Consider the following 201,887-nt stretch of genomic DNA (forward strand, 5'->3'; position numbering starts at 1 on the left):
CAGTATGGACCTAATAGAAGCAGAAGATATTAAGAAGTGGCAAGAATACACAAAAGATCTATACAAAAAGATATTAATGACCCAGATAACCATGTGGTGTGATCACTCACCTAGAGCCAGATGTCCTGGAATGTGAAGTCAAGTGGGCCTTAGGAAGCATCAGTATGAACAAAGCTAGAGGAGGTGATGGAATTCCAGTTGAGCTATTTCAAATCCTAAAAGGTAATGATGTCATATTGTGCTGCACTCAATATGCCAGCAAATTTGGAAGACTCAGCAGTGGCCACAGGACTGGAAAAGGTCAAAGAAAGGTAATGCCAAAGAATGTTCAAACTACTGCACAATTGCACTCATTTCACACACTAGCAAAGTAATGCTCAAAATTCTCCAAGCCAGGCTTCAACAGTACACGAACCAAGAACTTCTATATGTTCAGGCTGGATTTAGAAAAGGCAAAGGAACCAGCGATCCAATTGCCAACATCCGTTGTATCATAGAAAAAGCAAGAGAATTCCAGAAAAAAACATCTACTTCTGCATCACTGACTAAGGTCTTGACTGTGTGAATCACAACAAACCGTGGAAATTCTGAAAGAGATGGGAATACCAGACCACCGCACTTGCCTCTTGAGAAACCTGTATGCAGGTCAAGAAGCAGCAGGTAGAACCAGACATGGAACAACGGACCGGTTCCATAACGGGGAAGGAGTACATCAAGGCTGTATATTGTCACCTTGCTTATTTAACTTATATGCAGAGTACATCATGTGGAACACTGGGCTGGATGAGGCACAAGCTGGAATGATTCCTGGGAGAAATATCAATAACTGCAGATATGGAGATGACACCACCCTTATGGTAGAAAGCAAAGAGGAACTAAAGAGCCTCTTGATGAAGGTGAAAGAGGAGAGTGAAAAAGCTGACTTAAAACTCAACATTCAAAAAAGTAAGATCATGGCATCCAGTCCCATCACTTCATGGCAAATAGGAGGGGAAAATGTGGAAGCAGTGACAGACTTCCCTTCTTGGGCTCTGAGATCACTGCGGATGGTGAGTGCAGCCAGGAAGTCAGAAGATGATTGCTTCTTGGCAGGAAAGCGATGACAAACCTAGACAGTGTATTAAAAAGCAAAGACATCACTTTGCTGACAAAGGTCATAGTCAAAGCTATGGTCTTTCTAGTAGTCATGTTCAGATGTGAGAGTTGGACCATAAAGAAGGCAGAGCACCAAAGAATTGATGCTTTCAAACTGTGGTGTTGGAGAAGACTCTTGAGAGTCCCTTGGACTGCAAGGAGATCCAACCAATCCATTCTAAAGGAAATCAACTTTGAATTCTCATTGGAAGGACCAATGCTGAAGTGGAAGCTTCAATACTTTGGCCACCTAATGTGAAGAGCAAACTCATTGGAAAAGATCCTGAAGCTGGGAAAGATTGAAGGCAAAAGAAGAGGGCAGCAGAGTATATATGGTTGGATGACATCACTGATTCAATGGACATGAACTTGGGTAAACTCCAGGAGATGAGAGATAGGGAGGCCTGACGTGCTGCAGTCCATGGGGTCGCAAAGAGTCGGACATAACTTGGTGACTGAAAAACAACAGCGTTGCTAACATCTAATATGCCTAGTGTCTGGGAAACACTGGGTGTTAGATGCTACTTAATATTTGCATTGGATAAATTTTCTGGCCACTGATAAGATTTAAGTGAAGAACCAAGTGGACCCTGACCAAATTCAATGTTAGGTTTTTCTAAAGAAAGTAACATTCTCTAAAGTTTATATATTATTTTGTTTTAAATGCAAAGTATGTAGGTAGCACAAGGCATCCTTTGAACTGTTTCAGTTATTCTTCAATCATCAGATTTTCACTGCGATCCAAGTATCCTGTGGATTTTAAATATCGTGAAGGAAGATATAACATTGAGCAGACTTTGGCACTTTCAACCATGAATATCTTTAGTTAGTATAAAAAAGCATGTCTTTAAAGTTCTATCGTGGTGGAAAATTCTCATGGCTAAGCTCTCGTTATTACAGTTTCTATTCAGCCTGGTCTGATCATGGAATTTCAGATATCTGATTATCCACTTTCCATTTTCCTGAAGTACAGTCTTCCAGTTCTACATCCTCTAAACAGACTTTCAAATCATCTTGTTTAATAACTACAACTTCTTTAACTATTAGTTTTTTCATGAGCCTGAATGTGAGATTCTCTTCTGTTGCCTATGATCTCATACAAAGAGCAATATTTTTCACTTTTAAACATTTTGGAAACTTGGAAGATTTACCAAAACCTTCAGAATAAAATTGACCTGTTCATATGTGGTCAAAAGGTACAAATTCTCAGTTATCAGATACATAAATTCTGGGAATGTAATGTTCAGCAAGGTGACTATAATTAATAATACTGTTATTATAACTTTGAAAGTTGCTGAGAGAATAAGTCTTAAAAGTTCTCACCACAAGAAAAAATGGTAACTGAAGTGATGGATGTTATTAACATGCCTGATATTATGTAAAAAGGTTGTAATAATTACTTCACAATACATGCATATATCAAATTATTAATAATAATATCAAAGTTATTATTGTTGTTGTATTATTAAACTAATACAATGTTACATGTCAATCATATCTCAATAAAACTGGGAGGTGGGACACATTGAGATGCTACTATTTGCTCACTGCGCTGTTGTCGGTCGTGCCCGACACTTTGCGACCCCGTGGACTGTAGCCCCCAGGCTCCTCTGTCCATGGGATTCTCCAGGCAAGAATACTGGAGAGGGTTGCCATCTCCTTCTCCAAGAGATCTTCCCGACCCAGATATCAAACCTGCATCTCCTGCATTGACAGGCAGATTCTTTACCACTGAGCCACGAGGGAAGGCCACGTGCTCACTAGAATGGCTAAAAAAAAAAAATACTGACAATACCAAGTGTTGGTTAGGATATAGAACGAACATGTTCATACATTGTTCTGGCAGTGCAAAATGATACTCCGAGAAAGTCTGACAGTTTCTTGTAAAATTATATTAACACCTTATCAATGATTCAGTAATCTCAATCCTGGGTATTTACCCACCAGAAATGAAAAATAAGTCCACAAAAAAGCACGTACTTTATTCAGAGCTAGAAACAACCCAAGTATCTATCAACACGTGAATAGATAAATTGTTGTATATCTATACCATAGACCACTGCTGCTGCTGCTGCTGCTAAGTCGCATCAGTCGTGTCCGACTCTGTGCGACCCCATAGACAGAAGCCTACCAGGCTCCTCCGTCCCTGTGATTCCCCAGGCAAGAACACTGGAGTGGGTTGCCATTTCCTTCTTCAATGCATGAAAGTGAAAAGTGAAAGTGAAGTCACTCAGTCGTGTCTGACTCTTAGCAACCCCATGGACTGCAGCCCACCAGGCTCCTCCATCCATGGGATTTTCCAGGCAAGAGTACTGGAGTGGGGTGCCATTGCCTTCTACTACTCAACAATAATGGAGAAGGCAATGGCACCCCACTCCAGTACTCTTGCCTGGAGAACCCCATGGACGGAGGAGCCTGGTAGGCTACAGTCCGTGGGGTCGCTAAGAGTCAGACACGACTGAGCGACTTCAATTTGACTTTTCATTTTCATGCATTGGAGAAGGAAATGGCAACCCACTCCAGTGTTCTTGCCTAGAGAATCACAGGGACAGAGGAGCCTGTTGGGCTGCCGTCTATGGGGTCGCACAGAGTCAGACACAACTGACGCGACTTAGCAGCAGCAGCAGCAGCACTCAACAATAAAAAGACAGAGGTCCTGAAATATACAAGAACTGGCTGATCTGAAAGAATGATACTAAGTGAAAGGAATCAGACATGGGCAAATACGCAGCGTAGAATCCACTTATATGAGATTCTACACAAAGCAAAATCATGACAGAGAGCAGAGGTGTCAGGAAGCCAGATGGGGAAGAGGGCTGACTATAGGGGTCACAAAGGGACTTTGGGACGTAATGGAAATGTTCTGTATCATGATTGTGACAGTGGTTACATGACTGTATGTCTTTGTCAAGCTCATCAAACTGTACTTTTTAGACTGATAAATTTTATTTGATATAAATTATCTCAATAAAACTGAGTTTAAATAATCCTCTTCTCTCCAAGAGCAAAGAATGGGTATATCAGGCCTCCAAAATAGAGGACCATTTGTCTGCTTTTTATAGAAGGAAGGAGAAAACACCTAATTTCTCCAACAGATCATTCTGCCTTGCTTATAAAACATCTACTTTTACGTTAATAAGTTGACATTAATTTCTCACTTGCAAGAGATCTGACTAAGGTATTTCTTGATGGAAAAAAAATTATTTCTTAAGTAGCTCAGGAAGTCTAAACTACATAGAAGTATAAATCATAAATCTTCTAATGTCATATTCAGATGGCTTTATCCCTTTTGGAATGCTCATTTTCAGCTTTCTGTTTTGCCAATACTACTCCATGCATAGTCGGAGCAATTCATCACCCAAATTTTACAAAATCCATTCCAGGACTAGACTCATTGGGCTACAATGATTCCAGAAATTAATAGATTCCTAGACCATTCCTAACGGCCTAAATGTTCATTCTTTGAAAAAAAATAAAGGAGGGAAGAAGGAAAGACAAAAGTTCTCAGAGTAAAATTGACTATTTCATCTGTTAGTCCAAGAGACTGGTCTACATTGATTTCACACTTGTTGGTACCTATTTCTAAGGATCAGAAGCATCAGTCTTAAAATTCAGAACATAAAGCCCACAAAAGTTTGTTTCTTTTTTAGTTTAAAGAATTTGGAAGTATTTCAGGAATCTACAACTTGGGAAGATGGAAAAAGAGGGAAAGAGATTTTTCTCCAAGTTCTCTGATGCACTATCCCAGATGCAAAGGGCCGAACCACGAAGATGACATATGAGGTCAGTTGTTATGAGTTAGATTCAAATATACAAGAATCCAGACAAGGCAATAATCTTCACCTGTTGCAAGGCATGTACTAGACTTTAGACAAGGAGATTTCAAACTCACATCCAGCAGCTGGTTGTGGCTGGATGTATATTTCATGAGGGCATGGCCTTTGTGCTCCTCTTTACAGCGACGCCTCACCTGCCCTGAGAATGCAGGGGCACTAATCATCTATTACTTGCTGAGTAATGGGTTGATGAGCCTTTTCGGAGCGTTAGTTGGGTCTGGAGGAATGGCGTGTGGACATTACAGACACAGTGAGACTGCACGGGACAGAGGTGTGACCTGACTTCTTGCCCCGACTTCCTATCCTTGCCACACGATAGCTGACCTTGTTTAAAAACAAGAATGAAGAAATGTTGGTGTGTTCTTTCCAACCACAGAGTCAGACGGAACCACCAGTGAGCAGCTGGTGTTATTTTAATTCCGCATGGCCTCATCCATCAGGAAGAATATGGAAAGAAGGCAGAATTTTTATCAATTTCCCAGTTCTTTGGAGTGCCTGGGGAAATATGTTGAAATATTTTAAGAATCAGATAGCTGCTAAATCCAACCATGTGATGTGGCAACCTGCGTAGAAGTCGCTGCCTTCCGTGTGGATGGAAAAAATGAGCTCATGATAATGACTCAAACCCAGGGACATTGCTGTGTGACCACTGCCTTCTCTAGCTTCAGTCCTAACACAAAGGACAAACAGGGCTCAGTGTGTACCAACCATGGCCACAGACAAGAATAGCGCCAGCTTCATAGTCCATATCATTGGCCACCTCTCTATGAAGCAATTCACAAATTATGTATGATGATATAATGATTTCTTATGTGTATCTTTCAAAGCCTGAAGGTTGCTGTCTTCTTGGACACTGTATGGATGGTCATGCTTGACCCAGAAAGTTTCTGGATGCAAACTCTGGAAGACTTTAATTAGTGTTTACATTAATATTTTGTGTTAAGGAATCTGTGAGTATTTGTTTTTTAAAGACTTGTCACATTTTTTTTTTTTAATTTGGCCTATTAGAGTCAAGGTCAGGCTTGTAATTCCAACTTAAATGTTTACTTCATTTATTGTTATTTTAAGCTGAAATTTTTCAGTTTGTATAAACATGTATCGAAGTACTTGTCATACATTGAAACATTTAAGAGTTTACAGTTTATCATTCTTATAAGTATATTAGTTATATAAGCATTGTTTAAGAACTCAGGAAGTTTTACTAAGCCAAACTAATACACTTAAAGAGAATATCAAATACATTACACTTATCAATGTTGCTAAAATTATTTAGGCTTCATTAGCAAAATTTGTAAACAGGATCAAACAAAAGCCAAAGTCCCTTTTAAAGTGATGTTTAAATTTGGTAGATTTATGAATAGTGGAACCTGAACACTTAAGGAAGGACAAAGTTTTCAACTTGGCAAAGTTAGTCATTTAGATATTAAACCACACAGCCAAAGCAAATTTCCAAATTCTTGCGTCTGCAGACAAAGAAATTCTGAAGACTTTTTTTTTTAAAAAGCCAACGCTGACAGAATTAAATTCAAGTCACTAACTAAAGCTTGTTGTCTTCCTTCCTTTCCTGCTGCCTGTCCCCAGGCTTCCTCTGAGCTGAGTCAGCTCCTCTGGCCTCAGATCTCGTCTTCTGCTCTGCTCCTGTGTGTCCTGCCGGTGTCCTTCCAGGCGGCCCTCAGCTGTGGCTTCCCCGAACCGTCAGTCACTGGGACAGATTCAACTGCGTATCCATTACATACCACCTACTATTAACAGTGCCAGGCCTCTTAGATAACTAAGAGATGATTCGTGCTAAATCTTGGTTTATACAATGGGATTAAATCTATAGGGTTAAATCCGCAGTGTCCCCTAAAAGGCATCATCAGACCCAGGAACTCCACTTCCTGAGATGTGAGAGCCACTGACTCTTATCTCCCCAACTTGTAAGAAAACCAGTTCCTCTGAAGTTCCAGGCTCACACACACCATTTGACCTCACAGCCTCTTCCGTATCACCACCTGCAGACCTCCTATTCCTTTCCGTTCACTTGTCAAAGACTTTGGCACTTGCTCTTAGACTTCTTAAGATCTACCAGGAGCCCAGATTCACTGTTCATAGAGATGACCTCCTCATCACCTCTCAGTTCCTATGCCAGCTCCTCCTCCAGACCTCCTCTCCGGCACTACCTCCTTCACTCCCTGAACCTGGACATCACCAACAGTTGTCCAAGTTCAAAATGAGACTCACTTGGCCTCCTGCATCTTTCTCAGGGTCCACTTGTCCTGCCTCTTCCTCCAACTCATTTGTCATTTCTTGCCTTCTCTTTCTTCCTTCTTTAGATTCAGGCCCACACTTGGCACAAGCTGGAGCTCACTCACAGTGGAAGGGCTAGCAGACCCTGGGGTTCCTATTCTCTAAGCATTCTATGGAGAGTCATACTTGACTCCAAATTTCTGGCTCACTAGGTTCTTCCCCCTTTTTGAAGGGAAAATAGTAGCCTGAGTGCGGCCTCCAGATGGTCTGAAAATGCATGCCCGCTGCACAGGGGCACCAGGGTAACCAGCAGGAAGCCTGGGGGAAGTTGGGATGATGCAGATTTTCTGACTTCAGAATCTGTGAGTCACACTTACCTCCCACACAGGCAGGCTCTTTCGTCAATCATGTCACCAAACACAGGGTTGAAGGAGAGGGTTTTCCTTCCCCCCAATCTCCAGAATCTACCCTGTCCTTCCATGTGAACAATTGGAAGCACCATCGCCACCACCAGGTTCAATCCCTGGGTCGGGAAGATCCCCTGGAGAAGGGAATGGCACCCCACTCCAGTATTCCTGCCTGGAGAATCTCATAAACAGAGGAGCCTGGCAGTCTACGGTCCATGGGGTCGCAAAGAGTTGGACACAACTGAGTGACTAACATTTTCCCTGCCCTTCCATATAAACAGCTAGAAGCACTGTGACCACCACCTCTGCCAGCACCATCCCCACCATCTCCATCGTCACGGCGTCCCCGGCACCGTCGCCACCGTCGCCACCGTCTCCATCGTCACGGCGTCCCCAGCACCATCTCCACCTGCCATAGAGACTCTCACTTCTCCTTCAGGTCTCCGCTCACCTTCACTTCCCTTACTCTTCAACCTAGATATGTGTTCCCTTCCTTCATAGAATTTAGCTTAGATTGCAACTAGATGCTCCCACGTGTGTGATTAATGCCCATCTCTCTCATGAAGCCATAAAAAGAATTGTTTAGCTCACTATTGTGATCTTAATGCTTACCCAGTAACTTGTATATGGTACGTGTTCAATCAAAACTTTTGAATAAATCAAGATACTCAGGAGATAAAGCTACAAAATGGAGCTCAGAAAGAAGCTTGAGGAACTGAAGAACGGAGGAGAAGTCAGGAAACACTATCAGATTTGGCAGGTAGGTTCCAAACGAAAAATGGAGGAGTGGGAGGTCGTTCCTCCTGTTGAGACCTCATTTTGTGTTAATGTCTCTGCTTGCAGTCTAATGTGTTTGTGTCTAATGCCTTAACAAGTCTGAGGCAAACGTGACCTGCACTTTAAATATGAAGCGGCTCAGAAGGGTTCAGGACTTGCCAAGTGGCACAGTTAGCACTGGAGCCTCAGTCTGCGTGATTTCAAAGTCCCTATGCCACGCCTGTCACTAGATCTGAATAAACAACTTCCTAGGCTTCATAATCTCGCTTGTCTTAGTAAGAATAATATTATTCAGTGAGAAGGTGAATGAACACTCAAGTCATAGAAAAGGCTAGAGTTTTTATAGTATGTGTGTGTGTGTAAACACCCCCATTTTGTTGCAGGATTTCTTCATACAAATATTGTCCATACGAACTGCACAATTCAAGTGTGACTGCCTCATATGAGGCTCTTAAGCAAAACAAACCGTGCCTGAAATGATATCATTTACTATTTCGAGAAGGAAGTTAACTGATTTTTATGAATCAATATTCATTCCTGGCTTACAACAGCGTTTCACTTATTTTCCGCAGACATACTAAAATACAGGTTTATAAAAAGATGTTATTCTGGCTCTAAAGCACTTACATGAATCACTGCCATAAGTCAGCTTCTGGACGGACTTAGGGCGGACATCAACCATGACCCACACACAGCACAAACACAGATCCAAAGCCGAACGGACTGGTTTCCGGGACTCAGCACAACCGGTCACACGCCTCCTCTGCAGCCTCGCGGGGACAGTGCAGCACGGCTTGGGAGGGCAACAGCTTTGCCTGAGAGGCGTGGGCTCAAACCTTGCCTCTTCCGCGTGCTAGCTTTACGACTGAGAAGGTCCTGAGACTCAGTTTTTATGTCTGTTACAACGCCCCAAACCTGGTAAGCGCTCAGTGTTAGCTGCTGCTTTTAACGAAGGCCGCATTATTGGGGGGGCTTCCCTGTGGCTCCACTGGTCGTCTGCCTGCAGCGTAGGAGACCCAGATTTTATCTCTGGGTCCAGAAGATCTCCTGAAGAATGTAATGTCAGTGCACTCCAGGATTCTTGCCTGGGAAATCCCATGAACAGAGGAGCCTGGAGGGATACAGTCCCTGGGCTTGCGAGACTAAACCATCACCACCAGCAGCATTTAAACTGTGGGGATCTACTTCCTGCTCTAGTTTGCTGGAGGTCAGTCAGTCTAATCGAGTTATTGATGGATCCAGAAATAAATAATGAGAACATCTGTCCTGGGGGAAAGGAATCTCACATAGTCACTTGCTCTGCCCACAGCCGCCTTTCTATTTCCGATTCGAGGGGCCACCACCTGTAATCTCCACCCCCGAATCTGGGAGAGCAGGGCACGCCCAGCAGGAACATCACTCACCAATCATGGACCTACTCTGTGTCCAGTGGGGTCTGGCCTCCCAATATTGGACAATCCAGATTGACTTTTAGAAAGTTAGGATGCCGTGACTCTTGTTATGAGAAACAATATTTAAAAGTGATTTAAAAGTATGTCTGCTGTGAAAGTGCAGTAGAAAGGGTGTGTGATCCTCACTAGTTATCTCTGTGAAAGGAACTTCATAGGATTGTTATGAAGATTAGGCACAGGGCCTTCTGCAAAGCACAAGCAGTGCCTGACCTTTGAGAGTGCTATGAGCTGTTTGTCAGTAAAGCCAAATGAATAAATGTACTTATTTCGTGGAAAATCAACTGGAGAAATGAAGCTACCTGTCTGTATATGTACACGCACATTCAGCACGTGAATAATAATAATAGCTACAAAAGTATGCACTGATAGGGTGAATGAGAAGAGAAATTGGATTGTGGATCAATTGACTAAAGAACTCTTAGCTAGACACGTGAAACCGCAGAGTGCAAAGCTGTGCTGGCAGAGAATGAAAATTCAGATGATGTGGACGGCTGTCGGTAGATTTTTCCCCCCACTCTTTCCAAAAAACCCTCTGTTTCTGTTCTTAAGCTGATTGCCAGGAAAATAACCACGTAACAGCTGCCACTCAAATAATCAGATCCCAAACCTATCTTTCTGGTCCAGTGAGGGCAGAAGACCCAATAGGCAAAGAAAACCCTTATCCAAAGTCGACCAAACACCAAATCACTGGCCCTCCCCTTGTTTCACTCTGAAAGGCAGAAAGTTGTCGAGAATGAATTATTCCTTGAGGGACCTGGGAAGGACTAACTGGGCAGAAAGTCTCCATGAAAGTGGTGCCATAGAAAGTACTCACTTGGATGAATAAGGCCCTTGGTGAAAGTAAATGCACCAAGGAATAAAGATATTACGGATGGATCCTGTTTCCTTCTTACCAATGTCATGAGCTCGGTTTCTCTCAGAAAATGAGGGTGTTGGGGACACCGGTGGAGGTGCAGTTTGTGAGCAGAGGGTGTGGCCTCAGGCAGCTCAGAGGGGATGATGAAGGCCAAGCGCTGGGGAGCAGGGGGACCCCCGCAGCAGCAGAGAACAGAGTCCAGGAAGAGGGAAGGGGCCGAGAAAGGTGTGGGGGGGAACCCACGCCATGAAAACCTCATTTGAGGAAGCGCGTGTGTCTTTGTCAAGGGAGGGCTCCAGGCCAAACCCGCAGGCCCAACAATAACTTCTTGTTCCTGTCCGAGGAGAGAAGTCCCGGGCTCTGGGAGGGGAGGGACTCTCATTCTCAAGGCTGTGCCCAGCTCTGCTGGGGACACTTCCCCTGGCGTCGTGACGCACAGGAAGAGCGACTGTGCCTGAAATCACAGAAGGTTGGGCAACGGAGCCCGCCCCAGCTCGGCCAGGAAGCTCTGTCCTGCCGCGGGCCACCCAGGGAGTGACTGCGCCAAAATTCCGCTCTTGCCTCACGTTTCCAGAAATTTCAGTTTTAGGAAACGAAAGTGACTGCTTCGGAGAACCTGAGCTTCCTACGGTGTTGAAACTGCCCCAGGCTGGCACAAGTCATGGTGCAGGAAGCCAGCCCAGAAAGCGGGGACCTGAAAAGGGAGGCTGGCAAGAGAGCGGGACGTCAGGCCCCTACAGGCATCTGGGCCTTTGCTTTCTGTCAGCCAGATTTGTTCAGCGTGTCCTTTTATCAGGCAGGGAGTTTGTGGCCAGGGTGAACAGCACAAAGTCACGGCCCCTGCCCTTGAGAAGCTCACAGTTTAAAAAAAAGAACGGACAGAAGAAAACAGACTCGCAGACACAGACACCGGTCTCATGGTTGCCAAAGGGGAGCGGGGAGGGGGTCAAAATGAGCGAGGGGGACTCAGGGGCACACACCCCTCGGAGCAACGTGACGAATATGCGAGGATGTGACGTGCAGCACAGATGTCACAGCAACGCTCTCTACCAACTTTGCATGGAGTATGCTCTATAAGAGTGTCATCACTGTGGTCGACACCGGAAGCTAATTCAATACCGTAAGTCAAATATGCTTCAATCGAGAGCAAAAATTCAGTCTCAGGGCTGCAAGGAATTCCAAGAGGAACACCAGGAACATTACAAGGGAGGCGGCAGTCTCTCCGCATGCCCGTGAGAGAACTGTGAACCCCATTTTGCCGATGGGCAAATGGAGGCTCATAGAGGTCAGAGGATCTAGAAACACAGTCAGGGTCTGACTCCCAGACACCTAATTCTTTCTGTTAGCTGATTTGGTCTCTACAACATGCACGGCACCAGGGTGAGCACTTGAATACCTGTTTACGTGGGTGAAGAGCTGCACACACAATAGATGGATTTGCCAAGGGCAGTGGAATGGAAAGTGACAGGAAATGGTGGCCCCTCTCTTATAAGACCCCTCAGGGTCAGCAGTTTTATGCAGGTCAGTCAGCGTTTCTGGGCCTCAGTTTCTTCAGAAAGTTACCTTTTTGCAGGGTTGTTAAGATAAACTTAGATGGTAGAGGTGAAAAGTAGTTTGTAAGTTAAAACCACTGTTTCCATGCTTAATATTCTTACTACTACTTTTCAGCCTTGCAAGAGATAGTACCTGCCTTGGAAGCAAAGAGCAGGCATGCTGACTACCCAGCTGGAAAGCAGTGTGTTCCCCAAGTTCAGGCTCCTTCATTACACACCCCACTGTGTGTGCGGCCTCCTCACCCTGCCCTGTGGAAAGCTGGGCTCAGTGAACCATGCAAAATGCTGCTGCTCTAGCTGCTGCCATGGCTGAGAGAGAGCAGTTGGTCTCCTATGTTCTGTCAGTATCCGTGGGACTGTGACAAGCCAACTGGTTAGCTTGCCGTTGGGAGAAACTTCGGACACGATCACTTCTGGACCATGCTGTGTTAGATTCCTATTGCTGCTTTAACAAATTACTGAACCCTTAGTGTCTTAAAACAACAATTTTTTTTTCATCTTACAGTTTTGGAGGTCAGACACTCAAAATGGGTCGCTCTGAGCTAAAATCCTTTGCAGAGAAGTGTCCATTTCCTTTTCTGACCTTCCAAAGGGCCAGCTGCATCCCTAAGCTCTGCCTCCGTCCCACATCTTCAAGTCCTTCCTCTGAACTCGATTCTGATGCCCTGGCCTCCTGCTTTCACTTAAAGGGACACTTACACTGGGCCCACCCAGAAAATCCGGAATAATCTCCCCGTTTCAAAACCAGTTGATTAGCATCTTTAAAGGCTTCCCTGGTAGCTCAGCTGGTAAAGAATCTGCCTGCAACGCAGGAGACCCCAGGTTCGATTCCTGGGTTGGGAAATTTCCCTGGGGTAGGGATAGGTTACCCACTCTAGTATTCTTGCCTAGAGAATCCCTATGGACAGAGGAGCCTGGTGGGCTACAGTCCATGGGGTTGCAAAGAGTCAGACCCAACTGAGTGATTAAACACAGCACACAGCATCCTTAATTTCACCTGAAGCCTTAATTTCTCCTTGCCATGTAACAATACATTCACAGGGCCTGGAGATTAAAACATGGACATCTTTGGGAGGCCAGTACCTTGCCTATTACGAGTTATGGTAGGAGAGGAATCCAGAAGTGTGACAGTTGGCAAAGGGAAGCCACTTTGCAATATAACAATGCCACAAAATACCCACACATCTGGCTCAGGCTGTCTCAGTCTCCTGCATTGCTCAGGAGAATTATAACCGTCACTATGGAATAAACCCGTATAATGGAGTCATGGAGTTCCCTGTGTGAGAAACGGCTCTACTGTAAACTGAGGCCCGTCCTCGTGGCTTCCATTTCGAGGCTCTTACTTGACAACCAGTGGGACTATGTGGCTTCACGTTCATTATGTAGCCTATGTTGTAAACCAGACTATTCGAGCCATATTCTCAAAGTTTGCAAAAATACAGCCATTTTCTCATGACACAGTTAAGACCAATGGAAGTTTTGTTGTATTTATCTGTTGAGAAATACTCATTTATATTATCCAATTTTTTGTTTTAGCATAAATTTAGTTCTACCATGGATCAAATCGTATCATCTTCAGCCATAATGAAAACTGGAACTCAGCAATAATTTTATGGGGCCTCCCAGGCAACTCAGTTTTAAAGAATCTACCTGCCAATGCCGGAGACACAGGTTCAATCCCTGGGTTAGGAAGACCCCCTGGAGAAGGAACTGGCAACATACTCCAGTATTCTTGCCTAGAGTCTCATGGACAGAGGGGCCTGGTGGGCTACAGTTCATGGGATCATAAAGAGTCAGACGTGATTCAGCAACTAAACAATAACAACAGCAAGTAATCTACGACAGAGCTTTAATTGCTTTAGACTTTTCAAAACGTATTTAACATTGTATTTAAACGAATTTATTATGGGCAAGTATCTCTCCTAAGTTAAAGAAAACATGTTTTTTTCCATTTATTCATTCATCCATAAATATTTATTGAGTGCCCTATGTGCCAAGCAATGCTGGAGAAACCAATGAAAAAACAAATGTCTGCCCTCTGCTGCTGCTAAGTCGCTTCAGTCGTGTCCGACTCTGTGCGACCCCATAGCCTGGCAGCCCACCAGGCTCCTCTGTTCCTGGGATTCTCCAGGCAAGAACACTGGAGCGGGTTGCCGTTTCCTTCTCCAAAGCATGATAGTGAAAAGTGAAAGGGAAGTCGCTCAGTTGTGTCCGACTCTTTGCGACCCCATGGATTGCGGCCTTCCAGGCTGCTCCGCCCATGGGATTTCCCAGGCAAGAGTGCTGGAGTGGGTGCCATCGCCTTCTGCATGTCTGCCCTCATGGAGCTTAATTCTTCTCAGGTGAGGGAGGAGGCCAACATGGCAGCCTCACTGCATCCTGTGCTGAGTCTCATCAGACTGAAACCCAGAGGCTGACAGGGGCTCTCATCACTGCCTAAACCAGGACGGGTCACTTCTAGCGCTTCTTGGGTTTTGGCTGAATGCCTTTCCTGAAGCTGTGGGCTGAGGACTTCAGTTTCTGCTCAGGTTCACTGTTGTCTCCTAGGGTGCACGTGAGTGTCGCCAGTACGACCACCTGTTTTACGACAACTGCTTCTTCAAAGCTGGCGGTAGAGACAGGGTCACTAGCGAGACAGGGGTCTTACACAATGTGACATGATTAGAGACTGACCCCCCATCACCTTCAGCACATGCTGTTGTTGAGAAGTCAGTCACTGATCTCACCCATTCTCAAGAGAAGGATCTTATAATGGGCATGAGCACCAGGATTCAGGGATCCTGGGCACCAGCCTCGGCTCTGTCTGCCATCCTGGGACCCAGGATGTCGGCACAATGGAGACTCTGGAACACCGCCCCATGTAACCAGCCTACACGCCCAGAAGTCAGAAAGATGGAAATATTTGGCGAGCAGCACTAATGACCTACGCTTCCCCAGTGGCTCAGCAGTAAAGAATCCGCCTGCAGCGCAGGAGACTCGAGTTTGAGCCCAGGATCAGGAAGACCCCCTGGAGAAGGAAATGGCAACCTACTCCAGTATTTTTGCCTGGGAAATCCCATGGACAGAGGAGCCTGGTGGGCTACAGTCCCTGGGGTCACCAAAGAGCTGGACACGGCTGAGCGAGTAAGCAACAATAGCAAAAAACAATGACCTACATAAGCAAACGTGTAAACATACAATGTGTCGCGTGATGATAAACACTATGGAAAAAATAGAGCAGTGTATGGGAGAGGGACTGACGGCTTGTGAGAACGGGCATCAATCAGGAAAGCTTAGGCTATGCTGCTGTGACAAGTGTAGGGTCCCCACTGGGTCCAGACAAGTCTCCAGGGAAACCTTGGTCCTGGTAGTGACTCAGCAATTTAGCCAATGTTGGTTGCACCACCCTGTGGTCAAATCATCTGGAACATGTGGTCTGCCCTGTGACTCCAGAAGAGGGCAGACATCAATGTTATTCATTGACTCTGAAGTGCTTCAACCCGGGAGTGACACGATCCGTGCTCAAAGTCATCGTCTGAAGCTTCCAAAGTTCAGAAAATATGGAAGTAAAACCAGTGCAACACTGAAATAGAAATTAGTAACCTCACTTGCTGCGTAAAATAAATTAAACTAAGCTTTGTTTGTATGACCCCTCGGGAAATGTTCAAGTCTGGTCTCTATCTGTGTTTGATTTTAACAGAAGCAGTAATGATGGGCAAGAAGTACAATCTCCACGAGAGCGATCAGGTGATATTGGGACAAAAACCTCGACAGAGAGAGGGAGTGCCGTGGGGCCATCGAGGGAGTGAGTGCTCTGGGTGGTGAGGAGAGCCGGGGTAGGAGATGAGGAGGTGGCAGACAGTCCAGCAGATCTGCGGTGTCACAGCTCTTGGGCAGCATGGGAACCCCGAGTGGGTACAGAGTGGAAGTGTGACTCGGGCCAGTATGCTGAAAGGATCCTTTCAGTGTTCTCTTAAGAACAGACCATCTCAATACCCACTCTTTCAACCCCAAAGCCCCATACTCCACAATCCAACTTGGCCAAGGGGTGGGGCAGGCAGAGCTCTCCTAAAGCCTGGCTCTCTCACAGGTAACTTTTAATTGGTCTCTAAGTATTGGTTGTTCTTCAGTCGCTCAGCTGTGTCCAGCTCTTTGTGACCCCATGGACTGCAGCTTGCCAGGCTTCCCTGTCCTTCACTAACTCCCAGAGTTTGCTCAAACTCATGTCCATTGAGCAGATGACACCATCCAACCACCTATCTCATCCTCTGTCACCCCCTTCACCTCCTGCCCTCAAACTTTCCCAGCATCAGGGCCTGTTCCAATGACTTGGCTCTTCACATCAGGTGGCCAAAGTACTGGAGCTTCAGCTTGAGGATCAGTCCTTGCAATGAATATCCAGGGTTGATTTCCTTTAGATCTCCTTGCTGTCCAAGGGACTCTCAAGAGTCTTTTCCAGCACCACAGTTCAAAAGTATCTATTCTTCGGTGCTCAGCCTTTTCTATGGTCCAACTCTCACATCCATATATGGCTACTGGAAAAACCACAGCTTTGACAAGATGGACTTTTGTCAGCAAAGTGATGTCTCTCTTTTTTTTTTTCCCCACAATTCTTGGCATTATTTTATATGCTCTTTCGGAATGTATCAGTTCTCCATTTCACCTTGAATAATTACTGGGAAGAAGCTGCCTGTTCAGTCACTCTGAGATTTGATCCCATTTGCAAATAGTCACTTTTCAGAGATGTGCCTTTATGCTGCCATCAGCTTTGGGTATTCTAGAGAAAACAGAGAGAAAACCAGAGGCATTTGGTTTTCTCCTTCTGAATCCCAGGCTGAAAGAGAAGCCTCTTTCTGAGCGAGCCCTTCAGTGGCAGAAGGAAAGAGAACGAGATAAAGGGCCACGCAGCACCTATTCAAGCTTCTCTTGGAAATTAGCACAGCGTCACTTCAGCCCACATTCCGGGCCAAAGCAAGACATCAGGCCAAGCCTGACGACAGTGCTTGGAGTTGTGGTCCATCCACAGGGGGTGCTATTCAGAGTGAGCGCGCATGATCTACCGTGGTCTCTGAATCCAGTCAGTCTGGTCTGAGATCCCTGCAGGAGGTCTCCAGCTTAGAGATGCAGGTTCCAACCCAGTGTGGGGCTCTCCAGGGAGGGGGACACGGAGGCTGAGAGCCCAGTCTCGCCGTCACTCACTCTCCGAGGCAAAGCGAGGCCAGGAAAGGAATTAGGAGAGGAGGGGTTGTGGGGAGCAGAGGAGAACCTCCAGGCCACAAAGTTTGCAAGAGGAGAGGTTCACCAAGGAGAGGGGTCTGCAGGGGAATGAAGGATCGGTTGCCTCGATGAGGGGTGACCGATCCCACTGGGACAATCTGAGCCACTGACCTCCTGCCTCAAGTCACCGGGATACAGAAAAGTGAGCAAAGCCAAGCCATGCCTGCAGCTTAGCCTGCAGCTCTCCCTGGTGTGGCCTGTCCAGTTCCATCACACTTTGCTGTGCACAGGTCACTGTCATTGGACCACCGGGTAGCACCTCCAGGGGCCCAGCGCTGTGTGGAGGAGGAAGGGGAAGGCGGGATTCAGGCAGGGGTGCGAGGCACCCATGCCAGCATGTGTGCTGAGAGCAGGATGCCCAGTGGGAAGCTCTCCGAGGCCCAGGGGGCTCTGCCCCGCTCCTGTGTCCTGCTCAGTGGCTGAGGACGGGGCGCCTGCCTCGGTCTCTCCCAGCCCTCAGGTCCCCTGGCCATGCCTGTGTGCTAGGTCACTTTTCTCCCAGGAATGACCTGAGAAAAACAAAAGGCAACAGAACTGGAGGATTTAAACATCGTATTTTAACAGCAAGGTGGGGCTGTGCCGCAGTTGATTCTGTTGGCAACAAAACACACAGCTGAGTCCCTCGGGCTGGCCCGCGGCTACTGGCTTGGCCTGGGCTTACCACCACATCACAGAGCCCCAGCGCCGTGCTCACGAGGGGGCCAGCCAGGGTCGCTATCCTGCTGCCTCTGGACTGTCCTGGTCTCAGCCACGGAAGTCTCAATTCCCGGGAAACTGCTCCGTCCTGGGCAGTTCATCCTGCAGGGAACTGCAGGATGCTGGCACCGCAGACACATGGATCCCAACGTCAAGTAGACCCAAGTTCAAATCCTGCGTGTGCTGCGTCACCCCCGAGCTGTGATCTTAGGGAAGTCACTTGCTATTTCAAAGCAGGGGTAATGTTTGCCTCGTGCGATCTGTTAGGAGGTCTATGTTCTTCCCTAATCAGGCACAGTGTCCCCGTCACGTGTTCTTCTGTGTCACCGGCCTCTGTGCTCTTTTTCAAGCATGCAGAGTTCACGCTTCCTGCTCCTCCGTCAGGGAGGGCCTGCGTGTTTGCACACAGGCCCCTTCTCGCCGTCGGGTCCCCGCACCTGTTCTTGCCTGTGATGTCTCTCCTGCCGGCTCACTGAGGCATCTCCCAGGCTCTCTTCGTTTTCTCCCCATTTCGTTTCCTTCCTACTGCTGAGCTGGAGCTGGAGCTGTCTTGTCCACTTGTGACAGGGGCAGGCAACCTTTGAAAACGGCTCCCCAGGACCCCCACTACTACTTGCCTCCACCCCGTAAGTGGGGGCAGGACCTAGGGACATACTTCTCACAAAAAGCATGTGGCAACGTGACGGCATGCCGCTTCTGAGATTACGTCCTAAAGAGGCGGCTTCTTCCTCCCGTTTCTCTTCCCTTCCCTCTCTCTCCCGCCTCCATACCCCCCCTCCCCGCCCCCGGTCGCTTGTTCTGTTGAAGGCAGCTATCCTAATGGAGACAGCAGTCTGCCGTCAACAACCTGCAAGATGCTGAATCCTGCCGACGACTATGTGAACGAGCTTGGAAATGAACTTCACCTTCCCCCGCCGCCCCGCTGCTTGCTTAACTCGGAGGTGACTGTAGCTCTGACTGACACCCTGGCTGCAGTTGTGGGAGCAACTCCGAGGCAGAAGGCGCCAAGCGGAGCCACGATTCCTGACCTGCAGAAACTGCGGCGTAAGAGCTTGTTATCTTCAGTCACTAAGCTCGGGGGTCATCTGCTGCAGTAATCAAGATCCAGTGCAGCGCTGCACTGTTTATCTCCCCCCGTAGATCCCTGGCGCCCTGGAAGAAGGGAGTGTGCCTGTCTGGTTCGTCAGAGCACAACACAAAGTCCGGTACAGAACAGCTGCTCAGCTTCATTGAAAGAGCAGATCATAAGGACACAGAGCGCTCACAAGGCACGTCAGGACAGGTGGAACATATGTGCTGAATGAATGATTGAGTGACCAATTAAACATGAGAACGGTTGGGAAGAGAGAGCGTCTGGGCAGACTTATCTGGAACTATCCAGTGCTCAGGCCCCTATCGTGGGCTCAGAAGACGCAACAAGGAGTATGTTAGTGACGGAACAAACTCAGGCATAGATTTAAGTTAGGGATAGATAAGACACACTGAATGAGAAATATCAGTAAAACTTCTGTTAGGCATTCAGAAAGAAATCTAGATTTTTACTAGAACATTAAATGTAATGAAAAGTATTTCACAGAAGAGTGCGCATATCCTGTTTTTGTAAAAACACACATATACACAAGTCTGGAAGGAAATGTACCAAAATGTTAAGTGTTGCTTGGTGGGTGGTGGGATTACACTGTTTTTTTGTTTTTGTTTTTTCTTCTTATCCATATTTTCTACAACAGACAGAAGAAACAATAAATGTATTTCCACTTATTCTTAAAAAGTGATGCAAGAGCCCACAGCGGTTTTAAGTCAGGACCATGTTTTAAGTCAATACCCAGGTGGAAGAGTAACCCAGTGAGAGGGAGGGGAGAGGACTTGGGTTGCTGTGGGCAAAACCCTAGGCGTTTGCAAAGCGAGATTTCTGGCTGGGCTAGCGAAAAGCATTTGGTGTTGACTATCGGCAGCACTGACCCCTCCTCTGTGGCCACGCTCGCCCTGCCTGGCCCTACAGCCCCCATCTCTGAAACGCGTCTCAGGCCCGCTTCCGTTTCTGGCCCCCGTGCCAGCCTGACTGTTCTTTGATTCACACGTGCACGTCCACTGCTTCATCTGGCATCTGCCCAGCCCCGGAGGCGGTCTTACGTTGGGCAGCTAGACCAACATCCCAGAATTGTTTTGATCATCCTTCTTAATACAGGCTGGGCATGAAATCATGAGCTTAAAACTGCTTCAGCCTTCATCTCATCCCCAGATGAACTCGACCAGACTTTCACTTCCCATCGAGAAGACACAGGAAACCAACGTGTTGCTTCCAGTAGAGCCACCACCTGTTTCTCCAAGCTCTGCCCCGGAATTCCTCCAGCAGTGACCTGTGCTCGGCTCCCGGGAGTCCAGTCTTACCAGTTACTCTGGCAGCCTGTTTCTGAATAGCTACTAGGCAGCTGACATGCATCAGTGACTGTGATCTTAGGCCTTCTTTTTCGGAAGCGGCAGCCACACGGGAAGCACACACTGCTGGAGTCAGGTCCCCACGGGCTGAGCTGCATCTCGCTCCCCCGGGATGTGGGAGCCCGTCTGCGCGGGCGCTGCGGCCTTGGGTGACTTCGGGCGCTCCTGCCTTGGGTGACTTCGGGCGCTCCTGCCTTGGGTGACTTCGGGCGCTCCTGCCTTGGGTGACTTCGGGCGCTGTGGCCTTGGGTGACTTCGGGCGCTGTGGCCTTGGGTGACTTCGGGCGCTCCTGGGATGGCAGGGCTGAAAGGCAGCGTCTGCTGGCCCTGCGGAGCCTCCTCCCCACAGGCAGCCTGGGCTGTGCAGGCCGTCTGGGGCTTAGACACCATGAATCTCTCCAGCTAGCAGTCAAAGAAAGAGACTTCTCCAAGACGGTCCAGTGCTGTTCAATTTTAGGAATGCTCAGCAGCATCCACTTGCCTCAGCTCTGACGCAGGGAAGCCTTTATTTCCTCTCGACTGGGACCATGTGACTGGCTCGTTAACCAACCGGCTGTGGGCAGAAGTGACGGTCAGAGCACAGGGAGTCTCCGCCGCCTGAGCCGGGCAACCACGCTGCGCCCTGCTGCCACTCCCGCGGGCGCCAACGGCGAGACCGCGGGCGGGGACGCCAAGCGCCCGAGCACAGCGGTCTGGAGGCCGAGTCCCTCCGGGGGATCCTTGCTCTCAAGTGTCACTGGGCCCTGTTTGTGTAACCTAGCCTATCCCAACTAATACACCACCAGTTCTCGATTCCGACACATTATTCTGATTTAATGAAATTAAAGAAGGCAGGCAAATGTGTGGTTGGTTTCTTAGCAGCAGCACCGCGGTTCTGGAACGCGCGATGGGTTGGGGGACACGGCCTCGCCCAGCGCCGCCTGCTGCTTCTGAGGCCGGACTTGCTTTGCAGAGTGAAGCAGGCCGAGGGCCGCGTTCCGTGTCAGTGTTCTCTCCACAGTCCCGCGGTCACGGCACGTGGTCTGTTCCATGTCTGCTGTTGCTCTTCCATTTTTTCAAGGTTGTAAATAAGTTCTTCATCTACAGTGAGTGAATAAACATCCATCCAGATGAGATGACACTGGGTGAAGTTTCTGTTTTCAGTTTCTAAATTAAGAGTTTTCCTTTGAATTATGCATGCTGCTGCTAAGTCCCTTCAGTCGTGTCCGACCCTGTGCGACCCCATAGACGGCAGCCCACCAGGCTCCCCCGTCCCTGGGATTCTCCAGGCAAGAACACTGGAGTGGGTTGCCATTTCCTTCTCCAATGCAAGAAAGTGAAAAGTGAAAGGGAAGTCGCTCAGTCGTGTCCGACTCTTAGCGACCCCATGGACTGCAGCCTACCAGGCTCCTCCATCCATGGGATTTTCCAGGCAAGAGTACTGGAGTGGGGTGCCGTTGCCTTCTCCGATGATATGCATACACAAATAATAAACACATTCTGTTTTACTGGCATCTTCTCTGTACTCCAGGGTGAGTATTAATTATTCAAATGTCTGGGTCACACAGAAATAATTAATTTGAAATGTTAACTTGAGTTTGCATAAACATATGTATTTTAAGTTGTATTTTAACTAATTATAATTAGACAGCATTACATTTTGTATGTTGGCTATAGACTGTTTAAAGACATTCTTATGTGTCTTTAATCCTAGCCCAAGTATTTACCACATACCTCATTTTATAGGGTTTTTATTAGGGAATGCTTAGTGAAAGTTTCACTTTGCCTTTGCCTTTAAATTATGTTCTTTTACAGCATAATGTAAATTTTATTGACTTTAGCACTTGTTTTTAGCATACTTACTTTCACCATTGTTAAATAAAACATACATTCCCTTAAGATTTAATTAAAAGGTTTTAGAGAACGGGGAATAATAGTAATACATACTTATAATAGGAAATACCAAAAAAAGGAAAGAAAGTGAAAGCCACTCACAATGCCGCCCACCAGAGGGTGCAGCCCCTCCTCCCCCAGCCCAGACGGGTTCCTGCTGCTCAGAGACTGCACCCTGCCTCTCGCTGCCCGTGTCCTTCTCCAGTGATTCTCAGAGGCTTCCTCGCACTCCGACATCTGCAGGTACTGTAATTTAAACATACTCCTGTTGTAGAGAGCTTGTAGCTCAGCGCTGTTCTAAACACTGGAACAAATATGCTAACACTTCAGAGGCAGAACGGTGCCCCTGCCCCAGAGATGCCCACTTCCTCACTCTGGAGGCTCTGAACGTGTGACTGCACGGCGAAAACGTGCGACTCTGAAGACGTGATTGAGTCAGGAACCTTCAGATGGGGAGATTCTCTGGGTGGACCCAATCACATCACACGGGTCTTTGGAAGAAGGGACCCTCTCCCAACTGTGGTCAGAGAAAAGGTGTGGCAATGGTATCAGAGTCACGAGAGGCCACGTCGCTGGCTTTGAAAATGGCAGACAGGGGCCGTGAGCCAAGAAACGTAAGCCGCTTCTGAAAGCTGGGGAAGTCGAGAAAGGAGCAGATTCTTCCCCAGAGCATCACCGTGCTCTAGGTGGTAATTCCTACAGGAATTCCGCCTTGCCAACACCTTGATTTTAGCCCAGCAGAACTTGTGTTGGCTTTCTGACCTACAAAGCTGTCAGATGATACATTCACATATTTTTAAGCCACTACGTTTGTGGGAACTTTTTACAGCAACAACAGAAAACTGATACCTGATTTTTGTGCTTGAATCTTTTTTTTACTATTTTCCTTAACAGTCAATTCTTGGAAGACCTTTTCAAGGTACCTAATCCACACTGCCAAACATGCTACCATCTCATCAGCAATGTATAAAGGCCTGCTTCACCTGGCTTCTCCTCAACCTGAGATTTAACTTCCTATGTATCCTACTGTTTTAATTTAAATTGATGTTAGTGATTATACAGGATACCAATGGTAGCCAAGGGTTTACTATGTGCCAAGCACTATCTAAACACTCAACTCATTTAATCCTCAGGCTTCCCTGATAGCTCAGTTGGTAAAGAATCCACCTGCAATGCAGGAGACCCCAGTTTGATTCCTGGGTCGGGAAGATCCTTCCCTGAGGGGATAGGCTACCCACTCCAGTATTCTTGGGCTTCCCTTGTGGCTCAGCTGGTAAAGAATCCGCCTGCAATGCAGGAGACCTGGGTTCAATCCCTGGGTTGGGGAGATCCCCTGGAGGAGGGCAAGGCTACCCTCTCTAGTATTCTGGCCTGGAGAATTCCATGTACAGTCCATGAAGTTGCAAAGAGTGGAATACGACTGAGCGACTTTCACTTAATCCTCACAATTCTATGAAGTATGTAACCACTGTTATCCTCATGTTACAGAAAGAGGAAACCGAGGCACAGGAAAGTTAGCTCAGTTCAGTTCAGCTACTCAGTTGTGTCCGACTCTTTGCGACCCCATGGACTGCAGCATGCCAGGCCTCCCTGTCCATCACCAACTCCCGGAGTTTACTCAAACTTAACAATGGGAAAGTTAAATATATGATAAAGCTGGAGTTGAGACCCCACAAAGTCTGGTCCCAGAGCGGACGTTCATTGGTAAGCCTTTCACTAAAATCAAAGCTCCCGGAAGGCAGGGTTGGCCTCCCCTGCTGCTTCGCTTACTCTAGAGGTCCGCAAGTTTTCCAGGTGGTAGTGTTATTCAACATAGTAACACTATGTAACGACTGTCCTGGAGAGCTCTATACATGGAGCTCAGCACGTGAAAGCAAGGAAGTACGTTTAGTTCGTAAAGAACTGTGGTAGTTCTCTTGCCTTTGCTTGTGGTCAGCCACAGAATAATGGAATTGTTCTCTAATCATGAAGACTCACCTTTTTAGCTACGAGATAATGGTGCTCACACATGCCCCTCCACTTACTCCTTTCCACACACTCCGTGATTCACACACTATGCCAGAGACAGGACGGGGAGGGGAATGAACAGGACGCGAGGGGAGGATTGGGTCAGCTCTGAGGCTGCCACACGAGCCCCACACGGCAGGAGCCGAACAAGCAGACACGCGTGCTGCCGCTGCGAGGCCCAGGGCCCTGCTCTCCTGTTGCTCCTGCCACTGGAGCAAAGGCCGCAGGTGTTCTCTGCGAGGGACTGGTGAGCATTTCAGGCTGCGCACTGCTGGGTGGAGGAGTGAGGAGGCGCTGTGCTCCAGGACGACTTGATCCACACACACAACAGTCCACGCGGGCATCCTGTCCCTCTCCTAACAGACTCACCCTGCTCAGGTCTCCGCTGCCCACCCGCCCTGGGAGATGCAGCACCCTGTGTGCCAAGGCTCAGGTGCCTGCAGGTGCCCCCCAGGCCTGCCTGCTCCCTTTCTGCCCAGCAATCCCTGCCCCTGGCACCCCGCACACCTACACTCAGCTGCCCCCGCCGGGCTTCTCCACGGCCACCTCCCAGGTCAGCTGGCTGTGGCTGGCCTGGCTGAGGGCACCGGGCAGGTCACAGCCTGACCAGCCCTCGGGGCTCCTCGTCTGACCACGTTCCTGTCTTCACGCCATCGTGGGCACAGCCTCCCCTCCTGGCCTCTCCAGCAATTTCTCCCGTCTTCTCAGCCACCTCCTCCTCTTCGAAACAGGGGCCTTGGCTCAGAGCTCCAGCCCCATCTCCCAAAGAAGCCCCTCTAGAACCGTCCGGAGACCAAGGATGGACGCCCCCACTATCTCCAGCCCTAAACTCCCACGACCTTCAGATTTCTTGAGGCCACAGGCCCCGTGCTGTCTGCACACGGGGTACCAGCCTCCCCCAGGCCAGCATGTACCTGTCCCCTGCCGCCAACCCGCCCCACAAGCCCCTGGTAACCTCTATCCCACTTCCTCACTAACCCTGACCACACTAAACTCTTCACAGTGGAATCACATACTCCTGGCCCTTAGTAACCAGCTACTACACTCGGCTTCTTTCCCGAGCTCACCCGCGCTGTGGCAGGCATCAGAACTCTCTTCCTTCCCAAGGCTGACTCGCAGGCTTCTTTTCTGAGCTCACCCGCACTGCAGCAGGCGTCAGAACTCTCTTCCCTCCCAAGGCTGACTCGCAGGCTTCTTTCCCGAGCTCACCCGCGCTGCGGCAGGCGTCAGAACTCTCTTTCGCTCCCAAGGCTGACCAGCGCCCACTGTGCCCTCACTGCGGTCTGCTCAGCTGTCTCCCATCGGCGGACACTGAGGTTGTTCCCGCCGTTTGGCTGCCGTGAACAGTGCTTCAGTGGACACAGCGCACAAGGGTTTGTTTCTGTTCCTTTGGGTGCACACCTAGAAGCTAACGACTTTTCAGTATTATTCAGTTTTAAGGACGGGGTCAGTAGCCTGAGAGCGTTCCAGCAGCCATGCAGGCCAGCAGGTGCTCCCTGCAGGAGGGCAGTGCCAGATTACAGCCCATTTACCCTCCTCACCAGGCCCCACAAGACCATAAGAAAACGTGCGAACCTGACATCCCACTCAAATTCCAATATCGTGTCCGACTCTTTGCGACCCCGTGGACTGTAACCTACTAGGCTTCTCCGCCCATGGGATTCTCCAGGCAAGGGTACTGGAGTGGATTGCCATTTCCTTCTCCAGGGGATCTTCCCGACCCAGGGATCGAACCCGGGTCTCCTGCACTGGAGGCAGACGCTTTAACCTCTGAGCCACCAGGGAAGATACTAAAGACACAACAACATGTAAAAATAGGCCATTTTTATTATAAGTTGAAAAGTTTTCAAAGTTTATACATGCAATCAGATAATTCCAACATCATGTGAATCTCTAAAATCACTGACAAGCAAATACACACTGGCCTGGGGACCACACACCAGCTCTGTGACCTGCTCAGAACTTGTCTATGGACTCAGCCTGCTTGCTCGGAGAGAACCCTGACACACTTACCAGCATGTCCCTGTTGCTGTCGCCGCCCCCCCCCCCCTCCAGGGAATGGCCTGACGGAGGGGAGGGAACATGCCTGCCACGTGTCAGCAGAACAGCGCCAGGCTCTGCTCCACCCAGCAGCCGTGCCCACCAGGACCAGTGTGTCTAGGGAAGTGACTGGCAGTGAGGTTCCCCAAACCGGAGGCTTGTTTCAATAAAAGAAGCGCTTGAAACAAAATCCTCCCCGCCTGAGCCATAGGCCAATTATGGTGGCATCCCTGGGAATGCTACCTGATCGAGGTGGCTTTTTGCAAGCTCCCGGGAAGCTGATGCTCCTAGAGGTGGATCCACCGCAGCCCCTTCCTTCCCCACTCTTACCTTCTTAGACACTGTCCTGGTCCCGAAGTGAACATCTGGCATGTCGACGTGTTTCTGGAGTCATGATGCTTTGTTTCTATCACTGATTTGTGAAGGGTTAAAAAAACAGAGCACCCAGATTTCATACAAAAATTTATTTTCATATAAAAGTGCCAAAATATCCACCAACGTCAATCTATCTGAACCAGTTTACGCTAGTGATCCAAACGCAGGCCTCTTTATTCACACTGTTTGGACTCGAATCCTTCTCACACGTCCCCACAGTAGCCCGAGCCTCTCGACAGTGCGCAGGCCTCTTCATTCGCATCGTTTGGGCTCGAATCCTTCTCACACGTCCCCACAGTAGCCCGAGCCTCTCGACAGTGGGAAGTTCGCACTCCTGCTCGCTGTGCTAGTCCATATATCCAGGTCCATGTAGGCACGGAACGGGTTAAACCCGGGGTAATACTCCTTGCACATGGCCGCCTGGTTCTCCATGTGAGCCGAGTGTTCCGCGGTGGGGTTGATGGCGCAGCAACTCTCATACATGTCGCTTTGCGGGGCCCAGATGGAACCAAAAAGTCCAGACATTGGAGACAAGCTTCGGGTGCTTGTGAGGTAGGGCTGAGGCATGCACGAGGAGGGGGGGAGAAGGAAATACGTAAAGAAATAAAGAAGCCTTAGAAAGCAGTATCAAGGTTGCCTGCATCCTCGGGGCCGCCTGGATGCTGCCACACTAACCCTCAACCACCGTGGTGTCTCTAACTCCATTTTTCTCAAACAGAAGGCCATGAAATTCCCATCCAACTAGATAAGCTCATTTCAGGTCGAACGCCCTCTATCTGTAAAAACATGGTGGAGCGGGTGTGACCGGGGGAAGCCCTCCAGACCACGGGTGACCCTGCCTGACCTTCCTGGAAGGTTCATCTCCTCTCCTCCCGAAGGCGGACGGTCAGCGGGGCCACAGGAGCCCACCAGCCTCCCGGAGGGCTTCCTGGCCCAGGTGCAGCATCACCGATAACCCTCTCTCCTTGATGCAGTTTAGGGCATCGTGGCTGCCAACGTCTGCGAGCCCCCGTCCATCTGCCTACCTGGGAAGCCCCTGCAGAGAGTGGCTAGCAACCCAGGGGAGCAAACCAGGGTCCGGCGCATCTGAACCCAACCCTAACCCAGGCTGACAGGGGCACCGGAAGAACCCAGGGCACAGCAGGGCGGGCGGCACTGACCGGAGAGCTGATGAGACCGGCGTGTCCCCAGGCGGTCGGCACGCTGGGGGGGCTGCCCCAGGCCGACGGGGAGCTGTGGTCAACGAAGTCCGTCTGAACCTCGGCAGGACAGGGGAAGCCGCTGGGGTAGCTCATGCTGTCTGCAAAGAGCGGAGACATCAGCAGAGGTGAACCCGTTTCAGGAGAGAACGGAATTCTCACCCTCAGGCAATAAGCTTTCGAGGACTTACTGTGTTGACAAGTTAAAGACAGACAGAAAATAATTACTCCGTGAAGACACAGCACCTGGTAAGCCCTCAGTGAGGAAGTTTTTCCTCTGGGCTTGCTTTCCTGTATGTGAACATCTGGTGGGCTCTGTAATATACAGAGGACGCTATAATACTGCTATGCTTTATAGCAGCAAATGCTACTGTAGACTCGGAGTGTCGTGGTTCTTACTAGTCCTTGAACTTTTCTTTTATTGCCTGCCATGCCAGCGTCGGCCATCTGCACATACGCCACACGCATTGATAACTGCAGTAGGAAACCAAGCATTTCTCAGATGGCAGTAAGAAGGCATAAACACAGCCGCGCACACAGACGAGAGCGACCACAGCACCCCCTTGTGGTTACCACGGAGCACTGCATGCGTCAAAACCCAGGTAAGTACAAGCATCTGTCCATCAACATACTTGAGCGCAAGCATCTGCAATTCATCAGTTTCCCCTCCACGAGCTTTCCCTTCCTTCTGCAGCACTATCCAGGGGTGTAAGAGTCAGAACATGCTGAGGAACAAGCACGTGAATCATTCTACCTCTCCTGGGACTTGTCTGCCTGAAAAGAATAACTAATAGGTGGGACCTTCCTTAGTTTGGGCTTCCTGGGTGGCTCAGAGGTTAAAGCGTCTGCCTGCAATGCAGGAGACCTGGGTTCGATCCCTGGGTCGGGAAGATCCCCTGGAGAAGGAAATGGCAACCCACTCCAGTACTCTTGCCTGGAGAATCCCATGGACGAAGGAGCCTGGTGGGCTACAGTCTACAGCGTTGCAAAGAGTCAGACACGACTGAGCCACTTCACTCACTCACTCACTCAAAGACCCAGCCCCCCCCAACAGATAGAGCACACTCAGGTTCATGTAGGTCCAAAAGGCCCTGTTCCACCCAATCTGAAGGACTAAACAGAGCAGGGTTATTTGTACATGTCCCCAGACCCCTGGGTCTAGCAGGCTTTTTGAGGCCATATAAAATTACACAGGGCAAGCGTGCTGCGCCCACGTGAAGGCTCAGCGGACAACTGGAAGATGACTCTCAAAGGCACTTTCTCTGCAGTTAGTGCCCTAAGTACACACACCCTTTCGACTTTGACTTTCTGAGAATAAAAGGATGTCGCTGGGACTGTCCAAACAGCTTTACCTTCTGGAAAGGCATTGAAGTCGTTCAATTCCAGGGGGCAGTACACACTGGGAAACTGGCCTTCACACGTGGCGTTCCAATCAATGAAACTGCTATAGAAAACAAGGGGTCTAGTTTCAGAAACAGGGTGTCGACAGATCACGGAAAGAAAGAGAAAAAGATCTTACTGCCCAGCATCCTCATCACTGCGAGTTCTCCAGTTTTGGAGAATAAAAGAAGTACTTTATCGTCACAGAATCAGAGACCAACTCAATACCAACAATACAGTGCTGCAGGAGGGACGGCTGGAACCGGACACCCCCTCCCTCCCTTCCTTCTCTCACTGGATTACAGCTGCTTTACGTCATGTGAGTTTCTGCTGTGCGATGATGTGAACCTCCGTGCGTATACACGCACCCCCTCCCTTGGGGGCCTCCCTCCCACACCCAGCCCACCCTCTAGGCCATCACAGAGCACCGGGCTGAGCTACCAGGCTACACAACAGGTTCTCTCTACCTACGTTGCACACGGGAGTGTATGAACCTCAGGGCTACGCTCTCACCTCGTGCCCCCTCGCCTTCCCTTGGTGAGTCTATAGGTCTGCTCTCTACATCTGTCTCCAGTCCTGCCCCGCAAATAGATTCATCGGTACTACTTTTCTAGACTCTATATATATGCGTTAATATACATGTTTTTCTCTGACCTACTTCACTCTGTATGACAGACTCTAGGTCCATCCCCACTTCCTTCAAAGGGGACGTGATTAATGTACAGCATAGGGAATACAGTTGTAATGCTGTAACACTCTGGTGAGAGAGACGGACGTAATCTTTATGTGATGATCATTTTGTAATGTATGAAAATATCAAATCACCATGCTGTACACCTGAAATTAACACAATGTTTTATGTTGATTATAATTCCAAAGAAAGTTAGAGGTGGAATTTGATCTCTTGAGTACAGTATTTGGGTGAAAGGGGGCAGGGGAGCTCTTTTTAAATGAAACAAAGCAAATAAATTATGCATGGATAGGGGAATGGATCAAAACCTGGCTTTCAGTTTGCCAGAGAAGTACTTTCACTCAGACTGCAAAAAGCTCTCACCCCTAGTTAGGTGTACACCATGTAAGCAGGACTAATATTTGAAAGAAAACTGCTCTCCCTTCTAACTAATAGCTATCATTCTTTAAAAAACAAACAAACAAAAAAAACCAAAAAAAACCCAGCCAGGTTTGTGAAGTGAAACCAGAGGCAGGACCCACGGCTCTGGCTCTGTCAGCAGCCGGAGAGCTGGATGCCGCTGGGAGTTCGGGCAGCGGCTCTGGGACTCTCACACACCCATACTAACGACCACCTCCACTCGGGGCCAGGCCGGTACTCAGCTCAGGTGAACTGCAACCATGCAGATCGTGATTCTCGATAGATGCTTTGATCCCGATTGCAATCTGGATCTTCATTACAGAAATAAGTAAGTAACGACTTTGTAATAAGCTGGAGCCCCTAAAAAACCTCAAATGGATTCTGATAAAACACAGATATTAGCATTTTCTCAAGTGTTCCTCATCATCAAATGATAAACCCAATGGCAAGTCTAAGACGCGATCTTTAAAAGCTTTAAAGGTGTTCAAGATTAACGCTATAGAAAACGGAAGTTCCTATTCTGCTAGCGAGGAGCAAGTGTGAGGAACTGGTTCCGTTTTTTCACTTGTGCCTCTGATACACGAGTAGCTCATCTTTTCCATTTAAAAAGGAAAGCGCTGATGTGGTCACTGGCTGGATTGCTTTCTTCCTTCAGGGCTTCCCTCAGTTTCTGGCTTATAATTTCTCAGACATCACAACTCAAGTCTGAAAGGCAGATGGCAAAACGCCGAGGGGCTGCGGAGGAAGCCGGGTCGGACTGCCTGGGGACCGGCTCCCAGCCCCGCCCTGGGCGGGAGCACGTACCTGCTGGGCACGGCGGCGGGCGGGGGTAGCGTGGCCGGCCCGCCGCTCTCCAGGGCGCAGCCGAAGCCGCCGGTCACACACAGGGGCTGCGCGGGCCACAGGTCCCCCGGAGCACAGAGACCTGTGGGAGAGAGCAGGCCTCTCAGCCCCTCTTCCTGCAGGGCAGCGCACCCCCTCGACCCCAGACAGCGCCCCCACGCAACCCACGGGGCTGCCACGCCCGGCGCCGCGGATGAGGTCACATGGAGGGCCTGCTTCCTGCAAAGCCCAATCGGGGTCCCAGGACACGGGCATGAACAGGCTGACGTTCAGGTGAGCAGAAACACAACAGGCAGGAGGAAGAAGCTGGGGCAACCGCGGCGTGACAAGAGACGCACAATCCTGTGCAGAGGAGGGGCGGCCCGCCTGGGCGGGGAGGGAACGCCCGGGCCCCAGGAGGCTAAGGGCGGGGGGGGGGGGGGGGGGGGGGGGACATGAGTGAGCCCGGCTTTCCAGAGCTGCCCCCACGCCTTCCTGGGGAGGGACCTGTCCCCGCTCCCCGTGCTGTGGAAGGCCTGTCTGCAGGGTCAACCGACACCTGCCACGCAGTTCTGAACCGTCTCCTAAAGCTGCCCGGGGGACCCAGGCCTCTGCTCCTCCCAGCCAGCACCTGCCAGGACCTCCACGGGCCTCCACCGTCACCACCCCAGCTGCTGCTCAGCCATCTGTGGGATGCACGGAGATGGACGGACAGACACACGCCACTGGTTGGTGGCACAGATTAGAGACAAGCTGGGCCTCCACAAGGAAAGACTAGACTCAGCTGCTGGAAACGCTCTGGAGACCGAAGATTCACCAGCCAGCTGGCCACATGGGGACACCGGCTACCTGTACTCCTGGAGGAGGCAGGCCCACCGAGGGGGCCCAACATGTGGACACAACACTCACTTTGCAGGCAGCCTATGAGCCCTCAGGGAGCTGGTGGTAATCACTCGCCTGCAGACCTGGAGATGTGCAGCTCAAGATGGTCCCAGTGACCCTCCAGCATTTAAAGAAACACCACTGGAGACCACGTAGCTATCACAGCAGTGGGGGTCCCTCAAAGATGAGGCCTGCCTCCTAGGGCCAGCCTGGTGCTTTAGGGCTGGCTCAGCGGCTGGGCCCAGACCCTGCGCCCAGTCCTGAAGGGCAAGGCATCCTGCCCTGAGTCCCAGTGAGAGCCGCTGGAACCAGAGGCTGGATGAGCTGATGAGGAGATCTGGTTCCCGTCCCGTCAGTCAAATTCACCAAAGTCAAATTCACTGCTTCTAGAGTCATGTACTCGCGAGCGAACGGACCAGCGGCCAGGACCACACAGAGACGAGGGGCGTGCGCGCTGCTGTGAGACTGTCTCTAGGGGTCTCAGGGATCTCCACGCCACCGAGAGGGTGCTCTGGCCGCCCACATTCTGACCTGTCTTTCCAAGGACAGCCACTGAACAAGGTCTCGGGAGATGTGGGGAGGTCTCAGTGTAGAGCAAGGGGCAAGTCTGCTTTGTCCATCGTGATTAAGATGTCATCTCCTACCTATTATTAAAAACCGAAACACGTAGGTTTCCTAAGCGTGGGGCTCCCTTCCTGTAACACAACCACAGACCGCTGCAGGTGCAGGTGGGCCCTGCGTGCCCCCCACATCACCCCTCAAAGCCTGGGGACCTGCAGAAGTGTGCTTATGAGGCTCTCAGGCTGCTCGTTGTGCTAAGCATCCGGTGCCTCTGACCCAAGCCTCCTGTCCTCTGGTAGCATCCACAGAATCATGGCAGGCAGAGCTGAGCTCAGGTGAGCACTGCAGACCCCTGACCGGTCTCCACAGTGACGCGATCCGATTCAGACCCAACACCACCCTCTGGCTGCAGTACTAAAAACAGACAGTGAGGTGGCAACACATGTTAACTACACTCACTGTGGCGACTGTTTTGCAAAATGTACGTACGCTGAAACCTGGAGGCAGGCACGGCAACCCACTCCACTATGCTTGCCTGGAGAATCCCATGGACACGACTGAAGTGACTTAGCACGCATGCACACACATACACTGCATCACTGTATTGCTTATATGCCAGAAACTAATAAACTGCATGGATCAATTATACCTCAAAAGAACAAACAAAAGAGGAGACAGTGAGGGGAGGTGAGAGCGGAAGCAGAGACTTGTCAGGAGATTGTGGTGATATCCCAGGTGAGAAGTAACGGTGGCTGAGAGGAGACGTGCTCAGACTCTGGGTCTATGCAGCACAGGGGAGAAGGCTCAGCCGGGATGTGACAGCGGGGCAGGGGGCAGAGGCTGGCATGGGGGGTGAGGGGTGGGGCGGAAGAAGGGGCTCGGGACAGGCCCTGCGGACAAGGAGGGCAGTTTCTGAGGAACTTAAGGGCCTACATAGGGATTTTACCAGGTCACCAAAAAGTAAGCAAACGTAATTCAACATTCAAAAAACTAAGATCGTGGCACCTGGTCCCATCACTTCATGGCAAACAGACGGGGGAAAAGTGGAAACAGAAACAGGTTTTATTTTCTGGGCTCCAAAATCACTGCAGATGGTGACTGCAGCCATGAAATTAAAAGACGCCTGCTCCTTGGAAGGAAAGCCATGACAAACCTAGACAGCATATTAAAAAGCAGACACGTTACTTTGCCGACAAAGGTCTGTCTGGTCAAAGCTGTGGTTTTTCCAGTAGCTGTGTACGAATGTGAGAGTTGGACCACAGAGAAGGCTGAGTTGAAGAACTGATGCTTTCAAACTGTGGTGCTAGAGAAGACTCTTGAGAGTAGCAAGAGACTCTTGAGAGCAAGGTAGATCCAACCAGTCCATCCTAAAGGAAATCAACCCTAAATATTCACTGGAAGGACTGATGCTGAAGCTCCAATACTTTGGCCACCTGCTGCAAACAGCTGACTCACTGGAAACGACCCTGACGCTGGGAAAGAGTGAAGGCAGGAGAAGGGGACGACAGAGGATGAGATGGTTGGGTGGCGTCACTGACACAAGGGACACACATTTGAGCAAGCTCTCCGAGTTGGTGGTGGACAGGGAAGCCTGGCGTGCTGCAGTCCATGGGGCTGCAAAGAGTCGGACACGACTGAGCAACAGCAAAAGTAAACTGCAGACTGCTAACAAAGACGAGGCAACCACACACTTGAAACACATACACACGACAAGCAGACGAGAAAAGATTCTCCAACTGACAGAGACACACAGGAGAAAGTGGGAGGCCTGCCTGCTTTGACCCAGGTTCTCTTTCCTCATCATGAGCTAAGTCCTCTCTCCCCTCTATCACTCCAAAGAAAAAAGGGGCACCTCCTAAACCTTTCCAAATCTTGTCTCAGCGAATTACTGAATTTAAGTTTTTTTTTTTTTCCCATAGAAAACACTTATTTTTATTGGACTCACAAATAACTTATTTCTGGTGATAATCGGACAGCACTCCAAAACATAAGCATAAAGCCTCACGGAGCCCCCTCCTACGTTCAAAGTTAACGCACTCCACTGCGCCGGGCAGCCTTTAACTTACACCAGGGACACAAACAAAATCAAGAGCTAGACGGTGCCCCTGAGGGTGACCAGCAGACGTAGCCTGCGCCTGGCGAGGCAGGACGGAGGCCCAAGGAGAAAACAAGGGATGTGAGACAAGGGCACAATAAGGGATGGGAAGGAGAGGGGAGGAGGGAGAGGGGGGAGCAGGGAGAGGGGGGAGGAGGGAGAGGGGGGAGGAGGGAGAGGGGGGAGGAGGGAGAGGGGGGAGGAGGGAGAGGGGGGAGCAGGGAGAGGGGGGAGGAGGGGGGGGGGAGGAGAGAGGGGGGAGGAGAGAGGGGGGATGAGGGAGAGGGGGGAGGCCTCTGGGACAGACCCTGGGCAGAGCGGCTTTCCTTCCCACCAGCCCCAGGTCTACGCCCCAGCCACTGTCCCCACCCTTCCCCGCTGTCCCTGCTCAGAGGGGCCGCAGAGCTCAGCACGTGGCCTCGGCTCGTGCAGGGAAAGACGTGGGTGTGGTCGACGTGGCTAACGGAGGCCCTGGACCCTCAGTCTGCTCCCTGCTTTTCCGCCCTCTCAGATGAGAAGGGGAACTAAAGGCAGCGGCAGACCCCATCGAGGGGCCCCCACACCCGCTCTGGGGCCACAGGCCGCCTGCGCCTTGTCCCCCCAGGAAGGAGGTCAGGGTCCTAGCAGAAGGGGCTCCGGCAACGCCAGGGTAGAGGGCACGGATGCTCAGGAGCCCGAGGCAGCAGCCTCATCCCGCCCTCACCCCAGGCTGGCTCCGTCTGCCCTCAAGCTCCCCGGCCAGCAGGGCGGCGTGGACACCTGAGCAGGAGGCACGGGCCTCACCTTGATCTTCAGCAGCAGCAGGCCCAGCGGGGAGGCTGGGGCAGGGAGCGTCCGCAGGCGCGGGGAGGCCGCTCACGTCACTGGGGGAGAGCAAGGAGAAGAGGAGCCGCTGAGTGGCTGCAAACAAGTCTGACTGGGGCTCGACATAAATCCTTCCCCAACCAAAACAGATAGATACTATAGACATGAAGGCATACACCCAAAAAAGGGCTGAAGAATATTAGGTTCCTAAGAGCCAGCCAAGTCGTGTTTTAATAAACAGCAACTGCACAAGTTTAAAGTAGCTCAGATGGTCCGCAGTTTCCAGTTGGCCTCCCTGCCGCTGGCAGCAACCTTATTCTCTACCCCGAACAGAAAGAGCTCACGTAGAGCCTTCCTCATCCAATTTCATTTCTGTGACATCCCCCTGTCCTGTGGCACCTAAAACCTAACTGCCCCCCCACTGTGAAACTCAATCCACCTTATATACCCTACCCCCCTCACCCCACTCAGTAAATGGGCTTGTTTATGTTGTCTGACGCTGTGGAAATCATCACACAGTGAAGCTGTAAACATGTGACTTCTACTAGGTCCTTGCACATTTCTAAGAACCATCAATGCTGTTTTATTTCAAGACCCAGCAGAGTACCTGGCTCCCATTCTTATTACAACTACTGTTCTTCCTCCTTTCAGGACAGAGAATTCTTCTAACAGCCGTATCACTGAAAGGACCAGGGATACCAGAGATGCTCCTGCATGAACGTGTTACCTTGGAAGGATTGTATGCTTTGAATTATTAATAAAATTAATTCTACTCTCTCATATCATTAAAAGGTTTTCCTATTTTTAGCCTGCAGAACTGAAAACAAAGAAGAAAAACACAAAATGAAAAAAACAAAAAAGTGGTACTTGAAACATATTATAAAAGCTGGAATACCAAACACTTACGTGGGATTGCAGATGTTACGAGAGAGATTCAAGGAGATGGGAGCTTCAGAAGAAAAGTCATTTTGTAAAGCACTGTCTCCTGCATAAAAATAAAAAGATGATCAGAACTTTTTATAAGCATAATTTAACTGTATCTATCCTGCATTTAAGATGCAGACTGCTAACATTCTTAACCTCCTTGAGGGACTTGTTTTTCACTATTCACACATTCAGTAATTTTTTAATTAAAAAACCTTTAATGTATAAATATATATAAAATTGGGATCATACTTTAAAAACACTCTCTGCTTTTGGTCTTTACATGATTATTACATTGGGGACATTTTCCTGATATTTATTATGCAACCTCCAAACACAACTAGACTGCATCTAACGCCCTATGTCACAGTAAGGCATCACTCACTCACTCTTATCTCTTTCTTACTGCTGGCTGCATCCCACAGGCAAGAGCTGCTTTTCTGTTCTTGTTCATGTTAAGCACCGGTTTAAAAACACCCCCATTGGCATCAACAGCCAAACTGCCTTCAATGGCCAAGAATACCAAGCCCACCACCAAACAAAATGCTGCAATCCGCCCTGCACGCGCTCCCCACGTGGGTGGTGTCGTGCCTGCTCAGGAGGAGGCTGGGGAACAGCTGATGACTTGTGTGTCAGGCACGGGACAGCTGCAGAGAGATGTCTGCTGCATGCACGTGGCACTGAGATTTTATGGGGGTCACTGGGTAAGCAGTGTCTGAAAAGATGCCTGCAGGGGGAGCCAAAAACGAGAAGAAGGCTGAGAAGAAAGGCGGAAGTCACAAGCGGGCGGCTGTCTCGGGTTTTTATGGGATCAGGGCCCTGGTCCCCCAGACAAGAGCTTCTGTTTAGGTGTCACTGTTGGCAGGAGAGTGCGCAGAGGTCACTGTGACGAGCAGGAGGCTGGGAAAGGGGCTGGGCTCTGGGGAAGCTGTGGGTTTCTGGGAGTCCAACAAGCCACGTGACCTCTCCGGGCCAGACACTTCGGGGCCAGGGAGCCAGCCCCTACCCGTGACCACGCACACACACAGTGAGTGCCCCCAGGATGAACCCGTCTCCCCGCCTGTTCTGGTAAGAGCTCAACCTGTGCAACGCTGACTGTAACTGGAAAGAAGTGGATTAAATCTTCACACAGACACAGCTAGAGCAAACCACGCTGAGTGAGAAGGCACAACGCAGCATGCTCCCTGAAGCATGGTCCCCCTTATGCACATTAAAGATGATTCTCTACTTTGTTGATGGATGTAAGAATGTAAAATAAAACAGTGGACAGTGAGTCTCTCAAGGAGGGGGAAGCGGAACAGACTATGACATATTACTTAAAAAAAAATGAGGGTAAATATGACAAAATTAAGAGCTATTCATTCTAGGTGATAAAAATATAGGTGCTTCATTGACATTTCCTGTATCTGTAAATTTTTCAAAAATAAGGGGAGGATCACTGTTCATAGCAACATTAGTACTCAAACGATGGAAAAATCCAGGTGTCCATCAAGAGATGAACAGCCAGATAAACTGTGGTAAGAAAACACAATGAAGAGTAACTCAGCCTTAAAATGAAGGAAACCCTGGTCCATCACAATGGGGATGAACCCTGAAGACATCACACTAAATGAAATAAGCCAGTTACAGAAGGCCAGGTATGTATGACTTGACTTACCAGATACTAGAGTATTCAAATTCACAGACAGAAAGCAGAGCAGAGGCTCACAGGGTTGCAGGGCGTGGGGAAGGGACGGCTGTGGATTTATAGCTACCGAGTTTCTGCTTGGGAAGGGGAAAAGGTCTGAAAATGGATAGTGGTGATGGCTGTACAATAATGCGAATATATTTAATGCCCCTGAACCGCACACTTTGAAATGGTTAAAATGGTAAATTTGGGGTTACAGGTATTTTACCACAATAAAAACACGTACAAGTGAAAAAATAAACATGGAAGTTCTTTGAGCTGTTTTCAAGATACAGACATAAAATAATGATAATAGAGGGAGGGAGGAAGGAAGAAAGAAAAAGGAAGCGAATAAAATCCAAAGCACAGGGCTTCCCTGGTGGCTCAGGGGTAAAGAATCCGCCTGCCAATGCAGGAGACACAGGTTCCATCCCGCCTCTGGGAAGATCCCACCTACCACAGGGCAATTAAATTAAGCCCGCGGGCCACGACTTTGGAGCCTGTGGTCCGGAGCCCAGCAGCCGCAACTACTGAAGCCCCGGCTGCTGTGTTCTGCAGGGAAGAGGAGCCCGAGCACCGCAGTTAGGCAGCACCCCCCACCGGCTCGACTACAGAAGAGCTTGGGCAGCGAGGAAGACCCAGCACAGCCAAAGGGGGTGAAACGGATAACAAACATTAAACGGAAGCAAAGCAAACACTGGGCGCACGGCCTTCTGTGCCTGGGTGGGCCCCGCTCGCGCGGCCGCGGACTTACCGGGCGGCAGGCAGCGCGGAGCGCCCGCGGCCGGCTTCCTGTCCCCGTCGGAGCTGCTGCCGCTGCTCCAGCTGCCCCAGCTGCCCCGGCTGGCGCGCACGCCGCCCGAGGAGCTGCCACAGTCCGAGCCGGAGTCTGAGCAGGACTTCTTCCCCGGCTTCTGAAAGCAACCCTCTGCGGGAAACGAGAGAGGGAGCTGGGCCACTGCTAGGAAGAGAAGAGTGGCCGGGTGGGGAGGAAGGCGGGGCTCGGCTTCAGGCCGCGCTCCCTCTGCCTCTGAGACAGGATGGCCCTGAGCCAGCCGCGTGCTGACCATGCGCCCCCACACTCCACGGCGGCCAGGCGATGGGGTGAGGCCGCCAGCACCGGGGGTGACGCCAGCCTAACGATGGTTCTGGGAACAGCAAGGATTTCTCTCCAGAAAATCAAGACTACTCTCTTGGACTAGAGACATGGAGGTCATTTCTTCTATTCAAATGTCTAAATAAAACTGAAGCACGTTGCTGTACATCTGAAACTTAACACAACATTTCAAATTATGCTCTAATACGGAGAAGGCGATGGCGCCCCACTCCAGCGCTCTTGCCTGGAAACTCCCATGGATGGAGGAGCCTGGTAGGCTGCAGTCCATGAGGTCGCTAAGAGTCAGACACGGCTGAGACTTCACTTTCACGTCTCACTTTCATGCATTGGAGAAGGAAATGGCAACCCACTCCAGTGTTCTTGCCTGGAGAATCCCAGGGACGGGGGAGCCTGGTGGGCTGCCGTCTATGGGGTCGCACAGAGTCAGACACGACTGAAGCGACTTAGCAGCAGCAGCATACTCTAATAAAAATATTTCTTTAAATGTTCATCTCGCATTTCAGAATATTATTTACGTGAGGATGGGAAGAACCTCCAGGAAGACCAGAAAGACCCAGGTCTGGGCAGACCCAGGTGTGCAGGGCAGGAACAAGAAACCCATCAGGTCTGTGTCCCGGGTGCAGCCCGGTGGGCACATGGCTGGGAACGTGGGAGTTGGTAGGAGGATCGTGACTGCCCGCTCTACAGTGCCCCCCTGGTGCTGCAACATCCATGGCCTTCCCTCTCCCGCTTTCTGCCCTCCCTAGACGTGCCCTGGCACCTCCACTGCCCATTCCTGGGGGCACTGCCCACTCCTCTGCAGGTGGCAGCCGGCTCTGCAGGAAGCGCCTGCCCTCTGGGGCAGGGGCGGGAGAACAGCCACTGTTCCCCCCTGGCTCCCCTCTATCCAAGGGGGTCCTGTCTCAAGCAAGACCCACTGTTCCTCTGGCCGTCTACATGACACCATTGAAAATGGCCAGATTTCAGGGGCGTGGAGGTCAGAGTGCAATGCAAGGGTTCAGGAGAGCCTCAGCCTCCTGTCCCATCCAACAGCTCTCCATTCAGGCGTGAGGACACACTGCTTGGGAAGCGATAACCTCTGACCCCGGTACTTCCCCGAGGAAACAAGCGCAGCAGGAGTGCGGCTCAGAGCTCAAGGCGGTTCCGTACCTGCCTCTCCCTGCGTGGCACGCAGGCTGCTCCCAGTGCTGGCAGCTGCTCCGCATGCTTCCCCAGGGTTTTCCTGGATACGCCAGTTCCTTACGTTGATGTCACTGCTCAGCTCAGACCTTTCAAACTCACTGCACATCAGCTTTAACTCACTCTGGTCGGAAGGCCTGGAAGAGCCACAGAAAATCCCGTCTGCACGGCATCCTGCGCACACACACCTGCTCTCCTTGAGACTGAACAGAGGTGAGAGTGTAAAACTGTGGCGGCTCAAGCCCTCTTCTCTCTGGGGGTGATGATGAGTAGCGTACAGAGATCAGGGAAGACGAGATTCTGCCATTTTAGAACCAGAACCAAGGTGGAGTTCATTTACTCACTGCATTTTACAGTGAGCGGAGTGAAACTGCACAGGTTAAGTGAGTCACCCAAGGTCAACTGGTAAGTGGCAGGTGCGGGACTAAACCCCACAACTCTCGGCGTGTCTTCCTTGGATTTAGTGTAAAATGACTCTGAGCGGATAACCCTGCTTCTTGGTGTCTGGGGGAAGGTCTCGGTGTTACCTGTCATCTTTTCTCATTCATTCATTTAGCAAACATTTATGCAGTGACCCCCACGAGTCACAGATTGTTAGGAAAGGTATCTACAAAGAAGAATGTTTTTTCCCCAAGGAATTCACCATCCAACACTTACTTCTCTCTAACTAGACCATGAACTTGAGGGAAGACCTGAAATATAGGTCTTATAAACAGAGACACAGAACTGCGCTGAGAACACGCAGGAAGGCCTAGGTGATTATTTCACACAGTCCGACGTCTGCACCTCATGTCAGGTGCGGCTGCAGGACCTGAGCGTGAGATGGAGTCCCCCTGGTTTCTGAGCACTCAGGGCAAAGAGTACAGAGACAGAAGCAGGAGCCGCAGGAGCAGGACGGCCAAGAACCGTCAGCTACAGAAGCAGCAGACGCTCATCTGATCACCTATAACATACTTCACAGTTATTCTGTGATAACTTAAATTTGCTTCTTTCGCATGTCAGAAACCTGCTTTCAAAAATGTATCTTAACATTCAGTTGATGAAACTCCACCCTAACCTTTTATCTTTCTGTGTCCATATCAAGCAAATATACCACTTTAAAGGAACCACGTAAGTCCATCAACTTTTTATGAGAATATAAGGGATGCCTTTCCTTTCTATAGGAGACCACATTGCAGCTTTCAAATAATGTAGCCTAAGAATAATTACCCATGAAAATAGTATTTAATAATTTAATAGATCAATAATTACCCATCAATAATCTAACAGTGGGTATCTGTCTTTTTTTTCCTATTTGCATGCTGCTGATTGCAGGGCACAGAACCAGAGCTTCAAGGCCCCCTGAGAGTGGGGAGGGGACTACCCTAGTGGTGCAGGGGCTAAGACTCCAAGCTCCGAGGGAGGAGGTCCAGGTTCGGCCCCTAGTCAGGGAACTAGATCCCACATACCTCAACTAAAGATTCGTGTGCTGTAGCTAAGACCCAGCACAGCCAAATAAATAAGTAGCTTAAAAAAAAAATGGTCCCCTGGAGTCATTTGGCCCGCGTCCCCATAAAGCAGGACACACAGGGGCAGTGGGGGGCAGCAAGTCACAGGGCTGCATCCCAAGGGTCCAAACAAAGGAGAGATGCTGTGAGCAACATCCAGATGCCCCCACCCGGGGGTCCTGGCTGCCAAAGGGGCTCTTCTGCCAGATTTCCCTTCCAACCATGGCAGCAACCACCACAGCAACATGGACTCTCCTCCACACAAACGTGGAGCTGCCGGAGAGCATCCGGGCAGACACCCACGGAACCACCTGGCTGGGCTCACAAGAAAGAGGAACCTCAGAAGCCAGCGCCCGACCGAAGACAAGCCAGAGCGCGGAGGGTCAGGCGGGAGAGCAGGCGCTGAGGCCCACCTGGACAGGGTCGGCGAGCCCGCCGGCGCGGGGCTGCTCAGCAGGCGCTCCGCACGTGGGGTCAGGATGCACACTCTACTCATCTAGTGGGGAAAACCCTCGAGCGGTGGAGCTGACGCGGAAGTAGGGTTAGAGAGCCACTTGTGGAAACTCAGACAAGTGGGAGTCCCACAAATCCTGGTGGAACCTTCATTTGGCAGATAAGCAAGGTTTGCCAACAAGAGTGTCTGACTGCCTGGGGTCACATCTGGCTCTGGGTGCAGGCCAACCTCGTAGTATCGGTACTTCACTTCCTGCAATGGAAGAACCTTTCTTCTGCAAGACGGAGCAGAAGATTCACTGCATGGGGCCCTTCTCTTTCATTATCAGAACCCCAGGCAACCCCGACAGCTCAGGGTCAGGCTGGGAAGATGAGCCCAGGGCTTTCTCTACCACCTGCTCCCTGTCACTTCACAGGCAGAACAAAGGCCCTGGCAAGGTGGAATGGCGAGGCTTTTCCCCTAAAACCTTCCATGGCTTTTTGCATTTTACCAAGTAAAATTTTAAAAATGTGTTCATTTTAAGGGGCTTTCCACAACAACAAAAGTAACCAGAAGATATGTTAATTTTAAGAATGTTAATTTTAACAATATATTTTCCTCTCAAAACACAAATACCTACACTCTCACATTATTGTATCCAACTCAACAAAAGATTGAAAGGTAACAGCTAAATGTAAAATTACAAAGTAAATAATAGATGAAAATGTAAAGGGATTGTAAACATCACACACCTCAAGACCTGGGCAGCACCCCTTTTTTTGTTTTTCCTGCACAGTCGATTTTTATTCCAATTTAAATTTTGTCCATTCCCTTCTTTCTTCTCCTGAAGTGCCTTCTTCCTGTAAGGATCTTCCTGCTAAAGAGGAAAGAAAGAAAATGTTAGTAAAGGCTTCACCTTTCTAATACACAGAAAAACCTCTGTGTGATTTTAACTTTTGAACATTAACCCCATCTGAATTCAGAACATTCCAGTACTAGTGAACACTGAGGACATATATTTCTCAATCTCTAGTCTGTTTTCATTTCCTTTCTTTTTCTACCTCCTTCAACCTCTGCAAAAAGAAGAAGAAGAAAAAAACACAAACTGTTGCCTGTGAAATTTCTCAGGGGCTAAAAAGGAAAGACATGTGTTAGCAATTTATGGTCAGCTTGCTGTTAACCTCAGCAGCAATAAATCCTCCGACCTTCACCTGTTTATTTGGTATGTGCAATTCACATGAATTACTACCGAAGAAAAGTCATGTAAAAACTCAACTTAGAGGAGTAATTTGTGTGTGTATGTTTTTATTTGTTTATAAATGAACTTTAGGAGAACAGCCAAAACTCCAGAGAATACTCCAAACTAGTTTAAGCTTTTCAAGTAAATAAAACCAAGAATATGCCTGATGTTTTTAAATGTGGTTCTGAAAAACTTAATTTAGCATGAGACATACATATATGATAAAATATATCTCAATTTTTTTAATGTGGGTTTTTTCCTCTTTCAAATGTTGAAGGGCATGTGGCTCTTTATGACCCCGTGGACTGCAGCCCACCAGGCTCCTCTGTCCATGGGATTCTCCAGGCATTTCCTCCTCCAGGGGATCTTCTCGACCCAGGGATCAAACCCGTGTTTCCTGAGGCTCCTGCACTGGCAGGCGGATTCTTTACCACTGAGCCACCTGAGAAGTCCCTTCAATGTGAGGCATGCTCACATTTTTCTAACAGGCCCGAAGGGAGGAGGGGTCCACTTGCCCTTTAAATAAGCAGCCCATCTCTTTAATGTCCTCTAAAACTTTTTTTTCTTTCTTCTACCATGCTGCCCCTTTAAAGCAGAAGAAAAATAAAAGGTTTTAGATGCCTGCATGTTACATGTCTGGGACAGTGAAAGCCTCATGTATCTATAAAAGAAATATGACAGATACCACTACCATAAACAAACACTAGAAATAAAATGACATTTTTAAACTGCATATGTGGTGGGATTATGGTATTTTTGCTATCTTTAACCTTTATTTTTCCCCCCAAATAAGTATTAACCTTTTCCTGATTCTGAGAGTACTTTTAAAACATGGCAAGTCAAACACATAAAATCCTATCCTATAGGACTTAGTGCTGAAAAGTTTGAAACCAAATAGACACACTAAAGATGTGTGGTCAGAGAAGCTGCGATTTTAAACATCAAATACAAACTACATTTATTTGAGTATTGCTCTCTTTCCAACCTGTGGTGGGGTAGGGGAAACGCCGGCTCCTCCCCACCTCACTCTGCCCCTCCCCCACCACGAGTTGCAAATACACAGCACAGCGGGGATCTGAGCCTTTCTGTCCCAGGGTCACCCACAAGTGAAGGGTGGTCACCCACAGGTGAAGGGCCAGCTTCTAATGGGGCCACAAGGGCGAGCTGGGCCGGAGCCGCTCTGCCCCGTGGCTGCCTTCTCCATGCAACCTGGGGAGCGGCGCCGTGGCTCACAAGAGGGGAGCGCCGGAGGGCTACCCCAGAGGGTGGGCTGCCGGAGGGCTTCAGGGGGGCGAGCCTCCGGAGAGCGGGGCCATGCTGCATGCTGGCCAAGGTGCCCCAGCAGACATGGCAGTGGCAGGGGAGAAGGTGCGTGTGTGTCTGTCTGTGTCTGTGTCAAAGAGGAGCATCAGGCGGTGCAGAGGCAGGTGGCCAGGGTCAGTGAGGGGAGGACAGGCCAGCAGTTGAGGCCACAGGTGGCGCTGAGGGGAACCAAAGCTACAGACTGTCGGGAAGCGGCAGGAAGACAGGGGCAGTGGGGCTCTGGTCTCTGGCGGTGAGGACGCAGGGTTAATCAGGGTCTGAAGGGTCCATGCAGATCTGAGGCTAAACTGCCTGACCCGAAGCCCACTCCGTGTGACAGGGTCAGTCATCTTGGGCAAGTAGCTTTATCTCCCTCTGCCTCAGATTCCCAAGTCTTCCAAAAGGCTGCTGTGAGGCTTCAAGCACCCGACACAAAGTAAATCGCGTCCATAAGACCGAGCTATTATCATCATCATTGTTAAATTACCTGATCTTCCTGAATGAGGGACAACTCAACTGACCACAGGGTGGGGAAATAAGATTTCCTAAGCTTTAATAATAAAAACAAGGGAAGAAATAAAAAAGAAATCAGACTGCACAAAGGCATTCTTAGAGCTACTCTACATAAGTCAAATAAAAGGAGGGAAGGGCACACTAAGGGAAAAAATCGTTTTACTATTTGACGAAGAGTTAACACCTTCACCTATGTTCTCAAAGAAAACAAAGGGGAAAAAAACACATTCAACAGCGAAGTGCACAAAGGACATGAAACGCAAGTTCACGAAAGAACCAGAGAAGGCCAAAAACATGAAGGGTTCCTCCAAAATATTTAATAATAGAGTATGTTTTTAGAAAAGACAAATTATAGACCAATTGCATCTCATCTTTCCATTTTGGCTTTAAAAACACAAGTGTGTTTACACTGCGTGTTTACACCTGCAAAGACAGGGACAGGCCAGGGGTGGGGCAGTGCGCTGTAACAGCGCGTGTCTCTCAGCAGGGCGAGCGAAACTGGCTTGGACATTCACATCTCAACTTAGAAAAAAATACATGTTTTAAAAACGTCAGTGGTAGGATCTTGGATAATGATATCTTGTGTTTTTCAGAATTTTACAAAAAGAACGAAGGAAAATCCTTACTTTTCTCTAGTAAGAGATTAAAACAAACAAAAAAAATGCAATTGTTTACCTATCCCACCGACCAAGACTTTGCCAAAGAACAGCGCTGCTGAGACCGGACTAATAGGACCACTGTCATGCACCCTGCATTCTGAGAGTAAGCTGGAGGTACACACGAGGCACCCTGACAGCTGATACTCTTTAATTCTATTTCTAGAAATCCATAGCAAGGATATGCCAGGTATACAGGCCAGACTTAGTTCACCATCCTGTTGTTTATGAAAATAAAAAGCTGCAAACAACTCTAATGTTCAACTGCAGGGAAATGGTTTGGATTACAGCACAATTAAGTGATGGAATGTTATATAACCATTGAAAACAAAGTTCCTCATTAATTTCTAACACGAGAAAATTCAAAATTGTGACATCATAACAAAGCTCCATATACACAATAATATAATTATCCCGAGTTTTTCAATACTTGCACAGAGAGGCAAGAGAATACAGAAAAACCCAAAAAGCGATCCATTCTGGACACATCTTTTCCTCCCTTCTTTACGCTTCTATAATAGTCATGAGTTTCTTTTCTAAGCGGGGGACAAGGGGTAGAGATCTGCTTACAAGAGAATAAGCAGCCAGGGCTGGGACTAAAATTTGGTTTGTGGCTCCCAAATCTGGGCTTCAATCTCCTTCGCCAATAAATCTGGAGGAATGCTCCCCATGTGCTACAGACAGATTTATACAGTCTTCTAAGCTGCAAAGTTAGGCCCCAAGAATGCACAGCAAAAACAAACGCTGAGCACTGCACTTGGGAATGTGTTTATTGAGAATGATTCTCTCCAAATGAACAATGACATGGAAAGTACACTCAAGGGGTTGTAAGGAAGAGGCTACGAAACAGCGAGCAGGCCCCAGAGCCAGAAGAGAGGACAGCCCACAGCCCACCCCAACCTGGCTGCCCCGGAAAGTCACTCAGGGACTGTGAGGAGTCTCGGACCCCCGAGCACAGCCCGAGCCCCCAGACTCTTGGCCCCAGTGTGGCCCCCGCAGAGCCCGCTGCCTGCACGGAGCAAAGAGGGGAGGAGGAGCCGACACGAGCCCTGGACCAGAGTGCAGCGAGCGTCCGGGCTCCGTGCACGCAGGTATTGATGCAGAGGGCGAGTCTGGACGGGAGGTGGGGAAGCTCTGTGGCTGGGGGCATTGGGGGAGCGGGGCATGGTGCCCCCCACGCACAGACAGGGCCACACCTCCAGCCTGGCAGCCCTGCATGGAGGGCCCTGCCAGGATCGGTTCCCCCCTCCCCTCCCAGGACTCATGGCCAGGGGGCAGCGGGGTCGGCAGCCCCTGGAGTCAGCCCCCGCTTCGCCGCAAGGCAGCAGAGCGTCCTGTTCCCAGCCGCATCCAGTCCCTTCTCCCCAAGGCCCACGGACTCGACTTCTGCTCTTGACCGTGCATCCTGTCTCTGCGGCCTGGCCAGCTCGCCTGCTGTCTGTCTGTCCCACTTGCCCAGTCAAGCAGACTCAGGCGGCTGGCCTCGGGGCCCGCGTCAGAGAGCTGACATCACCCTTCAGTGCTAACCTCCACGAGTTCCAGGCCCTGGGCCTGCCTCGCAGCGGCGGCTCCAGTTCCGCGTCTCCCACCCACTGGGCGCTCCCATGCCCGTCTGGCCTCCCCTCTGTTGTCAGTGATCACAGTCACACTATCACCTCCTTGATTCTAACTACTGGGCAGTGCTTCCCAAGGGCCGCCATGCTAAGCACTTATCACAGTCACTCCTCCAGTCCTCGAGACCCCAGAGGTGGGAGTACCATCACTACTCTCATGCTTGATAGAGGAACTGCGATGTTGAGCAACTCACCCAACGTTAAGGAGTAAGAGCTGGGCTGGATTCACACCAGCTGCAAAAACACAAAAACAAAACACCATGCCGCTTGACCACTAGGCAACACTGCCCTGAAATGAACATGAACGCGTCCCTGGGGAAGTCCCAATTCCCCAAATTCTAGTTCCCCAGACTTAAAACCCTCGAGCTATGTCTGCAAATGGCTCCTCTCCTTTAAGCACTGAGGTCCTCAGAAGTCCTGAGGTCTCTCTTCTACACTGTCCCATCCTGTACCCAGGCTCCAGCCAAGCCCGCCTTGACTACATCACACCGCCCAGCAGAGGAACAGCATCCCGGTGAGAAGAGAGCCAGTACCCATCCCTGCCCTCCTCAACCCAGCCTCCAAAGCCCCCGGGCTGGTCCTGCAGAAGTGCCCTAGTCACACGTCCATTCGAGCACGTGCTAAACGGCCACGCTGGCTCTTCATCACAGGCACTTTGCCCAACTTTATGAAACTGAATTTAAAGATCCTCAATCACGCCCCTCATGAAGACGGCAGCCTGCAGGCTGTTTTCCATTTGTCATCCTGCCTCACCACCCCCCGCCCAGGGCAGAAACCTTCAACAGCTCTCCATGAATCGCAGCAGGGTCCCCACATAGGCCACCCTCAGGCCAAATCCTCCAAAGAGCCTTTCTGTTTGGGCCAGAGTGCTTTTAAAAATTGGATCCTGGAATTCCTGAGCAGGCAAGCATCCCTTCCCAGGACCTGTGCTCACTTACTTCATAGTCTCCAACTGAGATTCAGGGACTAAAATCTAAACTTTTGAGTTGGCCTGAGAGGCCTTGGCGAGCTGGCCGGACTCTGACTCTGCCTACCTCCACTTCCCCTCCTGATTGAGCTGATTCTCGGCCAGACGATTCCCCCGCTGTGGCTCCCAACTGCGCCTCAGGGTCCCGTGTGCTGGGTGCCCATCTGCCCTCCCCAGCCTCTCCACAAACCCCCTGCACAAGCTCCTTTCTGCTCGGGGCTTCCACAGCCCTGCAGGCTAAGCCGACGTTCCCACCTCTGCAACCTGCGACAACGCGGCTGACCTGAGCACCTGACTACATGGAAATGTCTTGTCTTTCTCAACAGACCACAGATTGCTGGTTTGGAATGTCTGTAATTTTCTTATTTGGTATCACACTCATTTACTTCAGTGAAAAATTCATGCTTTTTATAGAGTTTAAGCAAAAACAGAATAGTGTAAAGAAGGGAAAAAAGAAATCATGCAAAATCCCATCACTGAGAAATAACCCAGTTCTCCCATTGATTATTCAGCAAGCCCTGCTTTAAGATGTCTTTTTAAAACCTATACGTACGTAAGGATGACAGGACAGATGATGGGAGTAATTTAGAAAACTAAGACCATGCATTGTTTTTAAATAAAACTTTAAGACTCAATTTTATTTGAACCTAAAGAAAATCAAGTAGAACCAAAGGAATGCCAACTTTCAATACATGTTTCTTTTCCACGTGATACATCAGTTCCCTAAGGGTGTCTCTAAGGTTAAGAGGAAGCTGGTGAAGCACATTTTGTGGGTTCTCACCTTTTTAAGCTACGTGCTTCAGTTTTGCACAGAATTGGCTCGCTACCAAGAAAGAGAAAATTAAAACTTACTTTACACTCACCTTTCAATCCCACCTCCTGTTTCTGCTGATTTTATTACTATTTCTGCTTCATTAAAGTTTTAATATTTGAATTCTGTTCTACAACCACAATTGACAGCCATTCAGCCTTAGTTCTGGATATAAAATGGACAGAAACCTCAAAAGATCTTTAACATGGCTTCCTCGATCCTGAGTCTATCTTTGCTTTTATCTTGGGTGCCTAAGTTTCACTAACTTCATTTTTCAAGCAAGGCTGCCAAGTTCATTTGCGCTTACAGATGTGTGCCTACTGCCTCTGAGCCTGAGTGCCAGCTTCCCTGGACAAAACATTCCTTCCCGTTCACATTTTCACTGTCTCAAGGAGAGAGCTCTTCTACTCTCAGATGTTAGATGCTTCTACAAAGTCTGAGGCAAACCTAGGGGTGTGTTTGATTTTTCCTGCCTTTTCTTTAAAATTTTATTTTTAACTAGAGAATGATTGCTTTATAATATTGTATTGGTTTCTGCCATATATCAACATGAATCAGCCACAGACACACGTATATTTATTTCCCGTCTTTTCTGCACAATTCTTTAAGCTTTAAGTTCAACACCTTAACCAGGATGTGCCTATGTTTATTATCACGGATCAGCATTTCTGGTGTACACAGTGTGTCTCTGAATCTTTAAATTCAGTTTTACCGTCACATTAGGAAATTTTTCTTCTATTACATCACTGAATACTTTTCTGATCCATTGCTGGGCCACTTACTGAGACAATCATTCTTTTACATCAGACTATTTTTGTCTTTGTTCCCCTATCTTTATCATCTTTTCCCTAAAATCTTCAATCTCTTAAAATTTTTCCTCCACATTCACTCTGGTTATCTCTAAACCTTTCCTTCGCTTAATAAGTAATTTTCAGCCACTGTCATACACCTCTTCCAACTACATCCTCACCTATTAATTTGCCTTTAAGAGCTTGTGTTTTACTGAATTCACAGTCTACTGTGTGAGGTGTTCTCAAAGTTCCCTTCGTGTCTCTGGACAGGTTTTCTGGATTGGAACTTTGGTCTGTTTCTGCAGGCTCTGCTCCCCTTCATTTTTCCTACAGTATACCTGCAGAGTTGTAATGCTATTTTTTCCACTGTGCCAGTGCTAATACACAGACAGCGCTATTCTGAGGTAAAGCAGATAAATTCTCCTAAATCCCTTTCCCACCTTTATCTGGGAACTTTGGTTCCTATCAGATCCAAGGCTGGGTTCTGCTTTTTAGACACTCTGCAGTGGTCTACACAGTGGGACAGTAGGGAGCCAGCTGGGTCAGTACCCAAGCTTTGCTCTCTCTTCTGGGAATCTATCCTGCCAGAGGCCACACACTGAAGCTAGACAGGCATCCCTCTCCTATGGGACACAGGCTTATGCTTCTAATCAGCAAGACTCTGCCCTTAAAAAGGATGCTGGGTAACAGAGAGAAGATATATGTGACCTGGTTCTACTCTACCAGTTTTACCCAGGAGTTAACCCATTTTGCTTAAGAACAGCTTCTCTTGCAAAAATCCCATGGATGGAGGAGCCTGGTAGGCTGCAGTCTATGGGGTCGCTAAGAGTCTGATACAACTGAGCGACTTCACTTTCACTTTTCACTTTCACGCATTGGAGAAGGAAATGGCAACCCACTCCAGTGTTCTTGCCTGAAGAATCCCAGGGACGGGGGAGCCTGGTGGGCTGCGGTCTATGGGGTTGCACAGAGTCGGACACAACTGAAGTGACTTAGCTTAATGTCATCAAAAATTATTTTAGTATCTACTATAGAATTAGAAGATAACCTTTCTGAACACATCAACCTCACCAATTATCCATGTGAAGTCGAAATATATCACGATCCTCTTTGAAAAGTATGAAATACAAATGTACAGTTATTATATAGATATTCGCAACTTAAAGCCCTAAACCTGGGTTTTGTTCTAAAAGGCAAGAAAAAAATGGATACAGACCTCGATTGAAGGTATGTCCTGTTTCTCAGAACACCCGTCGTCTTTAGCTGCTTTGTGAATCTTCTTCTCTGAAGAAGACTTTGTGTCAACCTTTTTCAAAGTTTCACAATTGTCTACTTCGTTCTTGACAGGCACTTGCTGGTTATTCCCTTGAATAAATAAAAATGATTCAATTTCTAGCTAATTATTTCCATTCACATTCCCCAAAGTTAAATTTCATTCCTACACCACACAATCTCATTTGATTTAATGAGGCTTAGACTTAAGGGCTGTTTCTGACATCCACAATGAACGCTCTAAAAATTTATTTTGTTTACAGGTGAAAATGCACTTATATCGAGTTCTACCAACAGTCATTAAGAGAGGTCATGGGAGGAAAGAGAAGGGACACGCCACTATTCACTGCAGCATATTCATAAACGCGAAAAGGTAGAAACAACCCGAATTTGAGCACAGACAAATGGATGGATAAATATAATATGCTAAATACCATGAACACCGTTCGCTTTAAAGAGGAACGATTCATCTACTACAATATGAACATAATTAGCACTGCTGAACATACAAACAGAAACGGTGAAGGCAGGGAGAAAAAGGAATGACGTTCCGCCATATGACACAACGCGGGCGAACACTGGAGACGTCATCAAGTCAAAGTGTTGGTCGCTCAGTCGTGTCTGACTCTTTGCAATCCCACGGACTGTAGCCCATGAGGCTCCTCTGTCCATGGGATTCTCCAAGCAAGAGTACTGGAGTGGGCTGCCACTTCCTTCTCCAGGGGATCTTCCTGACCCAGGGATCAAACCTGGGTCTCCCGCATTGCAGGCAGACTCTTCACCATCTGAGCTACTGGGGAGGCCACCAGGGAAGACACTGCACTGAGTGACATAAGCCCGGCACAAGGCAGATGCTGCGTGACCCTGCTCGTCTGGGGGACCCAGAGATGCCAACTTGACGAGGTAAGAAGAAGAGCGGCGGCTGCGGGACTGGAGGGGACAGAGCCCGGTGGTCACCGCTTGACGGCTGTATTCAGTTCAGTCGCTCAGTCATGTCCGACTCTCTGCGACCCCATTAATCGCAGCACGCCAGGCCCCCCCTTGTCCATCACCGACTCCTGGAGTTCACTCAGACTCACGTCCATTGAGTCGGTGATGCCATCCAACCATCTCGTTCTCTGTCGTCCCCTTCTCCTCCTGCCCCCAATCCCTCCCAGCATCAGGCTTTATTGGGATGATAAAAAAGCTCTGGAAACCAATGGCTTCCAGTGATGGCTGTACAATGATGTGAATGGACTTAAGGTCACTGAGCTTCATAATTTAAAATGGTAACTTTCAGCCTGTCTATTTTACTGAAGCTTTTTTCTGGTTGCATCATATGGCTCGTGGGATCTTAGTTCCTCGACCAGGATCTAACATGCAATTTTTTTTTTAAGTTGGAGGAGGAGGTAAAATCCTGGGTTATGGACATGATTCAGACACTGATCAGTTTTATGACGGAGAAGGTAATGGCATCCCACTCCAGTACTCTTGCCTGGAAAATCCCATGGATGGAGGAGCCTGGTAGGCTGCAGTCTATGGGGTCGCTAAGAGTCGGACATGACTGAGCGACTTCCCTTTCACTTTTCACTTTCATGCACTGGAGAAGGAAATGGCAACCCACTCCAGTGTTCTAGCCTGGAGAATCCCAGGGACAGGGGAGCCTGGTGGGCTGCCGTCTATGGGGTCGCACAGAGTCGGACACGACTGAAGCGACTTGGTGGCAGCAGCAGCAGCAGTTTACTTCTATGATCAGAAGAAAGTCTCTTAAGCTGCCTAAACTGCAGTTTTCTTAAATATGAAATGAAACACCTTCTCCGCCTGCCCTGACTGACTGTAATAAAGGTGCAACCAGAAAAGACGAAAATATTAAGGGTTATCACGGACAGACACAGGAACAGCGGGAGGGCAGGGTGTCTTCGGGCAGGAGGTGCCCATCTGCCCGGGGAACAGCACCCTTGGGTGAGAACTGAGCTCGAGCCACTCACGAGGCAAGGTCGGCATCAGCAGGAAAGTGAAGTTGCTCAGTCGTGTCCGACTCTTTGCAACCCCATGGACTGTAGCCTACCAGACTCCTCCGCCCATGGGATTTTCCAGGCAAGAGTACTGGAGTGGGCTGCCATTTCCTTCTCCAGAGGATCTTCCAGACTCAGGGATCAAACCCAGGTCTCCTATATTGTAGGAACCATCTGAAAATGTGACCTCTCCACTGTTCTTCCAAGTAACTTCATTCCTAAGTGTGTTTCTTCTTCTATCCTTGACTTCAGAATAAGTTAAATCAACCTCAACCCCATGATAACTGGCCTCAAGACACTAGTATGAGTCAGAAAGGATTTCATACCTTCCCCTTTCTTCTTTCAGGAAGAATCCCTCATAACACCTTGGCCATCTGGGGAAGGGTAGATGCCTGCCTGCAAACACATCACAGCAGAGCAGGCTACAGCCTGTCACCTGCTTACTGAGGGGCCCGGGGCAGGGCGAGGCTCTCAACACAGACAAGAAGAGCAGTCAAATGCCCTCCAGATTCTGCAACCTTGAAGCTCACTCAAAGCTCACTTAAAGCAAGATGCATACATTGTATCAGTAACACTTACAAGGTAAGTATTCTTTTATTTTGTTAATGGAAAGTTATGTAAATATTAGGTAGCTATAAACATGCTGGGAACACGAAATCCTCTGCAACACACATCAGGTGTGAGACACCCACAGGTGAAACGTCCAGCACCTCTGGGACAACCCAGAGGGACGGGGTGGGGAGGGAGGTGGGAGGGGGGTTCAGGATCGGGGGACACATGTATACCCGTGGCTGATTCATGTCAATGTGTGGAAAAAACCACCACAATACTGGAAAGTAATTAGCCTCCAATTAAAATTAATTAATTAGGGTGGGAGGTGGGAGGGGGGTTCAGGATTGGGAACTCACGTACACCCGTGGCTGATTCATGTCAATATATGGCAAAACCAATACAGTATTGTAAAGCAACATAAAGTAAATAAAAACTAAAAACAAAATTAATTAATTAAAAAAAATATCCAGCACCACGAAGGAGCTGTGAAAGAGTCAAGAGCAAAGGAAACAGGGTCAAAACAGAAAATAACATCACAAACAAAGACATCACACTTTGGGTTCCTGAAGCCATCCATGTGACCAGAATACAGTTATTCTCTAAAAATGTGCCATGAATTTCCTAGAACCTTAATTCATGAGAAAATCATTTTCCTCAAGTTTTCTTCAGGCCAAGAACAGTACTAAAAGTATCAGACATCACAGTTTCTTAGACAGGATCCACATTTAATATCTGACACGAAGCTACCCCTTAAAAGGGATAAAGCACAGACGCTCAGAAAATCCCCAATACCTTCTGTGGCGGTTAAGAATCAGGCACGTAAAGTCACTTCAGTTGTGTCTGACTCTTTGCAACCCTATGGAGTGTATCAGGACCAACAATAAAACAAACTCAAATTTAGTCTTCCAGAAACTCTAACACGGCAATACAAAGGATTCAGAAACAACCGTGAGCATATACTGGGCTCTAACCATGGACCGCCCCAGGGCATCCTGCTGAGTGTGCGGACTCACAGAGCCACACACTCTGGGGCCACAGCAGGAGCGTCTGAGCCAGAGATAGAAAACAAAAACAAAAGAAGGTGAAAAGGAAGACAGAAACCAAAGAGCAACCGAAGAATAGAAACAGGTGAAAGGGCCAGAGTCCTGCTCAGAGTTTTACTGTGTCAAATCTAATTGTATGCTGTATTTTGGGTAAGCCACAAGATTTTCATTTCTAGTTCTTGGTATCTGTAACTATTGAACAGATGAGACTTTTTTAAAAAAATTTCTGAAATACTGGTAATTCAGAAATTTTGTAAGTAAGTATCTGTCCAATTCATTAAAAACTTCCATGCACTGTTAATTTCAAGGCTTTAGGGTATTAAATTTAAAAGTTGATTATCCCTTACATTATTATAAGCAGAGACAAAAAATTTGCCAACTATTCCTCTTTCATCACGCTGAGGCCAAGAGCAATTGGTCTCCAGCTCTAAATCTATATTATCTTGATCATATAATGAAAAAATAATAGCTATAAACATTTGAAAAGAAATATACTTCAAAAGATCACTTATTTACATTACATGTAAGTCCTGCTCCTGTCAGACTGTCAAGAGACTCCGGACCACGTGACACACACTTCGAGGGTGTCCCTGTTTCACAGCCGTTTGACAGGCTGATGGCAAAAGACAAGTGTGTCAAACAGAGCCCTGAGGAATCTGTTGACAGACCGCACGTCTATCACCAATTTTACTTTATTATTTACTAGGGGCCTCTCAGAAGGAAGCAGGAGAAAGAGTCTGAAAGGGATGACACATTTTCTGTTAGTCAGGAAACACTGTTTCTCCACAACAATGGTGAGCACGTAACCATTAACACGCAGCTCAGAAGACTGTTCTTACAGCAGGCTACGCGCAGAAAAAGCACTGCCTCAGAGTGACAGAAGGCACCACGCTCAGGCGCTCTGGAGCTCCACCGGGCTCAGGACCTCGCTTTCGGTGCTCTCGGCAAACAGGCCACCTCCCCAGACCCTCTTCCCAAAGGCTGTCTTATCACTAGGCGTGTCTCTAAGAACATCTGTGTGCTTTGGGGGGAACGGCGAGAACACGGCCCAGAGGCTGGCTGGTTTCCGAGGAGTGGTACCTCAGTTCCCAAGAGGCTCTGGGGGGCTGAGTTCAGCTCACAAGACTGAAGCTGTGTTCTTCAGAATCTAGAAAGGATCTTACAATGGAAATACAAAGTGAAATCCTTTTCAAGACAGAAAAAAAACTGATGCTCCTGAGTTGGAAGTGAAAACTCAGAAGGGTCTAACACTTTTGGTTTTCTCATTCTTGAGTGTTCTTTACACATGACGACTCCCCGCCTGTCACCATCTGCCAGCTTATCACAATGCCACCCTTTACTATCTGACAAAAGAAGCCTGAACCCTCAGTATTACCATAAACCCCACATCCTGTCTTTAAACTACAATTTTCTTGCCCGAGATTTCTCGGTCCTTTCTTACTTTTAAAATTCTCAATTCTTTAAAATGCTTCAATCACAAATTAATGGTAGGCCATTTGTCTCCTTATTAACCTCTTTGGTATTTTCCTACCAGAAGACAGAACCAAATACATGTCAGTGAATGGGTTTCCCTGTGAGGAGCCTCTTGCTGACAGATTAATTCTGGGGAGAAATACAGGCCTGTGAATTAGCACCTTTGAATTTGCTGGTACAAACATGGTGAAAACCCATGGCTCCTTCATCAGCTCTGATCTGATCTGACCCACAATCACCCTGACACTGCTTAACAGGCTGACAAGTCAGCCAAAGAGCAGTTTCTAAAAAATTCTTGAAGTGAGAAATTTGTTTCCATTTAAAGCATCCGAAACATACCAGTCATTTGCACAGGGCAGAAAGGTTTGGGGACAGGGGGGAGTAGCCAACTACTGCCAGGATACAAGCAAATTCTATGTCTGTGGGCTCCTCTGTTTAATTTATTCACTCTTCCTGAGTGCTATTAGATACTACACAGTCATCTAGGCTCTGCTACAGGAACTGAACGGCAAGAAGCAGACGAGGATTCCGGAGCAGGGATCTGAATCCTCTGAGCCTCCTGGCACTACATCATTTGAAGGTCCACACCCTTCAAAGTGCTCTGACACAGCAGAAGGTCCATCCACCCACCTGCAAGACCACAGCCCTTGCACGCAGCAGGCAGAGTTACACAGACGTCGGACAGATGCAACAGGCCACAGAAGACGCGCTTGTGGAGCGACAATTCCCTCGAACAAGTCTGATTTTAAGTTTGTGTAAAGTCAGTCTCTGTCGAATACCGTTCTCAGGCCTGTGTGACGCATGAAATGAGAGATGCTCGGCTAGACTCACTCCAAAATTTCACCCTTTTCACAAGAGTTTTGCAGTCTGAGCTGCAGAGAACATCTGGGACAGAAATGGAAGAACAGGCACCCACAGCCCCACCATCGGCACCCTCAGACAAGCAACGCGGTGCCTTGATGGAGACGTGGTTGAGCGCGTCATCCGAGGGCGCCCTCGCATGTGGGAAGAGGCCACGGGGACAGGAGTCCTTCGAGCAGACACTGCCGCACGGAGCCCACGCCAGCAGGGCGGACAAGGGCACCAGGAATGACGGCAGTGGCCCAAACCATGTCCTACTCAGAGCACCCCGGCTTCCTTTCAAATGAGAAATGTCCTTTGAGGAACATTTAAAATTCAGCTTGGTGTTTCTGTCCCCCTGCTAAATGCATAAAGCTCATTAGAATCAGCCAACATATGACTTCCTCTACAATATCAAGGAGTGAAAAATATGAAGTTATTTATATTCTGATGTTTCAAATAAGATCACAGGTAACTAATTCTTCAAGATTAAAAAGTGTCAAACATTTGACCCCTGAAGGGAACAGAAATGTGCTTCTTAAAATGGTCAAGATGGATACACAAAAACAAGCACCCAAGTGGAGAAGAACCAAGGATGAGCAGCATGCTACGGACGGGGGCAACCGTTAAGCCCAGAAAGTGGGCAAGTTCCATTCTATCGGAAGCATAGGCTGACTGATCTTTGCAAACAGTCCGAAAGGCCAAGATAAAAGATACTTAGGAACAGATGTCCAACAATAAAACATGGTATCTGCATCATTCCAACGAATGTACTAAAAAAGTAAACTTAACCACAAAGCTCTAACAACTTGGTGTCCCCACACTACACTTTCCATCGTGCAAACAGTATTTCCGTATTTACACCTGTGCCAATAAAACTTAGGGCATGAACTAAAAATTCAACAGCCACAATTCAAACTAAAGTCACAGGGGGAAACGAATTCCACTAAGAACGCACTGGAGACAGATAGGAGAGAAGAATCACCGAGGAGGAGGAAAAGATTACCATTGTTTTTCCTGGAAATGTCTGGCAAGTCTGACTGGCACTGAGGTGAACTTCTCGGCAAATGATTTTCAGGTAGTTTCTTAGGGGTCTTCATTTGACAGACCTCTCGCTCCTTGAGCTCTGCTACGCTTTCTGAAATCTGAAAGTCCGTTTCCTTAGGAAACATACATGTCTGCGCCCCCTCCTTCACGTGACCCTCGGAAGGACTACTGGCAGCAACTGCGCTTTTCAGGGTGTTTTCCTCTTTACCCAAGAAGCTCCCGGGAAGCGCTAAGCTCTTCTGCAGGTTGGCGCTCAGGCCCCCGGCACACCTGAGGCCCACCCAGGCCTCGCCCGGCCCTGCAGGGCACCCGTCCCCCTTGGCCGGGGCCGGCTTGTCCTCCGAGGCGGAGCCAGCGCTGCTCGCCACAGCCGCGCTGCCCCTGTGCCTCCCGTAGTAGGCCGAGCACTTGTGCTTCTTCTGGGAGTGGCCGTAGGTGGCTGGGCTCCTCTTCGTCGCATTCTGGATCCTGCTCTGCGGGCTGCTGACCGGAAGGCAGCTTTTCCCTCGGCCTTTGTCGGAGGGGGCGTAGGTATCGAGAAAGTTCTTGCAATTGCTTCTGAATTTAAGAAGAAAAACATTTAACATAAGGCAAGCTGAATAAACCTCTCCTCTCTAACTGCAGGAGAAAGAGGGTGCAGTCAGTACGGTGGGGGCGGGGGTGTACTAAGCACTTCTCACCTTTCATTCAAGCTCCACGAGGTATAAGCTGAGCCCTTACAGAAGTCTAGCATATACTAGAAGGGATGGCTTAGCTGCCACACAGTGACTTGAAGAAAACTGTACAGATTCTAAAGGTTTATCACCTTAACATAGAATCAGAAGGAAGTAATACCAAAGGTGAGACCTGCCACCATCTGCCCCACACACACGACAAGAATCCTTACTTGTGAGAATGAGGGCTGATCACGTCCACTGGACTAGCGCTTTGCTGCGAAGAGGAGCTGGCGTTTTGCCTCTGTCTCGTCTTCATGAACTCCATCAGAATGTACTGTGCTTGCTGGAAGGCTATTAAAATCACACCCAGCAGGGACAGACTGAGGACAAAAACAACACGTTCATTCCTGCCTGGTTCTGGGTAGTGTTAAAAAGACAAGCTCTACAAGAAGGGAATGAGCGGGGGGACACTATTCAGATTCTATACAACGTGCGACATTAAAATTTCTGATGTCTCAAAATTTCAAAACGCAAAATTTCTAAATAGGTGAATACTTATCCTTCTGACATTTCAGTTCAATTTTTATAGATTTTTCCAGGATAAAAATCACATCCGAAAGGGTCATTCTAGTCTTCTAATCTCAAACTGCCATTGCCCTAAGCTAACAATAACACCAGATACCATAGGTGATGTTCATCTATCTTAAATGTCATAGACAACATTTACATCTTCCCCTGGGACTGCCAAAGAACATACACGGAGGGCAACTGTCCGTTACCCTCTCAGGTCCTCGAGCTCTCCCACACTTGTTCTCTGTTCTCTTAAAGCTCACCAGGAATCTGCCTACTTCCTGACTGTCAGGGTTCTCAAAGCAACGTAATCCACTCAATCCCTACGCTTCGGTTCTGCCAGGCAATGTGCATTCCCATGCAGCTCGGCTGGACGGCATCTCCCTTGGTGAGCAGGAACAGTGGAGCAGGGGTGGCCTACCTAACGAAGAAGACGGTGAGCCTCCAGAACGACTCCTCCCAGCTGGGTCCCGGGACCACGTCGGCACACAGCGGCAGCAGGTGGTGAGGCAGGGTCACGTTGAGAGTGAAGCGGAACTCCAGGCCTGCCGCCGTGACCAAAGTCAGCTCGCGGATGACCCAGGAGGATGTGAAATCCGGAGTAAACCTGCCGACCAGAGGCATCTGTATGAGCTTCTGATGGTCTTCACTTTAGGCACAAAACAAAACAATCCTAATGACGGCAGATTTTTACCTCTACAAGACAATTATTTACATGAAAGCAACTGAAGACAATCTTACCAGTGACAGAAGGTTTTCCCCCACAATATAGTGAATGCAGCCCCGAACTGAAGTTGAAACCCAGCGCTTACACGATGCTGATGTCCCGGGACATGTTGGGGCCCAAGGAAAACTGATGGCAGTCCAGCACTTCGAATCCATAACCTTGGCAGTTATACCCGTTAATTTTCAGTGATGTCACAGTTATAGGAAGCGGGCCAATATTCTCAACCTTAAAGTTCTTCGTAATTGATAAAATTTGCTTGCTGTCTTTCAGTTCTAGTGAGGAAAAAACTGAGATTTTAGTACAGATGAACTGCAAATTTAAAATAATTTACTGAATCAACATTTACAGAATTAACACACCATAATCTACATGACTAAAACGCAGAAAAATTCAATATAACCTCAAAGCATGATTCCTAACTAATTTCTAGAACAGTTCTAGATGCTGCTATATTACCAAGATGTGATAAAAATACTTAACTCATTAAGATTGTTCTTAAGTTAAATGACTTGCCTAGGTACCAAAAGTAACCAAAACCTCTTCTTTGTTCTTTTACTTATTAAAGGTGAAGGTGGAAGATTTCATTCTTCTCAGAAGCCTCCTAGTTTGGATTTACCAAGAGCTACCAGGCACCCAGGATCCTTTCAAACCCAACAGGGCCAGTCAGGAGGGTGTGTGTGCTTCTGCGTAAACACACCACAGACACAAGAAATATTCAAACTTTCATTACGTGAAGGGGAGGAAAGCAGCAAAATCTTTGCAAATAAATGAGAGCACCTGTCATACTGGGCATTTAAAAAGGGAGGAAGTTATCAATTTATAAAATATTCCTATATATCCATAGTCCACAATCTATTCCATATCAGGACTAACATGTTATCTGGCCCCACAGTTTTTATCTTCCTCCTTAATCCTAGCTTTTAAGGTCAGCTCTAAACTGCTCAATGAGCAAGTGAACGAATGACTTAAAGAGCACTCTGATGACGACTCTGAATGCAAACCGGCTCATCTTTTCAGACAGTGCTCATCAGGCTTTAAAATAGTTCTACAAGCCACCCAAAGGTCTCCCCAATCAGCTTTCCCCATGGGGAATACGCTGTTGCGCTGAAATGCTGTCACTGTGCCCTGAGACTGTAAACAGGAGTAGGAAAACAAAGCAGAATTTACCAGAAACATTTTCTATCTCCAGTTTGACTTTCGTCTCAGTTCCTGAGGAAGTTCTTAAAACTAACGTAAGCACTTTACAAGCATTAAATACGTGCAAAATTTAGAAATTTCTAATGGAGCACTTAAATAAATGTCTAAATCTGCAGAGCCTGATATGCTGCCAGCAGACACATACGGCCGCTTTAAATAAACTTAAACACTGACTTTCTCAGTCACACGAGCTCTGTTTCAAGCACGCATCATTCACGTGTGGCATGTGGCCGCCACACTGCAGGACACAAACATAGAGCATGTCCATTGCTGCAAAACGTGCAAGGTGCTATTGGGCAGCTCTCCCTTAAGCTTCCCTCCACTTACATTTGGTGTGATTTTCCATGCTTAGGTACCAGATAACCAAATTAACAGTTTCATACGATTGGTCTTATATTTTAACACTATTGGGAACTTAACATTATACTCCCCCCCAACCATCTATTATTTAAGTTGGGTTAAACATCTAAACGGTTGTTTCCTAACCAAGTGGTACCAGACTACATATGCTCAAATGCCTGCCTTATCTAATCACTTGCATCGTACAATGAATTACTGTAAACTGCTGAAGACTCTGATAACCGCCTTTTGCCCCGGGCTTCAGCACGCAGTCCCCCTGCCCGAGTGCCATGCACATGCATCCTACAATGAATTACTGTAAACTGTTAAAGACTCTGATAACTGCCTCTTGCCCTTGGCTTCATCACTCAGCCCCCTGCCGGAGCGCCATTGGCTTCAGCACCCAGCCCCCAGCCCAAGCACTGCGCACAGACCACACGCAGACTCACGTCGCCGGCAGTCCATCAGCGTGGACTCGGGCACCTTAAACCGCAGTGAGCCCCCGGTGCCAGGCAGTCTTCCACCCACTTTCAGTAGCTCTCTTGCCCCAAATCCTTCCACACCAATCATGTCGATAACAGTCAAGTTATTCCTACAGAGAGAGCAGACGCAAACAAAAAGGCAACGCAACAGAGTTACAGGATACAATGCCCTTGAATTTAAACATTCGTAATTAGCCAAAAAACATTTCTAGAGTTTTGGGGAAAAATCAACTCAAATAGTATGGCATCTCCCGCCGTCTCGGAGCAGAGAAGCTGCTAAAGGCACAGAGGCAAGGCAAGCCAACTGGGCAAAAACGAGCAAATGACCGTGATCACTCTCCAATTTCCACCAAGAATGGAAACCCACTTTTTTCTAACAAGGCACCAGTTGGTGATCAGACATGCAAGGGACAAAGGTGAGTAAACTGGGATCCACAGAAAAATACTAATAAATGTAGACAAACTGATAAAACTGTTTACAGGGTGAATTAAGGAGTTTCCATAGTAATTGTGACTATAAGCAATTCTTCCTTAGGGGTATTTCTGGAAATGAAATGCTACCCTATATTTAGAACCAAAGATTTAAAATAGCAGCCCTCAAATAGCAAGTATGTACCCAAGTTCTTATTAATCAAACTAATTCAGATTAGCTTTTGCCTTTTCATTAACTGAAATCATGATTTCGAGGATGGAGAAGTGGAAATGATGTTTCAATGATGCAGACTGCGCTGAAAGGCAGTTATCATTAATGTAAACGGAAGCAGCAGGCAGAGAATTCATTCCTAGTTACACAGAACACACTGAGATATCTTTACATCTTCAACTAAAGGACTAAAGCCTTTACTGAACCATTTAAAAGCCTTTAAGCAATGTTAGGTGATTGATATTGTTTACAGAAAAATACTGTGTCTCTCAATAGAGAAACTACCAAAAATAAATTAGCTACTATAAAAAGCCGAGACTTTCAAGTCTGGGATAGTCGAAACTGGGATAAGGTAAAGTTTATCTCTACACTTCCCATGACCTTAGTTCTTCAACAGAGAATGAGTTTAAAGTGGAGCACCTGTCAGCAGAGCACTACAATGCTCACTAGAACATTAGTTACCCGCTCTACTAAGCATTGGTTGAGGGAAAGTGAAAGCCGCTCGGTCATGTCCGACTCCTTGCAACCCCACGGACTGTACGGTCCATGGAATTCTCCAGGCCAGAATACTGGAGTGGGTAACCATTCCCTTCTCCAGGGGATCTTCCCAACCCAGAGATCAACCTACGTCTTCCGCATCGCAGGCAGATTCTTTACCAGCTGAGCTATCAGGGGAGCCCTAAGCATTAGTTAAAATGCTTAACAAAACAGACTCTTTTAAGAACTTCATTTTAGTGCATTTTCTTTTTAGTAGCATTCACTTGCAGAAGAATAAACTCATATAATATATTAAAGAAAGTCAAGAATAAGAAAGTCTTTGCCAGCTGTTCTGAAACCAGAAAAGATTTAAAAAAAAAAAAAAAACAACTAAGGTTGGGACTCCATGCTTCCACTGCAGGGGGGCACATAGGCTCAGCCCCCGATCAGGGAACTAAGATCCCCCATGCTGCATGGTGTGGCCAAAATAAAACATAAAATCAAAAAATATCTAAAACATCATTAATGAAAAATTAGTGTTAGACATCTCACCAATGCAGTGAGAGGTTCAATACAGATCTATATTTACTGTAAATTTTTGAAACAAGACTCTCAATAAATTTAAGAATGAAAAACATTTAGCTGAGTATATCAGTTGGCAAGTAAAAAGAGCCAGTGGGCCCAACTCGGCACTTTTTTCATTATCCTCTGGTGCTACCAAGAAGTACAGAAGCAAGACAGGTATGAGACTGGAATAAACCCAGACACTCAGGAATGAAAATGCATACAGCAGCGCTTCAATTATTCTTCAAGGCGGAGGACAGAAAAGCGCAGACATGTGTGTGTTCCTGTGTGTGTGTGCTCGTGTGTGTGTTCATATGTGTGCGTTCGTCTGTGTCCGTGTGTTCGTGTGCATGCATGTTCGTGTTCATGTGTGTGTCTGTGTGCTCGTGTGTGTGCCTGTTCGTGTGCGTGTGTTCCTGTGCGTGTTCATGTGTGTGCCTGTGTGCTCATGTGCGTGCGTGTTCGTGTGTGTGTGTTCGTGTGTGTTCCTGTGTGTGTTCGTGTGTGTCCGTGTGTGTTCATGTGTTCATGTGTGTGTGCACTTGTGTGTTCGTGCGCGTGTTCATGTGCGTGCATGTGTTCGTGTGTGTTCGTGTCTGTGTGCGTGTGTGTGTTCTGCCCTCTGTGATGGTGGATGAGGCACTGTGTGAAGGGAGTGCACACGTCCTGCCTGGTACCAGGGAGGAGCCTGACACCCAGGGAGATTAAATGTGGAGCTTCGGGAAGCTGCTCTCCTCAGCCACTGCCTTTCCAGTCCTGCAACACAGCTCATCACTGGGGGCCTGAGGACATGTCAGCTTTTAGCTAAAGAGATTATGTCTTCTTGAGAGAAAGAGTCAGTCAACCAGAAAGCAACAGAAACAGACCTACCGGATTAGGATGAGGGAGCTGACTTTTCCGTAGTCGGCTGGAGTGAACACTACACCAACCCTTTTCCTTTCCAAAGGCTGCAGATGTAAGTGGAGGATGCCAAATCTGGATTCCTCAGACGGCACACCCTGCAAGTTATCAGTAAATGCAATTAACTTCTGGAGAGCAAGCCTCCATCTTCATTAAATGCATAAACATGACTGCTGTTTCTTGAACGTCGGGATCTGACCATCCAAATCAACCTGTGGAACTTGTTTATCACGACAGTTCGAGCCCATCAACAGTTGCTGAGCCCAACTGAGAAGCAGAGGCAGGGGCTGCAGGACAGCCCAGTGTGGACGCTGGACAGGGGCTGGGCCTCCTGGACCGGCTGGGAGCTGGGGCTACAGACCTTTACCAGCAAGCTCACCGGAATGTAAACCGTCACCGAGAAAACAGACCAACAGCCTCTGCCTGAATGCTACAGGGATCTGACCAAAGCACTTTCCACTGCTGGACAACCCTCAATTCTCTGTGTTATTGTTTAAAAAGAAGCCATCTCTATCAGATTTAGTCTCTCCATTCAGGAGAATGACCTGTTCATTCACATCCTCCTTTTATTCTCCCCAAGACTCCCAACTTTCTCTGAATAAACTGCATTCTACATTTAACATTCAAGATTTAGCTCTTCATTATTGTGACAGATTTTCCCTCCTTCCATTGTTTTTTCCTAGCTCTTTCTCACTAACAGTAATGTATTAATTTTCAGAGCTATAACGATATAATCTGCCTAATATCTCTCCTCTGTATTTTTAGCTTTTGAATTTGTTTTATCCCTCAGTTATTACTAGCATTTCCCATACTATCTGAAAGAAGAAACAGTAGTGGAATTTGATTCATTTTCATTAAAATTATAAACTTCATGAAGGAAAGAATTCTGCTTTATACACATATGAATACTAAAAAAAGCTGCCAATTTAAATATTTAAAGTATAAGAACAATGCCCTAATTATTAAGCAATTCTTATATGCCAGGCACTGGACTATAATTAGGTATATAAAATGTTAAGCGTTCTATAAAACTATGAAATTTTCAAACATCATTATAAGTGAGAAAGAGGAGACTTGGAGAGGCTAAATTATTCACCCAGGGCCACATGGAGGAACCTGGATTTGGAACTTCGGATGTCCAATTCCACATGCTCTTAACCAAAGGAGCTACATTTCTAAAAGCAAACCAACGAAAGAAAAATGCAGGCCTTTCTTAAATGACAAATGATTCTATTAAAAATGTTAAGTTAAACTTGTGTGTCAAAAGCACTGATATTGCTCAGGAGGGAGGGGATATATGTATACTTATCACTGACTCACACTGTCACATGGCAGATACCAACACAACATTGTAAAACAATTATCCTCCAATTAAAATTTTTTAAAGAAAGGAACACTGATACTCTCCTTTTTTGTAAATGTAATAAATTAACAATGGTGATAATTTCCTTTGTCACAAAGTGTAATAATCTATGGAAAATCTTCAATCGCCGATTAAAGACCTTTTCCAAGTGAGTTGCACCATTTGCTTAAGCCTGAAGAGAATACTAACGTGTAAAAGAAACAAGCATCATTTTTGGAATTTCAGATTACACATGATTAAACGGTCGTGGGGCGAAACATCTGTTAGCATAGAGGACTCGCTGTACCCTCCAGCACTCCTGGGAAGCTGCCTGGTTGGAGGGGCAAAAAGCAGGACCAGCCCAGTAGCACAGGACGCTGCTGCCTGGACCGCTGACAAAGGGAAGGAGCACTGCTGCTGGCGTCTCTTCCTGCAAATACGTCTCTGCTAAAAATCCACTAAAAACCTTGTTTCGATTCATTCTGTTTGAACTCACACTGGAGGTTATCTGTGGCCTCCCTCTTTCAAGTTATTCTAGAGCCAACAGTGTATCTTTGGAGGGTATGAGTAGAGAAGAGGAAAACACCTATGACATTTAAATATGCTGTGTACATTAAAAATACAGCGATATGCATAGGTGTGTCTACATGTGTTTATACTTCTTTAAGAGATGCTTCGTCTTTTAATTGCTCTCAAGCACAGAATGCTGTGCTACGCTGCTTAGCTGCTCAGTCGTGCCTGACTCTTTGCGACCCCATGGACTGTAGCCCACCAGGCTCCTCTGTCCATGGGGATTCTCCAGGCAGGAATACTGGAGTGGGTTGTTTTGCCCTTCTCCAGGGGATCTTCCCAACCTGGGATCAAACTGGGGTCTCCTGCATTGCAGGTGGATTCTTTACCAGCTGAGCTACCAGGGAAGCCCCAAGCACAAAATACCCGTAAGTAAAATACTCAGCTACACCAGGGACCCACATAAGGACTGAGCAAAAACTCAGTTTCCAGTCAAGCGACGTCCTCGCCATGTGACATGCTTATTACTCCCTCTCCAGAGTACTTGTGCAAGACCTCATGAGGGCCCAGAGGTGCAAGAATTTCAGAGAAATCCTTTTATATAGGTAAGGTCAATATCACAGAAATTGGGTTATCTGCTAAAAACATGAAGCCAGCTTAATAAGACTTAAAAAAAAAAATGTTTGCTTTTCCTTTATTAAAATTTCCTTTGCTGAGGAATTTTAAGAGAATTATAAATTCTGGGGTCTCAAGCTTTACAGTTTTCTACAGAGGTCTGAGTCAATTGTTGTTTCTTCATACACATGAATCTAAATAATCAAATTAAAATGATTTATAGGCTCACATGAACCCCGGGCTCCCGCTGCATTAGTTAATTGGAAAAAGCTGCTATGTATACTTAACTCCTAGAATATAAAAATAGAGAGCCACATATATTATGAAAAGACACTTGAAACATAAATCAGTGCGGCCCGTATGCTATGAGTCTAGATTGTCAGCATTCTTTTTTCTGTTTAAAGATGACATCCTACCAGGTCAGGGCAAGCTTTGGTAAGCTGGAATTCACTGGTTGTGAAATTAATCATCTGCATATCGGTGCCAAACCTATAGAGAAAAAAAAAACATTTAAACAGTATTCCGATCACCAGGAAAGAACATATGTGTGCATATATACACACAAGTAAACGTGTGTGTTTGTGTGTGTACATCCAGTTCGCCCTGACCTGCCATCCCTGTGCCCGCCCCCCACAGGACCTGGCACGTTGTAAGGGCACAGTAAATACGCGGAACGAACAATGTTGGCAGCACAGAATGTAAAGACTCCTATGGTGACAAAAGCCCCCCATGCAAAGCAGTCCTCTTCCTCCAGATGGTTCAAAGCTGTGGAAGCTGACAGGAGTGCCTCTCAACCAAGGACAATGCCATCTCCCAGAGGCCATCTGGCCACACCCGGAGACACTTCTGATTGCCCTGGCTGGTGAAGTCCTACCGGAATCTACCAGGTGGAAGCTAGGGATGCTGCTCAACAACCTCCAAAGCACCAAGCACACCTCCTCTCTCATCCAACAGTCAGTGTCCGAAACAGCAGCAGCAGCGCTGAAGCTGAGACACGGGGGAGGAGGCGTCACTAAGCCAGAAGAGGAAGTGTTCTAAGTGAGACCATGACTGTGGCACAAAGACAAGGCTAACAGACACAGCTTCTGATCTCACCTTGTATCACAACACTAGGCTAAAATATACTAAACCACCACTAAACTCACTGCTTGCACTGCCCAGCAGTCACTGCTTTCAATCCTAAATTTTAGGAGTATACGTGAAAAATCATGGCGGGAAAGCTTCCCTGATAAGAAAAGAATAGTCTGTTGGGCCCTGAACCTGACACAGTAACACTGGAGAGCCACACGATGCGTGGGACTGGCACGCGCCACCGGGTCTGCACGGAGGGCCGGGGGTCGACGTCACAGGCTGAGCCCACGCACGTCCATGCACAGAACCGGGGAAATGCAAAGGACACTGGACAGTCGCTAACAGTTGCGGTCTTAACAGGACAGGCCCTCAACTCCTCCCAGCAACCACCCCCGCCCTGTGAGAGGTCTGCACCGGCTGGGCGTTACCATTTGTGCAGCAGGCGTGCAGCGGCCTCGGGCTTTGGGTACAAAGAGACGGGCAGGAGCTGCAGGGAGACTGGCCAGGAGGAGGGGTTCTTCACCACGAAGTACTTCACCTAGAGGTGTGGGAAGGAGAGTCAGTTCCGGAGAAAGCACCACCCCTGAGATGCAGCTGCAAAGACTCATCACCTGCATCTCACCAGGAACCATCACCTAGGCAATTTCCAGGAACGGTCTAGAGAATCAACGGCCTGCATGCGTCATAACAGCCGCACAACGTGAGGCGGAGGAGCTGCAGAAGACGGAAGGAGACGCAGGCCACCGGGCCAGGCAAGGAGAGGCCCTGGGCTGGACGCTGTGAAGTGCGCATGTGAGTGGGATAAGTGGAAACCTTTGTACAGAGACTGCAGATCAGGCGAAACTGTTGTGCTTAATGCTTACGTTTTCTGGTTTTGATAGTTAGACTCTGATATGCAAGAAGATGTCTTGTTCTTAAGAAATTCACCTGGAAGTGGAGTCAGAGCATCACGTCCGACACTCTCACACGGCTCATAAAAAGACATGTGTGGACAGAAAGGGGAAACATCAAGCCAAGTATGGCAAATGTTAAAAATACATGTATCTGCATGAAGGGCAACTGGGAGTTCTTGGTACTGCTCTTGAAACTCTTCAAGTTGAACTTTTCAAAATAAAATGCTTTTAAAAAGCAGTCTTGGGATGTCTTCCCTAAGAAGCTCCATGAGTACCTGAGGAAGTATAAATTATTACTCAGACCACAGTGGCCTGGCTCTCAGGTAAGGAGACTTTCCAGGTAAAACCTCAAGGCTGGTGGCACTGCCTTTGTTCTGCCCTCCTCCGCCATCAGCTCAGGAGAAGCTTCCACACAGGAAGGGAGCCGAGGATGCAAAAAGCGACAGAGGACGCTCCCTTCCGAGCTGCAAACGCGCTTGCTTCTACTGAAGCCTGCGTCAGCCCCGACCCCCTCCGTGGCTACAGCTGAGTACTGGCTTAGCTGGTGGATTCTGAGCTGAATACGGGCTTCGTAACATGCATCTGCTTAAAGCATTTCAGTCTGTTCTTGAGTTTATTCCTCCTTTTGTTCTTCTGACACCTCCCTCCTAGAAGCGCTGAACGGCATACACGTGTCACTTAAATTCCAACTTCGATTCTGGAACCGTATCTCAAGGTGGAAATACTCAGTTAACGTAAAAACTCAAGCGCCGAGGTGTCATGGACGAAGAAATGAGAAGACGTGGGAGCCTCACCATGCTGTTCCTCAGGGCGGTGGCACTGAAGTTCAACACGAGGCCAGGCTCAGGGACCAAACGAGGCAGGAAGACAGCAAAAGGCTCCGACTCCTTGGGTTTCTTTGAATGGGCAAACCGAGTCACTCCTAAAACAGTCCTTCTGTGAAATTCGTAAAGAAAGAAATTATGGGAAATAATTTTGACATATAAACAAGAAATCACTAAATATCACTCCAACTAAAACGAACAAGAGGCTCTTGGAAAAACACGGCTTATTCAGGGGATGTGTGTGTACTCAGTCACTCAGGCGTGTCCAGCTCTTTGTGTGGCCCCATGGACTGTGGCCCGCCAGGCTCCTCTGTCCATGGGATTTCCCAGGCGACAATACTGGAGTGGGTTGCCATGCCCTCCTCCATCTTCCAGACCCAGGGATCAAACCTGCCTCCCCTGTATTGCAGGTAGATTCTTCACCACGGAGCCCCCTGGGAAGCCTGTTCAGGGTATGGGGGAGGCAAAGCACAAGATGATCTTGGAACACCCCATCTTACTAGAAAGCAAGGAAGTGCTCAAAGAACGATGGGTACGCACCAAAGACCCAAAAGCTAGCCTCGGCGGGCTCCCATCAGCCTAATCTGGGACAAACTGACATCAAAAATAATAATGACGCTAATGATGGTAACGAGCGAAGAATTCATAGTGATGCTCCAGAGAGTGTAGAGTGAACAGAATAATTAGCAATATCACCATTTTTGCAGCCATCAATTCAATAACTGATCCCAGGCAATGATTATCAGTGGGCGCCAAAATCCTACGGTGAAACATTCTCAGCGAACAGGAAATGTGTACAGACTCAAACTACCAGAGCACATATTATTTATTCATTGTAAAAGGAAAACCATAGGCTACAATGGAGAGGGTCAAATGATTCAACCAAACGACGTCAATAATGGGACAGATTGATATTTATGTCCCTCCTCAGGTGACGCAATGATAAGGACACAGGAGCAACCAAGTCATGAGTACTCTTCCCCAAAATGTTTAACAGGAATGTAAACCTGAAGAAGCGATCCCAAAAAATCCAGAGTGTTGAATGTGCCCTAAGACAGCTGGCTATGACGCTCTGAAACATCACACTATGAAAGATGAGGAAAGGGGGGCACTAAAGAAAAGTAAGGGAACATGATGACTAAATACGAGGCATGCTCCTTGGATGCATCCTGGATTTTAAAAAAGGAAGACAGCTATAATGGACATTCTGGGGTCAACGAGGGGCTTTCCTGGGTTCAGATGGTAAAGAATCCGCATGCAACGTGGGAGATCTGGGTTCAGATCCGCATGCATCGCAGGAAGATCGCTTGGAGAAAGGAAGAGCTATCCCCTCCAGTATTCTTGCGGAGAATTCCATGGACTGAGGAACTTGGCAAGCTCCAGTCCACGGGGTTGCTAAGAGCTGGACCTGACTAAGCGACTAACACTTTCACTTTCACACGAGGGAAATGTGAGTCTGGGCAGTTTATTAATTCAAATAACCCCATCAGTGTTAAGTTCCTTGGGTATGTAATGACGGTGAAGTTACATGCAGGAGAATGTTCCTTAGGAAAGAAAGTCTTCCCTAATAAAGCGCTAAGGGCTGAAGCGTCCTGGTATCTACAGCTTCCTTTCAAAGGACTCAGCAAAAAGGAAGTGTGTGTACGCGGGCATACAGACGCAGGTGGAGAGAGAGAAAACAGCAAAAGTGGTAAGATGCAAACATCTGGTGAGTCCGAATTAGGAATATTTGAGTGCTCATCATACTATACTTTTCAACCCTTCTGAGGTTTGAAATTTGTCAAAATACAGGCTGGATATTAAACACTCACTATTGAAATTTCAGCAAAGATTATGTTCAAGTGTCCCCTCCGCCCCACAGTGCGGAATATAAAAAACAAACAGAGGTGGAAAACATACTTGCAGACGTCCCTGTGTTTTAATTTCTTCCATCTTTCATACAATGTATTTGCAAGTTCGGAATCCACATCCCAGGTAGACCGATCCAGAGAAAGGCTCCCTTCCCAGTTAGGATTTTCTACAAGTTAGATCAGACTTACTGTTTAGATGCACAGGAAACACAGTTCACTTAGTAAATAAAGCCAAGGGTTGAGGGCTAAAACTTCTCAAACCCAGAGGACAGTAAAATGGTCAGTGACTCCTGTCCGCTGACTGCTCTGCTCCAGGTTCTTCTAACTCAATGGTAAATGAGATATCAAATCAAAGGAACATGTATAAAACAAAACTGAATCGAATTATGTGAAGGTAATAACATAAAAGACACATGGCTCATGAATACCGCCTGAAACAAGGGAAAAATCTTACTCAGACCATGTTCAACAGCTGCAAACCTAGAAGGCTAAACTGCGCCAGGAAGCGCTAGTCGTCTCTGAGCTGGGTTACCGGTCAGGGCCAGTGCGCAATCAGGCGGCAATCCTCAGAAACGAGGGCTGCGAGCAGGGCTCAGCCTAGCGGCGCCTGTTTACACTCAAACGGGTCCCTGTCTGCTGGCCTGCCCTGCCTTGTCTGTGCTAGAAGACAAGGGTGGAAAAGTGGGAGTCATCCAAAGGAAACCTCTGTGCTAGAACGCTCTCCTTGGGCTATATATTTTAATAAGTCAACAGGCAGCAAGGAAACTTGGAACAGCTTTCTCTATCGACACCTTGGCCTCCAGTCTCACACAACAACGAGTGCTCCCTATAAGATGCTTATACTCTCTTCAAAGACAATTCCAAATTATTTTTTTTTTTTTTTTACTAACTTCTAGTCAGCCCTTTTATAAAAGAATCAGAGTCCAATTGTTCCTGGAGACAAGGTTGCTATTATGATCAAACATCGTGTTTGAAAAAGTCCCTTACAGAAGTGCAAGTTAAGACGTAAGGGGGTATTAATTACACAGGTACCTCAGACGGTTCTGGAGGATTCTTAATAATTTCAAGTCATTTGGTTAATGATCATGCTCTTAAAGAACAGAATATGATGCAATGATGTTAAAGGACTAATTATTCCATCTACAAATGTGAATCTTCCTCACTACTTCCCACCCCACCCAACACTAGAGGTCTACAGAAAGCCTAAGGGCAGAATACTTACCTGCTTTTGATTTTCCCATGAAATAATGCATGCCACAATGTGCTATCACTTCAAAACCCAGACTCCCTTCCTAGATTGAAAAGTAATATATGAATAACTTAAAACACAACACTAAACACAAAAATCCTAACGCACTCAAACTCATAGCACACATGGGCCTCTACCTCCGCAAACTTCCCTTTAACCAGAAGCCAAACAACTAGGAAGTGATTTCTTGGCCTTCTTTCTCCTTGATTGAGAGCTCTGACTGTCTCTCGCAGCAGGGTCACTACAATGGATTCTGTGCAATAATCAACACCCACAGTGACACCCCCAGGGCCCTACAGACACCAAGCTGCCTTCTAAATTAAAGATTAACTTAGTCTCAGGATATTCTCAGTAGGGTTTCTAAAACACTGTATTCTAATCCATCATAACTCCTAAGCTATTCAGGACATTTAAATGAATGTTCCACTTCCTAAGTTGGGAAAGCACGGATCACCTCTTCCATACTCCTGCAGCCTGCCTGCTCCCTCCCAGTCACTCTTCTCATATGCAGCCCTTGATGGAAAAAGGAAATATCTAAGAAACCTCCCCTGCTCAAAATATGGATTAATAAAATTAACCTCACATTTTGTTTACCATACTTTTAGAAGCCCTATCTTTAAGGTTTTAGCAAAACATGAGGCAATTCTATCTATGAAACACCAACGCTAGTGAGAAAAATCATAAAGATGGTTGTATGAATGTCTCATAGTGAAAAATTAGAACCCAGCATTATACAGAAGAGCTTGGATCAAAAAGAAGCAATAACAGTAACTAAATGAAAAGAAATAAACATTAAGAAAAAATGAGACATGTTTAAGGTAAGATCTAAATTAAATACAATATACAAAGACTTTAGAAAGTATTTGCTTAATCGCGAATCCTTTCAGGCTTTAGATTATGGCCCACTAGGAAATAAAAGGATTATGAGCAGCTGAGAGTCACTTACCAGAGGTCTAAATAAAGCATTTAACAATTTAGTTTATTTGAAGTCACTGCAAATACGTACTAATGGCACAAATGTGTTTACGATAGCAAGCACATAGTCCTTGCTCATTTTGGACATAGGTGAAAATGAGATCTATCGACTTGTAATACCTTATTTCACTTGAAAATTACTTCATGTATTACTTTACAAAAAATAGAAGCTGTTTTCAAATAGATTTCCATATGAAACAATTTAAGACTGGCCTGGTAATACCCATTAATTTCTTAGACAGCCTTAGAAAATATGAGGTCAACTCCATCAACAAAATCCAAGCACCATAAGGTAAGCTAAGGAGAAGAAATAGTAGTTATTACAAAAGTTATAAATCATAGCATATGTAAACAATACCTTGGTGGGCGCTGAGTAAATCTGAAGAGGTATTGCAAAAGCAGCACCTATGTTTGTAGTCAAAAATACATGGGTGAATACATTTAGGGCACTGTCTGTAACAGCAAGTTTCAAAGAAAATATTTTCCAACAGCCTGGAGGTAGAAATAAAGGGCCAGTGAAATTCAGAATCTAAAAAGAAAAGAAGTAAGAGAAATTACTTTCCTAACTAATGCTAATTATGATTAAAATCATCATACTGTGTGATACTAAAGTTCTTCTACACTTTGAGAAATAAAATGTTACTCAATTATTTCCAGTCAAATACCTACATTTTTCTATAAATAATGTGTCATTTAATATTTAACATGCACTTGTTTTTAAATTTCACAAAAGTAATCTTGACATGTTCATAGCCGGTATTTTACCAAAACCTACTATTTTATCATGAAGAGGCTTATTTTTACTAAATGTAATCTTCTTAGGATAGATTATAATTTATAATATTTTTAAATAATGGTAGTAACAAACATCTCTAATGGGATGTATCCTGGTCCCTTTGAGCTCCTTGAACAATAGTTTGAAAAAAATAAAGAGAGCCTAAAAGTAATTCTGAAAATGTTAAAAGAAACATACTTGCTTTAAAATTTGTAAGTGAAAGATTTTATAAATAATTAATTTCATAGTATTTGACCTTAAACAAAGCTTAAAATAGGCTAAAACTTAAATAAAAATACCATATGTACCTTTATAATGTGCTTGGTCTCCTTGGAAACAAACACATCATTTAATACAACACCACGGTCAAAATGGTTGAGGTACCACATGGACCAAAGCCCTGAAGTATTCTCGTGATTCTCTATGTGAAACTGGGTGGCAGAAGGGTCCATTCGAAAATACCTGCGAACACAGGACAGTCACAACATCAGTCCCATGTATGCAGACAACCGTAAGGGCGAGAATGAGCCTCTAACTCCAACAGAACGGTCGCATAGAACCCTAACCTAATCTAAAAAAATTCACAGTCGTTGCATAAAAGCATCACAGAATGAATGTCAGCGCCTTCTTCAGCCTTCCTGCCCACAAGCGGAGCATCTGAAGGCCCAAGGGTGCAGTGTGGCAGCACCAGGACAGCTCACAGAGGCCACCAGGCAGAAACCAGACCCCGAAGGTAACTCAGAAACGTGGCGGGAATATGCTTTCCTCCTTCCACACACGGCTGCCTGGCCCGGATCCCATCCACCACCTCCATCATTCAGCTTCCCCTTTCCCATCCTGCAAACACCCTTTCACAGCCTTCTAGCATTGCTAACTCTGCAAGAGTCCAGAGAGAGAATCACACAAGTTATCACTTCCTTGTTAAAGTCACCTCCGGGCTACGGCAGGGCAGGGAAGCAAACAATTCCAGGGAAAGAGGAATGAAACCCACCCTTGAACCACAGGGGAGGAGAGGCACGCTTTTAGTGTCGGAGAGTCTTTTTTCTTTCTGTCTTCTCTTACCCCACTCTCACAGGACGGAGCTGTTGGGAGGCAGGAGGAAATAAATGTGAAGAATCAGTATCTCTTCTTTCATTTGCCCAAATGAAAATAACTGTTTTATCTATAACATTTTAATCACTTCACATTTTTGTCTCCATTAAAATCGTGCATGAGATATAAATGGTAAAATCCTTTCTTGAACACTATCTTTCTTCCTTACTGGCTGGTTGTCAGTTACCCAGAACATGGTACTACCCCCCTCTTTGCTAAACCAACCTCTCATTTCTTCTTTTGGAGGAAACGAGAGTCAACGCTTTGTGGCTCTCCTTTAGTAAAGAAAGATCTTAAGAGGCAAGATTGAAGGCAGGAGGAGAAGGGGACGGCAGAGGATGAGATGGCTGGATGGCATCACTGACTCAATGGACATGAGTTTGAGTAGAGGCCTGGCCTGCTGCAGTCCATGGGGTCGCAAAGAGTCGGACACAACTGAGCGACTGAACTGAACTGAACTAACAGGTAAGTCCTTGGATCTGCAGAGACGACAAAAGTGAAGAGTCAAGCCCACTAGGGTGGGTGAAGAGATGCGTGTGGAGGTGTAAGCCAGACATGAACAGGTGGACCCAAGATCACGAGGAGCCACAGCCAAAGCGGGACCTCGCTGCCAAAATCCACTGCTGAATCGTCACTCACTCAATGTGCTCCTTGAGCCAGGTCAGGACACCGTCCCACTGGTACTGAATTCTTAACTCTGATACTAACACCTGACTTTTTTTCTTGCTGTGTGTTAATATACGTTCCCCTCCTAAAATTCAAACACTAACAAAAAGATGTGAAAATAAACGTCTACCTTTCCCTAGACAAGAGAAACAACTGGCAGCAGACTCCAGGCATCCGTCCAGGGCTCTAACACACGCACACACACACACAGGGCCCTTAGAGAACCACCCTGCCGAGACTGCACACTCCAGGCACCCGTCCAGGGCTCTAACACACGCACACACACACACACAAGGGCCCCTTAGAGAACCACCCTGCCGAGACTGCAGACTCCAGGCACCCGTCCAGGGTTCTAACACACACACACACACACACACACACACACACAAGGGCCCCTTAGAGAACCACCCTGCTGAGACTGCAGACTCCAGGCACCCGTCCAGGGTTCTAACACACACACACACACACACACAGGGCCCCTTAGAGAACCACCCTGCCGAGACTGCAGACTCCAGGCATCCGTCCAGTGCTGTAACACACACACACACACACACACACACACACACAGGGCCCCTTGAACACACGCACACACACAGGGCCCCTTAGAGAACCACCCTGCCGACAGTGCAGACTCCAGGCACCCGTCCAGGGCTCTAACACACACACACACACACACACACACACACACACACACACACACGGCCCTTAGAGAACCACCCTGCCCACACTGCCAGGGCTCTAACACACACACACACACACACACACACACACACACACACGGCCCTTAGAGAACCACCCTGCCCACACTGCATCCCTGTGTATGACTCTTAATACCTACAGAGGCCGAGGTCCCACCCCCATGCAGATGAATTACAATTTAACCAATCTCCTGTTCTGTTGCCACAAACAGTGCATATTTCTGTTAGTACAATTCTGAATATACACAAGTGTATATCTCATGAAGACACACTCCCAGGAAAAGCTCGGAGAAGCAGAGTTCAGGATCAGAGAGCATACATGCACATCTTAAGTGTTCAGAGAAAGGACCAATTTCCTCTCCTAAATAGCATGTATCAAATTATACTCATGTCAAAAAAATCAGTGTTGTTTTCCTTCTAGTCACTACTAACACAGAATACTAACAATCTCTAATCTGCACAGACCCAAGTCCTAAGTTATACCTCACTTACTGCTTTGAATTAACATTCCTTTCAATATAAGTGAGTCGGGTCTTGTTTTCCTATATTTAAAATGCATTTCACTCCTTTGCAGAAACCTCCTGAACTGTAAGTGAGACTGAGGACAGGACTGGGTTGGACACTCACTAGGTATCCTGCACTGCATCCTACACAAAGAAACCAAACTGGGGGTGCACAACCCTACCTGTAAAAGCAGTGCGTCCCTCACACGTGTACAACCCGGCCTTTCAAACCACCAACTGAGTTATGATCTGTAAACTCAAAACCCTACTCACGTGGCATCATAAGAGCGGCACAGCACTGTTGCTTCCATCAGGCCACCTCTTAGAACTGCTGAGGCTGTGGAACTGAAAGGAAGCCCAAGCGCCTAGGCTGTAGCTGAGCCGTCGCAGAAAGAACTAGAACCATAGCGACTAAACGACGAAAACAAGACAGCCTCCAACATTTTAAAAATCTGTACCTTTGCAGGTAAAAGAAGCAATTTTTGTAAAGTTGGTTTTGGAAGTAGGTAGGAGTACTGGTTCAAACTGCAGGGACAGGACATCTCTCTGGGAGAAATGACGCACATCCTGTAACAAAAACAATCCACAATACTGCTCTTAGCGGGGTGGAGGCTGATCCACGTGGAATCAACCCTGTTAAAATGGCTGAGTAGCTCAGGATGGCATAGAGATTGTTCAGTAGCAGGGGTAATGACACATGCTATTCTGTAACAGCACGAAGGGGTGCTGACAACCTTCATCCAAATATGGGCTCAAGCAAGGGAAAACGGGTTTCAATGGAAGCAAAAGATAACAGAGACAAGCGTTCTCTCAAAAGTCCTCATGTTCTCTAATTAAATATACACTTGTAAGTTTAAAGTATACTTTACACAAGTATTTAAAATTACCTGTATCCATATAAGGCTGTTTCCTGAATGTAATATATACATATTCACTGCTGAATCATCTGTTCAAAAGAATCAAAGTAATGAGATTAAAACAAAGGGCCATCTCATTCTCACTACTAGTTAAAACATCACCTAGCACAATTCTCTTAAAAAATGCAATTCATCTTCCAACATGAAAATTGAAATGAGGAGCTGTTTTCTGGTGGGTATTCTTCGAAGTCACAAGAAAAAGGACTCTGGCAAAAAGACTGACCTGTCAACACAGGCTCTCTAATGATGGACTGCTAATAGAAAAAGTCTGCGTGTAGGGTCACACTCCTGCTCCCTAGATGAAACTAACCAACTGGACAGCTTCCAAGAAAGCTGTCTCCTACTGATCAGACAGCTCCTCACTTCCTTACTTGACAACCACACTTGGGAAAAATAAAAGCCTGGACCTCAGGATGCAGGCTTCCCTTTAATCCTCACCAACAGAAACGCTGCCCATGCTGCAGGAATCTTCCCTGCACTCAAGTCCACCTGGCCATCCTGGGAACCGGCAGAAACTCGGAACCCCAGGACGAGAAGGCTCTCCTGCCGACCCCTGACTGCTGTAATCAGTTCTGAGGACAGGAAAGTAAACTGTGTTTGGTCAACAATTAAGGCCAATGTAAAACTGTATTTCGGTACCAGAACAGTGTTGATAACCAATGGCAAAGCTGACAAGGTAAAATTCATGGATCCTAGGTCCTCTACAAAATCTCTTAGAAACTTAAACTGATAAACAAGGTTATTCTTGCTAAGTAGGATGCACAGTTTCAAAGGTAAAATCCATAGACGGGAACACTGTAATTCACACTACTCTGACTTGTCAGGCATCCAGGATCAAGCCATACCAGGCACATACCATCAACTATGAAAAATACAAGCAGGATGACCTGGTCAACTGAGCTTCTGCAAGTCATAAAACAGAACCAAGACACAAGACGTAAAATACTGCATAAATGTTTATATGAGACTGCGGTGCCCATTTAATTTGTTCACCGTCTTCAAAACGTCAAGAAAATTATTTCTCGGGAAAACACAGAATGGTCTGCTGTTGCCACTTAATTTACTTTAAAAAATAATACACCCTTACTAGCAGATGCAGACTGAAAACTAGTCACTACTGCAGGGTTTCAATAACAAAAGCAAAATCTCCTTGTCTTGGATCACAGCAATGCAATCTGCGATCTCTCAGTAAATGAAATGATTCAGAAAGACGATGCAGGTGAATCAAAATATATTTCAACAGAAAAGTTTACAGATTCTGCCATACCTGAGCTCTCAGATTTATCTGTAGCTACATAAATAATAGAGAGATGATCTAACAAATCTTGCGTGTTTTCTTCAAATTCTTTGGAGGTGTTTTCCATTGTTACGATTATGCTCATCTGTAGCCGTAAAACGTCATCCGATTCCACATAACAGCTCTGAGATCGGAGGGATGGGAAAAAAGGGAAAACTCGAGAAATCAACTTAATTTTTTTATTTCAAATCTTAGGGGGGAAAAGCACTTGGGGGAAAAGCATATGCACTTCTGCAAATAAACACGCTGTTTTATTTTTTATTTCTAAACAAAGAGGCAGGAAGGAAACACTGAATTTTTAATTTTACCTTTAGTTGCTGGCACACTTTATTATGTAAACTGCATTCCAGTTGCACCTGCAAGAGGCTGGAATTAGTGGTTTCCGCCTAAAAGAAGAAAAAGGAGGGAAAGAAATTACAAGGAAGCAAAAGTCTCAATCTACTATCAGTAGTAAACAATCTATCACTTCATCAGAAATTAGATTTCTTCATTCATTTTATTCATTCAACATGTACTTGAGCCTCTGCTAAATGTTAGGCAAAATTCTATTTGCTGGGAATACAACAGTGAATAAAACAGAAAAATCTCTTCTGTCACTGAGCTCACATCTAATGGAAATCACAAGCTCTCCCATGGGCAACATGAAAATTCCTGTTATGGCAATAAGCAGATAAAAATGTTCTAAAGATACACAGGAACACTGTTGCTTGGCATTTCTTATATTTTTTTTTAACATTCTGCTCCAACATAGGCGCCTGCTCTTATTTAAAAGTAGGTTCACTCTGTTCAGTTCAGTTCATGCTCGGTCATGTCCGACTCTTTGCGACCCCATGGACTGTAGCACGCCAGGCTTCCCTGTCCATCACCAACTCCCAGAGCCTACTCAAACTCATGTCCATCAAGTTGGTGATGCCATCCAATCATCTCATCTTCTGTTGTCCCCTTCTCCTCCCACCTTCAATCGCATCAGGGTCTTTTCAAATGTCAGTTCTTCGCATCAGGTGGCCAAAGTATTGGAGCTTCAGCATCAGTCCTTCCACTGTACATGCAGGACTGATCTCCTTTAGGATGGACTGGTTGGATCTCCCTGCAGTCCAAGGGACTCTCAAGAGTCTTCTCTAACACCACAGTTCAAAAGCATCAATTCTTTGGTGCTCAGCTTTCTTTATAGTCCAACTCTCACATCCATATTACTGGGAAAACCATAGCTTTGACTAGACAGACCTTTGTTGGCAAAGTAATGTCTCTGCTTTTTAATATGCTGTCTAGGTTGGTCATAGCTTTTCCTCCAAGGAGCAAGTGTCGTTTAATTTCATGGCTGCAGTCACCATCTGCAGAGCCAATTAATGGTTCTGATGCCTGGCTCTCATCAGTAGAATGACCTTAGATGCTGTGACAAAACCATAGGAGAAGGTCCACCATTCACCTGGCTATCATTTTTAATAGGTGGAAGAGAGGCGGATGGCAGAGACAAAAGTATATGAAAAGATGGCAGACGTTCATAAAGTTCAAAGATCTTAATGCATGGGATGATATCGAGGAAATGCAGAGTGCATCCAGGCATATGGCCATTTGGGTGGGAGGGCGGGGGCAGCAAGAGCTAACGCACAGCAACGTCAGGCCTGCAGCACGTCAGTCCCGAGGATCCCCTCTTCTGTTGAGTCCGACACGTCTGGCCTAGTAGTTACAAAGGCGGCACGTGGCTTGGCAGTCTCGGTCAGAACACCAGAAAATCTCAGCAAGGTACGAAGGCATTCCCCACATCCTCGGCTGACTCACCTGTGGGTACACGTCAATTCACTCCCGGAGGATTTCATTTTAAGTAGAATCACCACAATTACGTTTAATTTGTTAGATTTATAAGAATATCTAAGTGTATTAAAAATACATCTTTAACTACCTCAACTGTCATTCAGCAATTAATGTATAAAACAAGAATGAAATACAGCGGATCCTCAGTTCCATGGAAGCAGACTGGAAGGAACTTCAGCATTCTTGGGAGTGTGGTCCCTGGGGGCTCCTGGATCCCACCCCCTGCAGACGCCAAGGGACCATGGCACATTACACTTTAAAGTGTGGTAAAAAATAGTTAAGGGGTTTAACCAAGCTGGGCTTCCCTTGTGGCTCAGCTGGTAAAGAATCCACCTGCAATGCGGGAGACCTGGGTTCGATCCTGGGGTTGGCAAGATCCCCTGGAGAAGGGAAAGGCTACCCACTCCAGTGTTCTGGCCTGGAGAATTCCATGGACTGTATAGTCCATGGGGCCACAAAGAGTCGGACACGACTGAGCGGCCTTCCCTTTCACTTAACCAAGGTTGCAAATAGGACCAAACATTTAGCCAAGGCTCTTTTAAAAAGTAATTGCGCAAGAGAAACACCAATACGGTATATTAACACATATATATGGAATTTAGAAAGACGGTAACAATGACCCTATATGCAAGACAGCAAGAGACACAGATGTAAAGAACAGACTTTTGGACTCTGCAGGAGAAGGCAAGGGTGGGACGACATGAGAGAACAGCACTGAAACATGTATATTCACGGATGAGAAACATGACGAGGGCAAGTTTGATGCGTGAAGCAGGGCACTCAAAAGCCAGTGCTCTGGGACAAGCCAGAGGGATGGGGTGGGGAGGGAGGTGGGAGGGGTTCAGGATGGGGGACACATGGGCACCTGTGAGTGATTCATGTCAGTGTACGGCAAAAAGCACCACAATACTGTAAAGTAACTACCCTCCGATTAAAATAAATTAATTTTTAAAAAAGTAACTGCTCGTATCAGTTAGATTTAAACAGTAACATCATCTGTAAACTGAACCTCAAATCTCAAGGAAGAGCTCCATTTTTAATTTGTCTTTCTGTGAGCCAAGTCCCACATCAAAAACATACACAAAGAAAGCCCACCTACTCCTTGAAACTGTCAGTCAAGCTCTAAGTGACCCCGTGTATCCCAACCCCAAAGAAACCCCCTTCTGCCCGACCCTGCTCCCCTCTTGGCGTCTCCTGGTGTCTCTCTCACCCTCTCTGGCGCGTCCGCTGGCTCTGCTGCCTCCGGCACAGTCACTGCAGATTCCGTCTGTCCCCTGCTCTCTCGCCCAACAAGAGGGGCGACCCTGCCCTCTCGCCCGACACGCCGAAGCCACCCATGCTATCTCATTGGTGCAGGCGTCTCTGCACACCCACACGTGCAGCCAGTGCCTAGGTGCCCCCCGCACCCTCACACACAGCCCCTGCTGGGGGCTGCGTCTGCACACCACTCCCCATAGCACTGCTTAGGCCAGAAACCTGGAAACCAACCTCCCTGTGCCTTCTCACTCAGCCTCCCCCACAAACCCAGAACCCAGGCGTACTGAGCGGCTGTCTTCTGCAGCCCCTGGACGTGTTCACTTCCCTTCATTCCTAACACCCTAAGGACCGGGCCAGCACACTGCCCATGGGCCAAAACCAGCCTGTGTGTAGATAAAGTCCGGTTGGAACATGGCCACGCTCTCTCTGCAAACTGCCTGTGGCTGCCTTCAGGCTAAGAAGGCACAGTAGAGTCTACAGCCTACAAAACCAAAACAAACGCCTCTCTGGGCCTTTACAGAAAAAGCTGACAGACCTCTGCCCTGGTGGGAGGGAGGCGGAGGGGGCAGCAGGCTGGCATAGTAACTCCGTCCCGGTCTCCACGTGTCTACCCCTGTCCTCTCCTCTGCACTGTCCACAATGCATCAGGAATGAGTTTACTAACACACAAACCAGGTGACATCACTACCTGCTCAGAACCCATCCCAGACTGCCTGCTCAGCCAAAACCCCAAGTCCTTTACAGCACCAACAAACCCGGGCGCCTGCCTCTTCTCTACCTCCGTGTTTATGCTTCAGCTTCACCTACTTTCTGCTCCATTTTGCCGTCAACCTCTGAACGTGCTGTTTCTTTGCCTTGAACTCTCATTCCTAATCCATCCTCCGCTCCACCTAACTAAATCTGATTCATCCTTCACGTCCCAGCAGAAACACTACTCTTAGGGAGGTGGTCCTTGACAGCACCAGGGGGGTCAACGCCAATACTCACACTCAGGCCACAGGCCACGACACTACAGCAACCTGTTCAGGGCCTGCCTTCCCCAGCAGACCGTGGCACCCTGCCTGATGCTTCCTCCACAATATCTACCACTTAATCAGCACTCGGTAGACAGCTGATGTTGGAAGAGAAGGGGGTGCACCATCACAAATGCTCGCTTGAAAGGTCCAAGCCTGCTAGGGGCAAGAAACTAAAAATAAACAACGGCTCTAAAACAGAAGTGTGCATCGGAACCTGGTATTTGGCACGTACTTCTGATCTGAAACTTTCCCAAAAAAAAGTTTAAAGAGAAACCCATATCAACACGTTTACGATTAGGCTGGGTTTTGTTTAAGTAACCTATAACATTTTAACTATAGGTCTTAATCTGACAAGGCAATTTTCTTGCCTAAAATATTTCTTCACATGTTGAAATAAAGGTAAAAGTCCAAAATTATGACTTTGAACATGATTAAAAATCCTACCTGCACAGTAATTTGATTTTAGAGCCCACTATTTTGTCATTCTTGGTAAATTTCTGGATGAATGAATTCATAATTTATCATGTTAAATAAGATTCTTCTATCAGTTGGAACCATAACAAAAATAAACTATGTCGTTTTATTTGCTGCACAACATATTTCAGAGCCCCACAAGGGGGAGTGCCAGCACCTCCAAACTGCCCTTGAAGATGCAGGCTTCTCTCAAAGAGAAATTTAAATGTCCATGTCTCTTTCCCAAAAGAACAAAAGTATTGCACTCTTGACTTAAGAAGGGAAGCTATAACCAAAACATGAGCCGCTTGGGGCAACCACTGGCACACTGGGATAACAAATTCTCTCTGAAAGAGCCCCAGCTGAGCACATTTGTTTTAACCGCTTACGTAGACGTGTGCCTGGGCAGGTTATAAAAGAAAAACAAAAGCCTACTTTTCTTTTGAAACCTCCCACATTATTTTAACAAATTAGTTCATAAATTTGATGGCTAAAAGAAACAATACCTCCTCAGCAGTTTTCACATAAGTGTACGGTATTATTCCTTTTTAGAAGGTGGGAAAAGATGCAGTCTGTAGGACTTAAATGACTTATCAAAGGTCCCCAAAGGTTAGCTAGTGGAAAAACAGGGGGGAAAGTAAAAGCAGTTCTTTTATTGAGTCATCAGTATTTTTTCCACGTAACTCTGAACAGGTCATGCTTATTTCTCAGGTACTTGCAAGCCTAAAAACTCTTCAACATGAAAACATGTCTTAGAAAACCATACCAAGAGAGAATGCAACTGTCAAGAAAATAGCCCTGTTAAGATGCCTTTTGTATGGCATGTATTTCCAAGGTTTTGTGGAGAAGTGGTCTAAACTTAGGGAATGAGATGAAAGAGAAAAAAATTACCTCCCTCTACTTGCTTAAAAAACTGGTCTTTGTGTACCAGGCCAGGAGCACAGGGTGATTCTGGGGGGCTGTGTGCAATCAAACAGGAAAGATAAACGATGGGCTGAAAGTTCTAAGTCACTGGAGACGATTTTCATTGACAAGAAAGAACAAACCATATCCTGACAAAAGTATAGGAGAGTCTATAATGCATTAACTCAGAATGAACAAGAGACTTGAAATTACGATGTTTCCATTAATGATCAGACGTGAAAACGTCTCATTTACAGAATACGATGCATGAAATACAAAAGAATTTCTCGGATAAACCCCAATTACTTAGATTTCCTTTCACGGTTTTCCTCACACGTGTTGACTCTCTTTAAACACGTTTACTTGTGTGGCTGCACGCCGTCTCAGTGACACCATGCAGGGTCCTCATCTGCAGCGCATGAACGCTTGGTTGCGGCATGTGGGACCTAGCTCCCTGATTGGGGATCAAACCTGGGGGCCCTGCACTGGGGGCCCGGAGCTTTAGCCACTGGACAACCAGGAGGTCCCCCTTTCACAATTCTGAATGCTAAACCGCAGAGGTCTTATCCAGGTAAATCTCTTCTGCCCACATGTGTCTTTGGAACACAGAGCCCACGTAAGTCACGTGACCGTTCCAGCCAGTGGCCCACTCCCAGGGTGCTAGCACTTTCCTGGTCCCTTCTACGCAGCACTCACACTCTTTAACGAAGTCCTACGGTAGCGTCTCCTGTGCAGCAGACAGGCTCAGCTGGCTCACCAACAGGTGCTGCAGGGTTAACTTACCCCGGTACTAACCAGCCCTCACCACTACCACTAACCTGGTTTTCACATATGTAACCACTGAAACAGAATTTACTTACGTTGCCAGGCCCACTCACTAAAATATCTGTAAAATCCTAAGAACTGGCTGAAATGAGTTTATTTATTTAAGGGAAAAGGGTTCAGCACACATATCAGATTTTTCCTTATCCACATCGTTTTAGGAAAGGTGGTGCAGCCAAGTGACTCTGCAGTCAACACAGATTCAAGATGACACCCCAGACATGAAACCTTGGGGATATTCTCCATGAGCCTTTTCCAGGACTCAGCTTTCTCTTGCATAAAGCAGAGGTAATGGGCTCATGGCCATGTCAGCAGCGTTAAATGAGACCCATGCCAATCATAGCACACCAAACAGACCCTCAGAAGGGAGCATTTGCTTGTTTATTCACAACTAATGCATTCAATTAATGAAATCCCACAAGTAACTTAAATGCTTCTAGAAAGTATTTTATTTTCTCCACGCCCAAGCTGTTAGACGGGGGGACTTTCCTGGTGGTCCAGGGGTTAAGAACCCGCCTTGCAACACAGGGGCACATGCTCGATTCCACAAGCCTCAGGGCATCTAAGCCGGTCAGCTGCAACCAAGACCCAGTGAAGCCAAATAAATGGGTTTTTTTAAGTTGTTAGAAAAGAAACTCCTCTCTCCCAAACCTTTGGTTTCCAAGAGAAGGGACTTTCTTTCCCCCTTAAACGCTTCAAATTCTTCTTGTCTTACCTCATAATTGGTTCAGAACACAAGAAAAGAGACAGAAGTCATTCACTGCACTCCACCTCCCTCTCCCCCCCCCCGAAATGTGCCAGGAATCATGAAAGACTACACGCAGCGGGGAGAGCAAGCTAACACTGACTATGAAGACGTCCAGTTGGACCAAGCGGCAGCGGCCTGCCCAACGTTCTGGCCTCTCCAGCCGGCAGCAGGCTCGAGCTGCCACAGCCGGGCTGGCAGCTTCAGGGCCACACTGGGCCTCCACCGCAGCGGGTCACGGTGGCTCAACCCGACAGCAAGCAGCTATTTTATACAATGGCTGATGCCAGGCCTTAAGCAAAGGCAAGGGAGCCCTGAAGGCCTGGCCCGTCCTTGAGCGGGGGGCCCCGGCCCTGCATGAGTTCAGGAGCAGCACCACACGGCTCTGACCCAAGGCGGCACGGCACAGAGGGGACCGTGAACAAAAGGGCGTCTCCGTGGGAGACAGTATGGTGGCTCCTCAAAGAGGTAAACGCGGAACCGCAGCATGCTCCAGCGGATCCGCTCCTGGGTTCACGCCCGGAAGTGACAGGAGGGGCTCCAACAGGTATTTCTACACCTAGACTCACAGCAGCATTATCCACAGTAGCCAGATGGAGACAGCCCAAAACCCACAGACAGCTGAAGAATAAACACGAGATAAACACCGAAGGGAGTATTCTTCAGTCAACAGGGGAGGGAATTCTGACACCTGCTACCACGTGGCTAACCCTTGAAGACAATGTGCTAAATGAGAAAGGCCAGCCACCAAAGGACAAACGTTTAAAACAACTCTTATGTATATTTCATTACAATTTGAAATCCTTTTTTTTTTTTTTTTTTTTTTGGCTGCACCACACGACATTAAGGATCACAGCTGCCTGACCAGGGATCGAACCTGCACCCCGTGCAATGGAGTGCAGAGTTCAACCACTGACCTCCAGGGAAATCCCCGAAAGGACAAATGCGGTACGAATCCACGTATGCGGGGACACAGGACGGTCAAATTGGGGGCAGAAAGTAGAATAATGTTTACAAGGGACTAAGGAGGAATCGCTGCTTAATGGGGGCAGGGTTTCAGTGTGGGTGGACAAAGAAGTTGTGGGGGTGGACGGTAGTGATAGCCACACAGCAATGTGAGTGTAATTCATGCCACTGAACTGTACACCTAAAAACGGCTAAAATGGTAAACGAATCGGGGGTTACACATAGTTTACCACAGGAAAAAGGGGGGGCGAGAAAAACAAAACAAAAAGGTATCCCAGAGTCAGGACCCTCTTCAAGATAGAGAGAGCATCCAGAACACGAAGGCAGCTGTGCTGAATCCAACGCCAGGCAGGCAGTATGGACAGGCTGCTCCAAATGCTGTTCCTTTTTATGCATTATCTTGGCCAGGAGTCAGAACTGTGAAAGGGTTTGTTGACTTTCATGTGGTTGGTCCACAGACTCAAGAATTCCTCTCTAACTCACTGGCCCCACAGCTAACAACCATCTAAATGCCAACTGCCACTTCCGATTTTCAAGATCCAAAGAGGTAGACATATCCAGGGGTAGCAGCTCTTATACCTAAAGAGGCAATAAGGGTATTCTTATTAAAGAGACACGCTGTCATCTCGGGTTGAGTCAGAGAAGCAACTAACAAAAGTACTGCGCGCATGGAGAAGGCAACCGCTGGAACGATCAGGCTCACACCAGAAATCAGAGAGGTTACAGAAACATTCTCATTTTCCTATCAGGACAAGAGGAACTAAAACAAAACAACAAAAAAAGGAAGGCAGACTGATGAAGCAGGAGGGGAGAGGGCTGCCCTCTGGAGAAAGGCTGACACCTCTGGCAACAACACACAAAGGTATAACAGAAAAGGAGATCATGCTGCTTGGGTCAACGGGCAGCCAGGGACAGCCTGCAGTCGAACTCAAGCGACGCAGCTGCATCTTTGTGCTTGCCTGAGCTTTAAGGAAACCACCAAAACTCCCCTACTAAAGGAAGACAAGCAAGATCTCAGAGGACTGGAATTGCTCCTTCAAAAGGCAGCAGGATTCAGCTCTAGGAGCTATGGGGAAACTCACTTCTAAAGCCAGGCAGAGAACCTGCAGTGAGACAAATGAGGACCTATGTGCATCTCTAAAGACGGAGACAGCTCTGCCAAGGACTGCACAAACTGGAAGGCCGCGAGGCAGGGAGACGGGAGGACGAGGCCTGTGCCCCGAGGGAACACGTTCCCAGAGTCTAGGGGATCAGGGCCCAGTCTGAGAGAAGGCACAGCACTGAGGAGACCCATTCAAGGGGAACCAGGGAGAACAGGCAGACTGACCCCAGCCCTGTATTCGACGCTGGCCTGATGGGAGGGCGTCACCAACATACGAGCACCCAGTCAGTGTGGGGAACAGAAGCAAACTCGGCAGGCCCAGACCCCAGCCACTGTACCTCTCTTGCTTTGGGAGAACTCTCAAGAAAATATCTAGAGGACCCTCTCGAGGAAACACTACTTCTAGACCAAAAAAGAAGGAAAAGGTTAAAAGCGGGCAGTGGGGGTGCACCAATTACAGCACCCAGCAGGAGCTGACAAGCGGTAGGGACAACGGCTGCAAAAGCAGCTGGTTAAACAGAAACTCATCCGAGCCTCCCTGACGGAAGAGGGGACAGGAATAAACCAGCACAGCCTGAGGGCAAAGAATGGCAGACGCACAAGCCGGAGGAGGGGGCACGGGACTGCGGCCCAGGTGCTAACCCCCGACTGGGCCCCCAGCCCCCAGCATGCCAACCACAGTTCCCCGTCAGGAGTCTGCTGCAAACAAGCTCCACCCGAAACCAGCAGGATGAGAAGGAACCACCTTCCCAAAGAGCAGATTCCAGGACCCTCTGCGAGAGGCGGGGAAGCCACATCCCACATCAGGCACAGGTCTCAAAGTACCCCCACCCGCCACTCCATCCCGAAGTATAAATAGAGCAGGGCTCCGCTCTGCAGAGGAACGCCTGCCCCACGGGCTCCCTGCAGAAGGGAGGGGACAGACGCGCGGCCACCGCAAGCCTCTCGGAGTCGCTTCCCAAGAGAGGAGGTGGCAGGCGCAGGCGTCTCCTCCTCCGATTCCCCTCTGGACAGGCAACCTCCAACCGTGGAGCTTAGGTCCAGCGGTGAGGACTCCACCTTTTAATGCAGGGGGTGCGGGTTCAATCCCTGGTCAGAGTTTTTTGCCTCATGGCCAAAAAAACAAAACATAAAAAAGACAGAAGCAATACTGTAACATATTCAATGAAAACTTTATTAAAAAAAAAAAAAGGGCACAGGTCTTAGGCTCAGAACAACTGGCACAAACTGAAGCTGAAACCAGAGGGTGCTCTCTCTCGGCCCTGCAGCCCTCCCTCTGGCAAGTGACGAAATACTGGGAACAGTTCTGCTCAGAATTCATGCCCTGAGGGCTGGGGGGCATGTTTTCCAAATTTGGTGCATGTAAGGTTGACAATGTAATACTCCTACGTGTCAGAATTCTAGATCAAGAGAGACTTGGTGTTGAACTGCTGTGACTCCTGAAGCCCCCGGGGAGGCACACACATCCTCGCAGGGAGGGGTGGCGGCAGGGGGTGTGCCAGGCTGGGGCTGCTGGAGCTCCCCAGCTGCACACAGGCACGGAGCCCCTCTCTAACACAAAAGACAAAATAAGGAATCAGGGAGGACTTCAAATTCTCTGCATGTTAACTCACAGGCCAACAAAATCTGATATGGGACTAGAGCCTCCAACTTTCATGTTGTGCCAGGGACTGAATCTCTGAATTTTAAATTTCTCCCTGAGAGTTTTCATAGTAGGAGAGAGCTGATACACAAAAACTTTTTAAAGTGATAAATGCATTTCGACTGTGTGCCAGATACTAGGTTCTAAGCTTTTTACATGTATTAATTTATTCAACAGCTACAGCACTCCTAGGAGGTAGCACTACTATCTGTATTATAAACGGAGACATAAAAAGGTTAGGTAATCTGGCCAAGATTACTCAGAACCAAGACTTTAATCCAAGTGGGTTTTAGAATTCACTTTATTTACTATACTATACAGGTCTAGGATGGCGCATCCATACAAGGCTGGAGTTGTGTTTTTAATTGGAATATCTTAATTCTGTTATTTGAGCCTCTTTCAAAGCTCTGGGGAGCTATATTGGATACTCAAAAAGAATCTGGGATGGGAACCATGAGGACATGCCCCTTAGGCTCAGGGCACAGAGCGGCTTTGGAGCAGATTACTGACGAATTACTATGGTGCAGCTGAGAGCTTCCCAGGGCAAACCCCACTGTGCGCCCCAGTAGTCCGCAAGGAACAAAAAAGAGGGCTGGTAAACCGATGGGAGAAGGAACAGCCTCGGAAAGGAAGGTGTATGGCCACCAGCAGTCAGCTCACCTCGCAATCGGGGGTTGGGGGTAGAGGGGAGGCTTAACCACAGATAAGTCCAACGTGTCAAAGGCACAAATCCGAGGAGCCAGTGGAATAAGAAAATTAAACAGGGGTACTCCTGCCCCTCTGCCCCAGCCTGCCCTCCCCTCAAGGCAGAGGCAGCCACCTACGACTGGGCCAGACAATGAGCCTGTACTGCAGGCAGGGTGACAGGGTGGGGACTATCGGAGGAGCTGGTTTCTTTTCTCCTTCTCTCTACATCCTGGGGAAGGGTGCTTGTCCTGGATTCAAACATCCCTTCCCCAAGAGGAAAAGCAGATGGCCAACAGGCAATGAACAGATCACTGCTAATCATCAGGGGAAAGAAAGCAAATCAAAACCACAGGAGGTATCACCTCACGCCTGTCAGAACGGTTTTCCTCAAAAGACCACAAATCACAAGTGCTGGTGAGGATGCAGAGAAGAGGGAACCCCTGTGCACTCTAGGTGGGAATGTAAATTGGTGCAGCCACTCTGAAAAGCCAGGGCTTCCCTGGTGGTTCAGACAGTAAGAAAAATCCACCTGCAGTGCTCGATCCCTGGGCTGGCAAGATCCCCTGCAGGAGCGCACAGGAAACCACTCCGGTGTTCTAGCCTGGAGAATCTCCACGGACACAAAAGCCTTGTAGGCTACAGTCCGTGGGGTGGCAAAGAGTCAGACACAACCAAGTGACTATCACAGACAACGTGGAAAACAGTCTGGAGGTTTCTCAAAGAACTGAAAAGAGAATTACCATGCGATCCAGCAATTCCTCCCCTGGGTATATATCTAAAATATACAAAAACGCTAATTTAAAAAGATACAAGCGTCCCAACGTTCCTAGCAGCATTATTTACACCTGTCAAGATATGGAAGCAACGACAGATAAATGGCTAACGGTGGAATACACACGTACAATGGAATACTACTCAGCCACGAAAAGCATGGAATTTTGCCATCTGGAACAACATGGATGGGCTTAGAGATTATTATGTAAGTGAAGTCAGACAAATATGGTATGGCCTCACGCACATGTAGAATCTAAAAACTACAGCTAACCAGTGAGTCAGACAGAAAAATAAACAGACTCACAGACATAAAGAACAAACCAGTGGTTACCATTGGGGAGAGGGAAAGAGTCAGAGGGGGAAGATTGAGAGATACAAACCATTCTGTCCCATAAACTAAGCTGCAAGGATACACTGTACAACACAGAGAATACAGGCACTATTTCACAACTAGAAATGAAGTATAACCTGTGAATCACTATATTTAGTGTACACTTGTAACTTACATAACACTACACATCAACCTTTCCTCAACTTGTAAAGAAGTCCCTTCCAATGGGCCACACCAAGGTCTGCCCTTGGGGACAGGGAGTTAGCACCTCTGACTCTCTCATGTCAGCTGACACAGGGAATGCGGCTTATCAGTAATATAAAGAAGGCATTTCAGTGTTCCAGCTTCTGATTCTTATCCACCAGTCAGAACTCAAGGGGAGAAGTGCTGTTTATCGGACATGTTCAAATCTTCTAACAAAAGCTTCTAGAATATTCGACCACAGTTAATGTTGGCAGGACAACAAAAAAAGATCCATGAACCTCCCTGCTGACGCAGTGCTAAAGAGTCTGGGTGCCAACGCAGGGACACAGGCTCAATCCCTGGTCCAGGAAGACCCTACGTGCCTCAGGGCAGCTAAGCCTGTGCACCACAGCTACTGAGCCAGGGCTCTGGAGTACACGCTCCGCATCAAGAGGGGCCAGCACCACGAGCAGCCCACTGGCCGCAACGGGAGAGCAGCCTGCGTGCAGCAACGAAGACCCGAAGGAAATTAGCTAACTAATTAAAAAAAAGACTCCTTTCATAACTTTGTCAATAGCTGAAACTGTACTTTCTTGCTTTTTAAGGTGATTTATTCAGTCCCTAGGGAGGCCTGGCACACTGCAGTTCACGACTGAACAGAAACAATTCAACCCTCAAGCATTTATTTACTACAAGTTATGTGATGAGGCTCTGTGCCAGGTGATAAAATACTGATTAGAACATGACTGCTGCTCCTAAGGTGCTTATAATCTTAGTGAAGGAAAACACACACAACCAAAAAACCTTCCAGCATATTATTCTTGCTATGATTGGGGTCTCTCAGATTCTTCAGTAAGGAGCTAGTCAATTTTCCCAGGAGGCAAAAAAGGGACCAAGCAAATGCTGAGTTAACAGAGGGACCAGGAAACTGTTCTAGAACGCTGTCTGCTCTGCCGAGAGAACAGAGACTTGAGAGCTGCAGGGGCTGATGGGTGGAGCTGGGGGGAGAAGGCTCCTGGCTGGGGGGGTCGAGGTTATACCACACCCACAGCTCTGGGTATTTTCCTGGGCTCCACCACGGCCCCTCCTGGCTGCTACTCGACAACCGTCTATCTCTTCCCAAGTTCCCATCCCACCGAATCATTTTCACTGGAGGCTCCAATGAAAAAAAAAAATTTTTTTTTTTAACAAAGCAGTTTCTTTGCTTTAAAAGCTGTATTCTGAGGTCGGTAGGTAATGCAATATATTTTCCTAACATACAGTAATAACTCTCCAGAGTTGGACGGCCTAATGTTCTTATGTTTTTTTAAAAAAAAAAAGATAATTTTTATCAGGCAAATTAGTGTCAAATTAAAAACATTATGATTCTACCCAGACTGTTAGGAATTCATAACTATCACACCCAGAAGAGCTGTGTATTTCATTTAACTAATTATGCAAGATCTCAGGAAAACACGGCAGCTACCGAGGCCTTTAACCTTCCCCTGCTTTTATTTTCCAGCTCCAGATCCTCGTTCAGACCTTTGCAACTGGTGAGTGAGAAACCCGCCCCTTTCCACTTCTCCGTCAAACTGTGGCTGAAGCTGTTCCTGTCTCCTCCCAGCAGAGTTTACAGCTTCCCTTGCCCACAGCCACCCTCACTTGACAGGGATCAGCACCTCGGCGGCGGTGGCGAGGCGCAGGACAACACTTGGGGTGACCCCCCCACAGCCTGGCCCTGCAGCCCAGCCCACACCTGTCCCCGCGGCAGGGGCAGGGGGGAGGGTGCAGGGGGAAGGCAGCAGACCCGGCGGCGCGCCCAAGCCAGCCTGCGCCAGGCTTAACCGGGCAGGAACACCAGGGCTGAGGTACATTAGATACCACCCAGAAGATCCAGAAATAATCTCCCCTTTACACAATCTAGTAACAGGATGCCGTGCCGGGGGAGAGCTCAGCAAGGAGGTGAGGAAACGTGCCTCTTGGTCCCTGTGCTGAGGCCCTCGTGCCCAGCTCCAACTTTTCACTTCTCTGGTTTCCTGCGCTCTCTTAAAATTACGCGGTAACTTCTTATCATCACAATCTCCCTTTGAGAGACTTCAATACTATGATACCATCTTAGGACACACATATAAAGAAAAAGAACTTTTACTTGGTGGGAACTGTGTGTCATCGGTTTTCCTTTACCTTTAAAGCCTCTCTGTTTCCCATACTGCCTTATAATTCCATCTTTAACAATAAATATTATTTTACAGTGATTCCAGTAATAATAATTTAACTCTCTGAGACAACGTCATTGTTTTAGGGACCTTATATGCCAGATTCTAAGAGAATGCTAATTTTAAATTCTTTTTTTGCCCAAATAAATCACTCAAATGTTTCTCAAACCTCAGTGGCTTGGATCCAAAACAACACTAAAGAAAAATGTTTAAAAAAAAAAAAAATAGAATTTCTTGGGACTTTCCTGGTGGTCCAGTGGTTAAGACTCTGTTTCTACCTCAGGAGGCACAAGTGTGATCCGTGGTCCGGGAACCAAGATCCCGCATGCCGCATGGCACAGCCAAAACCCAAATGAATAAAAACAGAACTTCCTGCTTTTTCATGAGCCTAACACAACTCTATTTACATATTATATCCCACTATCTACTTTATAGTTATAATCACAGAATGCAGTCTAGCTTATATTCTACCATTTGCTTGCAGACATTTCTACGTAGCATTATAACTAATTTCGAACAATGACTTAATACTGTACTATGCTGACACACTTATCAAACCCTTCTCCCATGTTTGAGCCTTTAAGCTGTTTCTACTGTTTTTGCCATTATACAAATGCTGCAAAAAATTTTTTATCTGCATTTATCTTTCCTGGAACATCAATTACGAAGTCAACAATATGAAATCATTACCTGGGGAAAAATTTAAAGCAAACTGAGCCGGGACTGCCGATCCTAGCTGTATCCTCAACTTCCACCAAGTAACCTAAACTCTAAGACCATTCTACAATTTCTAAAATAAGAATTTTAATACCATCTGCCCTGGTAGTAAATCTGTAGAAGGCCATCTGGTTGATGTGGTGAAAAGGTGAACTCACACAAATCTTGGATATTCTGCCGAGGTGATGTGCTATTTGGGGCTCTCAACTCGGATGCCCACTGACTCATCTACCTATTAAAAACTCTGGGGGCTGCCCTCAATGTACTAACCGCTGAGCTGATGCTGAGATTATAAAAACGAAGAAGAGACGGGCCTGGGCCCGGAGAGCCTCGTTGTGGAGCAGGGGAAGGAGGCAGCCCAGGAACCTCAATGTTGCAGCGAGGCTTAAACCACATGCTGAGGGACCAGAGCAGACATTAGCCCGGGGATCTCACAAGGAAGAGATAGCTGAACTGGGTCTCAAAGGATGGAAATAGAAGCAGAACTGGAAGAAAGCTTGTGAATGGGGAGACTGCCTGGAGAAAGGGATGACAAGGGCTCCAGGCATGAGCGGTTTGTGAGATCAAAGCTGAGAAGAGCGAGGGTATCTCTGAGGATGGAGAAGATGCTGGACCTGGGGGATGCTTGTGCTAGGTCCTGCAAACAACAGGGACCCAGCGATGCAGTGACCAGGGAGAACAGCTCTGTTTAAGGAGACGTCAGCAGCCCTGGCAGGTGCTGGAGGCAGGAAAGCCTGACCGCAGGATGATCCAGGTGCCAAACGCAGACAAGACTGCAACGAAGCGGAGCAACCTGGGAATCTCACTTAAGCCCAGTCACAGAGACATCTTGTCCACTAGGAATGCTCACTCGATAAAGGTCAAAAAAACACAAGAGGAGGACCAAAGGAAAAGGCAACCCAACTCCCCGTGTCGGCCGCCTTTCTTCCCCCAGAGCAGACACGCATGTGCGGCAGAGCAGCTGCAGCGTATGCCCTCCTGCCCCCTGAACTCAGCCACTGCTAGGGAACTCCCGGCCAGCACCAATTTAGACAGAAGACCAATCACACAAACACTCCTGGCTTCAGCATTAGAGAGTGAGCCATCTAATCCAATTTGACTGAGCAGGAAAAATGCAGAAGTCAGATACGAACGGACACACACAAAAAGGGGCCGAATGAGCTCAATACTACAAGAAAAAATTAGATAACCTAACAATTTTTCATGGGTACCCTAGTTTATTCCACAGGATGAACACTATTTTTTTTTTAATTCCAGAAAATAAACTGAGATCTTAAACTCAGGATTCATATTAAGAGGGCAGAATCAATTATAATCTACATGACATTATACACAGTCACACTATTCCCCCCCATTCATAGAAATAAGATCATCAGTTCAGTCGCTCAGCTGTGTCCAACTGTTTGCCACTCCACGGACCGCAGCACGCCAGGCCTCCCCATCCATCACCAACTCCTGGAGCTTGATCAAACTCACGTCCCTCACGTCAGTGATGCCATCCAACCATCTCATCCTCTGTCGTCCCCTTCTCCTCCTGCCCTGAATCTTTCCCAGCATCAGGGTCTTTTCCAATGAGTCAGTTCTTCGCATCAGGTGGCCAAAGTATCAGAGTTTCAGCTTCAGCATCAGTCCTTCCAGTGAATATTCAGGACTGATCTCCTTTAGGATGGACTGGTTGGACCTCCTGGCAGTCCAAGGGACTCAAAAGAGTCTTCTCCAACACCACAGTTCAAACGCATCAATTCTTTGGCACTCAGCTTCCTTTATGGTCCAACTCTCACATCCATACATGACTACTGGAAAAACTAAAGCTTTGACTAGACGAACCTTTGTTGGCAAAGTAATGTCTCTGCTTCTTAATATGCTGTCTAGGTTGGTCTAGCTTTTCTTCCAAAGAGCAAGTGTCTTTTAATTTCATGGCTGCAGTCACCATCTGCAGTGATTTTGGAATCCAAGAACATAAAGTCAATCACTGTTTCCACTGTTTCCCCATCTATTTGCCATGAAGTAATGGGACAAGACCACCTTACCTGCCTCCTGAGAAATCTGTACGCACCTCAAGAGGTAACAGTTAGAACTAGGCACAGAACTACAAACTAGCTCCAAAGTGGGACAGAAGTACGTCAATGCTGTATACTGTCACCCTGCTTATTTAACTTATATAAAGAGTACATCATGCAAAATGCTGGGCTGAATGAAGCACAAGCTGGGATCAAGATCGCTGAGAAAAATATCAATAACCTTAGATATGCAGATGACACCACCCTTATGGCAGAAAGCAAAGACGAACTAAAGAGCCTCTTGATGAAAAAGGAGAGTGGAAAAGCTGGCTTAAAGCTCAACATTCAAATAAGATCACATGGACATATTTTATTTGACCATTTTCCCTAAATGTACGCTCTTTTAAAAAAGGAGGACGGAGTATCAAACAAAACCCTTTTCAGGGTACTTAATTATACTTTGTGAGCTGAGGCTGGGCTCTGTCCTGGGGTTTTACAAATGCTCATTTAACAGTCCAGCAGGATACAGTGGGCTCAGTGGAAAGCTCACAGGCTGGAAGCAGACTGAGGGAGATCAGCTTCTGCTTTCATGGATGTAGTTAGTTTTGCCTCCAGTTTGTATTCGTAAATTAAATCCTTTTTTTTCTTTTTTTTAATTTCCCTGGTTGTACAGTGTATAAGAATCGGCCTGGGGACATGAGTTTGTCACGAGTTTGATCCCTGATCCGGGAAGATTCCACATGCCTTGGGGCGACTAAGCCTGCTCACCACAACTGCTGGGCCGGGGTGCTGAGACTCCTGAAGCCCATGCACCTAGCGCCCAGGCTCCCCAACCAGAGAGGCCACCAAAACGAGACGCCCATGTGCCAAACAGAGAGCATCCCTTCCTCACTGCGACCAGAGAAAGCCCGAGTGTGGCAGCAAAGACCCGGCACAAACGGAAAGCAATCTGTTAATTTTAAAAATCAAATGAATCCAGGATTTTTAAAATAGCATGATGTAAACTTGATTTTGTAATAGCTGACTATATCTTTTAGAAGCTTGGAAGATAAGACCAAGTACCGCCACTCCCTGCAAGTGAGGCAGCGTGTGGTAAGCCACGAGGAAAAGTGAGCCGACATGTTCTGACTGCATGAAACTTCTAGCTGCTACCTTAGGAAGCAAGTTTAAGTGTGAGCAAAGACCCTGTCTAAAAGACCCAGGACATACATTTCTGCCTAAACCTTGCTCTTTAGCTTCTTTCCACCAGGTACACTCTCCTACTCCATGCTAAAGAAGGTGCAGTTGAGAGCAATCCCTCTCACACGTCCCAGCCCTCTGAGAGAAATGACTTCCCCAGCTCAGCACCCACCCCAGATGATGGGTGCTGGACCACAGGAAGGAAGGAGACAAGAACAGGGGACAGAAAGAACATCAAAATAAAGACACTCCTTCCTGAGAAAGGACAGCTGGCAACCTTACATCCATTTAAAACAATACAAAGACATTTTATGTCTGTGGTTCAAATGCAAACATATTGTAATCAGGACTTTTTCTGAGGAATGCCATAATTACTTATGTCTAAATTTTGTAGGCTTTTTTGTTTCCAGGTGTAGTAAGCCTTGAAAAAAGACTTTAAAATTTCTTTTTCTAAAGAAACTAAAGACCTATATATAGAAAACTATAAAACACTGATGAAAGAAATCAAAGAGGACACTAATAGATGGAGAAATATACCATGTTCATGGATCGGAAGAATCAATATAGTGAAAATGAGTATACTACCCAAAGCAATTTACAAATTCAATGCAATCCCTGTCAAGCTACCAGCCACATTTTTCACAGAACTAGAACAAATAATTTCAAGATTTGTATGGAAATACAAAAAACCTCGAATAGCCAAAGCAATCTTGAGAAAGAAGAATGGAACTGGAGGAATCAACTTGCCTGACTTCAGGCTCTACTACAAAGCCACAGTCATTAAGACAGTATGGTACTGGCACAAAGACAGACACATAGATCAATGGAACAAAATAGAAAGCCCAGAGATAAATCCACACACATATGGACACCTTATCTTTGACAAAGGAGGCAAGAATATACAATGGAGTAAAGACAATCTCTTTAACAAGTGGTGCTGGGAAAACTGGTCAACCACTTGTAAAAGAATGAAACTAGATCACTTTCTAACACCGCACACAAAAATAAACTCAAAATGGATTAAAGATCTAAATGTAAGATCAGAAACTATAAAACTCCTAGAGGAGAACATAGGCAAAACACTCTCCGACATAAATCACAGCAGGATCCTCTGTGATCCACCTCCCAGAATTCTGGAAATAAAAGCAAAAATAAACAAATGGGATCTAATTAAAATTAAAAGCTTCTGCACAACAAAGGAAAATATAAGCAAGGTGAAAAGACAGCCTTCTGAATGGGAGAAAATAATAGCAAATGAAGCAACTGACAAACAACTAATCTCAAAAATATACAAGCAACTTATGCAGCTCAATTCCAGAAAAATAAACGACCCAATCAAAAAATGGGCCAAAGAATTAAATAGACATTTCTCCAAAGAAGACATACGGATGGCTAACAAACACATGAAAAGATGCTCAACATCACTCATCATTAGAGAAATGCAAATCAAAACCACAATGAGGTACCACTTCACACCAGTCTGAATGGCTGCGATCCAAAAATCTGCAAGCAATAAATGCTGGAGAGGGTGTGGAGAAAAGGGAACCCTCCTACACTGTTGGTGGGAATGCAAACTAGTACAGCCACTATGGAGAACAGTGTGGAGATTCCTTAAAAAATTGCAAATAGAACTCCCTTATGACCCAGCAATCCCACTGCTGGGCATACACACCGAGGAAACCAGAATTGAAAGAGACACATGTACCCCAATGTTCATCGCAGCACTGTTTATAATAGCCAGGACATGGAAACAACCTAGATGTCCATCAGCAGATGAATGGATAAGAAAGCTGTGGTACATATACACAATGGAGTATTACTCAGCCGTTAAAAAGAATTCATTTGAATCAGTTCTGATGAGATGGATGAAACTGGAGCCAATTATACAGAGTGAAGTAAGCCAGAAAGAAAAACACCAATACAGTATACTAATACATATATATGGAATTTAGGAAGATGGCAATGACGACCCTATATGCAAGACAGGAAAAAAGACACAGATGTGTATAACGGACTTTTGGACTCAGAGGGAGAGGGAGAGGGTGGGATGATTTGGGAGAATGGGAATTCTAACATGTAGACTATCATGTAAGAATTGAATCGCCAGTCCATGTCTGACGTAGGGTGCAGCATGCTTGGGGCTGGTGCATGGGGATGACCCAGAGAGATGTTATGGGGAGGGAGGTGGGAGGGGGGGTCATGTTTGGGAACGCATGTAAGAATTAAAGATTTTAAAATTTAAAAATAAAATAAAATAAAATTTCTTTTTCTGAATCACCATAAAAATGAAAGAAATTTAGTAACTGATTTTTAAGAGAATTTTTTTTATATTTAGGTCTCTGAATACTGGGCTCTAACAAAACATCAGCCAAAAAAACTGAGCTTTCTGTGCAAACTATTGAAGTGCATTCTGCATTGTCATATCACAGGAGCAGGGCCACTGTGCTGTGCTCACTGCTCTAACACTTCCGGGAACATTCGAGAATGATACCTAGCAACTGTCTGCTGACTGATGGAGCAGCCTCAGAAAGTGACTCGACTAGACTCACAGATCCCAGCACAGACGAAAAGCAAGGAGAGACTCTACGGCTGAGAATGGAGTCGAAGCCAACAGATTCAAGGAAGAGCTGAGACAACCCAGTGGGGGAAGAGTTGTCTGCTCACCAGAGGTACCGGACCACCGGAAATGCACGTGAGAAGAATGAACTCGGAACCCAAGCTCACGTTTCACACTGAAATGAAGTCAAAACGGGCCTGGACGCAGGCCTCACTGGAAGCTTTAAACTCTCAGAAGAAAACACAGGAGTAAATCTTCAAAACCTTGAGCCTCACTAGATATGACACCAAAAGCATAAAGGACCAAATAAAAAATAAGTAGACTGGGGTTCATAAAAATTAAAAATACAAAGACAACCTACAGAGTGGGAGAAAATCGTTACAAACTGTGTCCCCGATCAAGTCCAATATCTAAGAACACTTACATCTCAACAATAAAGACAAAAAACCCAGTTTGAAAATAGGCAAAGGATTTGAATATACATTTCTCCAAAGAAGATAGACACATTACCAAAAAGCACATGAAAAGATGCTCAACATCATTAGTCATTAGGGAAATGCAAATAAAAACCACATGAGATACCACTTCACGCCCACTAGGATGGCTATAAAAAAACAAAACAAAGAACAGTAAAAAAACAAGCCTTGGCAAAGCCGCAGAGAAACTGGAATCCTCATATATTGTGGTGACATTATAAAACAATGGAACCACACTGAAGACAGTCTGAGGATTCCCCAAAACGTTAGACACAGAATTATCACGTGAGCCAGCAAGGGTTTACCTCTACATATAAACCAAGAGAGCAGAAGACATACATCCACACAAACCTGTCTGTGAATGTTCACGGAAACATTATTCATAATAGCCAAAATAATGAAAGTGAATTAAATGTCCACCAATTGATAATGTTTAAAGAAACTGTGGAATATGTCTATACAATAATATAGTATTTGGCAATAAAAAGGAAGGAGAGATTGATGACATGAATGAAACTTGAAAAGATTTTGCTAAATGAAAGCCAGTCACAAAAGACCGCACAATTCATTTACACGAAATGTCCAATGCAGACAAATCTATAGAGTCAGAAAGCACAGTAGTGGTTGCCAAGGGACTAAGGCAGTGAAAACGTTCTAAAATTGGGTTCTGAGATAGGGGTGATGGTTGCACAATTCCGTGAGGGCACTTTTAAGCGGCTGAATCGTGTGGGATGTGAATTATATCTTAGTAAGAGCTACTAAATATTCAAAAAAAAAAAGGGGGAAAAAAGAAACAAAGAAAAGTTTCATACCAGCTAGAGCAGAAACATAAACCCAGAAAAGCTACTGCTGGGCTGGGCCACAGGGCGGGGAGCAACAGGCACTGCTCCTGATTTTGAGGCGGGGAACCTGCAGCGCCTTCCTGGGCCCCTTTGACAGCAGGCTCAGGCTGGGCCGGGGAGCGGCAGAAAGGCGAGGCAGGGGGCCCCGTCTTCATGGGCTTCAATTCCACAGAGGGAAGGAGAGGCTGGGTATGGGGTCATCTCATGGGAAATGAGTCCTCACGGGAAAGAACACAGCTGTACTGAAGTCTGACCAAGGTCCGAACAGAATGGGAGAGGCAGCAAGGTCCCTGGAGCGTCCAGGTGAGAAAGGAGGGGTGATGCGCAGGCGCACCGAGGGGACGCCGGGGAGAGGTGTCTGGGGAACGGCAGGACCAGTGGCGGGAGAGGCCGTGAGAGCAGAGGCGGGGGGAGGCCCACGCGGGCGGGGAGGACAGCACGAGGCTTCCCAGACACAGCCCGTGCCGCTCGGGAAGGGGACTGGAAAGGCCCAAGCAGGCACTGGGGACCAGGGAAGGGGCTGCTGCGACGCCTAGATGAGGAAGGCCCGGATGTGGGGAAGGGCAGAGGGCGTCAAAGCAAGGATGGGCTCTGCCAGGCAGAGCAGATGACAGGCAAGCTCTCACCGAACCAAGGCCTCTCCCCGAGGCCCCTAATAACCGTGTATCCTTAAATCAACTCCGTTAACTGAGGAAATCTGAACACCCGCCTTGCTTTTAATGCTTTTATCACCACTAACACGGCACCAGGCATTCAGAGCTCTCACTCGCAGTCAGCAGAGAAACCTGGCCCTTCTCAGCTCACCCATCTCCTGCCACCAAAGGACAGCCCCAAGATAAGGCTGAAAGGGCTCACAGGAGAAGCCCTCGCTGTCAGCACATGCAAACTGAACTTTCTCTAGGCCTCCCAAGCCGTTACAGAATGCAGGTCAGATCGGCACAGTCTCTGGCCTAAAACCTTTCAGTACAGTCCACTGGTTTGGGGACTTGAAGCAAATCCAAATTTGCAAATTAAATCTCCCTTACAATTCTGAGGAAGGGCTATTTCATTTTATAAAAAATGAACATAGTAGTAATATTTTAAATCCCTAAGAATAACATATTTGGTGGCAAAGTGCCCAGACATTACATTACAGGTAAATTAATTTTTTTTGTCTCCCCACTGGAATGAGAACTCCATTGAGACAGAAGTGCCAGACCAATACCTGGCCGAGGGCAGAGGCTCGGTGAGGCAGATGGTGAAGGAAAGCCTGGATACAGCGACCTACAGAAGTCCCAGCAGTGGGCTTTATTTACTCACTAGAAGAAAGAGTAGTAAGTAGTAGCAGTAAGAAAGTAGCAGTAAGTAGTATATTAGTAGTAACATATATTCATAATATGTTGAGTCAAGAGCTTTTGGAATGTCAACAGTTATCCACACAAAGAAGTATAAATAATCAAAGGGAAAAATGGACAACCCTATAAGCCATCCATGAAATTTACATTAAAAGAATTTTAAGGTACCATTACATATACCTCCTAAGACACGGAAAACCTTTCTTTCTGGTGAGCCACACCCAGGCAGGACTGGAGGCAGGTGGGGAGGGAAGATATTTCCAGGAATGTCATTAGTGGCGACCAGGGAGGGTCTGGCTTCCTGAAAAGCACTCTGGCAATATTAACAAGCTGCACAGAATAGCACACGGTCTTTAACTACAGAATCCATTTTACAAAATACACCCCAACGAAACAGGTAGTCCAAAAGAAAAACAAAGAAAGCTGTTAAATATGTACACTCTCTAATGACAATAATGAAAACTGGACACCCTGCAGGTGACCAACAGGACTAAGCAAACTATGAAATATCAACACCAGGAACTACATAGCCATTACAAAGAAGGATATGGACTCCTCTGACACTTTACACACGTATGTTATTTCCGTATGTACCAGGATTTTTCCCAAAAGCAGGACGTGTTAAAAATCCCAATTCTGGCTATGTAAAAAGGGCTGTTTGTCCTCTTCATCAGACACCAAAATGTAGAGGCTACAAAGGTGGGTGTTTTACCAGCATTCAAAATAAAGGTACTACTAAAATCACCTGTGTTTGAGAAAGCTGAACACTCTGGACCTGTGGAAGCAGAAAGTAAGCATTCGGAAGCTGCTCTGCAGACCCTTTAGCAGAGATTCTGCGAGTACCAATTCCAGATACCTGCAGAAAAAGAAAAAAAAAAAAAAAACTGAGTTTCGAAACACATTTGAGACAACACTGAAATACTTTTCCAAAGGAAATTTGTGTTCATCAACTTGGCCTTCAAGACTATTTATCCAATTACTATACTTATCTTTGTCTACTTAAAAAAGTTGCTGTATTTAAGCTGAGTGTTTCTCACTGTAGCAAATCTTTACAGAAATAGGCAGCTTTTCTGATATGGGACAAAAGTTTAATGGAATTCAGTTAGACTTAGCCTCAAAAATGCTAGATCTTGGCACTTAAATGAAAGATGTCACAGATACCACTTAAGATAAAGATTTCTGACTGTTTTTGTGAACAAAAAGACTCCTGTCCCTTGCCACCCCCCCAACCCAACCCGGGCTTTGCTAGAACAGGGAGCCCCTGAGGACTGACCTCCAAGCCCACAACCCTCACCCAACAAGCAGAAACAGTCCTGAGCCCAGGAGAGGAGGGGGCAAAACTCCCAGAGGCGCTCCCAGCTCCCAGCCCTGGACTGCTTGAGGTGGAGGGCGTGAGCTTTGAAACCCCACTATATTTTACACTAGAAACTGTACAGCGCATTTCTGTTACGTTCCAATACCTTTCAAGATCCAAGGTGCGCTCCAGCCCGGCACTCTGCAGGATGGATGGCGCGCCCACGAGCAGTGGGAGGAGGCAGGCTGCTGAGCTGAACACCAACTAAGCAGCCTTACGTGTGAATGACACAAACCAGCTGGCAACATTTCCAAAAGGCTTTTCCTTTAATTTCCAAACACCTTCATTACATCAACAGCCAAATTATATGACCAAAAGAAAAAGCAACTTACATGATAAGAGAGGACTCCGTGTGAGGAGGTATTAATAAATAAAGAACTTTCAATGCTTCCTTCTTCAGTGGGTAAGAAAATAATTCTGAAGGAAGTTTTCCCCATTGCTGGAATTACCTGAAAGAAAGGCACTTCATTAGCCACTTGAAATGGCCCTTCTTTGACAAATTATCTTACACAGATTTTTTTTCTACAATTTCAGATATTGCCATATTCTTGCACCCTTGATTTATACATATCATGGATCCCTGAGAACTTCCAAACAGACCATCACCAAAAATCTAACAGAAAATATCAAAAACACCGTGGACTTAGGGCAAGACCGCTCTCAGCCCAGCCGGAGTCACGTGTCCCACATCTTTTCTCTTCCCTGCTCTTCCTCATCCTCGTGTTCAAGAGCCAGTATCTACAAGGTTCTACCTTTACTTAAGTAAACAGAACCACCAGTGTTCAAACATGCTGCTGCTTAATAAAAGCCAGGGACAGCATTCATCTGGACAGACTGCGATGAACAAGATACCAGGCTCCCCCTTATACCACTTCCTGAGTCCCAGTATTGTTTTTAAGAAGTGAGTATCACATAGGCATAGTAAGGAAAATAAATAAGCTCTACTAGTAACCTGGATTTTCATTAAAAATTAAAGGTAAATTGAATTACTAAAATGAAACCTATTGGAAGACTAGGTTTGGAGCTCTGTGTTGATGCAAATGAGCTTCACAAGGAACCACTCACCCTCTCTCAGTCCTATACTAAGAAAACAGTCTACTAGGCTGGCCAGCTAGAAAGATCACCACTATAAACTTGACTAGTTACTACATGCTTCAGCATTTGTAGTCATCATGAGACAAGCAATATTAAGTTTCTTTAACTACGAAAAAGTCATATTGAATATACATGCATTTCTTTCCACATGAGGATCAACAGCCACAAAATTATGAATCTGAACAACTGAAAAAATAAATGCTAAAGCAAACACACAGAAGGAAAGAGCTTGGGTAGCAGAAAAAGGAGAGACAGGCAGCAGAAAGTAAAAAAACTACAGGCCAAAGAAAGCAAGAAAAGCTGGCAGCCCGCCACAGCGTAGCTTCCAAGAGCTGGTCCACACTCACCCTGCAGTGAACAGGAGGCACGTGGAAATGTCTCGCAGCTGTAAACACGGAATTCACTACAACCTCACTCTCCCTGCTTGGGTTATAAGCATAGAGAATCTTTGCTGCAGGCTGTCCCAGGAACCTAGGAGGGGAAAGAGAAGAAAATGCAAGGGACTGTATGGTTATAAACAAAATATCTATCCATTCACCCACCCATCAATACATACATACATACATATACACACTCTAACACAGAAAGCTGTTGATCTTCATTACAAAGTTAAAAACAATCCTATTGCTAATTCTATCCACAAAGAGTCCAAAAAACTTTTTAAGACTGTTATGCCAACCCACAGCAGCACCCCACTGATTTTTGTTTTAGAATTCAACCCTTCTAGGCCATTAAACAGGCTTCCCAGGTGACGCTAGTGGTAAAAAAAAAACCTGCCTTCCAACGCAGGAGACATAAGAGACTGGAGTTCGATCCCTGGGTCAGGAAGTTCCCCTGGAGGAGGGCAGAGCAACCCACTCCAGTATTCTTGCTTGGAAAACCCCACAGACAGAGAAGCCTGGCCGGCTACGGTCCAAAGTCGCAAAGAGTCAGACACGATTGAAGCAACTTAGCATGCACAGGCTGTTAAGTGCTTGCAAAAAACACCCGGAGGGATCTAGGTACCTGTCTGACATGGGTCTCTAATTTGAATGAAAATATATTTAGAAAAGAAACTGCACTCACAGAAAAATCCAATCTTCTTAGGGTTCATTTACTGAGTAATAAATTTAAATAGACTTTTGGGGGGAATGGATTTTAACTAGCAAGGAGACTTCACTAAGTCTTATAAAAGGAAACTTAATCATTAAACACCATTCTTCTGAGGAAAATGAAAACTCTACAGCACTTTCTAGCTTTGGCTCTCATCCATTTAAATCATGAGTCTTTCAGAAAACTCTAATGAAAGCTTTGGCTCCTCCATCCAAAATATGCGCACAAAAGTTTTATATATACTTTCAAAACTTTCCATGACCCTCGCAGTAAGAGTTTCTGTTCTTCAGCAAATACCCTAATCAGGAGGCCTTGATGCCAAATCTTTTCAGCAAGGATCTCTGTCTACAAGGCGGGCTCTCACAAAGAACTGCAAGAGGGAAGGGACTGGTTTCTGGCCCACCTACCTGGAGCTACCTGCAACATTTCCTGGAATCATTTACTCTGATCCCTACCACCCAATACCAAATTCACTCTAGTTAAGTGTTGTGATAGATAGCCAGAAAAAACTTCACTGAAGTCATCTCTCTAGTTTTAACACCCTCAGTGGCAGAGACCCAAATAGACAGTTCTCATGAGTATGGCCCAGAAATAAAACTATATTTCTAAATTCAGCAAAAAGTCATCTACACTATATTTGTGTTTCTCTGATTTCGTTCCAATTTCTCTGACATTAAAAATGTGTGCTTTAGGAAAAATTAAATGCATACTCTTTCTCTTACAAACAATGTGGTTTCCAAAATACTGTATTCGCCATCAATTCCTTAAAGTTTTTCTTTCAACTTTTCCTCCTGCTTTTCATCACAAGCCTTAACTGAAGGCTTAATATATCCAATATGTATTTTAAAAGTCCTTAACAACCAGTAACAAATAAAATACATATCAGTGTGATTAAAACTTTGATTTTTTTTAGAGTGGTCTTAAATAATACAACTAAAAATTTTCTATACTATCATATATAGCAGGTCATCTCAGAAAGCCCTCGCTCAGGAGTACTGGGCTCATATCTGCCTTTTTCCTCAATTAAATTAAATGAAAACTTCCATGATTTTAGGTTTTTCAGTGAATAATATCAATCAATCAGCAAAGTTACTAATACTTATCTCATTCACATTGTTGCAATACAAGATTTTTAGTTTCAAAAGACAGGAATGTCTCCCAGAGCAACACAAAACTGCCATGTTTGCAGAGACCAGCAGCTATGTCCCCCAGAATCCTCACCAGACCTAACAGAAAATGCTGGCCCAAACCTAGTTACCACTGTGCTATTTTTATCCTATTTTTTTTTAACTCTATTTTTAAAAGTGTCATGAGGATAAGAATTTCCTTCACGAGTGACAACTGGAAGATGCTCTATTAATTTAATACTACAAAAGAATGATTAAAATTTCTTATGAATGATTAGCACTCTTAATCTCAGGACCAGAAGAATATTAGCCCTTAAAATAAACCCTAAGAAGCAGGCAGAGGGTAACAGAGTAACATGATCCTGATTCTGTATCCTAGAGAGAAACTAGAGCTGTGAGAAGGGATGAGGTTTGCTCAAGGTCAACGTCAAAATAAACAATAGCAAAACTTGACCTAGGGCAGAAATGAAATGAGAACGTGCTGGTTAAAGTGTGTCTAATGCCTATAAACTGGGCCATTTGTTAGGAGTAAGATAAAACCTGACTAATTTTGGGGGCTGTATTTTGTTAGCACTGAATGACTGTTTTACACTTTAGCAAAAAATAATGTTCCCATAACCATATCCCAGATCTCAGTTATGAGAAAACAGCATAGAGCATACTGGCTTAGAAATCAAAGCCACTTCTAGTGAAATAACCAATAACCTTGGGAAAAAATGCATTATTTCTCAGCCCAAATATATGAGCATCTATAGTACATGCTCAAATATATAGAGATATTTGGAAATAATTCTCTCTTTTTCAGGTAACACCTATCTCCACTGTCCTTCCAGGATTGATGTAAGACTCAACTCACAAGAGATAAGATTGCATTTTAAAAGTGTAAACCACTACATAAACAAAACTGAATCATCCAAAGGTGATTCAAGTCTAAAACTTAGTAACCTTTTAAACATTTCTTTTCAACGTGACTTACCGCTATCAGAACCAGGAACTGATGTGCAGAGCTAAGTAACATATGGGCACTGACTGCAGAATTTTTATATTGACAGAGTAAACATACTACAGACAGCCAGTGTCCTATGAACTGGAATTGATCACAGTCTAACTGTATTTACTGCTATCCCTCTTACGATATCTACCAATCTACAATACACAAGTAGGTCCTGCATTACGAGTTCTCTTAACCATACTTTTGACAGAAGTAAAATAATCTCTTGGAAATTGAAACTGATGAGGTTTTACTATAAAATCTCATGCTTTACGTAAGAGTAAAAATATAAAAATTCAAAAACAAAAAAGGCAGATGCCCAGAATCTTGTAAATACAGCGAGTTCCCCTTGCACTTTTATCACGTCTTCCTTTTATACACTCTCCTTAAAAAGTTCAACAATGTACTTCTAAATTTAAAATTCATTATTCTTCACTGCAGCTCTGATCTTCTGCCGATCAGAAGGAAATGGAAAGAAGGAAACCAGATGAATGAAGGAGGACACGCCAGGCGAGCACCGCTAACTCACCCCAGATGCTCTCCTAGCACCACGGTTATTTCACTCACATAACTTTTTTTTGCAACTCAGAAAAGTTCTCCATAAAACTGATATTGCAGGATGCTGAAACAAGCAGAGTTTTTAATCCTGGAACACTCTTTTACTTCCACCTTGAAACTCTATTAACATGAAACAATCTATTCAGTACAGCAAAATTCTACGTCCAGTGAGTCTAACACTTCACCTCTTAACTTCACTGCAACATGAGGCCTGGAGTGCCCTCCTGAGAACAACCGCATCCTTCTCTTCCTTGATTTCTGAGTTCCCAAACCAGTCCCTCACCTGACACTCAGGTCACCTCCTTCATCTCGTGGTTCTCAACAAGATGTACTGAAAGGGACTACAGCTTCCACGCTGTCTTCCCCACCTGTTCCCAAAACCCCAATCTCAATAACCAGTGCATGTCCAGTTTTGAATCCCAAGGCACAAGGAGGAGTAAAAACAAGCGAATAAGTAAATCTAATTTTAAAAATTCAGCAACCATTGATACATAGAGTTTTTCATTTAAAAAAATAGCCTGCTTTGTTTCAGAAAAACAAGGATGTAATACCACAGACTTAAATTATAACACATATTTATTAAAACCTATAGAAAGGACTAAAACAATTCTCATACTCTCCTTTTCACAAAAAAGTTCCTTCCAACAAGTTCTAGGAACAGCATCTCTTTATATTATCTATTTAAAATATATTTAGTATCATACATATATAAAAAATATCCTGAAAGCAAACAGTATTAGTAATAAATTGCTAAAAATTATAAGGAGAAAATACTTACTGAACTCCAAAATCTAGAACTGATGGCTGAAAATGTAAGCCTTTTCCACTAAATAGCTTGTCTGAGAAGCTAAAAAGAAAAGAAAACACAGATTAACTTTTGTCTGTTGTATGCTTCTGTTGAATGCCGAGTTAAGAGGCTATATACTTAGACTGATAGCTCTCATGAGATATAATTTTACTCCCTAAAACATGAGTTTGAGCTAGATCTTAAATGATAAAATGTTAACAGTTAAATTATTTGAAGTCTAATATAATTCTACAGCTGCAAAAATTTAAGTCGCCAACGTTTGTCTGACTCTCTTGCTACCCCACAGACTGTAGCCCACCAGACTCCTCTGTCCATGGAATTTTTCAGCAAAAATACTGGAGTGGGTTGCCATTTTCTTCTCCAGGGGATCTTCCCGACCAACCAGAGTGTCCTGCTGCACTGGCAGGCAGATTCTCCTGTTACCACTGAGCCACCGGGGAAGCCCAGGGTACTCTTAGATTATGGTTAATGCACAGCTTTTATAAGCATTCAGATAAAAAATGGGGATGGAGTCGATCCTGAATGGGCTTCATTTCAGGATGAATTCAGGAAGCATACCCATTTTCACAAGCCCCAAATCAGGAAAAAACACAGGGATGGGCGTTGAGGGTAGGGGCTGGAGAGGGAAGGAGCTCTGCCCTCTACTTTCATCAGATTAGTTATACCAGGAAAAGGACTGGGAGCAAGGGTTGCCCCTTCAGACTGAAACCATCACCAAGTCTGTATCTTTAAGATTAACAAAGCAAATAAAATATCACACAGCAGGTCATATTTTCAGCAGTTGTTAATCATTATTATGATTTCATTTTCCTTTAGAATCAAAAACCAGAAATTAATATACCCCAAAAGATGCATTAAAAATAAGCCACAATGATATATATGAATAAAGACATATAAAAACTACATACAAATATATAATATATATCATATAAAATATGTGTGTCTATCAAGAAACTATTAACTGTCATATACCTTTTTAAGTAATTTTTTTTAATCCATTTTAAATCTAGCAGTGTGTATACGTTAATCCCAAACTCCCAATCTATCCCTGCCCACAACCTTCCCCTCTGGTATCCGTAACTGTGCTCTGTGAGTCTGCTTCTGTTTCGTAAATATTAATAAGTCCATTTGTATCCTTTTTTTAAGATTCCCCATATATCATATATTTGTGTTTCTCTGACTTACTTCAGAGTCATGCAAGATCTTAAAATCCACGTATTCCAAAAATACTTGATTTAGAGAAGTGCCTAAGTGTAGTATACACAGCTGTTTTCAAAGAGACAAGTTTTCCCAAATAACAATCTTTTCATTTCCTCCTCCCACAAGCAGCCCTGCGCCGAGCTCGATCCAGAGGCTGGCGGAGTGGACACTTGAGCTCCACAGCTGCCGGCCCGCAGAACTGCTGTGACCCGCAGCAGGCCGGCTCCCGGCTGTCTTGAAGGTGCAACAGTGCAGAGACCAGAGAGCCCGTCCAAACCCTCACCTCCCATGGAGCATCCTGCCTGCAGCCTCTCCTCCTCCCCTTTCCTGACTGCACCTAAGCTTCCCTTCCTCCACCCTCGCTCCTTAGAATCCCATCTGTCCTCTCATCTGTGTCTCCTTTACTCCACATCCAGCACCATCTTTATTAATAATAAAGGTGGCACTTCAGTTTCCCACCTGCCAACTTCCTTCCTTGTGCCCGCGTCAGGCAGTCACAGGTACGCTATTTCCTGGGCGCTCTCACACCCTAAAAGGCCAAAACTAACTCCATGATTTGCTTGCAAAAACAGGCCACAAACACACCCAGCTGCCTCCAGAAATGTTCTGAAAAGCCACAGGAGGCCAATGGTCATAAAGAGTTGCCAACATCAGAGGCACCACAGTCACCCCCTCTACAGACCGAGCTGGCCAGGGCTCAGCATTCCAGAAAGGAAAGAAAGCAGGCAACTTCATAGGCCGAAAATTACCTTAGAAAAGTCAGGCTGATGTATTAGCAAAAAGTGAAGGAGTCAATGACAGTCCACCTCATGCCTCATATACTGAAGGTGAATTTATCGTCAGATTTCACACACAACTTCTGAATGAAGACGAGCTTTGGAGGACTTAAGTAATTCACCCAAGATCACATAGCTACTAAGAGGAAGAGCCAAAACTCCAATGCAGATCTGTCTGGGTCAAAAACATGAACCCTGTTCAGAGTTCAAGTCTATCCAAGTTCTTGTGACCTACCCAAGGAACCAAGGTAGTTCCTCTGCCAGGAGAGGAAGCAGCTTTGGAGCCGTCACGATCTAGTACTGAACAAACTGCTCACTTAGCACCTGCAATATGAAAATGACAACAGGATCTGCCCTATAGTTTTCAGGAGGTTAAAATGAAAGAATGATGTCTTTGCGTCACGCCTGGCACATAATGCAATACCTATCAGATCATGTTACTAAGAGGATGACTCTCGTCTAACAGAAAAAGCAATGGCAACAGGTGGAGGCCAGCTGAGCTTGGAGCAGAGCTGACCCTAGGATTTAGAAGTCCCAAATGGAGCAGCAGTGATTACCTGTGAATAGAATGAGTGAAACAGAAACCCGGGCTGTCTTATGCCACAACAGAGTTTACTAAAGCTCACAATCGGGAAGTTCTTCATACTCAGTGAAAGTCAGACATTTAAGGGTCAACCTGAAGCAAAAGGGTAGAAACAGCCATAATTTCTCCAGCTTCAAAGAAGTCGGAGATCTTAGAATGGAGAAATAAAACCATGTCAGTATTTCTTCTAAAAGTCACAGAACAGATACATCTTTCTCCTTTGGTCAGTTTTAGCTCAACTTACTTTCACAGTCTGGAAACTGGATTAAGTCACACAAGGAGAGTGTGTAAAAAGAGAGACCACTTACTTGGCACCTTCAGCAGGGGCAGGCACAGGGCCAGAACAGGACAGTGACAGCAACTGAGGCAAGGCTCTGGGTGTAGGGACCCCCTTGTCCCCCCCCAACTTTTTCTGCAGACGCCCACCTCCTGCAAAGAGCCATGCCTTCCTCAGCTGCACGACACGTGGGCAAGGAATTCCACACATGCTGTTTTGAAAGTATCTCTGCCTAAGAGTATCTGACTTTATCTTCTCTCTCTTTTTTTTTTAAAAACAAACTTTGGCCATTATTTATCTCTATATAAAACAAAGAAACACAGTTCAAAAAAGTGGCTAGTATAAGAAGAAACAATTTCCCTGGAAATGAGAAGTGAAATGAGAAGGTGCCAGCCAAGAGCTCCTATGTGATACGAGGCTTGGTCTCCTCGGTCGTCCTCAAGGGGGATGGGATGGATGTGCCAAGCTCCTTAGAAAAGGGCTCAGATGCAGATTACATCCTAGGAAAATTATACCCATCTGCCAATATCAGGCACACACTTTAAAAAATTCAGCCCAGTAACAGGTATAAAAATGAATCAACTCTAAGCAACTGTTCTGGCCATGCACAGCTGTTATCTGACCAAGGCTCCCATCTTGGGAACAAGCATCAGGGCTCAGGGGCTGGTTCCAGTCTACCAGCCCCCTGAGTTCAGAGCACCCAGCTGCATGGGGTAGGGGCGCAGCCAGGTCAGAGGACCCTCCCCTCCAGATCTGATGCAGAAGGCCAGGCTCACATGCCAACAGGCAAAACTCACAGATCAAGACAGTGCAAAGAGAGGGAAGGAGAAAGTTCCTGCAAGAGTCATGAAGGGCTTCTGGGCTGGGGCTCCACGGACAGCTACCCTGGAGGTGCCTCGAGCCAGGCTAACGGCTTCAAGAAGCACAGGTCACTCTGAAGAATGCCATCTGAGTTATCTGGTGGCGCCAAGCAAGCGGCAGAGAGTGGAGTGCAGACAGGACAGGGTGTGAGCAGGGAGGAGCGGGTGTGAGCAGGGAGGAGGGGGCGTGAGCAGGGAGGAAGGGGCAGGCGGATGGGGGCAGCCCGGAGAAGGCGCCTGGACCCCGAGAGTGGGAACAGCACGTGAGGTCTGCAGGGCCTGCGCCGGACCCTCTCCTCCAGGCCTCACTGGTCTCTGGGAAAACCGCAGCAGTCCACAAGCCTGTGGGGGCTGCCATCGTCCCCCACCAGGGAGGAAGGAACCTCGCCTTCCAGCAGGGATCTGAGAAACAGCAGTGACTACCGAAGGGAGGGTGGGGCTGCCCAGGGCCCACATTCCTAAATGGACCGGTTTTCATCTGCCTCTCAAGCCCTGCCGCCTACAGCCAGCTGCCTTTTATAGCCAAACTGTTCCAATGGAGGGGCGGAGAGAAAGAGCACTTTTTTTTTTTTTTTAAGGTCAACCACGACAATGGCTTTAGGCACTGGATGAGGATGAAAAGGTTGCAGCGGTCTAGATGTTGAGGTGTTGAGGAAAAGCAGGTTATGCTAATGAGCTCCTTAATGAGCCACTTACTGGGCTGTTTTTCTCTTAAGAAGCTGAGCCTATTGAGATCCCAGAGCTGGGAAACCTCTCGGAAGGTAGGGATTCCTGCACTATTAATTCCCCTGGGCCCTGAGCAGGAAATAGGGATTTCTGAGAGTCAGCTGCCATTCCCAGGGGTCCTAGAATTCAGTACTGGCTCTGTATGCAGTGGCCTGGCACCCACCCTGTAGGATACAGGAAGCCCCAGCCTCCTGCAGCCCCTAGTCAGTCGGGCGGCCTCAGGGCAAGACCTGCAGCTGCCACCAGCAGCACTGCCGTCGTGAGGACTCCTGGGACCCACTCGTCCAAGGGCCTTCCGTGGAAACACAAGTGCCCAGGCTGCAGGACTGATGGAATGAGTTCTGTAGCCACATGAGTTACAACATCATAATCATGGTGCTACCAGTTGCTCTCTGCTTTAAATTAAAAAAATACTTCTCCCCAGAAGTTCACTGAAAGGAGAAAATATGAAATACACAGGCATATCTACTTAATTAGAAATGTCATTCTTCCTGGTAAATTAACTTGCAAGCAACCACTTAAGTTCCCACAGAGGGAGAAAAAGTCATTTGGTAAGACAAGATTTTCCTAGCTGCTTCTTTTTTTTTAATATTTATTTATTGATTTGGCCACGCCAGGTCTGAGCTGCAGCATGTGGGATCTAATTCCCTGACCAGGGATCGAACCCGGGCCCCTGCAGTGGAAGCGACAAAGTCTTAGCCATTGCACCACCAAGGAAGTCACCTAGTTTCTTCCACTAAAAGAAGGCCTGGGCTTCAAGATCGAAGCCAAGGGAAGTTCTTGGAGCAACACCAATAGTGGCGTATCAGAGGGACCCTCACGGACAAGGCTTCCCTGGTGGCTCAGACAGGTAAGAATCTGCCTGCAATGAGGGGGACCTAGATTCCATCCCTGGATAAGGAAGATCCCCTGGAGAAAGGAATGGCAACCCACTCAAGTATTCTTGTCTGGAGAATTCCAAGGACAGAGCAGACTGGTGGGCTACAGTCCACGGGGTTGCAAAGAGTCGAACATGACTGAGCCACTAACACTTTCCCTGACGAGAGATCTGGGGTTTTAAGCCACCTGGTTCATTGGTGGTCAAGCCCTCCAAGGCCAGGACCAAAGTCCTCCACATCATTCTGTACCGTGAGTTGCTGATGGCCTTCTCCACCCACAGAGGAGGTGTTCCTCCCTCAAGGACGACCCCCCACCTCCCAGCCCCGTCCTGCCCTGCCCGCCCCAGGGTTTTCACCATCTCCTCACCCGCACCTCCCCCTCCACCTACTCATGCCCCTCACCTGAGCAGAGGCCCTGATGCTCTCCTCACCCGCACCTCCCCCTCCACCTACTCATGCCCCTCACTTGAGCAGAGGCCCTGATGCTCTACACCTGCTCCAATCCCCTTCTGCCCTTCACAGTCAAACTGCCGGTGAACGTGCCACTGGCAGCACGCACACTTATTGAACACTTACAGCATACAGGATGCTGTGCCAAGCACCTGATTATCCCATGGATACCTGTGTACCAGGTGGAGTCTGTTACTACACATTTTCATATAGGGACACAGACGTGCTGAGCGTTTAAAACAACCTGCCAAGGCCCACTCGGTGGCTGAAGGGGCCTGTGAGCACGTGCCCAGAGCCCGTCCCCATCTATGCCCCACCCCACTTCTCTCCCACAGCCCGCCCCTCCCTCACTGAGGCTGCTGTGCTGAGGTCGCCAAGGGTAACAACCTGGCACCGAGTGCTGAGCTGGCTTACCCCCTCCGCCAGCTCCTCCTTCCTGAACTGCCCCTTCCGTGGTTCCTAGAAGTCTCGCCCAGCCTTCCTCACCCCCTGTGGCTGCTCCCGCTCAGCTCCCCTCCAGGCCCTCTTCCCCTGCTCACCTCTCCCAGGCCACCCTTTCCTCGGCCCTCACCTCCAGGCTCACCCTTCACCAACAGTGTGATGCTTCCCACAGAGACATCTGGGTTCTTCTGACTGTTCAGCATCATCAGAGCTTCCTTACCCCATTCCCAGATTTCACCCCTTCTGGGCTGTTTGCGAACGGGCCAGTTACGGGTGACCCTGGCACAACACTGGGGCTCCGGGGCTCCGCCCCCACACAGTCACAAGTCTGCATGTAACTTTACAGCTGGTCCTGGGATCTGCTCCACGTTCTCGGTTCTGCACCAGAGTCAACCAAGCGTGGCTCATCGAGTCCACATTTATAGAAAGCAAGCACGTTTAAGTGGACCTGGCAGCTCACACTCGAGCTGCTCAAGGGCCAGCCGTCCCAGTTTCAGCGGTCCTGCCTGCAGCCAGGGGGCCAGCACACGACCCAGGCTTGGGCGGCTTCACCGGCCCGAGGCAGGGCAGCGGGCGGGGGGAGGAAGGCGGCCCCAGGGGAACGAGCACACGACCAGCGGCGGGCTGGGGGTCCCGGGGGAATGAGCACACGGCCATGGGGTGGGCCGGGGGAATGAGCACCACGGCCAGCGGTGGGCCAGGGGTCCCGGGGGAACGAGCACATGGGCACGGGGTGGGCTGGGGGTCCCGGGGAAATGAGCACACGGCCAGCAGTGGGCCGGTGAGTGCCAGGCAGTCTCTCTCCAGAACACACTCTGACTTGTGGTTCAAGCTACTAAATCCCCTTTCTACTTGTTTATTTTCTGAACCAGGTTCTTAAGACTTCCTCGAGATTCTGTCAGCTGCCCAACATCTCTTCAATAAATTCCTTTTCTGCCTAAATCAGCCAGAGTCAGTCCCTGTGGTCTGACTGATTCATTTCCCAAGCCTGTGCATCTGTGGCCTGGACTCCTCTGCTGAGCTTCTGACTCTTGTTTCCATCTGAGGCAATGCTATCCTGCAGATGCCCCCACCCCCGGCACCCCCAACTGCGACTCAGGATGGAGGTCAGCATCTGCCTCGGTCTCCCCAGCGGTTCACAGCATGGTCTGCCCCTCCTGGTGAGTGACAGCCAACCCACCCAGCCCGGAGCCCCGCAGGAAGTGCGACGTCTCCCTGCGTTCTAACTCCACACATAGCAAACGCTGACAGATACCCCGGGACCCACACGCTGACGCCATGCAAAGCGCTCCCCTCTTTCTAGTCTCACTAGCAGGACCTTACATTCAAAAATCGTTTCATTTGCACACTAAAGAATTTTAAAACCATAATTGGATTTACACATTTAATCATATCACAGTCCGCCTGCTATAAAGAACTCCTTTAGTCAAGTGGTTAAATAGCATTGCAAAAACCTATAAAAGAAAAGGCTGGTAATTAAGCTCATGTTTCCTATCCCTGGTCCAACTTTCTCTTTACAGCAAAGCATGGCTTCTCATTTAGGAGTTGAAGATTTCACATCTTTTCCCAGGCTACTATATGTTAAAATAATTAAACATGATTTTTAAACCTGCAAAATACAAAATACATTTTGCACTCTCTTTCAGCTCTAAGACAAGTTAGCATGAAAAAGTAATTCAGTCCTAGACGTCTCCAGCAATAACAGTCTTGATCAAATGCTACACATGAGCCAAAGCAGAAATCCACACAGACAATCAGTGAACTGGAGACTGGGAATGAAGGTCTTATCCTAGGCCACAGGTGGACCAAGCACGTTTATGCAATCCAGTAGCTGTTCTCAAAAAAACAACTCTGACTTCTCAAAGTGCCCAGATGAATTTAGACATTAGTAATCTGAACAGGAAAAAGCTATTTCCTTTTTTTAATTGAACTACTGTTGACTTACAATATCGTTAGCTTTAGATGTACAGCAAGGTTACTCTCATGTATATATACATATATACACACACACATTCTTTTTCAGATCTTCTCCATTATAGATTACTACGAGATACTGAGCATAGTTCCCTGTGCTATTCTGTAAATTTTTCTTGTTCATCTATTTTACATATGGCAGTGTGTATCCGCTAATCTCATACTCCTGATTTATCCCCTGCCCTTGCCCCTTTGGTAACCCTAACAGAAACAGGCACACAGACATAGGGAACAAGCTATTTTTTAAAGCTCCTCTGTGAACTAAAATGGACAGCAATGGGCAAATTTAATTCAGGTGACCATCATATCTGCTATTGTGGGCAGGAATCCCTTGGAAGGAATGGAGCAGGCTTCACAGTCAACTCGAGAGTCAGAATGCAGTACTTGGGTAAGACCTCAAAAAAGACAGGATGATCTCAGTTCATTCCCAAGGCAAACCATTCAACGTCACTGTAATCCAGGTCTATGCCCCAACCTACAAGACCTTCTTGAACACACACACACACACACACACACACACACACACACGTCCTTTTCCTCATAGGGAATTGGAATGCAAAAGTAGGAAATCAAAGGACACCCAGAATAACAGCCAAGTTTGGCCTTCGAGTACAAAATGAAGCAGAGCAAAGGCTAACAGAGTTTTGTCAAGAGAACACCCTGGTCATGGCAAACACCCTCTTCCAACAACACAAGAGACGACACTACACACGGACACCACCAGATGGTCAACACTGAAATCAGACTGATTATATTCTCTGCAGCCAAAGATGGAGAAGCTCTATACAGTCAGCAAAACAGGACCTGGAGCAGACTGTGGCTCAGATCATGAACTCCTTATTGGCAAATTCAGGCTCAAAGTGAAGAAAGGGAAAACCACCTGACCATTCAGGTATGACCTAAATCAAGTGCCTGATATTATACAGTGGAAGTGACAAATAGATCCAAGGGGTTATATCTGGTGGACAGAGTACCTGAAGTACAACGGGTGGAGATTAGTAACACTGTACAGGAGGCAGTGATCAAGACCATCCTCAAGAAAAAGGCAAAGTAGTTGTCTGAGGAGACTTTACAAATAGCTGAAGAAAGAAGAGACGTGAAATCAAGAGAGAAAGGGAAAGATATACCCAACTGAATGCAGAGTTACGGAGAATAGCAAGGAGAGATTAGAAGGCCTTCTTAACTGAACAATGCAAAGAAATAGAGGAAAACCGAATGGAAAGACTGGAGATCTCTTCAAGGAAACTAGATATCAAGGGAACATTTCATGCAAGGATGGGCACAATAAAGGACAGAAAGGCCAGGACCTAACAGAAGCAGAAGAGATTAAGAAGAGATGGCAAGAACACACAGAACTCTACAAAAAACGTCTTAATAAACCGGATGACCATAATGGTGTGTTCACTCACCTACACCAGACATCCTGGAGTATGAAGGCAAGTGGGTCTTAGGAAGCATTACTAGGAACAAAGCTAATGGAGGTGACGGAACTCCAGCTAAGCTATTTCAAATCCTAAAACATGCTGCTGCTGAAGTGCTGCACTCAATGTGTCAGCAAATTTGGAAAACTCAGCAGTGGCCAGAAGACTGGAAAATGTCAGTCTTCATTCCAATCCCAAAGAAGGGCAATGCCAAAGACTGTTCAAACTACCACACAATTGCGCTCATTTCACATGCGAGCAAGGTTTTGCTCAAAACCCTTCAAGCGAGACTTTGGCAGTACATTGAACTAAGAACTTCCAGATGTACAAGTTGGGTTTCGAAGAAGCAGAGGAATCAGGGCTCAAATTTCCAACATTCATTGGATCATGGAGCAAGCACGAGAATTAAAAAAATATATCTACTTTATTTCACTGACTACATTAAACTCTTTGACTGTGTGGACCACAACAAACTAGAAAGTTCTTAAAAAAGATGGTAATATCAGACCACCTTACCTGTCTCCTAAGAAGTCTGTATGCAGGTCAAGAAATAACATTTAGAACCGAACATGGAACAATGGGTTCAAAATTGGGAAAGCAGTACAACAAGGCTGTATATTGTCACCCTGCTTATTTAACTTATATGCAGAGTACATCATGAGAAACACTGGGCTGGAGGAAGCACAAGCCGGATTCAAGATTGCTGGGAGAAATATCAACAACCTCAAATATGCAGATGATACCACTCTAATGGCAGAAAGTGAAGAACTAAAGAGCCTCTTGATGAAAATGAAAGAGGAGAGTGAAAAAGTTGGCTTAAAGCTCAACATTCAAAAACAAGATCATGGCATCTAGTCCCATCACTTTATGGTCAATAGAAGCGGAAAAAGTGGAGGCAGTGACAGATTTTCTTTTCTTGGGCTCCAAAATCACTGCAGACAGCTATTGCATAAAATTAAAAGACACTTGCTCGTTGGAAGGAAAGCTATGACAAACCTAGATAGTGTATGTATTAAAAAGCAGAGACATCACTTTGCTGACAAAGGTCTATATAGTCCATGCTACGGTTTTTCCAGTAGTCATGTACAGATGTGAGACCGTAAAGAAGGCTGAGCGCCAAAGAACTGATGCATTGTAACTGTGGTGCTGGAGAAGACTCTTGACAGTTTCCTGGACTTCAAGGAGATCAGAACAGTCAATCCTAAAGGAAATCAACCCTGAATATTCATTTGAAGGACTGATCCTGAGGCTGAAGCTCCAATACTTTGGCCACCTGATGCGAAGAGCTGATTCACTGGAAAAGACCCTGATGCTGGGAAAGAATAAAGCGAAAAGCAGAAGAGAGAGGCAGATAATGAGATGGTTAGATACCATCACCGACTCAATGGACATTAATCTGCGCAAACTCCGCGAGACAGTGGAGGAAAGGAGCCTGGTGTGCTGCAGTCCACGGGGTCACAAAGAGTCAGACACGACTGAGGGACTGAACAACAATAAGGAACTTGGTATATAAACATCATTAGACAGAATAATTTTATTTCCTAACACATGGTGAAACAAAGATATTCAATATACACTTATCTTACATATTTATTCACAGATGACTTCCAAAATACAACCGCCTTGATTCTTAAGCGGGAGTTAAATGTTACCTTAGTTGACGTGGAAATGCTTTTGGATGGATAGCAGTGTGAATATACTGGATTGGTCACAGCAAAATTTGATTCATTAGATTGGTTCTATAAATTTAAAGCTTGAAAAAGCTACTACTTTCACATATAATGCTTTCAGGCAAATAGGATGTAGCAATTTCAGCTCGTATTCCAGAGAAACTTCCTTAGTTTTTCTGGTGATGGAACCACCATCACCGGCAAACAAGCAGCAGTGTCAGATCCCACCCCAGCAATTCCGACACTTGAGCTGCACTAGCTGCTACACCTCAGCCAAGGCAGTCTGACCCTAGAAGTCAAAGGAGAATAAAAGGCCTCCTAACTCCCATGGCGTCCAGTCTCACATGGCACACGGGGAGCACAGCCCACACAAGGGAGAGGCGCTGCAGAGCGGGCTCAGAAAAGCCTTCCGGAAGAGGCGACGCCTTCAGCGGGGCTGAGAAGGCTGGATATGTTGTGCTCAGTTGAACAGGGAGGAAGGAGTTTTTGACTAAGGGAAAAACAAAGATGAAGGCATGCAGACTTCAGGGAGGTCGGTAACGCAAAAACGGATGTACCTAAGGTGATCTTTCAGAGTTTCTTTGTACAATGAAAGAAGAATCCTATGTAACTTCACGGTCCAAAATTTTAATTCAAACACAATAAACTGACTTTTTTTAAATCCCCACGGGAGCAAGTATATCAAAATAATCTTTCAGTTCAGTCGCTCAGTCGTATCCGACTCTTTGCAACCCCATGAATCGCAGCACGCCAGGCCTCCCTGTCCGTCACCAACTCCCAGAGTTCACTCAGACTCACGTCCATCGAGTCCGTGATGCCATCCAGCCATCTCATCCTCTGTCGTCCCCTTCTCCTCCTGCCCCCAATCCCTCCCAGCATCAGAGTCTTTTCCAGTGAGTCAACTCTTCCCATGAGGTGGCCAAAGTACTGGAGTTTCAGCTTTAGCATCATTCCTTCCAAAGAAATCCCAGGGCTGATCTCCTTCAGAATGGACTGGTTGGATCTCCTTGCAGTCCAGGGGACTCTCAAGAGTCTTCTCCAACACCACAGTTCAAAGGCATCAATTCTTCGGCGTTCAGCTTTCTTCACAGTCCAACTCTCACATCCATACATGACCACTGGAAAACCCATAGCCTTGGCTAGACAGACCTTAGTCAGCAAAGTAATGTCTCTGCTTTTGAATATGCTATCTAGGTTGGTCATAACTTTCCTTCCAAGGAGTAATCTTTAGGCAACTACAAAGAACATGAGCAATACTACGGGGGAAATCTACGAGAAACGCTTCACCTTCCTAACTGTCCTGTGCAGGGCCCACCCCCGGCCACAGCATGAGCGCACTGGGAAGAGCAAGGACGCAAGTGACCGGGCGTTCCAGTCCCTCCGACCAGCTGGACAACATGCACGAGCCAACAATCTCAGGGTTCTCCCTTGCAAAGAAAGGAACAAAACAAAATCCAACCTCAGAAGGCAAACCTTTTTTGAAAACAGGAATAGAGAAGAAACTCTTTTAACTGGTCTGTCAGAGGGTCCCTGTAACACACTGGCACAGACCCCATGCTTGCCCGCAGAGCATAACTCACCACCACCAAGCTCCTGGCTTGCTGCTGCTGCTGCTGTTTAGACGCTAAGCCGTGTCTGACTCTCAGCAACCACATGGACTGCAGCCCGCCAGGCTCCTCTGTCCATGGGATTTCCTAGGGTCCCATTGGAGTGGGTTGCCATTTCCTTCTTCACAGTTCATGGCTTATATGATATAATCCCACCACCAGAATGGCTTCTACGCTGAGCTTTCTCATGCGAAGCCCAAGGCTGACTGACACTGGAGAAACCGTCTGAATGTGCCCAGAAAAAGGACTCCTGAACACAAGCTGCGGGCACTAGGGTTTTCTCTTAGCGGGGGGAGCAGTGGTCATTTTAGGATGTGCTAGATCAAAAGCATTTGCCCTTGGGAAATAATGGTTGCGGTTTCACGGCTTCTTCCCCAGAGCTGTCAGGCTCTCCTGCAGCTGGGTATGGCCATGGAACCAGGCTCCAGCAAATGGGGAGCAGGTTTCTGACACGAACCCTCTGGCCCTCCCTCCACCCTTTCTCCCACCGGCTGCCATGCACAGGCGCCACCGCCTCACACTCTGAGTACTAGGCTGGTACATCCTGGGGAGGGGGGATCTGGTGGGGGCAGGGCTCCCTGAAGATTGCCTGGAACCAGAGGTGGCACAAAGCATGAGAGAGGGAAAAACTGTCTTGTTTTAAATTGCTGGTACTTTGTAACTGAGTTACCTTAAAGCTTAAGCCAAGTTGAAACAGCTCTCACCAGAACGGCCAGTGGTCACTGCTCAACAGAACTCACACTGTCCAACAGCCCTCCCCTCCAAGCTGCTGCTTGCCCTGGGGAGGCAGGTTCCTGCAGTGCCAGCCTTTCATGTGGCCCAGAACCAGAGCTTCCTGATAGATGAGAAGGTGAAACGGCTACAGCAGTAAAAGAAACCCAATCCTGACACCAAAACAAAGACGATTCTCAGACAGTCCCTGCTGCCCCACCCCGAGAAAAGCCACCGATGATGGCAAGGGCCTGTGGTGGCTTTGGCCACACGCTGGGGCCAACTGACAAACGCCTGTACAAGAGCTGCCCCGAGGACAAGGAACCCAGAAACTGCCTTCTAGTTCGGAACCTACTGTTCTGCCTCGTAACTGCACATGCAGGGACAGGTCCCGTCCCATGCAGGGGACTGCCAGGACCTCCATCAGACACTGCAGGGAACCCAGAGCTCAGTCCAACACCAAAGACGCTGCAGGGAACCCAGAGCTCAGCCCAACACCAAAGACACTGCAGGGAACCCAGAGCTCAGTCCAATACCAAAGACGCTGCAGGGAACCCAGAGCTCAGCCCAACACCAAAGACGCTGCAGGGAACCCAGAGCTCGACCCAACACCAAAGACGCTGCAGGGAACCCAGAGCTCGGCCCAACACCAAAGACGCTGCAGGGAGGACAAGGAGCGGAATTATCCTCCTCTTGAAAGACTGCCTGGAGGTTCCTCAGGCATGGATACACGGCTCCTTCCCAGGATTGACTGAAACAGCCATCTTCCTGCCCTGCCCAGAGTCCTGCAGCGCGGTGGCCAAGTGCAGAGCTCTCGAAGACCCAGAAGAGGGCTGTTTTCTCTCTGTCATGCTTTGCGCTGCCTCTAGTTTCAGACTGGGTCCTTTTTCCTAGTCAGTCTTGGGAGAAAGGAGTCCAGAAAGGTTACAGCAGTGGGGGAGAGAGATCTGCTAAATTCCCAGGTCCTGGAGTCACTGGGACCCCAGCTGAGACCAACCCTCGAAAGGCGGAAGCGACTAGCTAGATGAGGACACGAGATCATCTGACTCACGTGGCCAGAATTTCTGTTTCCACTACTATAGAATTAAGATAACACGCCTCAGTCCACAGTGAGGATTGAAACACAGGTACAGAGCTGTGCAAAGTGCCTGGGGATGTAGGGAGAGGGTGGGGGTGTCAGCTCTAAAGTCAGAAGAAATGGCCAAGATTCATGTTCTGATTTCCATGGACTCTCCAGAAGCAAATCAGGGCAAGACCCAACTACACTCCAGAACTGTGTGTACTGAGGAGGAGGGTGGCGGCGGAGGCTGAGCTGCTTCCAACCATCCCAGGGAGCTGACAGCTCCAGGCTGTTAGCAGTAGTCGCCTCCCTTTCAGTTCAGCCCAGGGAACTTAATTGTTCTTAATTATACAGATGCCACTCATATGCAAATAGTGCATGAAGGGCTTTCCTTTTAAATTGTAATTTTTCTTTCTTTTCTTGAGGCACTGAAGTGTTACTGCTGAAGACGTTAGAGGAGAAAGAATGGCCCAGAAGTGCCCGGGCCCAGGAGGCAGGCCCTGGGCACAGGCCGCCCTCCCTTTGTGCGGCCCTTGGGCTGGGTCCCCTCCCGTGGTCCCGGCCTGCCAGGGTCTTGTCTCTTTAACTCTTTCCCCTCTCCTCCCAGCATTCTCCAGCCCAGACCAAGCACCAAGTGAAGCCCACAGAGGTCCCAGAGCCCAGTGGAGAGGAGGGGAAGTCTAGACAGCGGGCCACAAGGTACCTTCAGCCAGTCAACCCTTCTATAAATGAATACCAACTGCAAAGGAGAGCGCTCCAGTAAAAACTGTTCTTAAGATAATAATAGCAACATGGGAAAAAAAAAGCTGACAACAAGTAAATAAAAGGAAACACAACTGTCCTGTGCAGTATGATTACAATGAAAGACTTACAAGGGAAAATGAGCAGGCAATTACTCAAATACTAACTGGCCACGTTAGGATGGGGGAAGATCAGCAACGCTTCCCTCACCCCACCCCATATTCCAAATTTGTTACATGGAGCAATGTCTTTGAGAATATTAACAATTTTCAGTTATGTGCTTTTATTTTTTATTTTTTTTTATTGTAATTATCTCCATGACATTTATTTTTATAACTAGAAATATATCCTTCTTTTTTTTTTTGCATTTATTTTTTTATTTTATTTTATTTTTTTTTAAATTTTAAAATCTTTAATTCTTACATGCATTCCCAAACATGAACCCCCCTCCCACCTCCCTCCCCATAACATCTTTAGAAAACTCAACAGCAACAGGAAGGTACATTCTTATTAAAAACAACTTGAAATTACTTTTTTTTTTAATCAAGTAACGCATTTTCACGTTCACAAGCTACTGAAAAACTAACAGAAGTTTCAGCTCCCAGTGTCCTGTTACTTTGCTCCATTTTCCTGTCTCTCCAGGCTCTGCCTCCTCCACCACCCCTTTCAGAGACCCCCAGCCTTCAGCTGCCGGCCTTCTTCCCCATCTACAACCACCCACTGGCTGATCTGATCTAGTCTCCAAGCTCCGTCACCTGAAATTACATCTCCAGCTCAGCCCTCCTCTCTCCAATCCCAGCTTTCCAGCTGCCCACCCACACACAGGTCTACTACCAGCAGAAGTAGTTTAGTAACTAAGTCAAGTCACCCTCTTGCAACCCCATGCCAGGCTCCTCTGTCCACAGGATTTCCCAGGCAGGAATACTGGAGTGGGTTGCCATTTCTTTCTGCAGATCTCCCTGACCCGGGGATCAAACCTGGGTCTCCTGCACTGAGGGGCGATTCTTTTCCACCTGAGCCGCCAGGGAAGCCCAGCGGTCTCCTGAGAATTCTCAAAGACACTAAAAACAAAACCCTCCACTGCGGCATTGACAGCCATCCCGGCTCAGCTATTCCAGCCAAGAATCTTGAAACCATCTTGACTGCTCTCTCCACCCTACACTCCACATCAATCTACTGGAAATCCTGTGAGCTCTGGTGCAGAGCAAATCCAGAACCACACCACCTTCCCACCTCCACCAGGCCTGGACACTTGACCACTGACTGCAATCAAGGGACCTCAAGTGGCCTCCCCACAGTGCAAGTCAACGCCAACCAGGACGGCCTTTCAGAACCGAACTCAAGAGTCTCATGGCTCTGCTCAAAGGCCCAGTGACTCCCCACTCACTGGTCTCACGAGCCATCACCCTGGGCTGCTGCTGCTGCTAAGTCACTTCAGTCGTGTCCGACTCTGTGCAACCCCATAGAGAGCAGCCTACCAGGCTCCCCCGTCCCTGGGATTCTCCAGGCAAGAACACTGGAGTGGGTCGCCATTTCCTTCTCCAACGCATGAAAGTGAAAAGTGAAAGTAAAGCCGCTCAGTCGTGTCCGACCCTTCGCCACCGCATGGACTGCAGTGACTCTCCTTCAGTTTGCTCCCTCTTCGGTAGGTTCTGCTATAGCCCACGGTCTTCCGGCTGCCCTGGGACCACTCCAGGCACAAACACCCATCTCACAAGGCCTGTACACCGGCCATTCTGTCTGGAACATTCTTTTCCCAAGGAGCCTCATGGCGCTCTCCTTCACCTCCTCAATCTTTGGAAAAGCTCACCTCTTTAATAAGCCCCGACACCCTGTTTATGACGACAGCTCCCACCCTTCCTCTTTTATCTGCCCCATTTTTTCCGCTTTCTCCACACTACATATCACCTTCCAAAAGCCATACAATTCAGCTGTTCCTTATATTCAGGTTCGCTGCCTCTTTCCCACACCCAGACTGCAAGATGACAGGTGTTTTGGTCTGTTTCGTGCGGAATTGAACATTCTTAGGCATTGCCTTTGAGATTGGAATGAAAACTGACCAAAAAATGCTTAAACTACTGCACAACTGCACTCATCTCACACGCTAGCAAAGTAATGATCAAAATTCTCCAAGTCAGGCTTCGATAGTACGCGAACCAAGAACTTCCAGAGGTTCAAGCTGGATTTAGAAGAGACAGGGGAACCAGAGATCAAACTGCCAACATCTGCTCGATCATAGAAAAAGCAAGAGAGTTTCAGAAAAACAGCTACTTCTGCTTCATTGACTACACTAAAGTCTTTGACTGTGTGAATCACAAGAAATTGTGGAAAATTCTTCAAAAGATGGGAATACCAGACCGCTTTATCTGCCTCCTGAGAAATCTGTATGCAGGTCAAGAAGCAACAATTAGAACTGGACATGGAACAATGGACTGGTTCCACATTGGGAAAGGAGTACATCAAGGCTGTATATTGTCACCCTGCTTATTTAACTTACATGGAGAGTACATCATGCAAAATGCCAGGCTGGATGAAGCACAAGCTGGAATCAAGATTGCTGGGAGAAATATCAACAACTTCATACATGCAGATAACACCACTTTTATGGCAGAAAGCAAAGAGGAACTAAACAGCCTCTTGATGAAAGCGAAAGACAAGAGTGAGAAAGCTGGCTTAAAACTCAACATTCAAAAAACAAAAAGCATGGCATCCAGTCCCATCACTTCATGGCAAATAAACGGAGAAACAATGGAAACAGTGACAGACTTTATTTTCCTGGACTCCAAAATCACTGCAGATGGTGACTGCAGTCATGAAATTAAAAGACGTTTGCTCCTTGGAAGAAAAGCTATTACCAACCTAGACAGCATATTAAAAACCAGAAATATTAGTTTGCTGACAAAGGTCCATCTAAGCAAAGCTATGGTTTTTCCAGTAGTCATGTACAGTCTAGTCCAGAGAGCTGGACCATAAAGAAAGCTGAGCGCCGAAGAATTGATGCTTTTGAACTGTGGTGTTGGAGAAGACTCTTGAGAGTCCCTTGCACTGCAAGGAGATCCAACCAGTCCATCCCTAAAGGAAATCAGTCCTGAATATTATTTGGAAGGACTGATGTTAAAGCTGAAACTCCAATACTTTGGCCACCTGATGTGAAGAACTGATTCATTGGAAAAGACCCTGATGCTGGGAAACATTAAAGGCAGGAGGAGAAGGGGACGACAGAGGATGAGATGGTTCGACAGCATCACCGAGTCAAGACATGAATTTGAACAAGCTCCAGGAGTTGGTGATGAACAGGGAAGCCTGTCGTGCTGCAGTCCATAGGGTTGCAGAGAGTCAGACATAACTGAGCAACTGAACTGAACTTGTGTGGAATTGTGTCTCAAGAATTTAGAGAACAGTTGCTCAATCGCATTTATTACACAGGTGAAAAAGTCTCCAACCCGTGTCATGGATCTTTAAAACCACAATCCAAGCCTCAGAATATCTTTTTAATTATCCAGTTAAAATTAGCCTCACCAAAATATACCAGAGACCACAGGAAATGTCATGAAAAAAGGTTTCTCAAATTTCAATGTAAGCCTTGACCATATCAAATTTTAAATGTGTGAAAGAGAGGGGGAAAACAGCTACGTATAGAATAGTTTTTAAAAACCAATGGCAGGTAAGTTACATTTTTTTATTCACCTTAAAAAGAAAAAAAAAGTCAGATCTAATCAAGCCAAGGGTATACAAATTACAGTGACTTACTAAATTACAAACGCTATACTTGTTAATAGGACTTCCCTGTAGCTTAGACGGTAAAGCGTCTGCTTACAATGCGGAAGACCAGGGTTCAATCCTGGGTTCAGAAGATCCTCTGGAGAAGGAAATGGCAACCCACTCCAGTACTCTTGCCTGGAAAATCCCATAGACAGAGGAGCGTGGTAGGCTACAGTTCATGGGGTCGCAAAGAGTCGGACACGACTGAGCGACATCACTCACTCACTCACTCATACTTGTTAATAAAATGCTGAGACAACTAGGACATTTTTTTAAAAACAAAGGATCTTGAGTCTATTGAGAAAAATAAGGCCTTGAACCAGGCACTGTAACGTGGAAAGATTAAGCCAGGACTGTACGAGATCCCATCTGTTAACCCCTGGTTGGGAAGGATCTCTGGGAAGCCTGGGCCTGTTAAAATTGTCTGACTAAGGCCTTGAAGCAGCAAGAGGCCTGAGATGGCAATTCTGGTTCCACTGTTTGAATGAGTGGATTCATAATCCCAGAATGAAGAAATAATCCAAAACCTACAGTGTTTAGTGGAGAAGGCAATGGCACCCCACTCCAGGAGTCTTGCCTGGAAAACCCCATGGACAGAGGAGCCCGGTAGGCTGCAGTCCATAGGGTCGCTAAGAGTCGGACACGACTGATCAACTTCACTTTCACTTTTATGCATTGGAGAAGGAAATGGCACCCCACTCCAGTACTCTTGCCTGGAGAACCCCATGGACAGAGGAGCCTGGTGGGCTGCAGTCCATGGGGTCGCTAAGAGTCGGACATGCCTGAGCGACTTCACTCTCACTTTTCACTTTCATGCACTGGAGAAGGAAACGGCACCCCACTCCAGGGTTCTTGCCTGGAGAACCCCCGGGACAGGGGAGCTGGTGGGCTGTCATCTGTGGGGTTGCGCAGAGTCGGACACGACTGAGCGACTTCACTTTCCCTTTTCACTTTCATGCACTGGAGAAGGCAATGGCAACCCACTCCAGTGTTCTTGCCTGGAGGATCCCAGGGCTGGGGGAGCTGGTGGGCTGCCGTCTGCAGGGTTGCACAGAGTCGGGCACAACTGAGGCGACTCAGCAGCACCAGCACGGTGTTTGGGGACTTCTCTGGTGGTCCAATGGCTACGACTCCACACTCCTAATACAGGGGGCCCAGGTTTGATCCCTGGTCAGGGAAGTAGATTCTGCAAGCCCCAACTAAAGACCTCGTGTGCCCCAACTAAAAGTAACAAAACAAACAAGGGATTCCCAAAGGGAGCAACTAAGACCTGGCACAGCCAAATTAAAACAGAAAACGCACAGCACTTACAGACAGCAGGCGCGCGGGCACACGGGCGAGCTGAAGCGAGCACAGCACATCTCAGCCGCACTTCTGCTTCCGCAGGTGCGCCCCAGGGTCAAGGCCCGGTGCAGAGATGCGCCCCCACATCCACATCCAGCCCCCAGCTACCACGGGGGCAAATGCGGCCAGCATGGGGGTGAGAGGCCTGAAGGGTGGAGAGAAAGTCTCTTGACTCTGCTTATTCCAGAAGCCATCATCTGTCCTTCTTTAGGCTACGAGAACAAATTCTTTTTAGTTCGAATCTTGTCACTTGAGACTAAAAGGACCCCAGCTAATCGTTAGATAAACCCAGTAACTAAAATCTAATTTATGAGACTGGGTCCAAAAATAAGGAATGCAGGTAACCTCTGAAACATTAAAATATCTGTTATTGCTATTTATGAAAACAAATGCTTTCTGAGAAATAGGGTAACTGGGCAAAAGGTCTAAGAAAAACGGCATCTCGATCCAAAAAAAAGTGTTCCTTAAAAAGCACAAACTATATTTTCTTTATAAAAGCACCACAGCTTCTTTTGAGCGACAGACACTGCAAAATTAGACTGTGGTGGTGGCTACCTGTATTAGAATAGCTGCACTTTCTGGATGGGTGAACTGTAGGCTATGTGCATTGTATCTCAATAAAGCCCTTTCAGGGGGGAAAAAAGGGGAAGTGCACACATTAGGAGGCAAGGCCAGCCTCCTAATTCCATCTTTCTGTCAGGATTCAGAAGGGAAGGAGGCCATTTCTGCAGACACATCTTCTCAAACACGGAAGCCCCACAACACAAGCTCATTTCCTCTCTGTGCACACAGATGCCTCCTATACAAAATGAAAATGCCATATGTAGATGCCTCTGATTAGCACGTCCACGTTTCTCATTATTATGCAGCACTCTGTAACAAGCTGCAGTTAATGCCTGCCTATTATCCAAGTGCAAAATCATTCTGCCTAATTTCAAGCAGTCTGACAGCTGCAGGGGAAGAACAGCCTTGCCCTTCAGTGGAGGCCATCTGACATACAACCCCTGCCGCTGCAAGGACCCCAATTATCTAGGGCTCATCAATTGCAATCAAGCAGGCACTCTCAGACTTCATTTGCTGTCATGGGCCTTCCAAATGCCAGCATGAGAAGATGAAGAGAAAGGCAGAAATTAGGCCTGGAGCAGTTTGGGGGCAGAGGGGTTGTTTTTGGTGGCTCCTTTTTTTTTTTTTTTTGGCGTGGGGGCGGGTAGGATGCACAGGTGGTAACGAAATCTAACAAGAGCGGAACAAGTGCCTCCACCGAGCAGCGCCGGCCCCTGCTGTGTCCGCCGCCATCCTCATCTTCCGTGGCCTGGCCTCCAGGGCCCAGTGAACTCCAGTGCCACGCAGTGACTCTCAATTTGCCAGTTTTCCAAATAATCCTATGGCCTCTCCTCCGAGGAGGCATTTCCGTATTTCAAATACTCTCCATTGTGGTTTTCCTTTAACTATAAACAGAGATAAGAAAATACACTAACTACTTTATACAATAAGCCGGGGGATTATACTGTGACATGCCAGTTACTACAATAACTACACTGCATATAAAGTATTACGCTTTTAACTCTCGTGACAAACAACTCAATTTTCATTCTGTGTCCAGGAACACTCTTTCCAAAACCTCTACTTCTTTACTTTCCTAGTAACAAAAGAAGGAAATCCTGTATATTCCACACTAGAAATACTGCCACATTCTGGCACTAGTTACAGAATTAATCCATTTGAATCCAAGAAAAGGTAAATCCCCTGTAGTGAAATTTTAAAATGTGTAGCTCCTGAACACTTCCTCCCTTTTAAAAAGAATCATCGTGAGCACCAGATCATGGAGTCAAGAAATTATTTAGTCCACTGGAATTCAACCTGGCTACCTGTCAGGATAACCAGGAACAGCTTTTTAAGATATGGATTCCAGAAACTTCCCAAATGGACCAGCCGTTAGCTAGCTGCCTGGTCAGGAAGCTAAGATCCCACATACCTCGTGGCCAAAAAGCCAGAACTTTTAACAACTGAAACAATATTGTAAATATTCAATAAAGACTTTAAAAACGGTCCACATTAAAAAAAAAAAACTTTTTTTAAAATAAACTAAAATACGAATTCCAGGAATCCACTACTTCCTCCTGAATCGGAATCTCTGGGGAAAGAGCCTGGCAATCTGTTTCGGGAGTAACACCCCCAAGCAATCCACTGCCTCTGCGCCCTCTAGGAGCACAGGTGTCATGCATTTGGAAACCACATATCCACTCATCCATCTGTCTGTGGTTTATTCCAGAATCCACTCAGCGTACTTCTGTTTCCAATGTGGTTTATCCCCATTATGTTGATAAAATATTTCTATCTCAGCAAAAGTCAGGTTGCAGGAAACAAGCTAGCTGTTTTATGCAGAAAGGGATTTTAACGTAGGGAATCAAGTGCTCACGAGATCACTGAAAGGTTCAAGAGGGAAGGCTCGAGGCTGGGCTTCCAGAAAGGAGCCCCAGAGCAACCGGAAACCACCCTGCCGTGGGCGCTGGCCTCTGTCCCACAGGGAAGGTGGAGACCCCATCTAGGGAGGCCGTCCTGGAACCACTGAGTCAGGAGCACCCAGGACTTGACCGCCACCGGCTGTCCTACACCTGACGGCCACTGAGTCGGAACGTGGGAAGAAGCACTCGCTCGAATGCTCCAGAGGCTGAACTCAAATGGGTTGGACACAACTGCACTCAGGGGTCCCCAGAATTGCGCCCAGCAGGCCAGCCCACTCTGAGCAGAGGCCCGCACCTCTAACACACACACAGCAGTCACCACCAAGCAGTCTCCCTCCCCTCTGCAACCTCCGCAGGCCTCTCTCCTTTCCATTTCTCCCTCCTGTGGGGACAATGCGCACTCCACTACTGTGCCTAATGATACCTTTTGAATTTCTTCTTCTACGATTCAGCTCATAATGCAGTCAGGAGATCTTTTAGGGTTCTGATTTTTATCACTCAATAAGCTGACTCTTGGTCCCCAAACTCTGTCATGCAACAAATTAATGATATAACATTGAAGAGATAGAATTAATTTTTAAAACATACTAACTGCTACTAAACATACATACTAATTTCACTGGGAAATTGTAACAATCGCATTATCAATATCTGCCCACCCAGCCTTTTTTACACGGTTATTTTCTGGACCATATGTCCAAAAGAGTATGAGATGTTACAAATGCATAAAAGCCCCTGACCACAAACAAGGAGTTGCTATTCTTACAGGAGCGGCAGAGACTTAAGAAAAAAGAAGAGCAGAAACAGCAAGAATTTTAAGTGCTGCAAACAGAACACCTGACACCAGTGTGAACCCTGAACTACTCAGACTCGAAATAATGACGGTGGTTCTCTTCTTCAAGCATGGTTTCGTGAAATGAACATATGGTAACATCTTGTGTAACAGCCCACAGAGTCCATTTTTGCAATCAGATCTTACTTAATTCAATACACCGTGTGAATTCAAAACGTGGGCATATGTCAGCTTCGAAAACTCTCCCACAGTTAACCTGGATGGGGTGAGGAGGCAAGGGAGGTCTTCTGAGCAAATGAAATCATTCCTAACTCAGGCAGCAAGAGTGCGTTATGTGCGTGGTAAATTCTGATTTGTCTTCTCTAGTGAGTAAGATTAATTTGGTATCTTATTTTTACCCGCATTAAGACTCCCCCTCTGAGGATTCAGTCTTCCCTTCTCACTGGTTTTTCACCTCTTTCAACCCACTCCCTTCCAAAGCAGCTGCCTGTTTCTAAATGAGTCCACACAGCTCTCTTAGGCTGCGTCCTTATTTCCGGTAAGTGGACACACACACACCGGCTGAGTTCTCTTCAAGGTGCGGCTGAAGAGGAGGAAGGCCCACACCCACAAACGTTTGCTAATTTAAGTGGAAATTTTACTTTCATTTCTCTTGTAAGTGGATTCCATCCCACCTACCACACTTTAGAAGCATGCTGTATGCAATGTCCTTAAATAGAAAATTCAAAGTAATCATTTCTTTTACTGCTGGCAAGTACCACCAACTGTATATGGAACATTTCCATTTTATACAGATGAAAGTCAAAGTTCACAGATGCTAAATTCAGTGTAATTTCTCAGAAGCACCAAGATGAAATTAATCACAAAATATCCCAGAAATCGGGCTTCCCAGCTGTCGCAGCAATAAAGAACTCATCCACCAAAGCAGGAGATGGAAGAGACACAGGTTCAACCCCTGGGTTGCAAAGATCCCTTGGAGTAGGAAATGGCAAGCCACTCCAGTATTCTTGCCTGGAGAATCCCATGGACAGAGGAGCCTGGTGGGCTACAGTCCACTGCGCCAGAAAGGGTCAGACACGACTGAGCAACTGGGCACACACACACATCCCAGAAATCACGAATGATCACGCAACAGGCCACAGTGGTGTCCGAGCCCTCTGGACAGTCAGGGCAAAGGCATGCCTCCTCACCCCCCAGGCCACACTAAACGGAGTCTGCCCGCAGAAAGAGCAAGAGTGTGGCCTCACGTGACCCACAGCACACACGTCAGATAAGAAACCCTACCGCGTTCCGACAGGATCCAGCCGCACTCTCCCAGGAGGGCTGGCTCCCCCATCCCCTACATCCCTCACCCTCAGCCCCCTCCACCCCCAGCCCAGCAAGCCCTCTTCTTCCCGCGCTCTACTGGGCTCAGAAACTCAGGACCTGAGGCCTATGCTGTAACCAAACTCTGATACCAACACTCTATGAGACAGGCCTAGGAAGGGAGCCAAGAGACAAGACCAGTGCTTTCAAAGAAGAAAGAGGGGGAACGCAGGAGAAAATGGGCATGAGAAAGGTTATTTCCTCACGCTCTGAAGTCAGTCTTCCCTTCCCTCTCTGCGTTTAAGCCAACACTTCTTCTCACTGGTGATGGCCCGGTTGTTTTTCCACCCAGAGGCTTCCCCTACCCCTCCACAGGTGGATGGTGGGTCAGCATTACTGCAAACAGTCTGCACACTCTGTTTTTAAAACCAGTCCTCTTTTCTCAATGTTTTAAAACAGCCACATGGTTTTCTCCAGTCCCTGGAAAAGGATACACTAAATATAAAACCTAGGGCTTTCAACCCACGCAAATCTGCCGAAGCCAAGTGCTAGGAGCCCAGGTCCGACTTCCTCTCTGTTCTGTTCTCACAGCCTAGATTCTTTCAATAAATTTCCATCTTTACAACTAAATAATACACCCTTTGAAGAGGCAAGCTCCAACCTGTTTTACATTATCTAAGGCCAGAATCTGAAAGTGAGCGAGGCTTACTTATTTCACCCCCAGTTCTAAAAACCCACAGGTACCACACTGCCGTCCCTCTCACAGACACCGAGCTCGTGGGAAGGGCCGTCCCGGGCACACAGGCGGCGGCCACGAGCACCAAGGACACCCAGCCCAGACCGCAGGGCAGACCAGCCGCTCACGCAGCGGTTCAGCAAACGTTTGAAACACATGGGACCGAAACTCAAAGAAGCCTCTCAAGTTGCAAAAACATGGTGCCAAAGAGATGAAGCTAAAGAGCAATAACTGCAGGATGTCCATGGAAGAAGGGAGGGCTAACGCGGGGAGAGCGGTGGGTGCTGTCCGGGCAGGGACCCTGTGCCGGTCCCCCAGGCAGCCCACGGAGGGCGGGCACCTCCCGGACAGCCGGTCTTAACAAGGCCACCCTCCACGGGGACAGTCCCCGCCTCCCAGAGGAGCACAAAGCCAATCACATCTCCCCACAGGACCTCCAACAGGGAAACGGCACAGAGTCACAGCCTGGCAAAGGCACCGAGCACACACGCAGGGCACGGCTGCGCGAGACCTTCAACACAGCCACAGACCCTCTAAGCAACACGCAGCGGCGAAAAGCAAGCCCCTGAGAGTCTGTGTCGGAGTGACCTGACACACCCCAGGGTCTGAATCTCTCCTTTGCCAGGCCAGGAAATGGACACCCAGAGGGTCACTTGCCCACGGTCAGGAATCCAGTCAAAAGCCAACTGGGAAACAAACCCCACGCCTCCTGCACACCCGTCATGTACGGCCAGAAAAGCTTCTCCTCTTTACAAAAGTCCCTGGAGACAGGCAACACACACACACACACACACACACACCCCACACACCCCCCACACACACACACATACACCACACACACACACACACACCATTATTTATGCTGTCTCCAAAATAAGACACACATAAATAAAAACATAATTCCCACATAACACACTTTCCCTGCCAACCATGTCAGCCATTAGAAATTACGTATCTGTGCACGTGTTACTAGCTACCGCTTCTGCTTTTGGCAGTTTTTCAAAGTTACAGAGTATTGGGAGAAGGCACGTGTGGAGCAGCCCTGGCTTCTGGCTATTTCTCCTGCCGGGGAGAGGTGTGTCCTCCCCAGGACCTGCATGTGACCCGAGGCAGGCCCAGCAGAGCCCTCTGTGGGACCACGAGCACTGGGAGGGAACTCTCGGGATGTGAAGCTTTACCTGGCACAGCCAGCGGCCAAGCTCCCCACCAGACTTTCTGCGGGAGAGCCTGAAAAAGTCCAACAGGAGTGAAGCGTATGGAGAGACAGACAGTCCCACACCTAGAGTAAGGCGTGCAGGTTAGGCAGTGCTAATGAGGAGTGAAGGGGACAACTTCTATCCCTGTGGTTCTCTTCTGAATTACCTAATCCTGTTACAACAGACGTGACTTCTGTAATGAGAAGTGCAGGGAGAACCTCCGTCATGAAGTAAGGGCAGGGCTGACTCTTGATGGGGCTGGCCCCTCCTTCCTGATTGCCTAAGACCGCCTCTGATTGGCTGGAACCCGGGGTATCTCATGGGGTAAAAAACGAAACTTTCCGCATAATGTTGGCTGCAGGACCCGGCAACAGCTTCTTTGCTGGGTGTGGCACCCATTCAGACATAAATTTTAATGTTAACACTAGCTAACTGCAGATCTTTTTCCACAGAGCTATTGGTAATAGTATGTTAACTAATGATCACCTGGAAATTCAACTATAAAACCTGAGGGTAATTAGAAGTATGCAACCAACCTCCTTTCTGACTGCTCTCCCCAGAGCACCCTTCAGAGCAGGGAGCCAACTGACTCTGCAAAGGTCAGACTTTGCATTCCTAAACCTCAGTTCCTCTTCCTCAATGACTTCCCCACCTTTTCACACCAAATCTTACCTTTGGACTTGCATCAAATCTGGTTTTCTCTTACACAAGGACGGGATGCTTTTCCTTCAAATTTTGAATTTTTTACTTACCATCATGCCTCTCTCCCAGCTCATTCCTGAGGTTACTATGCCCTTCTCCAGCCTTAGGCAAACCACCTAACCTCACGTCTCATAGAAGGAGTCCCGTTCAACATACAGCAATGGAGACAAACAGAGGAAATCCCTAAATTCCACCAATACGTCTACTCAGGCAGCAACATCATGCTGGCAGCTTTAATTAATATAGTTTGCCAACAACTGGCATAGTATTTGGGAATTACATCCACAGGAAACTACTTCAGGTCTTACTCTGACATGAAACGCTAAAGAGACAACAAATGTCCAAGGGAAAAAATACAGGTAATGCCGCAGTCACATAGTTTTCTTTTTTTAAGACCAAAGAAAGCACAGTATCTCAGAAGTATTACACAATGGTTAAGGCAACAGACAAAGCCACGAAAACCTACTCAATCCTTCAGTCCTGTAAAGTCTAACCACCAAGTACCAGAGGGGGCTAAGGGGAAACCCGGAGCCCAGAGCCCTGCAGGGGCCTCGGGGATTTCCTCTGATTTCTCTAAACCACCAAAGGCAACTAGACGCAGGGCCTCAGGCAAACCCAGGGCAGAAAGGGGCCCGTGGGAAGTGAGAGTGACAGGACGGGGGAGGAGGCGGCGTGGTGGGGCAGTAGGGAACACGTTGCAGAGAAAGGGGAAGCCGCTTACCACGGGCTGGGACTTCAACCTACGTGCAGGGCCTCAACTGGGACTCGAACCCAGTCAAAACCCACAGTACCTGGTTTCAGGACCTAACATAGCCATCACAGAAAGAATTCAGGGAGAGACAACTTGATGTCCCATCACAGAAAGAATTCAGGGAGAGACAAAGCGATAGGTAAGAAGCAAACCTATTCAGAGTCAGAGAGAAGCGCACTCGACAGACAGTGTGAGCCATCGAAGAAGGCGAGTGCAGCAGCTGCGGAACGTGGCAGTGGTTACTGTCCACAGGCTGGCTGAGTTCATATGCCAATGAGTGGGAAGGTTCCAGAAAAGAGAGTTCCAGAAAAACATCTATTTCTGCTTTATTGACTATGCCAAAGCCTTTGATTGTGTGGATCACAATAAACTGTGAAGAATTTGGAAAGAGATGGGAATACCAGACCACCTGACCTGCCTCTTGAGAAACCTGTATGCAGGTCAGGAAGCAACAGTTAGAACTGGACATGGAACAACAGACTGGTTCCAAATAGGAAAAGGAGTATGTCAAGGCTGTATATTGTCACTCTGCTTATTTAACTTATATGCAGAGTACATCATGAGAAACGCTGGACTGGAAGAAGCACAAGCTGGAATCAAGATTACCAGGAGAAATATCAATAACTTCAGATATGCGGATGACACCACTTTTATGGCAGAAAGCAAATAAGAACCAAAGAGCCCGTTGATGAAACAGAAAGAGGAGAGTGAAAAAGTTGGCTTAAAGCTCAACATTCAGAAAACGAAGATCATGGCATCTGATCCCATCACTTTATGGCAAATAGATGGGGAAACAGTGGAAACAGTGCCTGACTTTATTTTGGGGGGCTCCAAAATCACTACAGATGGTGACTGCAGCCATGAAATTAAAAGATGCTTACTCCTTGGAAGAAAAGTTATGACCAACCTAGATAGCGTATTAAAAAGCAGAGACATTATTACTGTCAACAAAGGTCTGTCTAGCCAAGGCTATGGTTTTTTCAGTAGTCATGTATGGATGTGAGAGTTGGACTATAAAGAAAGCTGAGCACCAAAGAATTGATGCTTTTGAACTGTGGTGTTGGAGAAGACTCTTTTGAGTCCCTTGGACTGCAAGGAGATCCAACCAGTTCATCCTAAAGGAGATCAGTCCTGAATATTCAATGGAAGGACTGATGCCGAAGATGAAACTCCAATACTTTGGCCACTTGATGCAAAGAGCTGACTCATTTAAAAAGACCCTGATGCTGGGAAAGATTGAAGCCAGGAGGAGAAGGGAACAACAGAGGATGAGCTGGTTGGATGGCATCACCGACTCAACGGACACGGGTCTGGGTGAGCTCTGGGAGTTGGTGATGGACAGGGAGGCCTGGCGTGCTGAGGTTCATGGGGTCACAAAGAGCAACTGAACTGAACTAATGAGTGGGAGGACTATTCCAACTATTTTAGGGAAGGGGGCGGAGATTTCCGGGATCTGGCGACCGCCCACTCCGTGGTCTTTTCACAGTGCCTTGGAACTGCCATGGCACCTCTGGGTGGGCCATTTCACCTGCTGACTGAGGATCAAGGTCTAGTCTTGCCTGCCACCTTGGTTCCATTTGATTCTAACTGGTTTACGCTGTGTCTGGGCTATGCCATTCTTTCAAAAGTTGTGCCCTGCCCCTTCTCTCCCGTTACAAAGGGTGGAGGAACAGAAGTGGGCGTGCTGTTAGCCAGGAAACCTGGGACCAACCACCTGGGCAGGCTCTCCTATCACTGAAAAAACATCTGTTAAAGGCACTCAGAGAGGGGCCGAGGGTACAAAAATTTTAAAGTAACAGAAGGATCTTGCTGTGAAAGACCTTCATTGAGTGGGTGGAGACAAGCCAGATACTGATACTCGGGCAGGTGGAAGGCAGAATGTTCCAGCAGGAGTCAGGGGCTGGGGGAGGCCACCCCCAAGCCCCAGGGAGGAGCAGCGCACCCACCTCGATTCCATCATGCCGGGCCCCTTCCTCGCCCTGGGGTCCCGCACAAGACCTCCCTCCCAGCCCGCCCCCGCCTCTGAGGCCTCCTAAGACTCACACACAGTGAAAGCCAGCGCATCTCTTTACTACAAACTCAGGAACTTCGAAAGTTGAAATTAAAGGGCACAAAACAGGAACTCAAAAGCCACAAGCTGAAGCTTCAAAGGTGAGAATGTCCCGTTTCAGACAAGGCGGTTGAGGGTTCCCACTCCTCGGCTCCACGCTCTCCCCGCCGCCGACACACGCTCGATTCCCCCATCCTCACGACTGGAGAGCCCCCCTGTCCCCTCGCGGCCCCCCATCGGACAGGGAGCAGGGCCCAGGGACGTGCATGAGGCGATCAGTGCCCTGCTCTGAGACACAGCCTCAGTGGGAGCACACAAACCGAGTCAGGCTAGGCAGGACAGTTTCGGTGTTGTTGAAAAACCAAAAGAAACCTGCGCTTCTTCTGTAACGAAAGTGAGAAAGAACAAAAGGAGACCAAGAGCAAAACAAAGCACACAGGCTTCAGCGCGAGTGACCCTGAGGAGCGAAGCCAGGCCCGAAAGGGTAAACACCGCCCACTCCACGAAACTCGTGGCAGTTGGCGTGGCCACACTCATCGCGATGCACAGCACAGGGGTGGTGTCAGGGCTGGGGTCGGGGAATGGGGAGCTAGTGTGTAGGAAGCAGAGCTGCAGGTCTGCAAGAAGCAGAGAGTCCCGTGGATGGGTGGTGGCGGCTGCTCCACAGTGGGAACGGACTTAATGCCACTGAATGATCACAATGGCAAACTCTGTATTACATATTAAATATACTGGGTCACTACTAAGTAAATTTTGAAAAGGAACAAGCTTCAGGAATTTATTGTCCACCTGAATTTAATGTATATTTCGAGTAATGCACAATGCTTCTAGCAGTTATCAAGGAGAGTACCTAATTCCTAACCAGAATGTCAAGGGTGGACGTGTGTACTGAGCAAGATCTGCCTGAAAGGCCAGGACCCAGACTCTTCCCTGAAGCAGCAGCCAGCCCCTTCCCCGCAAGGGCACCAGCACCATCACCCTCAACACGGCCGCCACCACCATCTGCTGAATCCCCAGTACACAGGAGCCTGATCCACGTTCTCTCCACACCCAAAATCAGCGAGAAGAGCGGGCACGACCCCCAGACTACGCAAACAGAAACGAGGCCTGAGACGACACAGCCAAGAGAGCCTGCAGCCTGGGTACTGCCCACCTGGGCCCAGCTGCTTCCCAGCGTGGACCCCCATCACCCTGTCACCCCCGAGTCACATACCCAGAACTGGCTTCCCAGGGTGGACTGCAAGGATCTCCACCCCCTCCTCCCACTGAAACCGCTCTACACCTGCAGGAAGCCGTGGACGTGCTGGATCCAGAGACTTCAAGAGAAAAAGCAGAAGCCACAACCACACCCAGAAGGTTCCGCAGGGCTTCCCATTAACTAACTCCAGAGCAAAGGGAAGGGAGAAGTCTGCGCGGGGTTGAGCCCTTCTCCGGCTCCCACCAGTGCTCCTTCCACCTGCCCTCAGCTCCCATCAGAGAACACTCAACTCCAGGAGCCTGAGGCCTCCAAGGTCTCCTGCTGTAAATGTGAGAACTAATTAAAGGCTAGTTGTCTATTTTTAAAATGGGTGAAAACTAACATTCCACCTTTAGGGTTCATTTTACGATTAGGAAAAAAAAAAAAAAAACCTCCCTCCCAAAGCTTAAGTAAAATCAGCAGCTAGAAAGACGGACCACGGATGATACCCAAGAGACCACCCCCCCGCAGTCAGCCCAGAGAGGAGGAAGCTGATCCGGCTGTCCAGCAAAGGGGGCGCCCCTTCCTGGCCTGACAAGAGCCCCTGGGCCGGCGCTGCTGCCTGCCTCATCCATGGGACCTACACGCACCGGGCTTTACCCCACCGGTTCTGTTTTTATATGAACAGTGTAAACTCCCCGTGGTCAAGGGCTGTCAAACTTCCCTATTCACCCACAGCATCGACTCTTGTTTCCTACACAGAAGAGACACTTGGCAGTGCCGGTTCTTCAAAAGGCCCTGTATGAAAGGACAGTGTGACAGGAACCAACGGGCTGCCTTCCTGGAGACTCAGGGAGTGTCTGTCTCTAAGCCTGATGAGCCGCTCGGCTCTGAGGGGACCAACAAGGATGCACCCCCACCAGCAAAGAGGGCCCTTCTCCCTGCATCCCTGCTGCTAAACTGGCCAGACCATACACGCATGCATTCAGGTATCGGATTTTTTCTGAGATTCAGCTCAGTCGTGTCCGACTCTTTGCAACCCATGGACTGCAGCACGCCAGGCCTCCCTGTCCATCACCAGCTCCCGGAGCTGGCTCAAACTCAAGTCCATCGAGTCAGTGATGCCATCCAACCATCTCATCTTCTGTCGTCCCCTTCTCCTCCAAGCTTTAATCTTTCTCAACATCAGGGTCTTTTCCAGTGAGGGAGTTCTTCACATCAGGTGGCCAAAGTATTGGAGTTTCAACTTCAACATCAGTCCTTCCAAAGAATGTTCAGGACTGATTTCCTTTAGGACTGACTGGTTTGATTTTTTTTTTTTGAGATATTATTTATTTTTGGCTGCGCTGAGTCTTTCTCCAGTTGTGGTCACGGGCATCTCCCGTTGTGGAGCACGGGCTCTAGGGCTGGAGGGCTCAGAAGGTGTGGTACATGGGCTCCGTGGCTCCTTGGCTTGTGGCATCCCCCTGGAGCAGCGATGGAACCAGCAGGTGAACACTCAAACACTGGACCGCCAGGAAGTCCACGTATCTGCTTTAAAATTACATTTGCCTGTCGTTTCCCTCCTATGCACACCCAAGAATTAAAGTTTCAAATTTCTCATTTTCCATACTGTAAATGTGTTCACTAGTAGGTAGAGATGGCCAATTTAAAGTGTCTACTCCTGCCTGTATCCCAGCTTTTCTCCTTCTATGGTGTTAACGTCACCTGAAGTTTAAGTAAAACTTCAAATTTCTGTGGCATGAGTAAGAAGTGATTGGATTTGGGCACAAAGTCTTCAGCTTCAAAAATCTGTATACGGGGCTACCAACAGTAATCTTCTATCGCAGCTTCCGTCACTTCAGCAGCTTTCACTGAGAGCTCAGCCCCAAGCAAGCAAATCAGACAATATTTATACAAGACATCCAAACAAGTGTTGATGGAATCCCAGAGAACTTTCTCTACCAAATCTCTAAGCAAAGAGCAGCAGCACTGTACACCTCTCCCCCATCTCTCCAGCTGGCCAGCACACCCAGGAGGCCCCCTGCAGCTGCTGGGGCCCATGTAACACCCAGCCATGTAGCACCCATGTAACAGGCTCCTCACACACACAGCCACGCCGCCCCACCCGCCCCCGCCACAGGAGGGCTAGGAGACAAGCTCTGCATGTGAAGACTACACACTGATCACAGGGCACGTACGTGGTTGGTGATCAAGAGTTGAAAACATAGGAAATAAACCACTGGCTCAAGTCTCTCAAAGTCCGTAAGGCCCTAACAAGTAGGATGTCCAGGACAGTCCCTGTCCTGACGGGGGCAGAGACAGAAGAGGAGGCCCCGCTGGCAAACAGCTAAAGGACAGCACGTGTGTCACAGCAGAAAGCTGAAAACTAGGTCTGATCCATCTTCAGGGGTGATGGGGAGACCTCGGACAGAGCCTGGGCACCAAGTTAGGACATCGGGGTTTACAGTAAACGTGCTTAACTCATGCTTAGTCGTTCAATCGTATCCAACTCTTTGCAGCCCCAGGGACTTTAGCCCACCAGGTTCCTCTGTCCATGGGGATTCTCCAGGCAAGAATACTGGAGTGGGTTGCCATGACCTCCTCCAGGGATCTTCCTGACCCAGGGATCAAACCCAGGTCTTCCACATTGCAGGTGGACGCCTTACCGACTGGGCCCACAGTAAACACATACTAACATATACCAAAGCCTGTCATTCTCTTCTGAAACTTCACACATGATTTAATCAGTGGGAAATTTCTCAGTACCTTACCAAATTCTCCCTTTGCATACTAGAGCCATACCAGAGTCTCACCGGTCTTTCCCCTTTCCCTGAAACAGCACACACATACACACACACACACACACACACATGCACACACGCGCACACACACACATGCACACACGTGCACACACATGCACACACGCGCACACGCACACACACACAGACCTCTCCAGGGTGAGTTAATGCTGAGACAAAAACTCAGTTATTCACGGTGCTTTCAGCTTTTCTATTCCATTGATAGTTTCCCAGCTAATTATGCCTGCTTCTTATTTTCAGAGACCTTGACATTGGGCTCAGTCCCTTCTGATTCTGTTTTCTCTTTGGGTCTGCTCTGGGGTATCCTGCCTCGGCCCTGGCTGACACAGCTTTCTCTTAGGCCAAAAGCACCACCTTCTGAAATGCTCAGCAGCACCCAGCAGTGCTCACCGAAGAAGAAGCTGCTCAGGAGACGAGGAGGCATGCTTGCGGTAAGGGCTCGGTCCGACAACCACAGTGCAGACACGGCGAGGACAGCTGGCAAGCAGCCAAAAGCCCCTGTTGACCTGCCTCCGTCCAGACCCGGACCTGGTGGGGGTCAAATTACCGCCCTCCGTGTGCGCCCCATTCTCCGCCCAGGTCTCGGCGCTCACTGTTTGTTGGGTTCTTCTCACTCGGTTGGAAACCCACACACAGTAAGTTTAGGGAAATATGGAAAACTAGCGATAAATCACCCTGAAACGCCACCACTCAAGTTGGGCAAATTTCCAAGATAAAAACAGGGTTCCAAAAGACTCCTACTCCATGCAAAAGGCAAAAGAGGTGACTCACAGAGTGAGTTTAAAAAGAGGCTAGAAGGGCAGTGAGTAATGCGACCCGGTTATCACAGGAAATCAGCAATGGGCCGAAACAGATTTTCAGCTTCTGGCTAACAGAGTCTGGGGACCCACGACTGCATAAATACACACACTGTACACACAGCCATCTCAACTGCCGGAAACCTTCCGAGTGCTCCTTTCACTGCCACCACGAACCTACCAGGAACCAAGCCTCAGACAAACAAAAGGTTCCTTACCTAAATGCTAAAAAAGCTAAGGAGCGCTACACTTCATGGGTTCAATTCAATTCAGCTCTGTGTTGAACACCAAATGGGTCTCAGGCAAGGGCAGACCTGTTTTCATGGGGCCTGAAACTTACTGCCTGGGTGGTGGGAAGGGTGTTGTTTAATGGGAAAAAATACACAATGTATTTTACTTTTGAAAATTTAATAAAAAGCATAACCATGTGAACACATTCCTAGGCTCCTCCCACGGTCTTGGAAAGGACTCATGGAATGGAGAATGAGTGTGTGTTTATGCAGGTGGGGGAAGGGGCAGGAAAGACTTCTAGATGAGGGCGTGTCCAGGGAGAAATCGACCTGCAGGAGGCACAGGGGACCTCCAGGCTCAGGAAACGAGCCCAATGGTGGGAATCAAACAAACTTCAACTACTCTCATTAACAGATGAATGCAAATGAGAGGTATATAATACCAACTAGGGCCTCTTAGATTAAAATTAATGCACTTCCATGGTGGCTCAGTTGGGAAAGAATCCACCTGCAATGTAGGAGACCCGCTTGGATCGCTGGGTCTCCTGGACCCTCAGGAGAAGGAAATGGCAACCCACTCCAGGATTCTTGCCTGGAAAATCCCAGAGAAGCCTAGCGGGCTACAGTCCGTGGCGTCTCAAGAGTCGGACACAACTTAGCAACTAAACCACAACCACAGATTGAAATTACAAAGATTAAGAAAATCTTGGCGGGCCTTCCCTGGTGGTACCGTGGCTAAGACTCCACAGATGCAAAGGGCCCGAGTTCAATCCTTGGTCATGGAACTAGATCCCACATGCCGCAATTAAAGAGTTCATACACTGCAACTAAAAAACCCATGTGACATGACTAAGATCTATGGAGCCACATAAATAAATACGCATTTTAAAAAAAGAAAGGATTGTTCAAAGACGCAGATGCAGTGTGGCAGATACAGTGTGGTTGAGTTTTTTTTTTCCCCCTCTTAAATAAACCTCTTATACAAAGTGTTAGATTTTAAATTTTGGAACATTCATTCAATGTACTACAAAGCAGCCATTAGAAGCAATATTAAGCTTAAAAATCAAGCTACATTAACTCAAAAGATGTCTGTACCCTACGTTCACGGCAGCATTATTCAATAGCCAAAAGCTGAAACAGCCTAAGTGTCCACCAATGAACGCATAAAGTCACGGTGCATATAAACCATGGAATATTACTCAGCCATAAAAAATGAGGAAATCCTGCCATTGGCAACAGCATGGACGGACCCTGAGGGCATCGTGCTAAGTGAAATAAGCCAGAGAAAGGCAAATACCGCAGCATCTCATTGTACGCGGAATCTTAAACAAAAAAAACAACTCATAGGAAAAAAGATCAGACACATGGTTACCAGGAGGGGCTTAGGGAAGGGGACCTGAAGGAAGGTGGTCAAAAGGCACAAGCCTCCCGGGATGTCCCTAGCGGTCCGGGCGTCAGGAACCCACCCTCCCATTAGGGAGCTAAGACCTCACCTGCCACAGGGCAACTACTAAGCCCAACTACCGTGCCACAACCAGAAAGAAGCCTGCGAGCCACAATGACGATCCCACACGCGACAACTAAGACCCAACACAGCCAAATAAATAAAACCTTTTTAAAGAGGTACAAGCTTCCAGTTATGAGACATATAAGTATTCTGCGTATATGTACACATATGTACATATGTGATGTAACACTGTTAACACTGACATATGATACACAGGAAAGCCGTTAGGAGAATAAACCCTGAGTTCTCATCCCAAGGAAAAGAATTTTTTTTTTCATTTTTTGCTTTTTCTCTTTACTGCATGTAAATGAGATGGTGGATGATAACTGAATTTACTGTGGTAAGCATTTCACAGTAAGTCAAATCGCTACATTGCACATCTTAAACTTACACAGTGATATCTCAATAAAACTAGCAAAAGGGGGAAAAGTCAGGTTACAAAATTACGTGTCAAATAATCCCATCAAAAATATATAATAAAAATAGTACAACAACAAAAAAAAAACACAAAAAAGTGCTTTGTTAATAGAAAAGTGTTCTGGCAGGATACATTAAAACATTAAAATACACAATTCAACAACAAAGACACGAAGAATCCAATTAAAACATGGGCGTAGGATTTGAACAGGCATTTCTCCAAAGAATATAAACAAATGGCCAATAAGGGCATGAAAAGATGCTCAATTTGACTAGTCTTTAGTGAAATACAAATCCCAACCACAAGACGCCACTTCACAGCCACTAGCACAGCTATAATCAAAAAGTCAGCTCATAAGTGCTGGTGAAGATGTAGAGAAATCAGAACCCTTGTTCACTACTGGAAGGAATGTAAAAGGAGGCAGACGCTTCGGAAAACAGCTTAGCAGCTCCTCAAAATGTTACACATAGAGTTACCATAGGAACTAGCAAATCCACTCTTATATACTTAACAGAATTAAAAACATATGTCCACACAAAAACCTGTACACCAATGTTCACAGCAGCATTATTCATGAGTCAAGAGCTTGAAATATCCGAATGTACGTCAACTGATGAATGAACAGACAGAAGACGGTACCTCCACATGAAGGCACATTGTTTGGTAACACAGAGGAGAGCAGCCCTGACAGACGCCACAGCCTGGGAAAGCTTGCGAACATCACGCTAAACGAAGGGGCCGCTCACAAGGCTGACCGGACAGGACACGATTCCATTCATGTGAAATACTCAGAACCCAGGTCTGCAGAGACAGAGGGCAGACTAGGGAGCAGTCGTCAGGGGCTGGAGCGGAGGGACCAGAAGTGACGGGAAACGGGCGTGACGCTTCTCTTCAGGGCAATGAGCATGCTCTAAAATTAGACAGCGGGGCTAGCTGCACAACTGCTATAGACTAACAGCCCCTGAACTGCACACCTTACCAGGGTGCATTTACAAGGCACCGCGTGAGCTACAGCTCAGCACAGCTGCTTTTTTTTTTTTTTTTGCTATTTTACTTTTTTATTAATACAGCTACTTATTAAAAATGTTTCCTTAAATTTGTTTTTTATTGAAGTATAACTGAATTATGTGTTAACTACTGCTGTACAGCAAAGTGACTCAGTTACACACATACACACATTTACATATATATATATATTCTTTTTCATATCCTTTCCCATTCTGGCTTAGCACAGAAAATTGAATATAGTTCCCTGTGCTATATAGTAGGACCTTGTTATTTATCTATATCTATATATGCCACTTAGTATCTGCTAATCCCAACTCCCAACCCTCTCCCACCCATTTCCACTTATAATTGATTTTCAATGTTGTGTTAGTTTCTGGTGTAGAGCAAAGTGATTCAGTACATATATATTATATATATATATATTCAGATATCTCTCTATATATATAGTTGCTATTTTTAAAAATATAGTATGTATTTCCACATTTATGTGGCTTTAATTTTCTTTATATTCCATAATATTTTCTAAGAAAAAATTAACACCAGCTGGGCAAGCTTGAGTTAGTACTAACTTTAACTTTGGCTTCCAATTACTAAATGAGGATAGCAGCAGTACCCATTTATTTTAACAGCATCTAACTTATAGCTTTTTCAAAGCAGTAAATGAGATTTAAAATGTAACGGGGGTTGCTTCCCAGGTGGCACAGTTGTAAAGAATCTGCCTGCCAATGCAGGAGACACAGGTTCAATTCCTGGGTCGCGAAGATCTCCTGGAGAAGGAAATGGCAACCCACTCCAGTATTCTTGCCTGGAGAATCCCATGGACAGAAGAGCCTGGACAGCTACAGTCCATGGGGTCACAAAGAGTTGGACACAACTGAGCGACTGAGAACAGGCATGTGCCCACAAACCCATCATGAAGCAAGCACTTAAAAATCAGCTACTGGCTCAACAGACATGGGTTTGGGTGGACTCCAGCAGCCTGTGATGGACAAGGAGGCCTTGCGTGCTGCAGTCCATGGGGTCGCAAAGAGTCGGACACAACTGAGTGACTGAACTGAACTGAACTGAATGAAGTGAAAGTCACTCAGCCGCGTCCAGCTCTTCGTGACCCCATGGACTATACAGTCCGTGGAATTCTCCAGGCCAAAATACTGGAGTGGGTAGCCTTTCCGGTCTCCAGGGGCTCTTCCCAACCCAGGGATTGAACCCAGGTCTCCCGCATTGCAGGCGGATTTTTACCAGCTGAACCACCAGGGAAGCCCAGCTTTTATTATAATCTTTAAAGTTAAAAATGATTTCCATTTTGAAAACAGAAACATGGCCTCCCACTGTTGCCAAGATTGCCGGGAGAAATATCAATAACCTCAGACACGCAGATGACACCACCCTTATAGCAGAAAGTGAAGAGCTAAAGAGCCTCTTGATGAAAGTGAAAGAGGGGAGTGAAGAAGTTGGCTTAAAGCTCAACATTCAGAAAACTAAGATCATGGCATCTGGTCCCATCACCTCATGGCAAATAGAGGGAGAAATAGTGGAAACAGTGAGAGACTTCATTTTTGGGGGCTCCAAGATCACTGCAGATGGTGACTCCAGCCATGAAACTAAAAGACGGTTGCTCCTTGGAAGAAAGGCTATGACCAACCTAGACAGCATATTAAAAAGCAAACACATTACTTTACCAACAAAGGTCCATCTAGTCAAAGCTATGGAGAAGGCAATGGCACCCCACTCCAGTAGTCTTGCCTGGAAAATCCCATGGATGGAGGAGCCTGGTGGGCTGCAGTCCATGGGGTCGCTAAGTCGGACACGACTGAGTGACTTCACTTTCACTTTTCACTTTCATGCACTGGAGAAGGAAATGGCAACCCACTCCAGTGTTCTTGCCTGGAGAATCCCATGGACAGAGGAGCCTGGTGGGCTGCCATCTATGGGGCTGCACAGAGTCGGACACGACTGAAGCCAACTTAGCAGCAGCAGCAGCAGCAGTCAAAGCTATGGTTTTTCCAGTAGTCATGTGCGGATTTGAGAGCTGGACTATAAAAAAAGCCGAGCGCCGAAGAATTGATGCTTTAAAACTGTGATGTTGGAGAAGACTCTTGAGAGGCCCTTGGACTGCAAGGAGATCCAACCAGTCAATCCTACAGGAAATCAGTCCTGAATATTCATTGAATATTCACTGATGCTAAAGCTGAAACTCCAGGACTCTGGCCACCTGATGCGAAGAACCAACTCAATGGAAAAGACCCTGATTCTGGGAAAGATTGAAAGCAAGAGAAGCGGATGACGGGATGAGACGGTTGGATGGCATCACCGACTGGATGGATGTGAGTCTGAGTAGGCTCCAGGAGTTGGTGATGGACAGGGAGGCCTGGCGTGCTGCGGTCCACGTGTGTGGACACGACTGAGCGACTGAACCGAACTGACACCACTACGCATTGCTGACTCGTTTCTCAGCATGTAAGAAGTAGGGATCGCGCTAGCTGAGACAAATGCCAAGAGCAAAGTAAGCAAGGTCCAAGAGTAACAGGGCACTTTCTCGACGACCGCCTCCAGCTCAGTGCACTGGGAGCAGAGCTCGCACTCTCAGCACGCTCTGGGAAAGGTATCAGCAGCCCCCTTTTAAAAGAAGGAAATCGAAGTGTGCACGGATTTATTTGACCAAGGTTGCCCAGGGCAAGGGGCTAAACCGGGATTCAAACCTAGGTTTACGCTTCCAAAGCTTATACTTGGCCATATCCAAGGGGCAACTGATACCTGAAAAAAAAAAAAAAAAAAAGAGCTCAAAGGAATCCATTTAAAGTCCACAAAAATGAGAGAGAGAGGAAAAAAAAAAAAAGAAACAGACTTATCTGGGACTTTAACCTTCAAAGCAAGAAGCTATAAAAATAAACGTTTCATATTTAATAAATTCTGTTATAATTCTAACCATGCCCTAAATCTCAGTAGAAACAAAGTCAGAAGTTGAGAATTTTTAGTATAATTCCTGACGAATACTAGCATGATATGACAGAAGTAATTTTTGCTAAAACGTTTAAGGGCTATATTAATTTTCATTAAACATTAAATATTATTTTCACTAAACATAATTTTAATTAAATATTAAGGGCATGCCTTTATGCTCTGACATTTAAACCACCCTCTTCTGAAGCATCAAACATATCATCTATGTCAATTTTCTCTTCTTCAGTTGTGAGCTCAGACACTGGCTACCAATCAGAAGAGAACTTGATGGAACAGAAGCTGGTATTAAGCAGGAAGGCATATTTGAATGGAGACCAACTTTACAAGTGTTACATTTATTATTAAATATTTTATATTATGACAGCTTCCGCAATACTATGCAAACTCAGTACTGAAAGTCAGAGAATAAGCAAGAAAACGGGCTTCCCTGATGGTTTAGACGGTAAAGCGTCCGTCTGCAATGCGCAAGACCCGGATTCAATCCCTGGGTCGGGAAGATCCCCTGGAGAAGGAAACGGCAGCCCACTCCAGCACTCTTGCTTGGAGAGTCCCATGGACACAGGAGCCTGGTGGGCTGCAGTCCATGGGGTCACAAGAGTCGGACACGACTGAGCGACCTCACACGGTCACGGTCAAGCATACCTATGCTGTGTTCCCAATACCGGATCTGCTCACATAATGGAACCAAATGCGTTCTCTCCTTTTCCAATCTTCAATTTACTTTTTTATTAAGTATATTTTGATTATAGTATCTTTCCAAATTGTCAAACAATTCAAAAAAGATAGAGATCCAATCCTACCTCCTCAAGACCTAGAACCAAAAGAATTAGCGTCTGGCAGTCAAATCTCACAGTTCTCTCTAATGAGCACACAAACATGCTCAGGTAACGGCGTCAGGAAAAGGCAGACACCAATTCCCCCTCACATTACCGCAACACTGAATATCTGCACCCACAAACAGCTTGTAGCAGGAGGTCCCAGAGTACCCTGACTTTCTCCAGGGCCACATCTGCTGCTTCAGGCATTCCCAATCTGTCTAGACTCCTTGATAATGAGAACCAGCAGATAAAAATGAAAATCAGCCAAAGATAAAGGCATACCTGAGCGTGACAAACTGGTGAGGTAAAACCCCAGTAATATCTGCTGATACATGCAAAGCACCTGCATATCTAAACTGGAAGACATTCTCTGAACAGGAGGGCAGATGACAGGGAGATATCAGGAATGTTATCGGCAAAGGCTCAGAGAAGACTAGGCCTGGAAAAGTTGAGCGATCTTTAAAAACAAAGAAGAGTGAGCATTTTTGAACACCATATTAATATTTGGCAGCTGTCCTTTTTTGTTAAAATACTCCTGACACACTTTAAAAATACAGAGCTGTGTCATCTTTCCAGGTATTTTACCTAAAGAAAAAATAAGAAAATAAATGACGTCTTCCTCCTCATCCTTGCCCCTGTGATGGGCCTTCACATTTTTGTTTGCATAATCCCAAAAAGGATTTGGAAAAGCTGTGTACTCCACACGTTTTGAAGTTAACATTTAAAACCTCACACTGTCATTCTAAGTGGTTGCAGAGAAGATAACGTCTTACTTATTGTGAATATTGTTTTAAATGAAACTATTATATCACTTTTAAATATATCTCTTCCAGTCTAAATTCTATCGTCTTCTACCAAGATATATCTAAAAAGTAAACGAATCAACTAAGAGTTGGCAACTGTACATAATTTTCCTTTCTCCTTGAGTTCATCTTCCCAGTCCACTCTCCCCAGACTAGACTGAATCTCAATACACTTTTATGCATTAAAGTCCCTCACACCTCAAACACCTGTAAATAATTTGAGATTTACATATCTAACCATAAAAATCCGTCTTAAAAGTTTCTTCTAAACTGAGGTAAATACCATTAGTATTGTAAGGACAAAATTGACCAAAGAAATATCACAAATTACTCTAAGTAAAATGTTATTGGAAATGTACATCTGAATGACATGGATGGTACTCCCCCTCCCGTGAGCTTATTCCGTGTAGGAGATTATTACTTATTACTGGAATAAGACAAGATGCCGCATGCAATTTAAGATTGTGTTTAGTTCTTACAAATGCACGCACTGAGAAGAGGAGCGCACATCAACGGGCAAATGGAAACAGAAAAAGATTTTTCCTGCAAAGAAAAATACTGCGCCTCCATGGCAGTGATATTCGAGTTTTCTCAGCTGAGCACTCAGTGAGCCTCCTTTCAATTTTACTGAAAGTAAATGGGGAACTTATTTGCAGAGGACCTTTCACCCAGTGCTTAGAGTCATTCACTTTCAGCAGTCACATCAGCTGTGTGATCGTCCCTTTGCTGGGCATCAGATGGTGAGAGCTAGGTGAGAGGCAATAATTTTGTAAGAAGCAGGCCACCTGGGCCACAGGCACGTTCTCAGGCAGGCTGATTTTAAGGCTGGTCACACTCATGACTGAAGAATCTGAAACGGATTCCCTTTAAACGACAGGTGCCAGTACATCCAGGGGAAAAGGCTTCGCCAGGCATGTATCCTCCTGGCTCTGAAGGCCGCAGCTCTAAGCAGCACAGGGTAGAGATTAAGAAAAAATTACCCCAAGTCTGATTCTAATCTGGGCTGTTTCATACACTCATTCTTCGATAAAGGAGAGTCAGGTATCTAAATTACAGTGTAAGGCTGAGTGTTTTCACACCCTCTCACATCATCAGACATGCCGTCAACTTTAAATGAAAAAGTAGACTTCTACAAAATAAACATGTGGTCCCTTTCCCGACAGATCATATTCCACTGAGCAAGAGGAGAACAAAGGCACCATAAAGGCAGCCGCCGGTCTGTTACAAAAGCAATCTTGGGGCAGCAGTTTCGACTCTGGCTGCCCACATCCTGATTCAGTTACTTTACCAAGTGGCCAGGAGCATCATTAGTTTTTTTTTTTTTTTTGACTCCCCAGGTGATTCTAAAGTGCAGTCGGGATTGAGAACCACTACACGAATTAATACCTAAATATCAAAATTTCTTTATTATGGAAGTGTGATGTATATTCTTGATTTATAGATTAACCCAAAAATTAACTTGTAGATTAATCCAAACAGTCATACATCATAAATTTTCATTTTATGATGTATTACTAATCATTTTAAAAGCATGATAGAGTTCTATACAAAGTTTTTAAGTTATTTAAAAGAGGCCATTTAGAGTAAACATTAAATCAAATGTTTAATTCAAGGAAACCTATAGGAGACATCTTTAATCAGTGTGTGCTGGGAATGTATTCAGTGAATAATATTATCTTCAGTATAGAGGTGAGAAGAAAGTATTAAATGAGAAAACATTTGCAAAACTTAGCACATCGTTTGATGCACAGGGGAAACTCAGTGACTGTGCTTTACAAGTTCTGAATCTAGGATTCAAATGGGAGGCACATCCATATAATTTTCTGACTATACAATTCCAGTCTTCATTGCCTTCTTTCATTTGACTTCTCAGACTAAAAAACATGTTAACATAACAGGCTCAAAGAGAGGTATAATACACAGATTAAAATTTGATACTTTCACACCCCAACTTTTCTAATCCTTCCAGCTCTAACCTCAGAGCTCTCGTTGTTAAAATTATGAAAACACTGTAAGCAGACAGTGAACACAACCCATGGCGGGGTAAAAGCTGAAAACTATGTCTGCCTCCCTGTCACTTCCACACGCCCGAACATCCCCATCACACCCAAATCCAATCCGGAGAGGCAATGCTGAGTGCTATCTGATTTTTTCCCATCAATTTCTTGTCTGACCATCATTAAATGTGACTCATTGCTTCTTTTATACTCTCTTAAACCCACTCAGGTTCTACCAAGTCCACCCTAGGTCAGGCCTTTACCAGCTTCCCCTGGACTGTGCTCAGTGTCTTTTGGCTGACCCCCTGCCCCACGCGGGCTTCCGCACAATCCGCTGTGTGCGTGTCGTCAGGCTCTTAGCTGCCAATCACAGAATCCATTCTCTATGTTTCACAGGCATTTCTGCAGCAGAGGACGAAGCTGTCACCCCAGGCCTAGGATCTAGGCTGAACCACAGTACAGGCTCGGTCCTGTAAGGGAGCCAGAAACACCCAGCTCTGCTGAGATCAGAAGCCACACCAGCATCAAATGGGCATTTCCAGTCCTGCCGGCGTTTTCCACACTTCAGTTTCAAATCCAAGTCTTGCCAGGGACTCACACTCTAGCTGGCAACACTCAGATCAAACATCTGCAGCCCAACAGCAAGAGAGGTTGGTAATACAGTGTGCGGGGTTCTTCGGTTTGGGGGTTTTATTGTGCATTCTCTAGGGAAAGTCAGAATTCACAATACAGAGAGATACCCAGATATGAAGAAGGTGTTCAGAAGATTCAGGGAAACCACAAAAAGAACAGGGGTCGACGGCAACGAGAGAAAATTCATCTTTCCAAATGATCACTTTGACCACAGTCTTCTACGAAAGAAAAGGATGGTGGGCGTGGAGATGCACCACCAGAGTGCGGTGGGCAGACAGTCTCCAGGGCCTGCAGGGTCTGCCTGGACCACCCTTCAAAACACGCCCTTCAAAGGGCAGGCCACACCCACTGATTGATGGAGATGGGGGACAAGGGCCCAATTCTTTCAGCCCAAGCCTGGACCACTCCAATGGGCCATAAACACTCTGAAGCTCCCTGGAGTGCCGGCCAAGACTCCACAGACCCACTGGGCAACTGGCTCCTCCCTCTGCCCCACCCTGCTTCTGCCCCCTCCCTTCCACAGGCGTTAGTCCTTCATAAATATCCCTCACACCAAAGTTCAGCTCAGCATCTGCTTCTGGGAACCCACAGGGAGACAGAAACCACTGCCAAGAGCTTCCAGTCACAGTTCTGGGGGTGGCTTTCGCTCTCCCACCCTGCCTCCTCCTCCATTTCAGTCTTAAATCTGCAAATACGATACAAAACACTCACCCTCGATCATCTTACTGAAGCTTCCCCAGACACTTCTTGGTTAAATGAAGTTCATTCTCTCAGAAACTCCTCCACAAGGGCACAACGATGCAAAACTTCCTGAGGCTGTGTATGTTTAAAACTGGTTTTCTAGCTTTGATACTTGAAGGGCAGCCTGTCTGGATATAAATCCATGATTATCATTTTAAGATCTTTTGCAAATGCCGCTCCACTGTGGCCTTGCTTTTAATGTGTCATTTTGAGGAATGAGATGATGAGCAAATCCTTATTGCCCTTGTGCCTTTTTCCATCTTTTTTGCAAGGAGTCCTTGAGAATTTTTTTTTTTCTCTTTTCTTTGAAGTCTAATACTTTTTCTTTAGAATATATCTCCAATTTGATCTTTTTGGGTTAATTTCCCCAGGTACTTGACAGGCTCTTCCAATTCACAAATTCAAGTCTTGTTTTATTTTTGGAAAGTTTTCCTGGATTTTAAATATTAGTACCACCAAACAACTCTGTATTTCTCCTTCACAATCCAATCAAACATGTCATCTTCTACTTTACTTTTTCTCTGATCCTTTTTGCTTCGTGAAAAAGTTTTAATTCCTCACACAAGAATTCAACCTGCCCTGGTGGCTCAGTGGTAAAGAATTTGCCTGCCAAGACAGGAGACACAGGCTCGATCCCTGATCCATGAAGATCCTGCTGGTCTCGAACCAACTAAGCCTGTGCGCCGTTAACTACTAAGCCTGAGCTCCAGAGCCCTGAAGCCACAGCTACTGAGGCTGCAAGCACTACTGAGGCTGCATGCACCCGAGTCCATGCTCCACAAAAGTCCCCACAACGAAAAGCCTGCACACAGCAACTAGAGAAGAGCTGTCACAACTAGGGGAAAGCCCACAGCAACAAAGACCCCAGCACAGCCAAAACTAAGCAACTACCAAAACCTGGTATAACACACCCATATGACTTATGTTTGCCACACCAATAAAACCCCTCTGCTCTGGCCAGAGGTGCCCTGGCAGAATTCTGGGTCTTGCTTCCAAGTTGATGCCCAAATTGATTTGATTCCTCTCAAGTCCTCTCCTGTTCACTGATGAGTCTCTCTCTTACCCCCATTTTTCTGAATCCTTATTATTTTATTATTCACTTCATTTTAGTGGCATGAGATATATTAGCGGGCAATAAACTGAGTACTCTCTCATACCACTGATGTGTCATGAGGCTTACAACTCATTTTTCCAAACAGAATAAGAGCCTAAATACTAAGAATTATGACTTAACATTTTTCTTTTCCTTTTCAGTACATAACATGCTTTCAAATTCTAATTCATTGGTTGGTTGTACAAATGTGTGTACACTCACATTATAATTGAAAAATGAATTTAGAGTTGAGAAGTTGATTACAGACAGGTATTACTTGCAACTATTTATGGACAAAAACACATGTAGGTTGTGCTGATCCCCTCTCCAAGGTCCCCGGACACTTGCCCTACATGCTACAGGGCACTCCTGGCAGCCCCAGCCACCCCCTCACAGGCCCCTGGAGCCCCAAGCTCTGTCGCTGCTCAGCAACGCTGCTCACTCCGGAAAACCAGCGAAGGTTTAAGTGAGCACATCTGTCCTCGACAAAGCCATCACGTCAGGATGAAATGATGAAGAGGCTCGGAGTCAACAATTCTGTTTTTCATATACCCTGAATTTCATTCATTTGTAAAAACAGGCTTTTGACAGGAGAAAATCTGATACCTTTGTTAAAAGAACTTTTTGCTAGTTCATGGAATGAATGAAAACACAAAAAACCATCACTTATAATATAAGCTAGTATTACAACTCCGATTAACCAAGATCCAAAATAATTATTCTAACAAGTCAATATTTTCCTTGCTTAGGATAAAATACAACCAACCAATGCATTTAGCTTTCATTATTCACTAAAAAGCAAAGACTTCTATATACATATATATTACTGAAAAGCAGTAAGTTTTGTTTTCTCTTCCTTATTAAAGATCTGCTTCTAGTCTCAGCTGTGATTCTTCCATTAACATGACCTTACACTCACGACCCTCAATCATTTTCAAAGCACTTCCATAACCAGCATAGTGTCAAATTCTGACAGTGAAGCTGGCAAGGTACACAATTAGCCTCATTTTGCTTGTGGTGAAGTAAACTCAGCAGTCAAATGACTTGCCCCAAGTCACATCACCAGCAAGGGGCAGGACCCAGGTTCCCTTGATCCTTGTCCTGGCTCTGGCCACAAAACTGAATTAAAGCATGAATTTAATACACACCTAACACTTTTTCGTAACTATTTAGTATTTCGGTTTATCCCATATATATCCTAACAATTCTTTCAAAGCTATATCCTAGTAACTTGCTTTAAATAGAATGTAGTATAAATAATGACTGAATTTGAAAACGACAGTCACTGAGACAGAATCTACTCATTCTGCCGTGTTTTAAATAGCTTTCCATTTGCGCCACTTAGCCTACTCCATTCTACCCTACTTAATATGGTTAGTCCTGTCCCGGCATATGTTTAAAAGCTATGTTGTGCTCCAAGGGCAAGAAGGAATAATAACCAAATCCCTGAAATGTGAAAATTCTCTTGCATTCTAAAAAGCTGTAAGGGAAAAAGTGAATTGAACAAGAAAGCTATAGCAATGGAAAACATCCCATGAACATTTGCTAAGTGTTAACAGTTCTAGAGAAATTTCCTAAGTGAAAAACTACTCTTCGAGTTAAGTTTAAGAAAATGAAATTAGGTCTTTAGCTTCAATATACAGTGTATATAGTTTAAGATTAACCTTGAGGCATCTCTGAGTTTTTCCAACTAAAAACAAATCTCAAGTATTTGGGTCAAGAGAAATAAACATAGCCAGGAAGGCTGAAAAAACACACACACACACACACAAAAACATCCTACAAGATGAGACTTTGTAGTAACTGGCTTTCTAGAAATTTCATCTCTAGGAAAAGGGTCATGGACCCCATGGTCATCCTCCTAACACACGGGAATAATGTGAAAAATCTAAGATGCGGATTTCCCAGGAGTGATGATGGAGACTCAGAGCACTCCCAGGGCAGAGGGACCAAATCACAAGAAGTTAACAAATACTGACCAGGGTAAGCGCCTGTCAGTCCAAGCAGTCTGTGCAAACTGTCTCCATACCAGAAGGACAGCATAACTGATACCAGCTTCACAAGACCATCTCAGTCATTTCCAATGTGCTCCTTATCAGCAGCTCCCTTCAAAAGTAATGCTCACATGAACTTTTTCAGTGGAGCTCATTTAAATGAATTTCAGCCATATTATAAGCTTCTGTGGTTTAATGCCTGGTTTAACACATAACTCATAAATCAACCAACTTATAAGTTAATATGTCAATGAACCTTTGTGTGACATCCCAAAGAAGTGAAACCAATCTTATATTCCAGAAGTTTGGGATCTGATTCAGTTCAGTCGCTCAGTCATGTCCGACTCTTTGTGATCCCGTGAATCACAGCACGCCAGGCCTCCCTGTCCATCACCAACTCCCGGAGTTCACTCAGACTCACGTCCATCGAGTCTGTGATGCCATCCAGCCATCTCATCCTTGGTCGTCCCCTTCTCCTGCCCCCAATCCCTCTCAGCATTACAGTATTTCCCAATGAGTCAACTCTTCGCATGAGGTGGCCAAAGTATTGGAATTTCAGCTTCACCATCAGTCCTGCCAATGAACACCCAGGACTGATCTCCTTTACGATGGACTGGCTGGATCTCCTTGCAGTCCAAGGGACTCTCAAGAGTCTTCTCCAACACCTCAGTTCAAAAGCATCAATTCTTCGGCACTCAGCTTTCTTCACAGTCCAACTCTCACATCCATACATGACCACTGGAAAAACCATGGCCTTGACTAGATGGACCTTTGTTGGCAAAGTAATATCTCTGCTTTTCAATATGCTATCTAGGTTGGTCATAACTTTCCTTCCAAGGAGTAAACGTCTTTCAATTTCATGGCTGCAGTCACCATCTGCAGGGATTTTGGAGCCCCAAAAAATAAAGTCTGACACTGTTTCCACTGTTTCCCCATCTACTTCCCATGAAGTGTTGGGACCAGATGCCATGATCTTCATTTTCTGAATGTTGAGCTTTAAGCCAACTTTTTCACCCTCCTCTTTCACTTTCATCAACAGGCTTTTTAGTTCCTCTTCACTTTCTGTCGTAAGGGTGGTATCATCTGCATATCTGAGGTTAGTGATATTTCTCCCAGCAATCTTGATTCCAGCTTGTGTTTCTTCCAGTTCAGCGTTTCTCATGATGTACTCTGCATATAAGTTAAATAAGTAGGGTGACAATACACAGCCTTGACGTACTCCTTTTCCTATTTGGAACCAGTCTGTTGTTCCATGTCCAGTTCTAACTGTTGCTTCCTGACCTGCATATAAGTTTCTCAAGAGGCAGGTCAGGTGGTCTGGTATTCCCATCTCTTGAAGAATTTTCCACAGTTTGTTGTGATCCACAGAGTTAAAGGCTTTGGCATAGTCAATAAAGCAGAAATAGCTGTTTTTCGGAACTCTCTTGCTTTTCAGTTCAGTTCAGTTCAGTCACTCAGTCGTGTCCGACTCTCTGCGACCCCATGAATCACAGCACACCAGGCCTCCCTGACCATCACCAACTCCTAGAGTTCACTCAGACTCACGACCATCAAGTCGGTGATGCCATCAGCCATCTCATCCTCTGTTGTCCCCTTCTCCTCCTGCCCCCAATCCCTCCCAGCATCAGAGTCTTTTCCAATGAGTCAACTCTTCGCATGAGGTGGCCAAAGTACTGGAGTTTCAGCTTTAGCATCATTCCTTCCAACGAACACCCAGGGCTGATCTCCTTCAGGATGGACTGGGTGGATCTCCTTGCAGTTACTGACAAGTAAAAATTGACGACAAGGAAGATGCTGGCTACCAACAGCGTGTTTTTTCCTTCCTCCTTAAAAGAAATGCTTAACTTGGCATATGGCTGTAGAACACTCGTTTCCCCAGCCTATCCTGCAACTGAGATGCAGTCACGTGACTAAGTTCTAGAAACGTGTTGAAATTTGGGGACTACCTCCAGGAAGTGACCTGGGAGAGGGGGTAGCCAAAAGCTCCTGCAGCACCCTCCTCCTCCATGGGACAGACACGAACGGGACCCCCAGCACGGAACCATCACATCAGCCCTGATCTGCCCACTGGACTCTCAGTGAGCAGCCTCAAGGCAGACGTCTGTCCTGTTTACCCCACTGCTACCCTGTTTATGCCACCGAGTTTGTCTCATGAAGCTGATCCTGGCCCTAATACACCGCTTCCCTAGGGAGCTGAGCAGACGCAGTGATAGTAAGAACAGCAGCGATGTCTGTACACACCCGGGCAGCGCCCACCACGCCCCAGGAAAATAGAGTGGACGCTCTGCACACACTACGGAATACTTTCCACAGCCGCGTGAGGTGGGCATTATAAGTCCCACGCCCGCATTAGCCATCCTGCATGGGTTGACCAGAAGTCCCTCTGCCGTGTCTTCACTAGTGACCTGACCTGTTCCCCACCAGTCTCCAATGCCTCCCAAGAGAAGCCTTCAAGAACCATCCTTTTCCCCTTACTGTTCTGAAGACCCACAGTATGCCTGGCGGATCCCTTCAGAGCCAGGTTGTAGGCTTTCCTTGGTCTGCTTCATCAGTCACCATCTTCATCTATTTTCAATCTTCCAGGACTTTTTAGAAATTTCTTATCAACTGGTAACTCCTCCCCCAAACACTTGTATACTGTGGGCTTTTTCTACCTTTTAAATTTCTATCCTGTCATATTAAATGAGGTCTGGGGAGAGAGAGGAGACTAAGTCACATGGTCATTTGGGACTCAGTTTTCACAACTAGGGGGAAAAACTGCCTCTGTGTGTGTGTGTGTGTGTGTGTGTATAATTTTCTTTTGGCTCAACAGGCTAGTACAGGTCCAAATCAACAGGATGAAACCTTATAAGACCCAATGCAAATACTTACATTTAAAGTGTTATTTTTTAAAAAAGGGCAGTTGACTACGTGAGTATATATTAAGAAAGAGAACTGGCAAAAAGAAGAAAAACGATACAAGAAAAAGAAAGGCTTAAAGGCTTTTGTTTCGTTTTGCATTTGGTCCTGTTTTCCTCTGGCCGTAAGATCAACACAGTCTAAGAGGGAAGAGACTATGCAGATGAGCTAATGAAATTCTTAGGCTTCATTAAAACAAAGAGAGTCCAGACAAAAATAAGTTCTCTCCATGTGGTACCGTTCAGATCTCAACTGAATTCCTTTACCCAGGACTGGCCAAACTCTCAAAACAATGTTCTGATCAAGTTAACATCAGAGCTAAAAAACAACGAGGAATAATTTAGCCTGGAGATGTTCAATCAAGAGATGAGATTTGACAACTGTCTCTCAAACCTGTGAAGAGCTCTGTCCTCCAGCAGACAGGGCTGCCTCGCTCTGCGTGGCTTCAGGCTGCGTGGACGCAGCTGGTGGAGGCCAAGCCAGTGGATGGGAACCCAGCTCAGGACATCCCAGCAACCACGGGAAGCCAGCCTCGGAGAAGGTGCACTCCCCATCACCAGGAGCAGCCAAGCCGAAGCTGAATAACCAATCAAGCATAGAGGACGCTATAGCAGGACTGACTTGTTCACAGGCAGGAGGTCAGACGACTCCCAGCAGACCTGAGGCTCCAGCGGACGTGCCTGGGCCTGGTAGTAGGAGCCGAGGGGACGGCAAGCGCTGGCAGCTGCCACACCTCCAGGGGCCTGCAGCGGCTCCAGCGTGTGCATCTCTGCATCACCAACCCTGGGAAAGGGACCAGCGCTCATCAGGCATAAGGCGTCGTCTCAGAGCCACGAAATCGTGCATTTAGGCCTGGCCCAGCCCTAAATATCAATCCTCACAGAAGAAAAAAGAAATGCCTAAGATAAGCCAGATACAGGTTTGGGAAAGTCAGAGGCAGCCCAAGTCCTCTACTAAAACTGCATTCCAAGGGAAAGACAGCAGGAACAGGCTGCCACACCACAGCGCAGCACTGGCCCGGCTGTGCAGGGCCGGGACATTTCTCTGAACTCCAGAGGGCTTCTTTTTTTTTTCCAAGAAGGGCTGGCAAAAGCTCCAAGCTGATACAACTGCAGTGACTCTCTCGCATATGCCATGTAAACTTCCAAATGGCAACTTCTTGATTTCCAGCTTCTAACTATTAGGTTCCAAAGTGACTGAAAAAGGAAAGCATGAGGGCAAGTGGGAGCCCCAGCCTCCCCTGAAGGACTGAGTGAGAAGATCCTAGGGTCCCAGAGGACCACGGCATTTCAACTCTTCCTTGTTTGCACTCTGCATACATACTAAGGCAGGAAATAATTTGCATCTTGTGAAGACAGAGTTTAAAAGAACTGTATTCACCCTCTACCTCCTCACCCACCTTAAAAATACACACACGTTTCTCTCTCTCACACAGTGCAATGCCCATGTAGGCTGTGCAATACCCATACTCAAGAATGGGCAGCCTCTCTCCCAGAATCCTGCAAAAAACACTTTTATGAACCAATTCACTAGCACACATGTTCCACGATTTCAAATGAACCAGCGAGCCGGAAACGAGAGGGAGGGGCCGGCGAGTTGGCCTGGGCCCCGCTCTGCGGCGGCAACCTTGCTTCTCTGTCCAGAGTGGACTTTGAGGAACAGTTCCAAGCAGGGCAGGGCCGCTCACCATCTCCCTCACCCTCTTTGGGCAAAAGATATAAAGGGCTGGAGGGAAAGGGCTTCCTGCACAGGCCCCTGGGGGACCCTTGTCTCTGCCCAGAACCCACTGGGCAGGGCGTGTGGATAAAGCAAGATGCTCTCCCTCTGGCCTCCACTCTCCTCTCCCAGCCAGCCCCTCAAACTTACACAGACTCGGAGAACGGCAGGCAGACAGAAAAGGAGCTTTGCCTTAAACCTGAAAACGTGAAAAGGCAGGGAAGGCAACACAGTGCTTTTCTTAATTTAGCCAGCAACTTCGAAATGCTTAAACACTGGCCTCTGCTATCAAAAGCTTTAAGACTGCCAACAGAACCTGGATCCAGGAAATACGGCGTCGGGCGTCCATTCTACAAGGTTTCCACGTTTCTTTTACGTTTGAAATGTGTCAAGAGAAGAAATTTCTGCAATTTGAGAGGCATCTCTGGGAACACAGATGAAATTGTAAAAAGTGGGAAAGAGCAGTCTTAGATAATGATCCAGGCGCTGGTGTTTGTCATCACTTTCTAATTTCAAGGCTTCCCTGGTGGCTGAGAGGGTAAAGCGTCTGCCTACAACGCGGGAGACTGGGTTCGATCCCTGGGTCGGGAAGATCCCCTGGAAAAGGAAATGACAACCCACTCCAGTACTCTTGCCTGGAAAGTCCCATGGACTGAGAAGCCTGGTAGGCTGCAGTCCACGGGGTCGCAAAGAACTGGATACGACTTTGCAACTTCACTTTCAGGGATTCCCTTGCGGCTCAGACGGTAAAGTGTCTGTCTATCATCTTCCTACAATGCGGGAGACCTGGGTTTGATTCCTGGGTCAGGAAGATTCCCTGGAAAAGGAAATGGCAACCCACTCCAGTACTCTTGCCTAGAAAATCCCATGGATGAAGGAGCCTGGTGCAGGCTACTGTCCATGAAGTCGCAAAGAGTCAGACACGAAGGCTGTGAGTTCAAATCCCAAGTTAACTTTCTTTTATAGAACAGGACACAGTGGCACCAGTAGACATGTTTCAACGATGGTGTGGAAAATGCTCTGAGAGGCAGACTTCAAAAATACATCTTTAAAAATACGGACAACAAAATATAAGGCCTAACTTAATCAAATTAACTCTCTAGGCAGACGATTCTATGGAGCAAAAAGTTTCAAACTGGGAGAGAGTCTCGGGTCTGTGATCTGTTTATCTTAGGGGCTGGAGACGAAACGCCTAAAACACAGGTGTAACAGGATGTTCTCAGCTTCAAGCAGCACAAAGCCGAACTCGAAACAAGGTAAACAGGAGCGTTTCTCTCACGTGACTCATAAGACCCACCGTCCCAAAGCGCACAGTCCCTGGCAGTGTGTCTGGTTCGGCAGCTCGGGGACATTGCGGGACTCTGCAACCTTCCTGCCCGGCATCACAGCCTCAGCGGTGCTCTCGGGACGTGGGGAGGATGTTCCTCCAAGTCCCCAAAAGTGTTCCCTTCAAAACTGTCCTCATAACGTCCAATCTTAAATCAGTCCTGGGCAAAAGTGAGGGGCCAAGTGTGACACGGCCGTGGTCCCTGCACACACACATCCATGCAGAGGGGGCTGACTCAGGCTGACTGCGCGCTGCCTTGGGGGCTAGGGGCGGGGTGGCCGTGAGAGGCACCCCAGCTGAATGATGAGATGCGGGGGTCTTGAAAGAAAAACACCCCTGCGCCTCGGGGAGCCTCCCCAACCCCGGGGTAACAAGGCAGCCTGTGTCTATCATTTGTCTACCTGACTTCTACTGAAAATTCTGCTTAGGTAAAGCATTCAGTGATTTAAATGTATTCTAAGTGATTTACAGTTTTTAAAAACTGTACTTTAGGCTCAGCTTCTAGCCAAGGATTATTTGATACCATTCTAAAGAATTCCTGTCCATTAAAGCCAAAGCCCGATCTATGTTGACACCCTGATTCCAAATGGTCTTCTCTCCACGCTTTCTGACCCCAGCTACCCCACCCCAGAGCCCGGGGCCCCGCTGGTCCCCAAGGGAAGGGATTCAGCTTCTCCGGCCAGGGCGGGCCACTCCCTAACCTAAGGCATAGCCACATCCCTTAACAGGCTGAAGCACATCACACTTGTCTGATAAGGAGCTGCTACCCCTACCCTGGTGCCCCTCACACCTCCCCAGGATGGAGTAAGGAACGCGTAGACAGCTGGCAGAGCCCTGTCAGGCCAGAGCCAGGGTTCAGAGCACTGCCCTCCCCTGAGGCCACGAGCTCTCTCCCGCCCCTCTGAAACCCAGCTCTGTAATCAAACAGCTCTGCAGGTGACCAGCCTCAACCAAGGTCTACTACTAGACAGAACCACCTTCCGGGAGGGGCTCTCCCAGCGGCCGTGCTCAGCTGTGATCAGTTCGTTTCCCTTCTTCACTGTGAGTTTCCCTAAGCCAAGGTGCCTTATTTTTTAATGTACCTTACGGTATAATATGCAAAACCAGAAATAACATTTCACCACCAAATGAAAATGCTTTAACAACTTCTAGTGTGTTCCTCCAGACTACACAAGTGTTTCTGTGCAGCGCCACACAGGTAGTTCCGCCTCTGGGAGCTGTCAGAAGAACAGAGTAACACACAAGGAAGCTGATCACAGTGCCTGGCGCAGACCCACTGAGTCAACATCACCGTCCAAGACAAACGACTCCATTAGTGAAGTGCAACTGACATACAACATTATCGTTAGTCTCATGTGTGCAAACATACTGCCTTCTATCTGTATATACTGCAAAACAGGCAGCACAGTAAGGCTAGTTAACATCCGTCTGGAATTTTTTTCTATTGAAAATTCACTATCATGAACCTCTTTCTCCTGCAAATATTTCCCTGCAACCTATACGAATGTACTGTGGGACACATACACTTTCTGATTCTTTCCCAATATAAATTAGGTTGTTCCTAATTTTTTCTCACCATAGAAAGATGAATGTCCTTTTAAGTATGTCTTTGTAAAACAGTCCGCTGTTTATTAAGACACACGGTATAATGTCTTTTAAGCACGTACACACTTTGATACGTGATATATATTCCATGCTGAAGAAGTTCTTTTACACAGAAGCCCTTGAGCCCTCACTGGATCCCGTGACTGTCCCAGTTTTACAGATAAGAACACTGAGGCTCAAGATCTCACAGCTGGTAAAGCCACACAAACAGGGTTCAAACTCTGAGCCTGGGGCCTGAGCTGCTCTAGCGCTGACTTCTCAGATTCCTTTAAAAAGCACGCTCCCCTGGAGAAGGGGCAGGTGCAGTCAAGGCAGGGTCCTTTGATACCAGAGGCAGCCACAACTGAGACGAGGACAACCTCCACCTCGGAGCAGGTGAGACTGGAGCTCCTACACACACGGGGCTGTTCCAAATATCACACCGTGCTTACTCCTTACAACAAACTCTGCAGGGGGTATTACTCATAACACCCATATTTGAGAGAAGAGGAAACTGAGGCAAGGAGAGTTCCGGCAACTTGCTAATAAATCACATAACAAGTCAGATCCAAACCCAGATGGTCTGGCTCCAAGCACAGCTTCAACCCTACCTGGAGGGTTGGGAAAACGTCCTCATTCCCGTTTCTGCCTGAGCTGCACGTCTTCCTACACAGCTCTGCCCACAACCACCAGGGCGCTGACAGAAGGGCAGGGCCGTGACCCTGGCTCTTGGCTTACCATCCTGGCCCCTCCACTCCCATCCACAACTCCTCAACCTACCCACATCACACTTTCTCTGTGCCTCCCCCACCAGCCCTAATGCAACGTCACACGAAGTCCAGGGAAGATATAAATAAAAAGAACTAAGCTGACAACCCAGGGCATAAACACACATTAATCCATATGTCCTCAAAGTCATGCGCTCCTTCCCTTAAAATGAAGCACAATCCTTGAGAGCAGATCCTGCGTTCATAATGTCCGAGTTTAACCAGCACATTTCAGGGCTTTCCAGAAATATGAAATACCAGCTTCCTATTACTGGCATGTTATCTTTTAACCACTGAGTACGGCAGAATAGTCATTTTCCCCAGGTAAAATGTAGGAAATTTGAGCTATTTTATGCATAACCTTAAAACTCAAACAATGATTTAAACAAAGTTTTGAGCACATCTATTAATGTCTATTCAGTTCAGTTGCTCAGTCGAGTCCGACTCTGCGACCAAATGAATCGAAGCACGCCAGACCTCCCTGTCCTTCACCAACTCCCGGAGTTCACTCAAACTCACATCCATCAAGTGATGCCATCCTGCCATCTCATCCTCTGTCATCCCCTTCTCCTCCTGCCCCCAATCCCTCCCAGCATCAGGGTCTTTTCCAATGAGTCAACTCTGCAGGAGGTGGCCAATGTATTGGAGTTTCAGCTTCACCATCAGTCCTTCCAATGAACACCCAAGACTGATCTCCTTTAGGATGGGCTGGTTGATCATTTATTAATTACTATTAATCTTATTAATAGTCATTTATTAATGACTATTCAAAATAGTCGTTGAAAACATCTCCAGCTGAAACATCATTAAAATTTTAAAATGTGAAGACTTGAATAAGGGTGGATGAAAACACAGCTCTTCAGCAAGCTCCCTCTATTTTTAATCCAGGGTGAACTCAAGAGAAAAATAAGACTACACATTTAATTATTAAGAATTACCTACAATCCAACCAACAGGCTAATTTGTAAGTCACCATCACGGTGGATATTAGATCATTTCCCTTGGGCTAAATTATGTATTTTTTCACTGTTCTTTTAATCTTTAGGTCAAAGTTCCCATAACTCAATGCTGCATTTTCCCAGCTTACGTGGATTAACAACATTTCAATACATGTAAATAAACAGCACTATTCCATCTTGTTTTTCTTGTTCTTCTCATGTTAGAATTGAAGGAAACTATAGAAGGAAGACAGAAACGAGAGCAAGTGAGAATTTTCTACTTCTTCTATTAATCATTGACATCACACCTATAGAGAGAAACCCAAAGTCTGGTGGTTTGACAGCTGGACTCCCATCTCAGCTCCACTCCTCTCAGCTGTGGGAGAACTCAGGCCCCTAGAGGCACAGCCTCCGAGTCACAGCAGAGTGGAGAGACAGCCGCTTCTTCTTGCTCTATGAATTAAACAAGCTGATACTACAAAAACCACCAGAGATGTTCAATGTTCAACAAATGTCAGGTCTCTACCCACAGAACCTGGGTGTCCTTACCCCGTTTTCCAGATGGGATCTCCTTTACAAGGTTATATGGATCGAATGAGAACACAAAGCTATGTGCTTCACGCTGAAAAGCGCCACAGGTTAGCAAGTGCACGGGAAAACCAGTATGCTAAAGCATGCTCAAAGAATTAGCATTTTAATTAATATCTAAGTGAATTTTTAAGGCTACAAAGGGAATGATGCTCAGTATAATAAAAACTGTAGCAAGCAGAGCCAAGTTCAGGACTCGCCCATATGGTGCTTTTGTACAAATTTGAATGAGACACCCGCCCTGGAGGACACAGCTCCAAGGGCAGCGGGCCAACCTGACCACCCCATGGGCAGTGGCATACACAACGTCAAAGGTCACGCCAGCCTCCCCCCCAGCCCTCCTCCCTGAAGGCCAGAACCGACTTAACTTTTCATGAGAAAGAGCGTACTAAAGTAAGTACGCTAAAGTCTTAATCAGGTTTCTATTTTACAGTAGAAGTAACATGCATCGAGTGTCACCAAACACATCCAGAACTAGACATTACAGGAAAAATACTCCAAAAGCTATATAAGTCTAGAAAACTTACAGACTGTAATAGCCTAAGTAATTTTCAGATACTGAGAATCCTTATTTGGGAAACCAAAAAGAAACCTTAAAAAAAAAAAAACTATATAAGTACGGAAGTTCAATTCACCATGAGGTTACATCCAGACAAACTCACCATAAGTTAAAAATGCATTTAATACGCCTAACCCACCAAACACCAGATTGCTTAGCCCAGCCTACTTTAAAGGTGCTCAGAACACTTACGTTAGCCCACAGTTAAGCAAAGTCATGTAACAACAAAGCCTATTTGATAATAAAGTATTGAGTACCTCATATAATTGATGGAACACTGTACTAAAAGTGGGGAGCAGAACGGCTATCAGTGTTATCAGCTACTTCCCCTTGTGATGGCGGAGCTGATGGGAGCTACGGCCACCCCACCCGGCATCATGAAATTGGATCCCACCTCCTATCACTAGCCTAGGAAAAGACAAAAATTCAAAACTCCAAATACAATCCCTACTGAATGCGTATCACTTTCGAGACAGTGTAAAGTGGAAAAATTGTAAACTGAGCTATCCTAAGTCGGAGACCATGTGTACTACTAAAAAGCAACACGAGACAAACTATACTAAATGTGTATGGAGAGCTTTTCCTATTTTAAAAAAAATGCAAACTATACAAACTGGACTAAAATGACTAGTGTGACAACATATTTAAAGTTGTTGCTAAACAGGAAAAAAGTGATTTTTACCAACCACCTGAAGGATTTTACTTATAGAGGGACAGCAAACTGACATAGGTCACTAAGAAAACAATACAAAAGACTGGAGATTTAATTTCATACCATTAACACCCATAACCACCATCTAACCTGATCAAAATTCCAAGTTGCAAGGAAGGCACATACCCAAAAATGCATGCAATCCAGACCCTCTATCTAGCTGGGTTTTTTTTTTCCTTGTCCCAGTTTCTTATTCCATTTACTTCCCCGCCGGTGGCTCAGACGGTAAAGCATCTGCCTGCAATGCGGGAGACCAGGGTTCGATTCCTGGGTTGGGAAGATCCCTGGAGAAGGAAATGGCAGTCCACTCCAGCACTCTTGCCTGGAAAATCCCATGGACGGAGGAGCCTGATAGGCTACAGTCCATGGGGTCACAAAGAGTCGGACACAACTGAGCAACTTCACTTTCCCCTCCTTTTACTAGTCACTATTACAGGTGTGCAGGTCTCCTGAAGCATCTCTCTCCTTCTCCAGTTTCCCCTTTAACCCCCAATTCAAAAGCAGAAATAAAAAGAAAATGCAAATAGTGTGCATTTAAGTGAGAAATGCTCCTTAAACTCAGCAAGAGACCAGGTTACTTCATAGGTGTGTGTCCACGAACTACACCACATGCTGCAAACATACTTCCGAACTGGGTTCTGTTATCGTCATGCCTGTTTCCTTTGGTTGTCAGCTCACTTTTCCAACCTGGAATTTCAGTTTCCAACAGGGAGCCACACATTTTTAATGGATTCTTGCTGTACCCACGGTAACTTTAAGGAGTTTAGGCAATTAGGAATAACCTCCCTCCCTTAATTATGGCCTAAATGTGGTGAATTAATGAAACCTCTTCAAGCTACCTAAATATATCTCAAATTAAAACGAAGCCTGAATTTACAAACCAGGTTAAATGGATTAAAAGATTAAGGGATAGAGCACAAGGGCCTTCTCCATCTCATTCTCACATTTCAACCTCAAATTACCCCGGCCCTCTAATGACTAGAGGAGTCACTTCGAAGGCACCTAATTACCCGTGAATCACGCCAACCGTAACCAATTTCAAGATCACAGATCAGATGTTCCCAAAGCATTCATCTACTAATTAAAGTTACATGAAAGTCAAACCAACAGGCAACGTGAATGGAACATCCATCCACCTGAAAGGAGGCTGCTCCATGAAGTACTAAAATCTACATCACCGGTACCAACGCCTCACTGCTGGCACTCTCAGACCCCTGGGTAACTGCAGTCCAAGTATACGAAGCAGAAAGACTCACACTGATTCAAGCATTTCCAGGGAACAACAAGAGGATTCTCCCTGCGAACTGATGAATGGCTCACAGGGATCTGTGCCGGCATGTGGGTCAACCCACATGGATTCACTTGCTGGGTTTAAACTGGGAATGAAGCCTGTTTAAGACACGTCCACACACCCCAACACAGCACACTCGGCCTGGCAGCAGTTTCAGTAGTTGGGTTTTTCTGAATTCTAACCTAAGGACTGTGGTTTGATTGCAAGGTTTTGTCTATTTGCTAAGCTTCAGTGGATACGGAAATATTCTTCCACCTTCCCACTTATTTCCACCGAGTTAAAAAAAATCATAAAAAATTACTCGTACCTGGTGTGCACAATTTGGCGTAAAAAAAAAAAAAAAAAAAAAGAATTCCCATGGGCGTGCTCTTACAGATAGAGCTGCATAACTGTAAGTGCAGCTCTCAAAATGCAAACCCCTAGCCCAACACCAGTTACTTCCTAGGAGCCCCAGGGTCAGGGGAGGGCACGGGAAGTGGGCTCCCAAAAGGCTCACAAATGAGCCTCTGTACGTAACAGGTTGAACTGTGTCCCCCTTAGATGACACGCTGACATCCTAGCCGCCAGGACCTCAGAACGAGACCTTACTGGAAACAGGGTCGCTGAAGACATGACCAGTTAGGATCAGGTCGTCCTGGGGCAGGGCGGCCCCCTGACTCAGCATGCTGCTGTTCTGAGACAGCACAGGGGGCGAGAGGAATGCAGCTGCAAGCCGGAGTGGCGAAGGTCACGGCCAAGCAGCAGGAGCTAGAGGGGAAGGAGGGAGTCCCTGCGGGCTCCGGAGGCAGAGGGGCGCTGCTCCGACTCGGCTCTCCAGGACTGAGAATAAACTTCTGCTGTTTCAAGCTACTGGGAAGTCCTTTGCTATGGCCGCCCTAGGAAGCGAACACAGCACACTTCAGTTTGGGCTTCCGCCTCCTGCCCCTTCCGCTGGCAAACGCCCCCACTTCGCCAGGAGAGCCCCGAGGAATCCCTGTCTGGTCCGGCTGGCGGAGGCCTCCCGCCTCCCCAGGCTCCGCCGCCCCAGGCCCGGCCCCAGCCATCGCCCTTCTCTCCAGCACCCCCACCCGAGGGTCCCATCCCGGCTCCTGAGCCAGGCCGGCACCCTGAGGGGGCTGGGGTGTGAGGCGGGATGGCCAGGTGCCCCCAGAGCGGGCGGCGCCCGCCCACCCCAGGTCCTCACAGAGTATTCAGAGCACTTCTCTCGGTTTTTACTTAATATCCTCCTGCCCCAACAAACCCCCTACAGACTCGTGCTCCCTCTCTCTCTCATACACACACACACACACACACAGAGCCATGTGCCTAGAGGGAGCTGGGCCAGGGACAGATCCACGCTCACACACACCCTGTACTGCCGGTGGCCACTCCCCTCCCATAACTGAGACTCTCTGTTACTGGGCCAAGGTTTTCTGCCAGACTCACTTCCCTTATAATGAATGAATTATCCCTGAGAAAGTTCCTCCCTCCTCCCAGGAAGCCGACCTCGACGGCCTGCGGGGACACGGTGGGCCCGGGTGGCGGACCCGCCCTGCCCATCACTAGGACAGAGAACCGCATCGGCTGGCGAAGGGTGGCACCATCAAGGGCGTGCAGATATCCAAGGTTTGCTGGGCGGCCCGTGCGCGAGCTGAGCGCAGGCAGCCTCCCGGCTTCACCTCGGAGACCGCCTCGGCCACCCATCATTCCACCTTCAACCCAAAGTGTGTCTCGAAATGTGCCTTCTCGGAGGCCTCGGCTGGACCTCCCCGCGCCAGAATCACCTGGAGGGGTGAGAAAACAGCTCGCAGATCCCGCCCCAGAGCTTCTGATTCAGAAGCCGGGCTGGGTGGGGTCTGGGAGCCGGCCTAACAGGTTCCCAGGTGGTGCTGATTCTGCTGGTTCCAGGACTGCACCTCCAGAAACGCTGCCCAGGCCTCTCACTCTGCATTGGGCGCACGTGAAGAGCTGCTGGCACCCCTGCAGCCAGCCTGCCCTCCCTCCCCTTTCACCCACCCACCTCAAAGACAAAGCCTGCGCCAGGCAGGAAGCGCCCCTCCCAAGCCGAGCAGCCCCACCACCGAGGCCCAGGAGGGGTTCAGGCTGAGATGGACCCATTTTGAAGTGTGAGGCGTAAGGGGAAGTCGCTGAGGGGTGCTCCTGAGAAAGGGGTTCAGGCTGGGATGGACCCATTTTGAGGTGTGAGGCGTAAGGGGAAGTCGCTGAGGGGTGCTCCTGGGAAAGGGGCCCAGGAGGAAGGTTCTTCACCTGCCCCTGGATGCTCACCCAGGCAGTGAGCACCACCCGGGCGCGGTGGGACTCAGCAGTGCGGACAAGTGGGAAGGGCCTGGCTGCCGCGGCCAACGCCCACTGCTCAGCAAATCCAACCAGCACCACCCTGCCTCCTGGTTTCTTGTTAGGTGACATAACTCCTTCATTGTTTGAGCCTGTCGAGTCAGGACTTTCTGTTACTTGAAGCTGAAAATCACAAAGCAAGCTAACAGGATAACACGTCCATCCAGGACAGAGGGCAACCTCTGAGCATGTATTACACGGGCATGTGTTCCACCAAGTACTAAAATTCCAGATATGCACTTTCCAGACTATTCCAAAAGCCTCGCAGCTGACAGTCAGTGGGTGAGCAGCAGCACCTGGAAACACCGTAAACCGAAGCAGCTCTCTGCTGCTGCTGCTGAGTCGCTCCAGTCGTGCCCGACTCTGTGCAACCCCACAGACGGCAGCCCACCAGGCTCTGCCACCCCTGGAATTCTCCAGGCAAGAACACTGGAGCGGGTTGCCACTGCCTTCTCCAATGCATGGAAGTGAAAAGTGAAAGTGAAAATGCTCAGTCGTGCCCAACTCTTAGCGACCCCATGGACTTCAGCCCACCAGGCTCCTCCGTCCATGGGATTTTCCAGGCCAGAGTACTGGAGTGGGGCGCCATCGCCTTCTCTGGAAGAAGCTATCTAGCAGCCCGTGAAGGCTGACTGAAGACCCAGCTCTGGGTCTGCCTTACAAGTGCCATGCTCCTTTGTTTCAGGGGGTTTGCCAGGTACCCTACACCACCAAAGCTTACTAGAGAGTTGAACTGCCTTCACCCATCAACCCCGGGCACCAGTACATCTAACTGGGAAGAGAGTCATCTAACTGATTCCTCTTTACTTTAGTTTATTTTTTTTAATTTTTATTTTTATGATTCCTCTTTAGAGATAAGACAGACAGGTATACCTAGAAAGAGGACACTTTCACTTATGGGCCTGCCACCACGCAGCTCTGTGATCTTCAACTGTTGGGCTTTATGAACTCGTTCCCCATCTATAAAATGGGGAAACCAGCACACATCCACCTGGTTTTCTAAGAACAATGCATGAGAAAGGACTCTGCAAACTGTGAAAACAAGGGCAATGACTTAAATCTGATTTTGAGTGGATTAACTGGATTGACATGGCCTGATTTTAAGAGAGAAAGATGAATCATATTCCCAGAAGAATTACTCCACCAAAAATTCACAGTATGTACACACACACCTGCTGTAAGTTATCACCTGGAACACTGTTGCACTGTTATTCAAACTGGACTTTACCTCTTATCAACAATTCAGTGGTAGCTCAATAAAGGAATGAACTTTCACAGGGGAGCACAATCCTGAAAGTCACTGTTGTACCAGGCATGACATCAATGTGGATTAATGTGCACATTTTCACAAAGGTCAACTTGGGAGGTCACAGACTGTGTCTTTGCTGTTTCCTAGGAACTGCTTCAAGCACAGCAGAGGGCACTTCCAGACGTTCCACAAATGGCAAATTATCTTTCCTACTGGAGAAGTGTAGTTTTAGCCCAACAGCCACATGCTCGGAAGGCAGAGCCGTGTTTACTTGAACAAACCGGGCAGAAACAACAGGACTTGGGAGTAAGGGGAAAAAGCAGGAATGGCGCTAAACCCACGCTTCTCAGACCGGGGTAAGCATCTGTGTAGCAGAGGAGAGAGAATGCCAGAAAGTGCACAGGCTCTCTGTGTTCCTGAAACATGGGTTTTATTAGATTTGGGAAAGAAAAAAAAAAAAAAAGGGAATAATCAGTGAGTAATTTTTAAATGACTGAAAATTCTCAATAAGTTGTTTAATTTAAAAGACTTTTCATACCCACAGCAGACTTTTCAAAACTACATCCCCACTGCTTTGAGGGAAAACATTGGGAAGGACTACAGTTCACAAATGAGACTTTTTCTCACATCATTTACAAAGTAGATGCAATGGTAAATCCTAACGCAATGGTTCCAAAAACATCTTTATTGAGCGCCTCTATGAAACACTGTCCAGACTACCGCAGTAATTATTTGTAAAGTGGCAATGTTCTTTGGTCACATTTACCGGGGAGGAGGGACCACTATTACTCTGGAGTCCTATTTCCTACGTGGAAGACTCTTACAACAAACTAATAATTTGACGACAATTCACTTAAAACGAGAGTAACAAGCTCCCAGGAGACCCCGTTAACTCATTATTGGTGTTCCCAGACAGAGAATACTGCCTTGGGAAATTATATTTCTTTGAACCTTGAAATCCCAGGCGCTGCCACCTTAAGCAGTAAGAGGCTTGATGTCACAACACGTCTCCACCATCTTTACAGAACTTTACAGAAACGTAGTAAGTAACCAGGCAGGCCAGGGGATGGCCTAGGGAAGGAGGCTGGTGAGGCTGGGCCTTCAGTACCAAGTTAAGTCACTTCTCCTAAAGGCGACCCGACCGAGTCTAAGTTAATGGACACAGAGGTTCTTATGAAACACACCCAAGCTCTCCAATTCCCCTTTTTTTGTTTCGGGATCTCCAATTCCCCTTTTTTGTTTCGGGAATATCAACATTAATGATGTGTTTTGTCTGTTCTAAACTAAACCTTCAAAATACACCTGGAATCATTAAAGCTGACTCAACTATCCTTTTTAATTAAAGATACAAATTAGCACAAGTCTAACCACGCCAGTGTCGTATCTTGTGGCCTTTTCATACTGTTCATAGGCTGCAAGATACAACCAGTCCATCCTAAAGGAAATCAGTCCTGAATATTCACTGGAAGGACTGATGCTGAAGCTGGAACTCCGAATTTTGGCCACTGGATGCAAAGAGCTAACTCATTGGAAAAGACCCTAATGCTGGGAAAGACTGAAGGCAGGAGGAGAAGGGGATGACAGAAGATGAGATGGTTGGACGGCATCACCGACTCAATGGACATGAGTTTGAGCAAGCTCTGGGAGACAGTGAATGACAGGAAAGCCTGGTGTGCTGCAGTCCAAGGGGTTGCAAAGAGTCAGAAATGACTGAGTGACTGAACTGAACTGAATCACACCAGAGTGTGTAAAAAATACATATTCAAGAAAAGAAAACCTTTCAGTGAAAATCAGTATAAGATTCTGATCCTATTATTCCATTTTCCCAAGTGATTTCAGATGAGGCCTAAAAATTATATAAGTGTCAAACAAGCTTTGCTAGAAGTTTCACCACCTAAAACAGCCGAAAAGGGTTTTGTGGCTTAACAAATTTAATATGTACAAAGAACCCTATTTAAAAGCTTGTAATCCTAAGGCCAACACCCAAATTATGAGCCCTATTGCAGTCTAAGGAAATTCACTTCACACTGTCACAGCAACGAAAACCATGACTGAACACGTTCACTCTGCACGCCCTCGGGCCCCACGACCCTGTAGAAGGCACCGCAGGGCACAGGGACAGAGCTAATAACCCATTCTCATTAAAAACGCACCAACTGCAACAATCCAAGTTAAAACCCACAACCCCTAGTAGGAATACCAGTTCTGTGGTTTCAGTGACAAAGACGGTTTGTGTGCTTGGATACGAAAGGCACGTGAAGTATGACAAGCGATCCGTTTCGGAGACTTAAAGATAGGAGGGCTTGCCCCTTCACTTAGCAGACCCCCTCCTCGGTGTTAGCCAGTGGTTAGGTGCTGGGGGATCCGCTGACTGAGACTCGGACAGGTAGGTGGGCATCCTGAGGAAGGTGACTTTAAACACAGGAGTAAGCACCGGAGCCGGCAGGACTGCCCTGGTCCCTGCAGAGCAGGACAGACAGAGCCGGGTTAGGGCCTTGCGGGGGAAGAGACAAGAGTTCCTGCAAAGGGAAAGGGGCCACGTGCATGAGAGGAAGCGAGAAGGGTGGCGGGGTAAAGTGCGCAGAGGAGAGCGGCATCACAAAAGGCCTCTGTGCCAGGCTCAGAAGGCAAGGGGTCCCCAAAAGGCCGCTTTTAAGAGCAACGGCAGGCAAGGACGCACCCAAGGTTTAGATACGTGACTTGGGAAGGGACACGGAGAACAGGCTGGGTAGCTGTGAAACCGAGGCAGGAGACGGTGTGAAAAAGATCCAGCCAGACAGTGAGCCCCCGGGGACAAGGCGCAGACAGGAGGCGAGGGAAACCCTGATTCTGGCTTGTAGAAGCATGCGCACGGCGCGGGGCAGCGGAGGGGGCGTGCTCCCCCGGGACCGCACAGTGGCCCCCAGGACCGCACAGTGCCCCCCGGGGCAGGAGGTTCAAGTCCCTCCTCCATGAAAACCCGGGAGGGGAGGCAGAGGCAAGCTCAGGTTAAAATGCACGACCCTATCAGCAGGTAGGGAACTCCAGGGTTGAAAACAAAGAGGAGTGGAAAGTAGTTCCGTTCCCCTGGGGGCTCTGAGGCCCAGCCATTGCCAAGAGGAAGCTTCCCTGAAGATTAAGCCGTTACTGCCTGCAATTACATCTTTCAGAATGTTGCTGAAAGGTTGAGATCGTCTTCATGTTCTGACTCAGGATCGGCCTCTTAACTGATGGAGCCGGTTTCAGGAGCACACGTGTTGCCGCTGCTACCAGACAGAAGTACATTAAAAACCACCACCACCTTCCCTGGACACCCCAGAGCCAGTCAGTATGCAGGAGTTTGACATAACCATTTTAAAAGCGGAAATAACATACTATTTATACTTTGCCAACGCTTAAATTTTTCACATTCTAACAAACTGACCCCAAAAAGGCTTTTCAGAGATGCTTCCAGAGAGCAGCCAGTTCTAAGGGCTGAAGCCAGCCAGCTCCCCTTTTCTCCCGCCACTGAATCCCCAACAGCAACCCTTCTCAGCAGAGGAGCAGATTACTGCTGATATCTGAGAACACCCAGGGGAAAAATGGGGATGGAGAAGAGCGAGGGGAGAAAGGTTTTCAAATATTGCTTTTCTGGCTTTCAACCAAGTACAATTACATAGCATTCACAGAAGATGAAGTCAAGATAATATAAACAAAATCTTCAGTGAGGCCAATTACCCTAAAAGCTTTCCCAAACTCTGTCTGAGATCACAGGCAAGCTGCTCTAGAAACCCCACGCCCCAGAACCTACAGTAGTCAGCGAGGACCCCGCCCTGGCTAGTCAGGAGGGAAACACAGAGCCCCCTTCTCTGTCTGCACTCTCTCCAGTGCCAGAAGTCAAGGCCACCGCCACTTTTCCGAGAACGTACTGAGACTGTTTTGTGGTCAAATCAATTGCCCAAGTTAGCAGCTGTTCCTCTACACAGGTTCTCTCAGAGACAGAGCATTCATTCTGTGGAATTCACATGTGCCGCCTCCACTGACTTCCAGTTCACCTCGAAGTCATTAGCGCTGGCACAGCAGAGTAGTAATTAAAATGAAAATCACAAAACTGTTTGAAAAATGTGTAAGGACATACTAACGACTTTATAAATAAGGTTAAGAATAAAGGGTGTTAAAATAGCAGAGCAGGGCTTCCCTGGTGGCTCAGTGGTAAGGAATCTGCCTGCCGATGCAGGAGACGCAGGTTCGATCCCTGATCTGGAAAGATCCCACACGCCACAGAGCAACTAAGCCCGTGTGCCACAGTCACTAAGCCTGTGCTCTACAGAGCCCAGGAGCCACAAATACTGAGCTCGCGTGCCGCAGCTACTGAAGCCTGAGCACCGTAGGGCCCATGCTCCACAGCACGGGCAGCCGCCACAACGCAACGGGAGGGCAGCCCCCAGTCACTGCAGCTAGAGAAATGCCCGAGTGGCAATGAAGACCCGGCACAGCCAAAACTAAATAAAATAAAAAGTCAAAATAGCAACACCGCCCTACTATTGGACTATCGTCCAAAGTATAAAATAAACATCCATGACATAAATAAGTGACTGAACAAATCAATAAGAGAGAACAGACATAGCTCCCATATGGAGGAATTCTAAACAATTTATGCAAGCGGAGCTTATTCTCCTTAATGACTTGCCTCCAAAGAGGGCAGTACGGAAAGAGGTAAGCAAAGAAGCTTCCAGTCGACAAACAGTAACTCAGCCAGGTGGTCAAGGTCAGCACTGAAGGGGTGTCACATTGACAGCCAACACCCTTGCTATATGACAAGAACGGCAATTTGTAACTGAGGTCTTCCTCCCCCATAACCTCAATCTAACCACGAGGAAAAACCTCAGACAACCCCAAATTGAAGGATGAACTCCTCAAAACTGCCATGGTTTCGAAAACAAGGGAACTCTGACCGACTGTCACAATGAAAAGGACCTTGAGACACGACAACTAAAAGTCACGTGGGTTCCTGGACAGGATCCTAGGACAGAGAACGTCAGGGGAAAACCAGGGAAATCTGAATCAAGCGTGGAGTTTAGTTCACAGTAACATACCCACATTGGTTTCTGAGTTGTGATCAATGGACCACAGTCACATAAGGGATTACCACTGGGGTAAACTGCGCCAAGGGTAGACAGGGAACTCTCTGTACCATCTTTACAGCTTTCCCATAAACCTACATCTATCCTAAAGCAAAAGGCTTAATTTAAAAGTAGCAAGAGGGACTTCTCTGGCAGTTCAGTGGTTAGGACTCCGTGCTTCCACGGCATGGGGACACAGGTTCCATCTCTGGTTGGGGAACTAAGATCCCTCATATTGCATGATGCAGCCAAAAAACACTTTTTTAATTGAAAAAAAAAAAAGGAGCAAGAGAATCTACGAGCTTTGAAAGTACTAAAAATCTTCATTTTTAAAAAAGTTCCAACTGCACAGTAGAAGGTAAACGAACAGTAAGTACGTAGGTGACTGACCCATCACAGGATGTTAGATTTACAGAGAATTCATAGCGAAAACTCCAGAAGCAACATTTTCAGAAAATGGACACAGAGAAGGTTTTCTGGTTGCAGCATCCAACCTTCATCATGGTCTTGCCTTTACACAAAAGGAAAAACATTCAACAACATCAACAACAGAAAAACCCAAGAGGCTTGGAAGTCCAGCAAAAAGGAGAGCAACTAGGGATGAAGCAACAGCAAAGCGCTGGAATACTGGTCCTTGAGAAGACTGAAACATACAGATCGGGGTTGAGCCAGCAGGGAATCGTGATGAAGGAGTTCTGAAGTCAGCTCGGCAGTGGCAGCTGGTGTTTTTTCAATGGAAGAGACTGAAGCAAGCTCTGTGGTGCCGAGCTGCAGACTGGCTAAAGTGCTGGGTGTTCCACGGATTTTGCCACAATTTTTTTAAATGGAGAAGAAAACAGAGTGCACCACAGGTAGGACAGGTTAAGTGCTATTTTACAAATAAATTAGCAGGAGCACATAGTCATACACCCCCGTTAACTGCCTGTGGGTAGTAAGCAATCACAGCGCAAAAGGCCTCTCACTAAGCTGCTGTCCGTAAGTCTGAAAGCCACTAACTCAACGCCCCCTACACCCGCACGCCAACTATCCACATCAAAAGAGGAAGAGGGCAAAATCGACTCCATATCTCTAAGTATGGCGGGAAACTGGTGAGAAGAAACTAGTTCTTATTAATAAGAAAGAAGCATCTGTGAAAGCAGAAATCCAGGGCAAAGGTACAAAGGACAAGGCCCCTGAAGACGCAGCCTGGCCTCCCTAGCCCACACCCTAGCTCACACTCACCCCCTAGCTCCCAGCAGCTCACACTCACTCCCGAGCTCACAGTGCCTCCTGTCTCATCAAGTCTGAGATTCCTAGGAGGCAGCCAAGCAGAGTTCCCGCCTGCCCTGCACTAACCTTTCCCATCATATCATCGCTGCTCCAGGCTTCTCTCCATCTCCACAACTGAGTCAACCCAAGTGCACCGCAGAACTGTCCACGCCCTCTGTCCCCACCGCTGCCAGCCAAGCTAGAACCACCGTCAGCACTCAGCTGTTCTTGCTCCCAGACTGTGACAAACTTCAAGCTTTGACCCATATATTTAAGTAATCTCAAACATCTAAAATGTTACATATACTGTGAATCTAAATGTTGGCAAAAAATGTAATTTCTGACATATTGTAAATACTGGCAATTTTAATCAGACTCACACTTCTAAAATTATATTCAAAGGAATCTAAATACCACTGCAATAACTTTCATCATCATCAAAATATACAGATGGACTTCCCTGTATTGCTGGATATTCTCTCAAAAGGATTTTAACCTAAAATAGCTTTATGTTCAAAGCCTCTTTCAACAAAACCATGGGCTCAAACTGAGGTTTCAGGATTTTTTAAAATATCTTACGACCACAGGATCTAAGTTGTTCTTTTTTTTCTTCTGAATCATCATAATTTTATTAGCACACAACTGATCAAGAAACTTTACAAACTTTCATAGGTAATTGAACATAATTTTATCAAAACTGCATCCTTTAATGAGATGAATAAACTGTCTTTTCCCTTCTAATTGATTTATGTGAATATTACTGTTAGAATGAGACAAGTTTAATTAGCATCAATTTGTTCTTATTTTTCTTGTCCTTTTTTTTTTAATGCAAGCACTGAGAAAGTTTGTTCATATAGATGTGAATGGAAGAACCACCTTTGGTACAGCACTGTCCCTCCATGCTCTAACCTCCCTCAGCATTTTAGCCAAAAGTCTATCATTAAAAATAACTTCTAGGAGAAAATATTTGCAAACAAAGCACCTGACAAGGGATTTATCTCCAAAATATACAAACAGCTCATGCAGCTCAATATTGAAAAAACAAAAACCCCAATCAAAATATGGGTGAAAGATCTAAACAGACAGTTCTCCAAAGCACACATACAGATGGGCAACGAGCACTTGAAAATATGCTCAACATCACTAATTATTAGGGAAATGCAAATCAAAGTTATAATGAGGCATCACCTCATACCGGTCAGAATGGCCATCATCAAAAAAATCTACAAACAATAAATGCTAGAGAGGGTGTGGAGAAAAGGAAACTCTCTTACACTCTTGGTGGGAATGTAAATTGGTACAGTCATTGTGGAGAAGCGTAACAGCTTTAGTTTTAAAAAACTACCATACGACCCAGCAATCCCACTCCTGGGCATACATCCAGAGAAAACCACAATTCAGAAAGATACATGCACCCCAATATCCACTGCAGTGCTATTTACAATAGACAGGACATGGAAGCAACCTAAATGTCCATCAACAGAAGAACGGACACAGAAGATGTGGTGTACACACAGGTACCATGGAATATTACTCAGCCACAAAAAGGCACGACACTGCACAATTTGCAGACAGGAGGATGGACACAGAGACTGTCATACAGAGCAAAGGAGTCAGACAGAAAAACACTGTATAGTATGGTTAATGTGGAAGCTAGAAAAATGATACAGATGCGCTTACACGCAAAGGAGACACAGAGACCCAGACACACAGATCCTACGGACCCCAGGGAAAGAAGGGGGAGTGGGAAGAACTGAGAGATCAGGGTTGACATATATATACTACTGTGCATACAATCTGGAGGAGGGCGCGGCAGCCCACTCCAGTATTCCTGCCTAGAGAATCCCATGGACAGAGGAGCCCAGCGGGCTACAGTCCACAGGGCCCAGCTGGATACGACTGAAGTGACTCAGCATGCCCAAGTGCATGTGTGAAACCGGTAACTAATGAGGACCAAACCCGGAGCACAGGGAACTCTACCCACTGCTCTGTGGTGACCTACCCGGGAAGGAAACCCAGAAAAAGGGCATGTAGGTGTATGCTTAGCTGACTCACTCTGCTATATAGAACACTGTACAGCAATGTTCTCTACAGCGTTCTAACACAACATCATAAAGCAACTATACTCCAGTAAAAATTAATAAAAAGAAACAGAACTTTTGATAGTCTAAACAACTGCCAATTTGGTTGGGTCCTCCTTCAATTTTATAGAAAGTAAAGACGGGAAAACTACTAGAGTTACCAATGACCCTGTGATCCAATCAGAGTTAAATCATTTTCTCCTAACCAGTAACAGTATTTTAAACTGTCCCTCTGTCCAAGGTGAAGCACAAAGGAAAATGAGGCCCCTGTCAAAGGCATGCCTTTCTTCGGCAAAGCAGAGGAGTGAGATTGTGAGAGAAGAGGTGGGAAACGATGACCTGCAATCTCAGATCAGTTTCCGCACAGTACATGGATGCTGGGAATCCAGAAGCTGATTCTCTGCAACATATCCCCTTGCCCAGGCATCACTTAGAGAGTACTGAGGTCCTTCCAAGGCACCGGATATCCCAGTTTGACAACAGTGAACCAAGCGAGCCCTGGGACACTCTCTTAAAAAATGGAGTTTCCATCTTTTGATTTGCCGGCCACTTTTAACCACTCACCTCACACTTAGAAAAATAAAGCTGCATCTCGTCCCTGTGGCCTCCTCTCAGGTCCCGCCTCACCCCTTATCCTACAGAACCGCACTGGCCGTCTCCAGGCCCCTGCGCCGCCTCCAGTGCCTCCCACCGCGGGCCCTGGCACCCTCCCTTCCTTCCACCCAGCACATGGCTGCTCCCACGCATTCCCACACTTCAGCTCCAGCATCACCTCCGACCACCTGTCCCCGTGACGACCTCACTCATCTCTCCCACAGCAGTTGAATTATTGATAGTTCTTATTATCAACATAACTATTTTGCTTTATTTACAGTAATGTCTGACTTCCCTACTGCACACAAGCAGGTCTTAGTCAAAGTGTTATGTGCGGCTTCCAACATCGTGATGACCAACAGGTGTGTGTAGACAGAACCGAGCGTGTACAGCACGGAGCGTGCAAGGACGTCACAGGAGCGTGAAGTTGGGACGGGGGATGTCTCCAGAGCTTTCCGTGCAACTTCATTTGAAAACAAAACCGTACTATTAGAGAGTCCAGATACCCCAAATGTCAAAAAGAAAGGTTTCTCACAGGTATTATTAAATACATAAACACATATTCCGAGATGTTCGGCAGCATCCAAAGCGGGCAGGGAGATTACCCGGATTCGCTCCCATCCTTTCCTTACCTCTGATCTTGAGACTGCTCCTCTGTGTCGTCTTCAGAATCACCCTATTGAGAAAGAATATGCTTTAACAGCTGTTTCAGAGAAACACTCCATCTCCCCCCAAAAAAATAAAAACTTCTTCAAATGCCACGAGGGTGATGAACTTGTCTAAAACAGTGCCTGCCACACAGCACACACTCAATAAGTACTCACTAGAAAAAAGAATGAGACTAAAATGCACCACTGACAGCCAGACCCTGCAGATGTGCCCTGCAAGCAGACAGCCTACCTGTTTAAAACTGCCGCCAAAGCACGGTCTCAAAGCTGGCCGGACACCACTCTTCTCTCCAAGAGCCTTTTTCTGATGTTCAAGTTTAATTGCATGAGACAAAGTTTAATGATGATTAAAATCCCCAAATACAAAAGCTGTACTGAATAGCTCAGAATCCCCTATATGAACACCCGATATATGTCGACTCCAACATAAAGAAGCTGGCCATGCTATAAGTGGCATAAACGTTGCACTCCGATCCACTTCCAGAATCTCCGCGACCTACCATGCCACCCTGCGGCCAGGAGACACACACCAAGAGGGTAAAAAGAGAAGGCACTCGCGACAGGAGCAAAGGGCAGACCCAGCTCAACGCTGCGTGGGTGGATGCGGGCACTCATGCCCTTGCTTTCTGTCCTCTCCCGAAGCCTCACCACGGGCAGCTTTCTATCCAGCCCTCCTCCTCCTCCGTACCCCACCCCCAGCCCCCCGCTCTCCCTCCCTGCCTCCTGAGCCCAGGCCTCCACGCACTAACGCCCTCTGACTGTTAACCTGCCCCTGGAGCCACAGGGCCCAAATCCCTGTCTGTAGCCCAACCTCTCACTTAAACATGTTTAGTTCAATGCCCACCTTCCTATGAAAGCTGAGGCTCAAACAAGCTAGGTCAGACCCCACAGGACAGGCAGGACCAGTTAACTTAGCTGCAGCCCCACCACTAAACAGCTCCAGCGTCTATACACCATCTCCCCGGAAACAGCCACACCAGACTCGCAACGTCAGGGGTGCCTGCCAAGGGCCCACTCATGTCCAGGAGGCCATCACACCCCCTGACCCCTGGGCAAACCTGTCACCCCCAAGCAGAGGATCTGTCCCCTCAGCAGACCTGTCCTTCTCCACCCCTTCTGCCTGCAAATGAGCCCGACCATCAGCACCCAGGCCTACGCGACCACTGCAACAGGCTTTCCCGGCTAGGGAAGGCTGCTGCCTTTCCCGGACGTGAAGAAAAGGAAACCCTCCTCTACCGCTGGCGGGAATGGGCATCACAGAGAGTATTCCAGAGGCTTCTCAAAAGCTAACAACAGAACTAATATATGCCCAGCAGTTCCACTCTTGAGTATACATCTGAGAAAAACAAAAACACTGATTGGAAAAAGATACATGCACCCCAGTGTTCACAGCACCTCTATTCCCAAGAGCTAAGATATGGACACAGCCCAAACGCCCATCAACAGATGAATGGATGAAGATGTGATACACACACACACACACACACACACACGGGATACTACTCAGCCATAAAAAATGAAAATAAGACAGAGAAAGACAAGTACTGCACGATATCACTTGCATGTGGAATCTACAAAAATTACAACTAGGAAATTAAAAAAAAACACGCTGATATAGAGAAGAAACTAGGAGCTGGCACCGGAGAGGGACAAGATGGGGGCAGAAGAATCACTTCAACTTATCTAACGCTGACATTAGTTCTACCTCAGTAAAGAAAATTTAAAGATTGCCTACAAAATCAAGACAGAAGGAGAAAAGATATCTACGTTAACACATATGCGTGGGATCTAAAGCAATGGTGCAGATGAACCAGATAAGCAGAGCAGGAACAGAGATGCTGACATAGAAAACGGACTCGCGGCCACGTGGGGTGGGTGTGGGGAGGAAGCTGGAAAGTAGGGCTGACAGATATATATGCCACCATGTGTAAATCCGACTGCTAGTGGGAAGCTGCTGTATGCACGGAAGCTCAGCTTGGTGCTCTGAGACGACCTAGAGAGGCGGGAGGGTGGGAGGCCCAAGAGGGCAGGGATGCATGAATGCATATAGCTGATTCTTCACCACTGGAGACACGGGTTCAATCCCTGGATCAAGAAGATCCCCTGGAATAGGAAATGGCAACTGCCTCCAGAGGAGGCTGGTGGGCTACAGTCCATGGGGTTGCAGACAGTCAGACATGACTGAGCAACTCAGTACGAACACGCACTCACACACACACAGCTGATTCGGAACGCGCACTCACACACACACACACAGCTGACTCGGAACGCGCACTCACACACACACAGCTGACTCGGAACGCGCACTCACACACACACAGCTGACTCGGAACGCGCACTCACACACACACAGCTGACTCGGAACGCGCACTCACACACACACAGCTGACTCGGAACGCGCACTCACACACACACAGCTGACTCGGAACGCGCACTCACACACACACAGCTGACTCGGAACGCGCACTCACACACACACAGCTGACTCGGAACGCGCACTCACACACACACAGCTGACTCGGAAGGCGCACTCACACACACACAGCTGACTCGGAACGCGCACTCACACACACACAGCTGACTCGGAAGGCGCACTCACACACACACAGCTGACTCGGAAGGCGCACTCACACACACACAGCTGACTCGGAAGGCGCACTCACACACACACAGCTGACTCGGAACGCGCACTCACACACACACAGCTGACTCGGAACGCGCACTCACACACACACAGCTGACTCGGAACGCGCACTCACACACACACAGCTGACTCGGAACGCGCACTCACACACACACAGCTGACTCGGAACGCGCACTCACACACAGCTGACTCGGAACGCGCACTCACACACACACAGCTGACTCGGAAGGCGCACTCACACACACACAGCTGACTCGGAAGGCGCACTCACACACACACAGCTGACTCGGAAGGCGCACTCACACACACACAGCTGACTCGGAACGCGCACTCACACACACACAGCTGACTCGGAACGCGCACTCACACACACACAGCTGACTCGGAACGCGCACTCACACACACACAGCTGACTCGGAACGCGCACTCACACACACACAGCTGACTCGGAACGCGCACTCACACACACACAGCTGACTCGGAACGCGCACTCACACACACACAGCTGACTCGGAACGCGCACTCACACACACACAGCTGACTCGGAAGGCGCACTCACACACACACAGCTGACTCGGAACGCGCACTCACACACACACAGCTGACTCGCTTCACTGGACAGCAGAAACTAACACAGTGTCGTGCAGCAATTACGCTCCAAGAAAAAAATAATAATAACATGTTAACAAAGAGAAAGACCGCCGCATTCAACCCATCCCGTGTGTCAGTCACTGTGTGGCCCATCTTCCTCAACATCAGTCATGACTTACAAACCCAGCAGTCAAGGTCGCCACGTTAACCTCTGCTCAAGAACCTGGCTCCAAGCTCCTGAACTGGGAACTGAGCAGCCGACACTTGCCTTTGACACACTCACCCCAATCTCTACAGCCACACTTCAGCAGGGCTCTGGCTGCCATTCAAAACACAAGCATAAAACATGCCCCCCTGTGACAGTGTGTTAATGCAGGGCTCCAAGTGGACCACTGCAAAGAAATAGAAGAAAACAACAGAATGGGAAAGACCAGAGATCTCAAGAAAATCAGAGATATGAACGGAATATTTCATGCAAAGATGGGTCCAATAAAGGACAGAAAGAGCAGAAGAGATTAAGAAGAGGTGACAAGAATACACAGAACTATACAAAAAAGGTCTTATGATCTAGATAATCAAAATGGTGTGGTCACTCACCCAGAGCCAGACACACCAGAGTAGGAAGTCAAGCGGGCCTTAGGAAGCATCACTACAAACAAAGTTACTGGAGGTGACGGAATTCCAGCTGAGTTATTTCAAATCCTATAAGATGATGCTGTGAAACTGCCACCCTCAATGTGCCAGCAAATTTGGAAAACTCAGCAGTGGCCACAGGACAGGAAAAGGTCAGTTTTCACTTCAGTCTCAAAGAAAGGCAATGCCAAAGAATGCTCAAACGACCGCATAATTGCACTCATCTCACAAACTAGCATAGAGAAGGCAAAGGCACCCCACTCGAGTACTCTTGCCTGGAAACTCCCATGGACAGAGGAGCCTGGTAGGCTGCAGTCCATGGGGTCGCTAAGAATCGGACACGACTGAGAGACTTCACTTTCACTTTTCACTTTCATGCACTGGAGAAGGAAATGGCAACCCACTCCGGTGTTCTTGCCTGGAGAATCCCAGGGACGGGGGAGCCTGGTGGGCTGCCGTCTATGAGGTCGCACAGAGTTGGACACAACTGAAGTGACTTAGCAGCAGCAGCAGCAGCACACGCTAGCAAAGTAATGCTCAAATTCTCCAAGCCAGGCTTCAACAGCACATCCACTGTGAACTTCCAGATGTTCAAGCTAGATTTAGAAAAGGCAGAGGAACCAGAGATCAAATTGCCAACATCCACTGGATCACAGAAAAAGACAGTTCTTGCTTTTTGTTAGTTTCCTACTTCATTGACTACACCAAAGCCTTCGACTGTGTGGGTCACAACAGACTATGGAAAATTCTTCAAGAGATGGGAATACCAGACCACCTGATCTGCCTCCTGAGAAATCTGTATGCAGGTCAAGCAGCAACAGTTAGAACTGGACATGGAACAGACTGGTTCCAAATCAGGAAAGGAGTACCTTAAGGCTGCATATTGTCATCCTGTTTATTTAACTTATATGCAGAGTACATCACGCAAAATACGGACTGGATGAAGCATAAGCCGGAATCAAGATTGCCGGGAGAAATATCAATAACCTCAGGCATGCAGATGACACCACCCTTATAGCAGAAAGTGAAGAACTAAAGAGCGTATTGATTTCTGAAAGTAAAAAGAGGAGAGTCAAAAAGTTGGCTTAAAACCCAGCATTCAGAAAATTAAGATCATGGCATCCAGTCCCATTAGTACATGGCAAACAGATAGGGAAACAATGGCACTATTTTTGGGGGCTCCAAAATCACTGCCGATGGTGACAGCAGCCATGAAATTAAAGGACGCTTACTCCTTGGAAGAAAAGCTATGATCAACCTAGACAGCGTATTAAAAAGCAGAGACACCACTTTGCCAACAAAGGTCCATCTAGTCGCAAAGCTGTGGTTTTTCCAGTATTCATGTATGGATGTGAGAGCTGGACTATACAGAAAGTTGAGCACCGAAGAACAGACACTTTTGAACTGTGGTGCTGGAGAAGACTCTTGAGAGTCCCTTGGACTGCAAGGAGATCCAACCAGTCCATCCTAAAGGAAATCAGTCCTGAATATTTATTGGAAGGACTGATGCTGAAGATGAAACTGCAGTACTTTGGCCACCTAATGCGAAGAACTGACTCACTAGAAAAGACCCTGATGCTGGGAAAGATCGAAGGTGGGAGGAGAAAGGGACAACAGAGGATGAGATGGTTGGATGGCTCACCGACTCGATGGACATGAGTTTGCGTAAGCTCCGGGAGTTGGTGATGGACAGGGAAGCCTGGCATGCTGCAGTCCATGGGGTCGCAAAGAACATGACTGAGCAACTGAACTGAACCAACATGTCCATCCCAAGCTCCCTAACTATCCCTTCCCCTCATCCTACCCCCTGGCAAGCATAAGTTCATTCTCTTAAGTCTGTAAATGCCTGTTTTGCAAAGCAGTTAATTTTATCATTTCTTTCTAGATTCCACATATAAAGGATATCACATGATACTTCTTCTCTAACTTCACTCAGGGACAGTTTAGGTCCGTCCATGTTGCTGCACATGGCACTGTTTCATTCTTTTTGATGCTGAGTAACAGTACATTGCACACAGGTAGCACAGCTTCCTGAGGAATTCCCTGGATGGTGGACAGTGAGGCTGCGCCCATGTCTTGGCTAGTGTAAACAGTGCTGCAAGGAGCACTGGGGAGCACCCATCCTTTCAGATCACGTTTTTCTCTTGATACTCGCCCAGGAGTGGGACTGCAGAGTCATAGGCCTACTCTGACCTCTTCAATTAAAACTGTAATTCCTACTGTCCAAACCTTCCTCCAGTCTGCCACCACAGTATCACTGACGCCCTTCTAACAGACTACATAACATACAATTTTTTCTGTTTCTCATTCATCATCCATACGCCTCCATTAAACAGGCAGCTCAGTGCGGGCAGTGGTTTTCTTTCCTTGTTCTCTGTGACAGCCTCAGCACCTCAAACAGTGCTCAGCCCACAGGATGTGCGTCATAAATGTCTGCAAGGCCGAGTACAGTCTGTTTCCTAAATACTAGTGAGTACTGCCCATACCTGTCAGAAGGCTATTATCAAAAAGGCAAAAGATCACAAAGGCTGGAGAAGATGCGTAGAAAAGGGACCCTCAGGCACTGTTGGTGGGGTGTAACGCGGTGCAGCCACTATGGAAAACAATACGGAGGTTCCGCAAAAAGTTAAGACCAGAACTACCGTATGATCCAGCAATTCCATGTCTGAGATTCATCCAAAGAAACTGAAACACTAACTTGAAAGGATATATATATACACACACACAAATCTAAGTTCACTGAAGCATTGCTTACAGCAGCCAACACAAAGACGCAACCTAAGATGCAATCTAAGTGTCCACTGATAGATGGATGAAGGACATGTGATGTGTATGCACGCTGGAATACTACCCAGCCATATTAAAAAATGAAATCTTGCCATTTGTAACAACAGGAACAGACTGTGAGGGCACTATGCAAGGCGAAATAAGTCAAAGACAGACCAGATTCCATATGATCTCACTTATCTGTAGAATCTTTAACAAACAACAACAAAAAAACACAGAACGCCAAGTTCACAGATACAGGGAATAGACTGGTGGTTCCCAGGGGCAGGGGGATGGGGGTTGGGCAAAATGAATGAAGGCTGTCAAAAGGTGCACAAGGCTTCCTTTATCAAATGAGTACTTTGTCACAAGGATATAATGTAGAGCCTGGTGACCACACTAAATAATATTGTACAGCATATCTGAAATCGGCTGAGAGAGTAGATCTTACAAGTTCTCATCACAAGAAAAACATTTTTGTTACTAGCTATGGTAATAGAGCTTAACTAGACTTATTGAAGACTTCCCCGGTGGTGCAGTGGTTGGGACTCCAGGCTTCCAATACAGGGGGTGCGGGTTCAGTCCCTAGTTGGTGAAGGAAGGTCCATATGGCAAGGGCAAAAACTAAAAAATAAATAAAAGTAAACTAGACTGTGGTGATCATTTGTCAGTAGCTCCAAATATAGAATCATTACGGTGTAAACCTAGAACTCACGGAACGTTTTATGTCAATTATAGCTCAACAGCCTTCCCTGGTTTTTTCCAATTAAAAATGTTAATAGCAGTAAACTATTTTTTTTTAAACTCAATTAAGCAAATATTTAAAATTTGAAACTGAACATCCAATTATTTCTCTTAAGACACGGGCACTTTATCAGCACCACAGTATTTTTCTGGTCAGCCAGTGTAAAACTCATACAGGAGCAAGGGCGCCAAAAGCCCAATCTCACGCTGAACATCTCCAGGGTTCAAATTCCACGACTGCTGCGTGCTTATCACCTTGGACAAGTAACTTAACCGCTATAGGGTCTCAATTTTCTCATCTGAAATCGGCTCTCAGCACTTCATAGCTTCTGGAGTCTTAGCATGAGTTAACATCCGAGGGTGTTATAGAATGGGAAAGACTAGAGATCTCTTCAAGAAAATTATACAGACACCAAGGGAACATTTCATGCAAAGATGGGCACAATAAAAGACAGAAATGGTATGGACCTAACAGAAGCAGAAGATATTAAGAAGAGGTGGCAAGAATACACAGAAGAACTGTACAAAAAAGATCTTCATGACCCAGATAATCACGATGGTGTGATCACTCACCTGGAGCCAGACATCCTGGAATGTGAAGTCAAGTGGGCCTTGAGAAGCATCACTACGAACAAAGCTAGTGGAGGTGATGGAATTCCAGTTGAGCTATTTCAAATCCTGAAAGATGATGCTGTGAAAGTGCTGCACTCAATATGCCAACAAATTTGGAAAACTCAGCAGTGGCCACAGGACTGGAAAAGGTCAGTTTTCACTTCAATCCCAAAGAACGGCAATGCCAAAGAATGCTCAAACTACCGCACAATTGCACTCATCTCACATGCTAGTAAAGTAATGCTCAAAATTCTCCAAGCCAGGCTTCAACAGTACATCAACTGTGAACTTCCAGATGTTCAAGCTAGATTTAGAAAAGGCAGAGGAACCAGAGATCAAACTGCCAACATCCACTGGATCACAGAAAAAGGCAGACAGTTCTTGCTTTTTGTTAGTCTCCTGCTTTATTGACTACACCAAAGCCTGACTGCGTGGATCACAAAAAACTGTGGAAAATTCTTAACAGAGATGGGAATACCAGACCACCTTACTTGCCTCCTGAGAAATCTGTATGCAGATCAAGAAGCAACAGTTAGAACTGGACATGGAACAACAGATGGGTTCCAAATAGGGAAAGGAGTACATCAAGGCTGTACATGGTCACCCTGCTTATTTAATTTATATGTAGAGTACATCGTGTGAAATGCCAGGCTGGATGAGCACAAACTAGAACCAAGATGGCTGGGAAAAATATCAATAACCTCAGATATTCAGATGACACCACCCTTATGGCAGAAAGTGAAGAAGAACTAAAGAGCTTCTTAATGAAAATAAAAGAGGAGAGTAAAAAAGCTGGCTTAAAACTCAACATTCAAAAACCTAAGATCATGGCATCTAGTTCCATCATGGCAAACAGATGGGGAAACAATGACAGACTTTATTTTCTTGGACTTCAAAATCACTGCAGATGGTGACTACAGCCATAAAATTAAAAGACGCTTGCCCCTTTGAAGAAAAGCTATGACAAACCTAGACGGTATATTAAAAAGCAGAGACATTACTTTGCCTACAAAGATCTGTCTAATCAAAGCTATGGTTTTTCCAGTGGTCGTGTATGGTCCAGTTGGACCACAAAGAAAGCTGAGGGCCAAAGAATTGATGCTTTTGAACTGTGGTGTTGGAGAAGACTCCTGAGAGTCCCTTGGACTGCAAAGAGATCCAACCAGTCCATCCTAAAGGTATCAGTCCTGAATGTTCATTGGAAGGACTGATGCTGAAGCTGAAACTCCAGTACTTTGGCCACCTGATGCAAAGAGCTGACTCACTGGAAAAGACCCTGATGCTGGGAAAGAGTGAAGTCAGGAGGAGAAGGAGCCGATAGAGGATGAGATGGTTGGATGGCATCACCGACTCGATGGACATGAGGTTGAGCAAGCTCCGGGAGTTGGTGATGGACAGGGAAGCCTGGCGTGCTGCAGTCCATGGGGTCACAAAGAGTCAGACACGACTGAGTGACTGAGCTCAAGAACTCGAGGGTTTTTAAACAATGCCAGCAGTATTTATCCCATGTTAGTTAGTATTTTTTGACGTTAACAGTGGAATCTGATGCAACCAAAAATAAACCTCTATGACAAAAAGCTTTCCAAATAGGAGGCGGTGCTTCCTGGCCTGGAGCAAGAGGCTATTTCCTTAGTACCTGAGATACTCACTCTGCCATTTCCTGCTTCACTTTCCACCCCTTTCCGTTATCTACACGCTCAGGCTCAAGAGGGTAAAATAAACAAGCTGTGGGATCTTTAAAGGCAGAAACGTTTCTTATTCAACACTGTACTCTCTGAACCCGGGTCAGCTGTTTGCTAGATGGACCAACCAGGCCAGAAAAGCGTGGCCTCCCCATCCCATCCCGTCCCACGCCGCCCCATCCCGTCCCACGCCGCCCCAGCCCGTCCCACGATGCCCCATCCCGTCCCATGCCATCCCAGACCAACACGCTCCTGGACCAGGTAACAGCTGCTCCTCCTCAGCAGCCATGTTCATGGCTCAGACCTTATGAGTGAGGCTTCTCACCCCAGCAAAGGCTGACAAGCCTAAATTAATAAATTCTAGATTGTCCTTCTTGCTCCTAGAACTAACAGAAATGTGAGTATTAATAAGAAGAACTCAATGCCTAAGGTAGTCCATCGGCCATCTTTGAGAAGGACTAACCTCCTAAACAGAGAACTAGACGAGATGCTGACCACTGCTCCTCTTTCAGCAGGAAGAACCCCCGAATGCCCACTGTAGACACAGCATCGTTGCCACAATGGGGCCACCGAGCGTAGATGCCCAAACTCTCTCAAGGGAAACCCAATTAGGGCAACAAGGCATACACAAGAGAAAGAAAACAAATCTATACACTCAAAGAACTCAGAGAGGTTAGAGAAATGTAGATCGTGCCAATGCCAAGGTAGGGGTCAGGAAGGGCCGGTCTTGGATAAATGGCAAGGCAACAGAATTCGGGCTTTCATTCAGCAGACCCGTGTTGGGCCTAGCTAGTCAAGGGGCAGACGAGCGTCCCCGAGGACCAAGCAAGGCCGTGGACAAGGTCAGATCACAAAAGGCCTCAGGCCCAGCGTAGGTCCAACGGTTCACAGGGAATCCCAGAAGTTTCTGATCTTGAAGGAAGAGTAAGAAGGGGCACAAAGCAGTGTCTTGCACACACGCAACTACTTCTTGGCAATAAAATATCTGACGAAAGCACTTGCTTGGGAGTTGGCATGGTGAAAGCCTGGATGAAGCACAATCAGAGGAGAGGGAAAATTCTGTAAATCTAACCGTCAGATAATGTGTTTTCTTCTCGCTTCTTGTTATCATCACAGATCAAGTTTTAATGTCCTTAGATCAAAATATTTTACAAAACAAGAGTATATAACAAAAAGATATGAATAATATAACTTATGTATGCAATTGCTGGGCACAGAATAAGTGTGAGCTGCTCAGTTGTGTCTGACTCTTAAACCCCATGGGCTGCAGCCTGCCAGGCTCCTCTGTCCATGGGATTCTCCAGGCAAGAATACTGGAGTGGGTTGCCATTCCCTTCTCCAGGGGATCTTCCCCACCCAGGGATCGAACCCGGGTCTCCTGCACTGCAGGCAGACTCCTGCAATAGTCTGAGCCACTATGCAATTGCTAGGCACATACTATTGCTCAGTTATCCGCACTGGCTCAGCCCCTTCAAAGCAGGAAAGCTGTTCCACACTCTCCAGTGACGAAATATAGGGGTCAGATGAGACTACTGCCACAATAATAGGAAACCTGTATTAAGCACTCACTAAGTTCAAGGCACTTAATCAGCACAAAATCCTGAGATCAGCACCACTATTAACACCGTTTTGCGGATGAAGAAACAGAGGACAGAGAGGTGGGAAGAATGGAGCCCCAAGTCAAACCCTGGAGGTCTGGCAGTTTATAACAACTCAATTATATCTGGCTTTACTAATGGTGCATTATTCGAGTTCTTGGTCCGTTAAGAGAACCATTAGAAAAAGAAAAAAGGCCCAATCGACAGAAAAACATTTCCAAAAGAGATACCTGTGCAAATAACAAGTGTCGGCCAGTGTTAGTATTCAATTTCGTAACACCTCACATCTTCGGACACTCCTATTTGACCAATCACTGACAAATCTTAGTTTCCGAAGCCATCTTTAAGTCTTCCTGAAAGCAACCCAACTTACAAATTCATTAAGCAGAAAACAAATTCAAATTTAAATAACACCTATAAATAGTCTACTTTGAACTGACTCCATAACACACGAGGGAACTTTTTCTGAAAAAATTCAAACTACTTTGAAAAGAATTCCCTAAAAATAACTCTCTCCAGAATTCTCTGCAGTTTACACTTATACTCACACACACACACACACACACACACACACACACGTCCATGTGCCATTTAGATAGATATGCAGCTTAGATAGATAAATATAAATAGACCCACATCTATCCTTACCCCGACCCAGGTATATGCACGGTAAAGCAACTTCAAAAAAATACACATACACACAGAGATGAAATATTTAGAAAATGATTTTGAACATCAGTTTCACTTTCATTACAGCTTTGATAAAAACAGCTTAGGTATAAACGCTTCCATTGAGAACATTCCAGAGGGACAGCTTCTAAAATTCTAACACTACTTTACCAAAACAAACTATATTACACATATCAGCAAAACCAGAAATTAAGAATTAAACAAAATCACTTTGGAGCCTATAAATAAAATCATTCATCATATCAGAGACGGACATTTCCACCTCTGAGGGCAGTGACTGAGCTTTCAACTACTGCTGTAACAAATGAAAGTCTGTAATTTACTTTCCTTTCAGTCAGGGTTGGCTTTCAACACTGACCAGTTAAGAGGTAGAGGGTACAACTGAGTAAAAATGCAAACATGTATAGATATACGCCAGTGCTTCTCAACCCAGGCAGTTCTGCTCCCGAGAGACATTTGGCAATGTCTGGAGACATTTTTAGCTGTCACAAATTGGGGAGGAGGGGGGGAGGGACAAGGGGGAGAGAGAAGAGTGAGCCACTGGCTGGCATCTAGTGGATAGGGGCAGATGCTCTAACAGCACGCCAGCCCCCGACAATAAAGAATTCTCCAGCCCCAAATGTTACTAACACCTCTGCTGAAAACTCTGATATACACAGATATCACCATACTTTATTTGTTAAAAGTAAATATGTCAAATGTTAAATATGGTTCTCTCATCAGGAACTGAATGATTTCTATTTTGTTCTTTTTATCTTACTACATTTTTTAACACTACACATTTGCCATTTACAGTGGGGCCGGGGAGCGGGGATCCATTTAGGAATAAACTTTTAAGAGAAGGACAAACTGTTTGATCCCTATCCCAACAGGACTTTTTCTCCAGGGACTGGTCTTATGTAGCACCCTGGCCTTCAGCAGAAGGGTCAGGAAATTTTTCCTCTAAAAAAACTACCTCTCCACCTTGAAGCTGTTATTCATCAGCCCTGTATTAAAACGAATATTCCAAATATCTAGCAGCACTCCGAAATGTAAAACTGCACAGCGTCACCAGTCAATTTCCAGCTACACATCCTGTTTTCTAAACAGCCACAAGAGACAACATAGAATTAAGTGCTACCACCAATGGAGGAAGTAATGAACATCCTCGAAACTACCGCACACAAACTGCCTATTCCCTGAGGATTCAAACCACTCCCCCACCTCCCCAAAACATGGATCTCCCATGCTGGGCATGCATACTGTCGCTGCTTAAAGACAGTCGACAATATTATATTTAAATATGCACATCTGCAGTCAATGAAAATTTCTCAATTTCTCCTACAGTTAAAAAATCTTCAACACAAAGGCTTTGCCTTACTCTTTGGCACTGGTAAACCCTGCATGATGCCAAATGTCCAGCCAATCTTCACCAACGGTTTTTGCACGTGCCATCATTATATCTCGTGGGGTGGGAGTGGGGGCATTAAATACGAGTTCTTGATACGAGGCTGTATTTTAACACAAATTATAGGCACTTGGAAAAGATCCAAGATCACCATCCTTTAAAGTCCCATCTTCATCCAAACAAAGCATTTCTGCAATAAACCCTGCATCTTCCGGTGGTCCTCAGGCACACAGCAGGCTCACCGAGAGATCAGGGCACGGGCCCCTCACCCACCCTGGACCACCGCCGGCCGAGGGGCCCGCCCTGTCCCTGGGCACCGGCGCCGCGGCCCTGCTGAGGTGGCCTCGGCTCCCACCTCCTGAACTTGGGGCCGGCGTGACTCACGCCCTGTCACATGGCGCGGGAGGAGGCCGCGCAGGCCACCGTGGCCAGGTGTTCAGGCTCGGCCCGACCCTTTATTTGTCTTGCAAAGTGGCTCGAGCGCCCGCGCCGCGGGGGGGCCGCGGCCTCGGAGCCTCTCCCCCTCCCCCCGCCCCGCTCCCCCGCAGCCGCCCCGTCACCTCGGCAGTCCTCACCTGAGTGGGCAGCAGGAGGTCCCCTTCCTCCGCCTGCCACAGCTCCACCACGTTCGGCATGGGCTCGATCGCTGCACCAACACCAAAAAACACACCGCGGTTTTAATGCACGGAAAAGAAACGCTTCCTGTTTCCCGATCGTCTCCTCCGTGCACCCGCCTCACCAAAACAAGCCTCCCTTCCCTTCCAGAAGCGGAGGCCACCCGAGGAGCCAGCCGCGGATCAGAACACAATGCACCCGGTGGGAGCCGGCAGCCCCTCGGACTGTGAGAAGACGGCGTGCGGGCTCGCGGGCTCTCGCGCTGGGGGGAAGGCAGGCCACCCCGCGGGACTCCAGCTCCGCATCCCGTAGCAGCTGCGGCGGGCGAGTGCGGGACGCGGCCCTGGCGGCCGGGCTCCGGGAACAAAGCTGCAGGAAACCGGGCCGCGGCGGGGCCCCAGCGCGCGCCACACAAAGCGGGGGCTGCGCCCGGGGCGCCCGGGGCCCGCGCACAAAGGCTCCGGGGCGCGCGCGGCTAGCGGTCCGCGCCGCGGTCCCCGAGCCCCGCGACTGCCCGGCTTTCGAATGGCCGGGGGCGCGGGAGCGGACGCCGCGGGGAGCGGAGGGCACCAGCCCGGAATTGCAGCCGCTCTCCTTCCCCCTTTCCCGTTCCTCCCCTCGCCCTCTTACAGATCTCAGCGGTTCCCCCAAAAGAAAGAGGGGGGGCGGGGTGGAGAGGGGAGCCCGCGGAGCGGCGCCAGGCTGACCTTGTCCCTGAGCCCCTCCCGGGCGGCCGCAGGGCAGGAGAACGTGGAAGACGCCCAGCAGGAGGTTCACGGCCGCGGCGGTGCGGCGGTAGCAGCCGGGCTGCGGGCGTCGGGGCCCCGCCATGCTGCTGCTCGCGCTCCTCTCGGCTGCTCGCCGCGCTCGCCGCCCGCTCGCTGGCGCCCCGGCCGCCTCGCCCGGGCCCGCCCCCGCGCCGCCCGCCCGCCCCGCCCCGCGCCGCCGCGCCGCCCCCGCCCCGCCGCCGCCGCAGCTGCTGCCGGCCCGCCTCGGGCGCGCCGCTGGCTCCGCGCGTGTGCGCCACTGATAGGGAGGGACGGAACGCCGAGGGGCGCGGGGAACGTGGACAATGCGAACGCCGCGGCCGCCGCCCCGCCCCGCGCGGAGAGCACGGCCGTGGGCCCGGCCTGAGGCCCCTCGGCGGCCGCCTCCCCGAGGCGGGGGCTCCGGGCATTTTCCGCGACCGTGACAGGGGCTCTGATGGCCGGCGGGAGGGCTGCCGGGCCACTGTCGCCAGGAACTTTGGGTTGGTTTCCGCTTGGTTTGGGCACGCGGGCCACGATCGCGTTATGACCCACAGGG

General features: G+C 47.0%; 1 protein-coding gene, 1 long non-coding RNA gene and 2 other non-coding genes across 9 annotated transcripts; 1 reads left to right on the forward strand and 3 right to left on the reverse strand.

The window, feature by feature from the left end:
- Window positions 1-21,423: 21,423 nt before the first annotated feature.
- Window positions 21,424-23,357, reverse strand: LOC138422415 (uncharacterized). Its single transcript, XR_011249863.1, has 2 exons — window positions 22,606-23,357; window positions 21,424-21,711 (listed from the first exon to the last, which is right to left on the reverse strand). It is a non-coding gene; the product is annotated as an uncharacterized lncRNA (long non-coding RNA).
- Window positions 23,358-26,223: 2,866 nt separating this feature from the next.
- TRNAW-CCA (transfer RNA tryptophan (anticodon CCA)) lies at window positions 26,224-26,295 on the reverse strand. The gene has a single exon. It is a non-coding gene; the product is annotated as a tRNA-Trp (tRNA).
- Window positions 26,296-26,999: 704 nt separating this feature from the next.
- TMEM131L (transmembrane 131 like) lies at window positions 27,000-201,516 on the reverse strand. 6 transcript variants are annotated; one of them, XM_069557296.1, is made up of 35 exons: window positions 201,290-201,510; window positions 200,543-200,613; window positions 186,585-186,628; window positions 111,499-111,567; window positions 107,300-107,423; window positions 106,190-106,306; window positions 105,249-105,359; window positions 80,819-80,896; window positions 80,481-80,634; window positions 79,184-79,242; window positions 78,755-78,863; window positions 76,329-76,419; window positions 75,646-75,799; window positions 74,921-75,091; window positions 73,561-73,630; window positions 72,388-72,505; window positions 70,459-70,600; window positions 69,200-69,309; window positions 68,117-68,189; window positions 65,204-65,331; window positions 62,617-62,759; window positions 60,717-60,903; window positions 60,326-60,511; window positions 59,565-59,714; window positions 58,638-59,236; window positions 51,674-51,822; window positions 43,317-43,441; window positions 40,615-40,781; window positions 39,103-39,276; window positions 36,665-36,743; window positions 35,738-35,817; window positions 31,399-31,519; window positions 29,477-29,565; window positions 28,086-28,225; window positions 27,000-27,483 (listed from the first exon to the last, which is right to left on the reverse strand). In XM_069557296.1, exons 1-35 carry the CDS (start codon window positions 201,411-201,413, stop codon window positions 27,208-27,210), a joined length of 4,782 nt encoding a protein of 1,593 aa, XP_069413397.1. In that variant the 5' UTR covers window positions 201,414-201,510; the 3' UTR covers window positions 27,000-27,207. The 6 variants fall into 6 exon arrangements, with proteins under 6 accessions (XP_069413397.1, XP_069413396.1, XP_069413395.1 ...); XM_069557295.1 differs by having other exon boundaries at window positions 29,477-29,568; XM_069557294.1 differs by having other exon boundaries at window positions 39,103-39,309.
- TRNAC-GCA (transfer RNA cysteine (anticodon GCA)) lies at window positions 28,943-29,014 on the forward strand. The gene has a single exon. It is a non-coding gene; the product is annotated as a tRNA-Cys (tRNA).
- Window positions 201,517-201,887: the final 371 nt, after the last annotated feature.

The sequence above is a fragment of the Ovis canadensis genome, chromosome 17 (assembly GCF_042477335.2).
Source record: "Ovis canadensis isolate MfBH-ARS-UI-01 breed Bighorn chromosome 17, ARS-UI_OviCan_v2, whole genome shotgun sequence".
NCBI classification, from domain to species: domain Eukaryota; kingdom Metazoa; phylum Chordata; class Mammalia; order Artiodactyla; family Bovidae; genus Ovis; species Ovis canadensis.

Coding starts and splice junctions, on each gene's coding strand:
- TMEM131L (XM_069557299.1), bottom strand. CDS start 201,413: ATGGCGGGGCCCCGACGCCCGCAGCCCGGCTGCTACCGCCGCACCGCC. Junction 200,614..201,289: donor GGGAGGGGCTCAGGGACAAG/GTCAGCCTGGCG, acceptor GTGTTGGTGCAG/CGATCGAGCCCATGCCGAAC. Junction 31,520..35,737: donor TGCTGCTGCTGAAGATCAAG/GTGAGGCCCGTG, acceptor TCTCTCCCACAG/GTCTCTGTGCTCCGGGGGAC.